At 36.3% G+C, this 260,906-nt stretch overlaps 11 protein-coding genes across 45 annotated transcripts in view; 5 read left to right on the top strand and 6 right to left on the bottom strand.

The window, feature by feature from the left end:
• Positions 1-3,224, top strand: part of b4galt1 (UDP-Gal:betaGlcNAc beta 1,4- galactosyltransferase, polypeptide 1) — an 18,361-nt gene extending 15,137 nt beyond the window's left edge. For 2 of the 5 annotated variants that reach the window (XR_012400756.1, XR_012400759.1), the window contains 4 exons: positions 840-962; positions 1,425-1,529; positions 1,854-2,508; positions 2,615-3,224. Coding sequence is in view for 2 of the 5 variants with exons in the window: in XM_073944031.1 (XP_073800132.1) it covers positions 840-962; positions 1,425-1,529; positions 1,854-1,983 (358 nt within the window). In the remaining 3 variants the exon portion in view is untranslated. 5 annotated transcript variants of the gene reach the window in all.
• A 2,852-nt stretch (positions 3,225-6,076) lies between these two features.
• spink4 (serine peptidase inhibitor, Kazal type 4) lies at positions 6,077-9,503 on the bottom strand. Its single transcript, NM_001327899.1, is given in 4 exon segments — positions 6,077-6,186; positions 6,449-6,561; positions 9,132-9,154; positions 9,367-9,503. Coding segments are annotated over 4 exon segments (231 nt in total). The 5' UTR covers positions 9,416-9,503; the 3' UTR covers positions 6,077-6,140.
• Positions 9,504-18,131: 8,628 nt separating this feature from the next.
• On the top strand, positions 18,132-37,515 carry mttp (microsomal triglyceride transfer protein). Its single transcript, NM_212970.2, is given in 18 exon segments — positions 18,132-18,372; positions 20,102-20,283; positions 22,003-22,146; positions 22,241-22,348; positions 22,427-22,543; positions 23,108-23,247; positions 23,341-23,491; positions 23,573-23,730; positions 23,894-24,062; positions 24,614-24,721; positions 26,130-26,342; positions 26,413-26,624; positions 26,734-26,831; positions 29,469-29,590; positions 29,676-29,903; positions 32,536-32,660; positions 35,984-36,154; positions 37,054-37,515. Coding segments are annotated over 18 exon segments (2,655 nt in total). The 5' UTR covers positions 18,132-18,311; the 3' UTR covers positions 37,202-37,515.
• Positions 37,516-48,860: 11,345 nt separating this feature from the next.
• xpa (xeroderma pigmentosum, complementation group A) lies at positions 48,861-79,113 on the bottom strand. Of its 6 annotated transcripts, NM_200471.1 has the most exon segments (9): positions 48,861-48,906; positions 55,332-56,212; positions 70,366-70,461; positions 73,237-73,354; positions 75,645-75,810; positions 76,040-76,145; positions 77,863-77,973; positions 78,057-78,241; positions 78,769-78,846. In NM_200471.1, coding segments are annotated over 7 exon segments (1,650 nt in total). In that variant the 5' UTR covers positions 78,235-78,241; positions 78,769-78,846; the 3' UTR covers positions 48,861-48,906; positions 55,332-55,337.
• LOC110439783 (uncharacterized) lies at positions 78,944-81,318 on the top strand. The gene is made up of 2 exons (XM_021475996.3): positions 78,944-79,265; positions 80,453-81,318. Exons 1-2 carry the CDS (start codon positions 79,143-79,145, stop codon positions 81,173-81,175), a joined length of 846 nt encoding a protein of 281 aa, XP_021331671.2. The 5' UTR covers positions 78,944-79,142; the 3' UTR covers positions 81,176-81,318.
• Positions 81,319-82,891: 1,573 nt separating this feature from the next.
• On the top strand, positions 82,892-88,209 carry pla2g12a (phospholipase A2, group XIIA). 4 transcript variants are annotated; one of them, XR_012392563.1, is made up of 5 exons: positions 82,892-83,302; positions 83,405-83,481; positions 84,945-85,110; positions 85,692-87,112; positions 87,204-88,209. XR_012392563.1 is itself a non-coding variant. In XM_068214844.2 (4 exons), exons 1-4 carry the CDS (start codon positions 83,083-83,085, stop codon positions 85,808-85,810), a joined length of 582 nt encoding a protein of 193 aa, XP_068070945.2. In that variant the 5' UTR covers positions 82,892-83,082; the 3' UTR covers positions 85,811-88,209. The 4 variants fall into 4 exon arrangements, 2 of the variants coding, with proteins under 2 accessions (XP_068070945.2, NP_001076268.1); XR_012392517.1 differs by having other exon boundaries at positions 82,892-83,317; XM_068214844.2 differs by having other exon boundaries at positions 85,692-88,209.
• Positions 88,210-89,234: 1,025 nt separating this feature from the next.
• saraf (store-operated calcium entry-associated regulatory factor) lies at positions 89,235-98,554 on the bottom strand. Of its 2 annotated transcripts, none has more exons than XM_005159818.6 (6): positions 98,320-98,554; positions 96,019-96,197; positions 92,757-93,249; positions 91,537-91,714; positions 90,120-90,211; positions 89,235-89,964 (listed from the first exon to the last, which is right to left on the bottom strand). In XM_005159818.6, the coding sequence occupies exons 1-6, from the start codon at positions 98,390-98,392 to the stop codon at positions 89,939-89,941; spliced, it is 1,041 nt and encodes a 346-aa protein (XP_005159875.2). In that variant the 5' UTR covers positions 98,393-98,554; the 3' UTR covers positions 89,235-89,938.
• Positions 98,555-100,884: 2,330 nt separating this feature from the next.
• Positions 100,885-142,753, bottom strand: slc24a2 (solute carrier family 24 member 2). Of its 5 annotated transcripts, XM_073949112.1 has the most exons (12): positions 135,408-135,515; positions 129,781-130,844; positions 126,011-126,067; positions 114,135-114,170; positions 113,930-114,038; positions 113,777-113,851; positions 112,137-112,163; positions 111,924-112,000; positions 111,685-111,828; positions 109,262-109,351; positions 107,890-108,056; positions 100,885-104,612 (listed from the first exon to the last, which is right to left on the bottom strand). In XM_073949112.1, exons 2-12 carry the CDS (start codon positions 130,690-130,692, stop codon positions 104,363-104,365), a joined length of 1,944 nt encoding a protein of 647 aa, XP_073805213.1. In that variant the 5' UTR covers positions 130,693-130,844; positions 135,408-135,515; the 3' UTR covers positions 100,885-104,362.
• A 15,666-nt stretch (positions 142,754-158,419) lies between these two features.
• tspan5b (tetraspanin 5b) lies at positions 158,420-192,648 on the bottom strand. Of its 14 annotated transcripts, none has more exons than XM_073943719.1 (11): positions 180,500-180,637; positions 177,595-177,789; positions 177,371-177,512; positions 171,564-171,614; positions 171,329-171,475; positions 166,068-166,238; positions 164,225-164,350; positions 163,902-163,949; positions 162,221-162,337; positions 161,380-161,441; positions 158,420-159,417 (listed from the first exon to the last, which is right to left on the bottom strand). In XM_073943719.1, exons 5-11 carry the CDS (start codon positions 171,392-171,394, stop codon positions 159,405-159,407), a joined length of 603 nt encoding a protein of 200 aa, XP_073799820.1. In that variant the 5' UTR covers positions 171,395-171,475; positions 171,564-171,614; positions 177,371-177,512; positions 177,595-177,789; positions 180,500-180,637; the 3' UTR covers positions 158,420-159,404.
• Positions 179,206-245,483, top strand: grk4 (G protein-coupled receptor kinase 4). 4 transcript variants are annotated; one of them, NM_001362619.1, is given in 17 exon segments: positions 179,206-179,560; positions 195,876-195,971; positions 202,990-203,102; positions 203,570-203,647; positions 203,802-203,902; positions 208,738-208,830; positions 213,808-213,871; positions 214,708-214,848; positions 224,327-224,517; positions 228,624-228,661; positions 232,148-232,237; positions 232,323-232,531; positions 234,900-235,037; positions 235,142-235,279; positions 236,193-236,324; positions 240,247-241,334; positions 241,362-245,483. In NM_001362619.1, coding segments are annotated over 16 exon segments (1,740 nt in total). In that variant the 5' UTR covers positions 179,206-179,508; the 3' UTR covers positions 240,313-241,334; positions 241,362-245,483.
• A 333-nt stretch (positions 245,484-245,816) lies between these two features.
• snx8b (sorting nexin 8b) overlaps positions 245,817-260,906 on the bottom strand; it is a 15,983-nt gene continuing 893 nt past the window's right edge. Inside the window, exons 2-12 of one of the 2 annotated variants that reach the window (XM_009306530.4) lie at positions 260,899-260,906; positions 258,426-258,575; positions 256,808-256,928; positions 256,566-256,702; positions 256,357-256,437; positions 254,202-254,362; positions 252,260-252,389; positions 252,019-252,087; positions 251,704-251,835; positions 248,708-248,857; positions 245,817-248,623 (exon numbers count right to left, since the gene is read on the bottom strand). The exon at positions 260,899-260,906 is cut by the window's right edge and continues 43 nt beyond it. In XM_009306530.4, coding sequence (XP_009304805.1) covers positions 248,486-248,623; positions 248,708-248,857; positions 251,704-251,835; positions 252,019-252,087; positions 252,260-252,389; positions 254,202-254,362; positions 256,357-256,437; positions 256,566-256,702; positions 256,808-256,928; positions 258,426-258,563 — 1,257 coding nt within the window. In that variant the 5' untranslated portion in view covers positions 258,564-258,575; positions 260,899-260,906 and the 3' untranslated portion in view covers positions 245,817-248,485. The remainder of the gene's footprint in view (positions 248,624-248,707; positions 248,858-251,703; positions 251,836-252,018; positions 252,088-252,259; positions 252,390-254,201; positions 254,363-256,356; positions 256,438-256,565; positions 256,703-256,807; positions 256,929-258,425; positions 258,576-260,898) is intronic. The other variant, XM_021475993.3, reaches the window with a different exon arrangement.

Raw genomic sequence — 260,906 nt, 5'->3', positions numbered from 1 at the left:
ATATGCAGTCCATGTAATGAGTGACAACCAGCTACAGCTGTGTCTGTGTGTGTGTGTGTGTCCAGATCTATGTCAGGAGTTGATGGGTGCAAAGAGTTCTAGGAGCTCTAGTTCTGCGGGAGACTGAAATGAATCTCCAGCATTGTTAACATGGCTGGCGATTGAGCCAAATATTTGTTGTGTATCAATTTGAGGGGCAAATTGGCATTAGAATAATAAAAAAATCCAAGTTTTTAGGAAAAAAAAAGTTTTTAAAAGTAGATTTCTATTAAGAACTATATTTATATAGTATAAAACTTGCGTACACTATTAACCTAAACTAGTTGAATTTACTAGAAAGTTGCCTGGAAACCCACTTAAATTGACATAAAATGTAGACTGTTTGTTGGTGTTGGTGGGCAACTTAAATGTTTTATGTTCAAACCACTTAAATTTGTAAAAAACATGTTAACTTCATTTCTTCATATTGTCCAAACACAAATCGATTATGTGTAGTTTAGCATTTTTTACAGTGTAAGGTTTTATGTTAATAATACCAGGGCTGTTTGCTTTCAAACAGTGTGGTTTAAAGAGCCCCTATTATGCATTTAAAATGTCATATTTTGGTTTTGGGGGTCTCCAACAACAAGCTGATATGCATGCAAGGTCAAAAAACACTTTCATATGCATTTATTTTTACCTGATTATCCCAACGACTATCATACCGTATTGTGTGACCAATAAAATAATGGCGAAGATAAGCATAAATTAGCACCTAATGTGTATCTGTTTTCTTTCAGTCTGTGTAATCTACTGTATTGATCCCTATTTTCAAGTTTTAAATGTATTTTTTATCACAGATTGCCATATAAACAGTATTTTGGGGGAGTTTCAGCGATGAGCAAAAAGCAGTATGAGAAGATCAATGGCTTTCCCAATAACTACTGGGGCTGGGGAGGAGAAGATGATGACATATTCAACAGGTGAGGAAAATCTGCAATGTGCAGGGTCTGTGGTGAAGCAGCTAATATTTAGTTACAATGACGAAGGGCAGAGAGTTGCTGAAGATCTACTGAGAGATTTCAGCTGCTGTCTGGGCTTTCACTACCTTCCTTTCTTCATGTGTTCAATACTTCTTTCCTGTGTCATTTTAATTTATTACCCCTCACTTTATTTGTAAACCAATTAGATTTGTTTTGTTTGCATATAAGGCTTTCTTTGGTTGTTACCAACATCCGTGGAAAAATTTAAGCCAACGACACCATTAGAAATATGTTTTCTGAGAAAAATGGAAACATTCTATTCCTAATGACCTTAAAAGGGTCTTAAAAAGTCTTCAATTTAAATGTGAAACCCGCAGAAACCCGCATTCTGTCTTATCACTTAGACAATCACTTAAAAGGCTTGTTATATAACCATTTCAATACGGGTTGTTTATTTTGAAGGCTTTCAATTCGAGGTATGAGGATATCAAGACCAAGCGCAGAGATTGGGAAGTGCAAAATGATTCGTCACGGGAGAGACAGGAAAAACGAGGAAAACCCACAGAGGTACTATTTCAGACACACCCACCCTTACACTCATGCACATGCTGTATACATGCACACACACACACACACACAAACACACAGGCAGACTTCACAAAGACATAATGATGTTTCTCCAACCCTAAACACAACCCTCATTTTATTACAAAATACTTGATTTTGAATTATTTATGAGCCGTTTTTCTGCCAAAAAAATTATAAATGACATTTGATCCCCACAAATTTGTGAATACCACGACCACAAACACACACACATACACAGGCACACAATTATACAAACACAGGCAAGACAGAATGAAAAACTAAAGCTGCTTCTCTGTTCCATAGATTTAATAGAAATGCTCACACACGACAGACAATAAACACGGACGGCATCCGATCGCTCAAGTACAAAGTGGTAAATATAGAGAAAGACCTCCTCTACACCAAAATCAGAGTGGACATCGGCAAACCGTGAAACCTCTAGAGCTCCAAAGACAGATTTAGCGCTCAACAGCTGATGAAAAACTGAGCTTGACTGAAAATCTCATTGTCCTGAAAGACATTCCAAGCAGAAGGATTTAGGATTGCAGACATTCCTGTGGATTTGCTCACCTTTGTGCCTCATAAGCATGTCGATTGTGACTTTAATGATGCTGAACGTACGTTTTGTAAACCTTTCAGGCAAAGCAGCCGGTGAATTAGGGTTGAGCTGCTCTGAAAATAGCAACAAATCAAGACAAACACGTCTTGCGCTTTATTGCGCCGGGTGTATGATAGGGCCCTTAATCTCACAATTCTGACTTTATAATACGCAATTGCAAGGTTTTGTCAAGAATATTTTTTTATAGTACATTGCCTTATACACTACAAAAATGCTTTTCTTACTTAGATATTTTGTCTTGTTTCTAGTCTAAATATCTAAAAATTCTTAAACCTAGAAGCATTTTCTAGACAAGCAAAAGATAATGTCTTGTTTTAAGAAATGATATGCCAAAATGAAGTATGTTTTCCTTAAAAAGAAAAGCAAAATAATCTGCCAATGGGATAAGCTAAATAATCGTATGTCAAAAGTAAGAACAAGATTATTTTGCTTATCCCATTGGCAGATTATTTTGCCTGTTTTAAATAAAAACTTGTTTAATTTTAGCACATTATTTCTAAAAACAAGAAAAAAATAACTAATAAAAATCTAACTAGAAAAGCATTTGCAGTGTGTCAGAACACTCCAAACAAAACTCTAAAATCGCTGACAATATGCATCCTTGGGTTGAGTTTGAGAATTTCGGTTACACTGATGGTAGAATAATTTTAATATCAAATGGTACTGAAACTTTTCTAAAGTTATTTTTGTTATGTTTTTAAAGAAAATATTTTGGATTTGGTGGAGGTTGAGTTGTGTATGCCTTTATTTCACACCATGGGTCTGTTCCATGAAGCCAGATTAACAGGCTAGCCAGTTAGGTTTCAGTTTAGTTTGCACAAATCTTAGGTTTTAGATAACATCAAAGCAGCTTAATCACTTTTTGTTGTCATGGTGTTATGGAGCAGTTGAACTAAGCTGATCTACCTTCATGGTATCTAAGATAAGAGCAAACTAAACTGAAACTTAACTCGCTAGCGAGCTAATCCGGCTTCATGGTACAAGCCCCAGATCAGTGAAACCTATTGTTTGTTACAGATATCATGGCTGTATGTCAATAAATAAAGGAAGAATTATTTCAGGCTGTTTTTTTCTCCACTGTATGCATCTATGAAAATTAATTAAAAGGCTTGCAGCATTTCAAATGAGATGTTGAGAGTTATATAAAATATTGTTATTAAATAAAAGTATTGACAAATTACAAACATGTTTTAGTTATTTAAAAAAAAAAAAAAAAAAAAAATATATATATATATATATATATATATATATATATATATATATATATATATATGAAAAATATCTATTTTACCAAGGGTTACGCTTCTTTTTATAACCATGTCATCCTTTTATGCTAAACTGCTTTGTGTGAGTAAAGTTCGATTTTCCCGCCTTTTTGTTTTTTTAAATTTGTAACTGTTAAAGAAGCTCATTTCTGTGTTTTCTTGTGCTCCGCCATTTACTACACACAATCAACACTCTCAACATGTCAGTGAGTTTTTCTTTTTCTTGAAATCGAAAAAGAAAATTATTTGTCTATGAAAAAGCAAGCATTATTTCAAATGGAAAGATATCAGTAGTTAGACTCTCATGTACTCATACAATATTGAATAAAAGTAATGATTTAAACAAATTAAGGTATATTTTAGTTATTTTTTTAGATATCTATTAAAAAAAATCTATTTTACACATGGTCACAAATCTGTTTATAACCTAATCATTCATTTATGCGGAACTGCTTCTTTGTGTTAGTGGAGTTCCATTTTCCCACCTTTTTTTTTTTTATCTGTAACTGTTAAACAGCCCATTACTGGTTTTCTGGAACTCAGCCATGAACTACACTCAACAGTCTCTCAACATGTCAAGGAGTTTTTCTTTTTATTAAAATGTCTCCACAGCTTGTCTCTTACCAATAATGTCTTCAACACTAATAAAACCCTGGATTGTTAAATGATTAGTTCTCTTCCCGAATGAAAATTTTCTGTTTACTTACTCCAATGTCATTTACTGTACACACTTAAAACAATTGCAAGACTTTTTTTTTTTGTTATAAAACTTACAAATGATCAATTATATTCTGAAAATGACAGATTTTAAGGCTTTAAAAACTGCAACACTTCAAGTCTACTATATGGAGAAAAACAGTGAAATGTTTTGCTTATTTTCTAATGTCTTTTGACTGAAGAAAGAGAAATTAACCTCTCACGTGAGTTAATTATCAGGAAATTTTGTTCTGGAGCAAAGCGGCTAAATGCTCTGTTGCCCATAGACGAAAGACGAGAAGAGGGAACAGACAAGTGGAGGGAGGAAGAAGATCGCAGGGTGCGATAAGGAACAAGAAATGTGAATGAGGGCAGGCAAATATTGAATATGAAAAAACATATTCAGTGTCCCATCAAACTCAGTTTGGGTCTTATAAGTTTAAATAAGTGCTAAAAATACGGCATTTTGTAAACAGAAGCAGTTTCTGGTCTTGTTGTGCTGGTTTTTGTCAGAATCAGGCCGGTCACTGAACTTTCGGGTAAAGATTTCGTTTGAGGAGAACTTTATAATGAGTGAATCTTATGCTAGATTGCTTTCTAAAAATAGAGAAGTTTACTTGTCACTCTGGTTATCAAACTTCTCTACATCAAAGTACAATATTGGCCTCTCTTTTTTTCCTTGTTGTGGAAATAATGTGAATAAACACAGGAAAATATGCAGTGACAAGACTAATATGCTGGCAAAATATTTCAATTCAACCATTCAAAGTAAATAGAAACCAACTTAACACTAAAATTTGTTTTATCCAAAGAGATGTTTTGCACAGGTAGCCATCCTCTCATGAGGATATTTCCCCCTTGACAATTTTCCTTTTCACGTTGGAGCTTTTATGGTTTAAATGAAAAAAGTTTGACTAATTATTAAATGCTAAAATGCAATAAAACTTATTTTGTTGTGTTTAATAAATTGTGCCCCTAAAAAAGTGTGTGTTTTAATGTGATATGCCTCAGAATTATATCATTTTAGCAGTGATCAGGGTCATTATTGTGAACTAAACAACAAAAAAGTCATTTATTATAACTAAAAACTACAGATAAAGTAAAAAATATAGATTATAAAGACTAAAAATACATAATTGATACTAAAATGACCCTATGTTTAAGGGGACAGTTCACCCAAAATTTAAAATTGTGTCATCATTTACTGGTTAAAACCTTTATGAGCTTCTTTCTTCTGTTAAACACAGAAGCAGATATTTTGAAGAATGTCAGAAACCTGTAACCATTGACTTACATTGCATTTTTTACTACAATGGATGTCAATGGTCACAGTTTCTTCTGTTGATGCCAAAAGCAGATAATTTGAAGAATGTTACAAACCTGTAACCCTTCCATAGTATTTTTTTCTACAAAGGAAGTCAATGGTTACAGGTTTTCAGGACTTCTATAGTATTTTTTTTTCTACAATGGAGGTCAATGGTTACGTTTTTTCAGGACCTTCATAGTCTTTTTTTCTACAAAAGAAAGTCAATGGTTAGAAGTCTCTTCGTTCTGTTGATCCCAAAAGCAGATATTTTGAAGAATGTAATAAACCTGTAACCATCGACTTCCATTGTATTTTCTTCCTACAATAGAAGTCAATGGGTACAGGTTTTCAGGACTTCCATATTTTTTTTCTACAATGGAAGTCAATGGTTACAGTTTCGTTCTTCTGTTGATCACAACAGCAGATATTTCGAAGAATGTCAGAAACCTGTAACCATTGACTTCCATAGTATTTTTTTCCTACAATGGAAGTCAATGGTTACAGGTTTTCAGCTTTCTTCAAAATATATTCTTTAGTGTTCAACAGAAGAAAGAAACTCGTGGTTTGGAACCACATGAGGGAGAGTACACTTAATTTTTGGGTGAACTCTCCCTTTAAGGCCAATAACAAACAAAGTAAGGATGTTTCATTTCAGATACTTTAATAGCCATAAGTCTTCATGGTCATGAGATTCCCAGCACAGCTCAGCAGTCCCCATCTTTTGCGATTAAAATGTCTGATTTGGTTTTCCTGAAACAGACACAAAAATGCTGTTATTTAATATTCTGTATAGATCAGGGGTGCCCAAACTCGTCCTGGAGGGCTGGTGTCCTGCAAAGTTTAGTTCCAACCCCAATCAGACACCCAGGCTAGCTAATCAAGCTCCTACTCGGCTTTCTAGAAACCAGCTTGCCTCAACACACCTGCAAGGGTGAGCTAAACTCAGCTGGACCAAGTTTGGACACCCCTAGTACAGACATATATGCTCATATATGCAGTGTAGGTGACCTACAGTCTTTCCACACACAGCAAGCACTCATTGCTGTAGGTGTTTCCATCACTGCCACAAACAGGAGCAAGATTCATGGGACACGCCAAAATCTCAGGCATCCCAGCACATGTTGGCTACAAAACACACAAACAGACACACACCACTCTTCAAATTAAGGTTATATTCACACTATAAGTATTAGTAAAAGAACAATAACAAGACTGGATACAGCATACAGTCAAACAAAATAAAAACACACAAGAAAAAAATCCTTGCCTTATTAAACGTCATTGGGGAAATATTTCGATATTTTTCAAGATACTAGTATTCAGCTTAAAGTGCTATTTAAGGCTTAACAAGCTTAATTAGGAAATAGTAATTAGGAAAATCATATAATAACTCATCCATTCTAATTTGGCCAGGATGCCGGGATCCTGGGAGTTTTAATGACCACAGAGAGTCAGGACCTCAGTTTAACGTCTCATCTAAAAGACGGCGCTCACTAAGCAGTATAGAGATCTGTGCGGGCCTAAATTTCTAGTCCCGCTTCCGCGAGGTTTTATTCCGCTCCAAACCGCTCCTGCTGTATATTTAGCCTTTGTTCACCCGCTGCTTGAGCCGCCCCGTTTTCTACCCGACCCGACTGTTGCCGCTAAATTAAGATCTGGTTTCCAAAATCTTAAGTTAAAATTGAGCACTACCAAAAGAGAGAGATAACAGATAAAAGTGTAGGTTGTGGGAGGATTGTAGACTGAATGTCACTTTTGTTTGCCCCTTTGTAATGTGACATGAGTGCCGCCTGACGTGCGGTGAGGTTTGTGGCTGATGGACTCTTTCAAAGTCAGATTTACAAACATATCCACTCAATATGTCTGCCAACTATCATGTTTCATATATCATAACAGCATTATTTCTATACACATAGCAGGTACATATTGGGCCAAGGAAGAATGTAAAGTGTATAGCGATTAAATATGCCTTCCAAATAACACCCAATTGTATGCTACATAGTCCAGGCAGCCTATAGCAAACAACACACAGCACCATGGTGGATGCGCGCGCTGTCTTTCTCTGTCACTTATTCTCCCTCTCTCTCGGGAACGCTATTTTTAGGCCAACCTCTCCCGTTCAAATTACACCAAAGTTACAGACCGCTACCACTTATTATTCTGATATTTGTTGATATTTGGTCGGATCCTGCCACTCCCAAAAAAATGCAGACCTCTACTGGGGTGATAGGACCCACACAGACCACAGGTTAAGTGCCCCTTGCTGGCCTCACTAACACCACTTCCAGCAGCGACCTAGCTTTTCAATGTGGTCTCTTATTGACACTGTAAAAAAAAAATTCCGTAATTTTACAGATTATGTCTGGCAGTTGGGGGTGCTGGAAAAAAAAGTTAAATAATGGCTGTTAAATTACAGGAAAAAAGTGAGTGTTATTTAAGTTATTTTAGTGTTGTTAAAAATAACAATAACAATTTTATAGTAAAATAATGAACATTAAATTATAGCAATTTACCATAAAATAACAGGAATTAAATGACAGAAATTTCCTTAAATTAAAATTTCTGGTAAATTACTGTAATTTAACCTCTGTGTTTTTACAGTAAATTCCTGTAATTTAATGTCTGTTATTTTACAGTAAATTTCTGTAATTTAATGTCTGTTATTTTACAGTAAATTTCTGTAATTTAATGTCTGTTATTTTACAGTAAATTTCTGTAATTTAATGTCCGTTATTTTACAGTAAATTTCTGTAATTTAATGTCCGTTATTTTACAGTAAATTTCTGTAATTTAATGTATGTTATTTTACAGTAAATTTCTGTAATTTAATGTCCGTTATTTTACAGTAAATTTCTGTAATTTAATGTATGTTATTTTACAGTAAATTTCTGTAATTTAATGTATGTTATTTTACAGTAAATTTCTGTAATTTAATGTCCGTTATTTTACAGTAAATTTCTGTAATTTAATGTATGTTATTTTACAGTAAATTTCTGTAATTTAATGTCTGTTATTTTACAGTAATGTATTGTAATTTAATGTCCGTTATTTTTGAGTAAATTTCTGTAATTTAATGTCTGTTATTTTTGAGTAAATTTCTGTAATTTAATGTCTGTTATTTTACAGTAAAGTTCTTTAATTTAATGTCTGTTATTTTGCAGTAAATTTCTGTAATTTAATTTCTGTTATTTTACGTTTTTTTTCTGGAAATACACCGTAAAATTACGGATTTTTTTACGGCAGGTGCAGCCCTGCTTAGCTTCAGTGGGCGAACATGTAAAAGTAGTGGAAAGCTAGCTGCTGGCCAAATCATCGTATGACGATGGATTGTTCTGTAAACAATCCAAAAATATATAGCTTAAAGGGGCTGATAATATTGACCTTAAAATGTTTTAAAAAAATAAAAACTGCCTTTATTTTAGCTTAAATAAAACAAATAAGACTTTCTCCAGAAGAATAAATATTATAGGAAAAACTCTGGAAAAATTATTTGCTCTGTTAAACATCATTTGGGAAATATTTAAAAAAGCAAAATAAATAAATAAATAAAAGGAGAGCTAATCATTTTGACTTCAATTGTATATTTATATGTGGGATTTCCAACACCTGAACACATGCATGTACGGACACACACACACACAAAAAAAAAAAAAAACACTAGTTAATCACTGACAAACACAAAAATTCCCCCATACCTTTCGGGATGACCCAGATGCTCCTGAAACAAAAGTGAACATTTCTTAGAATCTACTGAGACAATGATAGAGAAGTTAAACCTGTTCTGGCAGTTTCTAAAAGCTGATCAGAATACAGAACAAAGAGAGTCTCATTCCTGACACACCCAAAGCTTTAAATCTGATCTAGAGAATCTGCTGTTTGAAGACAAATACATGGATGATCGATGTAAATGAACACTTCTGTTGACTCTACCTGAACTGAGCAGAAGAAACAGGCCGAACACAAGCAGTCCCGTAGACATGTTGACACAGAATGAGCCCTGCAGACTCACATGGCTTTATATGACACCAAAGGAGTGTGAGATTTCACACACCTGAACACACACACACATAAAGATAAGACTGTTTAACACAGGAACACATGAGTTCTGCTTTGCTGTAAACTGAATTGAACTGAATGTTAAAATCGTCATATAGACTCAATCATCTAATATTATTTCTTAGGGTTTAAAATTTTGATGAGATAAACTATAAATATGAACACAAATACTTATGAAATATTTATAAAATGTTCTATTTTATTTTTAGTGAAAATTGAGTTTTTTTTTTTTTAGGTATTTTTAGTTAATCAACATTATTATTACTATTATTTTCCTTTATTTAGCTATCAGATCACATTGAGACTATCTCTACTTCCAGTGAGATCTGGTTAAGACGGCAGCACAAAGTTTCACACACCTGAACACACAAACACAAACACACACACACACACACACACACACACACACACACACACACACACACACACACACACACACACACACAAATAAACAAATAAATCACAGAAAACAAAACCAAAAAATTACAAAATCACCAATCGTAAAAAAAGTCAGATCATAAAAAAACAATTACAGGTTTTCTTTAAGACGTTATATGTTTAAAGGTACTCAGAGTCGAAAGTGTGTCAAGATTAAGCCGATTTTGTAGATCATTCCAAGCCCTAGGAGCATAAAAGAAAAAGCACAACAACAGTTTCTCCTGTCATTTGATATGTAATTTAAAAAATATTGTTCAGTCATAAAGAGCAATACAGAATTTGATATTACTGGTCATACTGGTTACACAAGTCAGTTCTACTACCAACTGCAAAAAGTAGATTGTCTCCATCCACAGGCTGAAACGGGTCAGTACAGGTGGATGTAATGAATATATTTAATTTGCACATTTACAGAAGAAAGGTACCAATAGTGTCGATGATGGGCTACCTAATACTGTATACATTGAAGATACAATAGCCTAAACAGCTTTTTTTTCCACTACAAAGAATTTCATGTTAAAGGTTTTTGGTGAACTCAGTAATGATAATCGAGGGCTTTTTACAGAATATATCAAACCAACGGACCTCTGAATAATGTTGTGTGGTCCATATGTTTGATACACTCTTTAAAAAGATCTTTATTGACATTACTGATTTCACCCAGAAGCATTACCGTAACGTTATTAATACTGAAAAATGCTGTTTAGATTATTAAAACGTTTTTTCACACTAAAAATTATTAGATGTGTTTACTGAAAGGTTCTTTGAGGAACCTGAAGTTGTTCTTTAAAGGGGTGGTCCACAGTGTATTTTTAAGGCTTGGCTGTGTTTATAAAATGCAAAGCAATGTGTGCTCATGCTTCACTAAATCACGTTATTTTTTATATATCTTACTTTGATTGTTTACAGCTACTCAGCTAACATGAAAATTTCCTTCTGTAAGACCCGTCCTCAAGAGGCTCTGATTGGTCAGCTGACATAATGTGATGTGATTTGCAGACTGGCTTCACGTCACGTTCCTACAAGCGCGCGCTTTTGTGCTGTATATACAGGAGCTGTTAGCGGTGTCAGATTGTGCCTCAGGACGTACTTACACTATGTACAGTAGCCTTGAACCGGGCCGAAGCACGCTTGCCCCTCTCCCGTCTCCCTCGACAGCCCGCACTCACATTACATTCGGGCCTGAGCATGCTTATGTAATCAATGATGCGCTGTTCAGTAAGCACTTTGACTCAGCACAGTGGAGATTTCTTTAGTTATATTGTTTTAGTTGTTTGGGATGCGGTGACGCACAGTCAAATATTTCACCGAACAGATCAGCCACTTTTGACGCTCATAAAATATCATAAAGTCCTCATGCTGCAGGAATAAGGAGGTTTGCTGAAAGTGCAGCTGTCATGCAGTAGGGGGATTGGATCTTTAATAATCTACGACAGTTTGCGTTTATTGAACAGTAAGAATGATTAATAAATCCACATGAATCAGTCCCGTAAAAGTCACGTTTCGTCTTCGTTTGAGCCCAAGTGAACCGCGCACTGGCACACCTCTTCCAACCGAGCCAGGGCTGGCCAACTGAACCGTGCCTGAGCCCGATTCAGAGCACTAACACTTCTCAAACGATCCGGGAAACGGGCCTGGGCACGATTCAGATAGCATAGAGTGAGTACGCCCTTAATCAGACAGAAAATGAAGAGCACACAACTGAACTTCATGCATGCTCTCTAAAATAAAATCTGACAACCGTCACATATATTTGGGTAATAAGCATGTGTAAGTAATATGAAATGTTCACATATCTTTTGTCGGTTTGTTATTTGAGATGTAGATTTCAGGGAAAGCATCCGCAAAGAGAGACACTGCAGCGCTGCTGAGGATTTTGGGTGTTTACAGCGGTTTGACCAAAACAATCACAACGGCAATTCGTAACTTTTTGATTTAGTGGCTAATTCGTATGAATTTGTATGATCTAATTTGTACAATTTAGTAATGACGGTTGGGTTTAGGGGTTTTTAAAATCATACAATTTCATATGACTGAACTCGAACAAATTCGTTCGAATTAGCCACTGATCTGGCGAAATGTAAAATACTTACATTTTCTCGTGAGATCAGGCTGGTTTGACTGATAAATATGAATCTGTAGCTGAATTGTTAGCAGTGCCAAACAGCATTTCCCGTTGTTTACATCTTTGTTTACTTCCTGGCTACAACATACCATTAACACTAGACACTATGCATGTAATAGATCAGTTTTAACAAATAAAAATACTTGCAGGTTGTGGCTCACAGTCCAGAGCTTCATCAATTGGAGGAGTTTTAACTAAATCCATCACTGAACTGGGAGATATTCTGGAAGTTCTCCTTTGTCAAATGCTAGCTGTATATTTTTATAATTCTCTGGAGCACAATTAAAATTAAATTGTAAGCACTTCTGTCTTTGTGTCATGTGCTTCGGAAGCCCAAATACAGTAACAGAAGAAGCTCTGTGGAAATAGCAGCGTTTGGATGGCATTTTAGCTTTCTCTGCTATGACATTACAGCGCCTGTAGCCACGCCCCTTCACTGTGTGCACATGGTGAATACATGTACCCTGAAGTGTTTGTAATCTCACTAGCCCGGATGTATTTTTTGTATTCCCCAAACTTAATTCGCTGTAGGCTTTACTAAGCTAACTCTGTAAAAGCCAATGTCTCCCTTTGCATGTAACTTTTAGCTTAATATATTCAGAGATGTTGTTTATGTTTACACAGCTACATCACACATCAACTAAAGTTTAAAATATGATATTATAGTGGGCCATCTCTTTAACCTTGCTGCTTGTGACCCAACAGCCACCCCCACTCTCCACTCGTTACTATAATATTTATAGAGAAACTAAAGAGTTCCTCAAAGCTATAAAAATCATCATTAGTCGGTTAATGATTAAAAGATTTATGCTTATAATAATAGGCAAGGCAGATCTCTGAAGCTCTGGTGCAACACTGAAAATCCAAACCAGGAGATAAAGAAACAGCAACACAGCTGCATTTATGAAACTTATGAAACACTGATGTAAACTAAAGTGACCAAATGTTTACTTAAAGGTATACATATTGTAATGGTAAAGTGATTGCATAATATTATTATTATTAAATGAGAAATCCTACCTTGGATCACATCGGAAGTGTTTACTGATTTACAATGAGGGACAAAAGGTGGTAATGAAGTCATCATACTACAGATCAGTTGACATTTACAGGAAGTGTAAAGGCCCTTGCTTTGACTTGACAGGTCATCACAACAGTCTCTCATGCTGCTTCTGCTTCAGTTTCTTTCACAGTTCAGTGACTGTACTGTTTCTTTTCAATAACGTTTTACAGAGATTTTCCAAGAGAGTTTCAATCAGGTTTAGTTCAGGACTCTGGTTGGTCATCAAGGAAACAGCTTGACCCTTTTTTCAGATTGGATAATGAATGCAAGGAAAAAACGCATGTTGCAGAGGAGTTCATGATAAACATTAAAATTGACCCTCATGCATCTGCAAAAGAGGCTGAACTCCTGCTGAAGAAAACACCACCGAACCATCACATTCACCTCCACCTTTACTGATTTCTGCACACTTCAGGTCCAGTCTTCCTCTAGTTTGACTATAGCCCCTTTCACACAGTGATACCGGTAGATTCAAAAAAGTTCACACAGGCGAGGACGTCACGGAAATTTTCTGGAAAAGACCGTTCACACATCCATTTCAAAATACCAGTAAATTCTGACATCATCAACCTGAAATGACCTCTTAACGGCTGCGCTTGTATTCGTAAACATTTGACTACATTACAAACTCTGTGTATGGATCAGTATTGTGAACAACTTTGATGAAAACATACAGAGAAACACTTTCGCATGTCGAGATGTACATGATATGTGTGGGGCCTGTTCACACATAAACACCTTTCCGGAAAATTGCCGGTAATTTTCCGGAAAGGTCTTTACGTGTGAAAGGGGCTATTGTTTTCAATCAGAGCTGAATAATTGAAACTGTCTTATATTACGAAAGGAAATTTTGATCCAGTTCTCTGTCCACACAACATGTTTCTCAGCAAGGGTCAGTCTAGTCTTTTGTTTCTCTCTGTGGATGAGAGGTTTGTTACTGCAAGGCTTTCAATCCACATTTTCTTAAACTGATCTCTTTATGCAGAGGCTGATTCAATTACTCATTGAGATTGACATTTACCATGTCCTCTTGTTCAAAAACTACAGTGTACGTGGTGACCTGAGTTTTATTCTTGGCTGATCTCTGCTCCTTATACTTTTCTGTCTATAATCTCCTCTGTCCCATAATATTAAAGCTGAGAAGTCCAAGTCCGAGGCCATGGTCCTCCACCGTAAAAAGGTGGTTTGCCATCTTCAGGTTGGAGGAAAGTCCTCACCCCAGGAGGAGGGGTTCAAGTATCTTGGGGTTTTGTTCACGAGTGAGGGAAAGATGGAACGTGAGATTGACAAGCGGATTGGTGCAGCGGCAGCAGTAATGTATCAGTTCGTTGTGGTAAAGAAGGAGATGAGCTGAAAGGCAAAGCTCTAGATTTACAGGTCAGTCTACATTCCTACTCTCACTTATGGTCGTGAGCTTTGGGTCATGACCGAAAGGACATGATCTCGGATACAAGTGGCTGAAATGAGTTTCCTTCGCAGAGTGACAAGGCGCAGCTTTATAGATAGGGTGAGGAGCTCTGTCACGCGGGAGGAGCTCGGAGTGGATCCGCTGCTCCTCCACATCGAGGGAAGTAAGCTGAGGTAGCTCGGGCATCTGTTTCGGATGCCTCCTGGACACCTACCTAGGGAGGTGTTCCAGGAATGTCCCACCGGGAAGAGGCCTCAGGGAAGACCCAGGACACGCTGGAGGGAGTATGTCTCTCGGCTGGCCTGGGAAAGCCTCAGGATCCCCTCGGAGGGGCTGGAGGAAATGTGTGGGGAGAGGAAAGTCTGGGGTTCTCTCCTAAGACTGCTGCCCCTGCGACCCGGCCCCGGAAAAGTGGACGAAAATATGATGAGATAGTTTTATTGAGAAGAATAAAACAAACAAACAATAAATCTGTGTGAATGATTTTTTGTTGAATTTGTCAAGGCAATGTATCCAACAGGAACCTTTCTCAGAGGATGCGTTCTGTGTTCTGGCACTCCTCTGGGTTTGTTCTTCTGGGATAACTTGACAAGACCAGTCTCCATTAGAAAGCGAGTCTGTCTCTGCATTATTGGTATTGAGAAACATGAATTGTTCTTTACACACACATTATACATTATTCTGCTAGATGTTCTGGGTTCACTGTGGCCATGAAGAGATGGACATGATCAACATCAATACTCGGAAGGACGAGGTGTAAAAACATGTTCTGTTGGTATCAAAGTGTGCCAAATTGTAACATCATCATCCAAATATTAAGATAAGTTCCACCTCCCCCACCCAAATCTGTCCAGAAAAGCGATGCATAAATGTAAAGTATTATTTTATTCTTCTATTATCCAGTTTTATGCATCCTGTTCTCAGATTTTTGTTCTCAGCTGTTTTTGTTTTCTTTTAATGCTGCTGCTGCTGTAGCTCATCTGTTTCAAGGCTAAATATGTTGTGGGTTCAAAGAGTCTCCTGTAGATCTTGTTTGGCTTTAACAGGGAATTTTACCCATTTTCCTCAACATTTCTCTTTTTCATATCATTCTATGTCAACCTTAGAGATGGTTGTGCATGGGAAGCCCAGTAGATCAGCAGTCTCTGAAACACTAGCCCATTTGGCACCATAACCACAGTGTAAAACATCCTTAAATGCTGATTAGTAGTTCAGTGACCTAATCCATAATCCAAATGATGAGATATTACTCAGTCCTAATCTGATGAGTGAATTCTTTTCAGGAAAAAATAAATCAAAGATAATGAGCATCATGGCATTAATCACTGCTGATTCAATCAAAAGCTCCTTCTGTCTTTCCCACACCAGTCTCAGTGCTTGTCCCGGAGATCTTCAACATTAAACTGAATCAGGAATCCCAATGCTTTAATGGCATAAGGTGAAATATGATGGCTTTGCTGAGATCTGATAGTACAGCTATACAGTCCAGGTGAAAGGTCGTGCAGTAAACTGAAAATTACTCACTTACAGGTGCATATCACTGCGTATAAATGGTTACGCACACGTGCAATCATATCACGCATCAAAGATCATCGACCACATCATCCACATAATGAAGCCATTACCCAGTTTATGACTGGCTGTCTAAATACAGGTCTGGCTCTTGATACTCACTTTCTAAAAATATTGTTTCAGAAATTTTGTTTCAGCTCATTTTCAATAATAAATGTCCTTTTCTGAGTGTATTCAAATATTAAAATCTTTTATTTGTATTAAAAACAACAAAAAATAGCAATTTTAGTTCATAATTTTAAAATTAGTTAGTAATTGAAGAGTTAAAACTTTGGTTAAAATTAAAATTGAAGAGTTCAGATGCAAAAACCTCTGAGTGACATCTTAAATTTTCTCTGACAATGATTTTTCTCTGCCTCTTATGTTTATGTTCAGTTATTTAATGTTAAAATTTATGAAAATAACTTAATACTTAATACTTAAAAACTTAACTCCTCAATTTCAGTTTTAACCATGGACATCCTAGCGTATAATATAGCCTATAATACAATATTACCTATTACAGTGGTTCTCAAACTGTGGTACGTGTACTACTAATGGTACGTACGTAGGCTTCTTTCTAGTGGTACATGGAGGAATCGCTGAATAATTAAAGTAAAAAAAAATGAACACACTTTTAACGCATACAATAACAAAGATGTGATCAGTAAATTGATTTTAATAGGCTAAACCTTTTATTTTCAATTTTAATGTTTGTTATGTAATATATCATTTGAAGCTAATTTCCTTCCCATATTTGTAATGGTTGTTGGGGCGTATTCCGTATTATTATATCCCAATGTTGACAGCTATAGTTTAATCACTTTTCTGACACACAAAGCCTACTCTAACATACAGTAAGCAGATCTAATTTCTAATTTAAAAATGTAAATTTAAATCATATATTTAAAATACAAGTTAATGTTTAGATTTTAAAGATATGCGAATAAGTCATATATGTATCATATATTTAAAAATGTATCAAAAAGAGTTTATGTGTATATGTAAATGATGATATTTATGAGGTCCAAGGAACATTTCCAGGTTTTGATAAATAGGCTACTATATGATAGTATACTTTACATTTAAGCACAGCAGTTTTCTGTTTACTTTAAGAACAGTGCCATTTTTTTATGTTTTAGGCAATGTTCAAATTATTAAAATGTTAAAAGTGGCTGACAATAATATTCATAACAATAGGAATTAATCTGCCATGGTTTTGAACTGTGCAGAGTTGTAGCTGATAATTAGGCCTAATACTCTGTAAATCCATACTGGTCATTATTATGGTGGTACATGGAGAAACTTTTTTTTCTGAGGTGGTACTTGCTGAATAAAGTTTGAGAACCACTGATCTATTATATTATGTTAACATAATGATACGTAGTATTACATTTGGATTGTACGAAAGAACCAAACTTATCAAATAATAAAAAATATATTTTAAAGTAGAAGTTTGACTAATTATTCATTCTCCTTCGGGTTAGTATCTTTATTGATCAGGTGACGCCACCGTGGAATAAACCATCAACTTATCCAGCATATGTTGCAACACATTACTGGGTAACACCCATACACACTCATTCACTATGGTCAAACCCACGCGAACACGGGGACAACATGCAAACTCCACACAGAAATGCCAACTGACCCAGCCGAGATTCGAACCAGTGACCTTCTTGTGTGAGGAAACAGCTAATTATTTCAATAGAAATACTAAAACGTCAATCAAAAAATGATACGAAACTTAAAAATACATTTAGTAGTAAATGTATAAACGTTTTTTTCGCGCGCATCGAAAGAGTTCGTTTGACGAGCTTTAAAAATACTTTCTATAAATTCAGATTTAACTCCACTTGAGCTTGAACATTCTTATTTAAACAAACTACCATCATATAGCAGTAAATTACATAATGAAATTATCGTGTGTTTGAGCAAAACCGAATGAACGGCCTAATCCTGTCATGAGCGTTTGATCACCGTGAATGAAAGAGAAACGATGCGCGCGCCTTCATAGCGCTGATTGATGCGCGCCGCCGCGGCCGCACAAAAACCACAGCCGTTCATTCACCAAATCTCACAAACTCTGCCGGTTAATTATTAGCCGTTATCTCGCACTTAGTACCGGAGCGTGGAGTTTGGAGTCTGCCCTTGAATCCAGATAAACAGAAAGAGTGAGTGAGAGAGCTGAGGGATCAGGTAGTCTCCATCTCTCTGACCCGCAGACCCCAAACATGATGCCGGTTGCCGGACTTCTGCTGTGCGTCACCGCCGTTCTCTGCACCTCAGCTCTTGGTGAGTCAATTTAAGGAAGTCTGAAAATTCGAAAATATCCCTTTAAGTTTACTTCAGACTATTTATGCTTTCTGCTTGCTTAAATCTCTGTTCTAATATTGTTTTCAAACTGAGGTTTAATGTGTTGTTATTGTTACATTAGTTTAAGGGTGAGAAAGAGAAAGAAAGGTTATACAGGATATTATTTTCTTCTGGAGAGCATTTAGTAATCATGAAGTTAGTCACACCTTTCATGCTGCTTGCCTAAATCTCTGTTCTAATTTATATATGTATATATTTTTTATAAAAACTGATCATTAATTTGTTGTTGTTGTTGTTACATTAGCTCAAGGGTGAGTACTTATACAGGACATTATTTTTTGGAGAGCATTTAATAATCATGAGGTTAGTCACACCTTTCATTCATTCAGTGCCCAGATTTATCATGTGTGCTCATCATTTAATCATTATCTGTATGATTGTTGAAATCTTTTCTTTTTTTGTATGTATCTTGTTGTTATAATTAATGCCAAATATTTCAAATAGAACGTAGATTTAAAAGCATTTATTTGTTTTAGGAGGTAAAATCAGGGCATAATCTCTGTATCAGAAGTTGTGATGCAATCAGAAAGTGACACGTCAGTGTTTTTAGGACAGAAGTGAACTGTGCTGTCAACGAACAAAGTGATCTCATTTTAAAGAGATCATTTTATGACATTTTATAACCTTAAAACCACATATTTAGACAACATACAGTCCATTAAATATCCATTTGAATCTTTACACGTTTAATACAGATTTATTGTGTTTTTGCTCCATAGATCACAAGTTGTTCCTGCAAATTTGACTAATCTAAAAATCCCTAAAACAAAAAATTGCCTCAGCAATGCTAAAACCACATATTTAGAAATATATATACTGTACAGGGCATTAAATCACCAGTTGTGTTTTTCCTCGTTTACCATTTTATTTAGTATATTTTGTTTCTAAATTGCAACTGCATTGATTTACACAAGCTTTACTTTAAATATGTCTTTTAGACTGAAAGTTAAGACAAAAAGTCAAACAATAACATGTTAAACTGTATTATGGCACCTTTTAAAACTGATTTATTCAGTGTTTTTGCCCCTAAACTCACAATTAAATTTGAATGAAACAAACATATCCGTATATTTATGACATACCTTCAAAAAGTATTGAAGTACAAAATTGCTGTGTGTTTTGTGACAAGTTTAAACAGATTTATTCAGTGTTTTGTCCATTAACTTCCATATAAACTTGAGTCCCACAAATGTTACTTCAAACACATCACAGACTCTACTGTCTGAATCTGTTTAAGACTCAAGGTTAAGTTTCATCATAAGAAGCTAAAAAAATATGATCCATGTATATATGATGATTACAGATAACTGAGGATTAATAGCTCATAGTACACCGTTATCTGAGACCCACCTACAATTACAGATAGGACAACATTCTTTCCCTTCTGTTTTAACTTCTGTGAAAGGCTGTGGACTTACTCCGAATTGCCTTGCTGCTTCTCTTGACCAAATTATACGAGTTTGAATGCAAAACCCTGTGGATTAAAACAGAGGATTGAATTTAGGGTTAAAGTCTGTGCTTTGAGATGTTTCCTGTCTGTCTTCTCTCACATTCCTCTCTTGCTGTAGTCCAGCTGTCTTACATGCCACTGACCCGAGATCAGAAGATCCAGAAAGTGTCACAGCATGACATTTGTGTGTTTTCTCAGGTGCTGGACCTCGGCTGGATAACGGCAAACTCTACAGATACAGCTACAGCACTGAGGTCGGGCTGAACCGGCCGACGGGATCCCCTGAAGGCAATGTTGGATTCAGGATTAGCAGTGATGTGGACATCAACCTGGCCTGGAGGAACCCTGAGATCCAGGACGAGCAGCTGCTGCAAGTACAGGTAAAGGGACAAGAGGGATAACAAAAAAGACAACTTTTGCACACTTCAAGATGCCTTAAGTAAATTTTGCCAAACAATGTTGGCATTTGAAAGCACCAAAACAAACACACATCCAACAAGACCTTGCCTCTTATTTACAGTTTAAGTGAGAACTGTTAGCCCTCCTGTTAGTATTTTTCTTTTTTCAAATATTTCCCTAATAATGTTTAACAGAGCAAGGAAATGTTCACAGTATGTCTGATAATATTTATTCTTCTGGAAAAAGTCTTATTTGTTTTATTTTGGCTACAATAAAAGTAGTTTTTAATTTTTTAAACACCATTTTAAGGTCAAAATTATTAGCCCCTTTTAAGGAATTTTTTTTCGATAGCCTACAGAAGAAACAATCGTTATACAATAACTTGCCTAATTTCCCTAACCTGCCTAGTTAACCTAATTAACATAGTTAAGCTTTGAAATGTCACTTAAAGCTGTATAGAAGTGTCTTGAAAAATATCTAGACAAATATTATTTTTGTCGTCATGACAAAGATTAAATAAATCAGTTATAAGAAATGAGTTATTAAAACTATTATGTTTAGAAATGTGTTGAAGAAATCTTCTCTCCGTTAAAACAGAAATTGGCGAAACAAATATTCGGGGTCAAAAAATTTAGGAGGGCTAATTCTGACTTCAACTATCCAGCCTGATCTCACTGGTAACTGTTTTATGTTTTGTCAGTTTAGTAATTAATTTGTACAAATTTGAAGTTCAGTCTAAATTAGTAATAGATTGTGCTAAATTGAACGAATGAGATAGTACCAATTGATACAAATTAACCAATAGATCAAAAAGTTACGAACTGCCATAAAATTGTATTGGTATATCTCTGCTAGAGTAACAAGACACGCCCCTTATTACTGATTAGTCTCTGCTGCTCACCCCCTGGTCTTCACTTTCATCCGCATCAACCGTCCCTCCCCTTCCGAGAAAGGTTGTCAGAGGTGCCTCTGCTCTGCTGTGTCTTGGTCTGAGACTATGGTCAATAGTGTTTTTCAGATATTGCTTAGTGCATGTTTAAGACACTTTAAAGTCAAAAAGTAAATTTTTCTATATATATATATATTTACTATTTTCAAAGTATATTTTAAGTCCCTTGTGCTGTAAAATTTTGTAGCTAAATAAATCTGAAATAAAAAGAAAATACATAATTACTAAATAATGAGTTTGGATATCTAAGCTTTTCACTCATAGTACATGTGCTGCTGTGACAACAAAAGAGATTTGATTTGATATTTTGTTAGATTTTTTAATCTATATTTTGTAACATTTCAAAGCACATGTAAAGTACTTGATTTAAATTGTAGTGTGTTTTTCATCCTGATATTCACCTTAATTGTTTTAGGTTCAATCCACTTGAATTTGTAAAAACTAGTAAGTTAACTTAATTCCCACCATCATAACTCTTGTCCCAGCACAAATCGATGTGTGGAATCCCGCATTTTTTAAAGTGTAGTGTGCAAATAACTATGATTGACATGCTATAATTTTGTGTTTTTGTCATTTGTATTAGTTTGTCATCAGGTTTAACTCTTTAGTTTCTTTATTTAGTTATTTTAATACTTTTTTAAAAATACTATATTTCAAGTAACAAAAATTTGTTTTTTTTTTTTTAAATAGTTTTAGTTTTAGTAAACAAAATATCCCTGGTGTAAATCACATCCCCCTGTCCTGTTCTCAGATTTCAAATATTCAAGTTGAAAGTGCTGGAAAGCACTCCCGCAAAAACAACATCTTCCATGGCAGCTCAGCAGAAAGCATTCTGGGTAAAGTCAGGCTTGAGGCACTTCAGAGGCCCTTCTTGGTGCTGTGGAAGATGGGCAAGGTAAGAAACGCTGTTTTTTTTATCAGTTAAGTTTGTAACTTTTAAATGTTTTCCATGGTGATTTGACTTTTGTGTTCTTTTGCTTGTCATTTAGATCAGAAGCCTCTATGCCCAAAAAGCGGAGCCTGCTACTGTCAAAAACCTGAAGAGGGGTGTGGCCAGTATGCTAATGATGCAGCTTAAGTCCGGAAAGATGTCAGAGGTAAAGACCAGCAATTGAAATTCTCCTCTGAAGTGTGATTTTGTACTGTACGCTAAATACTTCTTTTGTAATCCATAGGCTGATGCTTCAGGGAAATGTCTGGTTGAGTACAAAGTTAACAAACATCAGGTGATCCGCACAAAACACTTGGAAACTTGCAAATCTCAAGAGACGGGATTCACTACTCACAGTCCAGTAAGACCATAACAAATGTTCTCATCTCACCTCACCCAGCAGGCACAGGACGTCAATATGATGTCAGATGGAAGTTGTTCCCCAATGTTGTGCGAGCGTTGTATTTTGTTTGGAAATGAAAATCGGGTTGACATCAGACAGATGTCAGTGTCCAACATCCAACCTAAAAATCCACCAAATATCGACGTCTAATGATGTTACAGCTTGACGTTGTGTGGACGTTACCACTATGATGTCTATCAGACGCTGGATTTTGGTTGCCATACCTGACGAAAAACATCAGTATTTGACATCAGTATGACGCTAGTTTAAGATGTTGGCTCGACTTTGGATTTTGGTCACTTTTCAACAACCTAAAATCAACCAAATATCAAAATCATTTGATGTCGTTATTGAAGATCAAAATAATGTTGTCATTAGACGCTGGCTAGACATTGAATTTTGGTCACCAGACATCACAACCTAAATCTAACCTAATATTAACGTCTTATGACATTGTGTGCCTGCTGGGCATTTACATGCCAGTCTGCAGTTTTTATTCACATTTCCTCTCCTTTGCTCCAGGTTCTGGGCATCAGTGGGAAGTGTGCTGCTGAAACGGTCATAACTCTGGAGAATGGTATCATTAAGTCTGCCGATGCAAAAGAAACACACGTTTTGTCCATCAATGCTCGTCATAAAGCTGCAACTAAAGTCTTATCCAGGTATCCAAAAAATAATAAAACTAATAATCAAGACAGATTAACAGAATGAGTAAATGAATGAACCAAACTAAACCACTATCTCATTTCCCTCAGGCAGTCACTGACCCTCAAAGCGATTGAGGCTGGACCCGCAGAAGTGGCGGGAAAAGACGTTGCAGGAGTAGTGAAGGCTCTGGATGACAAATTCCTGTCTGTTGGAGTCATAGTGGAGAAAACTAAACCAAAATGCAAGGGATGCCCCAATGTAAGCTACTGTGGTTGCACAAATAAATCTGCTAATTGTTGCAATATTCCTAATGTGTTGCTTTGTTGTGGTGTGCATTAGCTGATGGAAACCTGGAAGGCAGTGAGGTCTCAGCTGGAGCCGAACTCACTCTCTAAAGCAGAAGCACCGCGCAGCTTCCTGACGCTCGTACACAGCCTGCGCAAATCCAGCAAGTCTGAGATTCTGACTGTACTGCAAAACTGCAGCAAGACGGCACTGTAAGACCAAACTAATCACCGCGTCTCCCTCTTTCTTATTTATACACTGTGATTAGTGATATACAGTCATGCTACTCTTTTAATAGCTAGTGACAAAATTAGTCGACTACATCAACCATATTTAACTTTAAGCACATGATTTACTATAATGACGTGTTTGCAGACCTCAGCTGGTGGATGCAGTAACATCAGCCCAGACTCCATCTTCTCTCTCAGCAATTCTGGAGTTCTTGGACTTCAGTAAGAAAGACGGCTTGATTCTGCAGGAGCGCTTTCTGTATGCATGTGGCTTTGCCTCCCATCCTACAGAGTCCATGCTTCAATCCCTGCTGGTAAGATCACTGCATTAATGCACTTACATCTGAAATTAGAGTCTCTACAATAAGACTAAGAGCCTTAAAAACAGTGTTGGGTTAAATATGGAATATATATTACAATTTTAAGACCATCTTACTGTTTAAAAAAGAAGCTAATTACTTCATTACTTTCCTTTAAAAGTAACTGAGTAACATATTTAGCTACTTTAAAAAAAAAGGCTTTCATATTGAAATATATTATTTTCTCCACAACATTGCTTAAGAAGACACATTATAGCAGTAATGTGTTAGTTTAACATACAACCTACACTAAGCAAAATGTTTGCAATGTTGTAAATAAAACAAATATTACTGAGGGAATATGTTGTTGTTGTTTTAAATGTACCCATGTTATTATTTGTACTTTGTATTTTCATACCATTCATTGCAATTTAATTTTTAATTCACAAGCAGTATTTCAGTAAAAAGTATTGTTTCCAAGTAAATATTACATAAATCAATTAAATTTATTGAATTATTCTTTGACTTATTTCCTTTATTACTACAACATCATTGCTCCATTGTAGGAAGTGTCTCAAGGAAAGATCGGCAGCACAGAGATTAAGGAGTCAGTTGTGATCATCATGGGAGCTTTGCTCAGGAAACTCTGTCTGAAAGGAGCTTGTGATCTACCAGTGAGTCTCTTCACACATCTGATTATTATTCATTCATTCATTCATTCATTCATTCATTCATTCATTCATTCATTCATTCATTCATTCATTCATTCATTTATTCATTCATTCATTCATTCATTCATTCATTCATTCATTCATTCATTTTCTTTTCGGCTTCCCTTTATTATTATTCTTATTTATTAACATTAATATTATTTTTAATTTCTTTTGGTGTAATTGCAGTTTTTAAATTTCTCAAACTCATTCAAGTATGATTCATATATCTAAAATCAGAACTACAAAACAGATTCACACATTTACAATATTATCATATATATTATCCTATCCTATTATATTAACCAATCATTTATTTAAAAAAACTAAATTTTATATGCTTTCTGTTGCAATTCTAGGAAAAAATATCCCAGAGTTGCTAAAAAAAACATTAATATTATGTAATGTGATTAGAAATAGTGATAGCTTTCAATACCATTCAGTTTTTTTGGAAAAAATATAAAAAAGCTCTTAATACAGTTATTAAAAATTAAAGCAAAGGTCAAATAAAAGCTCTTTCGCATTTCAAAAGATAAAAATGATCATTTAACTACAAAAAAGATCAAATTTACTGTCATAATTCTCTACTACATACGCTTATTTATTTATGAACTTTTACCCATCCTCCGTTCTTGCGGTCTTCATTTTTGGAACTGAACTTTAGAGGTTGATGATGACGTTACACGAGAACACAAGATCGCAGAAGAACACATATTGAGAAACAGCCCATGTCATTACTTACCCATCCTCCACTTGTTGAGTTTCTTTCTTTTGAAGCACAAAACAATACAATCTAAAGTGTGCTGGGAAAAAAAAAACATCCACTGACCTCCATAGCATTTTTTCTGTTCCAACTATAGAAGTTGACGACTGCTTTTTCACAACATTCTTCAGAATCTCTTGTTTTCTTTCTGAAGAAATTAAATTCATTGAGATTTAGAACCAGTTGAGTGTGAGTAACCGCTGAGTTCATTTGTTGGGTAGCTATCCCTTTAAGTGAATTCATTCACCTATAGCACATGTTTTTGGATTGTGGGTGAAACCGGAGCACCCGAAGGAAACCCACATCAACACGAGAAGAACAAGCAAACTCTACACAGAAATGCCATCTGGCCTAGTCGGAACTTAAATCAGTCACCTTCTTGCTGAGGCAACATCGCTAACCGTTGAGCCACCATGCCGCCACAATTCAATTAAACTCAAATCAAATTTATTTGTGTAGCGCTTTTCACAACAGTTACTGTTTCAAAGCAGCTTTACAAAATGTGCACATTATTGCATTACAATCAAAATCAGAAAAAGTATTAGTTACCATAACTTTCATCAATTCAAGCTGATTGATTGTGTTTCTGATGGGATTTTCTTTGCACAGGCTGTGCTGAAGGTGAAAGAGCTGCTGTTAGCAGGGCCTGACAGCACTCAGGAGGAGTCTGAGGTTCAGATGTACCTGTTAGCACTGAAAAACGCTCTTCTGCCAGAAGGCATTCCTGTTTTAGCCAAATATGCCGAATCTGAGGTCGGAGCATACAGCACCATCGCCATCACAGCGCTCCAGAGATACGACCCTGCGCTCATCACAGCAGAGGTACATCACAAATTCAACATCAGCTCATCTGAAGCGATTATTCAAAACAATTAACACTCTCCGTCCACAGGTGAAAAAAGCCTTGAACCGCATCTACCATCAAAACCAGCGCATCTACGAGAAGAACGTGCGTGCGGCTGCAGCCGATGTGATTATGAGCAGTAATCCGTCTTACATGGAGGTGAAGAACCTGCTGCTCTCCATCGGACACCTGCCACATGAGATGAACAAATACATGCTGTCAAAAATCCAGGACGTCCTGCGCTTCCAGATGCCAGCCTAGTGAGTCACGATCTCAGTAGTCCAAATCAACCAAAAGTTTGTTCTTTATGGTTATCGATTGTAATGTGCCACTTTTATATTAAACTCACACAGTATGTCTGGTTTGCAGTAAATTGGTACGGCAAGTTATGAAGGACATGATTTCCCATAATTATGACAGATTCTCGAAGACCGGATCGTCCTCTGCTTATTCAGGCTTCATGGCAGGTAAGTGAGCTCAATAAATTTGCAAACATTTTGGTCACATATGGAGCTGAAACTGAATCTATGGCCACGTTTACACTGTCAGGTCTTGACGCCCAATTCCGATTTGTTGCCTATATCTGATTTTTTTTTTTTTTTTTTGCCTGTCCGTTTACACATTCCTTTAATTGTGACCAGGCCCAGATTGGCTAATCGGGAGGACCGGCAGAATTCCCAGAGGGCCGGTTCGTTTTTTTGGCCGCGGGGGCCAGTGTCCCTAGCTGCTTGCACTCTCCTAGGTCGCACTTTTTAAATTATTTATTTATTTGACCATAGCCTCACTCTTTTTATTCAATATTTTGCCGCAGCTCCGCTCTTTTTATTTATTTTCTAGCAACTCCCCTGAGCAAAATGCAGCCTGAAGGTTAATGATGATGTAAATATCATTCAAACTCAAACAGGCCACATAACTGAATATAAGAATTCGAATAATTAATATGAATGAATAATACACCTGCTCAATGAAAACAAGATAATTCACTACATTAATAAATCTGACATAACTTGATCACAAATCTAAAAAGGGGAGAAAAAGATTAAACCATCAATATAAAGTAATACTGTGGTTAAAAGAGTCTTGAGGATAACAGTTTTTTTAATTCCAAACTCACCTGCATAGAAGCGTCATTGTGGTCCAGTGATCAGCATGTTGCGTTACAACACCGCCGACTCGAGTTCGACCTCCTCCTGAGTAATTTTTTAACTTTTTTTTCATTTTTAGTGTTAAGACATATAATTCTGTTTGCGTTACTTATGTAGGTGTACATATTTAATTTTTTTGTGTGACCTCTGTTACAAAGGACTGGATATCTATAAAGAATTTAGCACAGAATATATATTCAGATACTGCAGGAAAGGACATTGTGATGTTTTAAAGAATAGAGTTAAGATTTAGATACCCTTTAAAGTTCTCATATAAAAACATTTGAAGTTCTAAAGCAGCTGTGTCCTTTAAAAAGACGTGATAAGGTCATTTCAAATTCAGTTTCTAATGACACTGTTTTATTATAGTCAGTCGTGAACTGATTGGCCGGTCTAAGTCTTGAAACTCCAGGGCTGAAAAGGAGTCCCACTCCGGCCCTGATTGTGACCCATATCCGATTAATGTGTTCACATGACATGCAATTTACAGCATTGCGCATGCATAAAGGTGGGTTCTAGCATCTTTGCCACACTAACGACAATGGAACGTCTTGCTTTTAGCTCTGCAAAATATGTGAAGGTCGCCAACTTTAAAATGATTTTGAGGCGGAGGAGGGAATAGGCCATCATTGCAGCTTGCGCCGATGGTTTATATATGGTGTCCTCCACCATTCAAAGGGATTTGTGTGTACGAGAGAGATTTTAGGTCTAGTGGGAGCAAATTGTGGCGGGCTTTAATGAGGAGCAGTGGGTCCAACATTTTAGGATGAGCACACACACACTCTTCCTTCTACGTCATTAAAGCGTGGAGAAGTACCACATTGTCACAAGTTTAATGAGGTACAAAACAGAATTCCTCAATAAATCCAATCTGCCTGTTTACATGATGGTCGCATTGTCACATATCAGATTTATTTCCACATATAAAGGAGGCCCGAAACCGATCTCTGAATATCCGAATGCATGCGTTTTTTTTTCGACACGGTCAAAGAACAGATCCAAAATGTGTCACAAATTAGCAAAGACTTAGAATTGGGTCACATTTAACTGGCAGTGTAAGTGAGGCCTATGTGACCTCAAAATATCTTTGGGAGCATTTGTAAAAGCCTATATAGGTAGTTGACAAAAAGCAACTGTTTTGTCAAACACTATTTTTGAAGAAAATAAATAAAGAGTTATATTTATGTTTGAAGTCTGATGTTTGAGAAAATATATGGGGTTTCTAACTTTACCAATATTTGTTTATTTACTTTTTTCTGATCTAGCAAAAACTAAGAAAAGCAACTCTTAATAATAGATATGGGCCATTCTTTAACTACGGACACTTTTAGTCTTTGAAATTGAGTCAAAAAACTTAACGTAACGTTAAAATTAACGTGACATTGCCTCATAAATTTAAACAATTTGTCTAGTTTTAAGATCTGTAAGAGGACAAACTTAGATAAGAAGAGAAACATTTTTTCCATCGTGAACTGAAAAATGTCAACTCCACCACATCTCAATAGACAGCTTTTATTTTAAAATGAAATAAATGATGGCGTCAAACATCGTCTAAGATCATTTTTGTATCTAGTTTAACCAATCTTTCCACAATATATATAATGATTATACATTTGTCATTAAAATAAATTTGTTGTATGCTGAATTGTAAACCTGTCACACTCTAAAATGTAGTATTCATTTGGTTAGGAGCTTATTAGAAAATAATTAAAATGAATTTGTATATTAAATAGAGCATCAACACATACATTGTTAATACACTTTTAATCTGTAATGAGAACTTTAAATATTTATATATTATATATATATATATATATATATATATATATATATATATATATATATATATATATATATATATATATATATATATATATATTTTTTTTTTTTTTTTTTTTTTTTTTAATAATAATTTTTAATGTGTGTGGTGACAGATTTCTTATATGTATTATATAACAGAAACCGTGGATGTCACTTGCACCTACAATTTGGACATCCTGTACTCTGGCTCAGGAGTATTGAGGAGAAGCAACATGAACATTTACGGTCAGAGCAACAACGCGCTCCTTCATGGCCTGCAGGTACTGTCAATATTACCACCACCCAGTGTCCTCCAGCATATCCCATAAACATACCTGACTGACATTCACCTGTGCTGTTTTCCAGGTGACGATTGAAGCGCAGGGTCTGGAGTCTCTGATCGCAGCCACGCCGGATGAAGGAGAAGAAGAGCTGGAGTCTTTTGCAGGAATGTCCGCTCTGCTGTTCGATGTGCAGCTCCGTCCTGTCACCTTCTTCAAGGGCTACAGTGATCTGATGTCCAAGATGTTCTCCATGTCCGGAGATCCCATCAATGTGGTGAAGGGCCTTATCCTGTTGACAGACCACTCACAGGTTTGACTCATCTTGATGTGTTCTGATACAAGCAGCGGGTGTTTTTAGAGCATTAATAATCATAGGCTGACAGCATGGGGGCAGTGTGAGACAATGATGGGCTAGATTAAGGGGCCAGTGTTGCATTCTCGATGCTTTTCCAACTTATATTACATTATTAAAGGATTTCTGAATGATTTTATGTGACACTGAAGCCTGGAGGAATTAAAAATGTAGCTTTTCTGTCAAAATAAATAAATTAAAAAAATATATACACATTAACTTTGCACCAGTATAATTTTGCACACATTTTTTCTGTTTTGATCAAATGAATAATGCATATTCCATTTAGTATTAGCAAACTTTCAGCAGTTTTTTGTGCAAAAAACTAAAAATTATTCTTTAAAATAAAGAGCTTCAGCACATGACCAAATGAGCTCATTGCAAAATTTTTTTGGGGCAATATTTTACTCTTAAATGAAATTTGCGATTGCATAGATTGCTTTTTAAAATAATAAGGGAACTGTAAACATGACCGCACCTGCTTATTTAGAAAAATGAATAACTTCATAATGAGTTTTCTCTAATTTCAATTGTTTTTTATATGATTTTATTTGGATTAACAATGCAGTTTTTCCACAGCCTTATTTGCTTATATTTACCACGGTTGCCAATCATTTTACTGTCAGTATACATTTATTATTTACTATTATTATTATTATTATTATTATTATTATTATTATTATTATATTATGGTAAAAATTACCATTTATGTACGACTTTGTGTTTTGAAAATCCCCAGTTTCTCTGGTTTTATTCGATTTAACAAGTGTGGTTTTGAGTAAATGGTAATATTTGTTTTATTCTGTGACTGTATAAAATGACAGCTATTCAGAATAAAAAATGTTTTATCTGTTTTGATTTTTAAAATCAGGATTATTCCAACAAATATTGACTTCTTAACTCTCCTGAAGTTAAAACATTTGAATTGTGCTGTCAAATATAATCTTTTCATCCACAAATGCTCTTTAAAAATAAAACAATCAATTTGGAAGAAATGTCATCAGTAGTTCACAGAATAATACAAAATCTATAAATACATATAAAAAATGAATATATATATATATATATATATATATATATATATATATATATATGAACATTCTGTGAAAATTTCCTTGCTCTGTTAACCATCATTTGGGAAATATTTGAAAAAAGAAAAAAGTAACAGGGGGGCTTATAGTTCTGACTTAAACTGTATGTATATATATATATATATATATATATATATATATATATATATATATATATATATATATATATATATATATATATATATATATATATATATAGTTTAAGTCAGAACTATAAGCCCCCCTGTTACTTTTTTTCTTTTTTCAAATATTTCCCAAATGATGGTTAACAGAGCAAGGAAATTTTCACAGTATGTCTGATAACATTTTCTCTTCTGGAAAAAAGTCTTATTTGTTTTATTTCAACTAGATCAAAAGCCGTTTTTTATTTTTTAATAACTTTTTTTTTCAAAATTATTAGCCCCTTTAAGCTATACTTTGTTTTTGATAGTCTACAGAAAAAAACCATCGTTATACAATAACTTGCCTAATTACCCTAACCTGCCTAGTTAACTTAATTAACCTAGTTAAGCCTTTAAATGTCACTTTAAGCTGTATAGAAGTGTCTTGAAAAATATCTAGTCAAATATTATTTACTGTCATCATGGCAAAGATAATATAAATCAGTTATTAGAAATGAGTTATTAAAACTATTATGCTTAGAAATGTGTTGAAAAAATCTTCTCTGTTAAACAGAAATTGGGGGAAAAAATAAACAGGGGGGGCTAATTCAGACTTCAACTGTATGTATGTATGTATGTATGTATGTATGTATGTATGTATGTATGTATGTATGTATGTATGTATGTATGTATGTATGTATGTATGTATGTATGTGTGTATGCATGTATGTGTGTATGTATATATGAAATCCAGGGAACCTTGTAATTTTTTTTCCTTAGCATTATATAATACAATTTGAGATTAATGTAAATCTTTCAAAAATCATAACATTTACACTAAGTAAAAGTTTATACAATTTTGATGTAAAGTTGAAGTCAGAATTATTAGCCCCCTGTATGTTTTTTCCCCAATTTCTGTTTTACGAAAGTTTTTTTTCAACATTTCTAAACATAATAGTCTGACAGTACATTACACTAATTGAATAATTGACACTAGTATTCAGCTTAAAGAGACATTTAAAGGCTTTACTCAGCTGATTCAGTTAATTAGGCAGGTTAGGGAAATTAGGCATTATTGTTGTAACAATGCTCCGTAGACTATCAAAAATATATATATATAGCTTAAAGACACTAATAATTCTGACCCTAAATTGGTTTTAAACAAAATTAATAACTCCATTTATTCTAACTGAAATAAAACAAATCAGACTTTCTCCAGAAGAAAAAATGTTATCAGACATACTGTGAAAATGTCCTTGCTCTGTTCAACATCATTCGGGAAATATTTAAAACAGAAAAAAAAAGAAAATGGCGGCCTAATAATTCTGACTTCAACTGTATATATAAAAATCATTTGCTAAGATTAATATTTTCTTACTTTTCTGTCTTGCACTGAAGGTGATTCCTCTACAGTCTGGTCTAAGAGCAAGTGCTGAGTTCCAAGCCGGTCTGTCCATTGATATCTCTGGAGGAATGGAGTTCAGCTTGTGGTACAGAGAGTCTAAAACAAGTGTCAACAACAGGTAGGATCCTCTTTTGAAATGACATTATTGAAGACAGATTTTACCCTATTTTATACTATTTGTTTGATATAAAACATAATACAAGTCTCATGAATGTGTCTGTAAAGTTTAAGCTTAAAATACCCCACAGATAATACATTATTATTTACAACCCAACACCGGTGCTCACCAATATAAACAACACTCTTTTACAGACATCTCACTTTTAAGTAGAACTCACAACTATGCAGATCTTGATGATGAAATGCCTCAAAAAGAGACTGAAAGTCGGCATGCACAGCTAATTAAATAGGGATGATGTTTTGCATTTAGATAAAGCAGCTCTGTGCTGCTAACTGAAACAAATCCCACATGGGTAACTTAATGTCACTTCACTCAACATTACTTTGAATGCAATTTTGGATTTTATCAAATCAACTACTTGCTAACCGCGGCCAGATGTTTTTTTTCTACACTAGGTCTTCCAAATGATAGTAAATACGATTCCAGTCCATCTTATTATAACATCATTAATCCTTCAGAGAGATTTGATGCTAATCCATATCTTTAGCCACAGCTGCACCTGCTTGATTGCTGTTGGTTTGTGGATGCTAGCGATGGCAACTTGGCTAAAAAGAGACAGGCGGGAAATGAGGGCAAATGGAAAGATGCTGTGCTAGGAGTAAAAGATCAGGGGTTGAGGGTAAAATTAGGTTGTGATATTAATTGTGGGAAACCAAATCCACTCAGGGAGAGATCTTAACAAAATACCTCACCAATCTGAAGACAACCGTCGTCTTTTTACCTTACTTTTAGTGCTGTTCTTTGTTTCATGATGGGTATTTCTGGGTGGCATCTGGTTTTCTGCATCTGCCAGCTCTCAGGACAGGCAGGGGCAGGTGTATGGATCAGGACGGCGCTCTTTACCTTTTCTGAAAACGCACACAGAGGCGAGTAGACAAACAAAGACTCACTGACAGACAGACCACCGAATACGTAAACACTTGTTCGTGCGGGTACACAGGAGCGGGGGGAAACTGAAAGATCCTTCCGCACATGTAGTCAGACACAAGCGGGTTATGTTTAGAAACGAAATAAACCACAGCTCTCTCGGGCGCACAAGATTAGCATGCCTCCACTCAGCCCACTCATCACGGGCGGCCATGTTGGACGGATCATTTAAGGTGGAGGTTGAAAGCATGGAGCCAGACAGTCTGATGTGATATGTGAGCCCAATCACCAAAACTGACTCAGCAGAGACTATGAGGAACAGACTAAGAGCGATAAATCACCATCCCAAATGTGCAGCTGGACAAAACGTGTAAAGATCTGACTTAAAATAGCTTAAAAGATGAACCAAAACAAAACTATGAAAAAAAGAAAACTTGGGTCTAGCAGAGTTTACTTTTAACTTTGCTGTTTTTTATTTAGTAATTTTGTTAGCATGAAATATCAGTGATAAATACAGTACATCGAAGCACTTACTAATGTTAGTTAATATTTATTATATTACATTATTTAATGTTAATTAATTGTTTATAATATTTATTTATTATTTTATAACACTTAATCATATTATTTATTCATTTATTCATTTATTTTATTTTCGGCTTAGTGCCTTTATTAATCTGGGGTCACCACAGTGGAATGAACCGATTATCCAGCATATGTTTAATGCAGTGGATGCTTTCAAGCTGCAATGCATCACTGGGAAACATTCATACACACTCATACACTACGACCAATTTAGCTTACTCAATTCACCTATACCATGTCTTTTTACTGTGGGGGAAACCGGAGCACTCGGAGGAAACCAACGCGTACACGGGAAGAACATGCAAACTCCACACAGAAATGCCGAGTGGCCCAGCTGAGGCTAAACCAGCGACCTTCTTTAGTGTGAGGCGATTGTGCTACTCACCATGCCACCGTGCTGCCTATATTATATTATTAAAATGTTCAATTCTGTTCATATATATATATATACACACAATACAATTTGCTATTCAGTGTTATTTTATTTATTTATTTTGTATTTTTAAATAATATTAATTTTATTTTTATAATTTTTTTTTTTTTTATCTGGTTTATGCTTTGGTCATTTTTTTTATTTTCTATTCAGCCTAAAATTTTTATTTTGTCATTGCAATTTTAAAACTATTTTTTAGGTGTTTAGTTAGCACCAAACAACATTCTTAATTTTATTTTTTAAGTTATGTTTTGCATCTAATACTTTATTTTGTTTGTTTATTTTGTCTACAGATTGTAATACAATACAACAATGTAATACAATAACTTATTGTAATGTTTAAAAATAGAATATCTACTGCAGAATCAAATACATACACAGTTGAATTCCGAATTATTAGCCCCCCTTTAATTTCAGCTAGAATAAAAGCAGTTATTAATTTTTTTAACACAATTTTAAGGACAAAATTATTAGCCCCTTTAAGCTAATTTATTTTCCAAACCATCGTTATACAATAACTTGCCTAATTACCCTAACCTGCCTAGTTAACCTAATTAACCTAGTTAAGCCTTTAAATGTCCCTTAAAGCTGTATAGAAGTGTCTTGAAAAATATCTAGTCAAATATTATTTACTATCATCATGGCAAAGATAAAATAAATCAGTTATTAGAAATGAGTTATTAAAATTATTATGTTTAGAAATGTGTTGAAAAAATCTGCTCTCTGTTAAACAGAAATTGGGGGAAAAAATAAACAGGGGAACTGACAATTCTGAATTAAACTGTATATATACAGTATAAAACTGTGTGTACCACAATTTAGAATTATTTAAAAATATTTATTGCTCAAAGTCCATGTGAAAACAAAATGTACAATGTTAATCCATCACCAACCCGATTTCCCCAAGTAGGATATATTCCTGGATTAACATATATGTTGATCCTGGAACAAAGGTCTAATCAGCCAATCATCCAGGGTCTAATCAGCCATTTGCCTCTGCATTTAGAGTGACAGTCCTTCTCTGTTGACATCAGTTTTACACTAAGTATCATTTCATATTCTTAACCACGCCCCTTTCACCTCTTTACTAAAAGAAAATGATATGCAAAAATAGCCCCGCCCCCAACTCATTGTTGTGCTCCAGCTGGTGCTTCAACATACTAAAATAAAAGTCTCAGCAACTTCTGTTGTTACATGGACTTTAATGCTTATTAATACTTCATCATATTCATCTTATTTAAATTATTTAATAAATGAATTGATTGACTAAAGAAAATCTGCAGAGATTCCGTACATTACTGTGCCTGTAAGTTTTAGAAGCTTTGACTACAGTTTTGGTCTGCTGGCTAACATTATCCATGTCATTGTGTTTTAGGGGAGCGCTGGTAATCATCGGGAATATGACAGTGGACACAGACTTTGTAAGCGCCGGAGTGGAAGTCGGTTTTGAAACCGAGGCCACGCTGGACTTCATCACCACCGTCCAGTTCTCAGAGTACCCCTTCCTCGTCTGCATGCAGATGGACAAAACCACTTTCCCCTTCAGGTATCTATCCTACTTTAAACACAGAGAACCAAATTTTAGAGGAACGATCCACTTTTTTGGAAATAGTCTCATGTTAAACAATCAAACATTTTTTAATCCATTCAGCCGATCTCTGTGTCTGGCAAGAACACTTTTAGCTTAGCTTAGCACAAGTAATGGAATCAGATTGGACCGTTAGCATCTAGCTCAAAAAATACAAAAATATTTCAGATCATTTTCCTATTGAAAGCTTGACTCTTCTGTATTTACGTTGTAAAATAGGACCAATGGAAATGTAAAAGTTTATATTTTCTAGGTCGATATGGCTTGAGTATTTTGCCAAAAATTAAGTATAGTCCCTAGCCATATCAACCTTGAAACTAGCAACTTTCTATTTCCATCAGTCTCTGTACATGACGTAGCTATACGCTTGTTAAAGCTGATGTCACGCAAAGCAGCTTCCGGATCCAAGTGCTCTATCAAACTGTATGGCCAGGGTCAATAAATGGTACTAATACTGTAAATGTTTACAAAGTGCTGTAATACTTTTGAAAATCACAATCGCAAAATATATATACTGTATATATATAACCATGTCTAATATCAGATGGCCAGAAAGTGATAAAGTTTTTTATATATTGTTAAAATATTAATGTCTGTAATGCTGCAAGTCCAGAGGTTGTTGTGTACACCATGACTTTATAAAAAAATATTGGAATTTTTGATCAGGATGCTAATTGTCTAATTAGATTTAATGATCTATGCTAAGCTAAGCTAAAAATACTTCCGGATACTGGATTCAGTTAAAACTTTAACTCTAGTGGATCTGTAACTGAGCCTATTTCCTACATAAAAAAGAGGAGTGTGATGAACACTTTAAATCAACAAAACTGACCTGTACTGAATTTGATGCTCTTCAGAGAGACGGTGTCCAAGCAGGAGAAGCTGCCAACGGGACAGACGTTCTCCAGAAAGAGGAGCAGAGATCAGGTGGTGCCAGGCTCAGAGTTTCCTCTACACCAGGAGAACTCCAACATGTGCAAGAAAGTCTTTGAGCCGGCCTGGTAAACTGGAACCAGCAAATGCAAAAGGCTTTCACACAGACATCTACTATGTGTGTGTGTGTGTTTATGGTGGCTGTAGGTGCGAAAACCTCAGACAAGGTTGTGCATACGCTGTAAAAACTTTTACAGTTTCCATTGTGATTCACAAAAGGTTTCCATTTATTTATGGTTGTGAATTGCAATATGGGATGTTGATCTCTGCTCTGTCGACTTTTGATGTCATAAAATCAACTCTACAGTTTAACAAAGTGACTTTTAACGATATTTTAGCAGTCTGAAATAATATAATGCACAAGAAATAATAAATAATGAATAAAATAACAGAAAATGAACGTACTGGCAGATTATTACAAGGTTTTTGTAGCGTAAAACACAACATCAACCCAGACAATATATCACTTTAAACTATTAAAAATGTTAATAAAAGTCACTTTTTCCAATTTTTCGATGTTAAAAGGTGTTGGAAGAAAGATCAAGATCCTATAATGCAATTCAAAAGCATAAATAAACAGGGAAAAAATCAAATCATGAATCACAAAATACAGAAAACTGCTCATTTACAGATGTTTTACAACGTACTTAATAATAAAGGTTTAGAGTAACCAATATTTCATAGAATAACCCTTATTTTTTTAGTTAATTAACAGTTTCCATTGTGATTTACAAGTGTTTTCTGTTTATTTATGGTTGTGAATTGCAATATGGGATGTTGATCTCTGCTCTGTCGACTTTTGATGTCATAAAATCAACTCTACAGTTTTAACAAAGTGACTTTTAACGATATTGTAGTAGTCTGAAATAAAATAATGCACAAGAAATACTAAATAATGGGTAAAATAACAGAAAATGCGCTGTAAGTTTATTACAAGGTTTTTGTAGCGTAAAACACAACATCAACCCAGACAATATATCACTTAAACTATTAAAAATGTTGATAAAAGTCACTTTTTCCAACTTTTCAATGTTAATAGTTGTTGAAAGAAAGATCAAGATCCCATAATGCAATTCAAAAGCACAAATAAACAAGAAAAAATGGTAACACTTTACAATAAGGTTCATAAGTTAATGCATTTACTAACATGAACTAATCATGAACAACACATGTACAGCATTTATTAATCATAATTGAACATTTACTAATGCATTATTAACATCCAAACTCATGCTTGTTAAAATTAGTTAATGCACCGTGAGTTAACATGAACTCACAATGGACATCTCATTAACTATTGTTAACTAACATGAACAAATACTGTAGGAAATGTATTGTTCATTGTTTGTTTATTGTGTGTTAGTAAATGCATTCAGTAACATTAACTAATGAACCTTATTGTAAAGTGTGACCGAAAAAATGAAATCATGAATACCAAAATAAGGAAAACTGCTAATTTACGCATATTTTACAGCGTACCTAATAATAAAGGTTTAGAAAAAACAATATTTCATAGAATAACCTTAGAAAACCCTTATTGTTTTTCTTAGTATCATTTTTCCAGTATAAAGAATCTTTTTTAGCATTTAAAAGGTTCCATTATTGAACTTTTCTTTTTAAGAGTGTACTATAAGAGTCTTAACAATAGGCCCATTTTCTCCATTAAAGAATGATTAGCATTGATGAGAGGAATGTATGAAAAGGTTGTCAGGATAACCAACGGCACTCTCGCTATCGGAAAGAATTATAGTCATAGATATTCCACTTTAGTTTTCCTAAGTTATAACGTCATAGCATTATATCAGGACTGTGTATTTGAGGTGCTACTGTGTTATTTATTTAATCAGAGGGCTTTCTGACACACTTCTTCCCTCCACAGGCAGTTCGCGCTGTCTGGTTTCCATGATCACACCAGATGTTTACATTCTTGAGAATATTTATGGCAGTCTTGTACATGGGAAGATAATCGACCATGAATAAAGTTTTTGTGTTTTTTTTTTTTTTTTTTTGGATTTCCTTTTTGGTCATCTTTTTGGTGTAAATATAAAAATATAATTGGTGGGATTTACTGTCATGTCCCTTTGCTTGTTTGGTGTCTATCATTTGTACAGAATTTGTGTCTAAAATGTCCACTGAGGCTTCATTAAAGTGACAGTTCAGCCAAAAATGAAAGTTCTGTCATCATTTGCGCTCCCTCTTGTCGTTACAGACCTGTAAATCTTTCTTTATTCTGTGGAACATAAAAGAAGATCTATACGTTTAGAAAATAATGGTAAATCGAATTAAAAAGTTGACACAAGGACACAAAGGTGAATAGTAAATAATGACAGAATTTATTTATTTTTTGGTGGAATATCACTTTACATTGATGATAGATTAATTAAACAAGTAATTAGTAAGCTTTTTTTTTTTAAACACAGGTCTGAATTAAAATCTGTTTTAGATATTTTTTAAATAATTTACCAATCGGACAAATTAAAACTTTTTATTTATTATATTTTGTTTAAATTTGTTGCTGTAGGAAATGTGTAAGAACATAAACCGATAAATAAATGGAATTTAATTAAAATGGACTTTACCTGACAAAAGTCTTGTCGTCGATCCCAGTTGTAAGAGCAACAGATAATAACTTGACTTCTAGTTGACCATTTGGAAAAGTGGCAGAAGGTAGATTTTTCCGATGAATCATCTGTTGAACTGCATCTCAATCATGATAAATATTGCTGAAGACCTACTGGAACCCGCATGATTCTCACAGAATTTAGTCCAGTTTGGTAAAGGAAAAATCATGGTTTGGGGTTATATTCAGTATAAGGGGGTGCGGGAGATCTGCAGAGTGGATGGCAACATCAACAGCTCGAGGTATGAAGACATTTGTGCTGCTCATTACATTACAAACCACATGAGAGGGCAAATTCGTCAGCAGGATAACACTCCTCCTCATACTTCAGCCTCCACAACAAAGTTTCTGAAAGCAAAGAAGGTCAAGGTGCTCCAGAATTGGCCAGCCCAGTCACCAGACATAAACATTATTGAGCATGTCTGGGGTAAGATGAAGGAGGAGGCATTGCAGATGAAGCCAAAGAATCTTGATGAACTTTGGGAGTCCTGCAAGAATGCTAATTAGGTGCTGTCAATCAGACAACGCTTCTAGGTTTGTTCTTGCAGTCAATTGTGAAAAATATTATTGCTAAAAGTGTCATGATAACCGCTGTGAGTTTAACTGCAGGCGCTGAGTGATGTGCGTGTACGCGAAGGGGAATCAGATTTGTCCGAGGAGTTAGATTTTGATACAACTTTCCTTCACCTCTTCTTGCAGATGTGCTGGTTTGCACTATGCACTGGTCTCTATTAAGTGAATTAGAAGAAGCATTCAGTTGTGTTTTGTTAAAAAGGTTTCATATGAAATATACATTTGAAAACCGCCCAAATTTTGTCAAGCCGCCAATGACATTTTTTACCCACACAATCAAATTCAAAACCGTCCAACCTGGCAACACTGGTCAGGTGCAGGGGCTTCCGTTTTAATGGTAACAGGTTGGCAGGACACTGATAGCTGCCAGACTGAAAAGTCTGCTTATGTTCACCTCTACAGAACCAAATCAACCCCTCCCCTTCACCTATAAACCGGTTATGATCTCCAGAAGAGATGCATTATTGTTTTTCAGCGTGTTTTGGATAGTTTTTGGGCTGGAATCAGTCAGCTACATCTGGCAACACTGTTGATAACTGCTATGTAATCTACATAAGAAGGTCTGTCGATTTATAAATTAATTTTTATATAAATAATTAATATAATTAATATAATATAAATTAATATAAATTAATCATTTTTAATATTTTAAATTTTTTTATTTGTTAATCTAAAATTTAGCATATTGTTTATTTTTAGCATATTAATTTAGCATTTATTAATTTAGCAAATTTGGAGTTCACTACTGTTGGACTTGTTTGGCATTTGCTTGCATTTTAACTGGATGGCACACAGAAGTCAAATCGTTGCCAATTGTTTAGCTGTCAATATTATGGTAAGATGATTTTTTATGGTAGCAAAGCCTTTATAATTACTGATTTACAGTAATTTTCAAAGACCGCCTAAAATACAGCGATGTAAAATACTTAGTGGCATTTTTGGCCTTATAGGGCTAGTTTTATTGCAAAACCTGGCAACATCACTTTTTGTCATCAACCTGAATATATTAAGTAAAAGAGAAAATTTGTATATTTTGCCAATAATTTTCTCCTCACTGTCAACGTCAATAAATAAAAACGACATCAGTCTGATTTAATTTGATCTTAGAATAAAAGGCAGCACAACGTGTACCACAGTATGAAGATTGTTATTTATATTTTCATTTTACAAAAGATTACTACAGATGAGGATTAATGTTGCAGGTCAAACGTTTAAAATAATAGCTGGAGTTCCGCTTGGTGGCGGCTGGCAACTGAAAACCAACAACTGCGCTCTGGCGGACATTCCTATCTCGCGGCGGGCAGCAGCTGAGCGCGCGTGTCTGTCACTGGCGCCGCTGCCATGGCGACGGCGTAAACAAACGCACAAACTGTCAGCTCGAGCTAATGCCTCGGGCGGGTGAAGTTTCAGGAGCTCGCGGAAAACTTACCTAGCACGTTGGCAGCACGTCAAAAGACCCTCTGCCAGCTGTGTAAATCACACGGGCCCCACAACAACAACTTATATACATTTTAAACTTTTTAAATTTTTTAATAGCCTGCTAATTATAGGCATTTTTAGAAGCAAAGGCTTCAGGGAACGCTGATTTAAACGGTCACTTTTGACCATTTGTGGCCGACGCATCGACGTTTCCTCAGCTGCCAAATGTGGTAACTACAGTTGAAACCAGAAGTTTACATACACTGTATAAAAAGCACATAACCGGTTTTTTTTAAAGTCAAATGTTTTTGTGACAAAATCTTTCCTTTCTTTAGGCAAGTTAAGATTATCCAATTTGTTTCTGTTATGCCTAATGGCAGAATAATGAGAGAGATATTTTTTGAGAAATTGTTATAACTTTTCTTGAATGACAAGTTTACATACAATAAGATTATTATGCCTCTGAAAAAGTTCAGATGATGGTGTCAAGGTTTTGGAGGTTTCTGATTGGCTAATTGACAACATTTGAGTTAATTGGAGGCACAACTGTAGAATAGTATTTAAGGAAAACCTCAAACACACTGCTTCCTTGTGTAACAACATGGGAAAATCAACAAGCCAGAATCAACAAAAAAGTCAGATTACAATGTGCTAAATTACTCTGGGAAAAATAATATTTTTTGGAGACATGTCCTGTGGTCTGATGGAACTATTGAACTGTTTGGCCATAATGACCAGTGCTACATTTGGAGGACAACAGGGAAAGCTTACAAGCCTAGGAACACCATCCCAACTGTGAAGAACTGGTTCACTTCATAGCATAGATGGCATCATGAAGAAAGAACATTATGTAGAAATACAGAAGCAACATCTCAAGACATCAGCCAGGAAATTAAAACTTGGCCACAAATGGGTCTTCCAAACAGAGCATGACCTTAATCATACAGCCAAATTAGTTCAAATGTGCTTTAAGGACAACAGAGTGAATGTTTTTGAGTGGCCATCACAAAGCCCTGAACTCAATCCGATAGAAAATTTGTGAACATAGTCGAAAAAGCTTGTGTGAGCAAGACAGCCAGCAAATCTGACTCCTGTCAGGAGGAATGGGCCTAAATTCCTTCAAAACATTTGACCAAAGTTATACAGTTTAAAAGCAAAGCTAAAATACCAAGGAAATAGATGTAAACTTTTGACTGTCTGGAATTTAATAAAGATTTCTCAAAAAAACAAAAAAAAACCTCATTATTCTGGCATTTAGCAAATGTAAATAATTTACGTAATCTTAAAAGACCAAAAATAGTAAACGTTTAGTATGATTTACCATCAGACTTTTTTTTTGTTATGTTTCTTTTTTTAGTGTAAACTTCTGATTTCAACTGGATATGCTATTACGATAACAAAACATATATTTTACAGTCTATGGTTAAACCCCATTTTGTTCACACATAGGGCGTTCAAATACATTCATTCGTTAATTTTCCCTCGATTTAGTCACTTATTTATCACGGATCACCACAACAGAATGAACCACCAACTATTCTGGCAGGTTTTACACATTGGATGCCCTTCCAGCCACAACCCAGCACTGGGAGGTTCAAATACACCGCAAAATTTTGCTGTGTTATTTTTTTTTTGTTTTTTTGTTTGTTTAATCAAATGAACTTTTCTAGTCATCTCAACTTGTATCAATCAAACTGACTAAAATATTACTTTGTATAACTTAAAAAAAGTTAGTAAATTAAACCTGAACAACTTATTAAAGTAAGTTACAACAACATAGAAATATTTGTTCTCCATTTGTCATGAATTTTTTTACAGTGGTGTTCCAAAAATAATAGGTTAGTCACTAACTATAATGATTATCATACTCTCCACTTCTTCCAAACCTAACTGTCCTCCTTCTGTTGAACAAAAAAGAAGATATTTTGAAGAATGCGGTTAACAGTAGCCATAGACTTCCATAGTATTGTTTTTTTATTCTTTGGAAGACAAGGGTTCCTACTAATCAGAATCTTCAGAAATCTAGTGAGCATGAGCATTTAAAGGGATAGTCAACCCAAAAATGATAATTCTGCTATCGTTTACTAACTGTTTACGTGTTAAAAAACAGTTTGAGTGGGGTTTTTTTCTTCTGTTTTCAAAAGATATTTTGAAGAATGTTGGAAAACTGTAACATTGATTTCCAAAGTAGGCAAAAGACTAAGTAAACAAACACTACAGTACACTAACAAGCACTTGAGTCAATGTTACAGGAGTTCAGCATTCTTCAATATGTCTTCTTTTGTGTTTACCAGAATAAAACAAAAACTCAAACCAGTTTGGAACATGTCAACAGTGAGTAAATGATGACAGAATTTTTATTTTTGGGTGAAATATGCCTTAGTTATCTCATAGTTATCATACTGTAGTGATTCTTGTTTCTTTGGGCCACATATAAAACAATGAAATCCATTCATTTAGCCTCTTCGGTGTGCAATTCTCAGCCTCTTACAACATTTAAAGGCTAGGTGATCTTTTTAACTGCCCTTACAAAAGGCAGCTGAGTGGGCCAATAGATTCCTCCGATGTTACTCGCGTACTATTAACATCACTGGAACGAGACCTGTAAGTGATTTTAATAGTGCAATGACGTGCATGTTCCACTGAAAGTGCTTTTAATATGGGCTGAAGAGGCTACACTTGATTTATTAAACTTATAAATCAATGATCTTGTTTTGTATCACATTAGTATTTCACATAATAGGCAGTTTCCACAGAAAATCTTTTTCGGTGTGCTCAGAATACCCAGAACTGTATTTTTATATGGTTAACAACCATGTATAAAATTTGTGTAATTAATTGTTATTTATTAACCATGCTGTCGTGTCCATATCCTTTGATTTAATAGCAGGCTATAATTTATTATATCAGTAGACGGATATTGTATGTTGAGTTATATTTTTCCTCATATTTAATTGACTTTAAAATGACAATTTGCTGTTCGTTTACTCTGTCTCAGGCTATCTGAAAGATGACTTTTTTCTTCAATATAACATCATCATTTTAACTGAAACTGTGGTCCTTGGTGATTTCAGAAATTAATACCAGCACTTTGACAGTCAAAAGAGCACATGCAGGGAACACAACATCAGGGGCGCCCCCAAGACCCCTTTGGCCACCCCAATATAATTTTGCTGTTGACATTATTGATTTAAATGAACTTATAAATTCCCAATATTTAAATAAATAAATAAAATGCAGTCACTAAATTATTGTTGGTGTTACTGACGTAGCTCTCCCCCTCTGGTTCAATGCTGGTGAAAGCAAACTGACGCATGCGCGGAGAAAACCATTCCCGCGCGCCTTACGCACTCCTGTGTGAATCCCGGTTGGTTGTTTGCATGCCCGCCGACAAAATAGGCACCGCTCATGCGCCGTGAAACCGGAGTAACAGCCTTTTGTGCAGAGGTGTCGGTACGCAGCGAGTTTTGAAAGTCGACTAAAGTTTATACAAAATGATGATGATGATGATGTTACTTTCACCAAGCATGCCTTTAAAGCAGAAAGGAGGGATAATGAGTCAGGGAGGTAATACTTCATAACATGATTTCTCAGCCATGATCTGCTCTAAGACCACAGATATTCTATAATACATTTTTTGTATTCTTTAGAATTGTCATAATTAATTTTCATGCAAAAGGTTTCTTAAGTGATCTTGGCATATCACTCCAGTTGTTTTCCAAAAATATTTAGGATTGATTTCTGTTATTTATTTAGAATAATAATTGTATATTAATATTAATTGTATTTATTTAGAATAAATATAAATAAATTGTTATATTTATTAAATAACAAATCTAACAATTCAAGAGAGGTGGGGGTGTATAGGGTGGTTCGCCCAGGGTGTCATTTAAACTAGAACCACCACTACCCTCTCTGATCGTCGTTGACAGCACACACACACCTTCAATAGACAGCAATGGCTATTTAATATTTACCTTAAGCTACAGTATATCAATAGAAGAAGCTGCATTAAATGGCTCAAAAAGCAATATGGATAAATAATATTATTAGGTATAGTGAGTGTATATATAGTAATGCATTTTGTTCAGCTCGTTCATTTGTTTGGGTAATTAATAAACCCATTATTCTTTCATTCATTTTCTTTTCGGCTTAGTTCCTTTATTTATCCAGGGTCACCACAGCAGAATGAACCGCCAACTTATCTAGCACATTTTTACACAGTGGATGCCCTTCCAGCTGCAACCCATCACTGGGAATAATAAACACATTGATCTTAATTAATTTTAGACATGGCATATACCGTATGATGTACAATAAAAGCACGTAAAAAAAGAAGTTATTTATACAGTATATGAAAAGTGTTTTTAAACTAAACATAGATTTTTTTTGGTTTGACCATGTACTTGCTGAATTAATTTAAGGAATAAATTGCAATATTTCAAGAAGAATTAATTAAATGAATAAAAACTACATTAGTTCATTTACCAGAAACAAAAATATAACATTACACTGAATTCATTATTTTTTGTGTGCCACCCCAAGATTTGGTGCGGCCTCTTCTGGCCACCCCTAAGAAAATTTTCTGGGGGCGCCACTGCACAACATTAATACACGTGACTCCTTTCAATACATTGTTATCTTATGAACCAAAACGATCAGTCTGTGTAAGAGACTGAAAGTTACAAGATTATAACCACACAGCATCACTCAAGTGTTATTACCCTCGTGACATGACATAAGATAGAAGTTAACGTTCCAGTAAAGGTTACCTACACTCACTGGCCACTTTATAAGGTACACCTGTCCAACTATATGCTCGTTAATGCAAGTTTTTACTCAGATTTCAGGGCTCAACAATAAGGACTGCCCGATGGCCAGCATGCAAGACGCTCAGGACAGTAGACATGTTCATTACTGGCCTGGTTGGGCAAGTGCTGCCTTGTCACTTAAGTTTAAATCGCTTGCTACTATTTCTCTGTGAAGTCGTAAACACCATATTGTTTTTCAATTCCTCTTATCTGATTGGATGTTGTGAGTATGTTGTTGTTTTTTCCATAACCTGGTGACATCCAGTACAGCGAAGAGATGGAAACATCAAATGATGAGGCTAAAGGAAAATGTCTGTTTCTAATGTCTTGAAGCAGACATTTACAATATGATGAAAAAACAAAAACAAAGTGATGTTTTGCACAGTTTTTCCTCATATTGGCAGGTCAGTCACCTTTTGTTTTGCAATAAAAGGCATGCATATTTTCCATAATGCTCTTTTTGTTTGCTTAACACTTTGAATTTTACTCATGATACATTTATTTTTTTTATTCATAATACATATTTTTTATTTAATTTCTAGATTCACAGACGTTATTGATGACAAATTATTTAAAATATGTGGCTAAGAAATAAAGGCCAGCAGAAAAAATCCTTAGTGTTGAACCCTGGACTATCACATGGCAGCAACAGGCATGGAGACATGCTCAAGACAATATACTGCAGTTCAGACTGAGCATCAGAATGAAGAGCAGGTGATTTAAGTGACTTTGAATGTGACATGGTTATTGTTGCCAGTCGAGCTGGTCTTAGTAATTCAGAAACTGCTAATCTACTGGGATTTTCACGCACAACCATCTCTAGGGGTTTACAGAGGATGGTCAGAAAAAGAGATAATATCCAGTGAGTGGCAGCTCTGTGGGAGCAAATGCCTTGTTGATGCCAGAGGTCACAAGAAAAAGGCCAGACTGGTTTGAGCTTATAGAAAGGCAACTCAAATATCCACTTGTTACAAGTTCTGAGATATGCAGAAGACCATCTTCTGATGGCTACTTCCAGCAGGATAACGTGTCATGTCATAAAGCGCAAATCATCTCAGACTGGTTTCTTGAACATGACAATGAGTTCACTGTACTCAGATGGCCTCCACAGTCACCAGAACTCAATCCAATAGAGCACCTTCGGGATGTGGTGGAACGGGAGATTTGCATCATGGATGTGCAGCCGACAAATCAGCAATTGCCTGATGCTATCATGTCAATATGAACCAAAATCTCTGAGGAATATTTCCAGTACCTTGTTGAATCTATGCCACGAAGGATTAAGGCAGTTCTGATAGCAAATAGGTGTCCAACAAAGTACTAATATGGTGTACCTAATAAAGTGGCCAGTGAGTGTACATCTCGAATGTCTTGAGTGAGCACATCAACAGCATGTTTTTTTATTTGTAGGTAAACTGTTGGCAGCCACTCTCATAACGTATTTTCCCCAAAATGTCTTCATCTTTACGAAGTTAACGTCTATAACACACTTATTAAATGTAAAGATAGTTAACGCTGACAAAAATAACAATAATTCCATTTAAAATTGGTACATAGATTGGCCTGCAGATCCATATACCTTTAATAGATGATCCATATTACAAAAAAAGGACAAAAAGTAAATGAACATGGAAGACAGATGATGTAAAGTAAGGGTAAAACTGAACAAAGCAAAGGAGTATAATACTGTGAAGGCAAAATCCCATGAGACAGCAACATGCCTGCACTGCAAACTGAGGTAATGGTCATCCACGTAAGGACTGAGACGAAAAGTGAAATCTTTCTCAAAGGCACATGTTTTCAGTTCAGTAAAAACAGCGTGATTATTATTATTATACATTGAAACTATACAGAACTCCTCGTGATCCGTCACTATAACCATCATTCTCATCAGAGTGAGAGAAAACAGTTTGCTTGCTTTTTCTCTCATACGCAACACAGTCACCACATCACATTTCTCTCGTTCACACAAGCCATGCCTTACTCAATCAGAACTTGGCATTATACTGTACCTATAGGTAGGTAAAAAGGAGTCCATAAAAATGTAAAAACACAGACACTTTATACAACAAAACCAAAACGGAACAAGCAACGATTTCTTTCAACTATGCAGTGCTTCAAGACAGCTGGATGGGCAAAAAAAATATTACGGTTGCCTCAAATTAATTTGTTGCACAAGTTTATAAAAACTGCTTTAAATGGTTCATCTTTAGCTTTTGAGCATTGCAAAAGTCACAGATCAGGAGGCAACACCACGTAGGAATTGATGAAGACAGATGTGGGAAACTGTGCATCATGTCTGTTTTTGTTTTTTTGATGAAGTGGTTGGTGAACACACTCTGACTGGGATCCTCCTGAGAAGGAAAGAGAAAGAACAGATGAATCAAGGGGAATATCAGACTATGCTTACTTTACTTTTTTTTCTGCATCAGGATCAAATTAAATAAGATAATCGCTGCTTTTTATTTCAGAATTCACTGTTAATGATTTCCTGTAGGACATTGAGATGCCCAAACTAGGACCCACGGAACAAAGTTGGCCCATGGTAAGCTTTGATTTGTCCTACCGTCCCATCTGAGAAGAGAGGGAGAATGGCAGGTATTTATTATTTTAAATTTAACAGATATTGTTATTCTGATTTAACTTAACATTTTGTTTGTTTTATTGTTAAAGTCCTTATACTGTTTTTCTTTCCAGTACCTTGTTGAATCTAAGTAGAGTTCTCACCGTGTTCGCATTTAAAGGCACAAACGTTTCGGCACAATGCCTCACACACTGAGGGAGGCATTGTGCTGAATCGTTTATATCTTTAAATCACCCGAAGAATGTAAAAAGAAAAAAGAAAAACAGTACGAAGCAATTACTTCATGAGTGCGAATCATTACCTTTTTGAATAATAGCATTGACAAGATTGACGCACCAAAGAAGTTTCTTTAAAACCGCAAGCGCGCAGGGCAAACTTCAGCAACTCTACTTATTGTTAAAGTCCTCATGAACTGGAAGCCGTGCCTGTTATTTCTTGGATGTAGTGAAGTATGCATTTCAATCAGAAAGATGGGAAATGGGTTTGGGGAACGTTTTACAACCTAACAGACTCCTGCTCACCATTTCTGTTTGATGTCAAAACCGACAGCTGAAGCGGCGCAGTTAAATGTATTAGCCACGCCCATTTCCAAAAATATACGTAATCTGACAATATTGCATTTTCAGATTTCGATTAAAGATTACATGGGCAAACTTTTTTTTTCTTAGTGAAATGCACAGATGAGTTGTTCACCACAAAACTAGCAATGTGAGCTAACAAAATCATATGGTGAGTTTTGATTTCTTGAGGACTTTAAGCTACAAAAAAAGCAAACTGAAATTAAATGCTTCAATTAAATGTTGTAAATGAATCAGATTTTTTTTTTATGTAAATACTGTCTATTGACAGATAGAGGACAACCCACAAGACCTCGGCAGTATGACTAGTGTACACAGCATTAAACTCCATTGTGTTATAACGTGAATTATTTGTTTTATTGTAATAAATTCATTCTAAGATGTAAAAATATATCATTCATATACGAGTTAAGTCATTTTTGCTCATTTTTAAATATTATGAAATAAATTAGGAAGTTACCCATATCAGCTTTAATATAATTCAGTTTGCTATATTATTTACCTTCAGCGTACAACCCTCAATCAAGTTTGGTTTTTTGTCTTTCATTAGAAATATTTTGGGCACCTCTGCTGTAGAATCTACAATAACTTGCTGGCAGCAGTTACCAAGTGACTTACTGTAAATCACAGCAAAAATGCTCTATTTATATTTACAGCACCATTTATCTTGTTGCATATGTATTTACAGTTTTGTATATCTTTACTGTAAAATATACAGCAATGTTCACAAGGCAACTTTAAAATACAGTAACATACTGCATAACTGTCCTACAGTCCACATTACAGTTAAATACTGTGTCATTTACATGAATCGTAGATATTTGTTTTTTATTTCTCTCGATTTCACGTTCCTATCTAATAATTAATCTAATCTCTAATAATATCTTGTAATTAAGCGAAAAGTCAGAATTGTGGCATTTAAACAACAGAATTGTAAGTTTATATCTTGTAAATCTGAAGAAAATAACTGAATGGCTGACTAATGAATAAATTATAATATATTATAATATATTATAATATAATAATATTCATTTCATTCGCCTTAGTCCCTTTATTCATCAGGGGTCGCCACAGCGGAGTGAACTGCCAATTTATCCAGCATATGTTTTTACACAGCAGATTCCCTTCCAGCTGCGAACACGGTGAGAACATGCAAACTCCACACAGAAATGCCAACTAGACCAGCTGGGACTCGAACCAATGACCTTCTTGCTGTGAGGCGAAGGTGCTAACCACTGAGCCACCATGCAGCCCTTATAATATGATATAATATGATACAATATAACATAATATAACATGATATAATATAATCAGGGTGGCGCAATAGGTAGTGCTGTCGCCTCACAGCAAGAAGGTCGCTGCTTCAAGCCTCAGCTGGGTCAGTTGGTGTTTCTGTGTGGAGTTTGCATGTTCTACCTGCGGTCGCTTGGGTTTGGGTAGATTTAAATTGTGTGTTAATGAGAGTGTATGGGTGTTTCCCAGAGATGGGTTGCAGCTGGAAGGGCATCTGCTGTGCAAAACATAGGCTGGATAAGTTGGCGGTTCATTGATTTATAAAGGGACTAAGCTGAAAAGAAAATGAATGAATGAATAATATAATCATATTTTAAATAGTTTATTGAAAGATTGGAAACTATACCACAGTTGAAATGGATTTTATTTGGTCACATCCAGTGTTGAAATTTTTTATTAGACACATTCAAATTTTTTGCCACAAGACGAAAATTGTAAAATAAATGAATAAAAAGCACAATTATTTTTACAGTTGTGAGTTTATATCACACAGTTGTGATTTCTTAGAATTCATTACTTACATCTCGAAATTTCATTTTATAAACAGTCATATATTATATTATATTATATTATATTATATTATATTATATTATATTATATTATATTATATTATATTATATTATTAAAATATACTTCTTAGTCCTCTGTAGTCCTCAAATTAATTTCCTAATTAAATGCATGTTAAAAAATGATTTTTTGATTGACAAATTGCATATTATTTTCTTAACTACTGCTATATTGGAAATATTTTATATTTATTTATATTTACATGCATTACATCCCAATTCAGGTAAAGTAATCATTTGTTTTGCACACAATCATAGTTTAAAAATATTGATATTTCTATTTTGAATTTTCATATTTAATGCTTTTAATACATATTAAATAAAACCGTGATCTAAAATTTGTGCACTAAAAATCTAAAAGAAATTTGAAGCAAAAAAAAACTATAAAAGCTAATAAAATATTAAAAGAATTAAATAAAGGCCTGACTCAAATAAACTTTGTAATTAAAGAAGCACCCATACAGTATGTGGAATCATATCATCATGTTTCTGTTCTACAGCATTATAAACAAATAGATTGCCACAAAACAAAAGATTACAGCGAGTCTGAATGACAATAGATGTCCAGTATGCACACTGATCAGTAATGCAGAATGTCTAAAGATCAGATATGAAGGTTCCTCTCAGTCCGTCTCTCTCTATAAAAAGGTTTGACCCTGCTGCAGCTTGTTGGTCCTCTGATCGGCCCCAGCAGCTGTCAACCTACTGCCTCAGCACAACAAATACTTCACTCGCCGACTGACCTTTCCACACAGCTCACACTCACACATGCATACTGTCAAGTGCCTGCAATACTTGCCAGTGTTTGGTATTTCTATGATTTTGTAGGTGTGCAACATAAGAAAAACTTGATGAACTTGAGTATCTGATCAAAATGACATCAAAACTGACACATATTTTGAAGATTGCCTGTTTTCTTGGATGAGACTCAATTCAAGCAAAAAAGGCAAGCAATGTTCATTTACACTCACTGGCCACTTTATTAGGTACACCTGTCCAATTGCTCGTTAAATCAAAATTCTAAGCAGCCAATCACATGGCAGCAACTCAATGCATTAACACTTGTAGACATGATCAAGACGATCTGCTGCAGTGACCAGTTCAGATGGTAGGGTCAGAATTTGGTGTCAACAACATAAAAGCATGGATCCATCCTGCCTTGTATCAACGGATCAGGCTGCAAGTGGTGGTGTAATGGTGTGGGGGATATTTTCTTGGATACTTTGGGACCATTAGTACCAGTTGAGCATCATGTCAACGCCACAGCCAACCTGAGTATTGTTGCTGACCATGTTCATCCCTTCATGACCACAGTGTACCCATCTTCTGATGGCTCCTTGCAGCAGGATAATGGGTCATGTCATAAAGCATCTCAGACTGGTTTCTTGAACATGACAAAGAGTTCACTTAACTCAAATGGCCTCCACAGTCACCAGAACTCAATCCAATAGAGCACCTTTGTTGATGTGAGGAAACAGGAGATTGGCATCATGCATATGCAGCCGACAAATCTGCAGCAACTGCGTGATGCTATCATGTCAATATAGACCAAAACCTCAGAGGAATATTTCCTGTACCTTGTTGGATCTATGCCACGAAGGATTAAGGCAGTTTTGAAGTCAAAAGGGGGTCAAACCCGGTACTAGTAAGGTGTACCTAATAAAGTGGCCGGTGAGTGTACATTAAGATTTTTTACGTGCCATTCTTGCCTTTATTTGTCTTAGTCCCACTATTCTTGGTTCAAGTAGAAAACAAATCTGTCAAAACTGTTCAAAAAGTAAATACTCAAACACATGAAGCCATCATAACTCTCTTTTTATATTTAGACCAAACAACATTCACTTTCCCCATAAACTACTGCTCCACAACAAACACACACACACACACACAATGAACAAACAGACATGCAAGAAACAGGTGTTAGTAACAAGTACAGTTTTACAGACACACACACGTACACACATACAGTTGAAGTCAGAATTATCAGCCCCCATTTGAATTTTTTTTTCTTTTTTAAATATTTCCCAAATGAGGTTTAACAGAGCAGAGGAAATTTTCACAGTATGTCTGATAACAGGAGAACGTGGTCTTATTTGTTTTATTTCAGCTAGAATAAAAGCAGTTATTAATTTAAAAAAAAACATTTTAAGGTCAATATTATTAGCCCCTTTAAGCTATATTTTTTTTCGACTGTCTACAGAACAAACCATCGTTATACAATAACTTGCCTAATTACCCTAACCTGCCTAGTTAACCTAATTAACCTAGTTAAGCCTTTAAATGTCACTTTAAGCTGTATAGAGTGTCTTGAAAAATAGCTAGTGAAATATTATTTAATGTCATCATGGCAAAGATAAAATAAATCAGTTATTAGAAATGAGTTATTAAAACTAGTATGTTTAGAAATGTGTGGACAAAATCTTTTCTCTGTTAAACAGAAACTGGTGAAACAAAATAAACAGGGGGCTAATAATTTAAGAGGTTTAATAATTCTGATTGCAGCTGTACATACACATACATAACACTGCCGATATTTACAATTACATTTCTTAGTATTAAGCAGTCTTGAAAAAAATGTTGTTGGGATTTAATGCAAATTATCCAACTGCATTATTGGCCTCTGTTTAGAATGATTTTTATTTAAATTGAATATTTAATTAGCATTTATTTAAGAATTAGTAAAGCCCATTCCCAGTATGCTGTAATTAATCACATTAAATATGAACGTAATGCAACATTTCAAAACCAAGGAGTCAAATTAAAGCAAATGAATTATATGATCATTTTAGTTTAGTTCATGCATGTGAATGTTAGGTGACTTTTTGTTTTTACTGCACTTTTAACATTAATTTTCCTTTGGTATAGAACACTATTTATCAGGGGTTGCCACAGTGAAATGAACCACCAACTATTCCGGCATATCTTTTGTGAAGAGAATGCCCTTCCAGTTGCAACCCAGAACTGGGAAAAACTTTTAACATTATCATAGAAAACAGTATTTATTCCTTTCCTTTTTCCTTCGGCTTAGTCCAGGGGTGTCAAACTCAATTTCTGGAGGGCCGAAGCCCTGCACAGTTTAGTTACAACCCTGCTCCAACACACTTACCTGTAGGTTTCAAACAAGCCTGAAGGACTCAATTAGTTTGATCAGGTGTGTTTAATTAGGGTTAGATCTAAACTGTGCAGAGCTGCGGCCCTTTTGGAACTGAGTTTGACACCTGTGGCTTAGTCCCTTTAATCATGGGCGGTCGCCACAGAGGAATGAACCGCCAACTCATCCAGCATGTGTTTTACACAGCGAATGCCCTTCCAGCTGCAACTCAGTACTGAGAAACATACATGCACAATCATTTACACACATACGCTATGGCCAATTTAGTTTATTCAATTCAACTAAAGCACATGTCTTTGGACAGCGGGGGAAACCGAACAACCGAAGGAAACCCACACACATAAGGGTAGAACATGCAAACTCCACACGGAAATGCCAACAGACCCAGCTAGGACTCAATCCAGTGGCCTTCTTGCTGTGAGACGACAGTGCTAACCACTGAGCCACCGTCTCATCCGAAATTAATCTTTAAAACAATTATATTTGTAAAATATTTCCAAAAAAAAATGAAAGCATTATACATCTGTTGATGGTTCCTTGCAGAACTTTCTTTATCTCACAAACATTTATTTATCAACTGTTGACTTGAGTTTTAGAATTATTATCTTACAATGTAAACACACAGAGCCGTGCGGTGTTTACTCACCTTCCGTTATCGATGCTCCACCACAAAGCTCATTGTTGTGCCATCAAAGGAGGGAGGAGCAACGATACGGGCACCTTGCTGCGATGTGATGCTGATGACCGGTTTGGTGGTGCTGCTGGGTGCTGTGCTGCCCGGCGGGATCATATACATGCTGCCCGTCTCCACTGCATCCTCGCCCTCGGAGCAGGTGGATGAATGTGACTGCGGCGCCGGGGGTGCAGGCAGAAAGGTCGAAGGGTAGACCAAGTAAGTTGGGGGATAGGCTGCAGGACCGAGGGCGACCGGTGACACCGACACTGGCACTGGAGTGAGTGATAAAGGAATGTCCAAGTACTGGCCACTCTCAGGATGGTAAAACCTCTGGGCGGCGGGCTGCATCGGAACAGGGGTGTCCACTAAGTAGTACTGACCCGTGGTGGGGTCAAGCAGCAGCTTGCGCTGGATGTGAGCATGCGGGACGTCTGCAGGGGGCGTGAGGCAGAGCAGCTGGGGTTGAACAACAGGTACATTTGGCACGGGCACAGCGTGATGATAAATCATAGCTGTAGGGCTGTCAGGGGACCAAGACTCCATTATGACAGGCGAGCGCTGCACGGGCTGAAGGTGGGAGGTATTTAGGTGAGACTTGGTGCAGCCCGATGCATGTGAGGGTTTTGAATCTGAAGGATGAGCTTTAATGGGGATGGTTAGATAATTGTCAGAGTCTGGCTGCTGCAGATCTTTCTGTCTCTTTTCTTCACCTTTCTGACATATTCTCAAGGATAAAGGGGATTTGTGCGTTTTTAAGGTGTAGTTTCTACTAGAAAACATCTTCTGAGTGCTAATGTTGGCTGTATTTACACAGGTAGGATCTCTGAAGTTACACTTTTCACTGAAAGAATCTTCCTGACTGTGAGAACCGCCTGGCAAACACACTTTCTCCTCATCGACTCCGGCACTAGAGGCTGAGACGAGCTTTTCAGAGTGCAGCTCAATACTAGTGTCCGCCTTCCCATATTCGCTCTCAAAGTCTGTTTTGGTCATGACTCCTTGCTCCTCTCGCGTGATGAGCGACAGCACGTGGCTGTCCGTGATTGGTCTCGGCGCTTGCGTTTTGCGCTTCCATTCGTTCCTGTCAAAAACGTACAGTTGCTCCATCGTTTTCACAGCTGCCTTTAACTTTTCAAGGGCTATCTGATTTGAAACCTTCGACTCTGGCTTCTTCTCACTGCCTTCTGTTGCCTTTTCTGGTTTGTGATTTGATGATTTAGCATCTATTTTTAGGTTAAACTCTGGTTGTTCAGTCACAGGCTTAGTGTGCAGCACTCTGGGTGCAGTGCGCATGGGTTCGCTTTTAGTAGCCCACTCAGATGACAGATTTGGGGATGATCTTGATGTTTCCGTTTCACCTTCTGGTTTTGTGGCATGGTTTGTGTTTACAGACTGGCATTTTATTACCATAGCTGTGGGAAATGGTTTCCTGTCGGGTCCTCTGTTGACAGGTTTGCTCTCCTCTCGTAAGGATGTGGATGAACCACAAGCATTTTCAAGCGCAACAAACCGATATGAACTCTTTACCAGTTTGCGCACATCTCTTACCTGATGAATAGGTGTTTGGAACTTACATTTACTATCTCTAATATCCCTCACCATAAAATGCGGGACTTTGTCTGATATGGTCAATGAATGGCTTTTAGATTCACTCGTAGCCTTTTTGACATGGTTGATGTTAGGTGTTAACAGATTGGTGATGTTGAACTGATCGCTTTTGTTTTCTTTGACACTACGAAGCTGTATTTTGATTTCGGGTGCTTTTTGGCACTGTGAGGTTTGGTCTGTGTCCGCAAAGCAATGGAGCTGGCCGGAGCTCAGTTTTCCACACCCTCCCCCATCTGACTCTGCAAGATCTCCAGTCACTTTCAGATTATGTAATGAAAGCCCGGCTGCTTCCTTTTCCTTAGGCATAAGCTGTGAGCTAGGGACATACAAGTGAGACATCTTAATCATCCTACCCTCGCCCTCAACACTTTCGCTGCTTTCCATCACAGGTCTAATTGAGGTGTCTGGCAGCGTCTCCTCCTCCTGTGTGCATTGAGATTCTCCATTACCTTGCGCTTCCTGCTCTCCATCTTTCCAGGTTTTGAAAGCACTCTTTTGACTGGGGGTCTTCAGTGGTTCACTTGGATCTAATTTATTGGACGTTTCAGGGTCGCAGGGTGACTCTGTGATTTCTGCAGCATGGGAACATGGAGTCTCTTGTGGCTGGTCTGTCACATCCCTGATATCCTCTTGGGAGTGTGCTGATGTTTCAGAAGTCTGTCTTTCTAAGCCCTTGGCAAACTCTTTACAATCCTTAGCATGAGCAGGGTATTTGTCTCTCATTTCACCTCTTTCCATTTTACGTTCTTGCTCAAACTGCATTTTCTTGGAAATCACATTTTTCAAAAGACTTGAGGCGAAGATGGCTTTCTTCTGGGATTCTTCCAAGCTTTCGTCGAGCAGATTTTCTGCTTCACGCTCAGCTTTGCTCATAACCTCTGCTGTGGAACGTGACATCATGGCATGCAGTGCGCGTTTCGCGCGCCTCTCTCGCGCAGGTATGCCAGCTCCTACATTACAGCTGAAGTTCAGGGTTTCAGTCTGTGTGATGGTTTCACCCGGTTTGCTTCGTATCTCTATTTTCTTGGACGTCTGCTGTGAGTTCAAGCTGTTTTTTATCGACACTATTTTAGCTTGAGGACTAGATGTACTGCTTTGAACCGCGTCTTTTATATTTGCGCACTCTGCGCTTTTATTTCCCTCAAAAACGGGCGTAGAGTTCTTGTGCGGCTCACGTGTCAAACTGCCGTAATTTAAGTCGACGAAAGCGGACCATTTGTTAATACTCAGTCCGTGTTCTGACATTGAGGACTCACTCGAGCTGCTCAAATTAATGGCATCAAAGTACGGGCACGCCAAACTCCGGAAGGAACGCGCGGTGAGATTACGCACCTCTTTATCAGCGTCATCCAGCTCGCTGACGGAACTGGACGCGCCACTGGAATATTCGTTGATGTCCTTCCCCCTCAGCTTGCTGGCGAGGTGCTGGCGGCCGGGGGGTGGGATAAAGTAGCGGTCAAACAGGGTCTCGCTTTTGGAGTCCGAGCTTCTGAATGAATAATGACTCCGCTCGCCTGCGCGTCTGGTGTGAAAGCGCACATTCCTCTGTCCCAGGACATTGGCGGCGGGCTCGTTGACGGCACGCGAAGACGTTTTGATTGACAGGTGAATATGTCCTGCTGAATTTCCAAGCTGTCCGGCGCCCTCATCCGAGCTGGCACATTTATCAGATTCACAAAGTTCACTTTCGGTGCTGACCAGAGCACCTGTGGCGCAAAGCTTGGCCGCGCGTGAAGTGAACGGAACTTTACTGCTCCTGGACTTGCTTTGGATCCTCCCGAGAGTCGTCTCGTCGCTGTCAAATGATGCGTAGTCAACAAACGAATACACCAGATTATCATCCTCGAAATCCCAGCAGGATCCGCGGCCAAACTCGTAATCCACATCGTGGTCCAACTCCGTCAGCTGAATCTCGTGCGTCGTTATATAGTGCGACTCCACGTCCGCCGCGCTCGGGCTGGCTTTAGACTCGCAGCGGCTGTTCAAGTACATATCGGTGTACTCCAGCTCCTCCGTTTCATACGACGGAGATTTGGGATTTTCACTTTTTACATCCTCTCCTGCGTCCACAGAGTCGTCTGTCAGCGGAGCGCGCTCTTCCTGGAGGCTCTCTGAAAGGCTCTTCCCCTCTTTCGATGAGGTTTTATCTGTATTTTCATTCCCCTCTTGCTCCCCGGGACTCTTAGTCCCATAGATGGACGCATCTCCTTTACATTTGAATATGGCCAGCTGGTTCCCTTCACCTGTGAAAGTGACTTTCACTGTCTTTGTGCTGTCTGACTTCATGTCCGACGGATTACCCAGGTCTACATAGTTTGTTTCGCTGTTCTCGTCACTATTGCGATGCTCTTTCGCCTCTTTCAGCAGCTTTTTGAACGGTCCGGTGTCCTCTCGGTCCGCGGTGACCGTGTGAAGTGTCTCCATCAGTGTTGCCTCTGACACCGGACCGCAGCACGGCTTGAGTGAGCGAGTGAACTGCTGCTTCGCGCGAGACCAACTGACCAGAGAGAGAGAGTGCAATGAGGGAGGGGAAGAGAAAATGAGAGTCTCACCACACACACACACACACACACACACACACACACACACACACACACACACATGTTTGTTTTTGTGAAAAGTGGGGACATTACATAGGTTTCCATTCATTTTATGCAGCCCAAACCGTATATTATATTGCCCTCACCCCACCCCACTCCTAAACCCAACCACCACAGGAGACTGTGTGCAGCTTTACTCTCTGATTAAACTCATTCTGTAGGATTTATAAGCATTTTGAGAAATGAGGACGTCACCAATGTCCTCATATTTCACCTCCTTTTTGTAATACCTGTGTCATACCCATGTCATTATACAGATTTGTGTCCTGATATGTCACAAAAACACGTACACACACACACGCACACACACGCACACACACACACACACACACACACACACACACACACACACACACACACACACACACAGACATGTATACATGGTTTACATGGACCCACATAGGCGTAATGTATTTAATACTGCTTATTATACCGCCAATACCCAACTATCAAAAGAAAAATGTAGCAAATTATAAGTTATGAGTTTTTAAAAAGAGGTTGCTTCCAAAATATGTGTAATACATCTTTAATTTTTTTATCTGTATTGTATACAATTTGGCCTGTAAATTTACTTTATGAGCAAACAATTATTTTGCCTCATAATTTAGAGGAAATTACCACTATAACATTAAAAAATCTAAAAAATAAAAATAGATTTCTATTAAAACAGCACAACATATTTAATTTTTACAAGAATATTCTACGCTAAATGTATCATTATTTCATTCATATTTTGATGTTGTATTATGTCAAAAACACTATAGGCACTTGCATTTAATATTTTCCTTAAATACAGTTAAAGTCTTTAAGTCCCCTCTGAATTATTAGACCGCCTGTTTATTTTTTCTCCAATTTCTGTTTAACAGAAAGATTTTTTCAACACATTTCTGAACTTAATAGATTTAATAACTCATTTCTAATAATTGATTTATTTTATCTTTGTCATCATGACAGAAAATAATATTTGAGATATTTTTGAAGACACTTCTATACAGCTTAAAGTGGCATTTAAAGGCTTAACCAGGTTATTTAGGTTAACTAGACAGGTTAGGCTAATTAGGCAAGTTATGGTTTGTTCTGTAGACTACCGAAACAAAATATAGCTTAAAGGGGCTAATTATATCGTCCTTAAAATGGCTTAAAAAATGTAAAACTGCTTTTATTCTAACCGAAATAAAACAAACAAGACTTTCTCCAGAAGAAAAAACATTATCAGACATAATAATAATAATTTGACCCAAACCCTAAAATTCTTTGACCCCTGCATGAGCAGCTGAATGAACCCCTAATTTTAAATGCACAATGAAAATTGTGGGCGCTTTCCTAGATCAAGCCGACAACACGTCTTACATCATTCTCCATTATAAGCATGTATTATTAGACACCGTGTCACAGCTCACAAAGCCTATAGAGAAAAACACTACGTTCAGTAGAGCTGCGGGTCTATTGTGGGTGCGCTCCTCCTAGAAGTGCATAAGCGCACACATAACGCGAGTAGAGAAACATTTGTTGTCAACTGAATGTTATCAATGTCCGCCTCTGGCCCACGACAGCTGCGTGCCCGTATTAGAGGCAGTGCCGCTGCCAAACCTACAGAACACAAGCTGGCCCTGGGAAAGAGACACGACAAGCACAGCCCAACAAAGACAGAGAGAAAGGGACAACTGCAGATGTGTGAGGGATATGACAGTCTGAGGTCAGGTCGGCCAATAGGAAAGAAGAGGCTGTACAGTAAATCATCTGCAATTAGTCTAATGGAGTGAGCTGTTATTCAGTCTAACAGATCAGTTCTCACTTTTAAAAGAATTGGGAGGAAAGTCTATAGATCAAATACATTCATTAATTCAGTTTCCTTCAGCTTAGTCCCTTATTTATCAGGGGTCGCCACAGAGGAATGAACCACCAACTATTCCGGCATATGTTTAATGCATTGGATACACTTTCACCCACTACTAAATCAATAAACACATTTCTTACGCAAAAGTTGGATACAAATTAAAGTTAAAAACGATGTTCTCTTCATTGTATTTATATCATCTAATTTTTGTAATAGATTGTACTTTTACTAAATTTAAGGTTAAAATCCACACTGGATGCTTTCAACAATTATCCGACCTAAAAAAACTGAAAAGCAAATATTTTCTTGTTTCTGCATTTTATACACTATTACTGCTGATTTACAGTTAGAAAAAGTAGACAATTATTTGCCCTCCTGTTACAGAAATCAGAGAGTGGAATTTTTGGAGACCCGGAAGGGACGTGATGGTGGGGGGGAAATGGGTGGAAGAAAAAAAAACTGGGTGGGGAAAAAAAAAAACAGAGTGTAACAGAGTGACGGGATTTTTTTTTTTAGTTTTTGCATTCCCCTGCACAGATGTTTTGCGTTCTCTCGCAAAACAGTTTTTCCACAAACACTTCCGGTTTACCTAATGCATGTCAACCCTTCTGTTTTTGCCAGGTTCTCCCATAATTTACCATTCTATCCCGCGATCATCCTATAATTAAGTATTCTCCAATATTTCTCATATATTTTTCTCATATATTCCTGCTGGAAGATGAACCGTTGCCCGAGTCTGAAGTCAAGAGCACTCTGAAGCAGGTTTTCATTCAGGATGTCTCTGTACATTGCTGCATTCATCTTTCCCTCTATCTTGACTAGTCTTCCAGTTCCTGCTACTGAAAAACATCCCCACAGCATGATGCTGCCACCACCATGCTTCACTGTAGGGATGGTTTTAGCCTGTTGATGAGCGGTGCCTGGTTTTCTCCAAACGTAACGCCAGGCATTCACTCAAAAGCGTTCAATTTTGGTCTCTACAGACCAGAAAATTTTGTTTCTTATGGTCTGATATATATATATATATAGTCCTTCAGATGCCTTTTGGCAAATTCCAGGCGGGGAGTCGCTTCTGTCTGGCCACTCTGCCATACAGACCTGGTTGGTGGATTGCTGCACAGATGGTTGTTCTTCTGTAAGGTTCTTCTCTCTACACAGAAATACGCTGGAGCTCAGACAGAGTGACCATCAAGTTATTAATCACCTCCCTGACTAAAGCCCTTCTCCCCTGATCACTCAGCTTAGATGGCCTGGCCAGCTCTAGGAAGAGTCCTGGTGGTTCCAAACATCTTCCACTTATGGATGATGGAGGCCACTGTGCTTATCGGAACTTTCAGAGCACCAGAATTGTTTCTGTAACCTTCCCCAGCCTTGTGCCTCGAGACAATCCTGTCTCGGAGGTCTACGAACAATTCCTTTGTCTTCATGCATGGATTGTGCTTTGACATGCTGTTAACCCTGAGACCTTATATAGACAGGTGAATGCCTTTTTAAATCATGTACAATCAACTGAACTTACCACAGGTAAACTCCAATTAAGCCGCTGAAACATTTCAACAATGATCAGTGGAAACAGAATGTACCTGAGCTCAATTTAGAGCTTCACAGCAAAGGCTGTGAATACTGATGTACATGTGATTTTTCAGGGTTTTTATTTTTAATAAATTATTATGTCATTATGTCATTATTACAATGTGTGTAAAACTCTGAGAAAATAAATGAATTTATTTCATTTTGGAATAAGGCTGGAACATCAAAAAATGTGGAAAAAGTGAAGCGCTATAAATACTCTCCGAATGCACTGTCACTACTAAATAAAAAAGAATAACGAATGGCCTTTGAGGTGATGTGCTTCAAAACAAGTTTGCTATATGCTTCAGCGCCAAAACACGAGTTGCCATGTGATTTTGTGGATTTGTTAAATAAAATAATAATCTAACCTAAATAAAGTTAGTTTCAGAAGCCTATATTATACTGTTATCACTATTAATGACACATTTAAATAAGCAGGAAATCCTTTTGCAATGTACTCGCAGCACCGAACATGTGCCCAGATTACTGAAGAACAAACTCTGTTGGAGGAATGAGAGAATCAGGCACTTGTTGTGAGAATGTAGATGTCTGCATATTTGTGCCAGTCTGTGAAATAAAACAGCTTAAAACATATTAGTATTTTAGAAAAACAGTTCAAGTTTGCATAACTAATGATTGATCATATCCATAAGTAAATATGCAGCCTAGTTTTTGATTACTTGACCAACGCATTAAGGCAAGCATCCGCTGAGATAACCGAGAAATTATGTGCTCCCATTGTGCAGTGTCACCCACATGACGGAACTCGTCGTGAAGAACAAGAAAAAAGTAAACCTGCTGGACTTTCGGCTGTGGTGTCGTGAGACATCCCAGGCATGGTATCAGTTATCGTGAACTATGCCACATTGCACGACTCTTTTGTCACAATGCCCATTTGTCAATGTTATGAATCCCCACAAAACCCTATCAAGGAAATCATGCCGAAATTGTGCCAAAATCGTGTGATCTTAAGCCTAAATTTAACATAAAAGGTAAAACTTATCCCTTCACTCTGATTGGAATGTTGTTAGATGTTGATCCAGGAACATGTCCTACTTGGTGAAACCACACCTCTCATGTACAAGCATCACATGTCCGAAAGGGTAAAATATACGGCGCACCATGACAGCTGGATATGGCTCACAGTGGTTGTTTTCACACCAGAACGCGAGTCAAACTTGCCGGTGTCTGAATTTTTAACGACCTCCACAAAGCTGATAAATTTAGGCAGCTATTTAAAATGCGGACGCCACGCATGCAAGCACTTCGAGATCAGTTACTTACAGAGTGCCATATAAAACGGCAGGTGGCAAATCATGGGTGCCATTAATCAAAGCGCAGGCATTAGTGGGGTATGTCCTTCTCTGTGCTTTGCTGATCTTTCGGCCTTACGTTGACCCCAGGGGTCAGCGGAGGTGATGGGACATCAGCATGAACACTAGGCCAAATCTATACAGTTTTCTATCTATCAAAAGCAGCCTGTAGCTCTGTAGCTCATGATCCGGCTAATATTAATGTTATATGTTTTCAGCTGTAACCATCAACAAAAAGCACTTTAGATCTATTATTACAGTAATTGCAGGTGGACAGTTTTCGGTGTCCAGCTCATCTCATGTCCCTGTGCGCAGTCAATGTGAATGATGATAAAAGCGTGGAGGGGTTTAGATTTCAGAGCCGCTATGCTAAGACTTCACAATTAGGTCATAAGAACGCAACAGGCATGAGAACAGAAATAAAAATGCCCCTCTAAAGGCGCTTGAGGAATGAATTCATTACCCTTTTGTGACACGGACTGTCGAACAATCTTGCGCTCATACTTTGTCCATAGCGAGTCTGGAGAGAGACTACGAAATTAATAAGCGGGCCGTTAGAATCAATCAGGGGAAGATTTATGGACACAAGCGGAGAACATGTGGCTTGTGAATTATGGTACCAAAAAAACAAGCTAAAGGAAAACCAATCCAAGCTTGGCACACACGCACACACACATTGCTGTTCAACATGTTTGGCGTCAGTAAGATGCTTTAAATTGGTAGTAAGACGAGTTACAAGAATATACTGTATTTCAAATCATTTGCTAATGTTTAAGGAGTATAGTTCATCAATAAATGAAAAATCTGTCCTCGTTCTAAACTTGTTGGAGTTTTGCAAGAGGATATACTGAAGAATGTTAGAAACTGTAACCACTGACATTTATAGTAAATGTTTTTCCTACTATGGAAGTCAATGGTTACATGTTTCCAACAATCTTCAATATATCTTCATTTAAGCTCAACAGAACAACAAAACTCCTTTATAACAAGTCAAATATTCCTTTTTAGTTTTTAAGATGGGTAATGAAAAGTTTCTTGAACACTAAATGAATATATTCAAATATACAATAGATAGAATATATATAAAATAGGATCACGTGACACTGAATTTGTCCCAGCCAAGCTAACCACTGAGCCACTGTGCAGCCATATTAAAATCATTCATTTATTTTCTTTTTGGCTTAGTCCTTTTAACAATCTGGGGTTACCACAGCAAAATGAACCGCCAACTTGTCCAGCACATTTTACGCAGCTGATGCCCTTCCAGATTGCAACCCATTACTGTGAAACATCCATACAAATTCACTACGGACAATTTAGCTAATTCAATGTACCTGCATCACATGTCTTTGGACTGTGGGGAAAACCCGGAGGAAACCCACATGAACACGAGGAGAACATGCAAATTCCACACAGAAATGCAAATTGACCCAGCCGAGGCTCGAACCAGCAACCTTCTTGCTGTGAGGTGATTGTGCTACCCACTGCACCACCGTGATGCCCTCGCCATATTATATATTAGATATAATAATTTATATAAAAAATCGTCAGAAACTAGAAACCATTGACTTATTATTATTATTATTATAATTATTATTTTACTATGGAAGTCAATCGCTAGGAAAATCAGCTTTGCCAAAGAAAATAAAAAAATATATATTTTAAAAAGTATAATTACTTCCTCTTACACCTAGATCCATCTATAATCACAGGTGATATTTTAGCCACACTATGTTGGTGTTTTTTAACATCTAATTAAGCGGTCATTAATTAGCGCAGCGCTCAACCCCCAACCTGGAGGACCAGGACATACACTGCAGTCAATTTAGCTTACCCAATTCACCTGGAGCACATGTCTTTGGACTTGTGGAAAACCCACATGAACATGGGGAGAACATTCAAACTCCATACAGAAATGGCAACTGACCCAGCCGGGACTCTAACCAGCAGCCTTCTTGCTGTGAGGCGTCAGCGCTACCCACTGAGCCACCATGCCGTCCTACTATTACTTTTGTTTACAATATTATAGCATATATTTGATCAAATATACAGTATAATGTTACTTTATTTTTATTAAACATTTTGCTAACACTTTACAACAAGGTTCCATTACTTGAAGGAAAGTTGACCAATAATTTAGTCACCCTCAAGTAAATCCAAACCTTTATGAGTTCCTTTCTTCTATTGAACACAAAAGCAGATATTTCAAAGAATGTCAGAAACCTAGCTATTGACCTCCATACTAAATAAAATAAAAAATAAATAAAAAAATAAAAAATATGAATAATACGTCAATGGTTTCCAGTTTCTGATATTTTTTATATTAAATGTTATATCTAATATATAATATGGTGGCTTAGCGGTTAGCACTGCCTCCTCACAGCAAGAAGGTCGCTGGTTCGTGTCCCAAGTTGGTATTTCTGTGTGGAGTTTGCATGTTCTGCCTGTATTTGTGGGTTTCTTCCGGGTGCTCCGGTTTCCATAACAAGTCCAAAGACATGCGCTATAGGCGAATTGGATAAATTATAATTGGTCAAAGTGTGTGTGTTTGGGTGAATGAGTGTGCATGGGTGTTTTCCAGTGCTGGATTGAACTCTGAAATAGAGATTAAGCCAAAGGAAAATGAATGAATATATAATATATATCTAAATAATATCTACTTAAGAAAGAAACTAATAAAGGTTTGGAACGAGTAGCCTAAAGTAAGTAAATGATAACAGTTTTTATTTGAACCTGTTTTTTTTTTATATCAATATTCAAACATATATTCTATGTTTTTTTCTATATCTGTTTGCACAATAATAATTGAATCAAAATATATTAATTTATTCATGTTTTTATTCGATTAATTTACTATTTCAAAAGTTACTGTAATTCCTTAGGCCTATGTTATTATTGTATCTTTACTGGAGGTGCCCTTTGTTTGGTCTGATTCTGCAGTGGCCTGAAGGGTTCAGAGACGTAAAAGCGAACAAGATACAGGCCGAACACAAATAAATGACAGCAATGCAAGGCATGTGTAATCCTGCCTCACAGGACACCATGACAAAAGGACGAACATTCACACATTCACTCTCTTACTCACACACACCAGACACGACACGAGGAAACAGAGAATGGTGTGTGTGTCCCTGAAGAATAATAATAAGCATGTTTGTGGTCTTAAAACATGACATAGTAAAAGCTAATAATGGAAAACACTTTCTAAGACGAGGTTTTTATTTATTATAAACCATTTATTTACTAAATTCATCATTTCTAATACAGTGTAACATATATAGCCAAACGTGATGTAAATAAACGAGTGATTTTGTGTGTATGGTGAATATGGAGGTGTGATACATTCGGTGGTCAGACAGACAGACTGAAACACAACACTGTAAGAGAATCTCTCAGTCTGCGTATGGAATCGTCAATATCCCTCGCCGTACAAACACCCACTGGGATTTTACGAGGTAGACGAGGAAGAGACCAGTTCATGTTACCAGTTCAGCTTCAGACCAGTTTGGTTCGTTTGAGTCATGATTAAACTGACAAGGCATACTTTTGGTAGTCACGTAGCGAATATTAAAATACACATGGAATGTACCATTTAATACACCTCATTTACAGTTTGTTCACATATTTAAAATATGCTAACAGTGTGTGTGTGCTCCCCTTGAAATAATAATGAATCATCTTGTATGTCATTCGATAATTACTTTGACTGTAGTTCTGAAATTCAGCTCAACAGCGCCATCTTGTGATCCAATCTAGCGCTTAAAACTCTTACCGTCACTGATGTAAACGTTTCTAAACTTCACAAACCATTAACATTTAATCTATAAATTACACTAGCATCTCTTTTCATGCTACTAGTGCCCATTTTCCATTCAGTTTAAGTACTCAAATGTTTTTAGTGCCATTTATTCCTCAGGTACTAGTGACCATACAAGATAGCTACTAGCATTACTTACTGGTGTTCATTTATTAGATACTGGTACACATTTATTAGATACTAGCACTTACTTATTAGATACTAGCACTTACGCATAAGCTAGTGGGATTAATTTATTAGATACTGCACATACTCATTAGCTAGTGGTATTCATTTATTACAAACTGCCTGGTCCTACTAATTTATTAGATACTATAATTTTTTAATTAGATACTAGAATTTATTCATTAGGCACTGGTTCTTATTATTAAATACTAGTGCTTATTTCATTCATCATGTTATTTTTATGCTTGCCATTGTCTTCTATAGCAGTGTTTCAAACCATATTCCAGGAGGACCACCAGCACTGCATGTTTTGGATGTCTCCTTTGTCTGTCACACCCATTACAGGTCTTTCAATCTCTGCTAATGAGCCGATGATCTGAATCAGCTGTGTTTGGTTGAGGAGACATGGAAAATGTGCAGAGCTGGTGGTCCTCCAGGAACACGGTTGAGAAACACTGATCTATGGTAATCTGTCATTGAGATATCAACTATTCAGTTTTGACTGGTATGTTTAGACTTTTGATTAGTCTGTATTCCAGCTGCGACTATGGCATAGTTTATGAATTACTAGTAATTCATTAGGTACTAGTACTTATTTTGTTTTTAGATTGTTGTATGTATTTATTACTGTATTTATTAGATACTCTTGCCTATTTAATAGGTACTAGTAATTATTTTTAGGTAATTATTTTAATTGAGTTCCCCTTTTTGACTAGTCGAAACATATAACGAGATAAAAAAAACTGTTGTGAATAATAAAATACGAAATGTTACTTGCAATAATTATAAAGCATTTGAGTATCTAATAATATTAATAATAATAATAACAATAATAACAATAGGTACTAGTGTCCAATGAATAAGAACTACTTATACTTACATATAAGAATTAGCATTTATTACTGATTAGATATTCATACCTATACAAGTACTATTATAGTATATAATGTAATACAAGTACTGGTATCTAATAACAGGTACTGGTAAATAAAATAAAAACTACTAGCATTTAAAAACATGAACTTGTGGCAATAAGAATACACACAAGTCAAAACTTAACAGTTAATATCTCAATGGCAGATCCTTATTGAAGACAAGGGCAAAAGGTAAAGCTTCCCAGTGTTTAAAAGACGTCTAATAGATGTCTAAACATAGTCGTCTCGAACAAAAACAAGGCTGAATTTGGGCTCTTAGAGAAAATCTAATAGAAGTCTCAGAATAGGCCAATTCAACTAAATCTCGTTACGAGTCTGTCGATTTGACGACTAGTCTAGTTTTGGGCTCTTCTTAGATGTCTATTAGATTTTCACTGAGAGCCCAAGTTTAGCCAAGCTGTCTAGCTTTAGATGCCTATTAGACGTCTATTAAACACAATATGTTTGCTTGGTTGTTACTAGTGAAAACAAAATAATACCTTGTCATTATTAAATTAAGCACTAAAATCTAATAAACATAAACAATTGTGTAATGAACAACCAAGTGTCTATTTGATCGGTCTAACAAATAAGAGCACAAGTACCTAAAGAATACTAAACAGTCTTTTAAATTATGCATCTAAAGCAGCATTTCCCGACCCTGTTCCTGAAGGCACACCAACAGTACAGATTTTCTACCTCTCCCTAATCAAACACACCTGCATCAACTCATCAGAACATTAGAAAAGACTCCACAACCTGTAATAAATGGGTCAGATAAGGGAGACGTCCAATGTACTGTTGGTGTGCCTCAAGGAACAGGGTTGGGAAACACTGATCTAAAGAATAAATAGATAGTAAGTGCTAGTTCCTAATGGAAAAGGGCACTAATATAGAAAAATGAGTACTAATATGTTTCATAGATTAAATGTTAAACGGCTTGCCATACTTAAGATATAAACAAACAAAACAGCACCACTGTTTTTTTTTGGAAGCTTCAGATACCTGGACTGCCACTAGAATGTGCTGAGAGCCTGATTACTTGTCTCCGTTGACCTGTACCTGGACCCTGCTTGCTCCCTGTGTAGTAGCCATATCTGTATGAGCTGGAAGGCACAATCACATTTTCTCAAAAGTGAGTTGGTGTCCACAGGTTTGACACACTTTCCTGTAGAGATCTTCCTCTTCATCCAGCAGCTCGTCAGGGCCGTAGTCGTGCTGATGAATGCTGGTGTCTTTCTTAAACATACTGCTCCTCACCGTCCGCCTCAGCTCTGACAGACATGGACAAATCAACACTGTGAGCAACTCTAGTCATCTCAATTAGTTCATTTAGTCTATAATCAATACATGATGTTATCTAAACATTGATTATTTCAGGTTTATAAAATATTTCAAACACAAAAACAGTCATTTTCAACTGATTACTGCTTATGAAAGTGTTAAAAACAACATATTCTAATTCATTTCTATGAGCAATTTTATCAGTGTGGTGAAAAATTATTTAAAAGGCACAATATGCAAGATCGGTTCATTAATATATCCAAAAATCACAAGAACACAGTGTTATATATTTTGTTGACTTAAGTATGTACACTATTTCAAATTTTTGAAGAATGCTCAGAGAAATAAACTATTTTAACTAGGGACCATGTGCTGTGTTGCTGTCCTAATGACATCACAGACCCTCGTTTTTCTGTTTTTTTTTTTGGTTTTATAGAAAACAGGGAAACACTAAAGATGCTTCAATATGTTGTGTTTTTTATTATAATATACAGAGCAGCATTATAACAGAACCTTAACATGGTTTTAATATAATAAATAGTCCCCCGGTAAGGTTATATCCCACGTGATCACAAGAATCAGAAGCAGTGAACTGTGGCATAATAAAAGCTCCGCTGCTTTTGTGCTGCATCAGCCTTTCCAATGCACTACTTTTCTCGTGATTTTATAAGTAAATGGCCTATTTCCACTGAGTGGTACAGTATGGTTCATTATGCTTTTATGGCCCTTTCCACTGTCAAATGGTACCAAAAAGCGAACAGTACTGTACCACTTTTTGGGTACCCTTTCCAAAGGGTACCTAGCACGACAAAAAAGTACCAAAAGGCAGAGCTAGATGCGCAGCTGCACGCTATTGGTTTACAGAGAAGCATCACTTGCCAGGAGAATGAAAACAAAAGAATTTTTAAATACATTACACTGTAATAACAAGCCATGGTCGACCTGAGCTCAAACAAACATTGTCATCTTGATGAACAACAGCAAAGCCAAAAACAGCTAAATCTGCAGTGTCCTGATGTTGTGTTACAAGACCATCTAAAAGCGCGAGCGGTTTCACTTTCTTCAGAGATCTTGCGTGCCCTCACTGCGTGTCTATATTTGAAATAACAAACTTATTGAGCTGATGATAATAATGTGCGTGTGATTATTGAAGTGCTTCTGACAACCTTTCAGATACAGACGTACGTGAGAGTGAAGCATGAAAAAACAAAGGAGAAGCCGGAAAAACAAAGGAGCAAATAATTCTTTCAGCAGCCTAACCGTAGGTTCACACCGAAAGCAGCGAGAGCGTCAAAGTAGCCGGAAGTCATTCATTTTCAATGAGAGCCGGCGGCGATAAGCGGCGATAAGCGGCGAGGAGCAGCGTGGCGCGCCTTCGCCGGCATGAGCGTCGAGGAGAGTTGAAATGAAGTCAACTTTATGGTAATGAGCTATGACGCGGTTCGGCGGCAAGCAATCAGAATGAAGACGTCCACTGCTTGACAGGAGTCCAGAGAACACAGACCTGGGAACTTTGGTTCCGACCACAGTTGTTCCCAAGGGTTTGATTATTGTGGTCGCCGGATTTCCAATTATTTACAATGTTTTCTTACAGGAACATGCATTAAATTAGTTACTGGCGAGTTACTGATCTTCATTAATGTTATATAAATTTATCTTAAAAAAAGCAAGAATCTCACGCGATGTGACAGTACAAAACAGTACTGCTGCTTCAGGATATTTCAGACATATGGACACATATTGGATAAATAGAGCAAAGCCACACCACATGCAACTTGATCTTCCATTGTTGTATGAATTTGATAAGAAGTGCGCAACATTTTCAAGCTAGAAACTTGTTTTATGCAGGAATGTAACTGATATGCTGCAACGGCTCCTTTAAATAAGATCAATGTAGGGACCTTGGACGCTCTCGCCGCTTTCGGTGTGAATGTACGGTAAAAGATGAACAAACTGCCATGTTTAACTATCATCACTTTTTGGACTACTATGAACTCGAAATGATGGAATGACTGTCTAACAGGAGGTTACATGTGCTGGTAAAGGTTAAAGATTCAGATGAGAGGTTTGCACTGACTGTGGGCTATATGATGCGTGTTGTTTTTGAACCCAAATAAGGACTAAATGTATGCTGTGTGTTGTTTTTCTGTAAGTGGTAACATATCAGAAACTGTAATGGTCTGTATGTGTTCATATATGTTGCATTTATTTATTTTATATAATTGCAGATGTTACAGAAGGCTATTTATCAATGATCTGCCGTTATAATCAAATTGTGTTCATAGAAAGGTTAGTAATGAACATTTGTACACAAGCATTTATATGTATACAGAATCTGATTTGTGAAAAGTGTTTCTCATATGATATGTGATTAACCCGTACAGCTTTACTTTGACATTTCCTCGAGCGAGAATGGCGTTGACTGAAACTTTCTGTTCGAGTTACCATTAGTTCCCTTTTGGCAGTGGAAACGTAAGCCTGATAAAGGTGACCCTTACCATACCACTCAGTGGAAATGGGCCAAAAGACGCATTGGGTGTGAATGAGCAATTACTTTGCTTCATACTGCCATGGTGATAAGTTTTGAATATTTTAGCTCATCCATGAACATGATTTTTTCAGGAGTCTCGTTGGATGTAAAGAATACCATCAATCTACGCTTTTGTTTGTAGTGAATATGCGCCCTCTAGTGGCGAAAAATACATATTGTGCCTTTAAGTATATCTATACAAAAATAAGTGCTCCAGAGTGATTGCAAGTAATACCTTTCACTTTTTTATTAAAGCGTTTCTGCTTCTGCACCTCTTTGTTCTCCTCTCTAGTCTCCTTGGCCTCTTCCAGAGCCTCATCGCTGCCCCAGACCTCCACAGAGCGTTTCTCCACCTTAACATTTGGTAGAAAAAGAGCAAACAAAAATCATCAAATCATATTAAATAAATAGTTAATTAATTTAACAGTTTTGTAACGAAGTAACACATTTAGTGTTCAACTTTAACTATTGTTTAATTAATTTAATTTAATTATATTGACTATGTTAATGCTGCTTCATAAATACAGCAGTGATCATTATTAAACTCTTGCTCATAGAAGTATTCATTTGTAATGAAAATACAGTTTCCACAGATTAGTAATAACAACTCTTAAATTGAATAGATATTAGCCAGAAATTAGCCAATCAGAAAGATTTCTAAAGGATCATGTGGCATTGAAGGGAGTAATAATGCTAAAACGTCCATCATAAATGCATTACATGTTAAAATCTTTATACAAATACACAACCTAAAAAACTTGTAATAATATTTGACTGTTTATAATTAATAAAATAAAAACAAGCTTGGTGATATAAAAAAGTATTACCATTTGAATGCATCAATATATTATTACGTGCAATTTTTGTGCAAGTGTTGCCCCTTTCTAATTTTTTAAGGAGACCCGTATATCTTAATAGTTTTTTTCTAATTTATTTATTCTGTTGTTTGTTTTATTATAATGATTAATAATGATTATTATAATGATTTTTTCGTTATCTTATGTATATTTTTATTTTCTTTTTTTATTGATATTTTACCTTATCAATATTATGTATATTTTATTTACAGTGTTATTTTCTGTCTTACCAAGTATGAACCTAATAAAGCAAAAAAAAAAAAAAAGGGGAAAAATAATATCATTAAGAATAAAATAGTCATTAAACATAGAATTAGAATATTAAATCAATACTAATTGGTTCAATTATTTTTGTTAAATGCTAATTTGTTTGAAATTCACTCTATTACCGTACATAAAATCCAGATATTTATGCCATGGGAGGGATATTTTAAGAGACATTTCAGATTTGGGGGTGGTGTCATAATTAAAAAGGGTTGTTTAAAACTATAGTTATGGCAAAAAAAAGACGTTTTAGTTCTTATATTTTTTAATAATTGTATTATTATAATAATTATAATATAAATAATAATAAATTATTGCATTTTATGAAGTGTCATTTCTCTCCTTCTGGTTCAACTCATATTGACACTTACTGTACACTAGCTGACAAGTCTTGTCAGTCCCAGTTGTAAGAGCAACAAATATTAACTTGACATCTAGTTGATTGGTTGGAAAAATGGAAGAAGGTAGAATTTTTCTGATGAATCATCTGCTGAACTGCATCCCAATCATCACAAATACAGCAGAAGGTCTGTTGGAACCTGCATAAACCCAAGATTCTCAGAGAAATTAGTCAAGTGTGGTGAAGGAAAAAATCATGGTTTGGGATTACATTCAGTATGGGGGTGTGTGAGAGATCTGCAGAGTGGATGGCAACAACAACAGCCTGAGCTATCAAGACGATTGTGCTGCCCATTACATTACAAACCACAGGAGAGGGCAAATTCTTCAGCAGGATAGCGCTCCTCCTCATACTTCAGCCTCCACGTCAAAGTTCCTGAAAGCAAAGAAGGTCAAGGTGCTCCAAGATTGGCCAGCCCAGTCACCAGACATGAACATTATTTAGCATGTCCGGGAAAAAATGGAGGAGGAGGAATCGAAGATGAATCCAAAGAATCTTGATGAGCTGTAGGAGTCCTGCAAGAACGCTTTCTTTGCCGTTCTAGATGACTTTATTAAGAAGTTATTTGAGTCTTGCAGAGATGTATGGATGCAGTCATCCAAGCTCATGGGAGTCGTACACAATATTAATCCTTTTTTCACTGCACCATGAGTCAGACCTTACTGTCCTGATTAAATCATTAAAAATCAAGGCATGATCATATTTTATTTTGGTATAATAGTGTAATCTAGAGGCCTTTGCCTTTCATATAAGCCACTGATATCAAATGATCAACTAGAAGTGAAGTTATTATCTGTTGCTCCCAAAACTAATAATAATATTATTATTATTATTATTATTAAAACTGAGATAGGCAACAAGACTTTTGTCAGGTAGTGCATGTAAGAGCTAATAAAACAGATATGGCATCCGGACAGTACCTGTTTTTGGGGAAATGTTTTAAAATATACCATAATTTATCCAGCCATATAATTATTGCAGCTAGTTGTACAGAAAAAAAGTGTGTTAAAATGTAATAATTTTGTACCAGCTTAATTTTAAGACATGATTTGAGTTTAATATTTGGGTTGGATGAGATCAGGTTAATGTCAAATCTCTGTCCAGAGGATGTGTTGACCCTACCTGTGTCTTTAAGTAGAGTTTCATGTCTCCCCAGCGTGGATTGTGAGGATTTTTCCTCAGGATGAATCGCAGCGGTGGCTCCCTCTTATCCAGATCACAGTCCTTCAGGAGGTAATTCTTTTTCGCTTCCGTGCGAGATATTAGCTTGTGCTTTACGTCATTGTCTCTATGCAAACATATGCATCTATAAATGAATTTCTCATATACAATATAGTGCTTGTTTTGAAGGTTTTTCGAACGGCAGGTGCACAGGAAACACAATATCAGACCATAACTGAAATACTGAGACAAAAACAACTGGTGTTTAACAACAGCACCCGGCAGTAACTAATAGTCTATGTTACACAGTACATTTCTAACCCACTACGACCACACACAGAGTGAATATAACATACCTGCATTTATCACACACAGACAGATCAAAACTGTTGCTCAGATAAGAATCCATAAATGGCTTTTGACACTCTTCGCACATCAGATAATCAGGCTCCATCACTGGGGCTAAAACATACACATGACAATGCAAAGATGTCACTAGGTTTGCAAATTAATTACAAGAGCAAACTATATGGAATATTATATATAAAATATAACTATAAATGTTTTCAAAAGTATTTAGTCAAATACTGGTAAATGCATACGAGAAGGACAATTTACTCAGTTAAATTATACACAGGTTTTACTTCACACCTGTTTGATTAAAAAGAATGGGTTTGGCAAATAATAATGTTTGCTGGAAATGTCAAAAAGAAAGAGGCTCATTCATTCATTATGAGGAAGCCAACATACTGTTATACTACATAAACATATTCTTCTTCCATCTTCTTCTTCTTAGACTATGTTAAGAACGCATCTCCTGCCAGACCGTTCATACTACAACCACCAAACTAACTCCAAACTTTATGGAATTCAGTTGCTATATCTTTTCCAACTGATCTGACTTACAGTTTTCCAAAAACTGACCCAGAAATTCAGAAAAGTCTCATTAACTTAACACTGGACCAAACTTTGTGACCTCATAGCTTTGCGCCAGACTGTCATATAGAAGTTTGGGCTCATTAAACTCAGACTATCAATCTGCTAATCTCTGAGGACCTTTCAACTTACTAGCCACACCCTAGCAACCACTTACAGAACCCAGCAACTGTGCCATAGACTTCCTTAATAAAAACAAAAATCAGGCTAAATCATACTAATCCATACTAAAAACATACTAATGACATACCAATCCATACTAGAAACATACAAATCATACTAACAAACATAGTAATCTATGCTTAAAACATACAAATTTATGCTAAATTCATGCTAAGAACGTGCTAATTTATGCTAGAAACATACTAGCAACATGCTAATTCATATTAGAACCATGCTAATGTTAGCAACTACTCAAAACACCTTAGCAAGCCCCTAGCAACAACTTAACAATCACTCAAAACACCCTAGCAATGCCTTAGCAACCACTGAGAGCACCCTAGCAATACCTTAGCAAGCACTCAGAACACCCTAGCAACCATACAGAACAACCACTAGCAACCACTCCGAACCCCTATCTACCCCCTAGCAAGAGACATGCCAATCCATACTAGAAACATGCTAACCTATATGTACTTATCTATGTCAACGGTTTCAAACTTCTTAAAAACTACTTCAGTTATTGAAACTACTTCAAACTTTCAGACTTGGCTTTCTCAAGCAAACAAAGTCTGTCTGCGAACTTTACTTTTCTAATTTAATGTTAGTACTCTCAGGCTTTATTGCAATCTTTAATCTCAACGAGCCGTGAATTTACTTAACTAATAACACAAAACATACAACAGTAGCAAACACTTTACTTTACATGCTGTCGTTAATCTGTTTATACAGCATGGGGCTCGGAAAGTTCTCAAAATATAATATTATCCTACATTTTTTAAAAGGAAAATGAAGCTGTATGTTATATTGGTGGTTGTTAAATGCAGAGCTTCTCTTTAAAAAAAGGTGAAAAAAACACCTGCGAGCTCTGAAAGAGATCAAACCTCAGCCAGATAAGGAAAAGTAACGCAAAAGTAACTCAAAAGTAATGTAACACATTACTTTCCATAAAAAGTAACCAAGTAACACAACTAGTTACTTTTTTGAAGGAGTAACTCAATATTGTAATGCTTCTCTTTCTAAAGTAACTTACTGCTATTCTGTTTGTGCAATAAAATAAAGCAAGTATAGGAGTTTCAAAAACCTGGTTGTTGAACGACTCTCTTCTCCTGCTGCTCGTCCTCTGTTGTCTCCTCTTCAATAAAAAATCCAGCACCAGAGTCTATAGTTTTTGCCACTTTAGCGTGAGTAGCTCCTGAAACATATTACATTCATCACACAGTATTAATTAAATTAAATTTGTACATGTCTTGTGTAGGTTTTAAACAAAAGTCAGACCTTCTACAGCGGAGGACGGTCTGCTGGCGAGTCTGGCTTGTCTGAGCATCAGCGCCCGTTGGCGGTTTCGTTCAATTTTGGCCAGCATGTGTGGTGTTAAAGACATGCTGGACTCATTTGAAGAGTTTGCAGAGTCTGGCGATGTGGGTTGACAATGACTGGCCTCTGGCATCTCCATGATCAGCCTATAACCAACAACAGTTTACACTCACAATAATAATCAGGCAGAAGTTCATTCAAACACAATGTCTGAAGACAAAGGAATAACAAAATGAATAAGTAAATACATATCTTATTGAATGTGAATATCTACACATAAACAACATCACTTTTAACAATTTACATACAGTCAAGCGTGAAATTAAATGTAGTTGGTGATCAATTTAATACTTATTTGGTGAGCAAAAATACTCTATGCAAATTAACCATAGTTACTGTAAAACAAACAATAGGAAAAAGAAAAAAGCACATGTTTTTTTTGTTGTTAAACCATGTTCAAATCCAAAACACACCGTGGTTTTGCTACATTAACTATAGTTGTATAAAAGCATTTTAATATGCATAAATACATAAAATATTACAGATATCCCAAGTAAAATGTAATATTTTAGAAATGTGCCGTTTTCACAATATTATTTATACAGGATTCTTGGAAATCTTGGTTACTACAACATATACCTTAACACTAAAGCAAGAGTTTGAGACTTCTTACTAGCGAGGTGTTCATGAAGATTTGTCTTACCAGATCAGCGTTAAGTCAAACGAGAACTTAAATGAAAATGTTAATAATATCAGTCCAGCGTTTCGGTTCTGTTTTGTGTTCAATAGCAATGTTGTGGTTCTTCTCTTCTTCTTTGGATATTTCGCACCACAGAACCAGCATCGCCATCTTGTGGCATTTTCAATGGTTCCATGGCTTTGCTCTCGCTCATATACCCTCATGTCATGTATAAACATAAATTCACGTATAAAGAACTAAGTATCCGTATTTTTATTTTGTATGCAAACCATAAGCGTAGAATGTACAGATATTTGCATGAATATGGACGTGTGTTGTGATTCAAATTCTGACGCAAATAACGATCAATGTGTGTAAGAAAGATGGAGGACAATCGTCAGAAAATTTTTGTCAACAAATCTGGCAATTTAATAATATTTGTAACGACTGTAGAGAATAAAACAAAGCATATTTCACCTACTACTACTGAGGTAAGATTTTATGCGCTAAATAAAGAATTGTATACGTTAAATAAAGAAAACTGTACCTATTTGACAGCTTCCTGCTGTATAATCACTGTTTTGATAAAAACGGGTCGAATAGTTGTATATATAGAAAATTTCTTTCTTTCTTTCTTTCTTTTTATTTCTTATAGCTACAAGAAAAATGGCCTATTTATTTTAAAATCTGGCATCCTGTTTGTTATTCCGATTCATTTTAGCTTTAACTTTATCATTTTAACTTAATAGAAAAAATCAAGAAAACAATAAAAGTACGTTCTTCTATTATATATATATATATATATATATATATATATATATATATATATATATATATATATATATATATATATATATATATATATATATTTAGTTTAATTGAATTTGTTTTATTTCGTTTAAAATATTCATATTTATTTTAAAACCCTGCATCAAGTTTGCAACCGTAATAAATTCAAGGGAATAAAGAATATATATTCAATATTCAGTTCATGAAAATATTAAATTATTACAATTTATGTTAGCCCATCTGTGGAATTTTAATTATTCTTCAGATATTTAAAATTTATAATTTAAACTCATGTTTAAAATTGAAGGTTTCAACACATTTTAAACATAATAGTTTACTTTCAAATATCTATCTTTTTCTTAGCCATGATGAGAGTATATTACTTGATTTGTTATTTTGCAAGCTACTACACTGTAAAAACAGATTTTTAAACTGTATCAATATAACCCTATATGAGTCAGTTGAACTCAAATTATATTAAACTGACTTAAAACAGCTCGTTTAACTTATAAAATTAAGTTAAAACATGGTTAACCTAGTTAAATAAGTTACAATGAATTAAATCATATGCTGTCATGAGTAATTAATCATGTATATTTTTTGCAGTGTAGTGTTCAACTTAAAGTGCATTTTAAAGGCTTAACTTGGTTAATTGGGCAAGTCATTGGACAACAGAGTTTTTTTTTAAGCCAAAAAAGATCTTAAGTGGGCTAATAATATTCACCTCATTAGTGTTTTTTTTTTTCATTTTATTTTAATATATAGTTTCCAACACAGCCAAACTAAAGGAAATATTTTTTAAAAATATGATAATCGAGATGAGAATTTCACAGGAGGACTACTAATGAAGATATCTGCATTTTATATTTTACTTTACTATTTTTTTAAGGATGCACCCGATGAAGCTTGCTTTGAAAGCACCAGCCAATCAGGAAGAGAAGAAGGAGAAATCCCAGAGGCCTCTCACACTTTAACATTGCCATTTCATCTGCTGGAGAGTGTTGTTGAAGGACTGCTGGAAAAACTCGACATTTTGGACACTGATCTTTCTGAAACACTTGTTTCCAGTCTAATAAAGGCACTGGCAAGCCTGGCAGGGATTAATGTTGATGTCTGCACCGCAGGCAGTTTTACAGAAGACACTGTTTTACAGATCAGAAATGAAGCTCTTGGCCTCCTGGCACATAAGGTCAACCTGAAGACAATGAAAAGGCATGAAAACAATCTGGTTGTGGGCTACGTCACCGCTGTCCTATCTGCAGCCATCATTAACTACACGGTCATGCACCCTGAGGCACTAAAGAGTTACTCGAATGAAAGCCTAGCCGGATCAAATGCCGAGTTTTCTGTCAAGAAAGATCTGATGGAGAGCTGTGCTGCATCTCCATCTACCTGCAAAAGCATCAGTGAGATGTACCTGCATTCTGACCAGAAGGAAACAGATGAGAGATGCAGTGGAGACCAGAAAGCGGGCGCTGATACATCTCCTGATTCAGCTCTCATGGACGTCAGGCCGAGAGTGAAGAGAGGCATTCAGGGCTCTCTGTCCAAACTGTTCTCCTTCAAGAGCAGGGCCTTTCAACGAGTGACTCCTTCGTCTGAGGAAATCTGAAGAAACATTAATAAAATGTGATTATTTGATGTAAAAAAAAGTGTTTTAAACCATTTTTATATGTTTGGTTTTCAACTAAAACATTCATTCATTCATTTTCTTGTCGGCTTAGTGCCTTTATTAATACGGGGCCGCCACAGCGGAATGAACCGGCAACTTATCCAACATGTTTTTACACAGCGGATGCCCTTCCAGCCACAACCCATCACTGGGAAACATCCACACACACTCATTCACACATATACACTACGGACAATTCAGCCTTACCAATTCACCTGTAACACATGTCTTTGGACTGTGGGGGAAAAAGGAGCACCCGGAGAAAACCCACGCGAACGCAGGGAGAACATGCAAACTCCACACAGAAACGCCAACTGACCCAGCTGAGGCTCGAACCAGCGACCTTCTTGCTGTGAGGCAACAGCACTACCTACTGCACCCCTGCGTCGCCTCAACTAAAACATTTTAAGTTAAATTAAAGTAGCCTGGGCGGCACGGTGGCTAAGTGGTTAGCACCAGGGTGTGAATTACAGGGGGGTTTGGGGGGTTAAACCCCCATAATTTACGCTTGATTCCTCCCTGAAGGACATCATAACAAGATGTATGGGGGTCTGCCCTTTAAGAGTTATGAAATAGTTTGTTCTGTGTCTTAAATATTAATAATTAAAATAATATATAATTTAAATATACATTTGAACACTCCTGTAATGGACCAAACCATTGTGAATGCATGCTTGCACCAAATTTATTTATCAGTTTGAAACTGGCAAATGTAGAGCACCGGCAGACAGCGTGAGTGTTCACAAAACATGTTTCCCCTAATATGTTTGTTTAATATAACAATGGGGGATTCACAGTGGTGCAGTGGGTAGCACGATCGCCTCACAGCAAGAAGGTCGCCGTGTCGAGCCCAGGCTAGGTCAGTTGGCATTTCTGTGTGGAGTTTGCATGTTCTCCCCATGTTCGCGTGGGTTTCCTCTGGGTGCTCCGGTTTCCCCCACAAGTCCAAAGACATTCGCTATAGGTGAACTGAATAAACTAAATTGTTCGTAGTGTATGTGTGTGTGTGTGTGTGTGTGTGTGTGAATGAGTGTGTATGGATGTTTCCCAGTACTGGGCTGCAGCTGGAAGGGCATCAACTGTGCAACACATGCTTGATAACCTGGCGGTTCATTCCGCTGTGGTGAATAAAGGGACTAAGTCAAAGGAAAATAAATGAATGAATATAAAATGTGAATGTGCGAAAGTTACCTAATCAAGATGTCATTGTTTGCCAAACTTCTTGTATAGGCTGCTTATTAAATATAAGTATGTGTCTGTGTTTATTTAACTTTTTCATCTTAAGATGTTCGATAAATACAAAGTTATTTTATGCATGTTTATTGTATCACTATGCTTTAGTCCACTGTTTCTCAACCATATTCCTTGAGTACTGCCAACACTGCACGCTTTGCATGTGTCCTTTGTCTGTCACACCCATTACAGCTCTATTAGTCTCTGCTAATGAGCTGATGATCTGAATCAGCTGTTTGGTTAAGGAGACATGAAAATATGCAGAGCTGGTGGTCCGCCAGGAACGTGGTTGAGAAACACTGCTTTATAGTCGAACACGCAGGAGATGATGACATGACAGGCCATAGTCCAGAAATAAACTTTCGTCCAGCAGGGGGCAGAAGGGCCACCGTTCAATGTAAGAAGAGCAGTAGAAGAAGAAGAGATCTATTCACTTATCTACAAGAAGTTGATGCAGACTCTTACTTCATTTATAACAGTTCTACTAGTAAAGACAGACTTTTTCTTACCACGGATTTATTTAAACATGTGGACTCTCTTTCGGAAACATACGTAAGACAAAATATCTAACGTATATACTCTGTGGATATTTTGTGAAGAGTGATTTTTGGACTATGCACTGTCGTGTCATCCTCTCCTGCGTTACCCTGCTGCTCTCTGGAGTATTATTATCGACCAAAGCTGATGGGTCTGATGAAGAAATTAAACCCCCAGACTGGAGAAAGACCATAAACTCCATCCGGAGCGGGATTCACCGGATCGACAAGTACCTCAACATGGCTCTGGACCTGATCGGAGGCTCAGACGGCCAGTGTCAGTTCACGTGCGGCGACGGTTCGTCAGACATCAGTAATTCATACAGCTTGCATACAGTACACATTTAATAAAGGCTCTGCGTTTTATTCAAGTGGTAATGAGTTTTTGTCTCTCTTACAGGGTACACACCGGTTCCTCGTCCTAACTACAGACCACCTCCACCAAACGGATGTGGTTCACCGCTGTTTGGGTTTCAGGTGAGGAAAACAGTGTTGGATATTGACAGAAATGTGTCCTAAATGAAACATAGTAGTGGTGGGAGTAAGTCACACATGTGCAAGTCACAAACAAGTCTAAAGCAAGTTAAGTCAATGTTTGTCGGCCTCAAGTCAAGTCAGTGCTCATCTCAAGTCAAGTCAGTTTTTTGTCGATGTTTTTTAATTTTTGCCATTTATATTTGTTTATAACTTTAGGTTTTGTATGTAATGCATGATGTATAACAAACGGTTATTTAACAAAAACAAGTTATTTCATGTCATTTGTCTCAAATCATCACAGTCAAGTCCAGTTTTTTTATTTTATTTATTTTTTTAAGGATATTTGTCAAGCAAGTCTAAAGTCCTACATTTTGCGACATAAGTCTGACTTGCGTCAAGTCATGTGACTCGAGTCCCCTATCTCTGGTATATACTTACACTTATTATGTACTTGAAGGGACCAAAAAGGTCCTCAGTGTTTACTCTCCCCCAAGCTGTTCACCTTTACGAGTTTGTTTCTTCTGTTGAATAGGAATATATATATATATATATATATATATATATATATATATATATATATATATATATATATATATATATGTGTGTGTGTGTGTGTGTGTGTGTATATATATATATATATATATATATATATATATATATATATATGTATATATGTATATATATATATATATATATATATATATATATATATATATGTGTGTGTGTGTGTGTGTGTATATATATATATATATATATATATATATATATATATATATGTATATATGTATATATATATATATATATATATATATATATATATATATATATATATATATATATATATATATATATGTGTGTGTGTGTGTGTGTGTACACACAGTTTAAGTCTGAATTATTAGCCACCTTTGTTTATTTTTTTCCCAATTTCTGTTCAACGGAGAGATTTTTTTTTTCAACACATTTCTAAACAATAGTTTTAATAACTTATTTCTAGTAACTGGTTAATTAGGTTAACTATGCAGGTTAGGGTAATTAGGCAAGTTATTGTATAATGATGGTTTGTTCTGTAGACTATTAAAAACAAAATTTAGCTTAAAGTGGCTGATAATTTTGACCTTAAAATAGTTATTAAAGAATTAAAAACTGCTTTTATTCTAGCTGAAAAAAAAACAAATAAGAATTTCTCCAGAAGAAAAAATATTTTTAGACACTTCTCTGTTAAACATCATTCGGGAAATATTTACAAAAGAAAACAATTCAAAGCCGGGCTAATAATTCTGACCATTCAGAATTCTGTAACCATTGACTTCCATACTAGGAAAAACAAATACTATGGAAGTAAACAGTTACAGGTTTTTTTCAAATTGCCTTTTTTTTGGTTTTGTTTTTAATAGAAGAAATATTAAAATTGTTTGAAACAGGGGCGTGTAAAACTGAATACTTTTTGTCCTGATTTCTTGCAGTTTGATGTTGGGATCCCGTCTATGACCAGATGCTGTAATGAGCACGACCGCTGCTACGACTCCTGCGGCAGAGAGAAAAGCGACTGTGATGAGCAGTTCCAGCTCTGTCTGGAGAACATCTGTCAGAACTTACAAATGACACTGGGCTTGTCCCAAAGCGTTCAAGGTAAGTCTATACTTTAGTTTTATTGCATATATACAGTTGAAGTTAGAATTATTAACCCTCTTGAATTATAAGACCCCCTGTATATTTTTCTTCCCAATTTCTGTTCAATGTAAATAATTTTGTCAACACATTTCTAAACAATAGTTTTAATAACTCGCTCATAATAACTGATTTCTTCTTCTATCTATGATGACAGTACAGAATATTTTACTAGATATTTTTCAAGATGCTAGTATTTAGCTTATAGTGACATTTAAAGGCTAAATAGGCAAGTCATTGTATAACAATCGACAAATATATTGCTCAAGAGATGCTCATAATTTTAACCTTAAAATGAAAAACTGCTTTTTATTCTAACAAATATAAAAACAAATAAGACTTTCTCCAGAAGAAAAAAATATATTATGAGGGAATACTGTGAAAACTTCCTTGCTCTTTTAAACATCATTTGAAAAATATCTGAAAAAAGTGTAATATTAAAAGTAAAAAGCAGGGCTATAATTTTGACTTCAACTGTATTTATTTTATTGTACTGTCCTTGTGCAGTAAATCAAACCGTATTCCCGTCTTTGTTTGGACAGCCTGTGAATCAGCAGTGACTGTGCTCTTCGATACCGTCATGCACTTGGGATGTAAGCCGTACCTGGACAGCCAAAGATCAGCCTGCATTTGCCACTACGAGGAGAAGCCTGATCTGTAAATGGTTGAAGAGTTGATTCAAAAATGAAAAACACCTCACTGTTCACTCTTCCTCATGCGGTTTAAATCTTTACAGTTTCTTTTGTTGACGGCAAAAGAAGATATTTTGAAAAATGAGTGTTGATTGTACCCATCAACTTCCATAGTTTGGTATGGTATGGAGTTTTCTGTGGTAGTCAGCAAGTACCAAGATTTTTCAAAATAACTTTGTGTTCAACAGAAGAAAGAATAGGTTTTGAACAAGTGAATGGTGAGTAAATGATGACAGAATTGCTTTTTTAAGAGGTGATGGTTTGTTATTATCTCAGGGTACAGCACAGCTCACTGCTTTTGTTAGTTTTTCTTAATTATTATAATGTGAATCAATACATTTTAATATTTACAAAAGAGGTGCAATTATTTTTGTAATTTATATACAAACAAAAAGTAATATATAAATTGACATGTATATACTGTACAGTATATTATTATGTATACAGTGCATGTCTGTATTTAAATTTATACAACAGTTCTGTCTGGATCTCAAATCTGATTGGCTGATAGCCGTGATATATTTAAGTAATATCAGCATCCGTACAGCCTCTTTACCCTTTGTGTATTACTCCGCCCACATACAGCCAGCAACAAGCAGACACTGCAGTTTGACAAATATTACTGCCGTTAGACGACAAAATATACTTTTGAGGGTTTTTTAGTCGAGAATTTAGTTGTTTAGATTGCAACTATGCAGTTTATTTGCAAGAATAGTGCCAATTTAAAAAAAAAAAAAAATTCTGAGAGCTCGTCGGTGGCGGTTGACGTTGTCTATCCACAAGATAGCGCCAGAACCGCATAATAAGCCCTTGCTCAGTGTGTTCTCTGAGCGCGAATGAAAACCTAAAAAATGGAAGCTTTGTGGTTTTTAAGGTGGACCGGATAGAGTCAATAAGAAGCTGGATTCAGCCTTGTCCCTCCTTATCGCAAACACAACAGCAGTCTGGTGAGATATCTCTGTAGACGGATGGCATTTCATGTCACATTCAGCCTTATAATCTTAAAATTTGAGCAAAATTAGCTGTTTTGTCATCACCTTAAGGGGGTCACACACCAGAAGCACAGCTTCACATTACGCTATAGAGAATCATTCAAATACTAGCTCTAAAGTGACGTTGGTGAATTAGTAACAGCTTCTGCTGTTCTGACGTCAGCTGCAGATGTGAATGATGCGAGATGTGAATTCCTAATACAAAAGGGTTTTAGTCTCTCTGTGGTTGATTTTTTTTTTTTTATGAACAAGATTGTGCCGTTGAACTGTTGTATAAATGCAATATCACACTCGTAGCAGTGTGCTATGGCTGTATATCAGCACTGGTGGGCGCCAAGGCACTCGGCCTGCCACCAGTGCTGATATACAGTCATAGCACACTGCTACTCATGTATTAGTATTTAACGGTTCAGATAACGTTTGTGAAAATAAAATGTTAATAATAAATGGGTGTAATAATGTTCAGACATCATTTAGAGGGTAACATATTTATGTGTAAATGAAACCGCATAATTTTCAGATCTGTACTTATTGCAACAGATAAATTATGCGTTCATATTTATGCTTACCATTTTTAATTAATAAAGCTGCTCTATGTAAGTTTTTGACTCCTTTAAAAGCATAAAAATACCACAATATGTTTGCAGATATTTAAGAAACATGTCAAGTGAACATTCTTGTTTATCTGAAAAACAATGCTGCAGTCAGATATTCTGCTTTTGAAAATGTTTTTTTTTTCCGACTGTCTTGTTTATGTTTTCTTAAACCTGCCCAATGCCAGTTTACCCAATTATAATTCAGCACCCCGGGTTGCCTTGGTGGAAAACAGCATATTTCATCCATTCCGTTATAAAGACTCTCAAAGCTTGCGTCCGTGACCGAAATGCGACCTCAGGTGGACAGTAAGACACAGATTCAGAGTTCCACATGAGGTTATTAATTAGCAAATAATTTGAACATAAACATTAGGTGAGCACTGAGCAGGTTCATCTGTAACCCTGTGTCCTAACAACACGCTATGTGATGAGATTTGCAGTGATACGCAATTTGGCTGTTTGCGCCAGTGGAAACACAACAGGAATTCAAATGCAGCCATTTAGAAGCACAGAACATGCACTCGCTCATGAAATGGTGAGGATTATAATCTAATCAATACATATTAAACCTCTTTAACATTATTAAACATACATGCCGAATGACTGATAGTGAGTGACAGTTCTAAAGTTCAATTTCAAACGGTTTATTTTATTTTCCAGATCTGTGGTGAACTATCTGCTGCTGCTTTCAGTAGTATGGCAATAAATGTCATGAAAAATGGCATTCAAACTCACACTGTTACCATTTAACACTGAATAAAGCACATGAGGTGTACCTGAGCTGATCAGTTATCCTGTTGTTCACCTGTGAAAAATAGAAGCCGTTTCTTATATGTCAATTCGAGGTGTTGGTTAGAACAAAACGGAAAATATTCCTTCTATTGTGTGCCATTGCTTTTATTTAGAACACGACTTAAATCAGCATCACTGTTGGTATCGTCAATCTGGGAATCTGTTTTGATCCTAGTATGCAATACCTATTTCAACCACTGGGTGTCAAACTTACATTCTGCACTTAAAAAAAAACTAGTGATTTTGAAGGATATCAGCAAAGCATGAGGATTCAAAATTAGCATTATTAATTATATATGATTATCATTAAATAGTTATTATTTGGGGTCTGAGATCTTTAAATAGTCATAAAAATATGCCATCTAATGATTATTGTTCTAATAGGCCCAAAATGATCATTATCTCTAAATTCTTAGTTTGCTAAGAATCATTATATAGTTTATCCTGGTGTGATGGGATACATTATGGTAAATATTAAATGAAGCTGACGGTGAACAATGTTAAGATTATAAAACAGCGTCATGGTTTGTAATATTTTCTTAGCAAAAACATGGAATAAATCTTTATATTGCACAACGCAGAAATGTCTTGATGTGCTTATAAAGATGAAGAAATTAAACTTCTAAAGATCTATACACAACTGTTTTATGCTATGCTATGCTTGTAACCATTATCAACGTTCATCATCATTCAAATTCAATTGTGAGCCTGGACCACAAAGTGACAATAACTGTTAATTTGTATACACCATAGGGATAAATAAGCTTTTCACTGATTTATGGTTTGTTCGGACAATATTGCAAATCTGGAATCTGAGAGTTCAAAAACATCCAAATCTTACTAATCAGAAAATACAATTTGGAATAGTTATGTTAGGAAATGTCTCCATATAACATGATCTTTACTTAATATTTGAATGATTTTTGGCATAAAAGAAAAGTTGATCATTTTTAGAAATGTAGTCCAGGGTCACTATTTACTAGTAACAGCACAATAATCACATCAAGAAAAGATTTCCCAAACCATGATTTTAATATAAAAAGCATCAACAGTAATAGAGTGAGCCAGTGCACAACTTATGCTTCAATATATGAAGCATTTTGCATGTTTCACATGAGCTAAAGGCCTAAAAATTATATCACAGTATATCTTGGGTATATCAAGCTAATCTCTCAAACCACAACTATTTACATTATTTTTACTATATCTTTTATTTTTAAATAAAGTCATCAATATATGTCACCAGTGCATCAATATTTTCAAGAGAAAACTATTTTAAAAGTAGATTTGAATTTATACACTGGGAGCTGATAAGACAAACTGAAAAATGATATCATTTAAATGAAGAAATATGTTGGAAAAATCTGGAGAACAAGATCAGCAAGTGTATTTACTGCTGACTTAAAATATATACAGAATTGTAGAAAATATGGATCGAGAATTTAAAACTTTGGGGAAAAATGCAGTGCTTCAGGATCAATTGCTTTGGTTTTTTTGTTTCGTCTATACTTGCACTAAACCCAGTGTGGAAGAAGGCAGGAGTTTTTCAAGCAGTTTAAGAGAAGAACTGCAAACCGATCCAGATCAATACCACACTACATCTGGACTTACATAATAGTTATGAATGAACAGCATTTGGAAACAGTTGTACATTGCCTGCCGATCACATCCAATCAGAGACCTGAAGTTGTGACGGTAGACACTCATCTCTCTGCTATCATCTTCTTTTAGTGGTTCCAAAACCTGCACCAGAAAACACCACAAATATAACAGTGACTTCCAGTGACTTACTCTGGGTAGAATATGTCACATTTTAATAAGGGAAGATGCTTTTAAAACCCAAAAGAGTACATCTGACACCTGTAAGGAAGTTTCTAGCTTCATGAGTTGGCTTTTACCTGAGGCGGTCCGTGTTCCTGAGCTTGTTTTTGGAGCTGGAGAAGGGTTGCTGTTATAAGTTGGTCCTGCGAAGCCCATCGGTGGCTGCCGTCTACATCAACATTAAAGTCAATTACTGTGGTGACATTTGCATTCATGCTATAGGCAGGTCCTTTCTTTTCAAAATGATGAACAAGATCTAAACTGAATTTATTAGGGTTGCAGAAAGTACCAAAGGGTGGGTTGTAAATTTAAACATTAATTGAAATATTTATGCAGACACATTTTACATATATTTTTAGACTGGGAGGAAACCAGAGTACCCGGGAAAAACCTACACGAACACGGGAGGACATGCATACTCTACACAGAGGGTGCTGACTGTCTCAATTAGAACTTGAACCACTGGCCCTCCCACTGCGAGGTAGCATCGCCAGCCGCTCTGTCGCCCAATCATAGAACAGAGGGGAAGGATGGGGGGTTCCAAAACGAAGACAGGGAATGAAGGAATTTTGGAATGATCCGGTTAGGCTAGCTAATGATTAGCAATAAGAATCAACTGTAGTTGATCATATCACATGCTCCTCTCGAAATTAGTTTATGAAACTTCACTTATTTTATTGGAAATTTTATTTATTTTTATTTTTTTGTCTTTATTAGGCATGGGTCGGTATATAATTCTGACGGCATGATAACCTTGGATAAAAATATCATGGTTTCACGGTATTGAGATTACTGCTCTAAAATATATGTTTGTTTGTTTGTTTGTTTTAAATGTCTGGGTAAAATACAAACTTTTCCCCTTTGAAGACAATTAATTTTATTTTGAAAAACATAAAATAAAACATTTAAAAGCAGCAAACATGTCAGGCTAAATAAGTCAAATAAATCATTGATTTCTGCTTTTTTGTTATTTTTAAAAACACTGATTCATTTACAATTTAGAAGAAAACTACTTTATCTTTTCTGCTGGAGAAACTGTTGTCTTAAAAAAAAACAAAAAATACTTGTAGGAAAGGTACAGCAGAATATTTTGGCGGGTTTAAAACTTTTACTTTTACAAACCACAGTATACCTTGAAAACGGTTATCGTCCCATGCCTAGTTTGTGCAATATATTTATATATATATATATATATATACATATATATATATTTATTTATTTATTATTTTACTCTCAATGTGCTAGATGTTGTTTATTTGCATTTAATAAATCACCAAGGACCACAGTTTCATCTAAAAATCCTCTTTTCAGTGTTCTATTAAAGACAAGAAAAACTCATCTGACTCTTGAGTAGAGTAAATTAACACTTATCTTATTTTTGGGTGAACTATCCCTTTAAGTCAGCAGTTCTAGCATCAGTATTAAAATGGTGTAACGTAGAATTGATATAAAGGAGGATGATCAATTGTGCGAGACAAAACATGGGTTTCTCACCTCTGATTCCCAAACAAATATCCCAGAATTCCACCTGTGCCCATTCCAGTCCAGAATCCACCACCGCCGACGCCGCCTCCACCAGGTCTGGTTCTACCAGTGAAACCAGTCCAGGAGCTCTGAGGTCTGGTGTAGGAGTCAGAGAAGCCGTATCCAGGCCTTGAGTTGGAGTGATCTGCTGAAAGAGCCCAGAACCCAAACTGATCACATACATGCTCCACCATTAATATTTAAATATTATGAACATCTCATGCACATCAATGCACTTTCAATAGTAGATTATGTGAGACAGTCCCTACACTTTTGGTTGATTTTGGAGATTGAAAATTAGGACTATTCCACTAAGAGATAATTCTTAACTCTTCTAAAGTTAAAACAATGATACTACGTAATCTAAAATTAATTTATTATTTTATGGCAAAAAAAGCTCTAAATGACAAGAAACATGATTAGTTGTTCACAGAATACAACAAAAATTATGTTTGACTCAAACACATAACTATAAATTGTTTCCACAGCTAATCTCTAATAGAGAATACGGCCTCCTAACATTGCTCATGGCCACACGTTCAGTACTGTTTTACACATGGTGTCCGCAAGGTCTTAAAAAGTATTACAAATTGATAAAGCATTTATTATTAGGAAATTAAGAGCCTTAAAAGGTATTAAAAAGTCTTAATCTTGTCTTGTTAGCGTTGTCCAAAGTGTTTGACTCCGAAAAAGTATAAATATATTTATTATCCTCTTAATATTAACAACAGTGTGCTCGATCTACACGATTGGTTCGGGGCGGGGTGCATTCGGCCAAGCTCCTCCGTCTGGGTGATGTCATGTAACTTGCAATAATGTGAAATGGGAAAATGTAAGTCATCTTTCTCCAAACAGGAGTAAGTAAAGTTTAAACAGTGGCTGAAGCCTGTCGCTGAAAACAACCACATGATTTATTATTTTAAGCTTTGTTTCTTCTGAGTTTATCCGAGTTCTGTTGCACGGTTGTGCTTCATTGATTTATTTAAATACAACTGTTTATTAACAACTGTTTATTAAGTTAAAGGTTTGATACTTATTAGAACTTAAAGTGAGGACGAGGTCTTAAATTATTCAGAGAAGGTCTTTAAAAAGTCTTACAAACGTATTGAAATTACCTTTATGATTCCTGCATATACCCTGTTACAACAGCAAATCACACCTTCACAAGGAGTTCTCTGCATATTTCTTACCTCCTGAATAATAATCAGGTTTAAACCCTGGCGGTGGCGGCCCCATGCCTTGACTGTTGTCCCAGGCCCCATTGGTGCTGTCATACCCCTGATCTCCACCAAAGCCCTGGTGGCCATTAGTGGGACTGCATAGAAACATCTTGTAGACCACAAACGCCACCAGCAGGAGGAAAGCCACCACTAAAAGCCCACCGACTCCATCTCCAGAGGGGCTGTTCTGATAGGAGTGCTGCTGATACGGGCCTCCGCCGTCGCCTCCTCCTCCTCTCTGCTGCTGCTTCTGATTGGAAAAACCTTGGAAGAAGTTGGAGGCAAAGCCTGAGAATCCAGACGATCCCTGCTGTTGCTTCCCTTCTGCGGTGAGCTCCAGCGTATATTCCAGACCACAGGAGCCTCGCAGCACATAGGCATCATTGGGGCTGTTATAACCCTCACAGGAGACCTCCACACGGCCAAACCGGTACAAGTTATCCATATCAGCCTTGCATTCCCACTGTGAGGAGAAAAAGGAGAACAGTTCAGAGATACAATTAGTAGGACTGCGAAAAGAGGTCTAGGTTTCTATCTCATCAGGTTTTATTTCGCACCTGACCGCTCCCGCTGTATACTCAGTCTTTGTTCCACCCGACCCGACCATTCCCGCTAAATTTATATCTGGTTTCCAAAATCTCACATTTAAATTTGGTACCACCAAAAGAGCAGATAAAACTGTAGGTTGTGCAAGGATTGGAGGCTAAATGTCAGTTTTGTTTGCCCCTATGTTATGAGACATGAGTGCTGCCTTAAATCTGAGGTTTCAATCTTCTGAAGCTGTTCGCACACCGGATGCGCTGCTCAGCACCACGCTAAAACTTTGAGGTGTTATCACATCATGCAAGGGTTAATTCTTTCTTCCATTTGCGTCTATGATACATGATTCCCATAGATAAGATTGCCTGATGTGGCTTTCCTAACAGTAAACTGACTGTTTTACTGTTTACATGTTTTCTAATGTAAGCTGAACGTCCTTCAAGGACAGCACATCTTCACTTTGCTCTGCCATGGTAAAGCCCCCTCTGAGGACTGTTATGCAGATGATGTGTGCACAAACTGTGCAAAAAAACAAACAAAAAAAATAAGGTGCAGAAAGCACTGGTCATGCACTGGCTATAACGGTGTTCAATAAAAATGAGGAAATCACAGATACTGTATGCTGTTCTGAAATAACATCAGGACTCGAGAGAACTATATTGTAAGACCGCCCACTCCCGTTCAAACTGCACCAGAGTTACCGTGCTAATGCAGACCTCTACAGCGCTGTATTGGAAAAACATTATTTATATATACTTGTTTTTTTTCTGCAGCACTTAGTATGCCGGTTGAACCCCAATTCCAAGTGTTCATTGCTAATCTTACGCCAATCGTAATTGTTTGTTTTGGTTTAGTTTCAAACTTGCCAGAATAAAATATTTTATTTTTATTATAATCATTATTATTATTATTATTATTATTATTAACAGTATTATAAATTGCACGGCCAAAAGTTTTAATATCTCAAGAAATACAAAATTTTTCAAAATATATTTTTTTGTATTTTCCTTTTAATTTATATTTACGTACAGTGTATTTGCCAATATTTCATTAATATAAAATGCTGACACTGTGATTTTTTTTCTGCTATACATACTACCATTCAACGTTATTGGCTGTGCAATTAATCGAAAATCCGATTTCGATTTTGGCTTCTAACGATTATGAAAAACCATCGAGATAAATGATTACTGCATAATATACCGCCCCCTTTCCAGTTGAACATATTTGTTGCTCTTAAAAGCTCTTAAAGACGCATGCTTCTGTGTGTGTCTCATTCGCACACTGAGATGAGCAGAGCGCACACATCTAAAGTCATCTTAAAGAGAGCGATTTAATGGTCAAATAGGTGTCAAAATGCCATGTTTAGGGATTATTCATATTAACCCTCATTTGTGTAATAAACAAACGAGTTGAGGATCAAAAGACACGTGAAAGAGAAAGCATTAAAGTGACAGCGTACAATTCCTGCTGCCGCTTGTTTTTATCATTAATCAAACAACAAAAGGAGAAAATCCCTCACTGCTCTTGACTGAAGGACTGCGGTAGCTAAAGTGTTTTTCTTGAAAGCTTGAAGCACAGTTTTTTTCATATTTTGATCCTATTGTATTTATTTCTCTTTCTTTTGCAGGGTGGAAAATAACTGTATATATGAAGTTGAAGTCAGTATTATTAGCCCTCCTGAATATTAGCAACCCTTTTCCTCCCCAATTTCTGTTTCATGGAAAGAAGATTTTCTTTCAAATTATTTCTAATCATATTAGATTTAATCACTCATTTCTAATAACAGATTTCTTTTATCTTTGCTTTGATGACAGTACAAAATATTTTACTAGATAATTTTCAAAATATAAGCAATCAGATTAAAGTGCAATTCAAAGACTTAATGAGGTAGTTCATTGTATAACAGTAGTTTCTTCCACAATCAAAAATATATAGCTTAAGGGGGCTAATAATATTGACCTTAAAATGGGTTTCAAAATATTTCAACCTGCTTTCATTCTAGCCAAAATAAAACAAATAAGACTTTCTCCAGAAGAAAAAATATTAGAAGAAATACTGTTAAATTTCCTTGCTCTGTAAACATCATTTGGGAAATATTTATTTTTTAAAAATTCTCAGGAGCGCTAATCATTCTGACTTCAACTGATAATCGTTTTAAATAATCATGATTACAAATTATGACCAAAATAATCCTGATTTTTCCCAAAATCGAGCAGCCCTAAGGAGCAGTATGATTTTATTTTGTTTTTTTCGTAATTATTCATGCATGTTTTTGATCCAAAGTACAGCAAAATCAATACAATTAAAAACCCATATATATAATTCACATATAAGAAATATATCACCTATGAAAATATTTTTACTATTTACTATTTAAAATGCAATTTATTCCTGTGATTTCACAACTCAATTTTGACATCATTACTCCAGTCACACAATCCTTTAGAAATCATTCTATCATGCTGATTTGATCTCTGATAAACAGAAAGAACCAAAATCAGCGTTTATCTAAAATAAACAGCTTTTTGTATCATTATGCCATTCAAAAGACTGGAGTCAGTGTCATATTTTTTGTGAAGCAATGATAGAAATGAATACTTTTATTTAGCAAGGATGCTCTGAATTGATGAAAAAAGATGCTGACTGTGAGTACTTCCTAATGGGTTGTGGTTGTTTTTAAACGTGTCACCTGTGCGTCGATGCCATCTGATCCTCTATTGTAGCACTGCACCACCTCTGGAGTGAAGGATCCGCAGCCGGCGGAGCCTCCTATGCACTGCAGCTGGGGAACAGGGCTAGAGCGGCGGGCCGTGGTGTAGCGTCCTCTGTACAGGGTCAGCACCTGGACATCACGAAGCAACACGGCCTCTGATGCAGGAAAAACATATTTGAAGAATTATATTGGTACGCAAATTATACAATTATTCTTGTTATATATTACACACGCTCAAGAGTCTTTTTAATATTTAATATAATAATTTATTAATAAAGGGACTAAACTGAAAACAAAATGAATGAATGAATATTTATCACATACTCATGTTTTTGTAAAGCTCAAACCACAACTAATTATGTATCATATAAAATCTCTTTAAGATACACTTATAATAAAATAAAGGAGTTGGATTGGTTTGCATAATATTAATAAATTGTAATTCTAGTGTATTAATAATAATATACATAAGCGCTGCACAATATATCATTTGAGCATCAATATCACAATGTGCACATCCGCAATAATCACATCACAGGATCTGCTTTGTTAAAATGGAATTATATATTTTACGATTATATTTACCGGCCACTTTATTAGGTACACCTTTCCAACTGCTCGTTAATGCAAATTTCTAATCAGCTAATCACATGGCAGCAACTCAATGCATTTGGACATGTAGACATGCTCAAGACGATCTGCTGCAATTCAAACTGAGCATCAGGATGGGGAAGAAAGGGGATTTAAGCGACTTTAAACATGGCATGGTTGTTGGTGCCATTTGTTGAGTTACTGCAGAGTTTAACCATAATGGAGCAAACATTTATTTATTCATTCATTTTCTTTTCGGCTTAGTCCCTTTATTAATCTGGGGTCGCCACACTGTAATGAACTGCTGGAGCAAACGTTTATCATAGCTAAAAAATTTTAAAGTCCTATGAGAGTTTAAAGCATTCAGACATTTTCAGTAGGTTTTATAGAGAAGTTTTAAAACTATTTCTTTGCAGTGTTATTTTATATTGGATTCTTTCAACTGTTGTGCCTGAATATGATTTGACTAGCCTGAAAACCATAAAACACAGATTATTTCATTTTTATGTTTGCTCTATTGCATTTAGCTATACTTGTAGTTTGTTTATTACATTCCGTGCATGCTTTGTTCCCTTACAGAATCGTGCAAATCAACACAAAATTAATAGTTTTCAAATTTGAGGTATTGAAGTCATCTGGTGAAATTGTATGTATACTGCAATACTGAGGTAAAGTTGGGTTTATAGTCACACCTTCGTTCATTTTTAAACAGTGACAACTTGTGACACGGTGCCTATATTTTACTTTGAATATTCAGTGTGAAACCGCATGCAAGTGTAACTTCAAAACAACATTAGCCCTATTTAAATAAGTGTGAACAATGTTGTACTTTGTTAGTCATTGGCTGCTAGTATGTTTTCCCTATTTAGAATTTGCAAAGCATACTTTTCTGAAATTGTATTATTAAGAAGAAAGTGTGAACATAAAACCAACTTTACCTCAATTATTGCAATATATATCGCAGAAATACAAAATATTACAATGTCAGATTTTTCCATATAGGTAAAGTTGGTTTTATATTAGCACATTCGTTCAGTGATCACTAGCTATATTGTTTACCATGGTACTTTTAATATTTAAACTGAAATCGCATGTAAATATGACTTCAGAACAACATTAGCACTATTTAATTGACTGTGAACAGTGTTGTACTTTGTTAGTCATTGGCTGCCAATATGATTTCACAAATATGAATTTGCAAGTAATACTTTTCTGAAACTATTATTAAGAAGAAAGCCCGAATGTGTGAATATAAAACCAAAATTACCTCAATGATTTTTCCAATATCGTGCAGCATTGACATACATGTTTTACAAATGCTAGATATGTATTTTATATTGTAATTTAACGTTACACTCTTCTTATATGTTCATACTGTCATCAAAATATCACATAAAATGTATAATATTATACTGACAAGGACTTGGTATACAAGCATATTGTGAACATTCATTCATTCATTTTCCTTCGGCTTAGTCCCTTTATTCGTCAAGGGTCGCCACAGAGGAATGAACCACCAACTTATCCAGCATTTGTTTTACATAGATATTGTAAACATTTAAAACCGAAATAAACAAAACTGAATCCAACTGCAGTCCATGTATCTTCTGTCTGCGACCTCAATTTTGATCAGGTTTGCCTATTTATATGTGAGGGTTATATTAGAATAAAGATATTGTCAGTTACCATCATTCCAGCAACTGATGTGAGGCACGACCAACAGCAAAAACTGCAGAAATAAAACTCCAGAGACCCTCATTTCTCCGGTTATGATGGAAGATAGCTGCTTTATCCTCGAACAAGACGCTCCGAATAATGCCTCACCGACAGTCTGTACGTGGCTTTTGACAAAAAGTAAAAATAAAGTCTGATGTAAACAAGTGCAACTGACAGCTCAGTGCAACATCACTCTTATTACGCTTCCGTTTCCGTGTTTCTGCCTCGCATTATCGCCATCTACTGGAAGAGGTGCTGAAATACGAGCTATTTGCGTAATAAAAAACAAAGCGGAAAACTTTTTCAGACTGACAATAAGTTTAAGTCTCAAAATGGAGGTTCAATTCTAATATTTATTTGGGTATTCTTACTTAATTATGATTTATTTATCGCATATTCATCTGTGAGTTAAATGTGTGAAGGAATGGCTGTTAGAGTCGATAGCTAGACTCAACAGCACTTACCCTAGATCGGGGTGCGAATTACAGGGGGGTTAGAGGTATTGACCCTTCTAATTAACGCTTAATCCTCCCTGTACGACATTAAAACAAGATGTATGGGGGTCACCCCTTTATTAATAAGAAATAGCTTTCTCTGATCTCTAATCTTTATCTTAAATATTAACAATTAAGAATGTATAACATAAATATACATTTGATCCCCTTATAACGGTTTATACCATTGTGAATGCATAACTGCGCCGATCAGTTCTAGAAGAAATATCATTCAACAGTCTGAAAGTGACAGTTGTTGAGGACAGATAGACACCTTAAGTATTCACAAAACACGTTTTTTTGTAAAATAGGTGTTTATATCTGCATGTATCCTAAAAAAGAAGAAATAAACACATAATTTGTACAGTTTGACCTACAGTAACCTCTAAAATAGTCACTAAATATCCCTCAAAAGACTGAGAACGTGTACATTTTAATAATAAATGAATTAAACATAACTCTGCTTCACTGAAGCATGTTTTACTAAACTACTACCGAAAAAACGCGATTGCACATTGATTGCACACTGCCCTGGATATTAGATTATAAATTTATTTTGTGATCCTAAAAAGTGTCCAGTTATAACTGTCAATCATAAAATAAACTGTGGGAAAAACAAGGAGGAACTGAGTAAACTTATTAGTTTTCACAAATTAAGTAAAATGAACATAAAACAATTAAGTTGGCCCAAAACAACTGAAGAATTGTGTTGTTTCAGCTCAATTTTCAATAAGTAGTTTGAACAAAGAGCAAATGTTATTTTTTGAGTGTACAAGGCTATACTTAAACCAAAATTACAACTAAAATATTTATTTATTCATTTTCATTTGCCTGAGTCCCTGATTTAACGGAATGAACTGCCCAGCTAAAGTAAAGTAAATTCACAATAATGTACATGTAACAACAATGTAAATAGCCATTCATTCATTTACCTTCAGCTTAGTCCCTTTATTCATCAAGGGTCACAACAGTGGAATAAACAGCCAACTTACCCGGCATGTGTTTTACACAACAGAAACCCTTTCAGCTGCAACCTAGTACTGGAAAACATCCCTACACACTCATACATCACGGCCAATTTAGTTTATTTAATTTACCTATAGCGCATGTCTTTGGGCTGTGGGGGAAACCGGAGCACCCGGCGGAAACCCTCACCAACACGGGGAGAACATGCAAACTCCCCACAGAAATGCCAATTGACCCAGCCAGGACTCGAACCAGCGACCTTCTTGCTGTGAGGTGACAGTGCTAACCACTGAGCCACCATGTTGCCCAATGTAAATAGTGCTGGAAGTAAAAAATGTTTTTAGCTGGTCATCCAGACTGGTCTTAGCTGGTTTTAAAGCGGTTTTGTCTACTTGTTTAGCTGGCAAGACCAGCTGAAACCAGCCAAGCCAGGGTGGGAGACCAGCTAAAACTACAGTAGTCAACATCTGAAGTGGATCAAAGAAGATTTTCCGAATTGACAACAATGGGTTTTTCAATAGTTTTAGACAATTTTCATCAACTATGTGATCTACTTTAAATGTTGACTACTGTAGTTTCTTTCAGCTTAAACCTGCTAAGACCAGCCAACTAGCAGAGGGTTCAGAGGGCAAGAATAACATTCATATTCCTTCAGCTTAGTCCCTTTATTCATTAGGTTTCGCCACAGCTGAATAAACCGCCAACTTATCTAGCATATGTTTTATGCAGCAGATGCCCTTCCAGCTGCAACCCAGTACTGGGAAACATCCATACACTATCACATGCACACACACCCATAAACTACACCAATTTAGCTTACCTAATTCACCTGTATGGCAAGTCTTTGGACTGTGGGGGAAACCGGAGCACCCGAAGGTAACCCACGCGAACACAGGGAGAACCTTCAAACTCCACACAGAAACACTAACTGGCCCAGGTTATAAGTAGTTTAATAATATTACTAATAATATTAACATAATATTAGTAGAGTACTAAAAGCAAATGCTAAACCCTCAAAGATGTGAGTCGAAATTATTTGGGCAACAAATGCTTTCAAATACTACACATGAAGCCATTTTTGTTTAAGTTTAGAAATAATTTTATTTTGTCCATCACTCATGTAAATATACAGAAATTATGAATGGATAGATACATTTGTATTTAACTAAGAATAACGGTCAACTTCAAAGCTCCCTTTAGTACATTCACTTCCAAGATTTCATCCCATCAAGTGTTTTTTAAGACAGGAATGAGAAATGCAGGCAGGGATGAATGATTGTTAAAGAGTTCTGCAAAAAGTGCACAGTACAGATCTACTCACATTCACACCAGCTGGAAACTCTGATTACAGTAAAGTGAGTAAATATTCCTGGGCACTTCTCCAAAGTCTAGAGACAGATGATGATGATGATGATGATGATAAAGATGAAGACACTCTGCATAACAAGTAGTGACAGGTTTTGCTGAAACTGATTGTGAAATGAGAGCGATGGCTGCATCTCTTCTACAAGCAGATAGTGTCTTGCAATATTCATTCATTCGTTAGATTTTGTCAAACAAATCAAATCAAATTAAACATCAGTCCCAGAGAACAAACATATAAAATGTTGCATTTTACAAATAATATCATTAATGTGTTCGATTATATTCAATAGTACAACAAGCGCTCCAAATATGTGAGTTGGATACTGATTAATTGCAGTTCTACAATAAAAAAAAACCTTTAGGCCTGAATTTAAAATGATGCATTTGAGTTTCATGTAAAATCCCATTTAGTTTGACTTAATTTCACTGTTTTACTGATATTCACAAAGTAATGAGCTTTAAGCATTTTTTTTTCATGGCAAAAACAATACTGTTTACTCACAATAAGATCAAGATGTAGGTGATTTTCTTCCTTCAGTAGAACATTAAAGAAGATTTTTAGCTCAAACTGCTTCTAGGCCAATCAAAAATGAACACCCGTGGCTTCTGATTACTCAGTAGTCTTGATAAAAGTGAAGTAATCAGTCTGTGCGTGAAGCTGAATATTATTAATAGTACTACTGCCTTTAAAGGTGCACTAAGCAATATGTGAAAAACTTTCTTGACCACAGTGACGGACTCCCAAAACACACTTGCAGCCGTTCAGCAGTAAGGGGCGTGTTTTATAACTTGTCTTGAGATCTTGGGATTTTTAAAAGGGGGTGAAGCCTTGTTGGGTTGTGCGTTTTTAAATATTTGGCAAAAATCATTTGGTGCACCTTTAATCTGCAGCTTCTGCAAACAGCCTATTCGCACCATGATTCGTACCAATTATCTTTAAAGGGACAGTTCATCCAAAAATGACACAGTGTACATTTTCTCACCCCCAGGGGAGCCACTAGCTGGACGAAAGTGAAGAGGGTGGAGGGACAGGATCGTGGTTTTATGGATGAAGTAAAGACTGGGGGATGGGGTAGGGGCTAGACAGGATTGTGGTGTTACGTATGAAGTGAAGACTGGGGGATGGGGGTGGGGCTAGTGGGTGGCGGGGGTTGATGTTGTCGCGGACGAAAGTGAAGATCAGGGGAGGGGAGCTAGTGGGAGGCGGGGGTTGATGTTGTGGAGGACGAAAGTGAAAACGGGTGGAGGGGGCTAGTGGGTGGCGGGAGTTGATGTTGTTGTGGATGAAAGTGAAGACCGGGGGGTCTGTTGTCGCATTTTCGTTTGGGCCCCTGAAAGATATCTCTGGGGGCCTAAAACTGTGTGGGTCCTAAGAATCTTCCTAACTTCCTAACGCCCCTGCTTACCCCTTTAACTTTTTACCCCTTTTTGGAATGTTGTCACCTTGGGTTTGAATTCAGGATGAATCAATGATAATCCTATAATAAACATTTAACGTTTGTGTTTTTATTGCTCTGTTCTTATTGTGTGTTTTAACATTGGTCTGACATCGGAATGAACAAAAAAATGATCATGAATATAAAAACATAAAGCCACAATGTCTGACTTTTTGTACTTATAAAGTACTTTAAAATACTCACTTTTGGCATTTTGCCTTATTTTTGACGGGAAAAAACTTTGACTGGACATGAAGTTTGAGCGAAAGAGAGAGGTGGGATCCGGAAAGGTCCGCAAGCCAGGATGCAAACTCAAGAGGCTCACAGCGCAGTTGCACTATGCTGGCCCAGTGTTTCCCAACCCTGTTCCTGGAGGCACACTAACAGTACATATTTTGGATGTCTCCCTTATCTGACCCATTTATTTCAGGTTGTGGAGTCTCTTCTAATGTTCTGATGAGTTGATTCAGGTGTGTTTGATTAGGAAGAGGTTGAAAATCTGTACTGTTGGTGTGCCTTCAGGAACAGGGTTGGGAAACTTTAGCCTAAGTCTGATTGTACAGGTTGCTCTTGATCCCAAATGCAGACATGTGAAATGCCAAATACCAAATCTCAAAATGCTTGAGAAACACCCCAATGCTTTGAATGGACTGAGTCACACAGTGTTTTAAAACATCTGCACTTTGTGATCTTCATACTGTCTCATAACATCAGTTTAGCATCAGCCACCCCTAAGGATAAGTAAATGATTGCATGCTTTTCCTTTTTGGGGTGAACTATCCCTTTAATGTTCTACTGATAGATCGGTGCCTTGTGGTTCCTTCACAGACAGGCACAAAATCACTTTCCAGAACCTTCTCATTTACTGTTCCTCACTGGTGGAGTAATCTTCCCAGTCAGATGCGGGCAATTTTAGAGCTTAGTAACAGGGGCTCTTGGTGAGAGAGGCCCAAATATGTTCATGTTAATATCTTGCAATGTCCATAATTTATCTTTGCCCATTTGCAAATCCATAAAATATATAATGGTGAAAATAAACGAGTCGGTTGTTTGATGCATAGTGAGGGGGCCGACATTCAGTGTTCCCGACCACATCCATAATACAGAATCCCTGACAGAAATCTTCAATTTAGGCCTAATTTCTTTTTTTTTGTTGTTCAGTGTAGACTTCATGAAGACTACGTCTACAAGCCTATTCAATAAATTACATGATATACGCAGAATGAAAATGCTCAAGTAACAATCAGAAAGGACCAGCGTTCAGACAAAAGCAAATGTTGCGCTTTCAACTTCTTCCCTCCTCCTTTTTAAGTTATTGTGCAACACAAGGCTTATGATATCACGAGCTTTAAAGCACAGTACCAGGATCTTGATTTATATCTACATTATAGCACATTTGCACCAAAAAGTCCTTTTCCAGAGTCTGTAGACATTCCCCATTCCCCATGTCCGACTGACTCCTCGTTGGATGTCCTTGCCTCATTAAAAATGGATAACATCTACAGTACATCAAGTCTCTATGTACTGCTTTTATTTATTTATTTATTTTTTGAGAGTGCATGCAGAATGTTGCACTACTTTCCATACAAACTACTGCTTGGAAAGCCCTGCTACTCAGACTTCAGTGGATATACAGATGCAGAGCCACAGCACAGCTGCGGACGAGCTTGCATGTCATACTTCACGTGGCCTGGAGTGCCATAAAAAAGGACCTGTTCCTTGGAAAACAAATGTTGTGTGGGGTGAAAATCATCAGATGGAGACCGGACAGGTGATGATCTTGTCCTCCAGCATGACACTGACCACCAGGAACACAAAGTACAGCAGGAACATGAGGAAGCCCAGCATCTTGCTCATCTTCCACTTGCAGACAGCGATGGAGATGATGACGAAGAGGAGCATGAGGAAGAGCAGGACGATGGCGCAGAACAGGCCGTTGCTGCTCACGGCCACGGAAGAAAAGTCGTTCAGCATGGAGAAGAGCAGCCAGGGGAAGGGCAGGCTGGAGACGGGGAACAAACACACATTTAGTTGAATGAGGATTACTGTGTTGATGATTAAAGATGCCACACTTATGAAATTTGGCTGACAATTAATTATCTAAGAAATAATTGCGGTTATGGTGATTAATTGGCTGTTTTTACAGCTTTAACGATTTATTGACTACGTTCACATGGACATCAGTCATCTAATTATTTGCCTTAATCTGAATAAGACAATAATATGATCAAGGTGTTTACATGAGTTGATCTTTCATGATCCTGTTTGACATGTTATAGCACATAATTCGATTAACGTCATTGTGTCACCATGCTGTCCACGTTTCCTTCGGAGTTTCGTGTAATTTTGGGTATAATTTGACGAGTTTAACTGCGGTTTGGCACTTTTGTTTTTATTCAGGAACATTTCATGCATGCCCCATTAACAAACGAGATACTGGATGCGAGGAACTGCAGAAAGAGTGTTGTTTTAATGGAATTTATTACTGCACTTACTTTATTTTTTACTTTATTACTAATGTCTGTGGTCTTTTACTGACTCGGTACGTGCAGAGAACAGTGTAAAACGTCATCCTACATGACAGGCCCGGATTGGCTAATCGGGAGGACCGGGAGAATTCCTGGTGGGCCGGTTCGTTTTTTGGCCGCGAGGGCCGGTTTCCCTAGCTTCAGAATCTGTTGCTCTCAGCAGTCACACTTTTTAAATTAATTTATTTATTTACTTGACCACAGTCTTCTTATTCATTATTTTACCGCATTATTTTACCTTATTTTAATATAGTCAGTCGTGAACTGAGGTGGGCCGGTCTGAGGCTTGAAACTCCAGGGCTGAAAAGGAGTCCCACTCCGGCCCTGCTACATGAGGTAATAGTTTGATTTTGGTGTTTACATGTCTGTACTACACTTCAATAATGCTACTAAAATTGACATACTCCACATGTCTTAATTCAGATTTTATTTAGTTCGATTATGATTTTAGTCAGATTAAGGTCATCAGAAATCGCTGTTTACATGGCAGACTCTTAAACAGAGTATTGACTTAATCATCTTAAAATTGCATTATTGGTGTCCATGTAAACTTGCTCATTGTCTGGATTGCTGGTTTGCATAATTGTCTGTTTTGCAGTTTTGCCAATTAATTGCCTGTTTTGGAGCCCATCTAATCTAATATCATCTAATATTTGGAGCCCATCAAAATCTATTATGATCACGTAGTATTAACATACAGTTGAAGTCAGAATTATAAGCCCCCCTGTTTATTTGTTTGCCCAATTTCTGTTTAAAGGAGAGAAGATTTTTTTCAGCACATTTCTAATCATAATAGTTTTAATAACTCATTTATTTCTAATAACTGATTTATTTTATCTTTGCCATGAGGACAGTAAATAATATTTGACTAGATATTTTTCAAGACACTCTATACAGCTTAAAGTGACATTTAAAGGCTTAACTAAGTCAATTAGGTTAATTAGGCAGGTTAGGGTATTTATAATTAGGCAAGTCATTGTATAATGATGGTTTGTTCTGTAGACTATTGGGAAAAAGTTTTTGCCTAAAGGGGCTAATCATTTTGTCCTTAAAATAGTGTTTAAAAAATTTAAAACTGCTTTTATTTTAGCACAAATAAAACAAATAAGACTTTCTCCATAAGAAGAAATAAACTGTGAAAATTTCCTTGCTCTGTTAAACATAATTTGGAAAATATTTAAAAAAAAAAGAAAAAAATATTTAAAGAAGGGCTAATAATTGTGACTTTAACTGTATATACAAACATAGTTATTATATTTTAACACATATGTACATGTCTGTAATTGGTTGACTATTAATATGTAAACTGCTATTTTTGCAATATTTTTAAATATATGTTGCATATATGTACATTTATACAATCTTGTGCTGGTTCTTGAATCTGATTGGCTGATAGCCTTCAGCTATTCTGCAAATAACAGCCTCTTCACCCTTCACCTGTGTGTATTACTCCCCCACATGCAGCAAAAAGCTGAGGACACTACAGTTTGACAAATATTGCAGCTGTTGGACAACGTAATGTACTTATGAGCCTTTTTCTATCGAGAATGTCGTTGTTTAGATTGCAACTATGCAGTTTTTTTAATAATGATGGAGCCTATTTTAAATATTCTTAATTTCGGAGATACATCGCTTCGGCGGCCATTGGCCTGTCTTTGGGCAGAGCAAAGAAAGTGATGGATGATTATACCATCACAAGATGGCGACTGTATAATTTGTCCTTAGAGGGATTCAGCATTTTTTCAATGTATGTTTCAAACTACAGCTTGACTAATCATTATAAGTCAGGTACGTAACTTTCTAAGTCGATCGCTCTCTTTTGTATGTTGTAGTGCTGTATTTATACCACAGAAACTGCTAGTGTTTACTTTGCTTTGGCTTTTTCAGGATTAATTATTGTGAAATCCTCTGCAACAGAGAAATACTGGGAAATCTCTGTAGATGATGGCATTTCATGCTGTTCAGCCTTATAATCTTAAAATGTGAGTTTCTGCTGTTCTGACTTCAGCTGCAGATGTGAATGAATGGTGGAAGAAAGTAGTTCCTCATATAAAAAAGAGTTTTTGATACTCTCAGAGTTTGATTTTCTTTTTTAAACACAGAATTATGCTGTCAAACTGTTGTATAAATGTAATATCACACTCGTAGCAGTGTGATATGGCTGTATATTGACACTGGCTAGACACTAAGCACTCGGCCTGTAGCCTCGTGCCAAAGCACGCCTCCAACCAGTGTCTATATACAGCCATATCTCACTGCTTCAGTTGTGATATTGCTCATGCATGACTTTTTTTATCTGCTAATACCAAACATTACCTTGTATGTTAAATATGTAATTTGCACATTTAGCCATATAGCACATTTATATATTGCGGGTTTATTATAATATATTTCTGTTACTTATTCAGTTATATAATGCATTCTTTAAATGTAACGTAACGTGCAAATTGGCATACATGCAAAACAAACATATATAAATAATGTACACTCTCAGAAATAAAGGTATGCAAGCCATCACTGGGGTGGCACCTTTTCAAAAGGTACACATTAGCACTTAAATGATCCATATTGGTAACTCAAGGATACATATTAGTACCTAAAAAATTTAAGAGGAACACTTTTGAACTTTTTATGTACTAATATGTACCCTTGAGGTATTGATATAGACCTTTTAGGTACAAATTTGTACCGCAATTAGACATTTTTACAATGTCGATCGTGGGAGGCCTGTTGATCATGATGGTTTCTTACCCCACAGTGATGTCAAATATGTTGGAGCCGACTGAGCTGGAGACGGCCATGTCTCCCAAACCCTTCCGTGCCACGATGACACTGGTGATGAGGTCAGGAATAGAGGTACCAGCTGCTAGAATAGTCAAACCCATGATCTCCTCCGTGATTCCAATAGTCTCACCAACCTGCGGCAAGACATTTGCATTGGATTTGCACATTAGATGCCAAAAGAAAATCTCAGAGGATGAAAATGATTAGCTGCAGTTTTTGAGCAGCCCTAGTGACCCCCTAGTAAAGGAGCACAGTTATAGTTGGTTTTGAGTCTCTGTAAATCCTGAAAGCATTAAACCGCAGTGAGTTTAGAGCAGTTTGCACAGAGTATGCACTAGAGAACAGTCACCTCTGAGGGAAATGACAAGAATAGCTAATTGGCTTTGGGATTTGGCTGGTTTTATTGTGCTGCTGTGAGTTACAGGTTTACAGCAGTGTTATAAGCAGAGATCAACCTTCACCTATGACTACCTCACATTCAGAGTGCTAATTACAGATTGAATTACATAATTGATCTGTCTCTTAAATAATAATGTTAATAATTAAAATAATAGTTAATATAATTATATAATTGACCATCCCTATAATGGTTCATACCAATGTGAATGCATAATAGCGCCAATCAGTTAATGTGGGGAAAATATTATTTAAACAATCTGAAAGTGGCAGATCTAGAGCAGTGTTTCTCAACCACGTTCCTGGAGGACCACCAGCACTGCATGTTTTGGATGTCTCCTTTATCTGTGACACCCATTACAGGTCTTTCAGTCTCTGCTAATGAGCTGATGATCTAATTCAGGTGTGTTTAGTTAAGCAGACATGGAAAATGTGCAGAGCTGGTGGTCCTCCAGGAATGTGGTTGAGATACACTGATCTAGACCACCGATAGATAACAAAAGTCTTCACAAGACACTTTTCTCGTAAAATGGAGGTTTGTCTCTATATCGCCTAAAAGTAAAGTAAAATTAGACTCATAGTTTGACCTACAGAAACCTCTAAAATAGTAGTTACTGTAGGTCAGAATACACTAAATATCCCGCAAATCACTGAACACTTAAATGCGTCTTATTAATAAAAAGTTGTAATTTAAATAGATAAATTTAATTCGTTGAAGCATGTATTACACAAAGTAAAGTTACAAAAAAAAGTTGAACGCATCTCAGATTTTCAATATAAATATCATAGTATAATTCACACTTTGTTAACATTGAAGATTACGCTGCACTTTCACTCACTTCTCTATTTTGAAAAAGTGTCGTTTTGCTTCAGTATGCTTAATGACAGAGCACAACCACGAGTTATTGTGGAAAGAAGGTGCAAGACAAAAGTTGTGTTGTACCTGATGAGCCCACCACACCATCAGGTAGGAGAAAAACGCAATCCAAGAGATCGACCCCAAAAAAGTGACTGGGAAGAATTTCCTTGAACTCTGTGAAAGGACAAGGGAGATTATTGGAATTGGAATTTCTTTATGGTCCCCACACACAACACACACTTAAACATAAAAGTTGCCACAAAATAAAAATAAATAAATAAATAAAATAAATTAAATAAAATAAAATAAAGTTTTCCAATGATGGGTTGTGGCTGGAAGGGCATGCGCTGCGTAACTTTGCAGGAATATACAATGTTAATAAAGGAAATACAGACTTTTTAAAGTGACAATTCACCCAAAAATTGTATTTCTGTCAACAGTTTCTTTCTTCTGTTGAACACAAATGTGGAAAATCATTTCATTGTATTGTTTTGTTCCTACTATGAATGTGAATGGCTTTTTTCCAACATTCTTCAAAATATCTTCTTTTGTGTTCAACAGGAGAAAGAAACTCATAATTATGTATTAGGTAATGAGTGTAATAGGTGACGATAAGTAAATTTATTGGTGAACTATGCCTTTAAATGCTTATTTTGCAGAGTGTTTGTTGTTGTTGGTACATTCGATGGTTTAGACCTGCCATGCGTAATAGATATAACACTAGCAAGACCTTAAGAGTGATTTATTGAATCAATCATTAAAACAATGACTCATTTAGACTTGAACAAATGGGTCACCAAATCACAGAAATGTTTGTTTAAAAAATATATATTTTTTTGGTTCATAACTAAAAGAAACAGACAATGTTAAATCTAAAATGTTTCTCACTCAATATGAACTTCTTGCAAGACATGAGAAATAGCTGTTTTATGTTTATCAGAATTCATTTTCTACTCAATACAAACCATTCATACTCAAATTTTGTGTTGTGTATCAAAGTATTCAGGTTTTTACTTTCAGATGGCGACATCCTTACCTCTGTTGTGTAAATATGCAAATCTACTGAATTTTTTTTCTTTAAAGGAATACTCTACGTTCTTGCAAAATAGGCTCATTTTACATCTCCCCTCGAGTTAAGCAGTCGAGTTTTACCATTTTTGAATCCACTCAGATGATATCTGGTTCTTGCAGGAGCACTTTTAGCTTAGCTTAGCATAGACAATTGAATTGGATTAAACCATTAGCATCTCACTCAAAAATAAACAAAGAATTTCAAGAATTCCCTATTTAAAGTTTGACTCTTCTGTAGCTACATCAAGCACTAAGACAGATGTTCATGCACTGAAACTTAATATGTGGAATACTCCACGTTTTTACAAAATAGGCTCATTTTACAACTCCTCTAGAGATAAACAGTCGAGTTTTACCAGTTTTGAATCCATTCAGATGATTTACAGATTTGGCAGGAGCACTATTAGCTTAGCTTAGCATATACAATTGAATCAGATTAGACCATTAGGATATCGCTCAAAAATAATCAAAGAGTTTTGTTAATTTCTTATTTACTGTTTGAATCTTCTGTAGCAACATCGTGTACTAAGACAAATTCAAGCACTAAAACTCAACACGTGGAATACTCTACGTTTTTACAAAATAGGCTAATTTTACAACTCCCCTTAAGGTTAATAGTGGAGTTTTACTGTTTTCTAATCTATTCAGATGATTTCCGGGTCTAGCGGGAGCACTTTTAGCTTAGCTTAGCACAGACAATTGAATCAGATTACACCATAAGCATTTCCCTCAAAAATGAACAGAGTTTTGTTATTTCCCTATTTAAAGCTTTAATCTCAAATATGTGGAATACTCAAAGTTTCTACAAAAAAAGCCTCATTTTACAACTTTGCTATTTGCTATTTCTGAATCCATTCAGATGATTTACAGATCTGGTTGGAGCACTTTTAGATTGGCTTAGCATAGACAATTGAATCAGATTAGACCATTAGCATCTCACTCAAGCATCTCACTCCAAAATAATCAGAGGTTTGATAATCTCCTATTTAACGATTGAATCTTCTGCAGCTACATCGTGTACTAAGACAGATGTTTGTACACTAAAACAAGCAAGTGGAGTGTTCCTTTAAAAATAAGATAAGCGTACTTTGTTCAGTGTCATATTATGAAACTACTAACAAAGAAAGCTGCATTGGTATTGAATTATTTTCAAGTGAACTTCAAATGGTGACGTAAAATTGACTTAATCAGTACTCAATTACTTCTTAGACAATAACTATTGCTACTCTAGAAGACTGATTAAACGTGTAAAAAAAGTAATGCCATGTCATTTTAAAAATGAAAAAAAAAACTACACCTAAGCAATTATCTCAGTACCACAGAAATGACAATATTAATTTAATGACAGTATCTGCTTTCTTTGTTGCTATAAACAGAATTAAATATGACAGAAGTCTGTCAACCAAATGTAAAAAGTAAGCACTACTCAGTCGTACTTCTCTGCGGACATCTGGCAGCGATAGCCACAATGGAAAGACGATGGGGAAGATGAAGAGGTATGTGACCTGCTTCCTTATGGTGTCTGGCCATGCCAGGCTAAGAGGCTGGTCTTCATCTTCCTCCTCTTCCTCGACCTCGACCTAACATTGTCCACAATGTCAATCAGGATTAGGGGTTCAAATATATGAACACATCTCTACTATATATTTGAAGATGATGTGTATGATGATATCACCTCTGGTCCAGCACTGCCGTTCATGGGCGGAGTCACTTCTACCTCCACATTAGAGCTGTTAGGAAGGTTCTTATCCACTGGAGAATCAAATAAAGCAACACAAATATCAATTTATTAACTTTGGGGTATTTTGCTGATGTAATATGAAACAACCTAGAAACACCTGTACTATTAGCACATTCTGAATGCTTTGTATAGATGTACAGTACATACTTAACAAGCATTTTCTCTGTCCGTCTTCTGTGGCATAAACAAGTAATTAAAATGACCAGTAAATAATAAAAAAAAAATTAAGTGCATAATTCAATCTACATTTCCAAAAAAAAAGTCTATCTATTTATTATATATATACACACACATATATATATATATATACACTCACCGGCCACTTTATTAGGTACACCTTACTCGTACCGGGTTCTCTTTTGCCTTCAGAACTGCCTTAATCCTTCATGGCATATATTCAACAATGTACAGGAAATATGAGATTTTGGTCTATATTGACATGATAGCATCATGCAGTTGCTGCAAATTTGTTGGCTGATATGCCATAATGCCAATTTCCTGCACCACAACCCAAAGGTGCTTTATTGGATTGAGATCTGGTGACTGTGGAGGCCATTTCAGTACAGTGAACTCATGTTCAAGAAACCAGTCTGAGATGATTTGAGCTTTACGACATGGTGCGTTATCCTGCTGAACGGGATGTTCATAAAGGGATGGACATGGTCAGCAACGATACTCAGGTATGCTCAATTGGTACTAATGGTCCAAAGTGTGCTAAGAAAATGGATGGATCCATGCTTTCATGTTGTTGACACCAAATGCTGAGCCTACCATCCGAATGTGGCAGCAGAAATCGAGACTCATCAGATCAGGCAACATTTTTCCAATCTTCTTTTGTCCAATTTTGGTGAAACTGTGTGAATTGTAGCCTCAGTTTCCTGCAGGAGTGGCCCCCGGTGTGGTCTTCTGCTGCTGTAGCCCATCTAACTCAAGGTTGGACGTGTTGTGCGTTCAGAGATGCTCTTCTGCATACCTCGGTTGTAACGAGTGGTTATTTGAGTTACTGTTGCCTTTTTATCAGCTCAAATTAGTCTGACCATTCTCTTCTAAAATCTGGATTCAACAAGACATTTATGCCAACAGAACTGCCAAACACTGGATATTTTCAGGGGTTCTGCAGGAGATTGTCTTGAGCATGTCTACATGCCTAAATGCATTGAGTTTCTGCCCTGTGATTGGCTGATTAGAAATTTGCGTTAACGAGCAGTTAGACAGGTGTACCTAATAAAGTGGCCGGTGACTGTATGTATATATATATATATATATATATATATATATATATACACACACACACACACACACACACACACACACACACACACACACACACACACACACACACACACACACACATACACACACACATATATATATATATATATATATATACAYATATATATATATATATATATATATATATATATATATATATATATATATATATATATATATATATATATATACTCAGTGTCACGAAAATCTAAAATACATACATATTCAGTCTATATATGTGCATAATATTGTAATAATTAAAAATATTCATATGCTAAACCAACTAGGCTTATTAGCTTTTCAAATGTTTTGACTTCGTTTTATTATGTGTCCTGTTTTTATTTATATGTGTATTGTTTGTTTTGTATGTGTATTTTATATTGTTTTTGTGTTCATGTGTTTACACGCTTAATACCAGGAGAAAATCCGTGTGTTTGCAATAAATCCTTTCTGATGCTAAATTAAGCGAGGAATGCTACACTAAATTCACATTACAGATTGAATTTGAAGCTTACCAACACCATTTGCCTCATCCTGTCCCTTTTTTCTTGCAATCTTATGTAAAATTGATGCCTTCTCCTTGAACTTCCCTGGAATATAGCACATTTCTTAATAAATCTTTAAAAATAAAATATGTGAGTGTGTGTGTGCGTGTATTTGCACATTACCCTCACTGAGAGGATCGAGTGTGTGAATCATTAGCTGAAAGATGCTGTTTCTCATCAGAGTATTGTGAAGGGAGGCGGAGCTTCCTCCTCTTTGGAGGCGGGGTTTAGCCTATGGGGGGAAAAGACATAAAATCAAACATTGAATAAAACGATCTAACAGAGTATAGATGTTCAGGATAAGTGCTGAGGGTTAAATGATACTTACTGAAAGTTTATTTTCATCATCTGGTACACTGACAACCTTCAGAAAATAAGAGAGAAACAGAAAGTGACATCAAATCCAATTTCCAATCCATTTTTTCCTTTTTATTGCTGGAAAAAAGTGTCACAAATGAGAAAATAATAATAGGGTTCTGTCGTGTTTTAATTGTTTTCCTTATAGTGCAATTTTCATTTCTAGTGAAAAAGTTAAGTTTTCATTCAAAAAAGAAAACAAGAGAGTAAGAATAAATGAAAGATGAACTATGATGATTTAAGTATAAATTGTAAATATTTTAATTATACAATTAATTATACGTTTTTGTTATGTGACTAAACATTAAAGTGCTTTCACATTGTGGTTTGGTTCATTTGGTCCGGACCAAGGACAACACATGATACATTGTAGCATTTTTCTGCCGTTTTTGGGTCCTTTTCACACCACACTGATTGCTTTGACCTGAACCAGTTGAAAAGAACCAAAATGCAGTCATGTGACAAAATCCACATCACTCATTGGCCAGATGTTATTGAACTTATTTCCTGAACTGCTTTTCGATTGGTCAATTTATTTATTTTATTTAATTGTTTTTTTTTTTTTTTTGGAAATACAAAATCCAAATACTTTTGGTCAGAACTAACATGCAGGAAAATGGCAAAAGAACTCCTACAAGTAAACAAACCGGCAGACACAAAATGTTGCTTTTTACTATGAAGGAATGACTGCGCTGGCTGATTGTATCCCTGCACATAGTATACTATATAGTTTGTATACATCCCTTTAGACGAACTATTCATTTCGAAAATGAAGCACGGCTGCGGCTGGAAAACAATATTTTAATGCATTGCAACGGCGAAGGCGCATCACAATTCACTTCAGGAGGTGGCGTCAATTAGTTTAGCTAAACTGCGACATGGTAATCTTCCCGAAATTTTACCATCGATCCATCAGGTAATGTTTTTCCCTCTGTTTAAAATTGCTGGTAAAGCGCTGTCAACAAATTTTTCTCCTCCACATCCCATAACGCACAGTGCATCAGACTACGGCAGCTGGATTAGTCCAAAAAGGTGCCGTACTTTGATCATTTGGGTCTGTTCTAGTACAGATCATGTTCACACCACACATGAACCACTTCAGGGTTCGTTTGAAAGAGTACCGAGAGGTCTAGAGGACCTCAAGGAGATCTCTGCTTTTTGGTCTGCTTTTGGTGTGCACTTGATTGCGATTGGTACACTCACACCTGCCCAAACAAACTGCACCAAGAGGAAAAATAAACTCTAGTGCGATTCAACCAAACTAAAAAACGCAGGTGTGAAAACACCCTTAGAAAGTGAAGCCAACCCCTCAGAAAATATAGTCTGCATGGCAACAAATGACTTCACTACTCAAAAAAAAGAAGATTTTTGTTGCTTGTTCAAAATACTTATTTAAAATGAGCTGAATCAACAAAATTCTTGAGGTTTTTGGGGGGGACAATTAATTGTTTTATGTACAATCCACTTAAATTTGTAAAAAAAAAAAAATTAAGCTAACTTAATCGATTTCTGTTGGGACAACATGAAGAAATTGTGTGGAACCCTGCATTTTTTTGCAGTGAATGTCAGTTTAGGGGTTTCTTACAGAAAATAACCCCCCTATACTATATACTACAACTTCTAAATAAGGGACAGTACACACACACTCACACACACGTACATGCAAACACAAATACAAACATCAATATAATTTTTCACCCTTGTTAAGGCCAAAAAATAAGGAAAAACATTATTAAAATGTTAAATTATGTCCAATACTTCATTGAAAAATATTGTAAAATGTAAATGATTTAGGGTAACACTTTATTTTGATGCTCCATACGAGCATTAGTAGACTGTCTGCTTAATATCTGTTGATACTGCTCCTTCAACAGACATTTAGCTGAATATAACCCAATCAGAGGTTCCGCGGATGTAATTAAAATCTGGCAAGCATGTTAAACAAACAGTAAGTGCTAATTTCAGAGATGGACCGTAAATGGAGGTGCCGAAAAGCTCAGAGGAAGCAAAAAATGGCTCTAAAATCAGACGCTGCCAAATGCATAAAATTAACTGAAATCTTTTCAAAAGCTGTACATTTGGCTGCTGCATCGGAGAACAGTAGCGCAGTAGAGGAGGTAAGAAGAAAACAGAAAATATACGAAGTAATTTTCACGCCATTCACACTACTTTTGACAGTTTTTGACAGTAACCTACATTGTTTAACAGTTGCGAGATTAGCATAGAACTTCTCTACATTTTAAAATGTCATTATTATCAGATAACGTGGGATTCAGGGAATACAGACTGCATGTTTTACTGTGTGTGTAAATTTGTTATAAATGAGTTGTTTTTTCTTTCAGTCACATACATTAAATGTTTAAATATCTATTACATATGGTGCTGCTTATAATATTTCACCATCTGTACACCTAAATAAGTAGTGAATGTGTGTGTCCATCAGTGGGGCTGTCGGTGTGGTAATGTGGGCTGGTGTGGCTAAAGTGCCAGGGCTGAATTTTTGTCCCTGTCCGCCGCTGCATACATACATACTGTACATACATACTGTAACATATATACTGCAATGTATCATGAATATTTTGAAAAGCCATTTTTGGTAAGGATCAATGTGTGAATGTAGTGAATATTTGACCAAATTTATAGGACTTAATTATAATATAAGTAAATAAGTATATATAAGTATACTGACACAATTAATGGCCAATACATATAGGCAGCAAACAATATGAGAGAATCAGCTGTTAAATCTAATTATTAATCTTTTATTCATTCATTTTCTTGTCGGCTTAGTCCCTTTATTAATCCGGGGTCGCCACAGCGGAATGAACCGCCAACTTATCCAGCACATTTTTATGCAACGGATGCCCTTCCAGCCGCAACCCATCTGTGGGAAACATCCACAAACTCATTCAAACACACACTCATACACTACGTACAATTTAGCCTACCCAATACACCTGTACCACATGTGTTTGGACTGTGGGGGAAACCGGAGCACCCGGAGGAAACCAACGGGAACGCAGGGAGAACATGCAAACTCCACACAGAAACGCCAACTGAGCCAAGGCTCGATCCAGCAACCTTCTTGCTGTGCGGCAACAGCACTACCTACTGTGCCACTGCTTCGCCCATTAATCTTTTAATGAAACAAAATCATATTATAGATAGAATAAAATCTCTCTCTCTCTCTCTCTCTCTCTCTCATTACATCTGTCTATCTGTCTTTTTGTTGAGAGTTGATTGGGTTAAGGAAAGAGGAGGGGACATTTCAGGCCACCTCAGAAAAAGATCAGATCCAATCTGTCCCCAACATGAAGGTAACCATGAGCATGGTAATCTGTTACACACCACTGCTAAAAACAGCCCGTAAGAGTTCCTGTACTGTACCTCTGCTCATCTGCTACTGCATGCCTCTAAATAGCACTTCTTAGGCATTATACAGGGAGGCGAATCAATTCTGACCCAAATGCCATGATTGATAGTTTCAATAGCTTTAATCGTTTCACTTTAGCCTCCCAAGTCAACTATTGTCATTATAGAGACATGAAAAAAGGAGTAAGGCATTGCAACCACAAAATTCTAATGTTTCCCATGCATGAATTTAGTGATAACGAAATGAACAATTGAAAATGAATTTAGTGATAATGAAATGAACAATGAAAAAATAATTCTGCATTTTATTATATATCCAATAAGCAGTAACTTAACGTATTAATAAAGAATCCTTTAATGTTACACAAAAAAGTCCAAGACACTCGAAAAGTGAAAAAATGTGAATGAAAAAGTTAATTTATTATATTGTTTTAAAAAACAATATTTCTAATCTAATATATTCTATATATATTTAATAATGTCTAACATCATTTAAATGCATGTTAAGTCATAAGTATTTATTTAGTATTTAAGATACTTAGATGGAAAAAATGGATGAAATTCTTATTTATTTGTTGATGTATTTTTTATTTATTTATTTATTTATTTTTTATTTATGAGCTACTTTTTCGGGTCAGAAGAAAATATTATTAAGAGTAATTATTATTATTTAAATATAACAATAATTTCTAATACCAATAAAAATATATGGAACTATAGATATAGAATTATCAATAATAATAATAATAAAAGTAATATCATTTACATATTTAAATTATAATTATATTAAATGTACATATTAATGTCGGAAAAAAACTGAAAAGAATTATATATTTTTAAGAACTAGTTATAAATCAATTACAAATAAAATGATTGTGATGATCTGAATTTACCAATAATGCCCAATATTAAATATTTTTTTAATAAAAATAATAATTTTATAATAATTTATTATATAAATAATAAAATATTCAAAATAAATAAAATAAAATGAAAAATAAAAAATAACATAAAATAATAAATAACATAAAATAAAATAATAAGTAAAACAAAATAACATAAAATAAAAAAACATTAAAAAATAATAAATAAAATAAAATAATAGATAAAATACAATAGCATAAAATAAAATAATACAATAAATAAATTAAATAATCAAATAAAATAATAAATAAAATAAAATAGTAAAATAAAATAACATAAAATAATAAATAAAATAAAATAGCTAAATAAAATAACAAATACAAGAAAATAACATAAAATAATAAATAAAATAAAAGAGTAAAATAAAATAATAAATAAAATAATAAAATACAATAACGTAAAATAAAATAAATAAAATAACATAAAACATAAAACAAAATAAAATAAAATAATAAAATAAAATAATAAATAAAATAAAATAATAAATACAATTAGTAAAATAATATAATAAAATAAATTAATAATAAAAATTTTAAACAAAATAAAACAAAATATAATAATAATAAAAATAAAGTAAAATAAAACAGTTAAAACCATGACTAGTCAAGATAAGCTATTCTGAAATAAGCGTGCCAGTGCGGTGGCAGCAAGACCAGCGGTGTCCTCATGAGAATATTGGTTGGCTCGGCAGAGACACACGAGCAGCCTTAATTAAGCCTAATCAGCCCAGTAGAACATAGAGGGCTTAAACATGTTTCGGTCGTGATTAGCAGGCCCTGCCATTTGCTCTCTGTTCACGTTCCTCCCTCCCCAGCTTCAGTCTTTCTGCCGATGGAGGATAAGCTTTGGCCTATGACCACTGATGCCTGCATGTGGAAACAGAGCTGAGCTTTAAAGCAGAGGTCAGCCAACCGGAGAGCGGCTCGCTCAAACAGTCTGACATTAGCAGATGTCCTGCTGCCAGGCCAAACATCTTTTAAACGGCTGCAGTAAAGAGATAGTTCACCAAGAAATGAGCATTCTGTTATCATTAGACACTGCTCACTTTAGGGCTGCACAATATATCATTTCAGCATCGATATTGCAATGTGATCATTCGCAATAGTCACATCGAGAGCATACGCAATGTTGTCTGCAATTGATCATTTACCAAGTGTGTCACTGTACACCTGAACACAGTTTGACTCATTGAAAAACAATCAAACACTGTTTATTTAATTGGTATCTTTTTCTTTATTGAATCTTGTCGCTTGTAGATTGTTTCTTGTATTTTATTCATATGCACTCCCCTACAGAATCTTCCCAGTCAATCTAAAGTTAATCTAGAGTTATTTCCTAATAGTTATTCAACTCATTTAGTGAAATTGTATTCACAATATATCACAATATATATCGCAGAATAAAAAATATTGCAATGTTAGATTTTTACAATATCGTCCAGCCCTACTTCTCTTGATCCAAACCAGTTGGAGTTTTTTATTTTTATTTTTTGTTCGGTTGAACACAAAATAAGATATTTTGAAGAATGAGGCAAACCTGTAACCCTTTTTAGATGGTTATTGGCAAATAGATGGCAAATAGATGTTAATACGATCCCTTTAACACCAGTTTCAACAAAAATGGAAGTAATAAATAAAATTCCAACATTATTTACACAAATGGATTGGTGAACACCATAAACTGGATGCACGATTCTTTTTTTAAATCAGTTTTTAGGGGTCTTTCCAGCCTGATCTCACGAGGAAACGTAAGTATATTTTGTCAGTTTAGTGGTCGAGTTCAGTCGTACGAAAATGTACGATTTTAGAAAGGACGCGTGACACCCAACCCCACCCCTAACCCCAACCGTCATTGGGTGATGAGCAAACCGGACTAAATTGTACGAATTAGATTGAATGAATTTATATGGATTAGCCACTAAATCAAAAAGTTACGAATTGCTGTGAGATTGCGTTGGTCTTTCACATTTTTCTTAGGATAGTTGAGGATACAGACATGAAAGCATTGGGAGCAGAGAGAAGGGAGGGGTCAGCAAAGGACCTCGGGGAATCGAATTGAGCACCACAGTGTGTTGGCGTACTTAACCACTAAGTTATTGCTCTGAATGTAATTCTAGTATTATATATTAGACTTTTAATTATGATTCCTGTATTTGGCATTTTGGTACAAACACTGACGTGCAACGCTCTTAACCCTTTAACTACCCCACCAAGAAAGAAATATTTGGATTGCATTTTTGAACTCCTAATGTCGCAGGTTAACACACTCAATGCATTTTTTTTTCAACACATCCCATAATTTCAAAAATATCAGCCTCGACCAAATTGTTGATATGTCACTTTATGGTAAAAGTACCGGACTTAATACATGTAATATGAAAATATCATCTTTATTTGATGAAGTACGCCATAAAATATTTCAGATTCTCATTTAACATATTTCCTTGTTGTTGTTGTTTTTTTTGTTTTTGTTTTTTTACAATAAAATTAAAAGTGTAGTACTGCAACAGGATGCTTGTTTGATTTTTTTGCAAACTAACAATGCTGTGTTTAAACCATTATTTAAAACAGTAAATATTTAAGTGACTTCAACAGTCATTATTTGAAACAGTAAAAACATGGTCAACCGTTTGGTAGAGAGACAGTCTAAGGGTTAAAATATAAAGATTCTTTATTGGCACTGATGGTTTTGTTAAGAACTTTTTACATTTCAGGCTCTTTTGAATGGAAAGGTGTTTCTTAGAGTATTTACAAGGGTGGCACAGTGGCTAAGCGTTTAGCATGGTTGCCTCACAGCAAGAAGGTAGCTAGTTTGAGTCCTGGCTGAGCCAGAAAGTCCACCTATGTGGAGTTTACATGTTCTCTCCGTTACCTCCGGGTGCTCAGATTTCCCCTACAGTTCAAAGACATGCGCTGAATTGAATAAACTAATTGACCATAATGTGTGAATGGGAGTGTGTGTGTGTGTTTCCCAGCAATAAGAGTTGTACTCTGGCATGGAAGGGCATTTGCTGTCTAAAACAAATGGCAGAATAATCGGTGGTTCGTTTCACTGTGGGGACAGACATAGAATAGTGAGATTATTTACAATGAAGAGTTCAAATGCAAAAACCTCTAAGTGCCGTCTGAAATTTCCAACAAAAATTAACATTTTTAGTATTTTTTCTCAGCCTCCTTTGTTTATGTTGAGATATTTTACTTTAAAGGCCAGGAAAAGGATTTTTTCTTTACCATAAAAGGGATCTTACTGAACATACACACAGTAGACTGACGAAAATACTCATTTTAAAGGACAATTTCAAAAAGCAATAAGAGGTTTTTGTATCTAAACTCTTCAAATATTCCTTACACTAATAAAATCTGATAAATCTAAAACGAATCTTCAGCTGCATCTTCATTAAACCCTTCTTGGAACATTTTGTTTATAAATATTATATATAGCATATATTTACATCATTATACTGAAATAAGGCAACCAGATTCATCCCTATAAGGCCTACAATCTTAAAACCAAGGGCAAATCCCTCCAAACTGAACCTTTCATCAAGATGACCAATAGCAATAGCATGCTTTTAACATGGAAATCTTTTGTTATGGTAAAAGAACTGTGAAGAATGTTCACTAAATCTCTTTTAAAACGTAGAACAACTATTGCAGAGAAGCTCATCCTGAGCCTGGTTTCTTTCAAGTTTTTTTTTTTATCACTTTCGTCAATTGCTGAAGTTTGTTACTCGCCACTGACTTGCTCAGTTTGGGTCTTGTCTAGCTGTGCATTGATGGATTTGCTCCTCAGTGTTTGCACTTTCAGCAGTGAAAATTAAACCACACTGAACTGAACTAAATTGAACTTCAATTCTGAAAACTAGACTGACAGCTTCAATTTACAAGAACTTCATTGTTTAGCTTCTTTGGTTCAATCTACATTGTAAAAGCACTATAGAAATAAAGATGAGTTGAATTGAATTAAATTTCATCTCAGTGATTAGGAAATCTGAAATCCAAACCTTTTTGAGCCAACTTCCTGAATCTTTAAAAAATCCTGACAAACACAATATTGGACTGAAGCCACCAAGAACATGCAGTTTCAAGCCATGTGTTAGCGACTAGCAGACGAGAAACTCACTTCACTCTTTTAAAAATGTATCCAGAATTGTTTCGGTCGCTGGTAAAACATCTACTTTGAAACAATAAAATATTAGCAGTAAACACAGTGTAGCATCCACAACAGCTTACTCAAGGGCAAACTGGTCATTTGGACATGGAATAGATCAGTTTTGTTATAAACAGAGCAAAGAGATCTTGAAGCACAAACAGAAACCACAGAATCGATGCCTGAAATCCCTAAAAAAAATTAAGACTTAAATTTTGGCCTCAAATTGTCTGGTCTTTGGAAAACTACCAGCGCTTTAGCATTAAAATTAATTCTTAAATGCTTTGCAAGTTCCCATAGCTGAAATTGATCATGTGAAAATGTGAGACAATAAACAACTGACCTTGTGAAACGTACAATCTAAACGATATGCATGACTAAAATGGACTCCAAGGGAAATAAATAAACCACATTTTCCATCATCCCAAAATTAAAGCATATTTAAGAAGTTATATAAGTGTGTCACTGCATTTGCACGAACCCTTACACAAGACACAGATGCTGAATAGGATCAAGAGCAGCTAATGAACTTTGCTGAGTAACAGTTTAGCAATCAGCTGGACCAATTAGAGGACTGGATCTATTACAGAACTATCTATAGTACTGCAAGCACTACAGAAAATCCATACATTTATTAGGATTTCAACTTTTAAAGCAACAATTCAACAATTTCAACTTGCATATTCATACTTTTCATGTACTTCACCTTCATACACTTTCCATTTTATCTTATTGTTCACAATTATTGCCAGAAAATAAATAGCTCTACCACCTTCTCCCATAGAAGCAAACAACCAGTCTATTGTTATATCAACCTGTATAAGAGTGGTTAAATGGATTGCCTTTTCCAATTAATCTCCTGAACTAATGCCTTTACTTTAGAAGATACTGATACTGAGTTTATGTAACAGTACGACCAACTTTAGAGGTTGTAAATTAATTTCAGGTTTAAGTATATGAGCCATAGGAACTCGTGCCTCTGATATTTCTTAGCAAGGGTCCCGTAGTTAACCAGAGAAGGCAGGAGAGCGCATTAAAGATGCTTAAGGTGACAGGTGACAATTTTAGAAGCAGAGTCATTTAAGGATTCACATATTAACTCACATAACACACAGCAATGAGCTCTCACTCTTTTCCCTAATTTCTTTTCATATAGAGTTAATTTTCCTCATGTACTTAGCATTACACCAGCAAAGACTTAAATAGTACATTATAGAGTGACACAAAATGCTACATTTGGTTACATTTACAGTAAGTTTTCTGTAGGTCAAGTCAAAAAGATTTAGGTTGAACCCCAAAGGGCCAAATAAATAGAGAGTGTGTGTATGATTCCTAAAGAAATACCAAAGGTTATAGGTTTGACTCTTCGAAGCAATGCCAAAGTCAATGGGTCTGTTTTCCTAAAGCAATGCTAAAAGTTGTGTGTTAGAAACTCCAAAGCATTGGCAAAGTTAATGGGTTTGATTCCCTAATGCTATGCTAAATGTTATAGATTTAACTAACCAAAGCAAGGGCGATGGTAATCGCTCTGATTGCCCAATTTAATGCTAAAGTTTGTGAGGTTGACACCCCAAATCAATGGCAAAATTATTGGGTCTAATACCCCAATGCAGTGATGAAGGTTGTGAGGTTGACACCCTGCAATGGCAAAATTATCAGGTCTGATTCTCCAATGCAAGGCTAAAAGTTGTGGGTTTGACTTCCCAAAGCAATGGCAAAGTTATGGGTCTGATTACTGCAATTCAATGTTAAAGGTTATAGGTTGAGTGACTACTTAAAGCAATGGCAAACTTAATAGGTCTGATAACCACAATGTAATGTTAAAGGTTATAGGTTTACTCCCCACAGCAATGGCAAAATTATTGGGACTGATAATCACAATCCAATGCTGAAGGTTATAGGTTGACTCTTCAAAGCAATGGCAAAGGTAATAGGTCTGATACCCTAATGCAATGCTAAAGATTGTGGGGTTGACACCCCAAAGCAATGGCAAACTTACTGGATCTGATTTCCCAAAGCAGTGCTAAAGGTTGTGGGTTTGACTTCCCAAATCAATGGCAAAGTTATGGGTCTGATCTGATTACTACAATCCAATGCTAAAGGTTACAGGTTGACTCCTCAAAGCAATAGCAAACTTAATATGTCTGATAACTACAATGTAATGCTAAAGATTATAGGTTGACTCCCCACTGCAATGGCAAAGTTACTGGTCTGATTCCTCAATGCAGTGCTAAAGGTTGTGGGTTTGACTCTCCAAAGCAATGGCAAAGTTATTGGAACTGATAATCACAATCCAACGCTTAAGGTTATAGGTTGACTCTTGTAAACAATGGCAAAGTTAATGGGTCTGATAACCACAATGTAATGCTAAAGATTTTGAGTCTGAGTCCCCCAAGCAATGCAACATATGAACAAATGTTAACGTGTATCCTGAACCAATGCAAGTAGTTTTGAAAAAGCATCTGCTAGATGCCTACTGCCAATTTAAGCAATTATAAAATAACTATCATTTTTCTTCATTATCTTTAGAGTTTGTTTTATCATATACATAACAAGCATGTGCTGCTTTCTCACTTTACATTGATACCCAGATTTGCTTTCAATATTTTATATAATTTAAAATGTTTTAAAATATTCATTGCAAGCAGTTCTGTGCATTTCATTATTCGAAAATAGAGTTGTTGTAATGCTTTCTATTCCCTTAAAAGTCTTCTTCAGAAGGCAGGTCACTCCCCTAAGCACTAAGAGTCTTTTTACTTTGGTTGGCGTCACCCTTTTTAAGCAGTTGATTTGGGATTACAAAGGATTTCAGGTTGGGAGTCATAAACCACATGAAGAAATGAAGACACCCACCATGTTTCAGACCTTACATGGATCAGCCACAAACATAAAGGTGTTGCCGTGAATGGAAATCTAACAAGGTGATTCAAAAACCTGCAGGTTTCCGGCAATACCCTGTATTTGAGCACAGCTTAAAAAAAGAACAGGACACCTGTCTATACTTAGCAGTGCTAAAAGGATCACATCTAATTGGATTATTCCGAGCTTCGGCTAAAGGAGCAAAAAGCACATGTACCAACTGCCCTACAACAACCTCCTGTCCCTACCACAATTTATTTTCATTTTAGAAATCCAGATTCTCTAATATTGTTGTCTTCTACAAGGTCTACTTGTCTGTCCATATCATTGCATAAATCATTTCTCAATAAAAAAAGCATATTTATCACAACAAGCTTTCAGAAATCACATTCCCAATATACAATAAGCAATCTACCAGCAATCTACCACTAATAAACGTAGGTTCGTGAAGATAACATGCGACTAATGGTTTTTAAAAGTAATGTACATGGCCCTGATGCATCACTAAGAAGCCTATCAAAACAGCACGGTCAGCTGATTCACCTGCGTTCCATATGTGGGACAAACCGCATCTGCAAACAACAACTCCAACGTCTCCAGCTGTTTGAGCGAAAGACAGCAAGTAGGACAGGAGATACAAAAGATTAACCTAATCAAACCAGTGATAAATATCACCACTAAATCCACAACCAGCAGATTCATGTTATATCAACAGTGTATGTTATAAGGTGATAATTTAGAATTATTATTGGTTTCATCTCCAGAGTTGAGGCAATATAATGTTTGGTGCCAAAATAATGTGGACACTTTTGGCCAATTAAGTAAAAACATGCCTGAATATTGGTGAATATTTTAGTATATAAACCAACCCTTTTTGCAGTTACTTTATGTTGACTTCTTACCAGCTGAACCCAAGATGATTCCTCACTATCAAAAAGTGTCACTATGCTACTTATCTGAACATTCAATAGTATTGTTTTAGCATTTAAAATCGCAAACATCTTTTTATGAAATGTTTTAATGAAAAGTGTGGCACATACATGCAAAAATAAGCTGCTTACTGTTTGATTAGGACCTTATGTCTGTCAAATGCATACTGATTACTACTGCTTATACATTTAAACTTATACATTTATACATTAAAGATGTCTAAAACAACAATACAAAATTTAGTTCACTGATTATAGATATACTACAGTTTTGCTGTAAAAAGAGTAAACTCAAAAGTGAAACTGGTATACTGGTATTGAACAAACTGTTAAAGAAGAAAAAACAGTGGTTAAAATGCACGATTAACCACAAAACCAACTCCAAGAGCTCTTCAAGCTGGTGTCAAGAAACCTTAATGTGTCAGGTCAAAAATAAAAACTTTCTTTGTCAATGTCTTGACTTGTTTTTAGTAGAGTTGTTATTATTTATCTTGCTTCATCTCCACTCCGCTGTGTTTTTCTGCTGCCTGTAGAACAGTAGGGGTTCTGGTGTTTCTCAGCTGACTGTGCACTCAGAGCTGCGTTGTCTGCTCTGTCCAGGTGACACCTGCTATAAGTCCTAATCCGGCTCAGAGAGGTGATAAAACTGTCTGTGTTCTTTTCATTGGGAACACTATTTCTCAGCCAACAATCAGGGTCTGCTGTCATTGCTGTTGCAAATAGTTTCCTATGTAGGTTTGTTAAGTGCTCAAGAGCGCAGAATGCACGATTAAAACCACTGAGTATATGCTGCTATATTGTAGGAAACATGTAGTTTCAATCAATGCAATAGTGTAATAATGTAAATGTGCCTTCGTTTGAATTATTTTAAACTATTTCTTTAATGAGCATAAAGATGCAGTCCTGGAATTTTTAATAATAAGGGGCATTTTTAATAGCCAACTTATTTGTGATTAATGTCTGAATGTCTATGCTGAATGTTCTGTTTGCAAGCAAAATACATAACAAGTGGATATTTAAAAACGGGGGGCTTTATTTGTTGTTAAATATGAGTTATTTCAATAGCCCTTGAATTTGTCTTTTACTTTTATCTTTGAATATTATTTACATAAATGTCTTTGCTTCACATGTTTTTAAAGGTAATTAAAGAGTTTCTTTTAAAAAAATAATTAAAATCCAATTGTTCAATGTTCTATATATTTTAAATTGATTATTTATATTTGACTTTATATAAGATTTCATATTTTATCAGTCATGATAAAACCAGGGTGTAAATTACAGCGGGGGTTGGGGGAATTAACACCCCTAATTAAGGCTTAATCCCCCTTAAAGGATGTCAAAACAAGTTGTATGTCCCTTTGAATTGAAGAAAAAATTCACTCTGATCTGCATTTTAAATAATGATGTTAATAATTTAAATAAAAGATATTCACCTGACCCCCCCTATAACAGTTCATACCATTGTGAATGCATAATCACGCCAGTCAGTTTATGCAAGAAAAATGTCATTCACCAGTCTGAAACCGGCAGTTTCAGAGCACCGAAAGAGTTCACAAGACTGATTTCTCATAAAATAGATGTTTGTTTCTACATAAAGCCTAAAAGTAAAGTCAAATTAGATGCATAGTTTGTAAAGTTTGAACTAAAGTAAGCTGAAATATGAACACTAAATAGCCTGTCCCACAAACACCATGAATAAATTAGGTGTAATTTAAATAAATACATAAATTTGATTCACTGAAGCGTGTATTAGCCTACACAAACTAACATTACCGAAAAAGTTGACCCCCGATCATCATTGTATAATTCATACACTGGATATAAACATATATGTTTTGCTAAAGATGTTTTAAAAATAATAAATCAATTGAAAAAAGGCCATTACAAATGGAGAGCAAGAAAAGTGGGAGAAAGTGAGTAACAGGATCTCTAAGGTCCAGGAGCCTGGACTCAAACTGGGGCCCAAAAGTGTAACGTTAGAATGATTCTCTCAATACTATTAGCTTCGACTCTAAATACATTAATTTATTATGCGCAGTGAATATATTATGTAACCCCTGTGAAGGGCCTCTAGTGGGTCCTGGACCCTTTGTCGGGAGCTACTGTTGTTAGGGATGGGCAACTTCAGCCATTATCCTGCAGATTTGATCTCCAACCCTAATCAGCATACCTGTCAACATTTGTCTCTGATATTATGGAAGACTGGGGGGGCAGGGGGTTATGGGTTTTCGGGGTTGAGGTGTCTGAATAGCACTGTAGAGATCTGGGTTAATAACTATACAGTGGTGTTAGCAACTTTACTATGGAGCGGGTTTTGGGGAGGCCGATGTGTTCGGATACTATAAAGTACCAAAAGTGGCGAAAATTGCCATCAATTGCATGAAATTATGGGAGTCTGAATGCATCAGACTGGAAATGCAAGCTCGTGCGACAAGTTTCCAACTCTGACCTGCGAAATCGCATCACGTGATTGCATAAGACCAATCGAAGATCAAAACATGACCTCTCTGGACAGAAATTTAAAATATGGACCAATTGCTCGCTTTATTAAATGTCTAATCATCTTGTATTATCCCGCCTCTTTTCGCAGCGCCGTACTACAGCATTTCGCAAGCTCAAACTCTAGTGTGAACGCAGCTTTAGCAGCTAAAAAGACACGTATTCTTGCAGCTTTCTAGTGATCTAGAGGACACTGATCAGCTTGTTCAGGTATGTTTGATTACTGCTGGAGCAAAACTTTGCAGGATAAAGCCACGGCCACACTAGAGCAAGGATGACCAACCCTGTCCCTGGGGATCTACCTTCCTGCAGATTTCAGTTGCAACCCATATCAAACACACCTGCCTTTAATTATCAAGTGCTGTTCAGGTCCTAATGAATTGGTTCAGCTGTGTTTGATCAGGGTTGGAGCTGAACTCTGCAGGAAGGTAGATCTCCAAGAACAGGGTTGAGCACCTCAGCACTATATTTTGTTTCCGTCTTGATTCTGTCATACGGTGCTGTGACAAATAAAACAAGATCATGTGACTGATAAAACGAACGACTGCTCCATTTTCTTTAATATATTTCTACACAGAGGGCTCAAGTCTTGATCTTCTATTGGTCTGACGGATATCGCAGTTCAGATTTCACCAAGCTTGAACTTCAGAATGCAGCGCCATGTCATATGAGCTTGCGTTTCTGGTCTGCTGCACTCACCTGCGTATGAATGGAAGTCTATGGGGCGAAAAGTGCAGTGTGACCGCAGCTTAATGATCCTCCAGGACCAAAGTTGCCCATCCCTGACTGTGATACACAGTTTTCTAACACCAGTGGCAGGTTAATCACATCCACCAAAAGCCAACTTTGACCTGCATTTTGTTCACCTGGAAACATGTGACTCACCTTAGGAGGAGCTTCAATGTCATCCACTTGATTCCCCAGTAGTCGAGTCTTGATCCAAGTCTCTACACTGCTGTTGAACTTCATAAAAGTGACATAGCTACCGTAACAGCTCAGCAGCGCAAAGCTCTCGACGTAGGTAATGTAGTTATCCAGGAAGAAGACGATGAGCATTATTAGTCCAATGATATAAAAACTGACATCTCTAAACAGAGGCCACCAGGTGAGGTTGAGGATCTCACGTGAAAAGAGAGCGCACATCCCGATCACGAACAAGATGTTGAAGACGGCGGAGCCCACGATGGTCCCGATGCCGACGTTGCTGTGTGAGATGAACACACCGATCACTGAGGTGAAGAGCTCAGGAGCAGAACCACCGGCGGCCATAAATGTAGCTCCTGCTACGTCATCCGAGATCTCCAGTTTCTCCGTGATCACAGTGAGGGCCGGGACGAAGAACTCATCGCAGACGATGGCCAGGGCGATGAACATGTACATCATCCCGAACATATGCAGCACGACGGCACCTTGCCTCCTCTGCTCCAGCGTGAACAGATCTTCAGGATATTCTCCCTTGCTGTGTTCGGCGGACGAGGCCATGGCGATAGGCACGTCTGCCGAAACGTTGCGCTCCTCGTCGGAAGAGAGAACAGTTCTGTGTGGCACTGGCTCTGCAAGTCCCTCATGGTTGGTGAGAGAGCTGAGTGGCGTCCATCTCGGGATCGGGCCCAAAGTGGAGGTAAAGGCACTCCAGGACAGGAACGACGTGACGGCAGAGACGCTCAGGATAAAACCGAAAATCCGCGAAGGACGTAGTTTCCTCCTGACGTACTGCAGTCGGTGGTGGCGCTTGCTGTTCCGCTCCAGAGGGGTGCAAAAGGCCCCCAGGTTGATGCTGGGGAATGTAGGATCCATGGTTGATGGTGCAGCTTGGGGGTCCGGTGGGCTGAAATCTATGGAGCGCCGGGCATGTTTAAATGCCTGCTGTGTTTAAACCTGACTGGAACAATGTATTCCACGATTCCTTGCAGGATCCAGAGTCTCTAATGGTTTCCTCATAATAATCTCTGAAATGACACATCACAAAAATCATGTGAGAAAGAGTTACGAATTTAGAGTTGAGAAAAAGTTCTGTTTACAAACACTGCTATGCTTTACTTTCATTCTTCTGCTGAACTCAAAAGAAGACATTTTGCAGAATGTGCTGAAGTAAATGAGCCATTTTCTTCCATACTATGTTTGGTTTCTCACATTCTTCAAAAAATCCTCATTTCTGTTTGGCAAAGGTAGCAAAGAAGGACCAATTTTCTAAAACTGAGTCAACACCCGTTCTACATGGCCATTCATTTAAAGCAAGCTTTGCTCTACCATCTAGCATTAAAGGCATATTTCATCTAGGCCTGTCACAATAATCAATATGTCAACTTATCGCACAACACATGGACATGACCTCAATCCTTTTTGGTGATGCAATATATATCACCCTGACATAAAAAACTATTTTAGAAACATTTTAGCTCATTGTGCAATATCTCTATCTCTACAGTCAGTGTCAGTATGGTTAAAAACACTATAGTATTTACTATAAATTACTATAGTACATTTTTATGTGGGTGTATGACAACTAAAAACAAATCTGGTAGCAGATATCGCAGTCTGTTACTTTTTACCCTGCGCTTTTTTGTTAACATTTATTATTATTTATTTGATTAGGAAATACGTTTCCACATTCTGATTCCATTTAGATGCCTGATTATTAAATAGTTAAAATAACTATAATTAAATTCAATATTTAAAAAAATAAAATGTTAAATGTTCCTTGGAAGAGTGTACTTACATTGTGTTTATATTACTGTATATTTTCATTCTGGCTTTATACTGTGTAATGAGTTGCTTAAAATGACAATAATATCGTTTATTGCAATATTTTGGTGCAATATATCATACAACAAAATATAGATGTTGTGACAGGCCTAATATCATCCATAAAATTTAAATTATTTTATCACTTCTATGCCTAATGTTGTTACAAATAATATCTCATGCAACATGCAATTAGTCTTCCAATTTTGTCACAATTTTTGTGACCAAAACTACCTCCTTTAATTTCAACAGAAGACATACAGGTTTGGACTGTAATTTGTTATTTAATGAAACATAATAATAATTAGGCAAATTTTTTTTTTGATTTATTATTGCTGCGTTATTGGTGTAAAATATTACATGTCAATTGAGTAAGTTCAATTATAGTGGTTTTACGTGATCCCACATTTTAAGTGATCAGACCACTCCTGGTATTTTAAGTGCTGAAATAAATGTAAGTTTTTTTTTGTAGTATGTACAATCATGATTGTATTGTGTGTTTTGCATTTTTATGTGGACCCAAGAGTCTGAAATAAAAGGAATTAATTTATTATTATTGGGCAAACCAAAAAACCTTATTAGGAAGAGATTTTGTGTGGCAAAACATTCAGGCAAACATAATGGTGATGTACAGGTTAATATCAATGGCAGATGCTGTGGTTTTTGTTTGGCACCGATAACAAGCTTTCTTTTGCAGCACAATAGAGCCACTGAGCTATAGATCTAATTGGTGTGACAACTGGACTATGTTACCAAAGCAACAGAGCAGCTTAACGTTTTCACCTCAATTACTTTTCTGATTCAGCTTCTAATACATTAATATAAAAAGATATCTTTAATTTTATTATTACCATAATAATATAATAATAATAATCATCATTTATTTTTGTATAGAATCAGAATCAGTTTTTTTTCAAGGAATTTGTTTTGGCTAAAGAAGCTTCCAGTGTACATAAAGTGACAAGTGACAACACAAAATAAATATAAACAAAAAAATGATAAACATTAAACAGAGATTCAGTTAGTCAAAAAAGATCTGAATGTTGAATTGTAGGTGCAGATTTGTTATAAATATACAAAAAACTTAATTCTCAAAGTACTTTACACTTAAAAAATACAAGGCAGAAAAAACGCTATGAAGAAGATACATATTCTATATATATATAAAATAAAACAAATCAGAAATGTACCATACTAAGTTTTTTAGCATGCATAAAATCAACATCACTGCTATCTAACCGGTCAAGGACATTAAAAAGATTTTAGATCCCACTCATACTGGATTTCATACTAAACTTTCGACTACAAATCTGCATTAGTGAATAAATGCATTGGCATTATTAGCCTGGTAATGGGAAACTATTCATTCAAAGAATGTCTGAGAATGCATTATGAATTAGAACAATTATGACAATTTTAAAGATATAAGTGTACATATTTAACCTGATGTGTAGCAATGTGAGCTTTTCACGTGAGCAGCTCATGATAACAGTCTTTCAGTGCCTCGCAGTGTGGAATAAATGCTGCTCCATATGATAGGAGAGTCCAATATCAAGTAAATTAAAATATACATTAAGTAAAAAATATATGCATGTTGCTTTAAGCACTCTGTATACACTCGGAAAAAATGATTTTTTTTTTGCTCGTTCAAACTACTGAATTAGAATGAGCTGATTCAACACAATTCTTGAGATTTCATTGGGACAACTTAATTTTTTTATGTTCAATCCACATCAATTTGTTTATAAGAAGTGTTAAGTTAACTTAATCAGCTTGTGTTGGGACAACATGAATGGATTGTGTGGAACCCAGCGTTTTTTACAGTGTATCAAATTATAATAGAGATTTCAAAGTTGTTATTCTGTTTTAGGCCACCTTGCAAGTCCTAAATTAAAAATTTCATTACACGGTTACCAATCTGTAATAGTCCCAAACACTTAATAATACACTGTAAAAATATTTCTGTATTTCGTGATTAATTTCACTTTCAGTATTTTGGTTTTACGTTTATTTCTGGTTGTAAATTGCATTATGTGACCTTGATCTCTGCTCTGTCGACTTTTGATGTTGAAAATTCAACTCTACAGTTTAACAAAGTGACTTTTATTGACATTTTAATGCACTGAGAAAAAAATATTCAAAGATCAATCGTTGGATTTCCTAAGTGTTTTTAAGCTAAGTGGTTGTGAACAACTTATTTAGGCTGAATTTAAACAAACAAATTAAGTTGAACATTACTCAAATTTAATTTGTTTGTTTAAATTCAACCCATATAAATTCTTTGCAACAGTTTAGCAGAACTCATATTTTAGTGCAGTTTGAAATAATATTATGTATAAGTAATAATATATAGAGATAAGTCTGTAATAAATCTGTAAAATAACAAAAAATGTACTGCCTAAGAAAACTGCCTGTATTGTAACATACACCAACCTGCAATATAAACACCAATCCAGACTAAAAACTGCTAATTTACTAATTTTTTTTTACAGAGTACACTCTAAAAAATTAAATGAGAACAAATTTATGTTACTTTAACTGATATTAAGCAATTAATCAAATTTCAAAATTTTTTTTTTGTTATACAAACTTGATATTTTTAGTCAGTTTGGGTGATGTAAGTTAAGAGGACTATAAAAGTTCCTTTAATTCAACAACAAACAAAAAAGTTATACAGTGTAAGCGTGTCAATAATTTGGCTTAGTGTTTAGCTTACAGTATCCCAATACCTAAATATAGCCATCTGCTTCCAAAAATTGACCAATCACAGCATGCAGCTCTAAAGAGAGCCATTTTTGTTCTGATCTGGCATGTGCAGGTTACCGCAGGACATGTGCTCATATGTCTAAACCAATAAATAACCATGGTAATCTGGCAGACAGCTCCTGTTCTCACACAATGCATATAAATAATACAGTGAGATTTTAAACCAATCACCTATTAGAAGTTTTGCATTGACTAAGATATAAAAAGAAAATAGTTACTGGTTTATTAAACAATATCAAGTTGAGCAATTCTTTTGCTGATGCAACATAGACAGAATGACAAACAATGGATAGCAATGCATATTGGCTAATTAACCATTTACCAATTTACCTTTTCCAAACAAAAACTGAATTTAGACATGAACGATAACTGATAACTTTTTACAATTATGTCATTTATATTGTTAACATTTATATAAATGCTATTAAATAAAATATATAAATATAAATCTGGCTTAAAAACATTTTATATACTGAAAAAACAACTGCTGAATATGAATTTAAAAGGTTAAAACTCCTGGCTGCTTCCTCCGATGAGTCCATCTGTCAAGTTAAGGATTTAATCGGATCTATAGGCCACTGTTATCCTGATTTACACAGCCTTTACTTTCACCCCGACTCACAGTATATCTCAACACATCCTGTAGCACACACACACTAAATAAATGTTTTTTTTTTACCACCCATAATATCATCAGCACGATAGGAACATTAAGAAATAAATAAGTAACCAGTAGAATGCACCTGTACAGTACATGAACACCATTTACATCGGTCACCTTGATATTAAGACATTTGAAAGCTAAACATAAGGAATAAAACATGCAATCTTTTGATTGTAATTGAACAACCACTAGTCCTTTTATTAATTTTGCTAATTTTCCAGAATTTGCTATACTTATACACACTTACAGTATACATGGAATCTCACTTATTTAAAAAAAGAAAATGCATGAAAGCACATCAAATTTCAAAATAGCGCTATCAAATAATGAAATTTACCTTCGCATCTGGTAGTTGAGCGTGGATGGTGAATCTTTCTGAAGAATCCCACAGACTTACGGAGACCAAGCACTTGCTGTTTGAGTGTCATGGATCAAGAATGCTGCTCCTGCTGCCACAGGTTAAAGGGGAGGTCTGATCTTTCCTCCCTCCCTCGTCTCACGCTCTCCTTCCCTGCCCCATCCTTACCCCTTTGTTCTGTCCTTGACAAGTTAGCTACATAACCTGCAACTCTGTAATGAACGCATAACGTCAATGGGATTTTCGCTTGCAATTCACAGTACATGAATGCATATGGGATCTGGTCCCACAAGTCATAACCAACGTTTAATTATCAAGTGTAATTGCTTTAAAGCAGAAATAATGAATGTATTACTTAATTTCAGATGATTCAAAACTATTTTAAAACAATTAACATATAAAATAATAATAATTAAACTGCTCAAAGTATTTAAAATCACCTAATATATTTATTTTTCACCTGTAAGATTCAACACAATCTCGCGGCAATTTATAACTTTTTGATTTAGTGGCTAATTCGTATGAATTCGTATGATCTAATTTGTACAATTTAGTACAAATTGCTCATCACCCAATGACAGTTGGGGTTACGTGCCACGCCTCCTTTTTAAAATCGTACATTTTTGTACGACTGAACTCGTACAAATTCGTACGAATTAGCCACTGAACTAACAAAATGTAAAATACTTACGTTTCCTTGAGAGATCAGGCTGGTAGAATTTGTAGGAATTACCACTAAACTAACAAAACGTAAAATATTTACGTTTCCTCGTGAGATCAAGCTGGTAAAATTCGTTTGAATTAGCCACTAAACTAACAAAACGTAAAATACTTACGTTTCCTCATGAGATCAGGCTGGTAAAATTCATAAGAATTAGCCACTAAACTAACAAAACGTAAAATGCTTACGTTTCCTCGTGAGATCAGGCTGGTAAAATTCGTAAGAATTAGCCACTAAACTAACAAAACGTAAATTACTTACGTTTCCTCGTGAGATCAGGCTGGTAAAATTCGAACGAATTAGCCACTAAACTAACAAAACGTAAAATACTTACGTTTCCTCGTGAGATCAGGCTGGTAAAATCATATTATTGTGACCTTTTCTACACTCAATAGTATGACTTTCGCTGCTTGTTTAAACTACTTACTTAAAATAAGCTGAATCAACACAATTATTGCGTTTATTTTGGGACAACTTAAATGTTTTATGTTCAATCTGCTTAAATTTGTAAAAACTAGTAAGTTAACTTGATCGATTCGTGTTGGGACAACATGTAGGAATAGTGTGGAACCCAGAATTTTCTTACAGTGTACTTTAATATGATCCATGTCCTCTAAATGAGTAGATTTTTGGACAAGTAAATAAAAACCTGAATGAGACTGTATGCGTGTTTTCCAGTGATGGGTTGCAGGTGGAATGGCATCCGCTGCGTAAAACATATGCTGGATAAGTTGGCGGCTCATTCCGCTGTGGTGACCCCTGATTTATAAAGGGACTATGAATAAGTAAATAACCTACATAATATTTTATGATACTTTCATATAGTTCACTGAGTTTTGGTTCTTCACCTTCCAGATCTCACAAGCCTAGAACAGTCATTTTTAGCCCTGATCTTCCTCTTGAGTGGCCACCAGTGTTGTAAGGTTAAGATTACCTTTAACCGCTCTCTTAAGAATATTATACAATCTCCACACGCTTCCCATCCATCCCTCCCTCCCAGAAAAACTTTCCGAGTCTTTCTCAAGTGCCTGTTCTCAGACAGATGCATGTCAGCGAGCCCCTCACACAAAGCCAAGATCCACCGCAGGGTCCCTAGACAGCTGTAACCCATCCCACTCTTACAGGACCTTAAAGCCGCCATCCAGCCCCATAGATTGAAGCCATAGATTAATGCATCTTTGTGAGGAGGAGATTAGTCCTGTAAGGCCAAAGCTTTCTCTCAGCTTTAAATAGCATATGAGCGCAGCATGCTGGATGCTTCTGAACCTGACCCTGCACTGCATAGAGGACATTTGAGCTTAACTATTGACTAATTCCACCTCCAATCAAGCACACAATCTTCCAGGAAATGGGCCAGGAGTCTGGTCCTTGCCATTCTGTGGAAAATCATGTACAGGGTGCAAATACATCTGACCCAAGGCTATCTGTGTTCTGCAGGGTGAAACATCCTCCTCACGCTCTGGAGAAACAAACGACACTGTTTAATCACAAAGCCACTCTTGACGCCAGGTATGACTTTAGGCATTGTGGGATGGCATAATATATACATTTAAAATATTAAAGGAACACTACACTTTTTTTGAAAACATAGGCTCAATTTACAATTTGCATTTAAGCACTTTCAGCTTAGCATAGATCATTGAATCGGATTAGACCATTAGCATCTCGCTCAAGTTTGTTTTGATAATTTTGCTATTTAAAGTTTGACTCTTCTGTAGTAAGACCAACAGAAAATTAAAAACTGCAATTTTCTAAGCTGATATGCCTAGGAACTATACTCTCATTCTGGCGTAATAATCAAGGAATTTTGCTACCAAATCAAGGCTGAAGCAGGCGCAATTATATTACACAGTACCTGAAAATCTGCTAATACTTCTGTCAATATATCCAACATGCACAGTGAGTGTGCACCAACCATAGAGACATCTTTGAGAGACAATTCAGAACTATATTCAGGTGCTCTGTAATATTGTTTACTTTCTGCAGCAAAGATAGAATTAGCTTGTTTCCAAAAATAGTAGAGCGTTGCTTTAATATATTATTAAAATGTTTACTTCCTATTTATGATCTTGATCTAATTCACTTGACCGTGGTTTCTTCTTCTCACTAACCAATTTTCAGGAACAATATTCATATATTACAGTTATCATATATCAGAGTATCATATATAATTGCCACAGCGGAATGAACCACCAATTTATCCAGCATATGCTTCACACAGGAGATGCCCTTCCAGCACTGGGAAACCCCCATACACTCTCATATTCACACACATACACTACGGCCGATTAAGTTAATTCAATTCAGTCTATAGCGCATGTCTTTGGACTGTGGGGGAAACTGAAGCACCCGGAGGAAACCCACACCAACACAGGTAGAACATGCAAACTCGAACCAGTGACCTTCTTGCTGTGAGGCAACAGTGCAAACCCCTCAAAGGTAATCGTGCCACCTCAAAGGTAATTTGCATGGTAAAAACAAACAAACTTAAAGGGATTGTCTACCCAAAATTAACATTTACAACTGATGTACTCACTCTCAGCCCATTGAAGATGTAAAGCTGAATCAGAATTATTCGCCCCCTTTTAATTTTTTTCCTTTTTTTAATTTCCCAAATTATGTTTAACAGAGCAAGGGAATTTTCACAGTATGTCTGATAATATTTTTTCCTCTGGAGAAAGTCTTATTTTTTTATTTCGGCTAGAATAAAAGCAGTTTTTAATAAAAAAAAAACTCAAAAAGGTCTAAATTATTAGCCTTAAATTTATCATTATTGTTTTCAATAGTCTACAGAACAAACCATCGTCATACAATAACTTGTCTAATTACCCTAACCTGCCTAGTTAACCTAATTAACCTAGTCAAGGCTTTAAATGTCACTTTTTACTCGGCTGAACTATCATAGTACGATGCATCAATTGGGATAAGAACAATGTAGTAAGGAGTAATTCCCGAAACCTGTAGTGTCTCTGTCGCAGATCCATCATTTAAACCACTTTGGTTATAATGTAAACGTCCACAATGACACTCTAAACAGGGTGGAGTATCAACTTCTTTAGAGAAGAACCCCATAATTTCTTTGTGCAAATTATATTGTTTTACACGCACACACATTTAAAATAGAATCCAATATTAGTTTTGCTAAAAACCTGCACTTGTTTTCTATTTTAATTGAGATATATGAAAACGGCACATAAATGGTCTGTTTCCTTCACAAATGTTATTGAGAACATTACATATTCTATTCTAAAACATAAAATCACTTACAAAAGCTAACACATCTTCTAATATCATATATAAATCATATAAATAAATATATAAATTATGAGGCTATTTATTAAGAAAATAAATTAAATATGTATTATTTATTAGGAAATGAAAAAATCCTACTTTAATAATAATATTTATAATGATGAAGATGATGATGATGATGATGATGATAATGATGAAGAGGATGATTATTATTATTATTATTATTAAGTAGGATATTGGTTATTTGTTTTTAATTTTTGAAAAGTCTACTTTTATAATTTGACACATGCAAACCACTGCAGAAATGTTCTAACCAACAGGTCCGTGTCATATACAGTAGGCTACATTTCTTAATAAATAACCTAAAATAAAAGCATTAACGTATGCTATGCAGGGCTCAATAACAAGGACTGCCCGGGGCCACTGTGCGAGGCGCTCGGGACAGTAGACAGGATTGTTACTGGCCCAATCTTTGCTGCCTTGTCACAAAACGTTCAATGTACTTGCGACTATTTGTTAGTTGCCTATGAATACAGTCTTAGAATCGAGAAACAGTTTGTGCTTTTAAGCCTTTAAATGCTACCTTCTCTATTCCCTATTGCTTTTCGGTTGCTCTTATCTGATTGGATATTGTGAGCATGTCGTTTTTTTTGTAACCTGGTTAAAACCAGTACAGTAAAGAATGTCTTGGAAGCAGACATTTACGTGGTTACAGCGCGACGATTTGCTCATTATACATTTATTAACATTTTTTAAATATTTAATTCTAGATTCAAACAGATTTGTGACACGATATTTAAAACATGTGGCTAAGAAATAGCTATTCACTTTTACATTTTTTTTTTTGGTGGGCCAGTAAAAATATTTGCAGGGCAAGTAAAAATCTGAACCGCTGGTTCAATCGGGCCAGTAGAAAAAATCCTTAGCATTGAAACCTGCTATGTTTTTTGTTTTCACAAGCTTTGGAGCAACGACTAGCTTTATAATATACTAATAGTATATAATATACTAGCTAGCTAATATACTAGCTTTGAAGATGTAACATAAATTCCGCTCAGCTGTGTTCAAAATGGCATAAAGGGTTTCAAAGTGCACTGCGAAGAGAGCACAATTGTAAACATGAAGATCGCTAAAACTGAACTGTAAAAATACTTTGAAAGCAAATTACACCTAAGAGAGATGACCTTAATGCTTTTTTAATCAATCCACCTTTAAATGTTAGAATGTTCTAAACGAATAGGGCACAGGGGAGATAAATGGGCGTAGAACTCACTCAGGAACTATGTTTCTAACTACAGCTCCAGAGGTGTAGTTGTAAGTGCACAAGTTTGCGAAGCAGTTTGCGAATGTTTATTGGAATGATGGATTTGGGAAACGTCAAATCAATTAAGCATGTTTGTAACGACGGAACTTGTGACCTTAATTGGCCAATGATGGTTTTCGGAAACGCACCCCAGCTCTACTGTGCACTGATGTATACCCTGTGTGCGACTTCATTTGTTTGAAACGAAGCACAGGCACCTTCTATATTGACATCAAGGGTAAAAAACTATTGAATAAAGTCATTACTTTTGTTTCATGTGCACACAAAAAAAAAATTAGCTTAAAAATATTTAAAATTAATCACTATATGATCTATTAAGGTGAAGTTTCTTGTTATTTTTCTTGAACAAGCTGGGACTGTTGCTGCAGGTGGAGAATGAGGGTGGTCTCCGATTTAATCTCAAATGCTTTAATTTGTATAATGAAAATGAATGAATGAGGTCTGAAACAACATGATGGTGAGTAATTAATAGCATCATTGTAATTTCTGTGTGAACTAACCCTTTGATTTCAAACCCACACTTTTATGCTCTTCCAGTATAGCCACACTTTTTATGTATTTGTTTATAGAGTTTGGGTGGCATGGTGGCTTAATGGTTAGCATTGTCGCCTCACAGCAAGAAGGTCACTGGTTCGAGTACCAACTGGGCCGGTTTGCATTGACTTTGCATGTTCTCCCCGTGTTTGCATTGGTTTTGGGGTGGGGAAACCATGGTGCTGTGCTTTTCCCCATGTGTGCACATGTGCTATAAGTGAATTGGGTAAACTAAATTGGCTTTAGTGTATGAGTGTGTGTAATGAGTGTGTAGGGTGTTTCCCAATACTGGGTGGCAGCTGGAAGGGCATCCGCTGCGTATAACAAATGCTGGAATAGTTGGTGGTTCATTCCACTGTGGAAAATTGTGAAATAGAGACTAAGCTGTAGTAAAATCAATGAATGAATAAACAGAGTTTGTTACTGTGACCAGTGCCATTTTGTTGCCTGAGCCTGGACATTGACAATATCAAAGTTCAAAACACAGTGACCCCTATTGCTGTGCCTTTGGTCTAAGGGACAGAAAGACAGAGAGTGCCAGACCCACTGAGCAGTTACTGTGACACCGAGGCCAGGAGATGACTTCTAATCCTATTTTAATCGTGGTGGGATTAAGAAGACACAGCAGATCCTAATCTGCTCAGATTACCCATGCTGCTTCCAAAAGGAAGAAGGAGGCTTGTATAAGCAAGTGCACTTAAGGTGATTCAGAGATCGCGGTTTCATTCCCAGCAAGGTCTCGGGGTGGACATACTGCTGAAATTTAGATAAGTACTTGCTTGTGTCTGATATACTGCAATGATGTTACATTTACACTTCACATCCATAACTTAATGTCTAAAAGTGGATTTCAAAGACTCATTTCATTATCAGGTCATCTGTGAAATAGTGTTTAATGTAGATAAAATTCTATGCTTTGTGCTATTAACAGTATTTTCCCAAGAGCCGTAAAGACTGAGGCAAAGATTAATCTGTCGCGTGTTACAGAAGAATCACTAATATAAGTAGCCCATGCGTGTTGGCAAGGTTGTAAAGGCTGCTGTACAGCTTGTGAATATTAATTTATATAAAATGTTCACACAATTTAATCCGGATGTTGTCAGCTTCAGTGGGCAGATACTAGTTGGCACCTTGACTATCTTTCATGTCTCCAGCGCCATCTAACGCTCATACTCGAAACTGCATAATGTACACACCATTACAAGCTGAATTGCTATGTCCTGTGCTAAACACACACACACACACACACACACACACATATATATATATATATATATATATATATATATATATATATATATATATATATATATATATATATATGTGACCTTTATACTTCACTCCCGAACCCACTTCATTCACCCTTCAGCAATACACACACACTGGACTCGGATGAGGAGGATTTTATTTTGCCCTGCACACAGAGCAGTAACAGTGAGATCAACACGGTTTAACTTAGCATCCACATCCACAGCAGTTCTCCCTAACTCTGCTGCAGTCTATACTGAAAGCTTATATTATTATTATATAAAACAAAGACAGAAATATAAAAATACAGAAAATGCGTAACTAATATCACTGAATAAACACATTTAATACCTTAACACAAAATATAATAGAAAATTACCTGCACACAGAGCAGTAACAGTGAGATCAACACGGTTTAATTTAGCATCCACATCTAAAACACATATAACTCCATTAGCACTTGCTGTATAAGCACATGGGGGAAAATATCAAGATGAGATTAAAAGTATCAAAATCAAACAAATATGACAAGAAAACCCACTCTGTCGATCAATAAATGGATATAAAGTGTGATAGACTTTTAAAACTGCATCCAATCAATCATTTAAATGATATTTTTATATTTTAGTGTGGAGCTAACACAAACCCGACTCACCCACAGCAGTTCTCCCTAACTCTGCTGCAGTCTATACACAGACTCTGTGCGCAATAGCGCCACCAGCGAACTAGCAGGAACTGCACTCCCATTAAAGCAGGATTTAATACTGAACTATTAACATGGTATATATTTATTTCGTTACATACACCCCCCTTAAATCCTGCTTAATGGGGACATGTATGTTAACCAAACAAACTAACATTGAAGAAAAGAAAATTTAAAAAAAATTCAATACATGGGACATCTACTTCATGTATTCAATCAATAAAGGAAGAAGGGGAAAAACATATGGAGTATGATTCTGTCAATCAATATATTCTCCTATGAGGAGTACAATAAGATAAGGGAGGCGCCTAACCCCAATCTTATAGCAGACTAAAGAGATGCCTGTTACACCTCAAATATTTCATCATATATTAACTCCTTGCTAGATCCCTAAATCAGTTTCAACCTGTTTCTCTTTTGTTCCTTTCAAAAAAAAAATTTTTGTATCAATTCTATGTGAAAAAGCTTTTAACTAAATAAACAAAAGAACTCACAGTAGAGTCAGAACTGTCCATGTGTTGTTCATTCATTTCACAAATTAGTCTTTTAGGAGGCTTAATGATTCTACCAACTCTGGTTTGAGCTACTGCTGAGTCCAAGCACTTAGGTTGAGTGCACACCACAAGTTCCTCAGTGGCCTTTGTGAACTGCTCTCTTTCAGTCAAATTAGAGAGATTTTGACCTCCTTCTTCAGGTAAGTCAACATCACCTGTCACAGTTGCATCACTCCTTTCAACAGTACTTATCTCCTCAACATCATTGTCATTCAAATTCCCAGCATCAAGGCTTGCAGAGTCCAACATATCTAGAGAACAGTCCGACACATTGGTTAAGTTTGCATCCATTGATTGATCAACGTCCTCAACAAAATCCTCTGGATTACTCAATATCCAGTTTGCCGTTCTGCCATCAATATCAGATTCCTCTCCACAGGCAACAATTTCATCATTCCTGTCATCCTCTTGTTCATCCTGTTCTTGGGGTTCATCAACTGGAAGAAAGTTCACAGGTAACAGCAAATTTCTATGAACTACCCTCACTTTGTCAGAGTTGACTTCCCGAATCTTGTAAACATTGATATTAGGATACACCGTTATAACTTCATATGGAGATGACTCCCATTTGTCAGCAACTTTTCTTCTTCCTTTTTCACCTCTGTTTGCAACCAACACTCTATCCCCAACAGCTAATGGGCAACCCTTCACCTTCCTGTTGTAAAGTCTGCCATGTCTGTCCGTTTCTTTCAGAGTGTGCATCTGAGCTATACGAGCTGCTTCTCGCAAGTCTCTTCTCAGTGTGGACACAAAGTCCTTGTAATCCACAACATCCTCATTAAGAAGCACATTCTGAAATAAAACATCAATTGGGAGACGAGGAACTCTACCAAACATGAGAAAGAATGGCGCAAAACCCGTTGTCTCATGTTCTGTGCAGTTATAACAGAAGGTAAGTTGCTGTAGCATTTGTGGCCATTTTGACTTTGTTTTAGGAGGCAACGTCCTGATCATACTTCCAAGTGTTCTATTGAACCTTTCTGCAATGCCATTACCCATGGGGTGGTATGGTGTAGTGTGTGACTTGTCTACACCTGCCATGGTCAATAGTTCCTTGATTAGTTTACTCTCGAAATTAGCCCCTTGGTCAGAGTGAATTCTTTTGGGGAATCCATAAACCAGAAAGAAGTCACTCCAGAGCCTCTTTGCAACTTGCTTGGCCGACTGATTCCGACATGGGAACGCATGGGCCATTTTTGTAAAATGATCAGTCACTATCAGCACATCCACGCATTTCCCATCTCTGAGCTCTGCCGACCAGAAGTCAATGCAGACTAGTTCCAAGGGTTCAGATGTTCGGATACTTTCCAGCGGAGCACAAGCATTGGGTTCTGAGGTTTTACCAACTACACATCGATGACAGGTTTTCACATAATCATCAATATCTTTTTTCATTCCGATCCAAAAGAACCGTTGTCTTGCCAGTGATAGTGATCTACTACGCCCTTGATGTCCTGCTGCATCATGGATTCCATGAAGAACTTGAGCCTTCAATGAAGCAGGTACAACTACAAGGTACAATTTCTTGTTCAGTTTTGGATCTCTTTTCACCTTATAAAGCACTCCATTACAAATAGCCAGTTTGTCATGATGTTTTAGCAGTTGTCTAACACTTTTAGTCTCCTTTGCTTGTTCTTTCTTAGATGGTTTTCGACGTCGCTCAATATAATAGAGAATCCGATGCAAAGTGGTATCCTGCCCCTGCTCACTAATGATGGTACTGTGTAGCAAAGGAGGACTATCCTGTTGTGGTTGAAAGAGAGGAGGAACTGCCCCCATCACTTCACTCAAACCACCAGTCGAATGTGCTGCTAGTACAGCAGAAACTTCCTGACTTCCAAAAGATCCTGAATGCAAGGATTCATCACTGGTAGAGTCACATGAATTTTCACCAACTTTCTTTACTGATTGATGGTTATTTACGCACTTGAAAGCATCTTGGACTGAATTATCAACAACACCACTGACATCCTTCAAGAGAGATAAGTATGGTTCAGTAATGAGGCGGTGTCCTATGCAAGACTCAACAAATGGCTCACGGCTCAGAGCATCCGCAACAACATTTTTTGTTCCTGGGACATACTTTAGATCAAAGCTGTAAGAAGCAAGTTTTGCCACCCACCTTTGCTCACATGCATCAAGTCGTGGTTTAGTTAAAATATATGTTAGAGGATTATTGTCAGTCCATGCCGTAAAGTGTCTTCCTCTCAACCAATGGCTAAATTTCTCTGTGATTGCCCACTTTAAAGCAAAGAACTCCAATCTGTGGGCTGGATAGTTCATTTGCGAGCGAGATAAAGTTCGGCTAGCGAAGGCTATGGGTCTGGCAATATCCTCACCTGGCAAAACTTGCGACAACACAGCTCCAACACCATCAAAAGATGCATCGACAGCCAAGATAAAAGGTTGGTCAAAATCTGGGTGAGCCAATGTCACATTTTTTGTCAAGTCTACTTTCAGAGTCTCTAAAGCCTCTTCACATTCTGCTGTCCAGTCGGCTGGGGAAAGTTTGAGGTAAGTAACTTTCTTTTTTGGTCTGCGTCCTTTCATTACAGGAGTCTGTTTGACTGTGCCTGATGTCAACTTGAATAGAGGCTTAGCTTTTGCCGAACATCCTTCAATGAAATGTTGATAATATAACACCATTCCGAGAAAGGATCTGATTTTTTTTTGACAGGGTGTTTTTCCATCAGGTTCCATTAAATCAGAAGCTTGAATCATGTTAATTGCCTCGACTTTCCCTGGGTCAGTCTTAATTCCTTCCTCACTAATTATGTGTCCAAGGAATTTAACAGAGCGTCTCAGAAAACAACATTTCTTTGGAGCCAGTTTCAGATTGTGATGGGACAACCGTGAGAGAACCATTTCAAGACGTTGAAGGGCCACAGACTCGGAAGGGGCAAACACCATCAAATCATCAAGGTAACAGAGAACACTGCTGAAATTCTCATCTCCAAAGACTGACATCATCATTCTCATAAAAGTGGCAGGGCTATTAGAGAGACCCTGAGGAAGCCTATTATACTCGTGAAGTCCAAATGGGGAAGAGAAAGCAGTGTACTTTTTGTGTCCTTCTTCCAGTGGAACATTATAATACCCCGAGGTGAGATCCATTGTTGAGAAGAATGAGTTTCCACCCAAAGCAGCCAACACATCAGACTGATGAGGTAACGGGTAGGCATCTCTAACAGTCCTCGCATTTAACCACCTAAAGTCAGTGCAGATCCTGAGATCGCCATTTTTTTTCCAAACGAGTACGAGTGGGGACGCATAGTCGCTATGCGACTTGCGAATTATTCCTTTTTCCTCCATTTCGTTTAATGCTGTTCTCAGTTTGGCATACTGGCTTGGTGGTACACGCCTGTATGGAAAACGAAAAGGCTTTTCATCAGTGAGGTTAATTCGATGGACAAATCCTATTGCCTCTCCACAATCCATTTTGTCTCTAGAGAAAACAGACTCATACTTCTCAATAATGCTCAACAAATTGTCTTTCCAGCGAGCTGACACTTCACATGACTCCAAATCAAGGTCCCCAAGATTCAAGTCACTCAAGACCTGCTTCATCTCATCCTCTGACCTAACCGGTAAGGGTTTTTCAGTACACTGCAAATTTGAGTGAATCTGTCTTGGCAGCGGTAAATCTTGAACGGCAATACAAGGTGACACATCAGCTATTTTTGCATTTCTCTTTAACACAATTCTGCGATCAGTGGGGTTGATGACTTTTAAGGGGATAGAACCATCTCCCCATAGTGGTGTTATGATCCTCCCAACCAGTATGTTTCTCGGTCTTGATCTGAACATTGTCGGCTCTACAACAACAGTACTGCCAACTGACAAGACAGTAGACTGCGGCAGCTTACCCCAAACCAGATGTTCAGTCTGTGGCTCTAAAACAACACTCCTGTGTAACTTTACAGTACCAACTTTGTTTGGTATGGATTCTCCTCTCCATCTTTCCGTATTAGAGAGAAGAGATAGAAACATAGAGCATTCATCACTCTCATTGTCATTTGACTTAGACATGAGCCTCCAGTAGCCATTAGTTTCTCTCAAATGCATCAGAAGTTCCTTTATGACATTTGTGCCCAAAATCATCTCTTCAGTTTGTCCAGGCACAACCATAGCAGGAATTAACATGGGGCAGCCGTACACTGTAGCTTTGAGATCATAAACTGCGGTAGGGGTAATATGGTGACCACCACAACCAACTATAACAATGTCTTGTGCTGACTGACTGGTAATTGTTGGGTTGCTTTCCAGTAGCTTTTTTTCAGTGGACTCGCTAATAGTACACGCCATTGATCCGCTATCGATTAAAGATTTAAGGATAAGATCTTTTTCAACTGAAACAGACGTGTGAAACAAACTATCAGCTCTTGGAACTTTCTGCACCCCCTGAAATATAACAGTTTTATGTGGAGATGTTTCACTGATCATTTGGCATAAAGACTCATAATCCATTACATCATCAAAATCAGTTATGGGAGATTCACTCTTAAGATCTACGTGATCCTCCCTCACACGTAGATCATTTAGTTTGCCTGCTGATTAACTGAGGTAGAATTTCTCCTTTCCTTTGGACACTTGTTTCTGGCATGGCCAGATGAGAAGCACAGAAAGCACAGCCTGTTATCTCTACAGTGAGTAAAAGCAGAATGTGAGGGGTCTTTGCACACTAGGCATAGTGAATCATTCAAACCCGGAATTCTGGGCATGTTGCTTCTTTTCCAATTCTGCTTAGTAGCCTGTGCATTGCTATTATTATTCATCAGTACTCTTTCCAGCATATCAATCACCTTTTCTAGAGCCATGTTTTCAGATGATTTAGACTGAAGTGAATCCTGTTCAACTTTTACTGTGCAAGAGCTAGGACTAACTTGCATCTCATTCACAGAAAATTTCTTCTCACATTGAGAAAGCCCATGTGCTTTTCCAGAAGCTCTGAGGTTTTTTTCCAAATGATACTCATTCAGAATCTCATGCACTTCATGAGCTGTCCATTTGTCGATGGTTTTTGAGCGAAATGTCAGTGCAAGCTCTGAATTTGGACAATTCCGAATAAACATGCGTGTGACTTCGATTAATTGATTGTCTAGCACCTTTCCTTGTTGTTTTAGACACTCAGCTGTGATATCTGCAGCACGGTTTAAACGCAGCCAGTAATCGAAGGGATCCTCCTGAGGTTCTGGAAGTGTAGTGTAGAAATCTTGTAACGGAATAGGAGAATACTGTTGGCAACTGAAATGCTTTCGTAATATAGTGTAAACTGCATCAGGATTTGATTTGATATCCAAACTGCTTGACAGCATTCCCACTTTAACAACATCTTTGGCTTTGCCCCTCAAATGTATCAAAATTTCCTCCCCCTGTTCATCAATAGGCAAAACTCCCTTCCTTATAAAGTTTTTCATGAGCTCCACCCATTCTTCGACTGTAACAGTGTCTGTTTTGTCGCCTCTGAAAATCGGAGGGTCTCTAATTTCCCTTTGCCGTACTACTTGGATCTGTGAAGCATTTAACATGGACTTTTGCTCAGGTGTGTATTTACTACCATGATCAGTTTGAGTATGCCTTGATGCCCCTTCTGTTTGACTGTGCAAATTCAAGTGTGTAAGTATGCTATCCGCTAACTGTTGACCTACAAGCTGTACTATGTTACCCATCTGACTCATCATGTCATTGGTAGAGACTGGAGTTGAGGTGTTAATTGGCTGGGCACTGTCAGAACTAGTATAATTCACAAAAACAGGGTCCACATTAGAATCCTGACAATGAATTACATTCGCTTCTAACCCAACATTATTGTTTACACCACACATAGTAGGGCTAGGGCTAATGTCCGGGAAGGGAATTGGTGTTGCTAATAAACCTCTTCCTCGACCAATACCAACAGGAGTGCCCACATAATGGGATTTAGTCAACTTTGCGTGCTCCATAAGCAATTAATTAGTGCATTCAGTGTGAAAAAGAAAGTAAAAAAAATCATAAAATTGATGTGCTATAAAATTTCAATAATACCAGACCACTTTTTGGTGTAAACTTGTTAGATAGTCCATCTATCAGTGCTTTTTTTTTTCGTTTGTTGTTTAAAATCCTTGATATAAAGTCCTGGATTAACTAATAAAAGCTTAGCTGCTGGCTTGTGCAGTGAAGGATGAAGACTGGCCCACCGGTTCGATGTTTGGATGATCTTCGACCACCTTGATTGAAGTCCTGAGTCACGGCACCAATGTGACCTTTATACTTCACTCCCGAACCCACTTCATTCACCCTTCAGCAATACACACACACTGGACTCGGATGAGGAGGATTTTATTTTGCCCTGCACACAGAGCAGTAACAGTGAGATCAACACGGTTTAACTTAGCATCCACATCCACAGCAGTTCTCCCTAACTCTGCTGCAGTCTATACTGAAAGCTTATATTATTATTATATAAAACAAAGACAGAAATATAAAAATACAGAAAATGCGTAACTAATATCACTGAATAAACACATTTAATACCTTAACACAAAATATAATAGAAAATTACCTGCACACAGAGCAGTAACAGTGAGATCAACACGGTTTAATTTAGCATCCACATCTAAAACACATATAACTCCATTAGCACTTGCTGTATAAGCACATGGGGGAAAATATCAAGATGAGATTAAAAGTATCAAAATCAAACAAATATGACAAGAAAACCCACTCTGTCGATCAATAAATGGATATAAAGTGTGATAGACTTTTAAAACTGCATCCAATCAATCATTTAAATGATATTTTTATATTTTAGTGTGGAGCTAACACAAACCCGACTCACCCACAGCAGTTCTCCCTAACTCTGCTGCAGTCTATACACAGACTCTGTGCGCAATAGCGCCACCAGCGAACTAGCAGGAACTGCACTCCCATTAAAGCAGGATTTAATACTGAACTATTAACATGGTATATATTTATTTCGTTACATATATATATATATATATATATATATATATATATAACAGCATTTTATGTTGAAACTTTCCCTGAAATTACAACCAATTTGAATTGTTTAACCCTTTAACCGCCTGCTCGATCAAAAGGTTGGCCATATTTTGACTGACTATATTTTATTGAGAGGAGTACCTGTGACTAAACCTGATTGAGCCAACTCTACCATCTGGTTGAAGAATGTTATACCCAAAAAATCCACAATTGTCACTAACTCAATCAACAGCACTCATCATAACATTGCTTCTACCACTGAAATCAAAAACAAGGAAATCACTCCTGCCATGTGAACTTTTTTTGTTGAAAATTTGCATATTATTTTAAATATGCAAGTAATGCATATTTTTGGACATGCAGTTAAAGTCAGAATTATTAACCCCCTTTGAATTTTTTTCTTTAATATTTCCCAATATTTTCCCCAAATGATGTTCAACAGAGCAAGAACATTTTCACAGTATGTCTGATAATATTTGTTCTTCTGGAGAAAGTCTTATTTGTTTTATTTTGACCAGAATAAAAGCAGTTTTTAATAAAAAAAAAAAAACATTTTAAGGTAAAAAATTATTAGCTCCTTTAAGCTATATATTTTTTCGATAGTCTACAGAACAAACCATCGTCATACAATAACTTGCCTAATTACCCTAACCTGCCGAGTTAACCTAGTTAGGGCTTTAAATGTCACTTTAAGCTATATAGAAGTGTCTTCAAAAAGATCTAAACAGTTATTATAAAAGAGTTAATAAAACTATTGTTTAGATCTTCTCTCGGTTAAACAGAAATTGGGGAAAAAATTAACAGGGGGGCTAATGATTTTAATTTCAACAGTACAACCCTCTGAGAGCCCTAACTTTATAAAGTTTTGTTACTTGGTGCCATGAAAAATATTTAGTATGTTTGTAACAATTTTTCAAAAACATGCTCAACCAAATGGTTGATTTGTCACTTTATGTTAAAGGTAGAAAAGCAGAACTAATGTTTTCATGTCATGCATTTGTTTAGTCTGAATGGACTGTTTGCTGTTTGATCATTCACAGAATAAATATCAACAAACACAGCTTGTTATTTATTCATAAATATACAAACAGATAATACAGATAATTTCTTAAGTATATATTTTCAACACTTTAGGATATTTTTGAAGTAAATATAATGAATTCTTAGAACTAATGAGTGGAAAACACCATTTTCAGAGATATATACATCTTAAATGGCAAATTCTGGTGTACTGGCAAGAGATTGATTTGTTTGTTTGTTGCAGTTATTTGATGGATAAAACAGGAAAGGAAGGAAATAGCATGTGTAATAGAAGCTGGGAAGTATTACACTAGTGTTTAACGTTAGTCCTACTTGTTAGCGTATACATTTCTCATTTGATAATGAACATGTCGAAAAAATAAAACGTTGGATTCTTCTACTAATGTTCGACGAAATAAGAAGATAATGATTGTGTAACGTGAGTTCACATTACTGGTTAATACTTTATTAAAAAAGTAGTTTAACAATTTTATCGTACAAACAACTGACAAAAAATGTTTCTACTCACCTTTTCTTTTCGCGCTCTGTGAAGCGTAAACCCCGCCTACTATATTTTGATTGGTCATCTCGATCAGTTATGAGTGTCCTTAGATGGCTGTGGCAGACTGAGCGCACACATTTTCTGTAATCAAGCCGCATATAATATGTATTATTTGTTTTATTCGTACTTCAGTTATATTGTTCATTGTTGTGCCCTGGAAAACTGGCATTTATTTTTTGCCATCACTTGTCTGAGTTTTAAAGCTGGACTTTAAGGTAACGTTAATCTGCTAACATAAGCAAGTGCTTCGTATTGTGAATCGATTATGCTATTTTGTATTTATTATAAACATTAGTGGACAGACTTACAATGTTTTTATTTTATTTTATCTGCATACACCTATGTGGACATCAGTTTTGCTTTTTGAGAGGTCTTTTAAAGCAGAGATGCTCAAAGTAGGCCCATTTGAAGTTTTTTTACTTGTTTGTTTCATTTCGCTAATTGTAATTAAATGTTTCAATTAACTATAAATGAATCTGAGTTTTAAAAATGTAAATACTGTCACTCGACAAATAGAGAGCTATGCAGAAGACATCGGCGAGCAAATCAAGGCAAAAACTAGAGCAACTCCATTCTGTTATAAATGAGATTTTTTTGCTTTTACTGTATTAAGTTCAGTATAAAACGTAAAAATATATTGTATTAGTTAATATGGCAATGTTTTTTTTATTTTTTTTATTTTTTTATTTTATTAAATAAATTAGGTTTCCCAGGGTTGGGTTGCGGCTGGAAGGGCATTTGCTGCGTAAAACATATGCTGGATAAGTTGGCAGTTCATTCCGCTGTGCCAACCCCTGATTAAAAAAATTATGAACCTGAAAATAAAATAAAAGAATAATTGTAAATAAACATTACCCATAAAAACTATATTTACCTTCAGCCCACTAGCCTTAATAAAATTTGAATTTGGATTTTGCCCCTTCCCAAGAAAAAGTTTAGGCACCCCTGCCTTAAAGGGAAAGATCACCCAAAATTGAAACTTTATCTGTCTTTATTTACGTACCCTTTACTTGTCACAAACCCATTTGACTTCCTTTTTTTCTTTGTACTTATTTTGAAGGAAGCTGAAAACATGTAACCGTTGGCTTTCATAGTATTTGTTTCTCCTACTATGGAAGTCAAAGGCATTTAGCTTTCTTCAAAATATCTTATTTTGTGTTCAACAGAAGAAAGAAGTTTTGAACCACTTGAGGACAAGTTTCCAATACCACCATATTGGGAAACAATATAAATGGTTTATTACATCAGTTATCTGTTAAATAACATAATGTAAAATGAGAAATTACACAGAAACATGGGAAAATTTGAAATAAATAAAAACAAAACAAACAAAAGACATCCGTATCCAGCTTAAACTCATTTTCTTCAATTAAAGCCATTGAAGTATGCCATTATATTCACTCAGAACAACGCTCCATAGTAATAAAAACATGATTATATGATCAAGCTGCAACACTTGTTTACATTTTTAAATGTCAATATTACAACATAACATATAACATCGTATTTGCCTTTTATATTTGAGAAAATCCAACATCTTTATTCATTTTTCAGTTAAAAAGTCTACCAAAAGCTGAAGTTGTTTTTAAGCCTAACACTGGGTTATATTTTTATGCTAAATTATAAGTGCTAATCAAAAGTGAGATTATTTTAGTCCTACATAATACTAAAACATCTGCTGTACAGTTTCACTGCATGTGCACATACTGACCAGTTCAAATGTAGTCTTTCCAACTTCTTTGGACTTCAACCTTTCACAAAGACTGTCCAAAATCTTTAATAAACTCAAAACGAACATAATCGTTAAATATTAAGGGGTTACACATATGGGGAAAGTGTACAGTGAGGCGTTATCACAACCACGTGGATCCGTCAAATGAGCTCGTGTTTCAAATAAATCTCACAAACCCTGCTTTTACAAAAGTCACAAAAACCATCAACAGGCTGCAGATTCATTTCACAATCAAAGTAAAACATTCTCGTCATCTTCCTGGCACCCTGATTTCAGAAAAGTTTCATCAATAACATATATGTTTATATATATATATACAGGTGAATCTCTTAACAACATCTCCCAAACGTAGTTACCCCATTTATATGAATGCCAAATCCAAATCTACTTGCACTGAAGGTCAGAAGTCAAAGCTCATTTTGTACTATCACAATTTTATTTTCTTCCTTAATTGACCAAATGATTAATTAAATTAATTGACCAAAAGTATAAATGAAATCAAAACTAACCACACTGATTTTGTCAGCTCACATTGCATGCTTTGTGGTGAACAATTTATCTGCGCATGTCATTAAGAAAATAAAAATAGCTGGCCAATCGAATATTTAATTGAAATCTGAAAATGCACTTCCTATTTGTTTTCAGTTAAATTCTCATATTACATCTGTCTGAGATATTGGGCGTGGCTAACATACTTAACCCCTCCCCCTCCAACTGTCCGTTTTGACTACAAACAGAAATGGTGAGAAAGATGTGTCTGTTAGGTTGTAATAACTAACCCTTTTGCCCACCTTTCTGAATGAAGTGCCTACTTTACTACATCCAATCAACTTGCAGCAGAAAAAACAAGCCACGCCCACTGTTTGTCGTTTAATATTCAGTTTCTCTAGGAACTGCGTCACAATATGAAAAAAAACAAACAAACAAAAAAGGTCGCAGCTTCCGGTTCATGTGGACTTAAATAATTCTCGTTGTAGTGGAAACTCTACATTTCATTAGTTATAAAATGTAAAGAGTAGAGCGCATAGCTACATATAAATATTTTTGAGCACTTTAGATTAATAAAATAAAATAAAAATAAATGTACAAGTTTGCATTCCATTACTGAGAAATAGAAGTGAAGTCTGTGTAAACAAATGGCTGAGACTTTTATTTCAATGTGTTACTTCCAACTGAAACTGAATATCGAGTAGGGGGCAGGGCTTTCTTTTTGCGCATCATTCCCTCTTAGCAAACTAATGCCAAGGTTCAGACTGCACGATATTCGAAGTTACGGATGGTTTCATACTGCATGACTTTCTGGGGTAGGATTCCATCGCTGCTGTGTTTGCACTGCAAGATGGATTGGCGACAGGGGCTTTCACACTGAATGACTTTACAAAGGAGAATCGCCGACAACTTTGTCTCGGACCACAAACTACGTCTCACAACCAGACAAACACATGGTCTACTTCTTTTGCTCACCAGGCTTTAGATGGCAATTAGCAATTTTTCCTCAACTTTATTTCTGTTTTGACCAGGTTGTGGTATTGCTCAGATGACACGTCAAACAGACATGGGTGCTCCTGCCAAATTTACTCAAGTTTTTCCTCCATTTCTTGAGTCCAAATAGATCGAAAAGAAGCCCTTTTAACTTCTTTCCTAACCTCCTGTTGGCCTGCAGATACCCATACTAGTGAATGCTGCTCTCATGGCATGATTTGAATCACCGACAGCTCCAGATATATAGCATGCCAAATATCTGACGGGTGTCTGCGACTCATCCACAATTCTCTCAGATCGTGTCTTCGATAGTTCACACTGTGTGATTGTTCCTCACGTGAACAAGCACCGATTTGCCTGTGATTTCAGGCATATGTCTGTGATTTCTCAAAGCCTGTCGGCGAGTCAAAAATCGGGGCTTAAATCATGCAGTCTGAACTCAGCATAACGGTTAAGAATAATGTGGCAGAAGCGTCAAACTGACGTCAACAGAGAATACCGCAACTCCAAACACATATTCAGATTTGATTAAAGATTACCATAACTTACCAAATGTTTTTCAGCGAATTAACTTGGACGGATTAATGATTGACCAAAAAAGAATAACAATGTGCGCTGACCAAATAAACATTGTACATTTTTCAACAAGATCGAAATGTTACCAAAAACATGACCGGAAATTGTTATGAGATTCACCCATATACCCAGTTTGATCAGTTCAAACCTCACCAGAGAGTCTCGATCCCAGTGCTAATGTTTTAAAACATTCTAGTCACACTGTTACTTAAACAGGCTATCATTTCAAAATCCAGTACAGATAAACATAGCGATTCACAAAAATATCTTCATATAGCTGAACACGCTGGGAAAACGTTGTGTTAAGCATGCAGAATTTCCCTTTAGTTTCAAAAGCGACTGTGTTTTATAAAATCCATTAAACAAGTAATACACACACACACAATCTGACAATGTGAAGAAAATAAACAGGTCTCGATGAATTATGTACAATTGTGAGTCACAATGCGATTCAAACACGCGTTAACTCTTCATCATCTCTGAATCTATGCTTGCAGAATTGTAGAAATCAAAGCCAGTTTTCACAGAATGCTAGTCATTCACAAAATTCAACACATCCCCCGGAAGAATAAATATTCTGCCTAATGTCATCATGTTTTTAGCTATCAACAGAACTATAGTACTTTAAGCACTGACGAATACATTTTGTCATATTCATCTATTCTGCACAATTACATTATTTGTCTTCACAAACAGTGCAGAAAATGTGAGGGGGAAAAAAGTGCACAGATTCATTCAAGCCTACTAATAACCTACAAATACTCAACTGGTTTCTTTTTGCCAACGAACATATGGAAACACTTCAGGTGACTCAATAATTGCATCTTCCGCCCAAATAAAATGTGATCCACACATCTGAAAGCAGATTTCTACAAATGTTTGCACTAATTTTAGCTTACAAATGCAATGCTCATTGTATCAAATGTTCAACTGATGCATGTACATAAACAGTTAAAGTGCCCCTATTATGCTGTTTCTATATTACATTTCATGTAGTGTATGATACAGTTCTTAGTGAATATGAAATAATCAAAGGGTGTGACATTTTGGGATGCTTGAGCTGCCAAACCCCTTTTTAAATGTCAGTTACAATGTTCAGATATCTTGTATTCTAGCAGATCAAGTAACAACCGTGGTTAAGTATCAAAAGATAATACAATAACACATTGGAAACTTTAATTGCATATATTTTTACAACAATTCTGTCTGGTTCTCGAATCTGATTGGCTGATAGCCGTGCGAAATTCTGCAATATAAGAACTCGTATAGCAAATTCACTCTGCCCACATAGAGTGACAGCAGATTAATAAACTCACTACAGTTTGACAAATATTGCTGCAGTTGGACAACAATGTACTTTTGAGGCTTTTTAGTTGAGAATGTAGCTATTTAGATTGCAACCATGCAGTTTATTTATAAGGACAGTGCCTATTTTAAATATTCATAATTTTGTAGATTCAGCGAGTCGGCGGCAAGCCTGTCATACTGAGCAGAGCAAAGACAGTTGACGTTCCACCTCAAGATGGCAACAGAGGCAGCATTATAAATCCTTAAGGGAGAAAAACAGCATTTTCTCAGCGCAAGTTTTCAACTACAGCTGAACAAATCATTATAAAACTGGTAAGTGACATTCTAGGTCAATCTTTCTCTTTTGTATGTTGCAGTGCTGCATTTATACCATAGTAATCTGGTAGTATTTGCATTGCCTTTTGCGGGGTTCATTTTTGTGAAATCTCGATTGCAACAGAGAAATACTGGGAAATCTCTGTAGACTGATAGCAATTCATGTTGTTTAGCCCTATAATCTTATAATGTGAGCAAAATCACCTGTTTTGTCATAATTTTAAACATTACATTAGAGAATTATTAGCTCTAAAGTCACGTGTTTGTAAGCAATTTTTTGTGCTGTTCTGATGTCAGCTGCAGATGTGAATGAATGGTGGAAGAAAGTAGTTCCTCATACAAACAGATTTTTAGATGCTCCATGTTAGATTTACTTTTTCTATACGCGATTATGCCGTCAAACTGTTGTATAAATGCAATATTATGCTTGTAGCAGTGCGATATGGCTGTATACCGTCACTGGTGGGACACTAAGGCACTCAGCCTGCAGCCTCGAGCCCATGCACACCTCCCACCAGTGTCAATATACAGCCATATTACTCATTGTGTGTGTGTGTGTGTGTGTGTGTGTGTGTGTGTGTGTGTGTGTATATATATATATATATATATATATATATATATATATATATATATATATGCACACACACACACAAATATTATTGGTTTATTTCCTCCTATGTTTTAGTTCTGGAGTTCAAATAAAAAGCCAAATAAATATATTTTGGAGTAAATAATACTACAAATAAATATAAAATCTGATTTAAAAAAACGAAAGTGCGTGATAAATGCAGTTCCAAAATAAAAGAACTGTTTCTGAACTCCCCGAAATGAGTTGTCAGTAATTTCAGCATTACTTTCCACACAAAAATCGGTTGGTAACAAATTTGCTTAAATGTTTGCATATAGTTTTCATTAATTGCTTGCAAACATTGTCTTCTTTGACCTTCAATCACTGTAGTCATAGCAGAGGCCTGGAAGCGTTTGGTTAATGTGGCTGACGTGGTGAGAAGATGCTATTTTGTTGCACTGCAAAAACAAATCCATTTTGTATGCACTAACAAACGAATGAGTTGTGTTTGAATGAGTTACTGTTTATTGTTTTAGAAGTGCTAAGAAAACCACTGAAGCTAAAAATTCAGATATGGTGACACGTGCTGTAGGTGGTAGAGCAATCACAGACTGGTTCATCTGACCAATAAGAGCAGAGCAGGCACTCGGAGAGGAGGGATTTAAAGAGACCGCACCCTTAAATCAATAGTAATATATACACCTTAAGAAAAGAGGTACTGCTGCAATGTAGATGCTATAGAAAATTGGATGAATGTAAACATATTTAAAGTTAGCAACCTTTAATGATAGCATAATAGGGGCACTTAAAGAACAGACATAATGCAAGTGGTCAGTATTTTGTTATCAGAACAGAAATGAGTTGAATGTAGACTTGGTGTGCTAACACTGGGTGGATTTAGTTTAAGTGAACGAGGATCAAAAACAAATCTACCAGCGGACACCATTATCATGGAAACATGAAGATGTCGCCGTACACTGTAATAAAGGCGGTGTACGTGAATAGAATCTCTCTCTGGTTGCTAGGATACTGTGATGACAATGTGCCAACCCTGTTGCTGAGTGACAGATATGGAGGCTCTGGCTGCAGACCGGCTTCAGGTGAACAAACTGGACGATGAGGGAAAAAAGAGAGAGAAATAGCAATGTTAGCAAGATGAGACAATCTCTACCTGCACATTAGCATCAAACTGATAATAGAAGAAGATCAGAATTCTCTCAGTGCAGACCAAGGCTGCTTTGAGCTGATCATATTTTTGCTGTCAATATGAATGGATGGGTTTAATTAAATGGCCTAAGGCTCTAAAGCTACATTCATTCAAACTGAAGGCAAATGTGGCCCAAATCTGACTCGAAATTGCATCTCTATTCTGTCCTGAATCGAATCTGAGGTAGTTTTTGACAGAAGATGGCGCTGTATTATAGTTTTTAATGGTTTTTAATTTAATAAGTACGCTCACAAGGAAGAGTGCTTGTGCAATTGGCCAAGTCATGCAAGTTGACTTTTATATCACAAGGTAAATGTAAACGCTGCTCCCTATAAACACTCACACTCTTGTCATTCATGTAAACCTTTCGTAAAGGTATTAATAATTATTTTTGGTTCAGGTGGTATTTATATGGAAGTTAATGCAGGCAGAGTATGGCTGATTATAAAGCCTAGAGTGCCATTCTATTGTTAAAAACGAACCTAGAGCGCCATCTGCTGTCAAAAAAACGAGTCTGGAGCCTGATCTGCTGTTGCAAACTAGTCTAGAGCGCCATCTGCTGTTAAAACAACTAGTTTGGAGCCTGATCTGCAGTTACAAACTAGTCTAGAGCGCCATGTGCTTTTAAAAAACTAGTCTGGAGCCTGATCTGCTGTTGCAAACTAGTCTAGAGCGCCATCTGCTGTAAAAAAACTAGTTCTGGAGCCTGATCTGCTGTTACAAACTAGTCTAGACCGCCATCTGCTGTTAAAAAAACTAGTCTGGAGCCTGATCTGCTGTTTATAACTAGTCTAGAGCGCCATCTGCTGTTAAAAAACTAGTTCTGGAGCCTGATCTGCTGTTACAAACTAGTCTAGACCGCCATCTGCTGTTAAAAAAACTAGTCTGGAGCCTGATCTGCTGTTTATAACTAGTCTAGAGCGCCATCTGCTGATAAAAACTAGTCTGGAGCCTTATCTGCTGTTACAAACTAGTCTAGAACACCATCTGCTGTTAAAAACTAGTCTGGAGCCCGATATGCTGTTATAAACTATTCTAGAGTGCCATTTGCTGTTACAAACTAGTCTGGAGCCCGATCTGCTGTTTAAAACTAATCTACAGCGCCATCTGCTGTTATAAACTAGTCTGGAGCCTGATGTGCCATTAAAAACTAGTGTAGAGCGCCATCTGCTGTTACAAACTAGTCTGGAGCCCAATCTGCTGTTTAAAACTAGTCTAGAGTGCCATCTGCTGTTAAAAACTAGTCTAGAGCGCCATCTGCTGTTAAAAACTAGTCTAGAGCGCTATCTTCTGTTTAATACTAGACTAGAGCACCATCTGCTGTTACAAACTAGTCTTGAGTGCCATCTGGTGTTTAAAAATAGTCTAGAGCGCCATCTTCCATTTAAAACTAGTCAAGAGCGCCATCTGCGATTTTAAACTAGTCTAGAGCGCCATCTACTGTTTAAAACTAGTCTAGAGCGCCATCTGCTATTTTAAACTAGTCTAGAGCGCCATCTTCTGTTTAAAACTAGTCTGGAGCCTGATATGCTATTAAAAACTAGTCTAGACTGCCATCTGCTGTTAAAAACTAGTCTGGAGCCAAATCTGCTGTTAAAAACTAGCCTAGAGCCTCATTTGCTGATAAAAGCTAAGCTCAGGATCAATTCAAGACAGAATAGCAATGTATTTTGTAAATCTTAGAATCAACAGAAAATCATTTTGTTTCATTTGCCACAGCTCTAGTAAACAGACTCCTAAATGAGCAGTTATATGCCTATATTTGTCAGTTCATTGCTAGTATTCGATCTTTCCTTTTCTTTTTCAGTGTTTCCCAGCCTTACATTATAGTGTGATCAAGACTTCTATCAATGGTGTTTCTTACCAGCTCTCCCTGACTGCCTCAATGTCACTCAGTAGATTCTGTGCCAGACAGATCCCAAATATCTAGAAGCAGAGGATGAGTTAATGCCTACAGGGCAACACTATGCATTACACAGCAAAGCACTTTATTAGGTAGCTTTATTAAATCAAATCTTAATGCCTTTCAACAGTGTTCAAATGTCCAAAGAGAATACAGCTCCCTGTAAATCAATAAAATAACCACACTTGGCAGATCTTGTTCAGGCTGTAAATATGAAAGACAGTTGCTGAAATAAAAGAGCACTTACAAGAAGCTGGAGATAAATTCCATGGCGGTGCATGTACTACAATATTTACATAACTTGATATGCGGTATCAAATCCAAGGATGTGTTTTTAAAATCAAAAGTATAAATATGGGAGTATCAGACATATTTTGACACAATTCATAAATTGTATTGTTCTCCCGTTGAATTTTCAGCATAATTTCATCAGTCTTCATTGTCACATGATCCTTTAGAAATCATTTTCATATGCTGATCAAGGATGACTTCTTAATATTATCAATAAAAAGCTTGTTATTATATTGTATTATGTCATATTGTTTTCTTTTACTAAAAAGAAATAGTCAAATACAGAGTAATAAATATAATAATAATAAAAAATATTATTTGTAATTTAATAAAATGTAATTATATCCTTATAATTAAGGTGGGTGAATTCTGCAAATGATTCTTCTGTGATTGTCATGAAAATAAATGACCCATTCACTTCATAAATGACTGCTGTTTCCAGTGAGATAGAAACTAAATTAACATACATGCAAATGCGTGTGTATTTCTGTGCCTGTCACTCTTCATTCACCTGTAGAAGTGCAATTCCTATGAAGATTCCGGCAACTACGGTTAGATTCTCCTGTAGCCATTTCTCGAACTGCGGCACACATCCTTTCGTGTGTATAAACGTCTTGTGTTCAATGTCCTTCACACAAAAAAAATACACATTACCCAAAGATCATTAAAATACATGCTAAATAGTTCTGTAAAACTTTCTATAAACCATGCATAGATAGAAAAAGGTGTTCTCTAGTAATGAATAATTGACAACAGGCCATTGAATTATTAGAGTGATAAATAAGGCCATGACCTGAGGATAATAATTAAATAGACCAGAGTCAATTATTATGATTTTATAATAGATAGAACACCTGTAAGACACTGTTCAGAATTGTATTTCAAGATGTTTTTCAGTTTAAGTTTGTTTATTTATTGCCACATCAGCAACGCATGGCTATTTCATGACAAGATCAATAAACATATAACAGTATATTATGTAATCAATCAATATTTTTGTAATATAACATATTACATAATAATAAAGATGAAATTATACAAATATATCATTATAATTAAATTATTTTTAAATTAATAAATAAAAATGATTGTCAATGTTTTACAATAAAATATTTAGATAAATACATTTTCAGTTAAATAAAAAAAATAACAACTTAATATTCTTCCTTGGGAAACATTTTTAAAAAGCACCCATCAAAGTGCTCGTAATATAAAAATCTTGTCTAGACGTTTTAAAATTTCACATTCTAATAAAATGTGTTTTATGGTGAGCGAGGTTTAACAGCGATCGCATTATCGCGGTCGGGTTCAGGCTAAAACCTGGCGGGTACGGGCGGGAGTGGGATTCAAAATTTAGCAGCAGGACTCTCACTGTGAAAAAATGAAAACAAAACCTTTGTTGCGGCACAGTTATAAACTACAATGATGACCCATGTCTCCGAACAATTCTTCTTCTTTCACTTGTTTTAATTACGGTTGGCAACACAACGTGGCATCTCTCTTTGAAGTCTTTGAAGCTAGTGTTCATGATAATGAAGTTGCACCTCATTCACAATAGAGCGTACTGATTGGCGGTCTGGAAAGACTTGTCTTTCTCATGAATTAATGCTGAAAACTCAAAGACGTCACTTTGTACTCACCAGTACAAACATATAGTCTTAGATGTGAAGTAGATTCAAAATTTCTTTTTAAACTGGAAGGCTGAATTCGCTCGAAATAACGCAAAAACAACCAATTTTCCCTTTTTTTTTTGGAGTAAAATATGTGTCCTAGTAGTGTTTTTAGCAATGTGGTACACATATATGACTGTCAACATCCCAAAAAAACGTGTTTTGTGAAACTTTGACTTACACTCACTGCATTTTAGCAGTAAGAAGCGACGATACAGAATATTGAGCTAAAGCTTGACTACAAAATTAAATCGTTAATCAAATCGAAATCGCAGTAAAACTCGCAGTTAGATATTTTCCCCACATCGCACAGCCCTAGTGCATATAAACTGAATCCATATGAATCAACTTTATGTCTTTTTGTGTATATTTTTGTATCATATTGGAGCTTGACAGACTTAGTTTAATAAAATGGAAAAATAGTGGCCAGTTTGTTGTGTTAAAAGTATGAATAAAGGATTAGTGACTTTGTAGTGAATATTATTCATTTGTTTATTATTTGTTTGACAAAAGCATACTTACACCCTTCCCTCGTATGTCATATCCACACTGTGTGTTGATCACATCTTCCTTTGAAAAGAAAAAAGTCGTATTTAATCTTTCGGAAGACGCCAACCTCCAACTTAACATTCCACATTAAATCTGAGCAATGTAATATACTGAGTGAGAGCTGTTGTTTTGTTTATGACTCTGCTCTGTCTGCAACGGATCTACATCACTTCCCGTTTATGTTCCCAGGTCTTCTGGAAGGAGACAATGACACATTCTAGGTGGTGAGATGACTAGAGGATGTGTGTTTGTGTGTCCTGCATGCGAGTTAATTGTGTTTTTATGTGTTTACTCACAGCGGGGTCCTTGGTGCAGCAGGAAAAGGGAACCCCACACTTCTCTCTGCTCAGATTAGTGTCAGTACAATTAAAGTAAATGTTCAGATTCCAGTCTTCAGGTCCAAAAGCTCCGCAACACTCCCACTGCAGGAACAAAACGTGTGTTGAACATTCACGTGTGAATCAACCAATAGCTGAAAGCCATTTCAATGTTGAGCAGATTGAATCTCGCTTGCTATATTGCTAATCAAGTAACATTTTAAAGTAATGTCAGAGTAGTTAACGGCTTTAATTATTTGTTAGTCTATTGATTTATGTTTGACAATTGTAAAATAATAGGTTATGTCAGCTCAGGTTATTATTATAATAATTGCTAAGTTTCTTTAATTATAATAATGTATTAAACATTGCAAAAAAACAGCTTAAAACAGGGGTGTTAAACTCTCTTTAGCTAAGGGGCCAAATGGAGGAAAATCTATTCCCAAGTGGGCTGAACTTGTAAGATAATAGTATATGGTACATGGTACAATTTAAAAACAACAACTTCAAATTGTTTTCTTTGTTTTAATACGATCAACATAAAACCTAAAGCTGGAGCCCGAGGACAACACAATCTCACGGCAATTCGTAACTTTTTGATGTAGTGGCTAATTTATATAAATACGTATGATCTCCTTCGTACAATTTAGTACGATTTCCTTATCCACCAATGACGGTTGGGTTCAGGGGTGTGGTTGGATGCCACACCTCCTTTTTTTATATCATACGTTTTTGTACGACTGAAATCGTACAAATTAGCAATAAACTGACAAAACGTGAAATAGTTACGCTTCCATGTGAGAACACCTCAGTGTGGTATGGCAGGGCATAGATGGGTTCTTTTTTCTCAGAAGGATGTCAGACTGACTCTGATTTAGGCTTTTGGATCTGATGAAATTAACAGTTTGCAGGGTTAAACCTGTTTGCGGCGGGCCATACGTTTGACACCCCTGGCTTAAAGACATCTCTCATGAGGAGAATAAAGTCACATGCATTGCTCAGGTGTGAGTTTTTTAAAGGACTTCAACAGTGTGTAAAACTGTTCATGATTCTGTGGGTCTCGTCTATCCAAATCTGATCTTTATTTTGTATTTTCTATTGGATTCAAGTCATGTGATTGGCTGGGCCATTCCACAGCTTTATTTTTTTTCTGTGAAAGCATTTGAGAGTTTCCTTGGCTGTGTCTTGGATCATTGTCTTGCTGAAATGTCGACTCTGATTTCATCTTTATCAGCCTGGTAATGTAGATATTGGACTGAAACAGGAATGCTAAAGAACTACTGAGAGACTTCAGCTGCTGTCTGGGCTTTCACTGCCTTTCTACACCTCCCTTTCTTCATGTGTTCAATATTATTTTCTTGCATCCTTTCATTTTATTACACATACCTTCATTTGTAAACTAATTAGATTAGTTTTCTTTGTATATATATATATATATATATATTTCTTTGGTTGTTACCAACATCTTTTAAAACTTTCAAGCCAACAGCACATTTAGAAGTATATTATCTGAGAAAAATGGTGATGTGTTCAATACATATTTCCCCCACTGTACATTAGTTATTCACAAATTAAATGTATATAAAGGTATTAATACATTTACAATACATAATATTACATCACGTAATAATAATAGTAAATACAATTTAACTAATCAATTTATTGTCAAATAAACCGAACTACTCAAACTTGACAACATTTTGAAAATGCTTATTATTTATTATTATTATTATTATTATTATTATTATTATTATTCTGAATTGAGATTCCACTTCACCTTAAAGAAAACCCTTTTGTTTTTTATTTTTATGTGCGTTCTTACATAATCTTGTGTGAAATCGATGAGATTCTGTAGGTCAATGTCGTCTCTGTATGCTCTGATGTTGTTGTTGATGAAGAACTTGAGCTGGTCTTTAATCCAGTCCTTAAAGACAAATGCCAAGACTCCCGCCGTCAACTCCAGGAAAAAAATGATTCCCAGAAAAACGGAAAACTGTGAAAGAGGACAGCAGAGTTCAGGTTACAAACTCATGATGGATAACATAATTCTGCCCTGAGGATATCCAGCGAGTCAAGAATGTGTTGAATCCCCACAACAGTTTAAGCTAATGTTCTCCGGCTTGGGGTTTCTATCCCTGCCAAAATCCCTCGGCGCATTTACAGAGAAATTTACATTTTTTAGACATGACGTAGTTCCTGTCTCAAAACAGTCACATATTTTCACATTGTTTATCTACATTTGCACACAGAATGTCTTATATGAAGCGTAGTGAGTGATGATTTGTCACTGTGACCACAACGAATACTTCCAGGGTGACATCACAGCTGTTTCCAGATGTTTTAAGAAGCCTCTGTTACCCTATAGAGGAAATGGGCCTCTTGTAAGGCTCTTTCGCAACACTGTTCTTGACATTCCCACAAAGCAGCAAACACAGACCACCAGAATCTGCGTGAGAGGAAGTTCACACACTTTCAAAGCCAGTCAATCCCACCTCTCGACGTAGATACTCATTTCCAGCCATTCAAAAGCACACCTGGAGTCTTATTTCACATTTGTCTGGACACTATTTAGATACCATTTACAGAGAAGGAAGCATTGGTATTTTTTCAGGTTAAGGAATCAAGGGTCAAAATTTAAAAAACAGGGCACGTTAGTACAAGAATAGGATCCTGTTAAAGTGTTAATTAAATGCACTCCATTTTGTGGGGTAAATATGCTAATTTTACAACTCACCTAGAGTTAAACAGTTGAGTTTTACCATTTTTAAACCTTTCAGTCAATCTCTGGGAATGGCGCAAGCAATTTTAGCTTAGCATAAATCATTGAATCGGATTAGACCATTTGCATGTCACTCAAAAATATAAATAAAAAGAGTTTAGATATTTTTCTTATGTCAAGTCAGACTCTTCTGTAGTCACATCATGTACTAAGACTGCGAAAAATGTAAAATTAGCTAATTTCTAGGCCTGTACACCTAGGAACTATTCTCTCATTACAGCATAATAATCAATGAATTTGGATTTGAATTTCATTTTCTGTCAGTCTTAGTAAACAGATTATTGTCAAATAAACCAAACTACTCAAACTTAGCAACATTTTAAAAGTGTGCATTTATTATTATTGTTATTAATATTTAAAGAAATGCATATTAAATTGAGACTACACTTCACCTTAAAGAAAACCCTTTCTGTGGTTTGATTTTTATGTGTGTTATTATTATTATTATTATTATTTTAAAGCACACCTGCAGTCTCTGTTCACGATTGTCTGGACTAACGTACCATTTACAGAGATTACAATGAAGAATTGTGTTGGTATTATTTCTCAAACATTTAGGCTAGAAATCAAGAGCCAGTTTAAAAAAAAAAAACAGGGCATGTTAGTACGAGATTGTGATTCTATGGCCGAGTTAAATGCACTTCACTTTTTGGGGTAAATATAATTTGAAAAAAAATATTTTACAATATACTTAGAGTTAAACAGCTGAGTTTTACTATTTTTTATCCATTCAGTCGAACTTCGGGAATGGCGGGAGCAATTTTAGCTTAGCATAAATGATTGAATCGGATAAGACCGTTAGCATCTCACTCAACATATTTTTTAAGAAGTTAAAGAAAAAAAAATAATTAAAAAACAAAAACATATCCTATTTAAAGCTTGACTTATCTGTAGTTGCATTGTATACTAAGATCAATAGAAACTGAAAAATTGCTATTATCCAGGAAATTATATGCCAGGGAACTATAGTCTCATTCCAGTGTAATTATTAAGGATATTTGCTTCCGTACATGAGAGTATAGTTCGTAGCCATAGCAACCTTTCATTTTCAGTTGGTCTTAGTACACAATGTAACTACAGAAGAGACAAGCTTTAAAGGGTCACGACCCAGCTTTTTTAAGCTGTTGACAGTCATATATGTGTCCCATGCTGCTAAAAACACTATTAGGACACATATATTACACTAAAAAGTGAAAATTGGTTGTTTTTGCGTTATTTCAAGAAAATTTGTACTTCCCGTTTGAAATGTATTTTTTAAGCTGCGTCACGGACATGAGATCTTAGAGTGTATTACAGCATGTAGACTGGATGTCTGTACCTGGGAGTGCATTATTATGTCTCTGAGTGTGCTGCATTAATGCATGAGTAAGAGTTGGTTCAAACCAATCAGCGCGCTCTATTTTGCAACTTCATTAATATGCATGCTAGCTTCCAAGACTCTTTTTACCTGTTCAGACGGCAGAGAGAGACGCTGCGTTGTTGCTAAAACAAGTGTGCAGCGTTGCTTTTATAATTTGCTGCAGTGAAGGTTTTGCTTTTATTTTCTCTCTATGAGAGCGCAGCTGGACTCACGTGTGAATTACAGTGCACACGACGCTCGACAACAATAAGTGTCTAAGGAACATTATTTACGTGAGAGCTTTTCTCATCTGGAAATGGTGAGATCCGCATTTGCTGCTCGTCTCCTCTTAATAAAGGCGCAGGTCTAGTTAGTTTTGATTGTCCTGTCTCTACAGATTTGGTGAGCGACCAGTGGTCTTTGTTAATTCAGATGGCAAAGTTAGTTTGTATCGAGCAAACCATTACACCAAGTGTAAACATGTTAGCACCACAATCAAACTTACCGTCGTGGAGGATTTTCACTGCATTTTGTGACAGCAATAACACACACGGCTTTCTGACGCTACTTGCCGAGTGCAACTAAGTTTCCGGGAAATGCAGAGTTTTTTTCTCTCTCATTCGTCGTGCGGTAACAAACATTGCATAAAAAATACACGCTTAGAGCAGTGCCTCGAATAAAATATCTCGTTTGTCACGAGGGGCATGAATGAAATTCCTGAATGAAAGAGCCAAACTGCAGTTAAAGTCCACCATTTAATAATTTGGCAAATAATTGGATTAATGATGTCCATGTAAACACAGTCACTGTCTTTCTCCCCTGTGTGTGTGTGTGTGTGTTCCTTCTGTGAAAATCGATGTGTGCCCAAACCGACACTCCCATTTTTATGCACATTTTTACAGACCCTCCCTCTTTTGCTCCTCTGACATTTAAACATGGCCCTTTAAATAGGAAAGAGATTTAAACCCTTTATTGATTTTTTTGTGAGATGCTAATGGTCTAATCAGATTCAGTGCATTATGCTAAGCTAAGTTAAAAGTGCTCTTGTAAGACCCGGAGTTTGGCTGATAGAATTTTAAAGGGCCATGAAACCCCCTCGTTTCAGCAGGGTGTTTTCACACCTCTACTTCGGAAAAAGTCAGAAAAGCGGGCGTGCCCAGCTCTGTTTAGGGGGGAGTGTCGGAGGAACTAAAGTGGGAGAGTGTGGGAGTGTCTATTTGGGCACGCGCGAGTTTCAGTCAAAATACTCACACGAGAAAGTGATGGTGTATTTTTTACAGTCATTGTGTTTAACCTACATGGACATCTGTAGTTGAATTATTTGCCAGATTATTAAATGTTGGACTTTAACTGCAGTTTGGCTCTTTCATTCAGGGAATTCATTCATGCCCCTCGCGACAAACGCGATACTTGATTCGAGGATCTGCTCTAAGCGTGTATTTTTCATGCAATGTTTAATACCGCACGGCGAATGAGAGAAAAAAAAGCTCCGCAATTCCCGGAAACTTAGATGCACTCGGCAGGTAGCGTCAGAAAGCCGCGTGTGTTATTCCGGTCACAAAATGCGGTGCTAACAAGTTTGCACTCAGTGCAATAGTTAACTTAATTCGATACGAACAATCTGAATAAACAAAGAGCACTGGTCGCTCACTTACCAAATCTGTAGAGACAGGACAATCACCAGCAACTAGAGCCGCGTCTTTATGAAGAGAAGACTACAAGCTAATCCGGATTTCAGCGTTTGCAGATGAGAACAGCTCTCAGGTAAACAATAATCCTCCTTGGACACGTAAATTATTGTTGTCGAGCGTCGCGTACACTGTTAATCCACACGTGAGTCTGAGCTCTCACAGAGAGAAAATGAAAACGAAACTTAATGGCAGCAAACTATAAAAGCAACACTCCATGCTTGTTTTGCCAACACAACGAGGCGTCTCTAGTGTAAACAGTGACACTAATGAATATTAATGAAGTTGCAGAATAGAGCGCGCTGATTGGTTTGAACCAAGTCTTACTCATGCATTAATGCAACACACTGTAAGACGTAATAAGACTCACTCTGGCACAGACGCCCAGTCTGCATGCTGGAATACACGCTATTATGTCATGACCGTGACGCAGCTTCAAAAATTCGTTTCAAACCGGAAGTACGAATTTGCTTGAAATAACGCAAAAACAACCAATTTACACTTTTTAGTGAAATATAGGTGTCCTAATAGTGTTTTTAGCAGTGTGGGACACATATACGACTGTCAAAAGCTCAAAAAATGTGTTTTGGTGTTTCGTGACCCTTTAAAAATGGTAAAACTCAACAATTTAACATTAGGTGAGCTTTAAAAAGAGCCTATTTCCAAAAAAAGTGTGTTTCTTTAACGAGAGCGGATTTTACTGGAAATGTGCAAATTAAGAAACACTGATCCAGCAGCTCATTTCCATAATGTCCAATGCATTCTGCCAGGAGCAGTGCAAATTAAAACTAATGTGGCTTGGTATTCGATATGCTCGGATAACGTCTTCTTTTGGTATTCTTAATGAATTCACAATGTAGTGGAGAAAACGATTTCCTTTCTACCATGCCCTAAACAATTATGCTGTCCATTTTTGGGCTGCGTCTTGTGACATAGTGTCCTGTTTTTTAACTGTTTAGATGTCTTTGCATACATTTTTCAGTCAAACCACACTACAGTCTTGTTCACACTGCATTAATAGAGCAATCACAGCGGAGTTTGAGAGCACATTGCAAAACACAGAAGCTGTGTTATGTATAGAACATTTCTCGTGCACAGCAGTTAAGACAAAAATAACCAGATATGCGCCAAGTGTCATGACAAGTTCAAGGCATTTATGCCAAACCACAGCTAGTAAACATAATAAGCAGCCCGAAAACTTTGCACACTCCTGCTATTAATATATAAAGCATAACATAATATGTTGTAAAACATATTGACTTTAAAAAAAGACTTACAAACTTAAGGAGAAAGGAGTTTTCTCTCAGAGCACCAATGCACCCTGCGAAGCCGAGGACGAACATCACTCCACCGACCACAAGAAACAGCCACACCGGGTCAAAGCCACCCAGATCTGTGATGGAGGATATGTTGGAGAGAACTCCCTGATGGAAATGACAACAGATGAGATTAATAACTTGTCTTTACTTTGATGAGATGAAGGTTTCACTTATGAAGATGGTCTTCACTAACCTTCTCACTCCAGGCCCACAGAGCCACAGACAGGAACGCCACCCCGAGCAGCTAAAGGGTGTATAAATGTTTGACAGATAAAGACCAAATCAGCAATATTTAAAAAAGATTACATTTAAATTTTATTTATTGATTTAAAGTGTTGATATACTGATTTTTTTAGAATATATATATAATTATTTTTAAGTTGCCCTCTAATACAGACAAGGCAAAAATCACCTGTCACATCCCAGCAAATAATTTTGTCTTTAATGGACATCTAATAGACATCTAAACGTAAACAGCTTGGCTAAAACAAGGCTACACTTGGGCTGTCTGTGAAAATCAGATCTAACAGAGATCTAAGAATAGCCCAAAACTAGACTAGTCATCAAATAGACAGACTTTATATGTGTTGTCATTCATTTGTTTATTTGATGAATAGTCTAGTTTTGGCCTATTCTTAGACGTCTATTAGATTTTCACTGACAGTCCAAATTTAGCCTTGTTTTAGCCAAGACGACTATGTTTAGATGTCTATTAGACATATATTAGACATCTTTTAGAAATAAAAAATGCTTGCTGGGATGGGTTGCGTTTCAAAATCTAGTTAGCTGCCTGAGTAGACAACATGTTTAAAACAGCTGATGATACTTTTGGCCATCAGGCTCATGTTAGAAATATTTAAACCATATTTTTTAGCAGCATATGTGTATTTGGAATGTTTTAATAGCATTTTTGATTAGATTGCCATTTTGAACTTGTCTGTGACGTTAACAGAGCAAAATATTTTTTTTTTGTAGCTTAACATAACCCTAAAGAACAACATATGTGTATTTGGAAGGTTTTAATAGCATTTTTAAGCATATGACTATTCAAAGATGGAGTGGTATAAGATAAGTAAATGTTCAAAAGGCATTTTTAGACTTTATAAACTCGTCTGTGACATTAACAGTGCAAAATACGGGCACTGCAGGCAATTTTTTGAACACTTAAACTATTTTTATAGCATAGCATAACACTACAAAAACTATCAAGAAAATGTAGTATGTTCATAAGTATTTGGCATTTAAAATGTCCAATGATGCTGTCTAGAAAGGCAGCTCAGTATGTTTTGAGGCACAGCCAGTGCGTGTCAGACACCCAAAGGTTGGTTTAATGCAAATCTCAAGCTATAAAATGTAAGATTACACATGCACATTTGGGATGTTTTTAATAGGATTTCAAGTTAGATTAGATTGCATAACATGAGTAAATGTTTACAAAGCATTTCTAGACTTTATAAACTCGCCTGTAATGTTAGCAGTGCAGAATCTGGGCAACGCAGGCTATTTCTGAATGTTTAAGAGCAATTCCATGCAAATGTCAATCATGCCATAAAAAATTACGTTTTCACCCAAATAGCGAAAACCTTTCTACTCTACAGGCACAGGATGTCAACATGACGTCATATTGACGTTGTACCCCGATGTACCCCAACGTCTAGGGGACGTTGGATTTGTTTGGTAATGAAAATTGGGTTGACGTCAGAACCCAACGTGAGGTCTTCAATGTCTAATGTCCAACCTACAATCAACCAAATATCAACGTCTAATCATGTTACACCTTGACGTTGTGTGAACGTTACCACTATGACATTTATCAGACGTTGGGTTTTGGTCACTTTCCAACACAACCTAAAATCAACCAAATATCAACTTAATTTGAAGTCATTATTGGACGTGAAAATAACATTGTCCTTAGACGCCGACTAAACACTGAATTTTGGTTACCTGACGTCATGACCTAAATCTAACCTCTTATGATGTTGTGTGCCTGCTGAACAGCTTTGTTTTGTGTAGGCTTGTATTTTACAGTAGTGTAAAAATACTCAAAAATGTTTCTGTCAATGTTTTCAAACAATTATATTTGATTTACCAAAGTCATAAAAGTGGCAATTTCACATCTGTCACATCCATAACGAAAAGACGTAATATGCATAACCAAGAGTTTTCCTTATAAATGCAAAAAATGTCAAATAAAATCAATCATGTTTGTTCTATCGTGCGCAACTCATACCTTTCTGATTAGCATTATTTATTTTGTGTTGTGCTGTTTAATTCACAGAATTTCTACAAAGTATGTTGTATACTGTAAACTTGCAAACTTTTTTGGTTACATCAATAACGTATGTTAATTTAAAATATAAAATAAGTTTACGGATTGATTTTTTCTGGTCCAATAAATCTGTGATAAGTTCTTTTGAAAATATAAACAGATGTTTCAAAATAATGTTAACAAACTTTCTCGGTGAATTTATAATTTAAGTTTTTACTGAAAACGTCACATCCATAATGCTGGAATTGCTCTTGAAATACTTTTTGCAGCTTAACATAACCCTGCAGAGCCACATATGTGTATTTGGGAGGCTTTTATAGCACTTCTGGTTAGATTAAGAGCATTTGAACACTTTTGGATTTGAAATTATTTGAAGATGAGGAGCATGAGTAAATGTTCAAAAGGTATTTCTAGACTTTATAAACTCGCCTGTAACGTTAACAGTGCAAAATTTTGTTAATGCAGGCTATTTTTTGAACATTCAAAATATTTTGTTGTACCTCAACATAACCCTACAGAGCAAAATATGTGTATTCGGAAGGCTTTAATAGCATTTCTGGTTAGATTAAGAGCATTTGAACACTTTTAGATTTGACATTATTCGAAGATGAGGGGTATAAGATAAGTTAATGTCCAAAATGCATTTCTAGACTTTATAAACTCGTTAACAGTGCAAAATATGGACAATGCAGACTATTTTTGTGGCTTAGCATAACCCTACAGAGCAACAAATGTGTATTTTTATGGTTTTAATAGAATTTCTGGTTGGATTAGGAGTATTTAAACATTTTTGGGTTTCAAATTATTCAAAGGTGAGGGGTATAAGATAAAAAAAACCTTTCTAGACTTTATAAACTCGAATGTAACGTTACGCTGCAAAATATGGGCAATGTAGGTTATTTTGGGAACGTTAAACGTGTGTATATTCATTCTAGCATATCACAACCCTACAAAAAATAAATGAATAAATAAATAAACAATTTTGACACAACCAAGTAACTTAAATCTAGTACGCTCAACGGTATCTGGCGTTTAAAACGTTTGACAGTGCTTTCTAAGTAGGCAGCTGGGTATGATTTGAGGCACAGCCAGAGTGTGTCAGACACCCAGAGGTTGGTTTAATGCAAATCTCAAGCCATAAAACGTAAGATTACACACGCACACAAACACAATGTCGGAAACTCACCCAAAATATAATATTAAATCCAAATATAAAGTATTTGATGCAACATCCCACTTCGTGCACGTTGAAGTGTTTTCCAGACATGGTTGCGTTTGATAAGAAGCGAGAGAAATTCCTCCCGGTGATTATTAATGATGGAGAAAAAAAATCGCCCACCGACTGGAAAACTCGCTCTTTCCTTTCACACCATGTTTATGACATTTCTACAGATTGGCAGGCAACGCCACGCGGGGCTTTGCCTATTTCGCCAAAATTAGTAATTTGCTTATTCGAACAAACCAAATAATTACTGATAATGATAATTAAAGCGAATAACGGGACGAGCGCTCCTCAGCAAATAAAGATTCGAGAGTGACTTCCGGTTAAATGAATTATGTCATAACACGGTTTTTCAAAATAAAGGTTTCGCTAAAGTGACAAAGAGCCGCAGTGTTGACAATGACATAACTTATAAAATCGCGAATATTCATAATGATCGTCATGTCTGTTAAGTGAAATCAAATACACATATATTATGCATACTTATATTTTTTATTTATCCGTATGATTTCCAGTTGTAGCAGTATGGCTTATTATAACTATACTATTTTTTATAATTAAATGCCATTGCAATTTTGAGATTATAAGATGATCTTCAGATGTATCATGTTCATTTACTACCTTCTCAATGTATAATGTGAACCGTCTCTACCACTGTAATAACTGAGGAGTAGTTTTCAGTAGGCTACCACACCCATTTGACAAAGGCAAGGCTACAATTTTAAAATAAAAGTCCTGTGATAAAGTTTTGAAAAGCCAAGTTTGTGATGCCACATAACCTGTTTATTACTTGTGGTCACATTTATCTAATCTACAGATGTGCCAAAAGCACTGAAAATGACTAAATCTATATTAGATGGATACTTTTGGGGCGCAGGTTTATTCAGATCAGTCAGAAGAATACTTTTTGTCCATCTTAATGGCTATGAGAAATTTTTTTTTGATAACCAAAGCTTCAATTTATTTTATTATTATTTTTTTTAATCATGTCCTGAATTAAAACACTGCAATGTGCTTTTATGCATCTGTTTTCGTAGCGGCCATTTTAAAACTGGGAGGGGGGGGTACCTGTAGAGATCCAAAGGTTAAATATTAAATGATAGCATTAAAGATTTACTAATTTAAAGAGGTCCATTCAAGAGCTTTGCTTCCCAAATGTAAATTTTAAACAGATCAAAAGTTCAATGATTTCCATTCCAGTTTAGAGTCATTCAGTGAAACAGGTTAGCTTCCGGGTCTAATACTGTGCATTGGTTAATATAGAAAGCTTATTTGGAGATTAATTAAATATCATACAGTGGACTGTGCAGTCTAGACAGGTGGTTTTTAATGTGTGTGTGTGTGTGTGTGTGTGTGTGTCCTTGTGTAAAAGTGAAGCAGGCTGTAATAACCCCAAGGGCAGTGAAAATGCAAGGCCTTGCGACCACCACACTGTTCTGCATTAAGGTCATCCACAATCACCTCCATGAGTCAGCAAATCACAGCAGTTATCATACAGATTCCAGCAAATAATCTCTAAAAATGGTGATTATGTTGAGCACACTAAAGACTATCTCAGTCATTAAACAAAATCTCACATGCAGTCTTTAGTACAAGCTTTGCATAGCTCACAATGCTGATGTATTTTGTGAAAGGCCTCAACAAACGTATTTGCATACCAAATTTTGAGAAAGTGCTATATTTTGATATTCTACAATGTATCCAAAGCATAACTGAGTATAAAAAAATGTGCAAAATTGTTCACATATTCTGTTTTTGTAAATATTGATAAAATTCTTAAGTAAACACATGTAAAATATGTATTACTAGGCATTTTAAATGTCCACAGATATTTTAAAAACGATTATTCAGCCAAAATGAAAATTTATTCACCATTAACTTATGGTAAATAAGTGATTAATAATTTTTATGAGTTTCTAGAAAACAAAGGAGGATATTTTAAGGTATGTTGGAAACCAGTAGATCCATAGTGGGAAAAAATACTATGGAAGTCAATGGCTAGATTCTTAAAGATATCTCTCTTTGTGTTCAACAGCAAAACAGGTTTGAAACAAGTGGAGGGCGAGAACGCTAAGCTACCTTTTAAAGTGTGACTAAAATGAGTTAAAACATTTAAACATTAACATTCAAACATTTGCTTATTTTTGCTGAAATACTTCTCAATGCTGTTTGTTTGCAGACTTTTTACTAGGTGTGTAAATAAGTTAAAATAATTAGGCATGATTCATTTTACGACTCCAAATGGTTCAAGAACTCTGTGTTCTTCAATAAAAGCATTTGCTCAGGACAAATTATAATCAAATGTCAGATTATGAGTCAAAGTCGAGAAGTCCTACTTTGCTGTCTGCAACACATTACATTTACAACAGTGACTTTTGTATAAACATAGAAAGCACAACAAATGGATAATGAAAATAATATTATCACGATGTGGCTGAAATAATGTTTCACCATCAATAAGTATAACAGCAATATACTCATTGTATTTATTAACTTGAACATACGCTACCTGACAAAAGTCTTGTTGTCGATGCCAGTTGTAAGAACAACTTCTAGTTGATCATCAAGTGGCAGAAGGAAGATTTTTAAGATGAATTATCTGTTGAACTGCATTCGAGTTATTACAAAAACTGCAGAGGGCCTATTGGAACCTGCAAAAAATAATAATAAATCATGGTTTGGGGTAACATTCAGTATTGGGGGCATGTGAGAGATCTGCAGATTGGATGGTACCATCAACAGCCAGAGGTATGAAGACATTTGTGCTGCCCATTACATTACAAACCACATGAGAGGGCAAATTCTTCAGCAAGATAGCGCTCCTTCTCATACTTCAGCCTCCACACCAAAGTTCCTGAAAGCAAAGAAGGTCAAGGGGCTCCAGGATTGGCCAACCCAGTCACCAGATATAAACATTATTGAGCATGTCTGGGGTAAGATAAAGGAGGAGGCATTGAAGATGAATCCAAAGACTCTTGATGAGCTCCTGCAAGAGTCCTAAAAGAACGCTTTCTTTGCCATTCAAGATGACTTTATTAATATGTTATTTGAGTCATTGCAGAGATGTATGGATGCAGTCCTCCAAGCTCAATGGAGTCGAACACAATATTAATTCTTTTCTAAAAAATGACCAATTTAAAGATAAAGGAGGAGGCATTGAAGATGAATCCAAAGACTCTTGATGAGCTCTATATTAATAAGTTATTTGAGTCTTGCAGGGATGTATTGATGCAGTCCTCCAAGCTCAATGGAGTCATACACTATATTACTTCTTTTTCCACTGAATCACGACTTTATATTCTATATATTCTTAGACTTTTGTCTAAGCAAAGTCAGACCTTACTGTCCTAATTAAATAATTAAAAATCACAGTATGATCATATTTTATTTTGGTAAAATAAGTGTAATCTAGAGGCCTTTGCCTTTCATATGAGCCATTTCTGATACTAAATGATCAAGTCAAGTTATTATTTGTTGTTCCTAAAACTTAGATAGGCAACAAGACTTTTGTTAGGTTGTGAATTAAAATACATAAAGAACAGTGATCATAGTACATTTTTATTTATTTGATAATCGTAATCGTTTTTCATTTGAAATACACTGGCAAGCTATAAAGATTTAAAATGACATTTCATTAAAATGTTTGTGTATTAATAAAGTCTTTTATTTATTTTTATATCTAAATATTTTACATTGGGGGTCCTTTTACTGGGTGTTTTCTGTAAATCATGCTAAAAATACATAACAGGCAATATTTTTGTTTAGAAACATTCTACTGTATTAGCTAATATGTTAAAACCTAATTATTACATGTTGATTTGATGCTTGAAGTTTTCAAATGTTCGTTTGCGGATGCCCTCTTGTGGACATCGTCTCCTTTTTGTAAAGTACCGCAGATGTGGATTTTTTTTATACCATAACTGGCCTAAACATAATATATTTAATAAAACAACAGTATATTAAGACAGAAGCTAACTTATTAGCTTTCCAACGATGCATGCATGTAAAGCTACAGTTAGTTGACCTGTTTTCATATACAGTTACAGCACGTCATGATGAATCTTTTTCAAAGTACGATTCTGATATCAGGTAAAATGCGTAGTTATGCTCAGTTTCACTACACATGTTTGTTCGGAATCTAGACGATTTTAGAAGTGAGATTTGAACTGTAATCTGCCAGGTTAATTAAGGGGACGTCAAACACATTTCATATACATATGTCATCGTCATACACAGTGCATTTTTACAGGTTTGGTCGGTGTTGTAAAAGATGATGTTGAAGCTCGGGGCTGTGGGGTTTGATTCTGGTTGTAAGATGATCCCTCCTCCTCCAGAGCTGACGGTGTAAGCGAGAGCTCGAGACAGGAAGGACTGCTGAGCACTGAATGCTAACAAGGGGGAGAGAGAGTACATGTCCACGGCGAGCGGAAAGGTGGGGGGTTCAACAGCGAGATATGGAGAAATACAATTAACCTGCAATGTGCCAACGCCAAACTCACGCCGATCATAACCATCCTCACCACCGATCATCATCATCATCATCCTCACCCTCATCACCACCACCAGCAGCAACGGCGCGACCGACCTCGTCTTTTTTCTCCTAAGAAGTGAAATGTATCGGGACTGCATGGGATCTTTCTTCTGACAATGGAGATTGAGAATATCGTGGCCAACACCGTGCTGCTGAAGGCGAGGGAAGGTAAGAGATGGCGCACTCGCTTATCCTTAATCGAGCCCGCGTTATTAACTTTATCGCGTCTTATTGGCTCTATCCACATTCGCCACATCTGTATACAGTCTTGAAGGCGCTTTCGGGAGTCCTCCCTCTTGAATAGCATCTCATTTAGTATGCTAGTACGCACTTCCCAGGCTCTGTCTCCTCTGTCGGATGCCTAATGGAGGTTACTGTGTGTTTTTTTCCCCTGGATTCGTAACGCAGGGACCGCAGTGAACACCCATCCCCGTCTCTTCACCTGGGAGGGAGGTTGAACTGCAGTTGTAGGCCGCAAGGTTGCCCCTCTATCTGCGCACAAAGGAGTACACTATGATAGGATTGAGGTCGGCTTGCTCCTTGCCTGGACCACAATCTTATCTCTAATAATTTGGCTATTATTGGACGACCTGTTCCTGGTTGGTGAAGCGCGGTATCGAGTGGTCAAATGTGTTGTTTTTGTGTGTGTAATCACCGCCGAACTGAATATTTTACGGTTGCCCATGGCAACGTACCCTCGCTACTTTTATGTTTCGCGAATCGCTCCGCGTACTCGATACTTTCGCGTCGACGCAAGTTTGTCGTTGAAATGTTCTTGACTAACGGCAAAACATTTATTTTAGTTTAATACATTTGATATTAAGTTTTGTATCCATAAATATGTCACAACTTGAGTTTCTAATAAAAAGGACTAACTGTTAACTTGTCTCTGGTGACTTAACCAGACCTATCCAATCTACACTTAACAGATGCTGCAATTTGTTCAACTGTTTCTGTGTTCATCCAAGATTTTAACTAAAATTAAGCATTACAAATGGAAAATCATGGTCTGGCTACAACAGAAGAGATCAGGGATGGAAATACAACATTTCATAACCTAATTTCAAAGAAAATATATATAGAAATATGTTTTAGTAACTAACTCACAATTGTGGTCTATCAATCGCAGATGGCATTTTGTACAAAATGTAGAACAACTTTGAATTAACTTCACTTTAAACAAATTTTGATCCTGTCATACAAAAGTCACATATGGGTGCGTCAAACGTGACACAACAATATGCTAGATTTACTGGCTTACCTTAATTAATATACCTGACTATGACTTTTTATTATTATACTTATTAGTTTATTATACACTTATACTTATTTATATACTCAGCCGCCATCTTTGAAATGCCTCTCAGGCAGTATGCCTGGGCATTTTGTTTGAATGGGTAAAACATCAAATTCTCCAAAACTACTTGCCAAGCTAACAGAACTTACAGAATTTCATAGGAATCACCAATAAAATTAAAACACAACTGTCCCTTTAGTTTTTATTTCTAAATGTCCAAATCACACAAAATCTGACGAAACTCACGTCTGTTCCGAGCCCCTCCCCCGGAGTATCATCAGTCTATAGTGATCGATGATTGGCTACTGTACTAGAAGGCGGGCTTTATTCACCATATTGACGGTTACACTTTTCCCCATTCAAAAAGATACGCTTAACATGTCTTGTGCTGTTTATCTCTTTGGCGTACTTAAACTTTCGCGTTGCTTCAATTTTGGTGTCAAAATATTCTTGGATAAACCCTAACTTTAAAACAATTTTTAGTTTGATACATATTAAGTTTTGTACCCAAAATATGTCATAGCTCAAGTTTTGGATTAAAATGACAAACTTGACTCTAGTGACTTAACCAGGACTTATCAAATCATTTACATTTAACAGATGCGTTCAACGTTCTTTAACTAAAAGTAATCATTACATACAAATAAAAAACAACATTAAGGCTACATTAGGTGAGAGCAGTTACGATATTTCATAAAAACCTAATTTCAAAGAAAATGTTTTATACAGAAGTATGTTTTTGCAGTAACAACTAACTCATAAGTTCGGTCTATCAATATCAGGTGGTATTTTGTACAAAATGTAGAACAACTTCAATTCAACTTCACTTTAAACAAATTTTAATCCCATCAGTAGGACCAAAAGTAACATATGGGTGGGTCAAAAGTAGCACAACAATATATGCTAGATTTACTGGCTTACTTTTGATTATAGTAAATATACCTGACTATGACTTGTTAACATGTTATCTGCAAACATGTTTTGTAATTCATCTTCACAAAAACAATTAAATAACTTATCATTTTAAATTTCAGTTCCCTCAAATGTTTCAAAAGTAACCCAACATGACAAAAATTAATAATGTTTAATTTATGTAATTTATTATTGGCTATTTTCAGTAATTTTATAAAACATCTAAATGGAAACTCAAATGTGGAAGTGAAAGGTACTGTATGGGAATTAATAGTCCTACAAAATTAACTTACTCAGGAACTGCGGTGTATACCTGACTTTCAGACAATGCAAACTTAAGGGCATTATATAGCAATAACCTGTAGATTGATCATTACTCTGACACATGAAAAGAGAAAAACATGTAATAAGGACAAATGTAGCCCCATTGATTTACTTTTTGCACTTAAAAGGTGCTATCCTCACCTAACCACAGGAGACAGTGATGAAATCACGTGATATTGGACAGCTCTGTCAAGGGTTGCATGCAGAATGTTCTGTCATAACTTGGAAATCAAATGATGTCAGGGCTTTGAGAAAATGTCTTTGTTACTTTCGCCCCGGGTAACTTTCGTCGCGCTCCCCTAACAATGCTTTAAGTATAGTATTTTATGGTTAATCAGATAGTAATCAAAGAGCCAACAAATGTCTCTTTGAGGTTATCACTAGGGATGAACAAATTTAATAGACCATTGATTAATTTTTGATAATCCTTTCAATTATTACACCTTAATAGTTGGTAAGCAAAAATGTGGAGAGGCAGAACAGGGCATCAATTTGCCATCCATGATTGTGTGTTGCATTGTGGAGAGCATTTTATCAGATTGTTATTTATCTAAAATAGATTATCACGTACGTAAAGACCAATGAAATGGGCTAATAATTGGCGTAAGCATTTTCACGTCAAGACCATTCATGAGTAAACATTGACTTTTTCACTTTCGCCATGTTTGCTTGATAATTGCACAATATTTTATGAACATTTGAGAAGAAAATAACACACTTGCGAATGTACGCACACATGCACCAATTGCCAGTGTGTGTGTGTGTCTGGGACGGCAATGTATTTCGAGCGTCCGATTACAAGATTTAGACTAACATCATGCGTAAATTAAGATCTGTTGTAATCTTAAGTTGACAATACTTACATACATTTAGATTCAGTTAGTTTTTTTCAGAACGAATGTTTCTAATAAGTTACTACATAAGTAAGGTTTGGTGTGTGAGCATGTGCAGTTTGTGTTGCATAACAAACGTCTAAGAATCATTGAGCTGTGTTCATCACAGACCTTCTTTTTCTCATGAATTGAAAACCGCCATTGTAGAAACACATAGGGAAATCTTGTGGGTACCAAATGCAAATTAGCCTGATTAGGATTTCGATGTTAGGACTGCAGTTCTCAGATGTAATGTCCATTCATGTATTAACAGGCCAAAAAAAAGTAGCATTTGGTTCTACGTCTTTTTAGAGATTTGAACAAGGTCAAACAATTAAAAGAAAAATATGAATGACTATTTCACAGTAGAATCTATAATGTGTTTACAATGCACATACAATACAAGAGAATACAATACTATACAACACAATACAGTGTGAATTTTCCTTTCATGCTGCTCTTAATACAATCTACTCAATAATGCTCAGGAAAATGTCTACTTTTAAAGCAATAGTTTTCAACTGTGGAGCCAGAGGCCTGTGCAAACCCCTAAGGGGATTGCAAGATAAAAAAATCTGACTTAATCATTCAAATTAACATGTAAACTGATTTCTGATTTATTTAAATATGTCCCCAGAATGTGTTTTTTTGCTGAATGCACAGTTCACAAGAGAGTTCACAGACACTTAAAGGCTGATTGACTGTGCGTTCACACTGAAAGTGGCCAGAGCGTCAATGTAATGGGATCTCATTCATATTTAATGGATGCAAGTGGCGAGGATCGGCGCAGTGCGTCTTCGCCAATGTGGGCGTTGAGGAGAGTTGAAATCAAGTCAACTTTATGGTAATGAGCTATGACACGGTTTGGCGGCAAGCAATCAGAGTGTTGAAGTACACCACTTAAGAGGAACCAGAGAACATAGTCCTGTACACTTTGGTTCCGACCTCCGTTGTTCCCAAGGGTTTGATTGTTGCGGTCGTCGGATGTATAATTATTTACAATGTTTTCTTACAGGGACGTACATTTTAAAAAAGTTACTGGCGAGTTACTGATGTGCATTAATGTTATATATATATATATATATATATATATATATATATATATATTTTGTTTTTTAAAAAAGTGGGAATCTCATGCTAACTATAATGACTTTAGAATATTTCAGACATATGGATACATATTGGATAGGTGGAGCAAAGTCACACCACATACAACAACTTGATCTTCCATAGTTACATGAATTTGATAAAAAGCTTGCAACATTTTCACACTAGAAAGCATGTTTTTATGCTGGAATGTAACTGATTTGCTGATATGCTGCAACGGCTCCTTTAAATACAAGATCAATATAACAAACTTTGACGCTCTCGACACTGGAGCTGTGAAGGCAGACAGCAATGTTGCCAGGGCGGCAAGAGCGAACTTTGACTGTCTCGCTGCATTTAGTGTAAACGCACAGTTATACTTCTGCTTTAAGTGCACGCGTATGCTCTGGCGCATCCTTCACATGGTCACATAGCTCTTGCAGAGACTGATGTGCACCTCTCAAAAAATTTAACTACACAAGCTCTGTGATTGGTTGGCTTGGTAGCTGTTACCAGTGTGGATAAGACCGAGAGCCATGCGAACCCGAAGGAACGAGTGTTTACAAGTGTCAAGTTCCTTGAAGTAGCTCCAGATGGAAACTTATGGTTTCCTGAGCAACATAACGGCATTCGGAAGTATAAATGCATGACGACGCGCAAAGCATGCACCATGGGTCATGCCAGTCACTTAGTGCAGAAATATAAATCAGCCCTTATTCTGCAATAACATTTCATTCAGATTAATTGTTTTAATCAATTGACACTTCTCGTTTTTGTAAACATAAAAGGAGCAAATCAAACACTATTAGACTGATATATATTTTTTTGGCTTCTGCATTTTTATTCACAGAATTTTCACAAAGTATGTCAACTTACAAAACTCATGTCTTTTTTTTGTCACGTCCGTAACGCATTCATTTTGGCGTCATTTTAAACATAAAACACCTTCATAGACTGATATTTTTTTGATGCCTGAACCCCAAGGTTAAGAGGTAAGAAAAATATAAACAGATATTTCAATATACTGTTAACATATACCTTCTCTGAGTATATACGTTTCATTTTTTTTCAAATGTCACTTTCATAACGCTGGAATCAGCCTATTATTATTATTATTACATTAATAAAAAGATGGTTAAACGAATATTTTTTATTCAAGATTGTTTTTGTTCACTTAATTCCTTCATGTTGTCCCAACACAAATCGATTAAGTTGACTTGATTGTTCTAACAAATATAAGTGGACTAAACATAAAACAATTAAGTTGCCAAAAAAACTCAAGAATTGTGTTGTTTCAGCTTATCTTTTAAAAAGTTGTTTGAACAAGCAGCAAAACTATTTTTTTGAGTGTAGCAGAAATATCCAAGTAAATATCTTCGCTTGTATGTGGAGGGAGTTTTATACTTGTTCTTGGACATTGGAGTTAAAAAGACAGCTCATTTAAAAAGCTTTTTTTTTTGTTCACAGTTGCGTCAGTAGCTGTTTCTTTTCTTTGAGGGTGTTGATTAGATGTTCTTCACTACTTGTTTTGTTAAAGAAAGTAACAGGTCGTGCACAGTTTTCTCAAGTGGGCCTTGGTTTTTTGTCCAAAACAGGGGCATGCAAAGTTGTTTCATTAATTGATTTAGACATTCAACATTTGCTAAGATTGTTTCAAAATAGATTCATTTGTGTTAGAATGTATTGATTATAGATTTAGACTGTATACAAATATGCAAAGGAAAGTGTCAGTCCTGTGTTTGTTCTCATCATGCTGTAATTTCTGGCAAATATATGGATAGTTCACCTAAAAATGGATATTCTGTCATAAATTATCCTCCCTCTTGTTCCAAGCCTGTTTGATTATTTTATTTTTTGTTAAAAAAAGCACTAGCAAGTATTCATTTTTATCTGAACTAGTAAGCACCATGCACAGTGTTTCATTATTAAAAAACAAAACGCTGTTTAAAATGGTTGTAAGGGGAGTACAACAGGACATGCCAGCTTTCCAGAAGTATTCCATGTCAACTTCCCAAGTGCATTTTAGTGGAATGCTGAAACAGCATAATCCTTGTGTTTCTTCGAAGGTGTGCGTTTGTGTTGGCTAATGAGGAAACGGTTGGATTTACTAGTGCGCGTCCATAAGCAAATTAATCCCTTGTGAAAATGTTTTATCTGATGCGCTCGGCCAGTCATCTTGCTCATCTTCCTGTTTATCTTGTTGTCTCTTTATGTAAATACTGAAAATGTGTTTGGCTAGCTTTACATTTACTGTTCCAAAAAACGTCTAATAGCCGCACACAGACACAATTTTTCACTCGTCATGAAGTCTTGCCCAAGATGTTTATTTTCATCTGTTTCCTTTGTCTCAACTTCAGTGGTTGCTAATAGCTGCCCTTGTAGATTTGAGAGTAGATTGGACAGATGTGTACTACTCAGTGTTTGACCGGTCAAACAGCTCGTTTGGTTGTGTGTTTGTGTGTCTGTGTTATAGCTTTAGTGTTGTGGGAGTGTTATGAAGTCTCAAACACAGGAATCGAGAGTTTTAGCAAAGGGATAGTTCATCCAAAGATTAAATTCTGTCATCAGTTATTTACTTTCCACTTGTTTTAAACAAGTTTGAGATTATTTCATCTGTTTAACCCAAAATAAGGTACTTTGAGGAATGTCTTCTTTTTATACTGGTGGTGTCAGTAGCTGTTTCCATCCACCTATTTTTATTTTGCATAGGCACATAAAAACGGTTGATAGAAACGGCAAGATGCACATAAATGTTGAAAATGCGCATAAAAAATATATGCGCTTAACTGAGTAGGAGAACATTTTTATTCGACAAGAAAAGGTGCACGTAAACTGTGATGGAAAAACTTTTACCGAACAAATTCCAGTATGTGCATTAAAAAAAGTAATGGGATTTTGTAATAAGAGATCATGTGGTGATGAAAATGTGTGTGAATGGACAAACCAGCAGGCTGAGCACGCTGTAAATCCTCGGAAATGTTGTTTTGTTCATTCTAAAATGCCCTATTGATAAAGTATTAGTGTTATTATATTATTAATGACCTCCAGAATCAAGAGCGTCTGTGCTACGTATCTTACGCCTTCAATTGCCACCGCGAGGTTACAGAGTGTCAGGATTGCCTTCTGAGGCACAAGTCATTAATTAAATGAAGAAAAGATTCATGCAGCTTCTCTTATTGCAGCAAATTCTGTTTTTACTGTTCATACTTGGCGCCAGATAATTAGGAAATGGCGATTTTGTTCGGTTTGACTATTTAGATGGTAGCACTGTTTTATTCGCACATCTTTTATGCGATATTCCAGTTTTCCGCATGTGGAAACATAGCTAGTGTCTACCAGTTACCAACATTCTTCAAAATGTATACAGAAAAAGGAAACTTGTAAAGGTTTGCAATAGGCCTGTCATGATATTGTCAAAGAAATTGTTGTAATATTATTGTCATTTTGAGTTCATTTTATGCCTCTGATTGTATAAAGATTATATAGCAGCATAATATTGCAAATAGCTATAACCAATTTAAGATACTTAGCATTAAGATAACTTAAGGTTATTTAGATTCTATAACTTGATGTTAAAAAGGTAAATGTCCTATTATATATACTATTTAATGTCCTGTCAGGTAAATGTCCTATTACAGACTTAGACACCAGTGAGGTAGAAGGTAAATGTCATTGTAAAACGTTTTTTGTGTGTGTGTGTGAATTTGAAGGGTGTCTGCAGGGCCTTAAAAAGTATTAAAAGTTGATAAATCAATTATAAGAAAATTAAGACCCTTAAAACTTATTAAAAAGCCTTAATTGCGTTTTTACAAGGTCTTAAATTTTGTTCAAGCGTTGTCCAAAGTGTTTGACTCCAAAAAAAGCATTAATATATTTACTTTGCTCCTAATATTAACAACTGGGTGCTCGATCTACGTGACTGGTTCGGGCCATGCAGGGCAGGTCCGGCCAAGCTCCTCTGTCCAGGTGATGTCACATAATTTGCCACAAACGTGGGAAAGAGATGTGACGCTCTTCATGTAGCGAAACCATAGAGCGAAACAGACGACAAAATGGGAAAATACAAGTTTACGTACTCCTGGTTGGAGAAAGATGAGTTTAAACAGTGGCTGAAGCCTGTCGCTGAAAACAACCACATGATTTATTATTTCAAGCTTTATTTCTTCAGAGCTTATCTGAGTTTTGTTGCATGGTTGTGCTCCATTGATTTAATTACAACCGTTTATTAACAACTGTTTATTAAGTTAAAGGTTTGATACTGATTAGAATTTGAAGTGGCGACGAGGTCTTAAAATATTCTGATAAGGTTTTAAAAAGTCTTACAAACGTATTGAAATTGCCTTTAGAATTCCTGCTTATACCCTGACTAGTAAATATATATTGCAATAGCAAAAATTATTGAGGTCATCTCCAAATATTGCACGATAAGTTGTTATATTGATTACTATGACAGGCCTAGTTTGGAACCACTTGAGGGTGAGTAAATAATGAGTACATTTTCAGTTAAATCAACATGATTGCATAGTTTACTTCATTTGATAGTGTGCTTTCACACATTTGATGTTGACACATGCACACTAGAAAGTAGGGTGGGGTGTCTTCTGTTTTTGTTTATGATACTTACGCAAATCAATATTTTTAAACCAGTTACGATGCCTAAGAAGTGCCTGAATCAGTGCTTTTGAAAAAGATGTTCAAAATGATGTCGAACGACATTTAAAACCAGATTAAAAAATGTTATTTAATGTATCTATCAGGTGCATGTCTGGATGTATTGTTTTGTTGTTTTTTGTTGTCTTTTAATTTATTCATTATTTACTCTGTAATTTAGTCTGTGTATAAAATATCACAGATTGTTATATAATATAAATATTACAGATATAATAATTCTGACTTCAACTGTATATAAACATAAAAGTATAAGTAACTGCAAAGTACATCAAATTTACAATAAATCTCTTACGAAGTAGATGCCAAGAAAAGACTTGCGGATCCAAATGCAGTTTTTAAAGGTGAGGTTGTGTCAAAAACAGTAGCAAAACAGTATAACAAAGGTAATCCATAAACAAGGTAAAAAAAAAAACAGGCGAGAGGTCAGGCTAGCAACGAATCAAAATGAGGAATAAAGCAAGAATCAAAACACGGGAAAAACAAACAAGGAAAATCCTTCGTAATGAGAAACAAGACTCAGCAATGTATGAGTGAAAGTGACACGTGTATATAGATAGATAGATAGATAGATAGATAGATAGATAGATAGATAGATAGATAGATAGATAGATAGATAGATAGATAGATAGATAGATAGATAGATAGATAGATAGATAGATAGATAGATAGATAGATAGATAGATAGAGTCCTTGTAATTAGTGGAAATGCGCAACAGCTCTTTGTGTGAATGCTTTGATTATTCTCAGCTATTGCAGGAGTTGATGGGCTCTAAGAGTTCTGGGAGTTGCAGTTACAACAAAAACGCAATCTACCTCACCCGACTACATAATTGTAAGCACTAAATAAGTAATCTTGATATAAAATAAATCAACTTTAAATTTAAGAATTTCTTTTGCAGAAAGATTACCATTTTGCCTGCTGTTGCATATTCTGATCGTAAGATTGTTTAAAACCATGGACTATATTTTCACAGAATATTCCAAATGTAATAGCCTGACATTGCACCGATTAAGTTTCAGTCTAATGATAAAAAAGCCCTTTGCACTCATTTAAAGTACAGTAGCAGATATCTATTATTCTCTTCACACATGCACGTGTCAACTCGTCATGTCTGTGATTACGAGAGACTTTTCCTCCATCATAAACCAGGTGCTAGTTCAGAGCTAGTGCTATTGCTGGATCGGAGTTGGTTCAGCTGGCAAGCCTTCTAAGAAACGGTTTGCTTTTCCATGGGTAGAGAGCTGCAACAGAGCCAGGTCTGACGTCATTGAATACGTCTCATCTTTCCCAGCATTTCAAGCGCCAAATGCAAACACTTCAGAGCTGCTCAATATAACAAAACGATCTAAATAATGCAAATGGCGATATACAGTTTGTATGGTTGTTAAAATGCCATACCATTTTAGGAAATCAGTACAGGTGTTTGCACACTGAAATCTGCTATTTTTATATGTGTTTGCAAAACAATTCAGAGTTAATTCAAGCAATGATGCTTTTTTCTCCTCTCTTCTTCAAAAAAAGAGGAAATATTATGTCTGTCCACTCCTCTGCACAGAGAGAAAGGAGAGTTCACTCCCTTATCAAAGAGCTGCGCTGGATTTTTCTCAAATATAAAGTGTATTTCAAGAAATGACTGACATTTTGATACACTGCTTGCGGCCGCATAACACACATTTCCATAAACTAATTAATCCTGAACACAGACTGGCAGTAGCTACGTCAAAGGTATGGACACACACAGACAGTTCCGGTGGGGACTCTCATTGACGTAATGATGTGTCTACTGTACAGACTGCATTGAAAACAAATATTCATTGGATTTGCTAAATTATTTTTAAGGTAACTGGTTGTAAACAATTTATTTAGGCTGAATTTAAACAAACATTAAGTTAAACATTGCAAAGTTTATTTGTATGTTTAAATTCAGCCCATTTAAACTGTTTGCAGCCTGCAAAAAAATGTGAATCCAATAAATCATCATATTTATATTGGTTATAATGTTTTGTTCAAATAAATAATTTTGTCAATAATCAATTATTTTGCTGATTGCTGTAAAATATGGCATTCAGGAAAATGCTTTTATGTATAGGGATCTTTATGACTTTTTTTTTGTTTGCATAAAAAGTATATTATAGGGACAAAGCAGAAGGAAAATGAATGAATGTAAATGATTATTTTTATCACATACCCATTTAATAAGTACACAGTATTGACATTGTTAAAATGTTAACAAAATTATCAAAACGTTTTTCAAAAATTTGGTATCTCACATCCCTACAGCTTAGTTCAAGGTTGATGTCTAGAGGACAAACAAAGAAACAATTTAACACACATATGTTTACATTAGCCGCATTTCCACTCTGGGGCTAGTGCAAGCCTGGGCTTTTATCAGGCCGGGCCGGCCAATCGCCCGGGAGGTTGAGCAGTGAGGCCGAAATTACGTTTCCACTGTCGGGCCAATAACTCGCAGCAAAGAACGCAAACCCCACCCCCAGAACACCCCACGAATCAGATGTCACACAACCCGCCCAGTTCAGCGGAAATCAGGCAGACAAAGCACATCATTGCATCATCACGAAACGAATAAAATGGAGACAACCGAAACAAGCAACTGACACGTTACTGTACAGCATTACATTAGGTGTCATAGGCCTTTGTATTTTCATTCATTATATTCATTTACTCACTGACCGACAGTTGGCATGGTACATCGAGTGGTCTCGCCACTAACAGAGGGATGACCAAGCGCACCATCCATAATATAAAACCACAGAAATGATCAGTTAATAGATCCATGTAAGGCGACGCGGTGGCGCAGTGGGTAGCACTTTCGCCTCACAGCAAGAAGGTCGCTGGTTCAAGCCTTGGTTAGGTCAGGTGGCAATTCTGTATGGAGTTTGCATGTTCTCCCCACGTTGACGTGGGTTTTCTTCGGGTGCTCCAGTTTCCCCCACAGTCCAAAGACATGTGGTACAAGTGAATTGGTCATTTACCGTATTGAGTGTGTGTGTGAATGAGTGTGTATGGATGTTTCCCAGAGATGGGTTGCGGCTGGAAGGGCATCCGCTGCGTAAAAGCTTGCTGGATAAGTTGGTGGTTCATTCCGCTGTAGCGACCCCAGATTAACAAAGGGACTAAGCCGACAAGAAAATGAATGAATGAAATGAATGAATTTATTTATTATTTAAAAAAAAAATTTGACGCATGTACTCATGCATGATGGGAAAACAAGTGCAAGGACAGCGGCACACCATCTTGCAAAGTCCACTCCACCCCAAAGCCCCAGCTGGCTCAGTTTGGCCCTAGGTAGTCAGCGGACTGAAAAAGGCTGGCCGCTGACCCCGAGAAAGCCCTGCTTTGGCCCAATCAGGCCCTGGAAGTGACTATGGAAAGCCAACCGGCTGGCTCACACTGGCTCGCTCATATTTAGAAATATCAGCATGCATCTGTACAACACTATGGAGGGCCATTAGGGTCAAATCGAAATGTGTGAAATGTGACTGTAATGTATAGTTTGACATGTCCTCCAATAAACAGCTGTGTTTGAAACTATATTTGCAAATGTGACGTTATCAAATAGTGAGATATATACAAGCACAAACTAAATATAATAATGGATCAATATATCATAATATATACAGTATATATATCGATTAATCAAAGACGATATTCATCCACATTTTGTCAAAGAAGCCAGTTCCAATAAACATCCAGCATGTGTATTAACATAACGCAGAAATTGCTACGCAGAGCCGCAGTTTACTGATAAGCTACGCAACACCGTTTTAAAATAGAATTCAATTTAATCTGGTGGATAATGACACTGACACAATCATTGTGCGCTAATGACAGCTGTTTGCATAGCATCTCAATGAACTAAGGCTCTGTGTAGTAAATGCAGCACATAAAATACACCTCATATAATAACATCGTTTTACTCCAAACTCTAAGCTTTGAAATAAATCAATGTGAGATGATTTCACAGACCTGTGTTTGTTAGTCATGCTAAACCAATAAAATCTTCTGTTCATTCAGCAACAGCTGTGGAGATTTCCTGAGTTTCTTCATTGGTGTTTAAAGTTTACACAAGAGCGTCCTCTAGCTTTCGGAGGCTCCTGTAAAAAGATGCACGAGTCTTTGCTTAATCGCGTTTGAGAATTATTTATTGTTTAATTTTTATTGTTATTATTATTATTATTTAAATATTTATATTCAAATGTAATTTTTTTTAAAAGCCTTCTAAAAATTGCTTCCACAGCACAGCCTCAAACTCTGCATGCCTGTAATCATTTTAAATGTACTACTCGACCATTAGAAAAGTATCTTCGATACATTAAGAATGTGAGCAATATGAATGGAACTCGGACGTACTACAGCCTTCATTTTGTCATGATCACGTGACCTACCCGCATCAGTTGTGTCGCTTCACTCCCATTCATAAATTTTCTCGTGGAATTTAATGCAATTTAAGAGTGAATTTCTGATTATCTAAATGATCTTACAGGTTCATGCTTTACCCAATGCATTTAGGATAGCATTGACTATCAGATGTGTGTAACAAGGTTTGAAGTAGATCAGAGAAAACAACTGAAAGAGAGTGGAGACTGAAAGAAGAATTTTTTGAGGGGGGAAAATCACTTTTATAGTCAACTGACCTGTATAGTGTTTTATGCTGTCCATATGTTTCTTTTTTCTCTCTCGTTCTCCTGTCAGATCTTGTGCATCTGTTTTTAATTATGCCAGTGTTATGGTGGATCACTGTATTAAAAGGGCTTATTTATTTAAAGTTTAAACATTTTAAATCTTATGACTACTTTAATTAATTTAAATAATTTTATGTTTTCCTGTATACTGTTTTGGGAGATCTTGAGATCTTTTTTCTCAAATTTGTTTTTTTTTTTTTACCTTTTTGCAGTTATTCGTGTCATTTTCTATTTGATTATGAAGTTTAAATGCTGCATTTTAACGAAATTTTAAGCACTTTTTTGTTTAAATAGCTTGTCAGATGGTCATCATAATCACACTTTTTGATGTACCAAAACATTTCCTCAAAGATTTTGGGAAAAAAAACATACTTTAAAACACTTATTTATTACATGATTTATCATTTAGAAAAAAATAGGATTCATTCAAATGTTTTTAATTAAAAACTGTGTCTTATATTCATTTATTAGGCAAATAGCAATCTGGCCAGCACAATCAACTTTGCTCAGTTAGAATTTGGCCTTTGAATAAAAAAATAAAACAAATAAATGAACAATAATAATGTAGAGCTTTACGAAATTTCTAGATTTTTCTCTTGTAAAAATGTTAAATTGAAAAGTCATGGATAACTATAGCCTGATTAGTAATAAAATCAACTTTAATATGGGCTGCTGCGAATATGGTGCTCCACTTTTTTTTTTTTGATAATTTTTTGTTGTATAAAGTTCAAGATTTACAGTAAAAGTTACTAGTAAAATGTTTTCTCTATTTAACAATCATTCAATTGGTCAGTATTAAAAGATGACAACTTTTGTCAGATTGTATGTTTTCTTGCACAGGTGTTGTCTGAAAAATAATTGTTTGCATTGGACAAAACCGATTAGCTGAAGTGGTGCGTTATTTTCACAATTTATGATGGAATAGGAGTCAAAGTAGGACAAATGGGAAAAATTCTGGACCTTTGTCAGTGGGGGGTGGGTCTTTCCCAGATGATGTTTAACAGAGAAAAGAAATTTTCACAGTATGTCTGATAATATTTTTTCTTCTGGAGAAAGTCTTATTTGTTTTATTTCGGCTAGTATAAAAGCAGTTTTAAATTTTTTAAACGCCATTTTAAGGTCAAAATTATTAGCCCCTTTAAAGGTGCAGTAGGTGATCTGCCAAAATGCGGGAAGGGACTGAGATTCAAAGCCATGCCTCCTGACATCGCGAATGCGTGCAATGCGTAACAACAGCAGACAACCCACTAGTTCATGTCATTCACCAGTTGGTTAGTGTTTGGCCGGCGGCGTGCAGGAATTACATTTATTACAAAGCCATACTTACATGCTATTTCAGAGCAAATATTCAGAGTAGCATGGTAAACAGTATAGGAGGGCTGTCATTGTTCAACCAATGTGAATATAAAAGCAACTTCAGCTCAAAGCAGGTTAGGCGGAATAGCGCTATTTACTTCAAAAGAGGACAAATTGTTGATGTGTTTTCGCTGGCTCATCTGTGACCAAGACAACAAGTCTTATGTTGTTTCAAAAACCTCTGTATATATAATGTCAAGATACCACAAAGAAAGATGAACAAGCTGTGGACAATGTGAAAAATGCGTTGTTCCGTGATGAGTTCACCTTCACTGTCTTTCACACATCCGGTAGAGTTACTGTGTGGAACAGCCCCAAAGAAGCGTTCCACCCAGACGGTTGCATGCCCAGAGTAAAACATAAGGGTTGATTAGTGATGGTTTGGGCTGCAATATCATGGCAATACTTAGATGGGCGCATCACTGCCAAGGACTACTGAACCATTTTGGAGGACCATGTGCACCCAATGCTTAAAACATTCTATCCTTAAGGCAGTGCTGTGTATCAGAATGCTAATGCATCAATACACACACCAAGACTGGAGACAGAATGCCTTGATGAACATGAAAGCGAAGTTGATCATCTCCCATGGCCTGCACAGTCACCAGATATAAATATTATTGAACCGCATTGGGAGAGTTTGAAGGACAGAGTCAGGAAAAGTTTTACTCCACCAGCATCGCGTAGTGACCTGGCCACTATTCTGCAATGGTTTTAAATCCCCCTGGCCACTGTGCAGGACCTGTATCTGTTATTCCCAAGACAAATTGATGTTGTAATGGCCACAAGGAGAACCTACACCACACTAATGAATTACTGTGGTCTAAAACCAGGTGTTTCATTTTCACTGTCTAAACCAAGGGTGGGCAAACTCGGTCCTGGAGGGCCGGTGTCCTGCACAGTTTAGCTCCAACTCTAATCAAACACACCTGCTTATAGATTTCTAGTGATCTTGAAGACACTGATTAGTTTGTTCAGGTGTGTTTGACTAGTGTTGGAACAAAACTATGCTGGGACACCGGCCCTCGAGGATCAAGTTTGCCCATCCCTGGTCTAACTCTGTATATCAATACATATTTTTCTTCTTTTTACAAAAAGACCATGCAAATAGTTGTGTGAATTATGTAGAATAATAAAAACTCTGCATTTTATGTGTTTTAACCATGGATTTAGACTCACAATAGCATTCAGCCTGAGTGTGAGAGTTGGATGGTATTGCCATTTGCATTGAGTTCACCTTCATTTTCAATCTCTGTTGTAGGAGGCGGAGGGAAGCGTAATGGACGGAGCAAGAAATGGAAGGAGATGCTGAAATTGCCTCATATCAGTCAGTGTGAGGAACTGAGACGCACAATTGGTGAGAAGCATGAATGAAAGAGACCGCCGGAATGTGTGTTTTATTTATTGCTCTTGACTAATGAGATTAATCACAAAACCAAACATTCATTACGGAAGGTTTTAGGGGTCAAAATATTGGTTGTTTCGTCAAACATAAACCTGTCATGGGCCTACAGGCATTTTGCATGGACTAGCAAAACATGGTCTGTAAACAGAATTTAGACACGGGTCAGAGGGCATGATTAATTGCTTTACTTTTTTAATGCATTTCATGTTTTGCGCTAAACAGCTCCGGTTGCAAGATATTTATAAATACTGTTTTGTTAGAATTTGTATACAGACAAACTGTTCTAGTCGTGCAAGCCCCAGGTGCAGTCTGGATGCCCTTTGGTCACTCTAGGTTTTTTTTTTTTTCAGTGGCTTAAATGAAAGTTTGCAAGTTAAATTTTTTGTCATTAATGCTATTTGATGTCATTCAAGCATCTTCTGTCTGGCTGACACGCAGAACTAAATTTTAATATTGTGGGAAAGGCATGTTTGGTGACTTATGCCGAGTTCAGACTGCATGATTTTCAAAGTAGTCGTGTCACAGATGTTTTCACACTGCATGATTATCTGGGCTAGCGTTTCATCGCTGCTTTGTTTACACTGCAAGATGGATAGGCGACAGGGACTTTCACATTGCATGACTTTACTATAGGAAGAATCGCCAACAAGTTCATCCAAACTATGTCTCACAGCCAAAAACACGTAGTGTATCTTTTGTTATTAACTACATAATGAGAAAGAAGCCTTTAATGGGGTAGAAAATGTACATATTTGCTCACCTGGGTTTAAAGGGAATTAGCCTTTTCTCCTCAACGTTGATAATAAACTAATTTATTTCTGTATGAAACGTCAAACAGACACGGGTGCTCCTGAGTTCTGTCAAACCTCCACTAGTTTTCCCTCCATTTCGTGGGTCCAAATAAACCGAAAAAGATCGCTTTTAACTTCTCCCCATGCCTCCCGCTGGCCTGCAGCAGGTATACACACACACACACAAACACAAGTGAATGCTGCTCTCTCATTGGCTGTAGGCGATCGCCGATGTTATTTTCAGTTAAAAACTCAATTCACATGGCATGATTTGAATCGCCGACAGCTCCAGATATTTAGCACGCCAAATATCTCACAGGCATTGGCGACTCATCGGCGATTCTCTCAGATTGCGTCTTTGATAGTTCATACTGTGTGATTGTCACTCAAGTGCACAAGCAGTGATTTGCCTGTGACTTCAGGCATTTGTTGGCGATTTCTCAAAACCTGTCGGCGAGCCAAAATCAGGGCTAAAATCGCGCAGTCTGAACTAGGCATTAGATGTTTCAGAAAAGCTGTCTTCTCAACTTAATTAAATTTTAATAAATATATTAAAAAAATAATTGAAATTAAAATATTGATAATAATATTAAATGTATTACATGTTAGCGGAGTAATACACAAGAGTAGAAGGCTGTATGAGTTCTGATATTACGGGAATATTGCTCTTCTATCAGCCAATCAGATTCGAGAACCAGACAGAACTCTTGTATGTATATTTATTTTTTAAATGTGTCGTTATAAAGTAAGAAATAATAAAATTACAAAAAACTAATTTTATTCAATATTAAAATGATAACTGATCATTTAAAATATATTGTTTTGCACTGGTTGCACCCATTGCAAATTAAAGGAGCACCTATTCAAATGTTTGTTTTCATTTAGTTCCTTAAAAGGATTGGTTTATTGTGTGAGCCTCTAAACAAAGCATGCTTACTAGTGTACTCCTCATTAAAGGGTTTATATTGTTTAGAATGTAGCTGCCAGTTATAAATTTATGCTGGTTGTGTGGGCAGGTGTGTATGTGTGTTTGTGTCAGGCAGCTGTAGACCTTGGCTCTGTGAGGAAGTCCTCTGTTTCCTCTTGGCCCAGAAGGCACCAGGCCTGTAGTTTTGCAGCACCAGAGCTCAGCTTCAGCTTTCTGATCACCATCGCTGTGATTTACTGTTGGCACTGCATGCTGAGTTCTGCACTTTTTTATGGCGCATATTAAGGAAACGCTTCATCAAAGGGTCAAATCAAATATTTACAGCACTTAATCTCTCCCCTTAGGTCCACAATTATGTTAGAATTTGTCGGAATTTTCCACTGTCTCTGGCACATTCCACAAATGTGCTACAATTTTGTGTCTGGTGATTTATTTCCAAATTAGAGCGTCAGATATAAAGTTTGGCTATAACTTATTGACGACAAAAGTGTCTACATTTACACAAATAATGGCATCTTACTTTAAATGAAAAACTGGATATACCTAGGCATAGCTGAAAAATAAGAGTTCAGTACATGGAGAGGATATACTGTTAGTATCAAACACCATTGTTTCCTAATTCTCATATTAATTTCGTAAGTGTAAAATCCAAAAATGGACTGTTATGTTGCACATTGGATCATTAATATGCAAACGTCATGCTGAGTTTGATTGGCCGCAATGTTTTCCAGTTAGATCAGAGCAATGGTAGCTTTTTTTCTGCCGTGTTTTTAGGTTTTTTGAAGCTTATATTTAACTTACTGTAAGTGGGACTCTTATTTTGAAAACAGGAAAAGCAGGGAGACTAAAGCTTGCTGCACTGTGCCACATTTTTACGTTGGCTGCGTCCGAAACCGCTTACTACTCAGTAGGTACTGCATTTGAATGTAGACGTACTACTCGGCTGGTAGAAAAGTATGTTCTATACATTATGAATGTGAAAAGTATGAAAGGAATTCGGACGTACTACATCCGCCATTTTGTCATGGTCACGCGACCTACCTGCGTCATTTGCGTCGCTTCACTCCCATTCATGAATTCGCTCGTGGGGCATCATGGGATAGCGCAGCGTGCATGGGATGCGCACTCCAGAATCTCGCCGGAAGTAGTAAGTCATCAGGGTACTTCTCGCATACTGATTTTCGAATTCTATGAATTCGGACATACTACTCGGCTCGCATACTGATTTTAGCGTACTATATAGTATGGAAGTATGTGGTTTCGGACGCAGCCATTGGCTGTTTCTCAATATTCTTTCTCGCGTCATCTGTTTCATTTTTATTGTGCAACGTATATTTATAATGTCTTTATGCATAGGGGGAAAACGCTAAATATTTTTTAAATAATTGAAATATTTTTCAATTAAAAACATGTGAAGGTCATGTGACCATCAGGAAGAACCAGGGAGGAACGCAGCATCAAATTTCTCACATGACTCGTTCTCTGTTTTCGTGATCGCAGAGGTAACTTAGCAAGACTGGTCTACACAAGAACAAGAGTCCGTTCTCTGCGTTAGTGAAATTGAGAAACAGCCATAGTTTTCTATACATTGCTAAGTGACGTGGACAGATGCTGAATTGCGATGCCATTATATTTTTTTGACAAATAAAGTTTGACTACTTTGCATGTTTATTTCAGAGCACATTAGGCTTTGTGTGTGAGAGAGTGCACTGGGACTGACAAGCTGCTGAGCGTCAGAGCAGAGCTCATTAATATTCATGACCATTTCAAATATGGTCAAAATGGAACTTTTAGTACTCAGGGTCATTTCTATGAAACCGCTTCTGGAGAATTTTCAATTCACATAACCTCGATGCATTTTTTGGCATCTTTAAAATAGGCATTTTATATGAATCTTTTCTTATAATGATAAATGTAATCAAAGGCAGTTATAGTTTTGACCCAATTTTGTCTTGTTAAAAATAAAAATAATAATTAACTCAAACATAAGTTGTTCCACACACACACAGGTTATTTTTCTCCTGCTAAACACAAAGGAAGACACTTTGAAGAATGTGGGTAAACAAAAAGTGGCTATTCTTTACTGACTTGCTGATATAATACATTTTTTTGCACACTATGGTGTCAGTGTGAGAAACTAAATAAAAAAATCAAGATGAGAGGGCAAAAAATGATTAAGTTCATTTAAAAAGTGCTAAAAAAATAACTAAACAAATGAACAAAATGAGCTGTGATTGGTTGCTTTACTCGGTGGCCCTTAGCCAATGAAAACTCTGATTGAATCCAGACCTTCTGGCGTCAGTTTGAAGATCTGGACACGCAAGACTAACTCTGTAAGACTGAGCACTTCCCAATGACGCAACTGTCAGTCTGAACTCCCTATGGACTCAAACTACTTGTTTATATATGCATATTTTGCAGTAAACATAAATATAATGTTTCTATGTAGATAACATTAAAGTGGTAGCTCAACCAAAAAAAAAATTCTGTCATCATTTTTTTTACCCTTCACTTGTTCCAAAATGCTTTGACTTGTTGAACATATTTTGAAGAAAGCTGGAAACCTGTAAACATTGACTTCTACATTATTATTATTTCCTACTATGAAAGGCAATGATTACTGGTTTTTAGCTTTTTTTTCAGAATGACTTGTTTTGTGTTCAACAGTAAAACCAAAATCCTCCGATTGACTACATTCACATGGACATCAGTAATCAAATGATTTGCCTTAATCTGAATAGGACAATATTATGATTAAGGTGTTTACATGAGTTCCTTTTTAAAAGTTTCTTTCATGATCCTGTTTGACATGTTACATCACATCATTCGATTAATATCATTGTGTCACCACGCTATCCACATTTCCTCTGGAGTTTCGTGTAATTGTGAGTGTTTCATTTTTAATTTGTTGACTTTAACTGCAGTTTGTCGCTTTCACTTTCATTCAGGAACATTTCATGCATGCCCCCCGTGACAAATGAGATATTGAATGTGTATTAAAATAAAATTTTGGTGTCCATGTAAACATACTCAATGTTATGCTCCACTTTAACTATGAAGCATGTTTTATTTGATTGTGTTGGATTTAATTCAGTGAGGAATTTATTTTATTCAGTGCATTCTTTTGAAGAGACTGTTAACAGTGTTAACCCAAATACAGTTTTAGAGTTTTAACAAAGTCTCTTTGAAGCAAGTCATTTCACTCGGTGGTCGTCTTTGAAACACCTCTTGGGAAGTATGCTCGGGCATTCTGTCTGAATGGGGAAACATCATAGTCTCCAAAACTGTTTGCCAAGCTTACGATTACATAACATATTTGGAACCACCAATACAATTAAACAACAGCTGTCTATTTAGTTTCATTTCTAAGTGTTCAAATAAAATTGGCATATTTTCAGGTTGCTCAAGCGAATACACTTGAAAGGAAAGCAATCACGACACCAATCTCATTTATGGCCGTTCTACACATTATCATCCTCTGGATTAAAATGCTCCGGTCGCGCTGCTCTTCTGAAGTAATTCACTACTTGGTCTTGATGGCGAGTCTCCTCCAGAAATGACAGCGACTTTTTGTTTACAAGTTTGTGGGCATTTGAGTAGTTGCTGCTGTCATGTGATGTGCGTTACTGCGTTTGACAGGCCGGACTGTACCTCACGTTCATTTTATACAGATTACAAAACCAGAAAACTTTTGTTTTCAAGTGCACTTGATTAAATTAAAAGCACAGATTTCAAGCTTTATCAAAATCAGGCCTTTATTTGTCACATACACTTATATTGAAATTGAACCCAACCAAACCCCCCCAACCCCCACCCCACTGACCGTACAAACGTGGAAATGTTTCTCATGTCTGTAAAGCAAGTATTCACTGAGGTTCCAGTGTGTTTTTTGATCACATAAAGTGTCGTAAAGGTACTCGTCTGATCTGAACCTCTCCCCCGGAGAATCGTGAGTCTATAGCATTTCATGATTGGCTACTGTACTTGTAGGCGGGTCTTCAATCGCCATATTGACCGTTACACTTTTCCCCATTCAAAACTATACTAGTGATATGTCTTGTGTATTCTAGAGTCTTTGGTTTTTAGTTAAAAAGAGCTTAAAACCTTAATATAATCTATAGCTCTAGTCAGAATTATTATGCCCCCTTTGAATTTTTTTCTTTTTAAAATTTTTCCCAAATGATGTTTAACAGAACATGGAAATTTCGACGGTATGTCTGATCATTTTTTTTTTCTTCTGGAGAAAGTCTTATTTGTTTTATTTCAGCTACAGTAAAAGCAGTTTTAAAAAACATTTTAAGGTCAAAATTATTAGCCCCTTTAGGCTATATTTTTTTGTCGATAATCTACAGAACAAACCATTGTTATAGAATAACTTGTCTAATTGCCCTAACCTGCCTAGTTAACCTAATTAATCCAGTTAAGCCTTTAAATGTCCCTTTATGCTGTAAAGAAGTGTATTGAAAAATATCTAGTCAAATATTATTTACTCTCATCATGGCAGAGATAAAATAAACAGATTAGATTTAGGTCATGACGTCAGGTGTCCAAAATTCAATGCCTAGCCAGCGATTAAGGCAGGGGTGGGCAAACTCGATCCTGGAGGGCCGGTATCCTGCACAGTTTAGATCTAACTCTAATCAAACACACCTGCTTATAGATTTCTAGTGATCTTAAAGACACTGATTTGCATTTTCAGGTGTGTTTGATTAGTGTTGGAGCTAAACTATGCAGGACACCGGCCCTCCAGGACCGGTTTGCCCACCCCTGGTGTAAGGACAGCATTTTTTATGAATTTGGCTTGGCGTAAAAATGAATGAATGAATAATTGAATTAATCAATCAACAGTGGAACCACTTGAGAAAGAATAAATAGTGATATTTATTATCATTGGCTTTATGGGATGATAGTCCTTTTCCTCACTAAACCTGTTAAGTTTGTTTCTTTATGGTTCTTTGTGGTTTTAACAAATGCTTGAATTCAAAGCGTGAAAAAAGGACAAAAGTCTTAATGCCTGCACTCTTTCTAATTCTGGTTTCAATAAATGGTCTTATTGCACTCTGAGGGAATGTTTGATTTGTGAAAGTTTCAGTCTGTTTTCTTGGCACACTGAAACGTTTCATTCCAAAAGGTCAATTTAATATTTAATAATACGACCGTTTAAAGATTATAGATAAGAAAAAAAAAACATGTGACCGTTAACCTTTTTTTTTCTCACACTCTTGTTTCTCTGCTTTTTTATCATTTTCAGAGAGGGATTATACAAGCCTTTGTGAAAAGCAGCCAATTGGGCGTCAGTTGTTTCGTCAATTCTGTGACACTCAGCCCAAATTACGGCGCTGTATAGAGTTCCTGGATTCTGTGGTAAGAAATCTCGGCACAAACATTCACATATGCACACTTTTCAGATGTTGCCTTTAAAGGTCCCATGAAATTAAAATAAAGTTTTTAGATGTTAGTATCAGTATTGTTGATGAGAAGCGTCTTGAAGGGGGTGGAGCATATCTAAGTATGAGGTGGCCGTTGATCCATTTCGGCGAAACTGACAACAGTCCTTACATGTTTATATCAGTTTTATATCTCCTAAACACAAATTTTGTCAATGTTTTGGAGCAAACTAGCTTATAGATATCTTAAAAACTTTATTTAAATTTTATGGTACCTTTACTTAGTCAAACTTTATAAATGGAGTGGGAAAATAAGAATAAATTAATGTTACAAAGATATAATTTCACTCTACTACAACAGACATTTTGTTGACCCTAATTTGCATCATATTTTTTGTTATTATCTGTAATTTAAGCATTATTTGTTTGTGTGTGTGTGTTTAGGCAATGTATCAGGTGGCTCCGGATGAGAAGAGGAGAGACGCCGGTTTAAATATTTTAGACACATATTTTAATAACGGGGTAAATATTTATTCATTTCTTTGCACCTGTTCTCCTATTCATTGAAAGAATTGCTGAATTAGTGGTTGAACTTTAGCCTTTTTTGTCAATTACATCCTATCAACCCCTCTTCCTGTTTTCTCTCCCTCTTTCCCATTGTGCCGTCCTCATGCAGTCAGCCGCTCATCTACCAGAGATGGCTCAGGATGTGGTCGGGGAATGCAGGCAGAAACTGGAACAGAGTCCATGTAAAGAGCTGTTCCAGGAGTGTACCAGGTAATAAAGTTATTTTAAAACAAGTCTGTTCGCTCGGCAGCAATGTTATACTGTGGTTTAAAAAAATCTATTTTGTAGTCAAGCAGCACCAGTGGAACAACTTTGAGGAGAAAACTCCAGGGCGTCCTCTCGAGTTTCATTGAGCATATTTACATGCATACCAATAAACTGAAAAATTACAAAAATGAGAATTCAAATAACCTGTTTTACTGGTTTACATGCAAACCAATCAAACCCTGGAGCGAAAGGGAACCACATTTACAAGACTGTTTCTTAGGCCCAATCCCAATTCTATTTTTTAGTACCCTACCCCTACCCCTTCCCCTTCGCCTTAAAAACAAATGTGAAAGGGAAGGGCTTCAAAATGTACCCCTAAGAATTGGGACAGCACTACAGCACCTGCACACGTCATCATATGTCATCGCAATCTCTTGCTTCATATGAAATCAGACAATCGCGACTGCTGTAGTTATTCTAGTTGTGTTATTTTTTGGTATTTGGCATATATTATGTAATTATAACGATCTAATGTGGCAATAAGATCGTAACTATACTGCGCATATACACCGTGGCCATATTCATCTATGTAAACTATTTTAGTGTTTTTTTATGAAAGTGTGAAGGTAAAACACAAACCCTGTTATGAATATCCGCTTGTTAAGTGGTGACGTGTTTGTGACGTAAGTAATACTGTTTCCGGGTCCAAGCCGCCATTCATTTGAGTGGAGAAATCATTCGTTTATGATCGCGTTTTATTCCTATCACACATTAAAGTTAATTTTATATAAAATCATAGTGTACACAACAATCTCTGGGCTTGCTGCATCACAAATACCAAAAAAAAAATCAGCAATTTAAAAAAATTAATCACTTTCTGGCCATAGGATATTAGGCATGGACATATATACTGCGATCGTGATTTTCGAAAGCCTTAAGTCGCTTTGTAAACATTTTTTATTACCATTTCATGAGTCTCCCCATTCCGTTGAATAGAGCGCTTGGACCCGGAAGCCGCTTCGCGTGACGTCACACTTAACAAGCGGATAGTAAAACTTGTGCGTGTTTGTTGTAAAAAATTGTGATAATGACAAAAAATATTAATTTGTGGATCCCCTGACTTCCAGCTGCAGCTAAGCTGCCGTTGTAGATGGTGCATTTTGGAAAATTTTCTTACCCAATGGTTTCGAGTGTGGTCCTGAAAAATCTTTGTTTGAAGGGCTATCTACCCTTTCCCCTCAGCCATATGCCTTTAAGCAGAAGAGAACTGGGTAAGGGGAAGCGCTAAGGGGTAGAATTGGGATTGTGCCTTAGTGGCGATGTCCAACAGTATGCTTACTGATGCTGGTTTCTAGAGTTGGGAATAAAATAATTGTAGGTTATATGCACAGAACTGTTGTTCAGCCAATGAAATCTTTCGGGGAATGATTGATGTGACTAATTTCAGTGTTATAAGTGACCTTTTACAGCTTCATTAATGCAGATTTTTATATAGTTTAACAACAAAACATAAGTAAATAGCGCTAGCCTAGCCTGCTTTATTGAGGTGAAGTTGGTTTCATATTCACATTGATTCATTTTTTTAAAATGACAACAACTTCCTGTATTGTTTACCGCTACTCTGAATATTCAGTCAGAAATAGCATGTAAGTATGGCTTAGTAATAAGTGTAATTCCTGCAGCCCACCAGCCAACCACTAAGCATACAGTAGTCACTTTAGGACAAAGCGTGTGAGAGAGTAAGACTGATTTGTGAGACTGATGGGAGAATAATGACAAGTTTTGCTTGCTAAGTACACAACTGAAAATGTGCTAGTTTTTCCTTCAGAATTATAGTATAAAAAACTATAAAGTTTTCTAACTGGCGAATGACATGATCTAGTGCAGGGGTCACCAAAATTGCTTCAGAAGAGCCGGCGTCCTAAAGATTTTAGCTCCAACCCAAATCAAACACACATGAACAAGCTAATCAAGGTCTTACTAGGTATACTTAAAACATCCAGGCAGGTGTGTTGAAGCAAGTCGGAGCTAAACCCTGCAGGGACATCGGCCCTCCAGGGCAGACATTGGTGACCCCTGATCTAGTGGGTCTCTGCAATCTTTAATTTGCATGTTTGCGTGATTTCAGGAGCCGTGGCTTTGGATGACAGGGGAGGAGTTGTATTTGACAGATATTATGCTAACTGGCTAGCATTTAGGCAGATCACCTACTGCACCTTTAACTATTGACTTATTATCTGACGATTATTAAGAAATTAACTGTTCCTTAATAGTTAAAACGTATGATTTTATTTTGCATTCCTAATCCAACCCAACACCTAAACTTCTACCATACTAACTATTAATTAACACCTAATTAGTCATTTATTTAGCTAGTAGTGTTAGTTAATGGTTTGCTAATACCATGAATTGTGACCTAAGCTAAAGTGTTACCAAAATACCTGTTGTTCTTTTTAATATTTAGGATTTTAATTATTAATTTTAGATTATAGCCTAAAAGAGTTTACTGTCACTTTAAAAAAAAATTAATTCATATAATTTAAAAACCAATTGTGGTTTAGTGGCTGTGCATATTTCAGACCATCAGTTTTATTTTAGTTCACACCATGTTTGACATATAGATGTTCTTTACATGTTGAGCTTCAATTGTTTTTGGCTCTGCTCTAAAAAGCACTGCTAGCACGCAGCAGCAGCCACAGCTTACTACTTATTACACAACACTGCTCCAAAGTTAAGACATACTTTGACCATATTGTGTTCATTATCTTAAAAACCGGTTACTGAATAACAACTTAAATTTAGGTGTATCATCTGACCTCAAGAGACACACTGTAGCACACAGCGGTGCTTCCGTCATCGAGATTATTCAGTAATCTATGCTAATACGCGCTAGTTACAGTCATTTATGTTTGGCTTGTCAAGACCCGAAGTGAAATCAACAGTTTATCCTACACGCTCACTTTGCGGTGACACGTTGGTGGATCTCAGTTTGTGTTTTTACTGGTATTAGTGTGAAGACTGATGGTTATAGAGGGGACTGTTAGCCGTTAGCTTGCGCTGTTTGGCTGAGAAACGTAAACACGTGACTTTGAATCTAAACAGAGTTCGGTGTGTTTGTGTTTTGCCTCGGTCGGTCTTTTAGTTCTGTTTAGTTTAAGCTTCCTTTCTGTTTGAGAGGGGGTGAGGTGGAGTACTTTAACCCTTCCTGTCAAGTCTCTGTGGGCATGCTGTTTGCTGAAGCATGTGTATGTGTGTCAAATTAGAAGGTGAGATGGCATGAGATGCATCCGGATCATCTCCCTTTCTATTTTTCTGAAAGAAAATCTTGCTTGAGATTACTTACTTTTACCTTTTAATTTGATTGCTGTTTTCAGTTTAGTGAAATGAATTAATCATTCATTCATTCTTTCATTCATTCATTGACTATTTTCAAATGAGTAGCTTGACTGTGATTTAACTTCTTAAAGGGACAGCTCTCCAAAAATGAAAATTACCTCAGAATTTACCCTCCCTCATGTGGTTTTAACCCTTCATTAGTTTCTCTTCTGCTGAACACAAAAGAAGATATTTTGATAAATGTTGGTTGGCGGAACCTATTGACTTACATTGTAAGAAATAACATTATTATGAAAATTACCACTGAATTTACTCTCCCTCATCTGGTTTTTAACCTTTATGAGTTTCTCTCTATTGCTCAACACAAAATAAGATATTTTGAAAAATGTTGGTTTGCGGTACCCATTGAATTCCATTGTATGAAATAACATTATGAAAATTACCTCATAATTTACCCTCCATCATGTGGTTTTAAACCTTAATGGGTTTCTCTCCTCTGCTGAAATTAAAAAAACATATTTAGAAAAATGTTGGTTGGCGGTACCCATTGACTTGCATTGTAAGAAATAGCATTACTATGGACATTACCTCAGAATTTACCCTCCCTCGTGTGGTTTTAACCTTTTATTAGTTTCTCTTCTGCTGAACACAAATAAAGATATGTTGATAAATGTTTGTTTGTGGTACCCATTAACTTCCATTGTAGGAAATAACATCATTATGAAAATGACTTAAGAATTTACTCATCCTTGTGTGGTTTTAAACCTTTATGGGTTTCTTTGTTTTGGTGAACACAATAAAAGATATGTTGAATAATAAAATGTTGGTTGATGGTGCCTATTGACTTCTATTGTAGGAAAAAGAAATGACTATGGAAGTCTATGGGATCCAGCATTTTTTTAAATGAATTATTTTTTGTTCAAGAGAAGAAAGAAACTCAAATAGGTTTAGAACAAGTTCAAGGCTGAGTAAATAATAACAGAGATTAACATTTTGGGGTGAACTATCCCTGAATGAATTACTTGCAGCACTCTCATGGCAGTACTGATGTATGGTAAGTGTGATTTCACCAAGTTGGACATTTTCCTGGATTAATATCTCTGTTGATCCTGGAACAACATTCCAATCAGCCAATCAAAATTAAAGAATATGTTTACCATTTATGTTAAGTTTAGGCTCACGGTTAAGTGAATGCACCTTTACATGATTGTTTCTGCATGGATAGTTGTTCCACCTATTATTCCCCTCTGATTTTGGGAATAATTTACAGTTATGGTTGGGTTTAGGGGTAGGGAATAGCTATGGATTACATTTTCAAACAAAAATGATGTTCAAGGGGAAACATGGATGTTAATCCATGATCGCTTTGAACTTGGCAAAATCACACCCACCACTGAGGTTCAATGCTTAGGTATGATGTTTGGTGTTTATTTGTACATGTGCTCTAAAGTACCATATCATTCCTCCACACCTTTCTCAAGCATTTCTTCTTTATTTTTCAGGATAGTTCGTGAATATTTAAGTGGAGCGCCATTCTCGGCTTATCAGGAGACTATGTACTTTTCCCGTTTTCTTCAGTGGAAGTGGTTGGAGAGGTGAGTAGCTGATCTACGTCAGTCATTGTGATTGGAAATTAATTTATGAAAAGGAAATGCACATTTTGTTTTTGTCCCTTTGATGGCAAGCTATGCATTATCAAGGCTCAGAAAGGTCCCAGCAGACAAACAACATCATAAGATGTTAATATTAGGTTAGATTTAGGTTGCCAGCGTCTATGGACAATGTTATTTTGACTTCTAATAATGACGTGAAATGACGTTGATATGTTGTTGATTTTAGGTTGTGTCGGAAAGTGACCAAATTCCAACATTGAGCCAACATCTTAAACCAACGTCATATTGACGTCAAATACTGACATTTATTCATCAGATATGGCAACCAAAATCCAACATCTAATAGATGTCATAGTTATAAAATCTGCACAACGTCAAGCTGTAACATCATTAGACAATGATATTTGTTATTTTTAGGTTGCGTTGGAAAGTGACCAAAATGCAACATCTGTCCGATGTTGGAACTGACGTCAGCCTGATGTTTGGTTCTGACATCAACCTAATTTTCATTTTAAAATACGAAAAATCCCACAAAGTTAGGATACAATGTCAATCCGATGCCATGTTGACGTCCTGTGCCTGCTGGGGTAGTATAGACAATACTGGCCACATTTACACTGCAGGTCTATATACCCAATGTCGATTTTGGGACTGTATCTGATTTTATTTTTTACTTTTTTGTGAGCTGCATAAATTTTCTTTTAAAAGTAACTCATATCCAATGTCTGCATAAATACTGTACAAAGCAAAACAACCCAGGTAGATGTTCTGACCCTGAAAAAAAATAAACCCAGTTATAAGAATCAGTGGAAGCACTGGACCAAGACAATTCATTATTATACAATGTCTTTATTATTATATAAAACAATTCAATATTATTATACAATTCAGTACTGTACTTGTGTTCTCGCTTTGTCTGAAGAGTGGCCACTGACTGATAGCTGTAGTGATAATAAAAGGGATTTCTTTGCTTGCTTCCTGTATTTAATCTGTACACAGTGTTTAGTTTTTTCCTTGTGCAAATCGTCTTTGGCATTGTGTGCTATTTCTCTCACTCTCTCTCTCTCTCAACACTGCTGCCAAGCATATTTTTTTTGACAGCCTAATAAAGTTGATTTGTGAGGTTGTTACAGAAAAGTTCACATTTGGCTATTTTCTGTTAATCTATGCTTTTTTGACCTATATCATGGCCATGTGATGTGATTTCTGCACCATTTGACCGAAATAATTTTATATTTGTTACACACTCTCTCTCTCACTCTCTTTATTATATATTGTATACTACCACATGGTAATACAAAATGTGGTTTGTTTTTAAATGTGAGATTAAAGGTTTAGAACACATGCAGGAATTACTTCTGATGTCAACATCAGCATTAAAGGGCAATGAAACCCCCTCTTTTCAGCAGGGTGTTTTCACACCTCTACTTTGGAAAAAGTCAGAAAAGTGGGCGTGTCCAGCTCTGTTTAGGGGGAGTGTCGGAGGAAGAAAAGTGGGATGGTGTGAGAGTGTCTATTTGGGCACGCGTGAGTTTCAGGGTCAAAATACACACACACATACAGGAGAAAGTGATGGTGTTTAACCTACATGGACATCTGTAGTCGAATTATTTGCCAAATTATTAAATGGTGGACTTTAACTGCAGTTTGGCTCTTTCATTCAGGGCATTCATTCATGCCCCTCGCGACACACGAGATATTTGATTCGAGGAACTGCTCTAAGCGTGTATTTTTCATGCAATGTTTTATACCGCACGGCGAATAAGAGAAAAAAACCCTCCGCATTTCCCAGAAACTTAGATGCACACGACAGGTAGTGTCAGAAAGCCGCGCGTGTTATTCCGGTCACTAAATGCGGTAAAAACCCTACACGAGGTTAAAGTTTGGTTGTGGTGCTAATGTGTTTACACTCTGTGCAATAGTTTGTTAGATACGAACAAACTGAATAAACAAAGAGCACTGGTCGCTCACTTACCAAATCTGTAGAGACAGGACAATCACCAGCAACTAGAGCCGCGTCTTTATGAAGAGAATACTACAAACGAATCCAGATCTCAGCGTTTGCAGATGAGAACAGCTCTCAGGTAAACAATAATCCTCCTTAGACACTTAAGTTATTGTTGTCGAGCGTCGCGTACACTGTTAATCCACACGTGACTCCAGCTGCGCTCTCACAGAGAGAAAATGAAAACGAAACTTAACCGCAGCAAACTATAAAAGCAACACTTCACGCTTGTTTTGCCAACACAACGTGGCGTCTCTGTCCTGAAAACACGGTGATAGTAATGAATATTAATGAAGTTGCACAATAGAGCGCGCTGATTGGTTTGAACCAAGCCTTACTCATGCATTAATGCAGCACACTGTAAGACGTAATAAGACTCACTCTGGCACAGACGTCCAGTCTGCACGCTGGAATACAACGCTATTATGTCATGACCGTGACGCAGCTTCAAAAATTCGTTTCAAACCGGAAGTACGAATTTGCTTGAAATAACGCAAAAACAACCAATTTACACTTTTTAGTGAAATATAGGTGTCCTAATAGTGTTTTTAGCAGTGTGGGACACATATACGACTGTCAACAGCTCAAAAAATGTGTTTTGGTGTTTCGTGACCCTTTAATGTTATTTGCAAACAATATTGACAGGTGAATATCTGATCCGTTTATTAAAATGGCAGTTGCAAATGCGCAAATTCAATTCATATCAGATTTCAGGGTTCCCACTGGTTATTGAATTTCTGGAGTATCGTAGAGTTTTAGAATTTCCAGACATCGAATGTTAGGGAATGTGATAGAAAATGTTAGTCCAGGTCATAGAATATAAGGGTGCTTTCACAACTACACTTTTGTTTCGAAACCTGTTTCGTTTGCCCAGTTATCCGCGCCAAATCAATCGCTCCGAGATCGCTTGAATGAGGTGGTCTCGGCTCGATTGAAACAAGCTCTGGAGCGGATCGATTGCAGTGAGAAAGCAATACAATCCGAGCATGGTTATATCACAGTGTTTTATGGATATGTAATAGGCATACGGCTATATGAAGAGAGAATTATGAGTAGGACGGGAGGTTTCAGGAGTCTCCCGAATGCCCGCAAACGAGTGATAATCTCCAGGTAATCTTGCGTCTCCTTCCCGGTCCTCAAATACGTCGTGCACGCTTCTCACCCCTCCCCACCGCATCTCTCCTTGCTCTTCAGACACGTCACGCACACCTTGTCAAGCATCATCAAACCACCACCTCCCCTGATAGCTGAGAGGGACTCTGCAAAATAAACCCTGACACTCTGACCAATGTGAGGAGAGTTTACTCACATGTGACTTGTTTTAGCTCTTTTGGTACGTTTAGAAACTTTGCAGTGTGAAAGCAAACCGCACCAAAAGCAAAGAGCAACAATGTAAACATTTTAATCCCTGTTTCGGAACAACTAAATCGATTCACAGGTGTGAAAGCACCCTAAGAGTCTTTTGTTTGTTGCTTTTAGTTGTCATTTTTCAAAATTTAAATATTTGATAACATGTCATGCCATTTTATCCTTTTCCTGGCAGTCACTTAAGACGTGTGTAGTCACCACGATAAAACTGTTAATTACAACAAACATGGAAAGAAAATGTACATTTTCAAGAGCTTTGGTTTCAAAATAATCACTTAAAAGACTGGGTGTTTATTCCTTTTACTTTTGTTTTAAAATGTTAAGGTAAATTAGCCATTTTTGCTTTTATAATGGCTTTAAATTCATGAAAACTGATATTCAAGCTCAAACTATTTCAATATTATGCAAAGCATGGCATTTTTCCATTCATTATAGGCCATGGAAATTCAGCTTTTAGTCCCTGAAACTCTGGGGAAAGTCAGGGAATTGGACATTTGGTTAAGAGTGGGTACACTGGATTTTATTTCCACATTTGAATGAGGACTGAAACCGATCTGAAAATATCAGAATTCATGTGCTATTTTTTCTTCTTATATGATCATGGGTCATAACTGATCTGTAGCTATGCAGTGTAAATGCTTCCATTGAGGTCGTCCAGTGATTCAGCCTGAATTTTATCATGAATGTGCACTAAAGCCCAAAATATAATTTATATATTACACGTAAGCACATGCAAGTAGTCAAACATACAAACTTAAAAGTTTCATTTGGACTCTTATTCCTGTCTGGAAATTGATCTGGAAGTAAAAGAACATTAAAAGAAAATAGTTTTTTGCACATGAAGTGACATCAGCTTCTTCAGTGATGTTTTCGCTACCTTTCTGGACATTCAAGTCCAGTCTCACTAGTCTTATACGTTTTACAAACAACATGGAGGTGTATAATAAATGACAACATTTTAAATTTTAGTATATCTCTTTAACAAGACCATCATACAAAAACGAAACAAAAGGAAAAAACTATTTTTGAATATCAGCCATACAAGCTGCAGTGTCCATAACTTAAATAAGAAAGCAACAAACATATTCCGGAACAAAACAGAACATTTTGGATGTACTTGACCCGAAAACGGAAACCGAAATTATTATTTATTATTTTATTAAATCATAGTTTAAAACAATGATTTAAAAAAATGTCAGCCAATCTCATGGGCATTGACATTAAATGAGTCTAGAGGTGTCAACTAAAAAGGCATTGCTACGACAGCACAGCAGCCTTTAGATGATGCATTGAAATAAATGGGTTTCATAGCGCAGCTCTTTCCATGTCTGGTGTCAAAGCTGCTTTTTTTGGCTCACATTTCCTGCTGTTTTTCTCCTTCGATCCATAATTTCGACATCCCTAGTTGAAATGTTTTTATAAAAACAGAAGTTGTGTTATGCATAACCAATAATGGACAACATTTTGAAAACTCATGTGTAAATTGTGTATGTACGAATAAAGTATACTTTGGGATTTACGGTGCATTGTTATTAGTGAATTATGACTCATGCAATGAATTGACTTGAACTCTATTTAATTCGCAGGCAACCAGTAACCAAAAACACATTCAGACATTACAGGGTATTGGGCAAGGGCGGATTTGGTGAGGTGAGTAGTTTAATGTTTTCGCTTATTTAAGAATTTGACATCATGTCCTATTAAGATATTAAACAATAACCCTTGTTAAAAGTGACAGCAGTGGTTGTTAAGTAAAATGCAGTTATTTAATTCTACTTTTTCTTACAAATTTTTCACACATAGTCAATAAAACAGTGATTACAAAATACAAAAAAACAAAAACTGTTTTTTTAACAAGTCTGTTCTTTTGTAATGACTGTTTGCTGTTAACTGTTTGCTGTTAACTGTTTGCTTACAGTTAAATATAAAAGTTGTAAACAGTAATATAAAAAATAACATTAAAATAATCACCCTCTTTGAATGTTGTCATTTGATTGAATGGGCGTTATCAGTGGTTATCAGCTGATAGATATGGGCCAGTAGGGGCCTCCTGCGCCTACTAGTAGGCTCAGAAGGCTGTTATCATCCATCCACATGATTAAGTAGGCATACTAATAGAGAAAACTTCAGATCCAAATCTGTTTTTTACATTACTGTGACAGTTTGGTTTAGGGTTGGGGTGGGGGTAGACGTTAATAAAATACAATTAATGGGAAATTCAATAAATAATATAAATAATTCTTGTTAACTTTTGGCTGCAGCCGTATGTGATCAATAGCTGATTAACCATGAGTATGGATGTTACCAGCTTTCTGAGCCTTCCACAAGCATGGAAGGCCCCTACTGGCCCATATCTATCAGCTAATAACCACTAATAACGCCTATTCAATCAAGTGATAAAATTGAAATCGGCTGGAAAAGTAGTGTGTGGCCCTATAAGTACACTGAATTTTATAAATAAATGAATGTTTATTTCTTTCCACCAGGTTTGTGCCTGCCAGGTTCGTGCCACTGGTAAGATGTACGCCTGTAAAAAGCTGGAGAAGAAACGTGTGAAGAAAAGAAAAGGTGAAGCAATGGCATTAAATGAAAAACGCATTTTAGAAAAAGTTAACAGTAGTTTTGTAGTAAGTACTACTTTCTTTTTATTCCTCTTTTTTTACTTGACCTGATGTGATGGTTGCATGATGGTCTTGTCTGTATTATTTGTGTAATGATCTATCTATCTATCTATCTATCTATCTATCTATCTATCTATCTATCTATCTATCTATCTATCTATCTATCTATCTATCTGTCTATCTATCTATCTATCTATCTATCTATCTATCTATCTATCCGTCTGTCTGTCTGTCTGTCTATTGGTCTGTCTGTCTGTCTATCTATCTATCTATCTATCTATCTATCTATCTATCTATCTATCTATCTATCTATCTATCTATCTATCTATCTATCTATCTATCTATCTATCTATCTATCTATCTATCTATCTGTCTATCTATCTATCTATCTATCTATCTATCCGTCTGTCTGTCTGTCTGTCTATTGGTCTGTCTGTCTGTCTATCTATCTATCTATCTATCTATCTATCTATCTATCTATCTATCTATCTATCTATCTATCTATCTATCTATCTATCTATCTATCTATCTATCTATCTATCTATCTATCTCTATGTCTGTCTGATCAATTATCTATCTGCCTCTGTCTGTCTGTCTGTCTGTCTGTCTGTCTGTCTGTCTGTCTATCAATCTATCTAACTGTCTATCTATGTGATTTAATTTCTGTGAGGTTTTCATAAGGTGTGAAGGTTTGTTATATATTCTAGTTTAATGTGAGGCAAATCTCTATTTCAAATGCATTTGTCATGAGCAGTTTGGATAAATCTTGCTCAGAGCAGTAGTTCAAAATCAAATGGATTGTTTACTTTCTGACTAGCTAAACCACAAAGCGATGCTGCTGGTTTATGACAGCCGTTCAGCTGCGGCAAGCCATAAAAATTCATTTAATATTTGCTGTGTTAACAGAGGAATTTAGGTTATTTTCATGGTATAAAGAGATTCAAACAAAGCATATTTCACAGGGCAGTCCTGTAACAATCTTGAAGTAGTCACCCACTTAAGGCTGGAAACGCATTCCTGAAACGTTCAAACGATTTTGTCATTATTTTCAACTGTACTGTTTTTTTTTTTTTATGGGAATCTATGTTCCAAGTTTGTATAAGTGTTGCTTTGTGATGTTTCGAACAAAAATAGAGAATAATGGTTTGTGTGTTTTTGTCTAATCTTTACACAAGGATATTACATGATTTCAATGCACAGGTTATAAGAACCACGTTTATAAAGCTCTATTTGATCATCATTGTTGCCTGAAAAATTCACTTTCACTGAATGGAGGAAAGAGGCTTTACAGAGTTTCTCTTTTTATTTTTTGATCCCATAGAGAACAATTACAACTGAAATAGCTTGACACGTTTTTGAATTATATGTATTTGGTATTTGGTAACAATGTAAATATCAAAATTCCGTGCTGAACATTCACAGACAATACTGTAAAAAAGACTTCCTTCACATTGTCTTAACACAAATTCATCAAATCAACTTAATTGTTTGTACAAATTAAACATTAGAATTGTGTTGGTTCAGCTTATTATAAAATAAGTATTTTTTAAACAAGCAGAATTTTATTTATTTATTTTTTGAGTCAAATGCTTGATCAAAAATACAGTAACACAATTGTCAATACTTTGCTCAATTATTTTATATTAATGTAATTGCTCAACACTTTGTGGATGCACCTTTGGCAGCAATTACAGCCTTAAGTCTTTTTAAATATGATGCCACAAGCTTGGCAAACCTGTCTTTGGGAATTTTTGCCCATTCCTCTTTGCAGTACCTCTCAAGCTCTATCAGGTTGGTTGGATGAGGAGTGACTGTGTACAGCCATTTTCAGATCTCTCCAGGAATGTAAGATAGGATTTAGATCTGGGCTCTGGCTGGGCCACTCAAGAACATTCACCAAGTTGTTGTGAAGCCACTCCATTGATATTTTGGTGGTGTGCTCTGGTTCATTGTCCTGTTGGAAGATAATCCGTCTCACTAGTCTGAGGTCAAGAGCTGTCTGAAGCAGGTTTTCATTCAGGATGTCTCTGTACATTGTTGTATTCTTCTTTCCCTCTATCCTGACTAGTCTTCCAGTTCCTGCTGCTGAAAAACATCCCCACAGCATGATGCTGCCACCACCATGCTTCACTGTAGGGATTGTTTTAGCCTGATGATGAGCGGTGCCTGATTTTGTCCAAACGTAACGCCTGGCATTCACTCCAAAGAGTTCAATTTTAGTCTCATCAGACCAGAGAATTTTGTTTCTTATGGTTTGAGAGTCCTTCAGATGCCTTTTGGCAAATTGCAGGCGGGGAGCGGCTTCTGACTGGCCACACTATCATACAGGCCTGATTGCTGCACAGATGGTTGTCCTTCCGTAGGGTTCTGCTCTCTCCACAGAAGAACGCTGGAGCTCAGACAGAATGACCATCAGGTTATTGATCACCTCCCTGACTAAAGCTCTTCTCCCCCAATCACCCAGCTTAGATGGCCGGCCAGCTTTAGAAAGAGTCCTGGTGGTTCCAAACATCTTCCACTTACGGATGATGGAGGCCACTGTGGTCATTGGAACTTTCGGAGCAGCAGAAATCTTTCTGTAACCTTCCCCAGCCTTGTGCTTCGAGACAATCTTGTCTCGGGGGTCTACAGACAATTCCTTTGTCTTCATGCTTGGTTTGTGCTTTGACATGCACTGTTAACCCTGAGACCTTATATAGACAGGTATGCCTTGTCAAATCATGTCCAATCAACTGAATTTACCACAGGTGAACTCCAATTAAGCTGCTGAAACATTTGTTTCTTATTTTTCTGATTTGTTTTCAATTTAGAGCTTCACTGCAAAGGCTGTGAATACTGATGTAGATGTGATTTTTCAGGTTTTTTATTTTTATTAAACTTTTTTCACATTGTCTTTATGGGGTATTGTATGTAGAATTTTGAGGACATGGAATGTGGCTCCATTGTAAATAACCTAGGATCTGAAAAGCATTGTGTTTTAAAGGAGAGCAGGCAGCAGAACATGTGCACAGACGTTGCACACAGTCCCTGCAGTGTAATGTCGGCCTGTGATTCATTCCACTACAGCTGTAGAGCACCTGAGCCTCTGGCCACCCACACACACTAACACTAACACACACTGCCACACGCACACACACACAGGTAAGAGGTGCTGAGCATTGCAAATATGCGCAAGTGTCTTAAATATATAATGTAAATCCAAATCTAAAGCAAAGACAAATGAGTATTTATGCGTATGCAAAAGCATGCGTGTGTGTGTCTTTGTGTGCATTCATGCCACAGGCAGGAACGATTGCTCTTCATGAACTACTTCACAAATGAGAACATCCCTGTTGCCTGGCAACACTGACCAAACAGCAGCGTTAGAGAGTGAAGTCAAGTGCTCTAAACCCTAAACCCACACATACACTCTCTCTCTCTCACACACATACACACACACAAACATACTCTGCAGCCCCAGAGTGCATTCACTATGTATAAACAGACTCATGTTTAAAAGTTGAGGACGACAAGTAAACTCTAACAGTATAAAGTGACATAATAGCATGACTAATATGAGCTGTGTGTGATGGGAAACAGCTTTTATGCTCTTCGCTGTTCTCTGCTTGTGTCTTATTGCACTGTTAACATGTACTATGTGTATATATACTTAAAAAAGAAACAAACACACACACACACATGTAAAAAAAAAATGCAAAGCACTGCAAGTTATATAAACACACTCATGTAAATAAAAAAAGCTGAACTAGAACTGAACTTGTATTTTCATGTACTAGTGTGTTTAAATAATATTTATTCAACACACAACTGTAATCAACATATGTGCGTGATGAGAAAACAAACCTTTATTTAAAATGGAAGTCTTCTGTAAAGCTTGATATATTATATTTATGATATATATTATTGTCATTATTATATATAATATATTATTAATATATAAATTTTTTTACTCTGTTTATTATTTTAATATAATATTCAAACACATCTGCAACAAACATTTACACGGCAATTACAATAAAACATACGATATATATACAATACAAAAGAAAGTAAAATAATAATAGCTACCCAGCAGGCACACAGCATATTAAGACGTTAATATTAGGTTAGATTTAGGTCATGACATCAGGTGACCAAAATTCAATGTCTAGCCAGTGTCTAAGGACGACGTTATATTAATGTCCAAAAAGGAACTCAAATTACGTTAATATTTGGTTGATTTTAGGTTGTGTTGGAAAGTGACCAAAACCAAACAAGGTGTAACATGATTAGATGTTGATTTTAGGTTGGACGTTGGACATTTTCTGCCTGACATTGGATTTTGATGTCAGCCTGATTTTCATTTCCAAATCAAATCCAATGTCCCCTTGATTTTGGGGTACATTGTGGTACAACATCAATATGACATCATGTTGGCGTCCTGTGCCTGCAGGGTAAAAACTATAATTAAATAATATTAAAATAAAATCATATGAACCTTCAGTTTTAATCTAAATTAGTGTAATCCAATATATTTTTTCATTCATTTTCTTTCTGCCTAGTCTCTTTATTTATCTGGGGTCGCCACAGCAAAATGAACCGCCAACTTATCCTGCATACGTTTTACACAGCGGATGCCCTTCCAACTGCAACCCAGTACTGGGATACATCCTACATCCTATACACTACAGCCAATTTATTTTTTTCAATTCACTTACTCCGCATGTCTTTGGACTGTGGGGGAAACCGGAAACTGCCAACACAGGGAGAACATGCAAACTCCACACAGAAATGCCAACTGGTCTAAAACTAAAACTTTTTTCTCTTTTTTACACACTATATTTTAATTTGAGAAACATTTCAAATATTTTGGAGCAGTAAACACGTCAGGCCAAATAATTCCAATGAATCATTGACTTCTGCTGTATTCATTAGTTTCAAAATCACAGATTTATTTACCATTTAAAACAGCATCTTTGGATATCTTTTCTGCTGAAGATACTGCTGTCCTTAAAAACCAACAAAGTAAATGTAAATAAAAAATCTTACACATACCTTAGGAACGATAATACAGAAAACTTTAACGGTTTTGACTTTTCCATACTGCGGTATACCTTGAACGCAGTTAGAGTCCCATGCCTACTAACCACTGAGCCACCATGTCGCCCAATTTAACTATTTTCTGTAGAATTAATGTTCAAAGCTTAACACGTGTTGGGTTTAATTTTGGCAAAATTAAAAGTATATAAATAAAAAAGTAGTAATTTCTTATTTGAGGGTAAAAAAGCTGCCCAAATGTTACGCCTCGTTCAACCGGGGCATCAGCATCAACACTTCCCATTCACTTTGAATGGTTAACATCAAGTGGGTTGTTGCTAGATCGCACACGATTGCGGCCAGAAGTTAACAAAAATTATTTATTTTATTTATTAAATTTCTCATTAATTGTATTTTATTAATCTCTACCCTAAACCCAACCGTCACAGTAACGTAAAAACAGTGATTGTATTGAGTAATATTTATGTTATCTATTAAATTACCCAATAAAATTTTTTTTTTATGTCTACCCCCACAACAACACTAAACACAAATCCAACCGTCACAGTACTGTAAAAATATGAATTAATGTTATACAGTGTCCTAAAAAATGCTGCTATATTGATGTGCATATCGCACTTCCGTTAAGCCACGTATCAGATCTAGACTTTACCCGTCAAGCGTTGCAGAACTCAGTTGTGGGTCCCTCGGGGCTGCATTAGGGGCGTTGCTTGCTGAAAAAATGTGGGAATTTCTGAAATTTTCATGCGCCATTGGAAGCATCAGCCAATCAGATCGTTTCATGCAAATTTCCCAGCTCAGACAGTTGCCGATTGCGGACTTGTTTCATTGGCTACTATGATGATAGTGTCAGCCCCAACTTCAGACACGGCCTCCGTCAAGCACTGACACTGAAGCCATTAGTATATTTACATGAAGTATGTGTTCTGGAAACTCAAGCTGCTTCAACTAGTTAATTTGTTTAGTTACCAGAGTATTTGAGGAATCATTTATTTCCCTTAAATTAAAAACAAAGCACCACTTTCACAAATGACTAAATTACTGCATGTGCTCACAGTTTAGTTTCAGTCCACTCGGATTTTGGTGTTGTGTTTCCTGTAAAGCGTCTTTTGATGGTCCTCGTGGTCTTGTAGCGCTGCAGATTTTCACAGCACCATCATCTTCTTGTTTGAGTTCACAGCTCGTTCCCACATCTGTCTGCTTCAGAAACCCAAACCACCCACAATGCTGGGTGTAACAGCTGAAGACTGAGAACCGCTCCCTCCTTCACACGGCGGTTTCCAACTTCTGCACACACGTCACTCACAGGCTGAGGACATACTGCTGTTATAATAATACACTGCTAGTGATTTAACCTTTCTGAACAGACTTTCTGAGGCAAACGTCACCATCATTATTGCAACTTAGGCTTTCTTTCTAAACCTTTCCTGATCCTGAGTATTAAACTTAAAGTTACTAGTCATTTAGGGCTACAGAAATGAGTGATTCCTCAAACTGTATGGTACTTTTTGCACTTTTCAATGCTTTTATTCAGGCTGGCAGATGATAAAACTGGTGTAATAATGGCTTCAAACATAAATATTCATCAAAAACTCACCACATAAACAAAAACATCCTCAGGAAAAACAAGTACAGTCCAAAATATGACAACAAAGTTTGCTTAAACACCTTAAATGATGCAATGGATTGAATGTTAGCATATATAATAATAGAAATTGCGATGTAGATATAATTCAATTAATAGTTTGTATATATGGACCACATGCAAAGGACTATTTCTTTTTTACATTTTAAAGTCTGTACTCAGAAATATACTCATTCATATGTGATCATATTTCTCACTTTATTAAGAACTTCAGGCGATTTTGTGAAATAAATATGAATGAAATATAAAAAAAAAAACATTTAAAAAAATGAATAAACATTAAAAACATCTCTATATAAAATGCAAAATGTAAACATTGTACTTTTAACCCCTTTGGACGCTGTGTCCATTACAATAGACATCACATGCCAGCCTATGTATTTTGTGGTTCCTGAGCAATTCATCTCATTTAAAGCCTGCAGTCCATGAGAGTGGGTGATTAACAGCCAATCAAATGGCAGTAAGGCTCGGCATGTTGTAATTTGAAAAGAAAAAAAAATCCACTACACTGAAAAGCAGCATGGCATAACTTCATACACAGACATAAGCCACATTTACTATGTTTTTATTCAGATTTATTAATATTTTATCAGTATTATCAGTATTTCATAGATTGTATGTAAAAAACAGAGATTGCTCTTACTAATTAAATTTTAAAATCTTTTTAACATCAGGATTTTTTTTCAAATATGTCTGTCTATTAGGATGTACAATAGGTTTAATGGGATTTGTTAGTGAAATTAAATCTCAAGTAATGCTGATTTAACTTTTTATGTAAAAAAACGAGACTATATTAATGTATCAATTTAATGCTGGAACGAAGAATATAATAGAATGAAGAAGAATTTTCTGAAGATAAAATTTGTTAAAAACAAGGTGCAATCTATACAACTAAATCTTCAAAATTAAACAATGCAGTGACGAGTAATTTCCAAAAGGGTAGTTTCTTTGTCGCAGATCCATTTGAACCATGTTATTGCTAACGTAAAATGCCCATAATGACACTCTAAACCCAGAATTTCTTTGTGCAAATTATATTGTTTTACACGCACACATTTAAAAAAAAAACATCCAATATTAGTTTTAGTAAAAACATGCACTCATTTTCCATATTAATATTTCCATATTATATCCCGGCATCCTGGCAAAATTATATGATTTATCTCATATAAATCATATAAATTGTTAGGCTAATGGTTGTAATTTACAGTAGGCTGTTTATTAAGCAAAGAAAAAAATACTACTTCATAATAATAATTATTATTATTATTAATGTATTATTATTAAGTAGGATATTGTTTTTTTCTTAAGTCTACTTTTACAGTTTGACACATTTAAACCACTGCAGAAATGTTCTAACCATGTCATATACAGTACAGATATATTTCTTAATGAATAACCTACTAGAAAATATAAGCTTTAACGAATGCTATATATTTTTGTTTTCACAAGCTTTGGTGTTGAATGTAAATTCCACTTTTAAATAATAGGTCACCTGACCCACGACTGTGTTTAAAATGACATCAATGCTTTCAAAGTGCACTACAAAGGGAGCACAATTGTCAGTATGAAGATTGCTCAAACTGAATTGTAAAAAATTGCGAATGTTCGTTGGAACAACGGATTTGGGAATCGCCAATTTAACAAACTGTTTGAAACAATGCAACTTGCGACCTTAGTTGGCTTACGATGGTTTTTGTAAACACACCCCTGACCTGATGTCCATTGAAATGGTCAAAAATAAATATACTTAAAGGGTGTTGAATTTTTATTTTTACAATTTGGTCTCAGAAACTTTGAACACTATTCGGGTCGGAAGGGGTTAACATTGCAATTGCTATGCCGTTATTCAGGTTTCTGTCTGCATTCCTGTAATAGTGTGTAATATTGGGCTCATAAAAATATTACAGTAAACAATGTATTTTGTGACATCATGAAAGAGCATTTCAAGAGTTCACACTTAGATATTGTTTGACAAATGTTAGCAGGTTTGGCATGCTGTCCCGGGAGAAAACCCTGAGCTCGGAGATAGTTGAGCCCAGGGCTCCCGCCTGGTTGATAGAGCATGTAAGGGGAGTACGAGATCAGGTGGTTCTCGAGAGCTCCCTGTAGTGAAGGAGGAGAGTGGGAGAAGGGGTAGATGGGGGTTTCTTTGGAAAACGAAGGTAAGGGAGTAGTTTTTGCTAGGCTACTTATAGTGAGTTTGGAATAATCTGATTGGCTAACTAATAATTGCAGATAAGTGACCAGCTGCAGTCAATAATATCACGTGCTCCTCTCTAAATTAGTGTGTGAAACTTCACAATATGAAACGACCGACTTTATATTTTGTCAGTACAATGTCTATCATGCCGGAATAGTTGGCGGTTTATTTCGCTGTGACGAACCCTGATAAATAAGGGACTAAGCCCAAAACAAATGAATGAATGAATGAATGAATGAATGAATTGAATGAATGAATGAATGAATGAATGAATTTCTAACTTCATATCACACAGCCCTGAGTATCCCTATTAGCCTCTGTGAGACAAAAAGCACTACAGTTTAAAACCATATACAGTGCACTTCCTGTGTCTCCCTTTTGGACTGTACAGTTTAGTCTGTTTCTCCAGGAATAACTGTGCACTTACTGAATTGCGCAGTATTACAGGTGCCAGTCATCCAGATGATTTACGTCAGTGTGCTCACACCTGAACAAACATTTCTCATTTGACTGTTTCGCATGCAGCACGAGTTTCATGTTTCATACGTTCATGAATGGATAACAATGCGCCTCTTTATGTCTTTCTTTTCTGCCTCTAGGTTAGTTTGGCATATGCGTATGAGACTAAGGACGCTCTATGTTTGGTGTTGACCATAATGAACGGTGGTGATCTGAAGTTTCATATCTATAACATGGGAAACTCAGGTTTCGATGAGCAGCGGGCCATCTTTTACGCGGCAGAGATCTGTTGCGGATTAGAGGATCTGCATCGAGAGCGGATCGTCTACAGGTGCGTTTGCATACATTTCCCAAATCTTCAGACAGATTGTTCAGGAAATCAGTGATTCAGTCTGTAGATTTTGTCTTGCTACTATGTGGGAGATTTTTTCACACAATTTGCATGGTAAAAATTGCAAATTTTGAAAATAGAGAAATCCGGTGGTCACGTAGATGTTCAGCTGCAGGATTTGAATGTATTTAAATTGTGTGCATATTTGGGAATCTTTACTTTCCATCTATGTTGGCAGGACTCATGCTTCATGCAAAAGGAATATAAACAAATGCTTTTTATTCAAAGCAGGCAGATTCGGTTTATATTTACCTTGTCACCACAGTTTTACTCATGTTAGTAATTTATTGTCATTATTATTATTATTTTAAACCATTTAATACCTTTATTTAGCACTGACACAGATTAGCTAACTCTCTGCAACTTTTATATGGTCGCCCACTGTAGCTAAGCAGGGCCGAGCCTGGTCAGTAACTGAATTGGAGACCACATGGGAAAGCTAGGTTGCTGCCGAAAGTGGTTAGTGAGGCCAGCAGGAGGTGCTTAACCTGTTGTCCGTGTGTCCTAATGCCCCAGTATAGCGAAGGGCATTCTATACTGCTCAGTAAGCGCTGTCTTTCAGATGGGACGTTAAACTAAGGTCCTGACTCTCTTTGGTTGTTAAAAATCCCAGGATGCCCTTCGAAAAAGAATAAGGGTTTAATCCTGGCATCCTGGCCAAATTTGCCCACTGGCGTCTGTCCATCATGACCTCCTAACCATCCCGATATCATAATTGGCTTCATCACTCTGTCTCCTCTCCACCAATGTGTGGTTTGCAGTCTGGCACCAAATGGCTGCTATCATGTCATGCTGCACACTGCTGGTGGATGAGGAGATTCCCACCAAAAATATGTTAAGCGCTTTGAGTGTCCAGAAAATAATATAAATATAAGCAGTTATTAGTAGTATTATTAATCTGAGTGAATGTTATGTTATGTTATTCTGAATTTTCTTTTAATAATAGAATCCTTAATAAATGGACTCTGGTTTTAAACAAAAAATGATTAAGCCGCACTATTAAAATGATCAACATTGATAATAAGAAGAAATGTTTATTGAGCACCAAATAAGTATTAGAAGGATTTCTGAAGGACTATGAGGGGTTGAAGACTGGATTAATGATGCTGAAAAATCTGCTTTGACATGTAAAATATAATCAAATAGAAATCAGTTCTTAGGGTGTCCGCGGGGTCCTAAAAAGACTTAAAATGTCTTACAACTCAAAAACTAAATTTTAGGCCTAAATTCTCTAAATATTTTGTTGTAGGTCTTTAATGACAATAATTCTTTAAATTTTTAAAGCGCTTTTCTAGACACTCAAAGCACTACACAATGGGGGAAGTCTCCTATGTGGGTCCACAATTGGGGAAATCTATGTACCACCAGTGTGCAGCATCCACCTGGATGACGCGATGGTAGCCATATTGTGCCAGATTGCAAACCAAACACCAGCTGATTGGTGGAGAGGAGACAGAGTGATGAAGCCAATTATGATATGGGGAGGGTTAGGAGGCCATGATGGACAGAGGCCAGTGGGCAAATTTGGGATTTTTAACAACCACAGAGATACAGGACCTCGGTTTAACATATCACTGAGCAGTTTAGAGTGCCCATCAATATACTGGGGCGTTAAGACCAACACAGATCACAGGTTGAGCGCCCCCTGCTGGCCTCACTAACACCACTTCCAGCAGAATCGTAGCTTTCCCATGTGGTCTCCTGGTACCAGTGGCGTAGCGGACGGGCCCGCAGTAATTGAAAATCCACCGGCAACCGCAATAATCAAACTCTTGGGAACAACTGTGGTCGGAACCAAAGTTCACAGGTCTGTGTTCTCTGAACACCTCTCAAGCGGTGGACTACTTCATTCTGATTGCTTGCCGCCAATGTTGCCAACTTAGCGACTTTGTCACTAGATTTAGCGACTTTTCAGACCCCCCTAGCGACAAATCTAGCGACTTTTTTGTGGGTTATTGGAGATTTTTTTAGACTGTCATTTGTCCATACTGTACCGTCCCTACTCTTCTCAACGAGCTGCGTGTGATACCGCTGGCCCCTCCCCCGCCTCACAGCCCTGACAGGCGGCCCAGTCAGTCCTCTACAGCAGCCTCTCCCACCTGCAGCCCGAGAGCAGATCACCCCTCTGCGTACCGACGACAAATGATTTAGCACAGGCAGTGTGAAGGTATTTCCCTTTTACAGTCAAACCGATGTACTTCTACTTTATTTTAACAATTTAATTGGACCGTTTATTCTTTTCTTGTTCACAATCACAGATATTTTAGTGACAGTTTCTGAACTTGTCTGAGTTTATTACATATGAGAGATTACTGCACATTCACACATCTATAATGACATACTTTATTCGAACAGCAATAAATTTATTTAAATAAACATACTTAAATAAAGTGTAGTGCAATTATAAATACCCCTTTATTGACCATATGCTGTTAAACAAACAGAAACGGCAGAACGTGATGACGTCAGTGATATGCAAATTGACGTATGACGTATTTCCCCTCTTCCCCCCCTTCATCAGGGGGCCCCGTCAGCGATCCCTGCAGGGGGGCCTCCGCATTTTGCGCTACGCCACTGCCTGGTACTGACAAGGTGCAGCCTTGCTTAGCTTCAGTGGGCGACCATAGGAGAGATGCAGAGAGCCAGCTGCCGGCATTTTAAAATTAAAAATTTGTAATAATTTTTAACAGGTCTTAATTTGAAATGTTAAAAGGTAATTTTAAAAGCTAATCAGGCCGAAACTCATCCAATCACCAGCAATCCATCTATATATTTTTATTTATTTATATGTATTTAAGTTTTTAATTCAAAGTGATACAATTCACAACATCTATTAGACATTTTTACAGCACATTCTCTTAATTAAATACCCAAATCAGCAAAAGAAAAGTAAAACAATTCAACAATTTCTCATGATAATAACAACAATAAATCCCTTCACATAATCCATTTCCACAAAAACTATTTACAGAAGTAAGGGTGAGTGGACATAAGATTTAAAAACAGGCAGGAGACATCGCAAGGTTTCTATTTAACGGAGAAAAGATTTTATAATTTCTAAACATCATAGTTTCTATTTCTCATTTCTAATAACATATTTATTTTATCTTTGTCATAATGAAAGTAAATAATATTTGACTAGATATTTTTCAAGACACTTCTATACAGCTTAAAGTAACATTTAATGGTTTACCTAGGCTAATTAGGTTAACTAGGCAGGATAGGGTAATTAGGCAAGTTATTGTATAACGATGGTTTGTTCTGTAGACTATTGGAAAATATATAGCTTGAAGGGCTAATCATTTTGCCCTTAAAATTGTTTTTCAAAATTTAAAAACTGCTTTTATTCTAGCTGAAAGGAAACAAATAGGACTTTCTCCAGAAAAAAAAAATATGATCACACATACTGTAAAAATTTCCTTGCTCTTTTATGCATCATTTGGGAAATATTTAAAAAAGAATAGAATCAAAGGGGGGCTAATTATTCTGATTGAAACTATATATATATATATATATATATATATATATATATATATATATATATATGTTTGTTTGTATAATCAATATGATTATTGATGTAATTTTCTTTATAATAAATATACTTTTAAGAATGTTGACTTGTCAAAAAACATTATGGTGAAAAAAGTGTACACAACAAAAATTCTCTTGTTTTGACACAATAAAATATGTGGTTTAGAAAAAACTACTTTTGTTTTTTTTCCAATTCCATTGGCGCCAACTCATTACAAAAAATCTTTAGTGTTTAGCCCTGTATAAGTCTAAAATTTTAGAATGGTCTTAAAAGGAGTCTTAAAAAGTCTTAAATCTGACTTGATGAAACCCACAGAAACCCTGGTTGTTGTAAATTGTAATGATTCTTGCACAATGTTATCTTTTCCCCTGCATATGTGATCAAATAAATGCATCCTTGATGAACATAAGCCAAAAAAAAATCATCCTGCAGTAAACAATCTTTTAAATAATTTAGGTAATGACAAAGTTAGCACTCAGTTCAGTCCAATTCATGTTTTCTCTTTCTTTCACAGAGACTTGAAACCAGAAAATATTCTGCTAGATGATCGTGGTAAGCATTTCTTATTCAGCTTTTCACAGCCTCTTTTTGTTGCTTTCCCTCTCGTTTATGTTGTTCATGTTTATCTTGACTTAAATATGCGCTCTCTTGAGTTCTGCTTGTAAGCAACATCTTAGTAACCACACTGCAATGTCCTGGCGTTCACCCAAAACACCCATGCACAGCGGCGGCACGTTTTACACAAACAAAAACTTCTCACATTCCTTCAGAAAATATACAAATCTGGCTTTTCCTTGTATGAAGATGCTTTTTACTCAGTACGATCACAAGTGAAGTACCCTGAACTCACGTGTAAATGGAAACTAAAGTATTTTGAGCTCCTTCACTTTCAACCACTTCCTGAGAAAAGCATTTGATCTGATTACTTTTGTCGTGCAGATGCTCATGTGGTGAAATGCATTCGAACAGCCACAGAAGTCTGCCTACTGAACAAACATTTGTATATACTGTTGTGATGAAGCGCACCAAAACAACCCGATTACATTAAGTATCGTCGTTGCCATCAACATACTTTTTCAACTCTTTTGTCGACTAACATAACAGGTTTAGTTAAACTGAAACACATTTAAGTGTATACCCACATAGCCAAATTTCTCTGGCCCACACAATCTGGTTTTGCTTGACCCATATGCCGCAGTGATTTTCGGTACATGAATGGACCAGATCTGGCTTCCAGGCAAGGGCCAAACATGGACCATATCTGGGTCAAGTCTCAGTCAATTTATTAACCCATAACGGGGCCTAAACTGGGCCAGATAGGTTGGTGTGTCACGATTGCAATGAAATTGACAAGGCACACTATGGGCATGCTTTTGTTCAAGTGACCTGATTGTTAGAATTTTTTTCTTTACTTCTTTTGCAAATATTTTGGTCACACTTTATTTTGATGGTTCGTTTGTAGAATTTAAGTTACAATGCATCTGCATGCCAACTAAATCTTATTGGATTATTAGTAGATTGTTAGGTTGAGGTTAGGGTTAAGCCTGATTTATACTTCTGCGTCAAGTGACCGGCGTAACCCACGGCGCATGCAACGCGCGTAGCTGTGCATTTATACTTCTGCGCGCTGTCTCTGTTGGTCTGCATTAACACTTCTGAAACGCTAGTTTGGCAGTGAGGTGTAAATGTTCCTCTGTGTCGAGTTTCTTCGCTTCTGTTTTGCTTTTCCTGAACACTTCTGGGATGTACAAGTGGCTCAAACTTGCTCATTTTGAGGCAGGAACCGGCGGACGTGTAACAACTTTAACTATGAGGTAAACACAAAACAAAACTTTCCATCCGGAGCTCCTTCACGTGACTCCACACTTGTAAACAATCGCTCTATCAGGCTCGCGCTATTCACGCGGCTCTCGGTCCCGCCCAGACTCGTTAGCGCTACCAAGCCGACCAATCACAGAGCTTGCGCTACGCGTCGTAGCGACGTGTAGTTACATTTTTTGAGAGGTGCACATCAGCGACACCAACGGCCACGGCGAAGGGCTATGCGTCAGCGCCTTAGCATACGCCGGCGTTTGACGCAGAAGTATAAATCAGTATCAACAGATATTAAGCAGACAGTCTGCTAATACTCAAATGGACCATCAAATTAAAGTGTTACCAATAATTTTAATATATTTTAAAAATGGGTCAAGACAGGCCAAACTTACATGGCCCACATATCAATTTTTAACTTCTGGGCCAAATACTACATTTTACATCTGGCCTAAATCTTGTGTTTGCCTTAAAGAGGGTGCCACCTCTGACAAACCCGGGCCATGTTTGACCCACATGCTATATGCCAGTGCCGGATGAATGCTTGCATTGCCAGCTTTATGCCAAATGTGGGCCAGAATTCTTTGCTACCTGCCCACATAACAAATCTTTTCTGGCCCAGCTTTGGGCCACACAATAACTTTTCCCTTGGCCCAAGTACCTCAAAGAATGACAGGCCTGAAGTGGCCCATAACTGGATTAAAGACAAGAGCCACACATGGGCCATAACCGAATCTCAGCCAATTTATCACCCTTAACTGCCCCTGAACTGGGCCAAAACAGGTTTATTATTGGTACAGATTCTCAGCTATAAGTTTACACTTTAACTAGAAACCCCAAAAACTGAGCCATAACCCAGCCTAATGTTACCTAAACAATGTGAACAACTGCTACACTGACCTGGCCACACACCTCCCATCCACAACTGACCCAAATGTAATTTGCCGTCATGCATGCAGTGCCATCATTGCCATGCATGGCCCACATTCGGCTGACGTTATGCAAGCCATTGCTAGCAACAATCCAGCAGTGCCATAATGAGGCCACATTTGGGCCAAGTCCACTTGCTATGTGGCTGGGTATCTCGAATTTTTAAGCTCATTATAGAAAATACTTAAACACATGAATGATATTAAAGTTTAAATAATACGGAAATGGATCGAATTGTTTGGACTTAATAAATAAAAACACTATAATCTAGCGATATAAACTAACTGGCCACTTTATTAGGTACACCTTACTAGTACCCCTTTTGCCTTTAAACGGCATAGGTAGAAGGTAGTGTTTTTCAGCCAATGATAAACTTCTGGTGACAGGTTAATGTGACTATTTTCAATTTAATAAGGTTTCTTTTACAGCACCAGTGTTGCAATGTAATTAAAATACATTCAGTTAAATAGACTCCAGAATTAATTAAGTTGTTCAAGCATAAAACGAGATGAAATAACGTGTAAACGCTAGTGGCGTCAGTACCAGCAGGCTAAAGCAAAAACTTCATTAAAAATAGTGCTGTAAAATAAAGCTTCATATATGTTAAAGTAATGGCAGGGAAAATTAATTTTCAGTGCATCTTGTCTGATCTGAAACCCACTTCATATTGTATATCTATCAGGCAGAGAAGATCTCTGATTTTGAAAGAAATTAAGTCTTTAACGTAACCATTTCGTAATGACAAGAAAATGTAAGGACACTGAAAACTAAAGTCTGTGGTCATGTACCCCATTGAAAATACATCGTCATACTGAAATAAAGTCTGCAGAAAGTCTTCTGGTTCACACAGACTTTAAAGGTTAAGCTTAAATCTATGAAAAGCAGCCATTGCAAGATTTCCTGCATGCTCTTTGTGACTGAATGCAGAATGAATGTAATGACTGTAGTGCCTCAGTGCAGTGTTTTTCCCTGTAGGCAAACTAATAACGATCAAACTTGTGCACAGTTGCAAAATCGAAAGTGAAAGTAATGTTGCGGCGAGTTTACTTTGGTGCAATATTGAGTATGATGAAATAAGGGGAAGGTATCTAAACAAAACCCGACTAAATGTGTTCATAATTTGAAGGGCCAGTTAATATCATGTGTAAACGGCGATGTGAGTGATCGCTGATTATGCAGTTTAAAACAGGATCTAGAGGGAAGATTCTTTTTACCTGAGCTGATTTGAAGCATGTCGTGTTTAGACTCGTTAGGAATGGCAACACTGCAGATTTTTAATGCAATGCTGTTCTTCAGGGCACATCCGTATTTCTGATCTGGGACTGGCCGTGCAAATTCCAGAGGGCGAGACGATACGAGGGCGTGTTGGCACAGTGGGGTACATGGGTAAGAGCCAGACACTTTCCCTTATCTCTTTTGCTGTGCCTGTCGTGGAGTGTTTGACCTCATTCTTATGCATATGTGTTTTTAGCACCAGAGGTCATCCAGAACGAGAGCTACACCTTCAGTCCTGACTGGTGGGGTTTGGGCTGTCTAATTTACGAAATGATTCAGGGTCAGTCTCCTTTCCGTCGCCGTAAAGAGCGAGTGAAGAGAGAGGAAGTGGACCGGCGAGTTTGTGAGGACCAGGAGGAATATACTGAGAAGTTCTCAGAAGATGCTAAAGACATCTGCCGTCAGGTGCACACTTAATGCTCTTCAGGGGTTTTGTGCTGTTGCTCGTAAAGAGAATGCAGGAAGGATCTTATTAATGAGATGAGAACATGTGAATGAAGCCATGTGAATGAAGTCATTTGTAACCAGTGGGAAACTCTTGCAGGAAACTTTTCCTGAATAGTGAGTTTTATAGTGAATTCAATAGATACTAGGATCAGTGGCATAACACAATTTACAATTATACATTTTCTTATATGTATATATTACAATGTATATATTTATTTAAATTTTAAATATATATATATATATATATATATATATATATATATATATAAACAATTGTATGTATGTGTGTATGTGTATGTATATATATATATATATATATATATATATATATATATATATATATATATATATATATATATATATATATATATCTATACAATTGTTTTTAATTATCCTCTGTGTAAAACATGTGCTGGATAAGTTATCGGTTCATTCCGCTTTATTAATTAAGATTAATAAAAGTACTATGCCGAAAAGAAAATTAATTAATTGTTTTTAAGTTTTGGGATGAAAATAATTTATGAGTATATAAACTTATTTCATTAAAAGATCATTGAAATTTTTGCATAGCTTCTTCACACATTAATTCAAGAAGCAGACACTTTTTGATTGTAATTGATAAGTAAACCACATCAGTGTTTTTTTAGTATATTTATTTTATATAGATAAAACTAAATTTAATTTTTTTTTTTTTTACAAATTTCCGCTTCAATTTATTTCAACATTGACTTTGTATATATAACTGACATTGACATTACACTGACTCAAGGGCGTCACACACCAGATGCGAAGCTCAGCGCAGCGACACGGTGCGCACATGACAGTTGAAAGTATCTCACACCAGATGAGCACATTCGCATGCTATTTAAAATGAAACTATTCAGATGGCGCTCTGTGGCGCGCCAGAAATATCAATAGTGTCCTGAGTTGTGGCTGGGCACCTCAGACAGTCGCCGACTTGCGGCGCCAGTGTGTGTACTTTGATAGAAACGTATGTTTAGAATTGTAAAATTCATGGCAGTGCGTGGCGCGACGCTGCACGTCACCGAGCGGTGCTTCTGGTGTGCGACCTGCTACGATTGTGAATTTGCATTTATACAGCAGTTTTATAAATGTGTATATAAAAAAGTAAATCAAACACGGAGTCTCAAAAATACTTTTGCACAAGGAACTACTTTCTTCAGCCATTCATTCACATCTGCAGCTAACGTCAGAACAGCAGAAACCGTTGCTTAAAAACACGTCACTTTAGAGCTAGCATTTGAATGGTTCTCTAGTGTAATGTCTAAATTGATGACAAAACAGGTGATTTTGCTCACATTATAAGATTATAGGGCTAAACATCATGAATTGCCATCAGTCTACAGAGATTTCCCAGTATTTCTCTTTTGCAATTGGAAGATTACAAAAATAAACCCCGAAAAAGCCAAAGCTAAGCAAACACTAGCAAATTACTATGGTATAAATGCAGCACTACAACATACAAATGAGAGAAATCGACTTAGAATGTCACTTACCTGATTTATAATTATTTGATCAGCTGTAGTTTGAAATACGAAAAGAAAACATGCTAATAAATAGTTTTCTCCCCTAAGGACTTATTATGCAGTCTCTGTTGCCATCCTGTGGCACAACTGTCTTTGCTCTGCTCAGTATTGCCAACATGCTTAATCTTTGCAATTATAGATTTTTAAAATAGACACTGTCCTTATAAACTGCATAGTTGCAATCTAAACAACTACATTCATGCCTAAAAAAGCCTCAAAAGTACATTATGTTGTCCAACAGTAGCAATATATGTCAAACTGTAGTGAGTTTATTGGTCTGCTGTCACTCTGTGGGCGGAGTAATACAGAAGAGTGAAGAGGCTGTATGTATGTGTGTGTGTGTGTGTGTGTGTGTGTGTGTTTGTATGTATGTATATATATATATTTATATAATTTAAACAATGAAAAATTAAAGAATTTTAATAGTTGTATTTAACAAAACACAACAGATTTCATTGAATTTAAATCTACTGAAAAATGTAGGATGAATACCTAGAATAGGTGAAAAAAATAAGCTTGTAAACTGTTTTCAACACATTTTTATTACTGTTTCATTATATTATTTTTCTTTATCTTGTACTCTGTTATTCATTTGTCAAATTGTAGCTGACAATGTAAATGTTGTTTTGTGATCAGTAATGTTTTCTGCATGGGAAAGCGGAGTTTGTGGAGGAGTGTGTTGTTTAGTCCTCTCTCATGGTGTCATGGAAGACTGTGACCTCGAGGTCAGTTTGACTTCCACTGGGATTTCAGCCTCTCTTTCCCTCTCTTTTCCACAGTTGTTATGTAAAGATCCAAAGGAGCGCTTGGGCTGTCGGGGCAGTGGAGCGGCCGAAGTCAAACTGCATCCCATTTTCCGCAACATCAACTTCAAGCGGCTGGAGGCCAACATGCTGGACCCGCCGTTCTGTCCAGACGTGAGTCCAGAAAACTGCCTGCTTTCTTCCACAGTTTTTATCTGCTTTAATGAAAAAAACAGAGCATGTATGATAGTTTAAAATGGATGTTTGTGGTGTTTTAGCCGCGAGCAGTTTACTGTAAGGACGTCCTGGACATAGAGCAGTTTTCGACAGTCAAAGGTGTAAACCTGGACCCAACAGATGACGATTTCTACCACAAGTTTGTAACAGGGAGTGTCTCCATCCCATGGCAAAATGAGGTATTACACTCTAGTATGGTAAATTAAAAGTTGTTTTTTAATATATATATATTTTTTTTTTTCTTTTTTTTTCTTTTATGTTTTATTGTGCTTTTAGTAAAGAGTTATCAGCAATTAAAATAACTGTATTCTTGAACATTAATCTAATTCAGGCTGATCATTTTATTTAATTCATGTCACTTCAGCTTAGTCCCTGATTTATCAGAGGTTACCACAACAGAATGAACCACCAACTACTCTGGCATATGTTTTATGCAGCAGATGCATAATGTTAATTCATTAAAAAAATAAATAAAAACATGCTTATGCTTTTAATGGCTGCATTTATTTGATCACAGATATATTAACAATAGTACTGGGCAAAGATTAATCACATTCAAAATAAAAGTTTGTTTTGATATAAGATGTGAGTGTGAACTTTATATATTTATTATATATACATGTAATACACACACATACATAAAACAAATCTGAACAAAACAATTTTTCATGCATAGTTTTTTTTAATTTATATTTAATTTGTATCATGTACATATATATATTTATGCAAAAAATCGAATAAATATGTATATATGTGTGTACTTATATATGCATACATGTAATAAATACACCACATCAAACCTGTTGCTCTTTTATAAGATTATGGTAAATCGCATTTTAAATCGCAATCTCAATTTTGATGAGATAAATCACAATTAGATTTGTTTCTCCAAATCTTGCAGCCCTTGTAAATACATTAACTAATGAAGCCTTATTGTAAAGTGTGACCTATGTTTGTATATATTAAAGTGACAGTGTGTTCAAAACTGTGTCAGCTGAGGATTTGAATTTTTTTTAAAAATTAGAAATGCAAAATCGACTACACTTATAATGCAAACATGATGTGAACCGTGTGTGTGTGTGTGTGTTTCAGATGATTGAGATGGAGTGTTTTAAGGAGATCAACGTGTTCGAGATGGACGGAGCGCTGTGTGCTGATCTGGATGTGAACAGACCCAATCCAGCACCGAAGCGAGGATTCTTCTACCGTTTATTTCACCGAGAGGCAAGTGGTAGTGCATCGCCCGCCGTGCTCAGAGGGGGAGGGGCTTGAGGTACTTCTGGATCTTTCTGCACAGACTTTTCTAACACCAACTCTTTGGTTTTGTTTCCAGTTCACCTTTTTCGAACATTTATGAACTTTAATGTCTCTCAATGGCCAGACGATGTCTCAGTTCAGTCTGTCTGCCAGTGTTCATACTTCAGGGCTGACTACATGTAATTAGTGTGGCACTATATATACATATGTAACCCAACAGTCCAACTGCACCCAACCCGGTCTGAGCTGGGATCGAACCGGCGATTCTTTGCATGAGAGTCGGTTGCTCTAACAAGGAGGCTAAAAACCAATGGCCTCTAGCGTCTATAGCTAGGGCACCTTTAGAAGTCAGAAGAGTGAGAGTTACCTGCAAAGTTTGTTAGCTGGCCTCGTTTATGCTAACCCCCCTAAACCTCACTCCCATCCAGGAAGACCCCCCAAGTGTAAACCACAAGTCCTACTGCACCCAACCTGGTCTGAGCTGGGTACAAACTGGCGATTTTTTGCATGAGAGTCGGTTGCTCTAACAAGGAGTCTAAAGACCAATGCCTCTAGCGTCTTTCGCTAGATGAGGTTTACCTGCATAGCACTTCTCTAGCTGGCCTCTGTTAAGCATACATACATACATACATATATATATATATATATATATATATATATATATATATATATATATATATATATATATATACATATATTATCACTCGATTGAATGGGCATTATCAGTAATTATTAGCTGATAGATATGGGCCAGTAGGGGCCGTTTACGCAAACTGGTAGGCTCAGAAGGCTGTAATCATCCATATTCATGGTTAATCAGCTATCAACAAGAATTATTTATATGAATTAATAAATATCCCATTAATTTATTAACGTCTACCCCTACCTTAAACCCAACCATCACTGTAATGTAAAAGCAGATCTGGATCTGAAGTCTAGTCTATCAAAGAAGGCCCCTACTGGCCCATATCTATCAGCTGATAATGGCTGATAACCACTGATAACGCCCTTTTAATTAACTGATAACATTAGAAACGGGTGTTTTTCCCCCAAATTTCTGTTTACCGGAAAAAATATTTTTTCAACACATTTCTAAACATTCATTAATTCAACTTATCCAGCATATATTTTTTTATGCAGCGGGTGCCCTTCCAGTTTTTTGGATGCTTTTTTTTCCTGGGAAACACCCATACACTCTGAGATTCACACTCATACACACTGGCCAATTTAGCTTCTTCAATTCACCTATAGCACATGTCTTTGGACTGAACTGAAGCACCCAGAGGAAACCCACGTGAATTTGGGGGAGAACATGCAAACTCCATACCGAAATGCCAACTGGCCCAACCGAGGATCAAACCAGCGACCTTTTTGCTGTGAGGTGACAGTGCTAACCACTGAGCCACCATGCCACATGAATTAAACAGAAAATTATAAATTCTTTTTTATTTTATTTTTGTTGATTTTAAGCCCTGGACTATGAATTGTGTGTCTGTGTGTATCTATGTGTGACTGTGTGTGTGTGTGTGTGTGTGTATGTGTTTGTGTTTTTGTGACATGTCAGGACACAAATCTGTATAATGACATGGGTATGACACAGGTATTACAAAAAGAAGGTAAAATATGAGGACATTGGTGACGTCCTCATTTCTCAAAAAGCTTATAAATTCCACAGGATGAGTTTAATCAGAGAGTAAAGCTGGACACAGTCTCCTGTGATGGTTGGGATTAGGGGTAGGGTGGGGTGAGGGCAATATAATATACAGTTTGGACAGTATAAAATGAATGGAAACCTATGTAATGTCCCCACTTTCCACAAAAACAAACATGTGTGTGTGTGTGCGTATGTGTGTGGTGATAGGGACAAACCTCTATTACACTGTTAAAAACTAACCCTTTAATTTAGGCTTACTAACCCTAACCAAAGTAATGCAAAGCTCAAAGCTGATGGTTATTTGACTTGATGACTAGTTGGCTAGACGCTTGAATCTATGTGGTTTACCACGTACAGCACTACTCTTTCCAGTTCATTCTTTGACTGTTTTCTCTGAGACTAGCAAACTAACAACCGATCAATTAAAGGGACAGGTAACCCAAAAAATGATTATGAGTACGGTTCGGCTCGGTGCGCTTTTATAGACGTTTCCGCTGTCAAAAGGTGTAACGATCCGAACCGTACCACTTTTTCGGCACCCTTTCGAAAGGGTAACAAACACGAGAAAGGGTACCAAAAGGTGGAGCTACACGCACAGCTGAACGCTGATTGGTTACAGAGACACGTCACAAGCTCGTGTGAAGCTAGCCAGAATGAAAAGAAAGGAACGGTCATGTTTTTATGCACAGCCAAGACATTACACCGTAAAAATATGCATATAATAATGCCACGCTTCCTATGCAAGTGACGTAATTTACAATCGACACCTGCACCCGTCACGTCACTTGAAATCAACACAAATAAACCAAAAGTAAGTTTCCAGTGACAGCGTTGTCAAATAATTCTAAGTAGTCTACTTACATTGTACAACATGACAGACCCCCCAACCCCCCGAAAAGCAGTTAGTATATTCATCATATGATTATATGCTTTGATGTAATTTTACCAAAGCAGGCTACTATTAACATTCATACCAGTAAAGCTTATTATTTATATCAACTAAATATCAGTCTAAATATACACACAAGGTATTCTTCCACAGTTATGAATAAAAAAACACCAGACAAATTAGAATTTTAGTTTTTATTTTAAACATTTCAAGGAGTGGTAGTATTACAACTAACAGAAACACATTATAGACTTACAGCAATGATTCTTGAACGACTTGGGAAACTATTCTTCATAACTATTCTTGAAAACACGTCTGCGCAGGAGTGCATCCATATGAAATCCCAGTTGCAGCGCAGCTTCGACAGTCTCTACATGATCCCAGCCCAGTTTTATAGGTCCTCCAAACACAATGTCGAGATACGGGAACGTTTCGACTCGCTTAACGAAAGAAAGCGACACAGATGATGTGTAACATTTCTGCAGAGCTGTTTTAAGGCAAGCATTCGTGGTTCGTTATGATCTGTTTACGTAACTATAGCAACTGCGGTGCCCGTCGCCGTATGTTGCCAGAAACCACAGCGAAACGCTTAAAAAAGAAGGCACTTGAGTAAGGGTGACAGATAAGAAGTTTGCTGCAACGATCTTGATGAAATCCGTTACCTCAGAGATTTTTCCGCCTCAGGGACACCCTTAAGTTAAATTACCAAAGGACTTTCATGCAAGCAGCCACAGGTGGCGATTGTAAGTGACGTCAATTGAGAGTAAGCGCGGTTGCCTGAGTTTGCAAGTCCGAGCCTGCAAGCCTGGAGGTGCAAGTGCAGCCAGACTCTATTGCTTCCAGCTGCAACCTATCACTGGGAAACATCCAGAACTGCAGCAGATCGTCTTGAGCATGTTTACATGCCTAAATGCATCGAGTTGCTGCCATGTGATTGGCTGATTAGAAATTTGTGTTAACGAGCAGTTGTACATGTGTATATATACTGTTATTTCTGTCAAACTAAAAGAAATAAGACTTAATTCACAAGAAAAATGATTATAGTTAATACTGTGGAAATGTTCTTGCGTCTATTAAATATTACATGGGAAATATTTGAAAAATGTTTACAATTTCACAGCATGATTAATAATTTCTCCTTCAACTGTATATGTGGATTTTAAAAAGGTCATGTGAATTTGTTAGACTGCCCAACAGAAAGCTGTTTGGTCTTAAAGCGTCTCTGTGAGCTGTGCAGTATTGACAGTGTATATACTGTTAACATTACCACACCTTTAGACATCAGAAACCCTAATATTTGCGGTGTACCTGCTTCATTTGATGTATGGTCACTGTGTCCTGTACAGGTTTGTTTTGGGAGTGCCAACAGTGAGGAGGAGGAGAAAGAGGAGAAGGAGGAGGAGCCATCTTGACTTAAAACCACTCCCACTTCCCATCAGCTGCCAATCAGAATGCTAAACGTATGAATGTTCAACTGTATTTATGAACTGTATCAAACTGTATCATAATTAAAGAAAAGGGTATGAGTTTAAAGAATTTTGTACATTTGTACTTGAATTATGTGTAGATGTATATTTTCACTAAAGGTTGTATTGTACAAAAAGCCATAGAAATACCACTTGAATGCATATATAATGTTTTTATTGTTATTATTTTTCATCTGTACTGAATATGAAATGTGTATTTCTTTTTAAGCACAATATAAACACTCACCTTTTGTTTCCAATGCTAACGCTCTGTTAGCACTGCCTTTGTTTGTATGTTAACTTAGATCGTTTGGCTGGACAGTAAACCGTGCTTCTTTTGTACAGCAGGGTAAGATCAATCACACATAAAGAGGGAGCAGTACAAATGATCTATTCATATCATATCATTTACAGTGGTCAACCAGAATGCTAATATCAAAAGCAGGGGTGGCTGTGGTCAAATAAAAACAAAAAAACAAACTGTATATAGCCTAGATATATAAAAACGAGGTTCAAAAGTCTGAGAATACCAAGTAAAATGCTTCAAAATATATATTCAGAAAAATCTGGACTGAAAATGAATTGCGTGCAATAATAACACCTTTGTTAAGCAATATGTGGCTAATTTTGAGATTCAAACTGTTAGGAAATATACTCATAATTTCAAAATTAGCCTAATGTTGATGTATTAAAACATATTAATGCTTTATTGCCACCTTCACTCATTCCCCCCCAATTTTTGTCAAATTTGACATGCCTTTTTCTTCAACCCAGGCTCATTCTGAAAATGTACCCCCGTATACATTTCTGGAGAGCACTAATTACATCCCTGGAGCTACGTTTTTGCTTTTTTTTTTCGAATTCCCCAGAGGCCGCTGTGTATGCTTTTTAAAATCTAAATTTTTTCTAGCAAGTACCATTTAAACCTGCTGTTCTTGCGTAAATCCACCAGAGGCTGCTGTCAACTGACTGACTGACCGACTGACCCACCCTCCTCCTTCCCTAAACCCAACCAATAGTGTTTCCAATAGCACCGATTGACCCGCCTTCGCTAACCACAACCGACAGTTTAAAAAGCAATCCAAAAAAAGAAAAGCCCTTGCCTGATTTTTACCATGTTTTCAGATTTTTCCACATTCTCACCGTTATTTACTTCATTTTATTTTTTGGCTTCTGTTTTTGTCTTACCCGCTTTCTGGAACCATTCGAACCCTGTCGTTGGGGTCAACTCCTCTCTGCGTCTCAAGTCATACATGACTCGACATACATGGCGAGCTGCTGGACAAACTGATAACAGTAGAAACGCTGTTTACATGGAAGTCAGCGGTCAGCTGGAAAGCGAGAAAAGACCACCCTGTAGCCTTCATTTTAAAGACGAAATGCTGCCATATGTACCTCTGGCTACATAATTCATGATCTTCTTAAATGTATATAGGGCTATGTTTTTAGAGTGAGCCTATGTTGTTGTTGTTGTTTTGTAAATGTTTATTTTTAGGGCTAAATTGAATATATAACTCCAGATTTTCAGTGTGTCCTCAGACTTCTGAACCCCACCTGTGTGTTGACCTCATTGACAAGCTGTCTGGATTTTGTACAAAAGGAAAGTGTTCATACATATGTTAATGATAATGGGTGTGCCAATAGCTAGTGCCAATAGCCTCAAAACAACCAGATGATTAATAGGTCCAATCCAATGACTAATAACAATGTGTAACTTGCGGGTTGTGGAAGTGTAACGTCATTCATTTTCTCCATAGGGAATTTTTTTTTTTAAACTGATAACTGCAGTCTTGTTGTGAGCTCTGAGGTTCTTGATTGTATATGCTGTTGCTGAACTTGTCTATTCACATTAAATCACTTTATTATTTCAACAGTCATTTTTGATTGTAGAATTTGGCCATAACAACGACATTACCCATGATGCTGTGCAGAAAACCAACCAATCAGACAGTTGCAGCGTTTCTGATTGTAGAATCTGGCAAAAGCAACCAATTTACCCATGATACTGTGCAGAAAACTCACCAATCAGACTGTTGCAGTGTTTTTGATCATAGAATTGGGCCATAACAACCACATTAAACATTATGCTGTGCAGAAAACCCACCAATCAGAGAGTTGTAGCATTTTACATTTTAGAATTTGGCCATAACAACAACATTACCCATGATGCTATGCAGAAAACCCACCAATCAGACAGTTGCAGCTGACAAAGCAACTTTACATTATATCACTTTATTATAGTCAATTTTGATCGTAGAATTGGGCCATAACAACAACATTACCCGTGATGCTGTGCAGAAAAGCCACCAATCAGACAGTTGCAGCTTTTTTGATTGTAGAATTGGTCCATAACAACTACATTACCCATGATGCTGTGCATTAAAGCCACCAATCAGACAGTTGCAGCGATTTTAATTGTAGAATTTCGCCATAACTACAATACCCATGATGCTGTGCAGAAAACCTATCAATCAGACCGTTGCAGCGTTTTTGATTGTAGAATTTGGCCAAAACAACTACATTACCCATGATGCTGTGCAGAAAAGTTACCAATCGGACAGTTGCTGCTAACAAAGCAACTTCAGATTAAATCACCTTTTTTATTTTAACGATCATTTTTGATTGTAGAATCTGGCCATAACAACTACATTACCCAACATGCTGTGTGCATAAAACCCACCAATCAGACAGTTGCAGCATTTTTTATTATAGAATTTGGCTATAACAACTACATTACCCATGATGCTGTGCACAAAACCCACCAATCAGGCACTTACAGCATTTTTGATAGTAGAATTTGGCCATAACAACTACATTACCCATGATGCTGTGCAGAAAATCCATCAATCAGACAGTTGCTGCATTTTTGATTGTAGAATTTGGCCATAACAGCCACATTACCCATGATGCTTTGCAGAAAACCCACCAATCAGACAGTTGTAGCGTTTTAATGGTAGAATTGGGACACAACAACCACATTACCCATGATGCTGTGCAGAAAACCCACCAATTAGACAGTTGCAGCTAACATAGCACGTCAAGAGATCTTTAACTCCAAAAACTTCCATGAAGCACCCCAAAATATTTTCCAAAAAAGCTTAAAATATGGATAAAACAAACACCTTTAATTGAACAATTTTTTATTTCTTAATCGTTTTAATCTGATTATGTTTTGTGCAATGCTTTATGGGATTGTAGTTCTTTTTCTCATTTAACCTGTTCAGTATGTCTTGTACTTCTTCTCAGATTTGTAAGGTTGTGATTCACCTCAGATGATTAGACAGTTTTATTACTCAAAAAAATAAATATTTTTTAATCCCTATGGTAAAATGAACAGGCAAATACTTTCAGAAAAAGTGAACGTCAGCACTAGTCGTAAAATTGTTCTTTCATTAAATTCATGCAGCTTTAACGAAATGCATGAAACCAATAATCTCTGTGCATCGGGTGACTAATCCCAGTTTTGGTTACGCATTAACAAGACACATATGTATGTTAATTAACGTAGTCACCGTAGCTTTCAGATGCATCAACGACAGGGAACCAGGCATGTTGTTCAACGATAGACTAATATGAGTTTTTTTTTTCAGTGGCAGATAATCGATATCTAGTACCTAGTAATATGGACATGTACGTAAATAAGTGACTGAATGATGGCATATTACACTATATTTACTCAAAACCCACATACGATTGAACATATAAAATGTTTACTATCCATTAACATGGCTGTTGTTCGGTTTTTGGAGTTGATACAAGGAAATGTTAATTACTCTAGCTATGTGTCAGTAGTTTTCAGGCCGCTAATCTGAAATGATTTATTTTTTCCGTTTTGTTGACTGTTTGCTAATATCCACTCTCATGGTTACATTTAGTGCCATCAGGAAACTTTAAACCAACGAAATAAGCTTCATCTTTGAATTTGCTCTTGAACGAGCTGTCGATTTTGCCTTAGGTGTCATGTGTTCGGTCGACATTCCAAACGGAGTATCGATCGATCCCTTAACGATAATCATATGATGTAATTAATGACTGTGCAGTTTGTTCGTTAAACACTTGCACATTTTACATTTTGCTTTGTATGTATTTGTGTGGCATATTTTAATCGCAATGAAGGCTTCCATTTAGTGATGGGAATTAGCATCTCGATCTTACGAGAAACTATTTTACATGTCATCAGAAAAGTGGCTAACTTGTACAAATTCGTACGGTTTCATTTGCATGAAAACATAAGATTTTTTTAAAAGTAGGAGTGGCCCCAAACCCCACCCAAAACTTATTCCTCATTGGGTGGAATTAGTGAATCGTATTAAAATGTACATATGAGATCGTACAAATTAATATGAATTAGCCACTTCATCAAAAAGTTACGAATTGAGAATTGTGTTGGAATTAGTCTCAAATGTATTGTTCATAAATTGGGTAATATTACATTTGATTTAAATGGAGGAAGTGAAAATTAGTTTTGCTTCCATTCAGTGGTGGGAATTAGCAGCTCGATCTCACGAGGAACTATTTTACATGTCAGAAAAGAGGCTAATTCGTATAAATGCATACAATTTAATTTGTATGAAAACGTACAATTTTTAAAAAGTGGGTGTGGCCCCAAACCCCACCCCTAACCCTACCCGTCATTGGGTGGAATTATCGAATCTTATTAAAATTTACGAATTAGATCGTACAATTAATACAAATTAGCCACTACATCAAAAAGTTACGAATTTAGAATTGCGTTGGTATTCAAATGTCAAATGTATCATTCGGAAATTGCATAATATTACATTTGAATTAAATGAAGGAAGTGGAAATTAGTTTTGATCTAAAAAATGCTTTTGTCTAACGCACCTTCGAAATCAGAGTCCCAACCAATGGCGTGAGTCGGGGGCGGGGCTATAACATGCTTCAGCACTGACAGTAAAGCTCAAATAGGAACCATTATTTTACCTCCATCACCCATTTTTGTCTTTATGAGGATCTTTATGGTCCCGTTTGCAAAGCTGTGAACTGAAAACAACTCCTCTTCTGTTATTCCCATATGTGTGCATGTTCTACTGTGTCCATGGTTTTACAAGAGGATGAGCACTCACTTTAGTTGACAATAAAGTTATGAGTTGACATATGGCCATTATAATGTACTTTTTTTATTCTCTATAACTCACAAGGACGTTTGTTTTAACTTGTATATATTACACTGCCTTTTATCCTGTTTGCCCCCTTCTCTGTGGTCACATCTTTGATTCAAATATTCTATATATAATAAAAATAATTTATTATTCAAAACCGTGTTCAATATGAGATGGATTAGACTTTGTGACTCAATCAGACATTGAAAGAAAGCTCTTTCTGTTGCTGTTTGGCACTCTGTTTTTGGTTTAGAGACTGTAATGTAATGGCTTAGAAACTACATAAATCTAGTGGTCAGTTGTAGAAATGCCAAATAATTTTATACGAATTTTGATCTGTTGTTCTCTTATTTTTTGTGTACATTTTCTTAGACAATTTACAATGCTTAACATAAATGAGTGCAACCCACTTGGAAAAGAGTTTTTTTCTTTTTAAATCCATTTTTCTGTGAATATTGACAATATATATTGCTGCATTTTTACAAAACAAGTTTAAAAAACACATATATACAGACAGACACACATATTTATTGACAAAAGTATGGTCACCTTGAGTCCAGGACAGGGGTGCCCAAACTCGGTCTTGGAGGGCCAGTGTCTGGCATATTTTAGTACCAACCACAATTAAACACACCTGAACCAGCTAATCAAGCTCTTTCTAGGTATATTAAAACTTCCAGGCAAGTGTCTTGAAGGAAGTTTGAGCAAATGCAGGACACCAGCCCTCCAGGACGGAGTTTGGACACCCCTAGTCTAGGATAATAGTAATACACTAAATTTTAAAACTTTTAATACTATAATAAATTAAACTATACACAATAGTCACATTTAATTGTACACATGTAATATTAATGGTAATATTTAATTTGTAATTTTTTTTGGCAATCTTGATTAACTTTATACTGTTAACACATTTATTGGGGTGCACTTATTCTTTCGCAATGATCCTAAAAGTTTTTTTGTTTCAGTTTTGAATTTGGTATGTGAAACCATTAAAACAGATTTTCACAAAATATTATTGTACACATAATATTCCAGCAGGCACAGGATGTCAACATGACGTCAGATTGACGTTGTACCCCAGTGTCGGTTAATGTCAGAACTCAACGTCAGACCGATGTCAATGTCCAGCGTCCAACCTAAAATCAACCAAATATCAACGTCTAATGATGTTACAGCTTGATGTTGTGTGAACGTTACGACTGTAACTTCAATCAGACGTTGGATTTGGTTGCCATACCTGATGAATAAATGTTAGTATTTGATGTTAATATGATGTTGATTCAAGATGTTGACTCCACATTGGATTTTGGTCACTTTCCAACGCAACCTAAAATCAACAACATAAGGTCTAATTATGTTACAGCTTGACGTTGTGTGGACGTTACCACTATGACGTCTATCAGATGTTGGATGTTGGTTGCCATACCTGACGAATCAATGTCAGTATTTGCTGTCAATATGATGTTGATTTAAGATGTTGGCTCAATGTTGGATTTTGGTCACTTGTCAACCAAATATCAGCATCATTTAATGTCGTTACTGGACGTCAAAATAACATTGTCCTTAGACGCTGGATAGACATTGAATTTTGTTCACCTGATGTCACAGCCTAAATCTAACCTAATATTAACTTCTTTCGACATTGTGTGCATGCTGGGATTAGTTTAAAAGTGAAATTGATATTTTTTTGAGAAACCTGTAGTGGTGTCCTCTTTTATGTTGAGCACTGTATATTTAATATGAATAGTTATTTATATAAATATTTTATTTAGTTTTTAAAGCTAGCTGCAAGTTGCATGACTACGTGTGCCAACATGCCATTTAATGGATGCCAACTGTGAGGTGTTGTGTCAAACACGGCGTCTGGAATTATTAATCAACACACTGCCATTTGTATAAAATATCTTGTCTTGTATACAGTATATATATGAATGCTACAAATCATTTTAAAAGACAGAAGAATCAACTGGTCAACATTGTCTTGCATAAAAAGTATTTCTGCAAACAAGATTTCTGATTAACCTTTTCACTCGTCCTCAAATTGTGGCCTTATATTTCAATGATACCACATATAATCATTGAATATAATGTACGTTCCCACCAAAATCCAATATTATTTTTGGGTTAACTTAAGAAATATGTACAAATCGTGCACAGGTTGTGGAAGATCTGGGATCATTTATTTGAATTCATAACATGTATAATAAAAGAAAAGGTAAACAAGAAGGAATTAAATGAAAAAGTTCAAAACAAAGACACTGTGTTAGACTCAAATGGTGTTTTTTCCACTGGAAATGTTAAAAATAAATATTTTCTGTGTTATCTTAAAATTTAGTGGCCTCAAAATATATTTGAACACTTTACAATTAAACGTTCATGAAAGTCCATGTTCATTCATTCATTTTCCTTTAGCTTAGTCCGTTATTTATCAGGGATCGCCACAGCGGAATGAACCGCCAACTATTCCAGTACTACACTACAGCCGATTTCATTTACCCAATTCACCTATAGCGCATGTCTTTGAACTGTGGGGGAAACCAGAGCACCCGGAGGAAACCTACGGAGGAACATGGTAAACTCCTCAGAAATGCCAACTGGTCCAATCGGGAATCGAACCAGCGACCTTCATGCTGTGAGGCAACAGTGCTATCCACTGAGCGACCATGCCGCCCCAAAGTCCATGAACATCAACATACTGAAATAAAAGGCTCAGCAGCTTGACTGTGATCGCTTTTTAAAATATTAACCCGAATTAATGTGTAAAAAGTTTTGATATTTCGCATGGAATTAAATTGAAGGGTGCTCTTTGAGTGTTCGAGTGTATGTTTTGGGACCACTGTGTTCTCTGTATTTACATTTTTTGGAAAAGCCATATAGAAAGGAGTTAAAGTACTATCAGCAAGATAGGAAAAGCACGTGGCATTAAGCGGTACACTGAGTTCTTGGGTACGTCTTGATAAAAGGCTGGGATTATCCCTCATTTACTGTCCAGGTTATGTGGAGCCATTTACAGCACAGCTCTTCTGTCCTCCAGAGGAGTTTGTTTGAGAAGAGGAGCGAGACGAGGCTTCATCAGCGCTTTGAAAAAGATCCTTCAGTTTTGGATGAAGGTCGCCCCACACATCACCCATCTGAAAAATAAAAAACACCAATCAAAATACAGCGTTCGACGACTAGAATAACCAGAAGTCTCAAAAGACTTGTTTGAAACGCACCTCTTTGTGGCCTTGTATTTGCGAGTTGACAAATGTGCCAAGTATTGAAGTTACGAGGGGCAGATTAGTGAAGACCAGCTGGGTTTCTTGATGCAGACACAAAAGGGAGAAATAGCTCCTCATCTCCATGGTGATAATTGTGTTTTCCTGCTGTAGGAAAAGAGATAGTTAGATTTTCGTCTAGATACTGCAGCCTCAAATATAATTTGATTTAGCTCACGTCCCAATAGTTTACATGGAGGGATTTATGATTAATACTGCAAACAGCCATTAGGGGGCACTCAAAATGTTTGAGTCCCATTTATTTACATGGAGAGGATGAAGTTTATGAGCTATATTACTGCCATCCACCAGGGGGTGCACAAAATATTCTAATTTGGCATTGTGTAATTTAGCGTTTCTCAACCACGTTCCTGGAGGACCACCAGCACTGCACTTTTTCTGAGTCTCCTTAATCAAATACAGCTGATTTAGATCATCGGCTCATTAGCAGAGACTGAAAGATCTAAAATGGGTGTGAAAGATAAAGGAGACATCCAAAACATGCAGTGCTGGTGGTCCTCCAGTAACATGATTAAGAAACAGTGGTCCAATTCATACCTGGCAACATTTTAGGGGAGTGCGGTGGCAACGTGTGTTTGTCTCTGAATAACACAGTTGAAAACCGGGTTAGTAACTGCACTGTACTGTTTTGTTAGTTACTGTACGATGGACCGGGTTTCGGATGGCCAATGCAATCGGATACTATTCCAAGGATGGCGCTCCGAGGGTGTCACAGACTGTACCAAAAATCTAAAAAGCTGAGGACCGGGAGCGGGGTGAAATTACATGAGTTTTCTGGGAGAAATGATGGGTCTAAAATATGGGAGACTCCTTGGAAAACCGGGATTGTTGGCAGGTATGGTCTAATTGTTTTATATGAAGAGAATGGGATTTATGAGCTATACTACAGGCAGCCACTATAGGGGAGTATTTAAAATGGAGAAGGCAGGGTTTATGACCTGTAGCCAACCATAAAGGGGTACTCAAAATATTTTGCCTTCCCTTTTCAGGATGTGTGAAGCACGCTTCATATAAGCAGTTGCTTAATCTTGTGCTCATTAAAATGCTGTTAGAATCTAAGTGTATATGTGCTTTTCTTAAATATGTATTTACTTTAAGGTTATTTGATCATTTTTGATTAATGATAATCGGATAAAAGTTTTCACCTTCAAGTTTAATATGGTACAAGAATTTTAAATATTGCCATTCCGGCTTTTATTTATTTTTTTTATCTACATGTTTTATAAGGGGTTCCATACTTATTTAGATGCTTTAAATTTCCATGACTTGTTAATGACCTTTCCAGTCATTCTTAGTCACTGGATTGAATGACTTGTAATCATTTGAAAAGCATTTGCATTTAATTTGACTATTGTGTCCTGCTTTTTTTGGCATCTTTTACAGCAACTTGAGTGCACCTTGAAGTTAGACACTAGTTCCCCACATCATGCACTGCTAAAGAAGCAACATGTAATCTGGCAATACAAGAAGAATTGGTGAGCAGGGCCAAACAATCTCCAGACATTTTATATTACTATTTCTGTGTTGCTTAAGTTAGTAAAAAAAAATCTGCAGATTTATGCGCAATTATTTTAAGTGTAGGAGCTGAAATCTGAACACATAAAATATCCAACCACTTGTTCGATAAGCACAACAACGTGTCTTTTGTATAATACATTGACTAAAAGAAAATGTTATTAGTTTTATTGAGCTTAAATACTTGCAATGAATAGATAAATAGACTGAATGATAGGTTTAAAATCGGTGGGTATAGATTCTGTGTGGGCCTATTGATGAGTCAAAGTCACATAATCTGACAAAGTGACTGTCAGAACAAAGATATATTTTTAATTTTTAGATATAAAGTGGACCAATTATACCGGTTTTTACAAAATGTAAAATAAGTCTTTGATTTTTAGTGTGTATGTGAAGTTTTAGCTCAATATATAAAACAAATAAAGTTTTATAACTCTGAAACAGCCCCTTTAAGGCCTTGATGCTTATTATGCCATTTCGGTGACTTTTGCTTTAAATTCAAATGAGATTGTGCTCTTTTTAAAAGAGGGCGGAGCTACAAATGCCTATGTGTCAGCATAGTAGCACATTCAAAAACAAGACTATCATCCTATGCTAATGAGGGAGAGATGGTTATTAATGGGCAGGGCTTTCGCCCACTGTTGACACACACAATCGGAGAATGTCAATCAAAGTGTTTCTTCGGTCTGCTTTTATAAAGTGTGATTATAAAAAAATTAAATGAATACATTTTAATAATTAGAAGCTGGTAATATTCACACACAACTGTGTTTAAACCCCTTATAAAAGTGACTTTTGCATAATAGGTCCCCTTTAGTCTACACTTACAGTTGAAGTCAGAATTATTAGCCCCCCTTTGAATTAGTTTTTCTTTTTTAGGTATTTCCTAAATTATGTTTAACAGAGCAAGGAATTTTTCACAGTATGTCTGATAATATTTTTTATTTTGGAGAAAGTCTAAACTGTTTTATTTCGACTAAAATAAATGCAGTTTTTTATTTTTTAAAACCCATTTTAAGGTCAAAGTTATTAGCCCCGTTTAAGCTACATATTATTTCAATAGTCTACAGAACAAACCATCGTTATACAATAACTTGCCTAATTACCCTAACCTGCCTAGTTAACTTAATTAACCTAGTTACGCCTTTAAATGTTACTTTAAGCTGTATAGAAGTGATTTGAAAAGTATCTAGTCAAATATTATTTACTGCCATCATGACAAAGATTAAATAAATCAGTTATTAGAAATGAGTTATATTTTTATACAATAAGTGTGTTGAAAAAAATCTCTCCGTTAAACAGAAATTGGGTAAAAAAAATAATTAAACAGTGGCTAATAATTCAGGGGGCTAATAATTCTGACTTCAACTGTATGTATAGCTTTGTCTGCTTAAGTGTGTGTGTACAGTATTTGTTACCTGTGAGAGTCGAGACTCTGGCTGCTCAATGCTGTTCTGGTACTTTAAATGTGTACCCACAGGCCCGCTGCGCTTTTCAAACGCTCTCTGATGCTCTAATAACACACCGCTATCATGTCGATCACACAAGTCCTACAAACACAAACACATAAATACATATATATAATAGCATTGCTATGTTGTTTATATTGTATTGTTAAAGTTTAAAACATCAGTACTCCAAAATAGTGTATGACTGAACTCCTAAGTTACTCCATCTTATATAGTTAGTTTGCATATGCCTCTTTAACATTAATTATCAGAGACAGTGCTCACTTTATATGACTGCAGCTGTTCAAGAAGAAGGTTGAGTTTCTCCACCACTTCATCTTCTTCTCTGGTGCCCTGGTGTGGAAAAGGGGTTTGAAATAGTCAGTTTAATTTCCAGAACAGAATTCCCTCAGAAACTGAAATGACAGTCACATTATTGTGGGTGTCAGACTATTCCAGTGATCTGCGGACTATGTGCAGTGGTGTTTGTGATTGTATTAATGCAGTAATGCTCCTGTTTTAATACCTGGTGTGCAGCTTTGTCTGCGAGAAGACCAAACTCTCCTGACAGCTCTACTAGTGACTTCCTCTGTGTTTTCCAGGCTTTGCTCACTATTGCGTCCTCTGGCAGGTCTGATGTGTCTGAACCCAGTTCACTGTAGATAAATCCAGTAATACCTTCATCACACTTCAGTTTTAACATAATAATGATGCATTGATGACATTGATTATTTCGGAGATGTCCACCTATAGGTCATGACTGGCGCTCATCACTCGTGTATCCAACGAGGGCAGCATTTCCTCAGCTAGACATACTGACATTTGCCCCTGACTTAACGCCCCCTGGCTAATTTTTAATTGCACATTTCAATCAAGTTGGATTTAATCAATATGTTCTCTTTTTGAAATTATTAAAAAATAAAAGCTAAATTCTTAAAATAAAACTGATTAGATTTTATTACAGACACATAAAAATAATTTCAAAGCAAAAACTGCCCTAAAAACAAAATCAAGAAAATAATTTTGTTAAATAAAGTGCACATATTGATATTAATGAAATCTTCAAGGCCACAGAATGACTTTTTACAGTGTACACACTACTCATCTTGCTAATTAAAAAAATCATGTTTTCAGTCAACTAAATCTAATTAGATTATGTTATATTATTGTTTAATTTTATAATTTTACACACACACACACACACACACACACACACATATATATATATATATATATATATATATATATATATATATATATATATATATATATATATATATATATATATATATATATATATATATATATATATTTATTTATTTATTTATTTATCTAATATATATATCTAATCTCATTCCAGAATTGTGGTTACATTTTAAGAATTTTCCATTAATTTCTTTTGGGATGAGATACAACAAATGAATAATTTACACTAAATTAACTTTTATTAATGTAAAATAATGCAAAATGTTTAATTTGATAGGGTTTGTAACTTATTAAACATACTGTCACACTTTTTCAAACATAAGACACTTGATATTTTCCACCATTATGTGCTTTAGCTCAAGATACTAACCTCAAAGAAGATGCCACATGCCATGTCTAAAAACAGAATTTGATGTGTTTTCATCATATTATTTTATTTTTTAAATAAGAAACTTACTAAAACAACCCCGGCTGGGTCAGTAGGCATTTCTGTGTGGAGTTCGCATGTTCTCCCTGTGTTTATGTGGGTTTCCTCCAGGTGCTCTGTTTCCCCCACAGTCTAAAGCCATGTGCTATGAATTGAATAAGCTAAATTGGCTTTAGTGTATGTGTGTGAATGAGTGTGTATGGGTGTTTCCTAGTACTGGGTTGCAGCTTAAAGGGCATCCGCTGCGTAAAACATGCCGTATAAGTTGGCGGTTCATTCAGCTGTGGTGACCCCAGATTAATACTAAGGACTAAGCCGAAGAAAAATGAATGAATTTACTGAAACATCACAAGTACATAAGTTATTGAAGGCTGCTATTGGTGTATCCTAAACATTATGTAAAAGTAATAAAAGAGTAATGACATGACTCAATATCTTCCAGAATTTCCCGCCGGAGGAAGTGACATCACTTAGATGTTACACATACAAACATTAGGTATTGTTTTAGATAATGTCCTATAACTTGTGTTATTATTCAAAACTTTTTGATTAGAAACATAATTTAGGTTTATCTTAGAGACTCAAGAAGCAATTCTAATGTAAATCAGTGTTTCTCAACCACGTTTCTGGAGGACCACCATTTTCCATGTCTCCTTAGCCAAACACAGCTGATTCAGATCATCAGCTCATTAGCAGAGACCGAAAGACCTGTAATGAGTGTGACAGACAAAGGAGACATCCAAAACATGCAGTGTTGGTGGACCTCCAGGAATGTGGTTGAGAAACACTGTTGTAGATAATGAATATGACATCTACAGACTGCAGTGTTTTTCACCTCAGGTCTTTCCCAAACATGAGCAGGTCTGTGGAGTTCTCCCGCGAGCGCTGCGCCATCCGCTCCGCCACATCTCTGAGCTTGTAGAAGCTGCTGTGGATGCTGGCGATCACCTCTCGGTTGGCGGCCGCCTGGCTCTGGATGTCCTCGGGCAGGTACACCTTGAAAATCACAGTTGAAGTGAGAGTTATTAGCCCTCCGTTTCATTTGTTTTTCTTTTTAAAATATTTCCCAAATGATGTTTAACAAAGCAAAGAAATGTTCACAGTATGTCTGATCATATTTTTTCTTCTGTAGAAAGTCTTATTTGTTTTTTATTTTGGCTAGAGTAAAAGCAGGTTTTAATTTTTAAAAAACATTTTAAGGCTATATATTTTTCGATAGGCCACAGAACAAACCATCGTTATATAATAACTTGCCTGATTACTCTAACCTGCCTAGTTAATTAACCTAGTTAAGCCTTTAAATGTCACTTTAAGCTATAGAAGTGTTTTAAAATATCTAGTCAAATATAATTTACTGTCATCATGGCAAATATCAAAATGAGTTATTAAAAATCAGTTATTAAAACTATTCTGTTTAGAAATATGTTGAAAAATCTTCCATCAATCTGTTTAATCTCTCCGTTTAACAGAAATTGAGAAAAAGAATAAACAGGGGAGCTAATAACTCTGACTTTATGTAGAAGAGGCTAGCTATAAGTGCTGTGCAGGTAAACCTCACTCCTCTGACCTCTAAAGGTGCTCTAGCGTCAGACGCTTGAGGTCATGGTCTTTAGCCTCCTTGAGAGCACCTGACTCCCATGCGGAAGGTCGCCAGTTCGATACCAGCATGAAGCGGGTTGGGTGGCGTAGGACTGGCCGGGTTACATTTACATTTCACTCTCCTAATTTACATTTATGCCTAATGTACTGTGGTGATACACAACGTCTCAATAACATGTTTTTTTCTTTCCAAATGATATGTGACATGGACAACAAAACCTCTCATAAAGCTACATTTTTGGAAATTAAGATGTTAACATAATTCGAAATCTATCTAAGCTTTCCAGTGATGTACAGTTAAAGTCAGTTAGTTATTAGTCAGTTATTAGCCCCCTTTTGATTATTTTTTTTTTAAAAATATTTCCCAAATGATGTTTGACAGAGCAAGGAAATTTTCACAGTATGTCTGATAATATTTTATCTTCTAGAAAAAGTCTTATTTGTTTTATTTCCGCTAGAATAAAAGCAGTTTTGAATTTTTTAAAAACTATTTTTGGGGCTAAATTATTAGCCCCTTTAAGCAATTTTTTTTTCCGATAGTCTACAGAACAAACGATCGTTATAGAATAACTTGCCTAATTACCCTAACCTGCCTAGTAAAATATTACTTAATGTCATCATGGCAAAGATTAAATAAATCAGTTATTAGAAATAAGTTTTTAAAACTATTATGCTTAGAAATGTGCTGAAACAATCTTCCCTCCATTAAACAGAAATTGGGGAAAAAAAAATAAACAGGGGCGCTAATAATTCTGACTTCAACTGTATGTCCGGGATTTTGGATGAATAGGAATCTCAGTTATCAAAATGAGAAAATTTTCCAGATTAAGTTCTTACACAGTAAAATCAAAAAAGTTAAGATAATTCAAACCATATAAGGGAACCGATTGCAACAAACCATTTAAGTTCAAAAACTAATCCTAATGAGTACTGTGAACTTAATCCATTTTAGTAAACCAAGCAACGTGAGCACAGTAAATCCAGATAAATGAAGAGAACTCAAACCATCTGTGTACTGTGAAACCCAATACGTTAAGGCAAGTCAAACCATTTGAGGAAACCTATTGCTACAAACCATTTGAGTTAAAAAATTATTTATATGAAAAATGTGAACTTGCTAAATTTAAGTTGAAGTAATGAGGAATTTCATTAACTCATTACCTTCAACACTGAGTTCAAAACTCTTTTCAAATATGCAGAATTAACTTTCAGTCAATTTTGAGTTAACTACACTCATTTCATTTGATAAAGTTGACTGTTGGGTTTTACAGTGTAGTGATGCATATTAAGCTACTAAAATAATATTTGATGGAATTAATTTAGAAAGTGTCTTTATGGAACAATATATCATCCTAATGATTTTTTAGCATAAAATAAATGCTTTTACTCACCTTGCCATGCAAAGCAATCTGGGAGATGAGAAACTCATCACCTGTCTTTTTATATGAATCACGCAGTTTGTTTTGGACATCCTGTAACATACAAATAGAAAGTAACATGATGAACTCCTGTTTTAATATTCAACAAATATTCATACGCAAACAAACTAGTCCTCTAAAGTTGGATTACTGTCCCCCCTCTGCTGGCTGACAGGACTTACTGCACTGCTGGCTGACAGAAAAATGTTGACCAGCTGATCTCCGGCCAGGACTGGATGTCTAATCACCAGGGTCATGAACCTCTGTAAACCACGACGGCGACTGTCATTAAACTCTCTGTCTGATAGTGAGTTCAAAACTAAGAATTGGGAGGAAGAGAGAGGGGGTGGGGATTTAGTTGTTTGAAAACTAATAAGACCTAAGAAAACAAGCTCAACTGGAGAGAAATTTGTTCAAATCTCACCGCCTTTAAGGATGCGCTTTGGCGGCAGAGGTGGGACCATCCTGTAGATGAACTTTTGCAGGAGCAAACCGTGAAACACCTCGAAATCACTGTACCTGCGCTGAACCGGGATCTGGAAACACTGTCAAATAAGTACACATATATGTTGGTCAAGAAATGGTCTATTTTAGTGTCCCCAAAAAGATTAATTCAATAAATGACTTTATACAGCCAATTCAAGGTTTTAAATATCAAATTACTTTATACATATAAAACAGCAGGCGACGCAGTGCACCGTAGGTAGTGTTGTCGATCCCAGTTTACTAAAGGGGCTAAGCCGAAAAGAAAATGAATTAATGAATATAAAACAGCTACTTCAAAATTTTAAATATCAAATTACTTTATATAAAATAGCTAATTCAAGATTTTAAGTATCTGATTACTTTATATACACATATAAAACAGCTACATTACGGATTTAAATATCAAATTACCATAAACAGCTACTTCAAGATTTTAAATATCAAATTACTTTATATAAAACAGCTACTTTAAGGTTTTAAATATCAAATTACTTTAAATACACATATAAAACAGCTACTTTAAGGTTTAAAATATCAAATTACTTTATAAAAAACAGCTACTTCAAGGTTTTAAATATCAAATTACTTTATATAAAACAGCTAATTTAAGATTTTAAGTATCTGATTATTTTATATACACATATAAAACAGCTACATTACGGTTTTAAATATCAAATTACTTTATATAAAACAGATACTTCAAGGTTTTAAATATCTTTTAAAAAATAAAACATCATAATTTGTTTGAAATAATGTTAACTACTACAAACAAACTACAAAACTATTATTACTTACATCATTATTACACAAACAAACATGTAAAAAGATCAAACATAAAGTTAGAAATAGATTTCATACAGTCAAGCCTGAAATGGCTTGTGAATCATTTTGGGCTTGACTGTATAAATTAAAATGACCAGAGGTACTGCTCATGCAGTTTGTTAGAGGTCGTTCAGTGTAACAGTCACAAAAAGCCATTTTAAAAGCAAATAAAAAGCGGATATTTGGCAGTCTCTGAGGTTAAAAAAGTGCACTGAGGACCATGCTGTGCCCAAGAAGAAATTTTAATTTTTATGGTGTTACAAAATAAGTTGCTAAACAATTGTTTATGGTTAGATGTGTCTTAAAATAAGTAAATGTGAATAATAGTGATTAACTTTACTCGTCTCTGCTCAACTTTACTGTCAGTGCAAAGTTTTTGTATTTCATTCATTCATTCATTTTCTTTTGGCATAGTCCCTTTATTCATCAGGAAATGAACCACCAACTTATCCAGCATATGTTTTACACAGCGGACACCCTTCCAGCTGCAACCCAGTACTGGGAAGCACCCATGCACACATACACTACAGCCAATTTAGCTTATTCAATTCACCTATACCATATGTCTTTGTACAGTGGGGGAAACCGGAGTACAGAAATGCCATCTGACCCAGCTGGGAGTCGAACCAGCGACCTTCTTGCTGTGAGGCGACAGTGCTAACAGTCCATCTCACTGAAATAAAGTATTGCTTTAAAAAAGCTCTTTTTGTTATTAGAAATGAAATTGAGTGTACCTTGCTAACAATGCGATACTCCACATGTTTGAGAAAGGGCAGGCCTTTCCTCCGGGGCTCGATTTCCACCAGCACACTGTCCCCCAGCTCTTTTAAGGAGAGCCCATCCATCAGAGGGCCTTGCTGACCCAGATGCATCTTCAGCAAACACTGGTAGCAAACAGACGAAAGGTCCAGTCAAAAGTGTGCACATTATACAATGACTTTCAGGAGAGTCAATACAAAAGTTAATGAAAATTCCTAGCATTTTTAATAGTAAGAAATGTGTCTTTTTGTATATGCGTATGCAGTTGGTTTACATAATTTTACAATTAATAGACTCCCATTCAGATGTTTTTATTTAGACAATAACATGTTTTGTTAAATTAAGGATGCGATCAAATGAACAAAATCAACAGGAAATTGATTCCAAATATTTACACTCACAAGCCACTTTATTAGGTACACCTGTCCAACTGCTCGTTAATGCAAATTTCTAATCAGCCAATCACATGGCAGCAACTCAATGCATTTAGGCATGTAGACATGCTCAAGACGATCTGCTGCAGTTCAAAATGAGCATCAGAATAGGGAAGAAATTAAGGTGATTTAAGTGACTTTGAACATGGCATGCTTGTTGGTGCCAGACGGGCTGGTCTGAGTATTTCAGAAACTGATGATCTACTAGGATTTTAACACACAACCATCTCTAGAGTTAACAGAGAATGGTCACAAAAAGAGAAAATATCCAGTGAGCAGCAGTTCTGTTTATGCCAGAGGTCAGAGGAGAATGGCCAGACTGATAGAAAGGCAACAGTAACTCAAATAAGCACTCGTTACAACTGAGGTCTGCAGAAGAGCATCTGTGAACACACAACACGTCCAACCTTGAGTTGGATGGGCTACAGCAGCAGAAGACCACACCGGGTGCCACTCCTGTCAACTAAGGACAGGAAACTGAGGCTACAATTCACACAGGCTCACCAAAATTGGACAATAGAAGATTGGAAAAACGTTGCCTGATTTGATGAGTCTAGATTTCTGCTGCAAAATACGGATGGCAGGGTCAGAATTTGGCATCAACAACATGAAAGCATGAATCCATGCTGCCTTATTTCAACGGTTCAGGCAGGTGGTGGTGGTGTAATGGTGTGGGGGATATTTTCTTGGCACACTTTGGGCCCATTAGTACCAATTGAGCATTGTGACAACGTCGCAGCCAAGTATTGTTGCTGACCATATCCGTTCCTTTATGACCACAGTACCCATCTTCTGATGGCTACTTCCAGCAGAATAACGCACCATGTCAAAGTGTGAATCATCTCAGACTGGTTTCTTGAACATGACAATGAGTTCACTGTACTCAAATGGCTTCCACAGTCAGCAGAACTTAATCCAATAGAGCAACTTTGGGGTGTGGTGAAACTGGAGATTCGAATTATGGATGTGCAGCCGACAAATCTGCAGTAATTGCGTGATGCTATCATGTCAATATGAACCAAAACCTGAGGAATATTTCCAGTACCTTGTTGAATCTATGCCAAGAAGGATTAAGGCAGTTCTGAAGGCAAAAGGGGGTCCAACCCGGTAGCTAACAAATAGCCGATGAGTGTATACCTTAATCTAATTCTGCTCTTTTGAACTTTACATTAATCGCACATCAATAAAGCATGCATTAACTGAAACATACGTTAATAAGCAATAAAAGATTGATAAATGATTAATAAAAACTTCTTGAGCCCCAAATCAGCATGATGATTATGATGTCTGAAGCATCATGTGACACTGAAAATGTCATCACAAGAATTAACGTCATTTTAAAATATATTAAAATAGCAAATATATATTTTAAATAGTAATAATAATTCATAATGTGCATATTTTTACTATATTTTTAATTTAATAAATGCATGGCGAGCATAAGAGACTTATGTCCATTCTGGCATTAACTGAAATGGCTACTTTTGCTTCACATTTATCCACACCAGAACGATTTGAATTTCTCAATAATAGTGGCTGATTAAGTAAAAAAATTCAATATCCATTTGTATTATATAACACTCAAGCAAATTACTAAAAACATACAGCAGAATATTGTGATGGATTTAGAGTCATCCCCAATATGGTTTAAGTGAAGCGTTTTTAATCTTCAGCAGAACAAAGTGACCTATTTCACATCGGATAGCAAAAGTCGCTTTGGATAAAAGCGTCTGCTAAATGACTACATGTAAATATAAATGTAAAAGCGATGCTTAAAATGAACATTTCTGACGTAAATATCTATGGGGTATTTGATATTAATGTGCATACGCCTATAGGTACACATTAATTAATAACTTTTGTTATTCATCACCATACGTTGTACTATTTGTCATTCATTCTATATAGATATAATGCAAACACAATATCAGTACGTTCTGTCCGTCTCTCGCGTCTCGGTGTGTAAGTACATGCTGTAGGGTTGTAAGCTGCTGGTAAAAATAGGTTTTGTTACCTTGTCAC

This window comes from Danio rerio, chromosome 1 (genome assembly GCF_049306965.1).
Source record: "Danio rerio strain Tuebingen ecotype United States chromosome 1, GRCz12tu, whole genome shotgun sequence".
NCBI lineage: Eukaryota > Metazoa > Chordata > Actinopteri > Cypriniformes > Danionidae > Danio > Danio rerio.
This window is presented reverse-complemented; position numbering and strand designations above follow the sequence as displayed.

Excerpts from the sequence above, each read along its gene's own strand:
- LOC110439783 (XM_021475996.3), top strand. The coding sequence starts at position 79,143 with ATGTGTGTAAGAAAGATGGAGGACAATCGTCAGAAAATTTTTGTCAAC. Across the intron at positions 79,266-80,452 it reads TTTCACCTACTACTACTGAG|GATGCACCCGATGAAGCTTG; the intron begins GTAAGATTTTAT and ends TATTTTTTTAAG.
- saraf (XM_005159818.6), bottom strand. The coding sequence starts at position 98,392 with ATGAGGGTCTCTGGAGTTTTATTTCTGCAGTTTTTGCTGTTGGTCGTG. Across the intron at positions 96,198-98,319 it reads CATCAGTTGCTGGAATGATG|AGGCCGTGTTGCTTCGTGAT; the intron begins GTAACTGACAAT and ends TTCCTGCATCAG. Across the intron at positions 93,250-96,018 it reads CAGATGGCATCGACGCACAG|TGGGAATGCAAGGCTGATAT; the intron begins GTGACACGTTTA and ends TTCTCCTCACAG.
- tspan5b (XM_073943725.1), bottom strand. The coding sequence starts at position 171,394 with ATGTTCGTCCTCGGCTTCGCAGGGTGCATTGGTGCTCTGAGAGAAAAC. Across the intron at positions 166,239-171,328 it reads ACTCCTTTCTCCTTAAGTTT|TTTTCCGTTTTTCTGGGAAT; the intron begins GTAAGTCTTTTT and ends CCTCTTTCACAG. Across the intron at positions 163,950-164,224 it reads GCTGCACCAAGGACCCCGCT|GAAGATGTGATCAACACACA; the intron begins GTGAGTAAACAC and ends TTCTTTTCAAAG.
- xpa (XM_005159814.6), bottom strand. The coding sequence starts at position 79,013 with ATGTTTATACATGACATGAGGGTATATGAGCGAGAGCAAAGCCATGGA. Across the intron at positions 78,242-78,798 it reads TTTGACTTAACGCTGATCTG|GCTGATCATGGAGATGCCAG; the intron begins GTAAGACAAATC and ends TGTTGGTTATAG. Across the intron at positions 77,974-78,056 it reads ACCGTCCTCCGCTGTAGAAG|GAGCTACTCACGCTAAAGTG; the intron begins GTCTGACTTTTG and ends AATATGTTTCAG.
- pla2g12a (NM_001082799.1), top strand. The coding sequence starts at position 83,083 with ATGCACTGTCGTGTCATCCTCTCCTGCGTTACCCTGCTGCTCTCTGGA. Across the intron at positions 83,318-83,404 it reads CGACGGTTCGTCAGACATCA|GGTACACACCGGTTCCTCGT; the intron begins GTAATTCATACA and ends TCTCTCTTACAG. Across the intron at positions 83,482-84,944 it reads CACCGCTGTTTGGGTTTCAG|TTTGATGTTGGGATCCCGTC; the intron begins GTGAGGAAAACA and ends GATTTCTTGCAG.
- slc24a2 (XM_073949112.1), bottom strand. The coding sequence starts at position 130,692 with ATGGATCCTACATTCCCCAGCATCAACCTGGGGGCCTTTTGCACCCCT. Across the intron at positions 113,852-113,929 it reads ACTCGATCCTCTCAGTGAGG|GGAAGTTCAAGGAGAAGGCA; the intron begins GTAATGTGCAAA and ends GCTATATTCCAG. Across the intron at positions 112,164-113,776 it reads GGATGAGGCAAATGGTGTTG|AAGACGGACAGAGAAAATGC; the intron begins GTAAGCTTCAAA and ends TTTATGCCACAG.
- grk4 (XM_073946444.1), top strand. The coding sequence starts at position 179,509 with ATGGAGATTGAGAATATCGTGGCCAACACCGTGCTGCTGAAGGCGAGG. Across the intron at positions 203,648-203,801 it reads ACACATATTTTAATAACGGG|TCAGCCGCTCATCTACCAGA; the intron begins GTAAATATTTAT and ends GTCCTCATGCAG. Across the intron at positions 235,280-236,192 it reads CCATCCCATGGCAAAATGAG|ATGATTGAGATGGAGTGTTT; the intron begins GTATTACACTCT and ends TGTGTGTTTCAG.